This window comes from Macaca fascicularis, chromosome 14 (assembly GCF_037993035.2).
Source record: "Macaca fascicularis isolate 582-1 chromosome 14, T2T-MFA8v1.1".
Classification (NCBI taxonomy): domain Eukaryota; kingdom Metazoa; phylum Chordata; class Mammalia; order Primates; family Cercopithecidae; genus Macaca; species Macaca fascicularis.
In genome coordinates, this window is record NC_088388.1 from 16,676,203 (window position 1) to 16,963,442 (window position 287,240).

At 36.8% G+C, this 287,240-nt stretch overlaps 16 protein-coding genes, 1 long non-coding RNA gene, 1 other non-coding gene and 2 pseudogenes across 19 annotated transcripts; 11 read left to right on the top strand and 9 right to left on the bottom strand.

Annotated features, from left to right (window-relative positions):
* The first annotated feature begins 48,543 nt into the window (after window positions 1-48,543).
* Window positions 48,544-48,650, top strand: LOC123569002 (U6 spliceosomal RNA). The gene has a single exon (XR_006692534.1). It is a non-coding gene; the product is annotated as a U6 spliceosomal RNA (small nuclear RNA).
* A 6,697-nt stretch (window positions 48,651-55,347) lies between these two features.
* On the top strand, window positions 55,348-58,089 carry OR9G4 (olfactory receptor family 9 subfamily G member 4). The gene has a single exon (XM_005539536.5). It carries the CDS (start codon window positions 55,481-55,483, stop codon window positions 56,462-56,464), a length of 984 nt encoding a protein of 327 aa, XP_005539593.3. The 5' UTR covers window positions 55,348-55,480; the 3' UTR covers window positions 56,465-58,089.
* On the bottom strand, window positions 57,885-195,982 carry LOC135967013 (olfactory receptor 9G19-like). The gene is made up of 2 exons (XM_074013604.1): window positions 195,507-195,982; window positions 57,885-59,154 (listed from the first exon to the last, which is right to left on the bottom strand). The coding sequence occupies exon 2, from the start codon at window positions 59,071-59,073 to the stop codon at window positions 58,213-58,215; it is 861 nt and encodes a 286-aa protein (XP_073869705.1). The 5' UTR covers window positions 59,074-59,154; window positions 195,507-195,982; the 3' UTR covers window positions 57,885-58,212.
* Window positions 68,961-69,905, bottom strand: OR5AR1 (olfactory receptor family 5 subfamily AR member 1). Its single transcript, XM_005539533.4, has one exon. The coding sequence runs from the start codon at window positions 69,903-69,905 to the stop codon at window positions 68,961-68,963; it is 945 nt and encodes a 314-aa protein (XP_005539590.3).
* OR5AP2 (olfactory receptor family 5 subfamily AP member 2) lies at window positions 86,832-88,117 on the top strand. The gene has a single exon (XM_074013603.1). It carries the CDS (start codon window positions 86,969-86,971, stop codon window positions 87,917-87,919), a length of 951 nt encoding a protein of 316 aa, XP_073869704.1. The 5' UTR covers window positions 86,832-86,968; the 3' UTR covers window positions 87,920-88,117.
* Window positions 111,531-114,797, top strand: OR5M1 (olfactory receptor family 5 subfamily M member 1). The gene has a single exon (XM_074013602.1). It carries the CDS (start codon window positions 113,598-113,600, stop codon window positions 114,624-114,626), a length of 1,029 nt encoding a protein of 342 aa, XP_073869703.1. The 5' UTR covers window positions 111,531-113,597; the 3' UTR covers window positions 114,627-114,797.
* LOC102115014 (olfactory receptor 5M5-like) lies at window positions 121,322-122,393 on the top strand. The gene has a single exon (XM_045372519.3). It carries the CDS (start codon window positions 121,455-121,457, stop codon window positions 122,391-122,393), a length of 939 nt encoding a protein of 312 aa, XP_045228454.3. The 5' UTR covers window positions 121,322-121,454.
* LOC102140676 (olfactory receptor 5M3-like) lies at window positions 130,423-133,536 on the top strand. Its single transcript, XM_005578871.4, has one exon. The coding sequence runs from the start codon at window positions 131,342-131,344 to the stop codon at window positions 132,272-132,274; it is 933 nt and encodes a 310-aa protein (XP_005578928.3). The 5' UTR covers window positions 130,423-131,341; the 3' UTR covers window positions 132,275-133,536.
* LOC102115394 (olfactory receptor 5M3) lies at window positions 136,378-139,117 on the top strand. Its single transcript, XM_015435290.3, has one exon. The coding sequence runs from the start codon at window positions 137,831-137,833 to the stop codon at window positions 138,752-138,754; it is 924 nt and encodes a 307-aa protein (XP_015290776.3). The 5' UTR covers window positions 136,378-137,830; the 3' UTR covers window positions 138,755-139,117.
* Window positions 145,647-146,614, top strand: OR5M9 (olfactory receptor family 5 subfamily M member 9). Its single transcript, XM_005577882.4, has one exon. It carries the CDS (start codon window positions 145,647-145,649, stop codon window positions 146,577-146,579), a length of 933 nt encoding a protein of 310 aa, XP_005577939.3. The 3' UTR covers window positions 146,580-146,614.
* Window positions 177,809-180,909, top strand: OR8U3 (olfactory receptor family 8 subfamily U member 3). Its single transcript, XM_005577883.4, has one exon. The coding sequence runs from the start codon at window positions 178,358-178,360 to the stop codon at window positions 179,312-179,314; it is 957 nt and encodes a 318-aa protein (XP_005577940.3). The 5' UTR covers window positions 177,809-178,357; the 3' UTR covers window positions 179,315-180,909.
* LOC123568646 (olfactory receptor 5AL1-like) lies at window positions 185,525-186,786 on the bottom strand (annotated as a pseudogene).
* Window positions 195,983-196,715: 733 nt separating the features above from the next.
* Window positions 196,716-205,407, top strand: LOC107127353 (uncharacterized). The gene is made up of 3 exons (XR_001485045.4): window positions 196,716-197,299; window positions 204,587-204,759; window positions 205,149-205,407. It is a non-coding gene; the product is annotated as an uncharacterized lncRNA (long non-coding RNA).
* Window positions 199,367-200,326, bottom strand: LOC123568645 (olfactory receptor 5AL1-like). The gene has a single exon (XM_045370709.2). The coding sequence runs from the start codon at window positions 200,306-200,308 to the stop codon at window positions 199,367-199,369; it is 942 nt and encodes a 313-aa protein (XP_045226644.2). The 5' UTR covers window positions 200,309-200,326.
* A 6,893-nt stretch (window positions 205,408-212,300) lies between the features above and the next one.
* LOC102116908 (olfactory receptor 8U9) lies at window positions 212,301-213,260 on the bottom strand. Its single transcript, XM_005577884.4, has one exon. It carries the CDS (start codon window positions 213,258-213,260, stop codon window positions 212,301-212,303), a length of 960 nt encoding a protein of 319 aa, XP_005577941.3.
* A 6,757-nt stretch (window positions 213,261-220,017) lies between these two features.
* Window positions 220,018-220,977, bottom strand: LOC102117267 (olfactory receptor 8U8). The gene has a single exon (XM_005577885.3). It carries the CDS (start codon window positions 220,975-220,977, stop codon window positions 220,018-220,020), a length of 960 nt encoding a protein of 319 aa, XP_005577942.2.
* A 12,585-nt stretch (window positions 220,978-233,562) lies between these two features.
* Window positions 233,563-238,727, bottom strand: LOC102117631 (olfactory receptor 8J1). The gene is made up of 2 exons (XM_005577886.3): window positions 238,689-238,727; window positions 233,563-234,846 (listed from the first exon to the last, which is right to left on the bottom strand). Exon 2 carries the CDS (start codon window positions 234,824-234,826, stop codon window positions 233,876-233,878), a length of 951 nt encoding a protein of 316 aa, XP_005577943.3. The 5' UTR covers window positions 234,827-234,846; window positions 238,689-238,727; the 3' UTR covers window positions 233,563-233,875.
* A 2,587-nt stretch (window positions 238,728-241,314) lies between these two features.
* On the bottom strand, window positions 241,315-247,302 carry OR8K1 (olfactory receptor family 8 subfamily K member 1). Of its 2 annotated transcripts, XM_074015718.1 has the most exons (2): window positions 246,360-247,293; window positions 241,315-241,349 (listed from the first exon to the last, which is right to left on the bottom strand). In XM_074015718.1, the coding sequence occupies exons 1-2, from the start codon at window positions 247,291-247,293 to the stop codon at window positions 241,315-241,317; spliced, it is 969 nt and encodes a 322-aa protein (XP_073871819.1). The 2 variants fall into 2 exon arrangements, with proteins under 2 accessions (XP_073871819.1, XP_005577944.3); XM_005577887.4 differs by lacking the exon at window positions 241,315-241,349 and having other exon boundaries at window positions 246,343-247,302.
* Window positions 247,303-257,241: 9,939 nt separating this feature from the next.
* LOC135967251 (protein FAM8A1 pseudogene) lies at window positions 257,242-261,385 on the top strand (annotated as a pseudogene).
* Window positions 261,386-271,331: 9,946 nt separating this feature from the next.
* Window positions 271,332-276,731, bottom strand: OR8K3 (olfactory receptor family 8 subfamily K member 3). The gene is made up of 3 exons (XM_065529691.1): window positions 276,708-276,731; window positions 275,813-275,870; window positions 271,332-273,624 (listed from the first exon to the last, which is right to left on the bottom strand). Exon 3 carries the CDS (start codon window positions 273,599-273,601, stop codon window positions 272,651-272,653), a length of 951 nt encoding a protein of 316 aa, XP_065385763.1. The 5' UTR covers window positions 273,602-273,624; window positions 275,813-275,870; window positions 276,708-276,731; the 3' UTR covers window positions 271,332-272,650.
* Between the last annotated feature and the right edge of the window lie 10,509 nt (window positions 276,732-287,240).

Consider the following 287,240-nt stretch of genomic DNA (forward strand, 5'->3'; position numbering starts at 1 on the left):
TCTCCCTACTAGATATAAAGATTAGGTCTACAGATAACATGATGTTTAAGAACTCCGATCTCCTGAGAACATATAATGTGCCAAATATCCTGCTAGGAATTATGGGGAGGTATACAAGAAAGGGAGAGTGTGTGGTCTCTGCCCACCTGTGGTTTGCCATCTGCCACCTTCTTGCATTTTCCGGGTTCCTACAACTTGCCAGGAACTAGACTACGTGTAGAGTCATACAGAGTCCACTCCTTTTGCCTGGACTGCCCCACACACCTGGCCTTCTTGGAAACCCCCTGGTCATTTTTCAAAACTCAGTTTTACATATCACTTTTATCTTATAATGATCACTCTTGGTAGGGCTAGAACTCCTTTGTACTCTTACTGTACCTGGGTATGGTGCAACTATAGCTCTTGTCATACCTCATTTGCCTCTTTCCTCCACTAGACCATGAATTCCTTATTTCTCAGTTTCCCAAATCTGCCACTAACTAGTGCTCAATACTTCATTATAGAGGGAATCAATGTGTCAATGGCTAACTAAAACCCAAAGATGTTCAAATTCTATTCTGTCATCGATTCTCTGAGATGGAGGAGGCTGGGTGGGTGGGTGCAAGTTTCAGTTAAAATAACTCCTAGCTTCCCTTCCCTTTCATTTTAGCAATGCCAGGCCTGATGTCTCCTTTCAGCATCATCCCTGATTATTCTCTCCTTCCCTAATTAGAAGCATCCTTAAGTATTTCATTCTAGGTGCATACTTTTTTATTTTTTGGATGTGCTGTTTTCAGTCTTGTGTCATCAGCATCATCTGATGTTGATGATCTGATGATAATTGCAGAGCCTGCAAAACAAATTCTCACAGAAGGGAAAAGGTGCTTTCTGAAGGTCTAATGAACCCTTCAGGTGACAAGATAAAGTCACAAACCTCCCTTTCACGCCTCTGCACACTGAGGCTCAATAACACATTCAGCTCTGTGGTTGATTTGCTGATTCTTGTAGTTGTTGTTTTTACTGCATAACCTATAGTTCTAAAATGTTAAATGCAATTTCTGCAGCTGTCTTCATAGCGGACCTGTAGCCTCGTTTTACAAACGAGATTCAGAATGGACAGGGACCCGTTCAAAGTTCCACAGCTGGAAAGTGACTGGCAATCTGACATATTTGGATGTAGCTTTTTGACTGATGTTCTTTCTAATTTGGCACAGTGTCACTCAGCTATGACTAGCTTTATTGGATGTTTATTTGTTGTCAAGCTGCATCCAAATGAGCCTTTCCTCTCTGTTTGGATATTTCGTAAGGAAATCTCTTTTCAATTCCTGACCTGTTCTCTATGGTCTGGATCTAAAATGGAGGAGTTGAACACTAAGGATCACTCAGCCCCTTCCTTTCATCAAATATGGAACTAAATGCTTACTGTGCCCCCAGAGATGTATTAGGCCCTTTAGGAGATATAAAGTTAAATAGGCTAGTTTTGCTTTCAGAGAGCTCATACTCTATAGTGGGAACAAAATAACTTCAGAATTCACGATGATTATACAAAGCAGCATGTTAACACTGCCATAAGAATGTCTATGTGATCCAAAACAGGGAGTTGAAGGCAGAAGAATGGTCATTTGCTTGACATGGTCAATGAAGGCTTCATAAAGGAGATAACAATGAATTAGACCATGAAAGATTGAGAAACTTTCCAATGACATTGGTCAGGGGAAGACGTGTGGGCAGAGGTAACAAGATAAACAAAGACCTCCATTTGCGAAGATACAGAGCATGAACAGGAATGAGAAATGTTTCGAATTTCTGGATTACAGCATGAATTAAAGCTGTAATTGGAGATAAAGTGAGAATTATAATGTTAGCACTGGATTGCAGAAAGCTTTGAATGCCAAGTTTAGGTAATTGGATTTTAATATTCTTAGAGATTTTGTAACCTCTTTCTTTTCCTTCCTTCCTTCCTTCCTTCCTTCCTTCCTTCCTTCCTTCCTTCCTTCCTTCCTTCCTTCCTTCCTTCCTTCCTTCTTTCCTTCTTCCTTTCCTTTCCTTTCCTTTCTTCTTTCCTTTCCTTCTTTCCTTTTCTTTCCTCTCTCTCTTTCTTTTCTTGACAGAGTTTCGCTCTTGTTGCCCAGGCTGGAGTGCAATGGTGTGATCTTGGCTCACCACAACCTCCGCCTCCCAGGTTCAAGCAGTTCTCCCACCTCACCTCCCGAGTTGCTGGGACTACAGGCATGCGCCACCACACCCTGCTAATTTTGTATTTTTAGTAGAGATGGGGTTTCTCCTTGTTGGTCAGGCTGGTCTCAAACCCCCAACCGCTAGTGATCCATCCACCTCGGCCTCCCAAAGTGCTGTAATCCCAAAGTGCTGGGATTACAAGCGTGAGCCACCACGCCTGGTGAGATTTTGAGATTTCTACAGTTTTATTTGGCAAGAGAGCCCCAGACTGTGGAGTGTTTTTAATGAGTGTTACGTGAAAGGTGGATGAATTGGGCAAGACTGTGGAGGGCAGATTGGAATGGGGGAAGAACTGGAGGCAGAGAGAACAGTCAGAGGTTTGTGCAATGGATTAAGGTGAGAGGTGATGAGGACTTGAAAAAGAATGGGGGTGGTGCAAATGGAGAAGAGAGGTGCTTGACATCTACTTTTATCACTCCAACCACAAGCATCTTTCCTTAACTCTGTTGTGGAGTTTCCAATAAGTAATATTTCTTTTTCTCTCTCTCTTTCTTCCTTCCTTCCTTTCTTTTCCTTTTCTTTCTTTCTCTCTCTCTCTCTTTCTTTCTTTCTCTCTCTCTCTCTTTCTCTTTCTTTCTTTCTCTTTCCTTTCCTTTTTTTTCTTTTTTGACAGACTGTCACTCTGTCACCCAGGCTGCAGTGCAGTGGCACAGTCTTGGCTCACTGCAACTTCTGTCTCCTAGGTTCAAACAATTCTCCTGCCTCAGCCCCCCGAGTAGCTGGAACTACAGGCGTGTATCACCACATTCAGCTAATTTTTTGTGTGTTTTTAGTAGAGATGGGGTCTAACCATGTTGGCCAGGCTGGTCTCAAACTTCTGACTTCAAGTGATCCATCTGCCTCGACCTCCCAAAGTGCTGGGATTACAGGTGTGAGCCACCACACCTGGCCTCAGTAAGTAATATTTCTAGTGGAAGCTTCATTTGGTACAATTATACCTGCAAAATATTCACTTATTCCTTTCCAGCTTCCACTGAGGCAAACAGAGAATGCCTTACCCTGAGAAAGTTGTGCAGATCCCTATCTCTTTGTCTTATAGATGGTTAGAGAATATAAATGGATGGAAATCATCTACCAACCACCCTGTTTTTTAACAGAATAGCACCTGCATGAAAGAAAATGTATTGGAGACTAGGCTTGGGCGTGATTAGGGTTGGGAATGCTAGAAAGAGCCTCTGATTGAGAGTCATAGGATGGAAGTTTTGTAATGGCTGTGTCTCTACCTAACTGTGGCTTTGGCAAGACATTCATCCTTTCTAAGCTTCAGTATCCACCCAGATCCAGTGATGGAGTTCAGGGGTTCAGGGGTTTTTAACTTTTCTCAATGATGGAGTTTTTGGTTTAAATAAATTCTTATGAAGATTCCAAGGTATGAAACAGATACATGAAAAATGTAGTGAAGAGGCTGCAGTGAGGAGCGTGAATCCTGCTTACTCAGCCTCTGTATAAATGCTTCTGCCCCTAGTCTCTGGGGATCCATGCAGCATTGTAAGAAATTCAGCGATCATTATTAGTTGAGCTCACGTGTTCCTTTAAGGTCATTGCGGTTATACATGAGTCTCCAGGCAAAAATTACACATTGAGTTTCTAACACCTTTGTGTTCTTGAGTTTGTTCAGAAGGTGAAGTAGCTAGTGAAGCTATTTTCCTTACACAATGGCTTTCTTTTAATGCCTCAAACATCTCCAATTCGTTCACTGATAAGTCACTCCTCCAAAACATCCTTTCTCTATATTTTTACACAACTTACTGCTTTCTCATTATTTAAATCTCAAAACAAATATCTTTCCTAAGAGTCCTTCCTTTAGAAGCAGACTTGCTGGGAAGCCCCTTACTTGGATTACTGCCTTCCAAGACCCTGGAAGAGACCCCAGCAATGTGCTCACATGAACATATGTTTTTGTAAAATTTGTAAAAGAAAGACATTTTATTCCAATTGAGTATATTGCTGTGTTTTTCTTTTCTTGCTTTTTCTTCCATCATCCTTTCTCTCATGTCGGCTGGGTTTCGAAAACTTTGTACCTGACTGTCCCATCAACAAAATGAGGGTAACAACAGTATCCACCTCCTAGTATTGTTGTAAGGGTTAAATATGTTTATACATGAAAGGTGCTTATAACATTGACTGGTATTCAGTAAATGGTTATGCTATTATTATTATAGCTAAAAATGGATAAAATAGTAGACCTATCTCTGGATTCAAGTTCTGGCTGGATCATTGTAGACCATAAGTAACCACCAGTGCTAAGAATATCAAAACGATATCAAAACAGAAAGGATCTAAACTCTTTCCCACTAGAGTTGGTGTGACTAAGGCCTATGGGAATGGGGTGGCTTGTCAAAATCTCACAGCTAGTAAGGTCCTAAGACATGACCAAAGGACAGATTTTCTGTTGGAAGGTGGGCCTTTCAAGCACACCATCGCATGCTTTATCGGGAAGAAGGATGCTTGGACTAGTTACTTAGTCCCTTCTTCATTGGCGTCCCTTCTTCACTGGCCTCTAATACACACCCCAGTCTTGTGGGTTCCTATCCCTTAGGGCAGGCTAGAGAAGAATGAAGGTTTCCCAAAACAACCTGCCAAGAACAGCCTGCCAAGAAACCTCTGATACTTAGTGCTACCAAGCTGACTTTGAATAGGTTAGATACATATGTTAGAATTTGGGTGGATTTCTTTTTGAGGCTACTGCCTGACTTTAGGGTATAGCCAGACAGCACAGGCAGATCTGAATTCATACTGCAGTTATTGGAAGTTATATCTATACTTCATTACTGTACACAAAGACAAACTCCAGGCTGGGCATGGTGGCTCACTCCTGTAATTCCAGCATCTTGGGAGGTCAAGGTGGGTGGATCACTTGAGGTCAGGAGTTCGAGACCAGTCTGGCCAACATGGTGAAACCCCATCTCTACTAAAAATACACCCACACACACACACACACACAAAACAGCCAGGTGTGGTGACAGGCACCCGTAATCCCAGCTACTTGGGAGACTGAGACGAGAGAATTGCTTGAACCCTGGAGGCAGAGGTTGCAGTCAACTGAGATTGTGCCACTGTACTCCAGCCTGGGCCACAGAATGAGATTCCATCTCAGAAAAAATATTGCTTGGATAAATACATAGGTAAGTTTCTTATAATCTTGAGTTGAAGAGAGACTTTGTAACTATAACACAAAAAATCAACATGCTATAAAAGGATTGATTAATTCATCACGTTAAAGAACAAAAACATAATGAAATGCAAAAGAAAGTCTTCTACGTCATACAAAACAAAACAAAAGAACAAAATCTCCCCATACTATACATAAAACGAAATCACAAATATCAAATTGAGGGAAAAAATTGCAATTCATATCCTAGACAAAAGGTTAATTTTCTTAATATAAAAAGAGCCACTGGCGTGGTAGCTCACACCCTGTAATCACCTTTGGGAGGCCAAGGTGGGCAGATTGCTTGAGCCCAGGAATTTGAGACCAGCTTGGGCAACATGGTGAAACCTTGCCTCTACCAAAATACAAATAATTAGCTGAACATGGTGGCATGTGCCTGCAGTTCCAGCTACTGGAGGCTGAGGTGGAAGGATCACTTGAGCCTGGGAGGCAGAGGTTGCGGTGAGCCAAGGAGTCTGTCTCAAAAAATAAAAATAAAAGTAAATAAATAAATATATAAAAATAAATATATATAAATAAATAAATAGAAAGGAGCTGCCACAATTAAGACCAACAGAGAGACACCATTTCGAACCAATCACATGGGCAAAAATCCAAAAGTTTATAAAACACTTTTCTGATGAGTTTTTGAGGAAATACCTCATGAAGGACTAGTAGGAATAAAAGTTTACTACCACAAAGGGAGAGAATAAAGCAAATTTTATCAGTTCCTCTGAGGCACTGAGCTTTCCAATGCAAAATGGAATACGTACAAGGTTACCCATTGTTTATACTAGCAAACACCTAGAAACCAGCTAGATTTCCATCAGTACAGGATTGATCGTGTAAACTATTGTTCACTTCAACAGGAAAGTAGTATGTGGTAAAATGAGAAACTCTGGACACTGTCATGGAAATGTGTCTAGGATATATTTTTAAATAAAACAAATAAAATTCAGTACAGTATATATAGTATACTGTATTTGGCTAAGGAAGGGGGGATATAGTATAATACTGTATTTGCTTGTATTTGTGTAAGCATTTGAATGATACCCAAGCAGCTAAAGCTAAGCCATTTTTAGTTCATGCGAGGAAAGGGTGATGAGAGATTGAATGGTGTGGACAGGAACAAAGGAGAAGTGAGGAGACTTCCCAATGAGTAACACATTACAGTGCTTTGGTGAATATGTAAATAATTTACTTTTCCAAAAAGTAAAAGAAATCTCAGCAGTGGCACATACTTTTAAAGTAACTTTGAGTAAGTTATTTAAACTTCTTGAACCTCAACTTTCCTGTCTGTGAAATGGGGAAAACAGCATCTACACAGAACTTTCTTTCAATTATTCACACAAATCAAGCTCTTTCTTGATTCCAGTCATTTTCAGGTCTGTGCCTTCTGTGTGGAATGGGCTATGCCTGGGTTCTGGAGAACTTCTGCATCTCATCATTTGACACTCCACTCTAATACGTAATATAGCATCTGTCCCACTCATTTGTCTCTGGTCTATTTCTCTTTCATTTTCTTCATAGCGTCTTATCATTAGCTGAACTTCTCTCTCTCTCTAAATTTTTTAGAACCATGCTTCATGTCCAAGACATTTTTTTAATGAATGAATAAATGTTATACTCAATGCAAACTGTGTAGAAGAGGCTCCGTTACTTTTAGCTATTTCTATCATTGGCTACATAGCAGAGGTCATACTGTACCGGGCATTATTTGCACACTTCAGTTATCCATGTTACTAGCTTGTAAGAATGTATTCATTTCTTTTTGTAATCTCAAAGTAAGACTTAATTTAGATGGATAGCATTTGGAGTAAGAATTAAAGAAATTTAAAAGACTTTCTAAAAGGAAGGCCACTATCTCACTCCCTGAATCAACCTTTTACATTTAATTAGAGCTCTGGTGTTCTCTCAGACTCATTATTGTCTTATTTTGACTTTGGTGTGAAACCAAAGAACCATGCCCTCTCTAAGATATAGGCTCAGAATAGAAACAGCCCCACAGCTTCTCCTACCTTGGCATCAGATCATGGCCCCTAATTGTTTGCATGTCTTATTATAGAGAAGAAGCTCAATTATCTCCTCCTCCTGCAGAGGCTTGGGAGAGAAACTCCTTGTCTGTTTCCTCTTCTTTTATCCCTTCAAGAAAGGTAGTATCTTTGAACTTGATTTCACCTTAGGAATGGAAGGAGAGAAAAACGATGCACATGTGCGCATGCGTGCACACACACATTTAAAAATTTTTGCAAATATTTTTTAACAGCTTTTTTTCTGGTTTTCTAGATGAATATTTAGAATGACATAAGGGAGTTAGACCCTTGAACATAACATGTTTCAAGTGTGCAGTGATGCAAGTTAGGTTCTCCCTAATTCACATATTACTTCCTTTGAACTCCCTGTCTCTATGCCCAAGCACAATGGGGCCCTGAGAGGCATGTTCTCATGCTTAATTTAAAATGTATATTATAATAATCTACAATTATATATAAATACGTGTGTGTGTGTGTGTGTGTGTGTGTATTTTTCAACAAAATGAGGTGGAGAGATGAACTATTTTCTATTCATTTTGCCTAATGTCAGTAGCTTCTCTACGTGATTCCAGGCCCCTCAGTAGCAAATTTTGAAGTGTTCATTATTTGTTTGATTACTTCAATTTCCCACTAGACATACATAGAGTGGGATAATGAGGTAAACGAGCTGGGAGATTTATGTACAATATTAAAAACACTGTACAAGGGAATTTTAAAAGATTCTGCTTTGCACTTTGGAGCATACTAGAAATTTCTAAGGTGTGAGTTTGGAGAGGCACATGCTCTCTGCAAGATTCATTTCATCCCTAACCTTGTCTGGCAGTGTGTGTGTCTATCTGTGTTCTATTTCTTGTTTACCTGGAACATGAGGAAATAGCTCTGTGCAGGTGCTGCTTTCATGGATCAGGGAATTGTAGATGATCAAGTGACTCATTTCAGGAGAAGATATTGGAGCCAAACCTTGTGATTTTCCTGCCTAAACTTTCCCAGCATGAAATAAACTGATTTCTGATCAGCCAGAGCAGAACCCAGACAGAAAATCAGTTGCGCCTGAGGCACTACTGCATTGGATTATAAAAAGTTCAAGGCAGGGAATGTGTCTTGTTCAAGTCTGCACGCTACTGTGGCATGTAGTGATCAATGAGTTGGTGGTTATTTTTTAGTATTTATAGTAACAATGCCTTAACTTTACAAAGGTCTTTGAAATGGATGGAGATCTTTCTTTCTCTTTCTTTCCTCTCTCCCTCCTTTCCCTTCCCCTTTCTTCTCTCCCTTCTTTCCTTCCTTCCCTCCCTGTCTCCCTCTCTTTCTTTCTTCTCTTTCTTTCTCTCTCTTTCTTCTTCTTCTTCTTCTTCTTCTTCTTCTTCTTCTTCTTCTTCTTCTTCTTCTTCTTCTTCTTCTTCTTCTTCTTTTCTTCTTCTTCTTCTTCTTCTTCTTCTTCTTCTTCTTCCTCTTCTTCCTCTTCCTCTTCCTCTTCTTCTTCTTCTTCTTCTTCTTTTCTTCTCCTCCTCCTCCTCCTCCTTCTTCTTCTTCTTTTCTCTCTTTTTCTTTCTCTCTCTTCTCTTTTATAGAGACAGGGGCCTCACCATGTTGCCCAGGCTTATCTCAAACTAGAATTTTTCATATTTATTATCATATTTAAAACAAATGCCAGTACTTTGAGGCTGGTTATATTATCTCTGTTTCACAGATAAGGGACTTCTCAAAGTCACAGAACAGGTAACAGTTGGTGGTTGTGAAGGCTGGCACCAGCACTTCTGTCTCTAAGTGGACACTTCTCACTTTGTCTCAATTTTAATAATTGGAAGAAAAATGAATGAATAAGATTGGATGAGTAAAAGAACTATAGCCAGGACAATTCATCAACCCTCAGGGACGGAGAAGCTAGCCTGGCAAAGTAGACCCAGACAGAAGATCCATCAGCATCCCTCTGAGAAATACAGGCTGTTGGTATTAGACTGTAAATTACAAATGTAACAGGGAGGGAAACTCATGCGTATTACACTTAGATATGCAAATAATCTGTACTTTTAATTTTTTTCTATAATTAATTTCATCTTTATTATGAGCCCACATAATGCTGAGTAGCAGGGGCTACTACACTGAGTTCAATTTGTTAAATGCAATTGCACTGTTGATCTCAAAAACTCTGTATTTCAGATACCTCTTCTCCATACACCTCTCCAGATTGGCCTCTAGAGATATGAGGAAGGGGCTTTATGAGAATTTATGATGAATGGAATGGGAGAAGTCTCTTGGATTTACATGATAGCCCTCTGGCTTCCCTGTCTGTTATGGTAACTTTATTGTCAACTTAATTGGGTCTCACCTTACTGGCTTCCTTAGCTGGTGATGTCCTGGCCTCTTCTTTAAGCACAGTCAGGAGAACAAGAACTGTGTTCTTCCCTGTCTCCAAGGTCTCACTTTGGTTCAGCTGGTGATGATAGCGTGTGTTACAAGAAGAGGTGCAGAAAGTTTTGAAAGGATCAGATATCTGCCAAGTCAGTTTATAGACAGGTCAATATAGCTAGCTGTTTAAAGCAAGCTAGACCTCAGAGTTTTCCTACTGTTAGGCTTAAGAGAGTACCTTCTATCCACCACTCCACCTTATAATATCTCTTTCCAAATTAGCTTATACTGAGTTGAGAGTTGGAAGGGAGAAGAAGTGATGAAAATTCTTTTGATTAGTCAATGAATTTAGCAGGAACGGCCAGGAGTTCTGCTAGGAAGATTTGATTAACATCATTAACAGGAATCTTGAGGAGACTTCAAAGATCAGGGACTCAGACTCCTGAAAAAAAATACCATAACTGTTCTCTCCTACCCACCATCCAACTTTGCAGGATGTTCTCTTTATAGGTGAAGTGACCTCTCTGAGTTAGACAAGCCATGAGGTACTCTGGCTCCTGGACAGTGAATAGATACTGATTGGAAAGGAACATTTGGGTTTGACTCAGAGTTATGAATCTCAGTCTTTTAACCTATCCCAGCAAAATTTATTCCAAGCCCAGAGGAAGAACAAGTGCACTATAAGAAATTAGTTAAAGCAATTAAAAATATAAATGAATATTTATTGAATACCAACCATGTGCCAGGCACTATTCTAGGTACTGAGGGAAAAACAGTGGGGCTGGAGGGAGGAGTGAGAAGGAAAAAAAACCAATAGACAAAATTGTCCAATTTTCTGGAGTTTCTATTCAGGAAGGGATGTCAGATAATAAATAACATAACTAAGTAAACTATACAGCACATTAACTAGTGATAAATTTAGAAAGAAATAAAGGAGGAAGGAGGATACAGGTAGAGTGGGGAGTAAAATTTAAGTTGGTTTGAACAGAGAATGTCTCACTGAGATGATATTTGAGCAAAAACTAAGAAGGTAAAGAAGTGAGCCATGTGGTTGGATATCTGAAAGAAGAGAATTCCAGTGAGAAGGTAGTACTGTTTCTGGTATATATTAGAAGCACAGGACAGAGATCACTAGAGTTGGAAGGTACTGTCTGGTGAGGAGAAAATCTGTAAATGAGGCTAAAGAAATAAAGGAGTAGGGGCCTTGATCTTGGAAAAGGATCTTGGTTTTTTCCCTTGAGCCCTTGAGCACAGGAGCTACCTGGTCTGATTTCAAGAATCATTTGTTTGCTGTGCTGAGAATCGACTCTCTCTACTATTCTAGGAGAAAAGTAGAAGCAGATAAACCAGTTAGGATACTGTCACAATAATTCTAGTGAGAGAGATATTAGTAGCTTGGGATTGGGTATCAGCAAGAGAGAGAGGGAGAAATAATTAGATATGGATATATTTTATAGTAGAACCACTAAATAGCATGGATTGGATATGGGGTAGAAGAAAAAAAGGAAAATTAAAGATGTCTTCAAAATTTTTGGATTAACCAGAAAAATGGAATCACTATTAAGATGTGGAAGGCTTTAGGTGCACTGGGTTGAGGGGAAGATTAGAAGTTGGTTTTTGCACATATTAATTTTGAGATGCCTATAAAACATCTAATAATTATTTGTTGAGTAGGTATTTGGAGTCTGACTTTAAGGGATAGGTCTGAGCTGGACATATAAATTTGTGAATCATCAGCACATAGGTGATTTTGAAAGACATGAAACTAGATGAGGTCATCAAGAGAGTGACTGTAGACAAAACAAAAATGTAATAACATGGCAGAGCACTTTTTAGCATCCCAGGCCTTTAAATCCAGCTCTCAGTTGGATATCTCCATTTAGGTATCTCCAGGCACCTCAAATTTAACAGGTCCAAAACTCAATGTATTTTCTGACCTCTTTCAAAACTTGCTATGTGAGCACAGTACTGATATTAAGTTGAATGATTATAGTAGGCACTATTTTTTGAGTGCGTATTACATGTCTGGCATTTTGCTAAGCACTTTACATGCATTATTTAGTTTAATCCTTACAGTATCATGTGAAGTAGATATTACTATTTTCTTTCTATCACAGATAAGAAAAGGAAGGCTAGAAAGTTTGAATAAATTGCCCAGGGACACACGACTAGTTAGTGATGAAGTTTGATGGTAATCCCAGGTCTCTTGAATCCAGACCTTATATTTATAACAACTGTCATAAAGTATCTTGATATTCATGAAGAGTAAGTCTAGAGACTTTCTTAAATTTTTAATTTTGTAACTTGTTTTGCATTATGGGGTTCTTTGATAATCTGATGAGAGCTATAGATAATTCCCCTGGAAATATGCACATATGGAAAGAGATCTAACACTTTGTGTTCAATTCCAAGGTTCAATAGATGCCTTCAGATCCATCCATGGACCTTGTCCACTTAAATATCAGTGGGACCTCCACAAAAACTTTCTGCCTTATGTTCCCCATAATTTCTCTCATAAATGGCACTTTCTCTTTTAGTAACTTACGGAAAAATTTAAGTGACCTTTTTTAGGCTTTCATTTATTTATTTTAAAAGATATATATTCAGACAGGTAAATACTATAGACTTGTAGAAACCTCATTTCTATCTCTATTCTTATCTACTTCATCCCATCCCCCAAACCTCATATTGAAAATGATGTAGGACTTTTCCTTAGTTCAGCTAAAGATGGGGTCCTTGTCCCATGGCCAAGAAAATTTAGGCTTGCAGACAATTTTAACGGTGAGTAAGGCAGGATTTTCCTGGGGAAAAGGAAAAAAACGGGGAACAGAGAATCTCTGCAAGGCCAGAGTTACTGCTAGCGTGCTTTCTGCCTGTCAGCTTGAATCCCCGGTTCCACACAGGAAGGGGTGGGGCTGCAAATGGCACAAACTTCTGTGACTGTATCCAGTGCTTATTCCTCCTAGTGCGCAGGCTGATTGGAAGCTCTGCCAGGGAGCCCTTCTCACCTGGCTGTCCCAGCAACAACTTCTGTTACTTCCTTTAGTATCTGTCCAGTGTTTATTTAATGTAAATATAAGCATGAATTTAGTTGTTGGTCCCGGCCCCATCTCTTTCTTATATAAAGGCAACACACTATGCTCATAATCCTTTGCTTTGCTTTTATTAATATACCCTGGGCATCTTTCCAGATCAATATGCAGAGAGCTTCTTCATTCATTTTTAATTGCAATCCATCTATCAGTCTCTTATGAATGCACATTTGGGAGCCTTCTAATTTTTTCTCCTTTAAACAATGCTGCAGTGGATAACTAACAAAAGTCATTTTGAACATATGCAGGAATATCTATCAGATAAAGTCCCAGTAGTGAGACACTAAAGTCAAAATGTAAATTCATTTGTATTTTTTAAACCATTTCTCAAGGCATTATTGCCGTATAGAAAGCTGTGTATATTTAATGTATTCATCTCAATAAAGTTTGGAATAAAAGCGCACACCCATGAAACCATCACAATCATCGAGGCCATAATTATATCCATCACCTCCCAAAGTTTCCTTCTGCTCTCTTTATTATTATTTTGTGGTAAGATAAAATAATAACATAACGTAAAATCTACCCCCTTTTCATTTTAAAGTATATAGTACAGCGTTGTTTGCTATAGGCACTGTGCTACACATTGGATCTCCAGTATTAAATTCTCCTGCATAACTGAAACTTTGTCCCTTTAACCATCACTCCTCATTCTCCCCTCTCCCCAGCTCTTGGCAACCACCATTCTACCCTCTGCTTCTGTGAATTTGACTATTTTAGATTCCACATATAAGTGAAATCATACAGTGTCTTTCTGTATCTGACTCATTTTGCTTAATGTATAACCATGTTGCCACAAATGGCAGGATTTCTTTCTTTCTTAAGGCTAATATTCTGTTGTATGTATATACCGTATTTTCTTTATCCATTCATCTGTCAATGGATAAAGAACAACGGATATTTTGCGTTTATAATTTTGATAGCTATTATACAATTGCATTCCTTAGAAGTTAAACATACTGCACATTCATTAGCAATGTGAGAGAGTGCCTGTTTCTCTAGTTTCCCCAGAAGCTGGTGTACTATTCAACTTTTGAATTTTTACCAAAGAGGTGAGAAATGTTATTTCTGTGTAGTCTTAATTTTCTTTGTATGAAAGGGATGAGTATCTTTTCATAAGTTTAGAGCTGCAGTTACATTTCTTTTTCTGAGAACTTTCTGTTCTCTATTTTTCAGTTTGTTCTTTCAGTCTATAAATATATGACTAAAGTAATGGATAAAGCTACTAAAATAAAGAATACTACTAAAATTTATTTCATGTGGCATTGTTGAAGCATTTTTATTTAATTTTATTTATTTATTTTACTTTAAATTATGGGATACATGTTTTTATCTCAGATACATGTTTTAATACATGAAAAAAATACTGACATTATTATTCTTTCCTTTTTTTTATGCTGCCAATATACCCTCGGTAAGTTCTTGTTCTCTCTTGGTATCATGGGGGTTTTCCTAAATGGTGAAACAAGTTCAGCTTACAATGAAGACTTCAGCATTGTCCTAAAGAAGATGAGTCAGTTTTTACCTGCTTTATCCCAGCAGCTCATCTCTCCTGGGGATGTTTGTGTGCCAAAGCACTTTCATCTACTATAGACATATGCTGTCTGTGTTGAGCATTTATTTTGGTTTCTAATCTCCTCTGCTATGAGCCCCTTTGGTTTTTCAGTTCAGGAAAAACATAAAAACAAAAATATCTGATAAATCGGGAAAGTCAGTCAATGTTCTTTGTTTGATTACAATTATATTAAGCAGGGGAAAAGAGCCCTGAAAATTATCTTACCAACTCAGTGGTAAACTTCTACTCAATAGTGAACTTGGATTGGGCAAGCTCACTAGAACATTTTACTATTTATAATTTAAGAATGTGTATTGCCAAGTTTCTGACTTTGTCCTGAAGTACATTTCTACTAAGAAGCATTTGTTTTCCTGTACTAATCCTGGCATGAAAAGTAAACCACCTTTTCAGATTTCACTACTGTTGTATCTTTCTCACTTGACAAGTAGCTTTTTCAGCGTTGGCAATGCTCCTGAAATAGTTCCATTAAATTCTTCTCCTATTTCTGTGTAGGCAGCATTTGAACTTGTTCAACTTGTAGATACAAGCTTTTGCTAAATTTGATTTTCCATTTTTATATTATAGCAAATCTTTTGTTCTCAAGATGAGAACCATTACTTTTACTCTTTATTATACTTTGTTTCCATCTCCAATACCAGAAGTTGGTTTTCTTTTTAAGGCCATTTAAAAAATAATCCCCCTACCCAAAAAGAGAAAAAGAGAGGTTCATAAGAGAGGTTATATGAGTTATCATATTTGCACTGAATATAAAGCAACAAAGCCTCATACTTATGGGCAAATGGTTAGGCTCACTCACCAGCTCAGTGATTCCCCCTTGTATAGAATGTAAGATAAAAATTTATGATACAAGAAAATTAAAGATGCCTGTAGAGCAAGTCTGGCAAGATTGCCCCCGGGTCCTCAGTATTCTAAGGGAGTATGTGTCTAAAGACCTTAAACCTTAAAATATGATGTGCTTATCCTCACAAACTGCCAAATGACAAGGGCCTTTTATTCCTATAAACTTCCATTATCCTGCCACTGATGTAAAGATGAATTTCGTGTTAATCATTTAGTATCTGTATTTGTGTCAGGAGCCTCCCTGTCTAGACATTTTTAGCTGGAGGGATAGAGGCTGCAAATTAGCCACGCAGTCACGCAGCACACAAGTTCTGTTAGCGTAAGGAACCTCTTAGGACTGGGGTTGAGAACCGCAGGGACGGCAGCATCTCTATCGGTCCCCTGCTGCCACTCGCCATTTTGGTAGACTCAAACATGATGCCTTTTAAATCATCATTTTGTTGCAACACATTTTGATCTGTTAATGGGCATCCATATGTCTTTGGTGAATATCTTGCTTTTCTAAAAACATTTTCAAAGGAAGAAACTGTTTTTTACAATTTACCAAAAGCCTATTAAATTCAAATTCGAAGTGCCTATTTTCCACCTGTCCTCTGTTATTTTCTAGCACTCGCAACTTACAGGAGACACTCACTTTTCCACTCAAGAAAATTTTTTCTTCTCATTTCTGCCATATCTTCCCTGATCTCGCTTGTCTTTTGGTATTTCTCCCCTCCATTTGATGAGCAGCTTAGATGTCGTACATTTTCCGGTTTCAACTCCCCGGAGAGGGCAGTTTATTTTCCACTCTGATTTTCTTGCACGGGTCTGTTCATCCCACTTCTGACCTTTCTCTTTGGAGAGAGAAAAAGAAGGCATAGCACTAAATTGACCATGGCTAAATGTTTTGCCTGGACTCGGGAGCTGAAGAGAGAAAGCTGTATGTCTAGATATGAGGACTGTTTTTGTTCATCACAGTCTTAACATGATCAATCTTTGTGTATTCCTGTGGAGTGACACCCATGCCTAGTTTGCTTCTGTAGCCTTTTATTGAATTGTGAGTTTATCCCTGATGATTCTGGAATTGCTGCTGGGCAGAGCCTGGCTGAATACATTATCGTCCCTGCAAAAACCCTGGGCTGGGAAAGAGTTTTGTTTAAGAGTAAATTTATTAGAATTAGAATTTAGCTTCCCTCTCCATGACCAGATTCTTTGCTATGAACAGGAAATGAAATAAAGAGGAAAGCAGCCACTAGATCTTAATCTCTGCCTCCACTGTATTGGGATTTAGTCCATGTTTTCTGGGCTTCCCGATTAGAGGGTGAATGTACATCACTGCGTGACTCTGACTCCTTTTTGTGTTGTGTGGGAGGAAACCTGGGTCATGCGGTCTCTAACACGCACCCAGGTTGGCTGTGGTGGGGATGGCATTCGCTCATTAACACTTTCAAGGCCCTCCTTGAGGTTTGCGTCTCAGTCCTGCATCCTGTTGTACATGAGATTCACTTTCTGTGTTCCCAAGTCACGTTTACATTCGAGTAGTATTTGGCTTCTTGGCATAGGGATAATTCCCAATCTTGTTTAATGAGTCCTGACTATATTGCTCAATCAAAAACTCAGCTTACTTGCTTATGAGCTTCCAAGCATTATTGTTTTTGTGGTTGGAAAATGGCGTGCTGGAGAAGGGCATGCTATAGTGGCTTTTCAAGTCAGGACCTGAATTGTTAAACTGTCATCCAAATCCTAGTTGTAGTCCACCCTGATATACATTGTTTCTAGGACAGTGAGTCAGTCTTTTAGAGAAGCAGCAATTTTAATGGATTCAAGTCCATCAAAAGCCCTTAGGAGAAGGCTTGCAAAATATCCCAGAGATACCTCTGGATCTGTGTGTCTTTGTGCTGCCTGCTCTATGTTCCTTCCTTGACTCAAAGTCCTTTCCATTTCTACTGCTGGAGAGTTCACCATGCAAATCCTGCAATCTGGGTAGAAAGCAATTTATGCAAGTAGGCTCCAAAGCTTGATATGAGGCCAATGCCACATGAGCAGCCAAGGCTTAGAGTGTCCAGTCTTAACCACTGCAGAAGGTCAAAAGCTTTCATCTGCGGCAGGGACAGAAACAATTACATCCCTTATGCACCTGAGAGCAGCACAGTTACTGAGGCTGGAGAGAGAACTCACTAACTCCAGCAGCAGACATGAGAGTAGTCAGCCATGAGTTGGGTATCGTTGATTCTCACAACTAACTCTGGCTCCAGGAGAAAGAGCAGGAATCAGTCTCAATTGAAGCTGGAGTTCAAGAAGATTTCAGACACCTGAGTCATGATAAGGGCTGAAAGGGAAATATTTGAATGGGGGGGAAGGTACAGATGAGGAGTGGAAATGGAGCCAGATATACTGTTTCTATCATTGTTTTAACTGTTTAATTCTTAATTGTCTTCTGGTTTGAGGAAGTGCTGTTATATACATAAATACAAGATTAATCTCAGCTGATCTATTGCAATCCTATGTTTATTTCCAGGGATGCCTGGAGCCATTGTTGTCTATAGGGAGGACTGACTTATTTCCACAGATTCCTGGAGATACTGCTGGAGCTTTAGCCAAATCAGAATAAACTCAACTAACTGGTGATAAATATTCCTGTACTAGGACCTGAGACAGGCCAAGTGAGCAATCTGTAGTAGTTTATTAGCTGTGTTCATTAAAACAGCAACAACAACAACAAAAATCCAGATTGGTGTTTTTTATCCAGTTTCTACTATTTTCTCTTCGTTTCTTCTGTTCAGTTTTGTCATGCAGCCCAATTTTGGTTATGAGACCAGACACATATAAAAGACCACTCCTTGGACAAGACTGTGATTCTCCAGAGCTCAAGTATCTTGGTGGTTCATGATTCAGATTAAAATTACATCCTAATCAATTGAGAAATGATCCTGGAAGCTGGGTCTGAAAGTCTTGGACCTTTCTGTGGTTTTCTGTGCTTTTTTCCCCTGGCTTAATAATATCCTTTACCTTTATTAAGACTGTACTCTGTGGAGTCTCACGAGTCATTTCAGTTGTTCAACCCTTTGTATTGATGCATTATGTTAGTTTTGTATTCACTCTAGAATGTGATACAGTAAAAAGTCTCTATATATTTTTTTCAACTTATCTAAAGTGTCTTAGATCTAGCTGGACTAGATCAAATGGCAGTTGAGAAAGTCAGGCTTTAAGCAAGTCAGATATCTGGCTTTTGATTCTCCTCTTTCTCACTCTCTTCTCCTCATTCCCCTTAGATATAGAATACCTGCATATTTTTCTAATATTCTCCCATCAATGCCTTCTGTGGATTGCTCTAAGAAACTTTCCTAATTCTTTTCTACCCCATTTTCATTAAATTTAGTTTGCAGCCCTCTGCAGCCACAAGACCATGTTTTTACAAAACTGCTATGACACATCACATCCTATTAAATCATTCTCTCACCTGATACACTGTGAAATCTGTGAAAACAGAAGTCCTGTCTTATTCATTTCTAATTATTAGCACAGTCTCTTATAAGAGCAGGAACTCTTTAGATGCATTATCAAAGAAGTCAACGAAGTCACAAATAGGTCTTTAGAGATAAAGAAGTTCTTTTACTTTGAAGAGTTATTCAAGTGTTGACCGACTGGCAACATATCTCACAGGTGTATTTGCATTCCAAATGTAATAGGTGGATAAAACCTTAAGCTAAAGTAATGCTATTTTAATCGTGGCGTGTCACATGTTGACAGACTCTAGCTGACTCAAGTGTTTGCATATGTTTTTCAGTGGGAGCACCAGGGACTTTCACAGAAACTTCAAATGGAGACACATAGATTCTTTTGACCATAAATCCACTTTGGAACCTGGAAATGTCAGTGGATTTTCATCTAGTTTAAGTTGGGGTCAATTCTACCCTAAATAAAATCTCAATATTATTTTTATTGAGGTTATTTTTATCATGGCACCAGTGGCCACCATGGCATGGCACTCAATCTAAAGCTCTGCCACCAAATAGCTGCATGACCATGAGTCAGGTCACTTGTGTGAAATTTTCATTTCCCTATTTGCAAAATAAAAGGTTGGATTCCATAATCTCTGGTGTATCTGTCAGCTGAATATTTCATGTGACCATGAATACATCAATCACCCAGGTATACTTAAGTAGAAAGAAGTGCTTTGTGTGAAATCAGTGAGATCAGTCACCTTTCACTGTCTTGGCAAATGGAAGGAAGGAGTTGTACATGAAAGATTAGCAAGTCACATTTGAACTGGGGAAAAAAAGCGTGACATTTTCATTTGTCATTGTATTTGGCTTAAAACAATATTACAGCAAATTTTTTTCCGAACATACTTACCCAATTGACTTTGATATTCTTTCTGATATCATCCAACTGTCTGATTGCCCATAAGGCTGAGAAAGAGACTAGATGGCAAATTAGCAGCCATCATAAAGTCTATGAAGTAGGTGAGTGACCTTTATTTCCATCCTGGCAGAGGACAAAAATAAGAGCATATTTGTAAGAAAACTGAATATGCCCAAAGCAGATAAGTTGATGTATGAAAGGTAAGTCCCATAGACTTTAGGTGTCATGCGAGGAAGTGTCGCGGTTGCCAAGAGATCTGAAAAAAATTTATGTTGGAGAAATCTGGTCCAGGATCGAGTTAGGTTTTCAAGTACAGAATCTTGGTCTCAAGGGCAATTGGATATATGGGTACTGAATTCAGCCAAAGAATATCCAAAATGATACCTAAAAGTCCCTCAAAGCTCTCAAGAGAATGATACTTAAAAGTGGAGTGCCAGGTATCATTAGAAATGTATTTTTCTTAGGCAGGGACACTCACATGGGCCTGATTCATTCTGGCTTCCTGGGGAGAGGTTTTATGGTGGGGGTGCCATATGCTTATTTGAAGGTTGGTTGGTGAACATAACATGGGTAGGGAGTATTAGTGGCATCTGGCTTGGCTGCCATAAGATTGACACTGCAGAGTTCCCTACTCCACTACTCCATTTTCTGCTTACTCCTTACTGTGTTTTCAGAGTGTGTTTTTTTTTTTTTTTTTTTTTTTTTTTTTTTTTTTGTGGTTCCATTTAGCAAACTCCTCTTCTAATGGATCTGCTCTAATTTAGATAAGGAAATAATTGACTCTTATTGCCATCCGGTGTAATAAAACAGATCTTTCAAAAGCAACTTTGTGTATTGTTGTTCCCAATTATTTTACACTCACTTGTGTTACTAACTTCAGAATGAGCAATCCTAATTTGCTTTTATTTCAAAGATTTGTTTTGGGTGGGAGGAGGCTGTCAGGGTGGAGATGAGACATCTTAACTTTCCCTTGTGAACTACCTACAAAACATAAGGTAACATTTGCTACTTGATAAACACTAGAATGATTTAATCGGTAAATGTTAGGTGCAATGATGCTTTTTAAATTTGTCAAGGTTGTTTTTGGTTCTGCAAATCAACTAACAAAGATTTCAGGAGCAAAGCTGTTGTGAGACATTGTGTTCTGAGTTGGTAACAAAGTTCGTAATTAGGATATTGGAAGATCACACACGAAAAGGAGATACTGTGGCTTGGTCAAGATATTAATGGCTGAGTGTCAGGTTTTGTGTTACATTTCAGCAGGAAGAGGAAATAATTTGCGGACAGGAAATCAATACAGCTGACTTCTTTGCATGTGGACGTGCTGCCACCTGTTGGTCTTTTCTTGTCATTGATGAGGTTTCAAAGACAGCTGAATCTAGACTTTATTCCAGTTTTCTGCTCCTGGGATCTTAGAAAGTTTCCAGACTTTTTTGCACTAGGACGGGAATCAGAAGGAATGGGTTCTAGTTCCAAAAATGCGAGTAACTTGCTCTGTGATTTTGGGCTACTCATAAACTACTCTGGATGGTGGTTTTCTCATTTGCAAATAAGCCAAAAATATTGATCATGATAGCCGAATTTTTTTATGATTAAAATATATTTTTTAAATACTTCAGATGTGTTATATGACTTAAACAAAACAATTATATCCACTTGCAATTAAGGAAAATGTGGCAAAGAGAGAGCAAGGAATTTGTTTGTTAAATGGCAGAGCCAGGATTTGACCATGATGCTAAACATGTTTTGCAAAGTTTCTTCCAGCTCTGGTTTTTCTACTTCTTTTCTAATTGAATTAACTTTAATGATCGCTAACACATATTGGAAACTTGCTATTTGGCAACAAACTAGGATTTTTACATAAGTTCCCTCTTTTAATTATTGTTATTATAGTATAACACAGATACTATTATCCTTTCTATTTTATAGAACAAGAAAACTAAGGCTTAGATTAACTGATAGCTGACCACTTTAACTGGTGTGTCCCATTCTTTGTTTATCTTCCTGATTCAGCAGACAATAATATGCTACAAAACTTTCAAAAACTGGTATTTGGAAAAACTATATATATAATTAGTTTTTTTTCTGTTTGTACAAAAAATTATGACAGTCAGTGTAGGGAGGGGGGAATACACAGTTTACTCTAATAAAGATCCAATCCTCAGAAAGAATTATGACTAATAGAGACCTGTGTCATATGATTTATTGTGTATATTTGTGAGGTCCACAATGAAAAGGGTTCAGCTAAAATATCAGGGATTCCAGTGTTCAGGGAGATGACAGCAGTCATATGCACATGCATTCACACTTAGACATATGTACAAACAAAACTTAGTTCCATTGTAAATGTCAGTGAGAGGAAGTTTATCCTATCTTTGGTGTTTCTGAAGAGAGATTTAGGAAATAAAATATGTAGAACATACAGGAAAACAGTGTACCGATCATGCTAGGTGTCATCTGCAAAGTGTACTCTAGCACCACTCACAAGGCCATTCCAACATTCAGTTGGCTAGTAGCTTCTAGGTAATGTGGCATGAAGGAAGCCATGTTGATTTTATGGTCATATGCTTATTGCTCTTTTCTCATTATAAACTATATCCCTTGGTCTGAGATAATGTTAGATGGAATCCTATGATAATATATTAGACACTCTGTGAGATTTCAAAGTATAATATAGACAAAGCATCTGACATAGTTTGGCTGTGTCCCCACCCAAATCTCATCTTGAATGGTAGTTCCAATAATCCCCACATGTCATGGGAGGGACCCAGTGGGAGGTAGCTGAATCATGGGAGCAGTTACTCTCATGATGTTCTCATGACAGTGAGTGAGTTCTCACAAGATTGATGGCTTTATAAGGGGCATTTTCCCCTTTGCTTGGCACTTTTCTCTCCTGCCACCATGGGAAGAAGGACGTGTTATCTTTCCTTTATACATTACTCAGTCTTGGGTATGTCTTTATTAGCAGTGTGAGAATAAATGAATACAGTAATTTGCTACTAGTAGAGTGGGGTGCTGCTATAAGGATACCTGAACTATGGAAGCAACTTTGAAACTGGTAACAGGCAGAGGTTGGAACAGGTTGGAGGGCTCAGAAGAAGACAGGAAAATGTGGGAAAGTTTGGAACTTCCTAGAGACTTGTTGAATGACTTTAACCAGAATGCTGATAGTGCTATGAACAATGCAGTCCACACTAAGGTGACAAGGAACTTCTTGGGAACTGTAGCGAAGGTGACTCTTGGTATGCTTCAGCAAAGAGACCAGCGGCATTTTGTCCCTGACTTAGAGATCTGTGGAACTTTGAATTTTTTTTTTTTTTTTTTTGAGACAGAGTCTGGCTCTGTCGCCCAGGCTGGAGTGTAGTGGCTGGATCTCAGCTCACTGCAAGCTCCGCCTCCCGGGTTTACGCCATTCTCCTGCCTCAGCCTCCCGAGTAGCTGGGACTACAGGCGCCCGCCACCTCACCCTGCTAGTTTTTTGTATTTTTTTTTTTTTTAGTAGAGACGGGGTTTCACCGTGTTAGCCAGGATGGTCTCGATCTCCTGACCTCGTGATCCGCCTGTCTTGGCCTCCCAAAGTGCTGGGATTACAGGCTTGAGCCACCGCGCCCGGCCGGAACTTTGATTTTAAGAGAGATGATTTAGGGTATCTGGTGGAAGAAATTTGTAAGCAGCAAAGCGTTCAAGAGGGAGCAAAGCATACAAGTTTTGAAAATTTGCAGCCCAACAATGCAATAGAAAAGAAAAGCCCATTTTCTGAGGGGAAATTTAAGCCCACTGCAGAAATTTGCATAAGTAACATGGAGCCAAGTATTAATTGCCAAGACAATAGGGAAAATGTCTCCAGGTCATATCAGAGACCTTTATGGCAGCCCCTCCCATCACTGGCCAGGAGACTTAAGAGGGAAAAATGGTTTCATGGGTTGGGTCCCAGGATGCCCTGCTCTGGGAAGCCTCAGGACATGATGTCCTGCATTATAACTGCTCCAACCATGGCCAAAAGGGGCCAATATACAGCTCAGACCATTGCTTCAGAGGGTGCAAGCCCCAAGCCTTGGTGGTTTACACATGGTATTGGGCCTGCAGACACACACAAGTCAAGAATTGAGGTTTGGGAACCACTTGCCTAGATTTCAGAGGATGAATGGAAATGCCTGGATGTCCAGATAGACGTTTGCTGTAAGGACAGAGCCCTCATGGAGAAGCTCTGTTAGGGCAATGAGGAAGGGAAACATGGGGATGGAGCCCCCACACAGAATCCTCACTGGTGCACTGCCTAGTGGAGCTGTGAGAAGAGGGCCACCATCCTCCAGATGCCAGAGTAGTAGATTCACTGACGGCTTGCACCATGTGGCTCGAAAAGCTGCAGACATGAAATGCTAGCCCATGAAAGCAGCCAAGAGGGGAGCTATACCCTGCAAAGCCCCAGAGGCAGAGCTGCCTAAATCATGAGAGCCCACCTCTTGCATCAGCATGACCTAGATGTGAGATATGGAATCAAAGGATCATTTTGAAACTTTAAGGTTTAATGATGGGCCTATTGCAATTCAGACATGCATGGGGCCTGTAGCCCATTTGCTTTGTACAATTTATCCTCTTTTGACTGGGTGTATTTACCGGATGCCTGTACCCCCATTGTATCTAGGAAGTAACTAATTTGCTTTTGATTTTACAGGCTCATAGGTGGAAGAGGCTTGCCTTGTCTCAGATGAGACTTTAGACTTGGACTTTTGGGTTAAGGCTGGAATGAGTTAAGACTTTGGAGGACTGTTGGAAGGGCATGATTATGTTTTGAAATGTGAGGCCATGAGATTTGGGAAGGGCCAGGGCTAAAATGATGTAGTTTGGCCTTGTCCCCACCCAAATATCATCTTGAATTGTAGTTTCCATAATCCCCATATGTAGTGAGAGGAACCTGGTGGGAGGTAATTGAATCTTGGGGGTTCTTACTCTCATGATGTTCCTGTGATAGTGATTGAGTTCTCACGAGATCTGATGGTTTCATAAGGAGCTTTTCCCCCTTTGCTCAGCACTTCTCTCTTCTGCCACCATGTGAAGAAGGGCCTGTTTGCTTCCTTTTTCGCCATGGTTGTAAGTTCCCTGACGCCTCCTCAGCCATGCCGAGCTGAGTTAATTAAACTGCTATCTTTAATAAATTACCCAGTTTTAGGCAGTTCTTTATAGCAGTGTGAAAGTGGACTTACACAGCATCATACACTGGAAGGGCAAATTCATATCTAAAAATTTTGTTCCCAGTGAGATCCAAACATTGCTTCTTGCGATGTGGAAGGAGTCTGATATGATCAACTTAACACCTGTGGCTCAGGGGATGGGGTAAGTCAAGGGATGGGATTATATTGATGGCCCAGAATCAATCATTTCTATTACAAGATGAACGTTCAGCAACAGTAACATCAACAGCATTAGTGAGGTTGTTTGATCAACCTTGGCAGGGGACAGCCCACGCTGTTGTGTTTCTGTATAGCTTCTATCCCTGCCAATATAGTTATGCTGTTCATGAATCCACTGTGTTAGCACTGAGGTGGTTGAGGAAAAAGGGTGGTTGCCATCAACTGGTTAAGTCATCTTGTCTAGGTGTTCAATGACTTCCACAGGGGGGTGATATTTATTGACATTGAGATGAGACAAAACAGTCTGCACCCATTGTGCGCATACCCATAGTTATATCCACATACTTCTTATCCAGGTTTTTTGTCTCATATCTTCCAGTCATTTTTTTCCAGATATTTGAGTAACCAGCTGAACTATTTGCAACATCTCAGAAGTTGGAGTGTATTTTTAGTTCAGGCAACTTTTCATTTCACTAGCATGATGATTTCTTGCAGAATGCCCAGAAAATCAAGTGTGTTTCAAAGTGTACTATATACGAGAAGAGGAAATTTAAAATATCCCTGCAGCAAAACTTAATGTATACTACTATCCTTTCCAGGTGAACATAATATACTTCTATACTGTACCTGATAGAGATTGAAAATAAGTTGAAAAGGAGGGAATACTTGTAAAACATTTTATGAAGCCAGCACTATCTTAATAAGAAAATTACAGGCCAACATTCCTGATGAAGATAGAGGCAAAAACCCTTGACAAACTACTAGCAAACTAAATTCACAGCACATTAAAAAATCATTAAGGTTAAGTCGGCTTTATTCCTGGGGTGCAAGAATGGTTCAATATATACAAATCCATAAATGTAATATATTAAAGTAGAAGTAAAACACCATTTGATTATCTCAATAGATGCAGTAAAGGCATTTGACAAAATTCAACATATTTTCATGACAAGAACTCTGAACAAATCAGCTATGGAAGAAATTTACCTCAAAACAATAAAGGCCATACATGAAAAACCCAGAACAAATATCATACTTAATGGTTGAAAATTAAGTTTTTCTCTAAGATCAGGAGCAGGATGAGGATGCCCCTTTCATCTCTTTATTCAACATAATACTAGAGTCCTAGCCAAAAATGTAGGGAAGAAAAGGAAATGAGGCATGAATAAAGGAAAGGAAGAAGTGAAATTGTTTCTGTTTGCTGACAACATTATCTTGTTTATAGAAAATCCTAAAGACCTCACCAAAAACTGTTGAACTAGTAAATAAATTCAGTAAAGTTGGAGGATACAAAACCAGTATGCAAAAATCAAGAATGTTTCTATACACTAACAATGAACTATCTGAAAAATAAACTAAGAAAATAATCCCATTTACAATAGCATCAAAAAATACTGAGGAGTAAATTTACCCAAGGAGGTGTAAGATCTCTACAATGAAAATGGAAATACACTGATGAAATAAATTAAAAGAGATGCAAGTAAATAGAAAGATACCTATGTTTTTAAATTGGAAGAATGAATAGTGTTAAAATATCTATACTACACAAATCAATCTACAGATTCAATGCAATGCTCCTCAAATTTTCAATGGCATTTTTCAGATCCATGGAAAAAAGTTCTAAAGTTCATATGAAATCACAAAAGATGCCAAATGGACAAAGCAATCTGGAGTAGAGAGAATGAAAGTGGAGGCATCACACTACCTGACTTCAAAATGACAAAGATATAGAAATCAAAATAACATGGTTCTCGAATAAAAATAGACACATAGACGAGTGAAACAGAATAGAGAGCCCAGAAATAAATCCACACATTTATGACCAATTGATTTTTGACAAAGATGCCAGGAACACGCAATGGGGAAAGGAGAGTCTCTTTGATAAATGTTTTTGGGGAAATTGGATATCCATACACAGAAGAAAGAAATTGGACCTTATCTCATACCATATACAAAAATAATTTAAAGTGGATTAAAACTTAAATGTAAGACCTGAAACTGTAAAACTAATAGAATAAAACACAGGGAAAAACATCCACGACATCGATCTTAACAATGATGTCTTTAGATGTGACCTCAGAAACATAGCAACAGTAGCCACAGTAAAAATAGACAAATGAGATTGCATAAAACTAAAAGCTTCTGCATAGTAAAGCAAATAATTAACAGAGTGAAGACACAACCCACAGATTGAGAAAGAATATTTGCACATCATACATTTGATAAGCAAATAATATCCAAAATGTATAAGGAACTCGACTCCATGGCAAGAAAACACATATCCCCATTAAAGATGGCCAAAAACCTGACTAAACATTTTTCGAAAGAAGATGTACACGTGGCTAACAGATATATGAAAAATTGTTCAACATCACTAATCATCTTGGAAATGCAACTAAAAACTACAAACAAATATCATCTTGTCACTGTTAGAATGACTAGTATCAAAAAGATAAAAGACAACACCTGTTAGAATAACAATTATCAAAAAGATGAAATGTAACAAGTGTTGGCCAAGATGTGGAGCAGAGAGATCAATTGTACACTGTTGGTGAGAATATTAATTAGTACGGCCATTACGGAAGACAGTATGGAAGTTTCTCAAAACACTAAAAATATAATTACCATATGATCTAGCAATCCTACTTCTGGTATAAATCTCAAGAAACTGAAATCAGTGTATTGAAGACATATCTGCACTCCCAGGTTCATTGCAGCATTATTCACAATAGCTAAGATATGGAATCAACCTAGGTGTCCATCAGTGTTTGAATGAAGAAAGAAAATGTGACACGTATACACAATACAATACATACAGAATTTGAAAGGAGGAAAATTCTGTCATTTGTGATAACCATGAATGTTTGGAAGACATTATGATAAGTATATTTAGCCAGTCACAGAAAGACCAAAACTGTATAATCTTATTTATATGTGAAATTTTAATAAAGTCCAACTCACAGAAGCAAAGTACAACTGTGGTTTCTGGGCACCAGGTGTAGAAAAAATGAGGAGATGTTTGTCCAAGTTCAAACTTTAAGTTACAATATGACTAAGTTGTGGGGATCTCATGTACAGCCTGGGTGTGATGGATAGGTTCATTAATTTGATTGCAGTAATTGTTACACAACGTATACATATATTAAATCATTGCATTACACATCTTGAATAGATACAATATTTATTTGCCAATTAAATATCTTAAAATAGAAAATAATCTTCATACTTAAAAAGTTCACCCAGTGTTTAAAAAAAGAGAAAAGAATAAAGAAAACCTGCAGTTCAAAATACCATTTGCTTTGTTCAAGGCAAAACATGCTGCAGAAATTTAGAAGAAGGATGGATGACTGTCTGCTACAGTGGCAGGTAAAAATTTCATGCAAGAAGTTAGTGATTATTGACAGTTAACAGAAAGACATTCCAGGCTGGAGTAAGAAGAGGTACAGAGGCAAAGAGAAAGGAACAGTGCAGTTGGTTGGAACGAAGTTTCACTTAGGAGAGAACAAAGTGTGGTATCTGTCATATTCTTTTCATGGAATGTCTTTGTATGATTTTGGCATCAGAGTAATTCTGGCCGAGAGTCATTTAAGAAATATTCCTTTTCTAATGGTGGTGGTTAGTGTTACAAACTTCCCTCTAAGTGCCGCTTTACTGGGTCTCCACTAATTTTTGATTCGTTGTGTTTTCATCTTCCATCCATTAAAAATAATTTATCTAGTTATTTTTGCTCCTTTTTTTCACTTAGATTATTTAGAATTATTTTATTGATTTTCAGACTATTTAGGAATTTTCGAGAGAGCTTTCTATTTATCTTTGGTCTCTCATTCAATTACATTGAGTTAGAGAACATACTTTCCATGGCTTGGATTCTTTTAAATTTATTGAGGCTTTTTATTGAGATCAAATATAATCTATTTTGGCTAGTATTCTAAGTGTATTTAAAAACAATTATGTTTTCTGCTACTCATTGAAGTGTTCTACAAATGATAATGTTTGTTTTGATAGTGTTGTCTAAGTCTTGTATATCAATACTGATATTTTATTGACTTGTTCTATTAATTTTTAGAGAACAATGTTGAGATTTCCATCTCTAGTTGTGGATTTATTCATTTCTCCTAACATTTCTGTCAGTATTTGCTTCATATATTTTGAAGCTCTGCTATTAGGTGCATAAATGCCTAGGATTGTTGTGTCTTCTTGATAAATTGGTTCCTCTGTTAATATGGATTACCATTGTTATCCCTGGTCATTTTCTTTGTTGTAGCATTTAATTAGTCTGATGTTAAGGCAGCTGTGCCAGCTCTCCTTTGCTTAGTTTTAGTAAGGCTTATATTTTCCCAGCCTTTTAACTTTAACCTATTTGTCCCTTAATATTTAAAGTAAGTTTCTTTTAGAAGGTATGTTTTTTATCTTGCTTTATGCATAATAATATAAATTTTACATTTTAATTGGGGGTATTTAGAACACTTACATTTAGAGTGATTATTGATATGCTTGCACATAAATCTACAGTCTTTCTTTTGTTTCCTTTTATCCCACTAGTTATTTTCACTTTTGCTTCATTTTCTCATTTTTTGAGTAAGTTTTTAGTTGAAAGTTGCTCTTTGGGAGTGTTAAATTTTTTAACACTTTTGGCTTGCTGGGTGTTGGAAAAGTAGTGGGAAGATAATCCTCCAATAAAGAAATGTAGATGGCATCAAGAAAGTTGGCTAGTGTGCACTGAAATGATAAGGGTGAGGCACAGGGTTTGCCACATGAACTGTTGTAAAAAAGGGAAGTAGTATGTAGACTACACTTTCAGAAGTTCCTGAAATGTAACTAATATCTGACTTTCTTTTTATTTTGTCTATTACGTGTTTCACTTTAGATTCCTGGGGATACACGTGCAGGTTTGTTAAAAGGTACATTGCATGATGCTGAGGTTTGGAAGATGATTGAAACTGTCAGCCGATGATATAATTTGGGTGTCCATCTCCTCCAAATCTGATGATGAATATGAATCCCCATGTTGGAGGTGGGGCCTTGCAGGGGATACTTGGGTCACAGGGGTGGATCCCTCATGAATGGCTTGGGTCTGTCCTCATGATAGTTAAAGAGTGAGTTTTCACAAGATATGATTGTTTAAAAGTGTGTGACTCTTCCCCCACATCTCCTGCTCCTACTTATGCTATGTGACATTGCCTACTTTTCCTTCACCTTCTGCCATGATTGTGAGCTCCCGGGTCCTCACCAGAATCAGATGCTGGTGCCATGCTTCTTGTACAGCCTGCACAACTGTGAGACAATTAAACCTCTTTTTATGTTTATAACTTATCTAGCCTCAGGTATTTATAGCAGTGCAAAAATGGACTAACGTAACCAAGAAGTGAAGACAGTACCCAACAGGTAATTTTTCAGCCCTTGACCCTCTCCCTTCCTCCTCCTTCTTGTATTTTCCAGTGTCTATTTTTCCCATCTTTATGTCAATGTGTACCCAAAGTTTAGGTCGCACTTATAAGTGGGAACATATGGTATTTGTTTTTCTATTATTTTCTTTAGGAAAATGGCCTCCTGCTGCATCTGTGTTACTGCAAAGAACATAATTTTATTTTTATTTATTTTTTTTTTTGAAACATAGTCTAGCTCTGTCGCCCAGGCTGGAGTGCAGTGGCGCATCTCAGCTCACTACAAGCTCCACCTCCCAGGTTCACGCCATTCTCCTGCCTCAGCCTCCGGAGTAGCTGGGTCTACAGGCGCCCGCCACCATGCCTGGCTAATTTTTTGTGTTTTCAGTAGAGACGGGGTTTCACCGTGTTAGCCAGGATGGTCTGGATCTCCTGACCTCGTGATCTGCCCGTCTCGGCCTCCCAAAGTGCTGGGATTACAGGCATGAGCCACCGCGCCCGGCTGGTAATTTTATTCTTATTTATGGATGGATAATATTTAATGGTGCATATATATCATATTTTCTTTATCCAATCACCTATTGATGGACACCTAGGTTTATTCCATATTTTTGCACTTGTGAATAGTGCTGTGATGAACATACAGGTGGAGGTATCTGTTTGGTAGAAAAATTTATATTCCTTCAGGTATATACCTGCTAATGGGATAGCTGGTTCAACTCAGTCCTTTGAGAAATTGCCAAACTGCTCTCCACAGTGAAGGAACTAATTTACATTCCCACCAATAGCACATAAGCATTTTCTTTTCTCTACGGCTTGGCCAACACCTGTTTTTTTTTGTTTTTTTTTGTTTTTTTTGACTTTTTAGCAAAAGCTATTCTGACTGGTGTGAGATGGTGTCTCATGTAGTTTTGATTTTGCATTTCTTTGATGACTGGTGATGATAAGCATTTTTTTTCATAGGTTTGTTGGCTGCATGGTTTTCTTCTTGTGAGAAGTGTCTGTTCATGTTCTTTGCCCACTTTGTAATGAGATTTATTTTTTGCTTGTTGATTTTTAAAAGTTGCTTATACATTCTGGACATTAGGTCTTTGTCAGATGCATAGTTTGTAAATATTTTCTCCCATTCTGTAGGTTGCCTGTTTACTCTGTTGATAGTTTCTTTTGCTGTGCAGAAGCTGTTTAGTTTAGTTGGGTCCCACTTGTTAACTATTGTTTTTGTTGCAATTGCTTTTGGGGGCTTAGTCAAACATTCTTTGCCAAGGTTCATGTCAAGAAGAGCACTTTCTAGGTTTTCTTCTAAGATTTTAATAGTTTGAGGTTTTAAACTGAAGTCTTTCATCCATCTAATATTAATTTTTGTATATCGTTAAAGATAGGGGCCCAATTTTATTCTTTTGTGTATAGCTAGCCAGTTATCCCATCCTCATTTGTTGAACAAAGAGTTCTTTCTCTATTGCTTTTTTGTTGTTGTTGTTACTTTGTTGAAGATCAGATGGGTGTAGCTGTGCAGCTTTATTTCTAGCTTCTCCATTCTGTTCCATTGGTCTATGTGACTATTTTTATATAAGCACCATGCTATTTTGGTTATTGTAGCTTTGGGGTATGATTTGAAGTCAGATAATATTGTGCCCCTAGCTTTGTTCTCTTTGCTTAGGACTGCTTTGGCTATTTGGGTTGTTTTATGATTCCATATTTAATTTTTTTTCAAATTCTGTGAAAAATGTCATTGGTAGTTGATAGAAAGAGCGTTGAAGTTGTAAACTGCTTCAGACAATATGATAATTTTAATAATATTGATTCTTCCAATTCATGAGCATGGAATTTTTTCCATTTGTTTGTGTCATCTCTGATTTCTTTGTGCAGTGTTTTTTATTTCTTCTTGTAGACATCTTTCATCTTTTGGTTAGATCTATTCCTAAGTATGTCATTCTTTTTGTGGATATTGTTTAAAAGGTATTATGCTCTTGATTTGGTTCGTAGTTTGAACATTATTAGTGTATAGAAATGCTACTGATTTTTGTATATTGATTTTGTATGCTGAAAGTTTACTAAAGTGGTTTATCAGTTTAAGAAGCCTCTTGGCAGAGTCTTTAGGGCTTTCTATGGATTGAATCATATCACCCATGAAAAGAGGTAGTTGATTTCTTATTTTCCTATTTGAATGCCTTTTCTTTCTTTCTCTTGCCTCATTGCTTTGACTAGGATGTATAGTACAATGTTGCATAGGACGGTAAGAGTGGGCATCTTTGTCCTATTCCAGTTCTCAAAGGAATGCTTCCAGCTTTTGTTCATTCTGTGTGATATGGACTAAGGGTTTATCATAGGTGGTTCTTAAGAGATGTTCTTTTGATGCCTAGTCTCTTGAGAGTTCTTATCACGAAGAGTTTTGATTTTATGGAAACCTTTTTCTGCATCTATTGAGATGATCATATAGTTTATTTTTAATTGTTTATGTGGTGCATCACTCTTTTTCATTTACACATTTAACCAACTTTGCATTCCAGAAATAAAGCCTACTTGGTCATGGTGGATTAACTTTTTAATGCGTTGGTGGATTTGGTTTGCTAATGTTTTGTTGAGGACTTTTTTGCCTATGTTCATCATGAATATAAGCCTGTAGTTCTTTTTCTTTATTATGTCTATCAGATTTTGGTATTGGGTGATGTTGTCTTCTTAGAATAACTAAGAGAAGAATCCCTGTTTCTCAGTTTTTTGCAATAGTTTCAGTAGGATTGATATCAGCTCTTCTTTGCATGTCAGGTAGAAATTGGCTGTGAATCCTTCTCATCCAGGGCTTTTTTTGGTTGCTAGTTTTTTTTTAAATTGTAATTGATTCATTTTGGAACTTGTTATTGGTCTGTTTAGGGATTCAATTACTACTTGGTTTAAGCTTGGGAATTTGTGCATTTCTAGAAATTCTTTCATTTCCTCTAGATTTTCTAATTTGTGTACATAGAGGTGTTCATAGTAGTCTCTGAGGAGTTTTGTATTTCTGTGAGGTTGGCTATAATGTCATCTTTGTCATTTCTGATTGTGCTTTTTCGGATGTTCCTTTTTTCCCTTTGTTAGTAGTTTATCAGTGTTGTTTATTCTTTCAAAAAGCCAACTTTTGGTTTCACTGGTCTTTTCTATGGATTTTTGCATATCAGTTTTGTAGATTTCTGTTTTGACTTCAGTTATTTGTTTTCTTCTGCTATCTTTGGGGTTTGATTTTTCTTGTTTTTCTAGTTCCTACAAGTATCATGTTAAATTATTAATTTGATATCTTTCTAACTTCTTGAGGTAGGCATTTAGCACTATAAACTTTCCTCTTAACACTGCTTTAACTGCATCCCAGAGATTTTGGTATATTGTGTCTCTTTTCATTAATTTCAAATGATTTTTTAATTTCTATATCATTTTTTTTGTTTACCCCAAAGTCATTGAGGAGTAAGTTGTTTAATTTACATGTAACTGTGTGGTGTTGAGAAATCTTCTTGGTATTGATTTATGTTTTTATTGCACTGTGGTCCAAGAGTATGATTGGTGTGATTTTGAATCTTTTGGAATTTATTGAGACTTGCTTTAGGGCTGAGCATGTGGTTAATCTTACAGTACATTCCATGTGAAGTTGAGAAGAATGTATATTCTGTGGTTGTTAGGTGTTGTATTGTGTGGTTTTCTGTTAGATCCAATGATTCAAGTGTTTAATTTAAGCTCAGGGTTTCTTTGTTAGGTTTCTGCCTCAGGCATCTGTTTAACACTGTTAGTGAGGTGTTAAAGATCTCATTTTTATTTTGTAGCTAAGTTCTTCAAAGGTCTACAAGTACTTATTTTATGAATCTGGGTGCTCCAATGTTGGGTGTATATATATTTATGATAGTTAAATCTTCTTGTTGAATTGAACCCTTTATCTTTATATAATGTCTTTCTTTGTCCTTTGTTGCTGGAAGTCAGGGACTCCGAATGGAGGTATCAGCTGACACCTCAGCAGAAGAACACAAATTGTGAAGATTTCATGGACATTTATTAGTTCCCCAAATTAACACTTTTATAATTTCTTTCACCTGTCTTTACTGCAATCTCTGAACATTGTGAAGATTTCATGGACATTTATCACTTCCCCAATCAATACTCTTATAATTTCCTATGCCTGTCTTTAATCTCTTAATCCCATCATCTTTGTAAGCTGAGTATGTATGTTGCCTCAGGACCCTGTGATGATTGCATTATTTGTACAAATTGTTTGTAAAACATGTGTGTTTGAATGATATGAAATCTGGGCATCCTGAAAAAGAATAGGATAACAGCGATTTTCAGGGAACAAGGGAGATAACCATAAGGTCTGACTGCCTGTGGGGCTGGGCAGAACAGTCATATTTCTCTTCTTGCAGAAAGCGAATAGGAGAAATATCACTGAATTCTTTTCCTAGCAAGGAATAACCCTGGGAAAGGAATGCATTCCCAGGAGTGGATCTATTGACGGCTGCTCTGGGAGTGTCTGTCTTATGCGGTTGAAGATAAGGGATGAAATACACCCTGGTCTCCTGCAGTGCCCTCAGGCATACTAGGATTGGGAAATTCCATCCTGGTAAATTCTAGTCAGACCGGTTGTCTGCTCTCAAACCCTGTTTCCTGTTAAGATGTTTATCAAGACAATATGTGCCCAGTGGGACATGGAACCTCATCAGTAATTCTAATTTTGCCCTGGTCTTGTAATCTTGCTCTGCCCTTCTGCCCTAGTGATCTTTTATTGCTTTTCGCAGCATGTGATCTTTGTGACTTACTTCCTGTTTATAGCCCCCTCCCCTTTTGAAATCCCTAATAAAGACTTGCTGGTTTTGTGGCTCAAGGGGCATGATGGAAACTGCCAATATATGATGTCACCCCTGGAGGCCCAGCTGTAAAATTGCTCTCTTTGTGCTCTTTCTCCTTATTTCTCAGACCAGCTGATACTTAGGGAAAATAGAAAAGAACCTATGTTGAAATACTGGGGGCTGGTTCCCCCGATAGTCCTTTTACACTGTTGTTGATTTAAAGACTCCTTTAAGTGGTTTAAGAAGAGTAATCTCTGCTCTTTTTTGCTTTCTATTTGCATGATAGATCTTTTTCCATCCCTTTACTTTGAGCCTGTCAGTGTCATTACATATGAGCTGGGTCTCTTAAAAACTGTTCATGGTTAGGTTTTATTTTTTCTAACTTGTCCCTCTGCCAAGCAGTGCATTTCAATCATTTACATTCAAGGTTAATATTGATATGTGAGATTTTAATCATATCATTGTGTTGTTAGCTGTCAGAGTTCTGTGGCTCTAAAGAGGCTTTCAATTTAGCTTTTTTTATTATTACTTCTTGCAATCTGGTACAAGATGTATAACATCTATAATATACAAATCTGATTGAGTTCTCATGCAGTCTGGGTTGAGTTTTCATGCAGTCCAGTTTCTAATTGCAGATGAAGGCTTTTTGAACATTGCCTTTCCGACTTTGACACCATGCCTGAGTTGAAAATTGTCCTATGTGAGTCTATTTTCATCAATGAGCATATTAATGGCATTTACCATAAATTAATTTCATAGTTTAATTATAATGGCTCCCCATATTTCTCATGTTGCATAAGTCAACACACATCTCTCACATCTCATCTTTCATTCTCCTTTTGTTCAGTGGAAGCCCCATTTTTAGCTGGGCACATTGCAACCAAGATAGAACACTACATTTTCCAGTCTCCTCTGTAGGTCGCTATTGCCATGTGATAACGTACTGAAATGTAAGAGGAAAATTTGTGAGGTTATGCTGTGAAGTCTCCTTAGATGTTCAGGTTAGCATTCTTCCTGTCACCCATCTCCTTTTTGTGACCTAAATGTAGATTGATTGGTAGTCATTTTCTACCATGGGGAAACGTTTGGGCTCCTGACACTGTATAGCAGCCATATCTGCCCTACATTGGCTATTTACTTACTCATTTTATGAGAAAGAAAAATAAAGTTTAAACCACTAGTTTAAGTTACTGCTATTTTAAATTTCCTATCACATGTAGTCAAACCTAATCTGAATGGATCAAATCCCTCTTTTGGGGGTAAGTAGGGAAAGAACATCCACATAACACCTTTGGTTGACTGTTGGTTTGGCTTTTAAGTTTTAGTGCATTAAAGGAAAATAAAATTGGGACAATGTAGCTGGGAGAAGTTTTCTACTCATTTTCTTTCTTGTCACTATTTGACACCATTCAAAAGAAATAAAAACTGTCTTTGATTGACCCTTTTTTTTTTTTTTTTTTTTTTTACTTACCTGGTAGCTGTGTCCAGAGTACTGGTGTCCTCCAACTGACTTATTATCCTGGATCAGGGGCTTACCTCTGTGGTTTTGAAGATTCAGGGCCTCATGGCTGACAATCACACCAGGTGTGGGAGGCACAAGTTATCTTAGAACCACTGAAAGACTAGTTCTGTTGCCAAAAGAAGAGAAAAGGGACATCTGATTGGGAAGACAAACATATTTAAAATGGAACTTTGAGGAAAGAAAGAAAAAAATTTAAAGATGTTTTGAAGAAAGAGGAAAAGATTATTTTTAACACTATTAGATTCAGGGATGTGTGTGCATGGTGTGAGTGTGTGAGAGAGAGAAAGAGAGGGGGGGTGTGATGGTCAATTGTAGGTGTCAAGTTGGTTGGATTAAGGGATGCCTAGATAGCTGGTAAAGAATTATTTCTGGGTGTGTCCGAGAGGGTGTTTCCAGAAGAGATTGGCATGTGAGTAGGTAGACTGAGGTGAGAAAATCGTCCCTCACTCAATGGAGGCAGGCACCATCCAATCGTCTTAGGGCCTGGATGAAACAAAAAGACAGAAGGCGGCAAATTCTATTTTTGTCTCTCTCTCATAGTGTTGGGACATTCTTCTTTTCTTGTCCTTGGACATCAGAACTCTAGACTCTCCAGCTTTTGGACTCCAGGACTTGCACCAGTGGTCCCAGGTTCTCAGTCTTCAAGCCTCAGATTTAGGGTTGTATCATCAGCTTCCCTGTTTTGGAGGCCTTTAGGCTTGGACTGAGCCATGCTACTGGCATCCTAAGGCCTCTAGTTTGCAGATTATCTGTCTGGGACTTAACCTCCATAATCATGAACCAATTCCACTCATAAATCCCCTCTTAAGCATCTATATCTCTGTCTGTGTCTACATCTATCTATCTCTGATAGGTTCTGTCTCTCTGGAGAACCTAATATATTGTATTACAATATATTATATTACATATAAATTTAAATATGAATGGCATAACTATGTTAAGGTTATGTAAGTGAGGCTACATAGTGCAAAATTCAAAATAAAATCAGTATCCAAAATTACACAAAATTTATAGAAATTTTTTTGTATTCTTAGCTATAAAATGGGGATAACATTATCTAAGGCATTGTATTACTATCAAAATTAAATAAAATGTTGCAGGTGAGTACTCAGAAGCATTGGCTGATGTTTCTATTATTGTTATTATTGATATTCTTTTTCTTATTATTATTGATATTCATATAGTCATCTTTATGGATATTAGAAAGGCATGGGACATTATCTGCTCCTGATTAAAACACAATTTTATTTACCTAGAAATAGAGGAATTCTTCCTAATCGTATGTCCCGAGGAGCTACTACTTGTTTATCATGAGAGACTTGTACAGTGTCTGGCACAGAGCAGTTACTCAGTAAAAGGTTGTTAAACCCAACTGAGCATAACAGGCTTTTGTTTTCTTCAGATCCATTTGGAAAGAAATGCAAGGAAGGATTAACTATTAATGTTGATTCGTCTTTCTCCAATTTCTCTGTTAGTAAAGATTTCCTCAAAATGACCTTACATCCTGAGTTTTCAAAACCTAGTTTCAAATATTAGTTCAATTTCCCAGCGTGAGGATTAAATTTTGCTTTTATAATGTCTGCTTTCAGTACTCATGAAATATAAAATTTCATATTCTTCATGAAACATCCTTTTCCCCTTCCTTTTAGTAGTATTAGGTAAGAAATTGTGAAGGGAAAGAAATAGCTAATTCAATTAACTCCAGTGACACAACTTTCTACAGAACTTTTTTCCTGAGAAATTATCAGATTTGTACAAGGATGATATTTTTCAAAACTAACTTTTAATTAAAAATTGCTCTGTTTATATAAAATATTTCACGAAGAAATATATTGTATATCTTTAACTCTTAAGTCAACTCTTGTTAACACGGCCTCAGCGAATACAGAATACGTTTAAAGGTAAACAGCATTCCTAGTGAAATAACACGGTCGTGGTTTCTTCTTAAGTTGTTAAGCATTGCCACTAGATGGCAGCATCAACTTATCAATTAAGATAACAACATTGTCTCATGTTTCGTTTATTAATTGAAAGCATCGCTTAGATGTTAGGCTTGGAATTTTGGAGGGCCGTGAAGTCCAAAGTTTGTGTGTTAAGGTCTATGCACATTTATTCCACAGGAAAGGACCGGAGTTTTCATTACATTCTCCAAGTTAAGGGCACATCAATCTTTAAAATCGCTGATATACTTTCACATTCGTATCTTTTGATTTGTGAAACTAAAATATAAAAGGAGAAAATAACTTCCCTATGATATGTAACAGAATTATGGCATATCTTTTCTAGACACACATAGTTAAGAGCTTTTGACTCCATCATTGAACATTCTTAATAGCTCCTTATGTCACCATAACGATCATAAATAAAAAGGCATAACATTAGCTGAAAACACTTTCTAGTCTGTCATTTGCTACTTCGCAAATAAATGAAAGTGAGTAAAATATATATACTTTTTTTTAAAATTTATTTATTATTATTATACTTTAAGTTGTAGGGTACATGTACATAACGTGCAGGTTTGTTACATATGTATACTTGTGCCATGTTGCTGTGCTGCACCCATCAACTCGTCATTTACATCAGGTATAACTCCCAATGCAATCCCTCTCCCCTCCCCCCTCCCCATGATAGGCCCCGGTGTGTGATGTTCCCCTTCCTGAGTCCGAGTGATCTCATTGTTCAGTTCCCACCTATGAGTGAGAACATGCGGTGTTTGGTTTTCTGTTCTTGTGATAGTTTGCTAAGAATGATGGATTCCAGCTGCATCCAAGTCCCTACAAAGGACTCAAACTCATCCTTTTTGATGGCTGCATAGTATTCCATGGTGTATATGTGCCACATTTTCTTAATCCAATCTGTCACTGATGGACATTTGGGTTGATTCCAAGTCTTTGCTATTGTGAATAGTGCCGCAATAAACATACGTGTGCATGTGTCTTTATAGCAGCATAATTTATAATCCTTTGGGTATATACCCAGTAATGGGATGGCTGGGTCATATGGTACATCTAGTTCTAGATCCTTGAGGAATCGCCATACTGTTTTCCATAATGGTTGAACTAGTTTACAATCCCACCAACAGTGTAAAAGTGTTCCTATTTCTCCACATCCTCTCCAGCACCTGTTGTTTCCTGACTTTTTAATGATCGCCATTCTAACTGGTGTGAGATGGTATCTCATTGTGCTTTTGATTTGCATTTCTCCAGTGATGATGAGCATTTATTCATGTGTCTGTTGGCTGTATGAATGTCTTCTTTTGAGAAATGTCTGTTCATATCCTTTGCCCACTTTTCGATGGGGTTGTTTGTTTTTTTCTTGTAAATTTGTTTGAGTTCTTTGTAGGTTCTGGATATTAGCCCTTTGTCAGATGAGTAGATTGCAAAAATTTTCTCCCATTCTGTAGGTTGCCTGTTCACTCTGATGGTAGTTTCTTTTGCTGTGCAGAAGCTCTTTAGTTTAATGAGATCCCATTTGTCAATTTTGGCTTTTGCTGCCGTTGCTTTTGGTGTTTTAGACATGAAGTCTTTGCCCATGCCTATGTCCTGAATGGTACTACCTAGGTTTTCCTCTAGGATTTTTATGGTATTAGGTCTAACATTTAAGTCTCTAATCCATCTTGAATTAATTTTCGTATAAGGAGTAAGGAAAGGATCCAGTTTCAGCTTTCTACTTATGGCTAGCCAATTTTCCCAGCACCATTTATTAAATAGGGAATCCTTTCCCCATTTCTTGTTTCTCTCAGGTTTGTCAAAGATCAGATGGCTGTAGATGTGTGGTATTATTTCTGAGGACTCTGTTCTGTTCCATTGTTCTATATCTCTGTTTTGGTACCAGTACCATGCTGTTTTGGTTACTGTAGCCTTGTAGTATAGTTTGAAGTCAGGTAGCGTGATGCCTCCAGCTTTGTTCTTTTGACTTAGGATTGTCTTGGAGATGCGGGCTCTTTTTTGGTTCCATATGAACTTTAAAGCAGTTTTTTCCAATTCTGTGAAGAAACTCGTTGGTAGCTTGATGGGGATGGCATTGAATCTATAAATGACCTTGGGCAGTATGGCCATTTTCACGATATTGATTCTTCCTATCCATGAGCATGGTATGTTCTTCCATTTGTTTGTGTCCTCTTTGATTTCACTGAGCAGTGGTTTGTAGTTCTCCTTGAAGAGGTCCTTTACATCCCTTGTAAGTTGGATTCCTAGGTATTTGATTCTCTTTGAAGCAATTGTGAATGGAAGTTCATTCCTGATTTGGCTCTCTGTTTGTCTGTTACTGGTGTATAAGAATGCTTGTGATTTTTGCACATTCATTTTGTATCCTGAGACTTTGCTGAAGTTGCTTATCAGCTTAAGGAGATTTTGGGCTGAGACAATGGGGTTTTCTAAATATACAATCATGTCATCTGCAAACAGGGACAATTTGACTTCTTCTTTTCCTAACTTAATACCCTTGATTTCTTTCTCTTGCCTGATTGCCCTAGCCAGAACTTCCAACACTATGTTGAATAGGAGTGGTGAGAGAGGGCATCCCTGTCTTGTGCCAGTTTTCAAAGGGAATTTTTCCAGTTTTTGCCCATTCAGTATGATATTGGCTGTGGGTTTGTCATAAATAGCTCTTATTATTTTGAGGTACGTTCCAACAATACCGAATTTATTGAGCGTTTTTAGCATGAAGGGCTGTTGAATTTTGTCAAAAGCCTTTTCTGCATCAATTGAGATAATCATGTGGTTCTTGTCTTTGGTTCTGTTTATATGCTGGATTACGTTTATTGATTTGCGAATGTTGAACCAGCCTTGCATCCCAGGGATGAAGCCCACTTGATCATGGTGGATAAGCTTTTTGATGTGTTGCTGAATCCGGTTTGCCAGTATTTTGTTGAGGATTTTTGCATCGATGTTCATCAGGGATATTGGTCTAAAATTCTCTTTTTTTGTTGTGTCTCTGCCAGGCTTTGGTATCAGGATGATGTTGGCCTCATAAAATGAGTTAGGGAGGATTCCCTCTTTTTCTATTGATTGGAATAGTTTCAGAAGGAATGGTACCAACTCCTCCTAGTACCTCTGGTAGAATTCAGCTGTGAATCCATCTGGTCCTGGACTTTTTTTGGTTGGTAGGCTATTAATTGTTGCCTCAATTTCAGAGCTTGCTATTGGTCTATTCAGGGATTCAACTTCTTCCTGGTTTAGTCTTGGAAGAGTGTAAGTGTCCAGGAAATTATCCATTTCTTCTAGATTTTCCAGTTTATTTGTGTAGAGGTTTTTATAGTATTCTCTGATGGTAGTTTGTATTTCTGTGGGATCGGTGGTGATATCCCCTTTATCATTTTTTATTGCATCTATTTGATCCTTCTCTCTTTTCTTCTTTATTAGTCTGGCTAGTGGTCTGTCAATTTTGTTGATCTTTTCAAAAAACCAACTCCTGGATTCATTGATTTTTTGGAGGGTTTTTTGTGTCTCTATCTCCTTCAGTTCTGCTCTGATCTTAGTTATTTCTTGCCTTCTGCTAGCTTTTGAATGTGTTTGCTCTTGCTTCTCTAGTTCTTTTAATTGCGATGTTAGAGTGTCAATTTTAGATCTTTCCTGCTTTCTCTTGTGGGCATTTAGTGCTATAAATTTCCCTCTACACACTGCTTTAAATGTGTCCCAGAGATTCTGGTATGTTGTATCTTTGTTCTCATTGGTTTCAAAGAACATCTTTATTTCTGCCTTCATTTCGTTATGTACCCAGTAGTCATTCAGGAGCAGGTTGTTCAGTTTCCATGTAGTTGAGCGGTTTTGATTGAGTTTCTTAGTCCTGAGTTCTAGTTTGATTGCACTGTGGTCTGAGAGACAGTTTGTTATAATTTCTGTTCTTTTACATTTGCTGAGGAGTGCTTTACTTCCAATTACATGGTCAATTTTGGAGTAAGTACGATGTGGTGCTGAGAAGAATGTATATTCTGTTGATTTGGGGTGGAGAGTTCTATAGATGTCTATTATGTCTGCTTGCTGCAGAGATGAGTTCAATTCCTGGATATCCTTGTTAACTTTCTGTCTCGTTGATCTGTCTAATGTTGACAGTGGAGTGTTGAAGTCTCCCATTATTATTGTATGGGAGTCTAAGTCTCTTTTTAAGTCTCTAAGGACTTGCTTTATGAATCTGGGTGCTCCTGTATTGGGTGCATATATATTTAGGATAGTTAGCTCTTCCTGTTGAATCGATCCCTTTACCATTATGTAATGGCCTTCTTTGTCTCTTTTGATCTTTGATGGTTTAAAGTCTGTTTTATCAGAGACTAGTATTGCAACCCCTGCTTTTTTTTGTTCTCCATTTGCTTGGTAAATCTTCCTCCATCCCTTTATTTTGAGCCTATGTATGTCTCTGCGTGTGAGATGGGTCTACTGAATACAGCAGACTGATGGGTCTTGACTCTTTATCCAGTTTGCCAGTCTGTGTCTTTTAATTGGAGCATTTAGTCCATTTACATTTAAGGTTAATATTGTTATGTGTGAACTTGATCCTGCCATTATGATATTAACTGGTTATTTTGCTCGTTAGTTGATGCAGTTTCTTCCTAGCCTCGATGGTCTTTACATTTTGGCATGTTTTTGCAATGGCTGGTACCGGTTGTTCCTTTCCATGTTTAGTGCTTCCTTCAGGGTCTCTTGTAAGGCAGGCCTAGTGGTGACAAAATCTCTAAGCATTTGCTTATCTGTAAAGGATTTTATTTCTCCTTCACTTATGAAACTTAGTTTGGCTGGATATGAAATCCTGGGTTGAAAATTCTTTTCTTTAAGAATGTTGAATATTGGCCCCCACTCTCTTCTGGCTTGTAGAGTTTCTGCCGAGAGATCTGCTGTTAGTCTGATGGGCTTCCCTTTGTGGGTAACCCGACCTTTCTCTGTGGCTGCCCTTAAGATTTTTTCCTTCATTTCAACTTTGGTGAATCTGGCAATTATGTGTCTTGGAGTTGCTCTTCTCGAGGAGTATCTTTGTGGCGTTCTCTGTATTTCCTGGATTTGAATGTTGGCCTGCCCTACTAGGTTGGGGAAGTTCTCCTGGAAGATATCCTGAAGAGTGTTTTCCAACTTGGTTCCATTTTCCCCCTCACTTTCAGGCACCCCAATCAGACGTAGATTTGGTCTTTTTACATAATCCCATACTTCTTGCAGGCTTTGTTCATTTCTTTTTCTTCTTTTTTCTTTTGGTTTCTCTTCTCGCTTCATTTCATTCATTTGATCCTCAATCGCTGATACTCTTTCTTCCAGTTGATCGAGTCGGTTACTGAAGGTTGTGCATTTGTCACGTATTTCTCGTGTCATGGTTTTCATCTCTTTCATTTCGTTTATGACCTTCTCTGCATTAATTACTCTAGCCATCAATTCTTCCACTTTTTTTTCAAGATTTTTAGTTCTTTGCGCTGGGTACGTAATTCCTCCTTCAGCTCTGAGAAATTTGATGGACTGAAGCCGCCTTCTCTCATCTCGTCAAAGTCATTCTCCGTCCAGCTTTGATCCGTTGCTGGCGATGAGCTGCGCTCCTTTGCCGGGGTAGATGCGCTCTTATTTTTTGAATTTCCAGCTTTTCTGCCCTGCTTTTTCCCCATCTTTGTGGTTTTATCTGCCTCTGGTCTTTGATGATGGTGATGTACTGATGGGGTTTTGGTGTAGGTGTCCTTCCTGTTTGATAGTTTTCCTTCTAACAGTCAGGACCCTCAGCTGTAGGTCTGTTGGAGATTGCTTGAGGTCCACTCCAGACCCTGTTTGCCTGGGTATCAGCAGCAGAGGCTGCAGAAGATAGAATATTTCTGAACAGCGAGTGTACCTGTCTGATTCTTGCTTTGGAAGGTTCCTCTCAGGGGTGTACTCCACCCTGTGAGGTGTGGGGTGTCAGACTGCCCCTAGTGGGGGATGTCTCCCAGTTAGGCTACTCAGGGGTCAGGGACCCACTTGAGCAGGGAGTCTGTCCCTTCTCAGATCTCAACCTCCGTGTTGGGAGATCCACTGCTCTCTTCAAAGCTGTCAGACAGAGTCGTTTGCGTCTGCAGAGGTGTCTGCTGCGTTTGTTTAGTTTACTGTGCCCTGTCCCCAGAGGTGGAGTCTACAGAGACAGGCAGGTTTCCTTGAGCTGCTGTGAGCTCCACCCAGTTCGAGCTTCCCAGCAGCTTTGTTTACCTACTTAAGCCTCAGCAATGGCGGGCGCCCCTCCCCCAGCCTCGCTGCTGCCTTGCCGGTAGATCACAGACTGCTGTGCTAGCAATGAGGGAGGCTCCGTGGGTGTGGGACCCTCCCGGCCAGGTGTGGGATATGATCTCCTGGTGTGCCTGTTTGCTTAAAGCGCAGTATTGGGGTGGGAGTTACCCGATTTTCCAGGTGTTGTGTGTCTCAGTTCCCCTGGCTAGGAAAAGGGACTCCCTTCCCCCTTGAGCTTCCCAGGTGAGGCAATGCCTCGCCCTGCTTCAGCTCTCGCTGGTCGGGCTGCAGCAGCTGACCAGCACCGATCGTCCGGCACTCCCCAGTGAGATGAACCCAGTACCTCAGTTGAAAATGCAGAAATCACCGGTCTTCTGTGTCGCTCGCGCTGGGAGTTGGAGACTGGAGCTGTTCCTATCCGGCCATCTTGCTCCGCCCCCAATATATATACTTTTAAAATTACTGCTTCCACCTTTTAACATCAACCACAGACTAGAATGTTTGGCAAGTATTTATTTGTATGTTCCTGTAGTAACGTATTTGTATTTTACTCTAATTATTCAATAATTTAAAAATATTTAAAAAGTGATCTCCTTCCTTTTCATGGGGTAGTACCTACATATGAATAATAATGGTAATTGTAAAATGCTAATGTTAATTGGGCTACTGCAACACTCTTTAAGAGCAAATAATATAAAACTTTTTAGCAAAAGGTGATGTAAGCCCTTTAAAAATTATTTTGTTAAAAAAAAACTCTGTAAAGTGGAAATTATTCTCATTCCAGAGATAAGAAATCCCGAGGTTCATAGGAGTGGAGTGACTTTCCTGAAGCTACATGGGAGGAATGGCAGATGTCAAATTAAATTCTGCTTGGTTCCCAAGCTCTTCTTGCTCTTTATTGAAATGCTCACAGCTTTCCTGGCTAGGGGAGGGAGTTCCCCAACCCCTTTCGCTTCCCAGGTGAGACGACACCCCACCCTGTTTCTGATTGCCCTCCCCGGGCTGCACCCACTGTCTAACCAGTCCCAGTGAGACGAGCCAGCTACTTCAGTTGGAAATGCAGAAATCACCCGCCTTCTGCATTGGTCTTGCTGGGAGCTGTAGACCAGAGCTGTTCCTATTCGTCCATCTTGCCCGGGAATCTAGTGCTTCTTAATTGTCAGCTTATATTTACTATTGGGGCAACTTAAGGCTGTTTAGAAAGAATGGGTATCTGAGTGAAGATTGGACATTTTAGTTTTCACGGTAGAGTGACTCACTGGGCCACTTCGATGAGGAACGCTCAAAGTCAGCATCCTAGTTCCTCTTTACACTTGCATTGAAATATATAATCAAATATAGGCAAATGTTTAAAAACTAGAGCTTTCATGTAATGAAAGGTATACCTTTCTTTAATATCAGTATTTTCAAAATGGACTCTTGAGGTGAAGCGTTTTCAGTGAGTTCAGATTTAGATATTGTTTCCATAACATTTTCAAAATATCTGTTATCTGTTGGAATATTCTAGGTTATTCTGTAATGACCAACCATCTTCCAATTTCTGAGCCTTTAGCTAATTAAGAAATACATTTATTTTCTTCCTTGAAGTACTTTCTCATTTCATGTTGGTGTATTCCGTGCGCAAACTCTTCAGGTAGTTGTACACTCCACCGTCTGGAACTTTCCTCCTCTGTTTGGGAGGAAAGAGAGTACAGGGGCTCTTCTTTGCATCTTCCCAAGAGTAACACATGCCTCTTCTGTTCAAATTGCAATGATCAAAGGAAGTTTTACGGCTGTGCCTACTTCCAATGGAGTGAGGAAAAGCAATACTTTGTAATGCTGTGATATCAAGGGGATAGGCATATCACATATTCAGTTAGCATTATGAATGATTTGTCTTCATTAATTTGTTTGGGACATATTTGCAGCTCAAGCCTTTACCTTCATGGAGAGTAACTAGAGCTATTAACTCTTCTGTGTTATTAATGTCTATAGATTCCTCAACTACTGTAAGGAAGCAATTTTGATGTAATAATGTTTTGAATTAGTGTTATCTCCATCTTAGCAGGTATATTGTCAATTTGTCTGTTCATATTATTTTCTGCTAGTTTTATCTTATTGATTCTTAAGTATAATGTTGATGATAAAATATAAAATCTGCTATTATATAAAGCATTTTTGCTTAGCTATTGATTGCATGAATTTGCAACACAGGTTTCAGAATCAATCTGATACTACCACAAAAAACTAGTAACATAACTTTTTAAAAAAATATTTTATCCTCATTTTCAACCAAAAATGTGCAAATCTTTGATGGCATAAGGTGAATGTTCTGTGGTAAGACCTGGAGTACTTTGTACCTTTCCTTCTTTTGCCAGCTGTTTCTTGCCCAGTGATATGGTTTGGCTGTGTCCCCACCCAAATCTGATATTGAATTGTAGCTCCCATAATTCCCATATGTTGTGGGAGAGACCCAGTGGGAGGTGATTGGATCATGGGGCAATTTCCCCCATACGGTTCTCATGGTAGTGAATAAGTCTCGCAAGATCTGATGGTTTTATAAGGCATTTTCCTTTTCATTTGTCTCTCATTTGCTCTCTTGCCTGCTGCCATGTAGCCTTTTGTCTTCTACCATAATTGTGAGGCCTCCCCAGTCACGTGGAACTGTGAGTCCATTAAACCTCTTTTTCTTTATAAATCACCCAGTCTCGGGTATGTCTTTATCAGCAGTGTGAAAACTAACTGATACAACCAGTAAATCATTCAGGTAAAGGAAGAAAATACCTTTTAAAAGCACAGACATATACATTGAAAATAAAGCCAATCATCTGTCTTTTCTTTGACATATGGATTTGTTTTGTAAGTTTAACATCTTAACTTTAATCACGAGTAATTATCCCATTATGGCTAGAAAAGCACTATCTAGAAATTGTCTTTGTGGCTACAGAAAATACATTTTTACGAAAACTTAGATATATAGATTCTAAAGATTATTCAGCACAGATATACATAAAGAAATTTAAAATAATTATGTGATATGTAACGTAGGAAGAATTAAAATACTAATATTGATTCTTATTTAAATCAGTAAATACAATTTCAAAACAATTAGAAAATACAAATACCCTCATACAATAATGAGGGACAGAGATAACTGATAGAATAATGAGGGACAGAGATAACTGAGGTCCTCTGGTGGCCCTCCCTCTCCTGTGCTATGGCAATTTAAAAAAGATACCTTGTATATGGAGTTTCCTTGCTTAGCATGGAACTAGACAGAATTGGAGCCACTTTATCCTGTTAGAAACAAAACACAAAATTATCAAGAAACAGCTCTCACTGGACTTATTTAGAATAGGAAACAACATTAATTCCACTTTCCCTTAAGCAGCCTCATTCCCAAGATATGGCACACTCTGGGGACAGAGTGCCTTCAATAACAACAGCAAGAAAAAAATGATGCAACTAGGTCAGGGAACTTTTATCTAATTGAAAACGAATCTGATTATGTTTTATGCTGATGTCTTCCACATTTATTTGGAATAAGATAAAGAATAAAATTATATGGCTAAAGTAAATTCTGACCCATTCTCTATGTCAAGGTAGTCATGTGAAGGGGAGGGATGAAACTTGAGACAGGGCTTAGTTCCTTTTGTTGTTGAAATAGAGGGAACCCATTAGAATGTAAGTGGAGAAATTTTAAATAATTTCTTTTCGTCGTTATTAAAGAAGGAGCAACTCGTGCTTGCTTCGGCAGCACATATACTAAAATTGGAACAATACAGAGAAGATTAGCATTGCCCCTGTGCAAGGATGACATGCAAATTCGTGAAGCATTCCATATTTTTGTACCAGCCATTGCAAAAACATGCCAAAATGTAAAGACCATCGATGCTAAGAAGAAACTGCATCAACTAACGAGCAAAATGACCAGCTAATATCACAATGATAAGATCAAGTTCACACATAACAATATTAACCTTAAATGTAAATGGACTAAATGGTCCAATTAAAAGACACAGACTGGCAAATTGGATAAAGAGTCAAGACCCATCAGTTTGCTGTATTCAGGAGACCCATCTCACATGCAGAGACACACACAGGCTCAAAATAAAGGGATGGAGGAAGATCTACCAAGCAAATAGAAAACAAAAAAAAGCAGGGGTTGCAATCCTAGTCTCCGATAAAACAGACTTTAAACCATCAAAGATTAAAAGAGACAAAGAAAGCCATTACATAATGGTAAAGGGATCAATTCAACAGAAAGAGCTAACTATCCTAAATATATATGCACCCAATACAGGAGTACCCAGATTCATAAAGCAAGTCCTTTTGAGACTTACAAAGAGACTTAGACTCCCATACAATAATAACGGGAGACTTCAACACCCCACTGTCAACATTAGACAGATCAACGACACGGAAAGTTAATAAGGATATCCAGGAACTGAACTCAACTCTGCAGCAAGCAGACCTAATAGACATCTACAGAACTCTCCACCCCAAATCAACAGAATATACATTCTTCTCAGCACCACATCACACTTATTTCAAAATTGACCGCATAGTTGGAAGTAAAGCACTCCTCAGCAAATGTAAAAGAACAGAAATTATAACAAACTGTCTCTCAGACCACAGTGCAATCAAACTAGAACTCAGGACTAAGAAACTCAATCAAAACCGCTCAACTACATGGAAACTGAACAACCTGCTCCTGAATGACGACTGGGTACATAATGAAATGAAGGCAGAAATAAAGATTTTCTTTGAAACCAATGAGAACAAAGATACAAAATACCAGAATCTCTGGGACACATTTAAAGCAGTGTGTAGAGGGAAATTTATAGCACTAAATGCCCACAAGAGAAAGCAGGAAAGATCTAAAATTGACACTCTAACATCGCAATTAAAAGAACTAGAGAAGCAAGAGCAAACACATTCAAAAGCTAGCAGAAGGCAAGAAATAACTAAGATCAGAGCAGAACTGAAGGAGATAGAGACACAAAAAACCCTCCAAAAAATCAATGAATCCAGGAGCTGGTTTTTCAAAAAGATCAACAAAATTGATAGACCGCTAGCAAGACTAATAAAGAAGAAAAGAGAGAAGGATCAAATAGATGCAATAAAAAATGATAAAGGGGATATCACCACCGACCCCACAGAAATACAAACTACCATCAGAGAATACTGTAAACACCTCTACGCAAATAAACTAGAAAACCTAGAAGAAATGGATAATTTCCTGGACACTTACAGTCTCCCAAGACTAAACCAGGAAGAATTTGAATCCCTGAATAGACCAATAGCAGGTTCTGAAATTGAGGCAATAATTAATAGCCTACCAACCAAAAAAAGTCCAGGACCAGATGGGTTCACAGCTGAATTCTACCAGAGGTACTAGGAGGAGTTGGTACCATTCCTTCTGAAACTATTCCAATCAATAGAAAAAGAGGGAATCCTTTCTAACTCACTTTATGAGGCCAACATCATCCTGATACCAAAGCCTAGAAGAGACACAACAAAAAAAGAGAATTTTAGACCAATATTCCTGATGAACATCGATGCAAAAATCCTCAATAAAATACTGGCAAACCGAATCCAGCAGCACATTAAAAAGCTTATCCACCATGATCAAGTGGGCCTCATCCCTGGGATACAAGGCTGGTTCAACATACACCAATCAATAAACGTAATCCAGCATATAAACAGAACCAAAGACAAACACCACATGATTATCTCAATAGATGCAGAAAAGGCCTTTGACAAAATTCAACAGCCCTTCATGCTAAAAACTCAATAAATTCGGTATTGACGGAACGTATCTCAAAATAATAAGAGCTATTTATGACAAACCCACAGCCAATATCATACTGAATGGATAAAAACTGAACAAAAGTATTCTATTATGAGTTAGATCCATTAAGAGAGTCAACGTTTAATGACATACTACTCATTTCATCATATGCTAATTTATTTAACATCCCCAAACTCCAGATGAACTCTAATTGAGTCTTTGGAGACAGAAGTACGGATTTCTGTGCTGGTGTGAGGGAGGTGTCTCAAAGGGCTGTTGAGGAAATACATACATTGAGTGCAACGAGGACACATTACACACCAGAAGAGAGGGAAAGGTGTCACTTCCAAGAGCTGGTCTTCCAAACCAAGGGTAAGCACCTGGGATCAGGGGCAACTAGGAAGTCTGGCCGCTCTCTGACCTCAGCTGCAAATGAGAAGGGGGATACAGAATCTGGCATGACTGTCAAAGGATTTACTGCTGCACCACACATGCACACAGGTGCACGTGCAGACTCCCTAGTACATCAAATTCCATTCAGTGATACATCCTGCTCTCACCTAGAATTTGAAACTCAGTCTTATATCTATGCTGGACCATCATATATTCACTTACACGGTGAAGAAATCAAGAGAGCAAAAAAAATGTGACTTGCTTTTCTGACTCCAGTGATTGTGCTACTCTAAACTACTAGTGTATGGCATTTTCACTTCTTGGTAGTAATTTTCAGGTGCCAGGAAGGCACATTCCTACCAAAGAGTTTTTCTTGCTCCAGTGAAGGGAGCAGAGACCTGGGCTGCTGCAGGGGAAGGTACATCTTGATAGGCCATTCTATAGGAGATTCTTTAGCATGATTGGATTAGATATTTTCTGTGCCTTTTATTTCACATTCACAGATAATTGGTAACTTGTTTCAAATTCAAGATGGACTTGAGGTCTTGGAAGTGAGCCTTCTCTTTCATTTACTCTTCTTTCTTATTTTGATACAGTACACTGTGCTGGGAAAGTCCACTTGAGGATAGATCTTGTTCTGAATATTTTGAACCAGGTTAGAAATAGACAGTAGTGGCTGGGCATGGTGGTTCAAGCCTGTGATCTTAGCACTTTGGGAGGCCGAGGAGGGCAGATCACGGAGGTGAGGAGTTCAAGAGCAGCCTGGCCAACATAGTGAAACCCTGTCTCTACTAAAAATACAAAATATTAGCTAGGCATGGTGGTGGGTGTCTGTAATCCCAGCTACTTGGGAGGCTGAGGCAGGAGAATCACATGAACCCGGGAGGCGGAGGTTGCAGTGAGCGGAGACTGTGCCACTGTACTCCAGCCTGAGTGACAGTATCTCTGTCTCAAAGAAAAAAAAAAAGAAATACACAGTACTTTATTAAACCAGCTTCAAGATATGATGGTAATTAACCAATTACTCACTCTAGAAATATTTACTGAGTGTCAATTCATTAATAGGAGCTGTTCCTCATGCTGGGATATAGCAATAAACAAGACAGAGGAATATTTTGCCCTATAGATGTTGCATTCTGGTGAGGAGAAGCAGGCAACAGATTTAATAAACAGGAGTTAGAGGATGACAACAGATGAGGGGGATAACACAGTAGAATCGGAGTAGAGTAATAAGGATAAAGATTGTTGGAGGGAAAGGGGCATGGAATTTAAAAGGAGTGGTTAGCATGTACCTTTGTCAGAAAATGACATTTGAAAGGAACTTAAAGAAGATGAATGAATGATCCATGCTAACATCTGGAGAATAGTGTTCCAGGCAGAGGGAACAGACAGTCAAAAATCTTTGATGCTGGGACAGAGACGGCACATTTGAGAAAAAGTGAGAAAGCCATCAAGACTGGGGCAGAAGGAAGGAGGAGGTCAGTGAGGTGACTGTTAGGAGATAAGGTTCTTTAGGTAAGGGAGAGACAGATTATGGGTTTTAACTTCAAATAAATTGGGAGCCTTTACAGGGTTTTAAAAACAGAAGCAAGTTATTTATGTGTTTAATGGCCTACTCTGGCTGTTGTATTGAAAATATACCACAGGGAACAAGGGTGCAGATGAGTTAGAAGGTGGTGGCACTATTTTTGACAGTAGATCATAGTGGTTTGAACAAGAGTGGTAGCAGTGGAAGTGGGGAGAAGTGGTCAGATTCAGGATACATTTTGAAGGCAGGAAAATCACAACTTTCTGAAAGATGGAAAAGTAGGTAAGAAAGAAACAGGGTAGATTGATTCCAAATTTTTGACTTCAGATACTGGAAGAGTGGAATCTTATTAACCAATATGGGGAATGAACAAATCAATTTTTGGAACTGAAGATTAGGAATTCAACTTTAAACATAGTTGTTTTTAAATATCTATTACTATTCTCTTATTACAGCATATTAGCACCTGAGCAAACTTAGTAATCTTCCAGTAGCAGATTTTTAAAATCTGAAATCATAACCAGCAAATTAATAGGTTTTTGGAAATTTGTGAACCCATTAAAATTTTGCATGTTTTTACATATGTACATATTCATATTTGAGAATTATCATTGCTAAGTTTATCAAGTTCTCAAAGAGGTTCATGAGTCCAAAAATTTAAGAACATTAATTATTTGCAGATAAAGAAATTAAGAAATGCAGTGTTTAGAAAATATGCACAACTTCATAGGACTGTATTTTAAGGACACAAGAACATGTATGCAAATCTTGAGATGAAAAGAAGGGTGCAGTCGTCTTCAGCAAATTTAATTTCTCACTTCAACCAAGACAGTGGTAATATCCTGTATATCCCAAGATATGTGTGTATATAAGGACTGTTAATCTGCTCTGCCACACTGTATTGCAATAAGTGAGGCTATCTATTGTCTCATGAAAGTTTTTCTTTTTTTTTCTTTTTTTTTGTTTTGAGACAGAGCATCTCTCTGTCACCCATGCTGGAGTGCAATGGTACAATCTCAGCTCACTGCAACCTCTGCCTCTTGGGTTCAAGCGATTCTCCTGCCTCAGCCTCCTGAGTAGCTGGGATTACACCCGTGTACCACCATGCCTGGCTAATTTTTAGTAGATACATGATTTTGCTGTGTTGGTCAGGCTGCTCCTGAACTCCTGGCCTCAACAGATATGCCTGCCTCAGCCTCCCAAAGTGCTGGGATTTACAGGTGTGAGCCACCGCGCCTGGCCCATGATAATTTCTATAAGAGATTTTACCAAATTGGAATCATAGAAGTTTGGCGCTGGGAATAGGATCAACCAAAATTTTCAGATGGGTGAATTGTGTTCCTGGGATGCAGAATTACTTTCCTAAGTTATACAGGTGATTAGTGTCAGGGATATGTACCAAATATTGGAACCCGCAGTCCTAAACCCTGTAACTCCTTTGTCTAATTACATGGGAGTAGTTGACAAAAATGTTAAATTCTAGGATTTTAGCAAGATTCTGAATGATACCACCATTCTGGCTGAAATTGCTTATTTGTAGAAACTTGGCCTTATTTATTTATGTTTTACAAGCTCAGAGTTTATAATTAAGTCAGATAATTACCCTCCCACTCAGAATAATGGTAGTTAAAAATTTGTAGATTGATTTTCTGTCCAGAAAATGGGCTGTTTTCTTAACATTGATGTTTTCTTACCTTTTTCTAGGTAAAAACCTGTAGGTTAGGAATTGTTACAATACTTCTCCAAGATTACAGAACCACCAAGTAAGAAGATCTGGTTTTGAACTCAGACACCATATCACTTGGGCAATTCTACCTATGCCAGGCCTGTCTTTTCTCACCTGGGCTTGCTCATGTCTGTGGGTAGCTCTTAGCATCACTGTAGACTGGATCATATAGAAGGGCCCCACTTGCATGTTTGGGGGACAGCTTGCAGTTAGCTGGGGTGACAGAGTGAGCACAGCCAGATGTCTTATCCAGCAAACTAACCCAGGCTTATTTACATGGTGGTGGTAGGTAGGATTCTAAAAGTGAGAAGAGAAACATAAAAAGCCTCTTGAAATCCAGGCTTTGAATCCACATGGAGCTGTCTATCTTTCAATCTATTGGCCAAAGCAAACCACCAAGCCATCCAAGACTCAAGGGGTTAAGTATAAGAATTAGAATAGTAACTGGTACATGGTCAAAATGTATTTGTATTTGTAATATAAATAGCAGCTTTAATAATCTAATACTTAATGTAAATACTTGACACATAAGAAGTTTTCAATAACTTATGGAAAGATAGTGAAATTTTTTGAGTGCCCACTAATGGACCCATTATTGGGCTATGTTATTTTTATGTATGTTTTCTTTATTCAATCAGACAGTCTGTCAAGAAGTTATTAGTCAGCCAGGTACGATGGCTCATGCCTGTAATCCCAGCACTTTGGGAGGCTGAGGTAGGTGGATCACCTGAGGTCAGCAATTTGAGACCAGCCTGGCCAACATGGTGAAACGCTGTCTCTACTGAAAATAAAAAAATTAGTCGGGTATGGTGGTGGGCGCCCGTAATCCCAACTACTCAGGAGGCTGAGGCAGGAGAATTGCTTAAACCCAGGAGGCAGAGGTTGTAGTGAATGGAGATCATGCCACTGCACTCTAGCCTGGGTGACAGAGTGAGATTCTGTCTCAAAAAAGAAGAAGAAGAAGAAGAAGTAATTAGTTATCTTTGTGAGTTTCATTTTTTCATGTTTTGTGAGTATATGGGACTTGCCCTGCATAAAATAGTTAATAAGCAAAATTCCTAATTTTCAAATTATTTTTGACTCCAATTCCAGTAATTTTTCCAAATCATGGACTGAAGTCCTATAATTCTAGATAGTAAGGGAGAAAAATGTACAAGCTTCTTAGTAATTGTTGCTTTGTAAATTAGTAATAATTGATACCCTTGTTAACTTGTGTCAATATAAAAATCACTAAGTGATGCTTTTCCCCTCTCATGATAGTCAGGCTTTCACCTCTGTGGACATGGACGTGGGAAATCGCACCATCCTGACTGAATTCATCTTGTTGGGTTTCTCAGCAGACCCCCAGTGGCAGCCGATTCTATTTGGAATGTTTCTGATGCTCTATTTGATAACTTTATCGGGAAACATGACCTTGGTTGTCTTAATCCGAATTGATTCCCACTTGCATACGCCTATGTACTTTTTCATTGGCAATCTGTCTTTTTTGGATTTCTGGTATACCTCTGTGTATACCCCCAAAATCCTGACCAGTTGTGTCTCAGAAGATAAGCGCATTTCCTTGGCTGGATGTGGGGCTCAGCTGTTTTTTTCCTGTGTTGTAGCCTACACTGAATGCTATCTCCTGGCAGCCATGGCTTATGACCGCCATGCAGCAATTTGTAACCCATTGCTTTACTCAGGTACCATGTCCACTGCCCTCTGTACTGGGCTTGTTGCTGGCTCCTACATAGGAGGATTTTTGAATGCCATAGCCCATACTGCCAATACATTCCGCTTGCGTTTTTGTGGTAAAAATATCATTGACCACTTTTTCTGTGATGCACCACCATTGGTAAAAATGTCCTGTACAGACACCAGGGTCTATGAAAAAGTTCTCCTTGGTGTGGTGGGCTTCACAGTCCTCTCCAGCATTCTTGCTATCCTGATTTCCTATGTTAACATCCTCTCGGCTATCCTGAGAATCCACTCAGCTTCAGGAAGACGCAAGGCATTCTCCACCTGTGCTTCCCACCTCATCTCAGTCATGCTCTTCTATGGATCATTGTTGTTTATGTATTCAAGGCCTAGTTCCACCTACTCCCTAGAGAGGGACAAAGTAGCTGCTCTCTTCTACACTGTGATCAACCCACTGCTCAACCCTCTCATCTATAGCCTGAGAAACAAAGATATCAAAGAGGCCTTCAGGAAAGCAATACAGACTATACGACCACAAACGTGAAGGTTATTCTCTTTGCAAATGCTGTTATTGAATTTTCCAGATTATTGGCTTATAAATATGTTCGTTTGCATTTCTGTAGTTCATTTAAATTCAATAAGTCATATTTAAGACATTAAAAGATTGACCACATGAGTCTTTAATTGTTATTAGTTTGTTGTGATGTAAGCAAAACAAAGCAATATTTAAAACTTATAGTATTGGGTTGTTTGACATTCTGCAATACGGTATTTTGCCTCGGCAGTATTCAATCTTTCATAGATTTCATTGTGTTTGCTGCCTTTGGGAGATCTTGGGGAACAAAAGAAATTATGTGGTTTAATGAGTATAGTTTGACTTTGAAGCTTGGTAAGCAATCTTTACTAGGTGACAAGAATATCTTAAAGGGTGAGATTTCTGGAAATATGCTCAAGATTTTACAAATATTTATTTTAAGAAAATCATTTCCTCAAAATTTCTTCAGAAAGCTCTAATTGAGCATAGAGGAAGTATCTTTGTAAACCTCATGCCTTCTACGTAAAGAGAATATTAGGAAGACGTTTAAGAGTTGTTCAGGTTACAAACAACAATGACAACAGCAAAACTATCTCTACATTAATGAATAAATATGTGTCTTTAGAATTGCATATCATCCTAAAAGAGTGTTCTCTCTTACAAGGAGTGAGTACTCCATAGTACTCTCTCTCAGATCACACAGCGATCTAACAACATCAAACAAAATGAAACAAATGAACAACAGTAACCACCGCTCCCTAGTTACCTTTCTTTTTCCTTTGTCCTGACCAAAAGACATAAGCTGCATGTTTGCCCCTGGCCTGAACCCAGCCTGGGCCTTGAACATTCCTAAGAACTGATAAACTTGTTGAGGTCGATGCCTGAAATCCTGAAAAATCAAACGTGTTGCTAACCACGTGGAAATGAGGCTTGGCCTTGAGCCCAGTTCCCTAAACCCTGATATAAACTCCGTAACCGAACCCCCTTGTGATGGCAGGTTGAGTTGATATTTCACTCAGTAGCCTTTAGAAGACGGCAAGTTAAGGATTATTGGTTACAGTTTTCAAATCAGAAGCTTGCGGCTCAGAGGTTAGCACTTTGTTAATGAAAGGTTATAGCATTTGCTGGAATGAGCACATTTACAAAATTAATTAAAATTTAAAAATTTGGGACATATAGTTGTAGCCATTTCATTCGTCTTTGCTGTGACATTTCTCATCTTTCTCTTCGGCTGCATTTATTTTCCAACACATCCTGCCTCTTTCCATCAAAATAATCATAACATTCTTATTCCTCTATCACAAAGGAAGCTGTTTGTGTACTTAACTATAAGGATTTTGGGTGTATCCCACAAATATCAATGATCCATATTATGATTTCTTTTCATCTCCATAATACTCACTATGTAGGAAAAATAATTGGGTCAGTCTTAGGGGAAACAACAAAGTAAAATTTAGTTTTACTTTAGGATGTCAGAAGTATTACTCTTCCATTTTGCATTAATCGGAGATATTGAATTTTAAAAACTGTATCAATATTCAATTGAACCTACCATTCTGTAGTATATATTATAGTCTGATATCAAAACCATAAAAAACACACAAGCAAACAAACAAAAATACAAAGAAACAAAATTTTTCCCGTTGAATTTTGTTCAATGGTAAAAAAGAAATAAAAATCTAGTTCTGTAACCTCTCTGAGCGGTTGGTTATCACTTAGCACTGATTTGGGAACTTTATGTCAATTCAGACTTTGGATTATGCTGACTTGAAGAATTTTTTCAGAGCTTCTTTCACGTCTTTATTCCTCAGACTGTAGATCATAGGGTTCAACATGGGGAACAGCACAGTATAAAAGGTAGAAACAATTTTGTCCCTCTCAAGGGAGTAGCTGGAACTTGGCCGAGAGTAGATGTAGAGAATGGAGCCATAGTATAAGGTAACAGAGATCAGGTGGGAGGAGCATGTGGAGAAGGCTTTGAGGCGGCCCTGGGTGGAGCGGATCCTCAGGATGGTGGCGATGATGGAGAGGTAAGAGGCCAGGATGAGCACAGTAGGGGAGATGACATTGGAGGCCAGCAGGAAGTGCAGTACAGCCTGGTAGCTCTCTCTCACCCTGCATGCCAGCTTCACCAGGGATGGGACATCACAGAAAAAGTCATCAATGACATTGTCACCACAAAAATCCAGTGTGAACGTGTTGCTGGTTAATATTATCGCATTGACAAAACCTCCAGTATAGGAATATAAAACCAAACAGATGCACAATCTCCCTGGCATAGCCTGAGCATAAAGCAGGGGCTTGGAGATGGCCACATAGCGGTCATAAGCCATGGCAGCCAGCAGGTAGCACTCACTATAGGCCAGTCCGGCAGAGAAGAAGAACTGACACAGGCAGCCAGCAAAAGAGATGCTTTTGTCTTCAGAGATGCAGATCACTAGGATCTTTGGGGTGTAGACAGAGGAATACCAGAGATCTAGAAATGACAGATTTCCAGTGAAAAAATACATGGGTGTGTGGAGGCGGGAGTCATTACAGATCAACATGATGAAGGTGCTATTTCCTACCACAGTCAGAGGGTACACGCCCAGGAACACCACAAACAGGCCCAGCTGCATCCATGGATCTGTGGTGAAGCCCAGCAGGATGAACTCAGTCACTGTGTGATTGCTCCTCTGCGTGGCTTACGGATACCGCACCTACAAATAGAGTAGAAGAGAGTTTAATTGCCTCAACCAACACCAAATGACAGCATTTTCTATACTAAGCACCTGCAATAATATAATCAACACTAAGCAGGAATTTTGGCTGCCTTGGGCAGGTGATGGAAGTTTTCTGAGCTTCAATATAGTTATTGTAGTAAAATGCATTTAATAACAGAAAAGCCTTCATGCTATTGAGAGGTTTATTAATTTTTTCTTGAAAAACAAAATACTTGTTGAGCCCTATCTGCTGTTCCAGACAGTGGGATATAGCAGCGAAGATGATAGGGCTGACTCCTATCCTACTGAGCTTTTATTCTAGAAGGGAGAGATACATAAAAAACAAATAAGTACAGTGTCAATTAATGTTAAATGCTAATAAGAAAATAAAACTAGATGATGGGATAAAAACCAACTAGGAAAGAGCTCGTCTAATTTAGACACTGAGAGAAAAAAAAATTCTTTTCCTGTTCCCAGCAATGGATGGACAAATTGTTCAGAGCCTATGAAAACTGAAACCTAAATACTATGGTTTAGAGGGTGATAACAATGTATTTTTCCACAATCACAGAAAAAATTATCTGCTTAGTTACTCCGCAGGAGTCTTTGGTACATTTATCATGAATTCCAGGGAAGGAATTCAGTTGAGAATTAGGGTGAAGCTTGGGTAAAGACCAATGAGTTTATCTGTTTCCGCCAAGTAAAAAAATGTGTGATTTCTTTATGGGTATTTGGGGTATAAAATGTTGAGACTCAGCATTACTTGTCAGTCTCTATAAGCAGCCCTGGACATGGTTCTTAAAAGGACAGTTATCCCAAGTTGATATTGTCTAGAGCAATAGTTCTGAATGCCATAATATTAGAAAAACCTTGTCAAACAAACATTTAGAAATGCTTCCTTTAGATTCTTGAAATAATATGTATAATTGATGTAACCTAAGTATAAACCTGTATGTATGTGTATGCAAACTATCCTAAGTCTAATGTAAATAGATGTAAAAGAAAAATAATTCACAATAGAAATAATGAAATAATTATAATATAGGTTGTGTTATAAAATAATTTGAATTTCAATACATAAATGCTGGATCACTTAGTGAGATATAAATAGTAAAATCGACACATGTAGAATCATCATTAATGTGTTGGTGACTCAAATATCAGGAGTCACGTTGATATTGGTGATATTTTCCTGATAAGTTCATCAAGTCTTGACAAAGTTCCAAAAAAAATAAACCACAATCTTTCCTTGGTTTTATTAAATTGTTATATAGGAGGACCTTGCAAAATATAAGTTTTCTTTGTCTGTAGAGCAGAGTAGATTTCAAACTGATGTAATTATAACAATATTTTCTAATGCACAAATATGCATTGGGAGTCTGGGTGTAGGGAATGGAACATTTTTCTTTGCATAGGGCTGTCCCTATGCATGCAGGATGTGTTCATACTTGTCTACTACATACTAAACATCCAGTAGTCCTCTTATCTTTGTGATAATAATAAATCCAACCACACACTTAAGAAATGCCCATCAATGATAGACTGGATAAAGAAAATGTGACACATATACACCATGGAATACTATGCATCCATAAAAAAGAATGAGTTCGTGTTCTTTGCAGGGACATGGATGAAGCTCGAAGCCATCATTGTCAGTAAACTAACACAGGAACAGAAAACCAAACACCACATGTTCTCACTCATAAGTGGGAGTTGAACAATGAGAACACATGGACACAGGAAGGGGAATATCACACGCTGGGGCCTATTGGGGGCTGGAGGGCAAGAGGAGGGAGAGCACTAGAACAAATACCTAATGCATGCAGGGCTTAAAACCTAGATGATGGGTTGATAGGTGCAGAAAACCACCACGGCACACGTATTCCTAGGTAAGACAAATCCGCACGTTCTGCACATGTATCTCAGAACTTAAAGTAAAATAAAGAAAAAAAGAAAAGAAAAAGAAAACCCAGCAGCTATGAGCACACACAAAGCACAAGTTTTGGTAGCTAAATACCATTTTTCCACTGAAGGGATCCCAGAACTCCTTAAACCTCCCAAGTTTTGGTCAAGGATTGCATAAGATGAGTCTGGGACATCTTGTGGCAGAAACTAAGAAAATATTCAAAGATTATAGGGACATGTTAAAACGACCCAGAGGCTAGTTTGAAGAAGTTTCCCATGGATGCATTTTAGACAATTTCATATTAAAAGTATAATTACCATAATTGAATAAAACATATTGAATATAAAATAAAAAAAGAAACACTCTTTAAAGGATGTTTTCATTTATTGAGACTCCACTCCTCCAAAACTTTGCATTTTACTTTGTGAAGCTTCATAGGCTTTTCTAGCAACTGTGTAAAGAAATACAAAATAACTGGAAAATGTTCCTAAGTGATCAAATTACCTGTGGCAGTACGGCTCTCCATTTACTTTTTTTACTGGGTCACTGGGGTAAAGTGGAGATAGAAGCCCACAGGATAGAGCAAGGATTTTTGTTTCTTTTGCATGTTACATATCCCCACTGCCTAGAATAGTACCTGGCATATAATAGATATACAATAAATATTTATGGAATAAACAAATGGGTAACCCTGACTCAGAAGAGAAACAAGTCAAGAGAATTGATGTTCTGGGTGTCCTCTAATGATGTCATTATACCCTAAAACCACTACAGAATTGTTTGATATTCCACATGCATTTCCTGGCACCAGTAATCCCAGGTCATTTGTGTTTTTTGCAGACAAGTGCAGGGACAAAGAAATCAGTCCACAATATAGCCAGCCTAAACAAATATTTGTTTTCCCAAATGGCGTGTCTGTGAAGAAATTGTTTTTCATCTGAGCAACAGATTGCCTGTCATTATGTGTCATGACGTTTAGGAAGCATGCCTAAGAAATCAGAGCTGACTGCTCACACTAGAGACAGATGGGATATCCTCGAAAAAGCATTTGTCTTTCAACAACTGAGAAAGATTCAAGTTCTTCATCACTAGTCAACAATGTAAAGCCTCAATTTCTTCATATGTAAGATAGGGATAATTCATCTCTTCTTAGGGTTGTTGTAAAGGTGTTTACTCAAGTAAGGACCACATACAGTGACTAGCATGTCATAAACACTCAAGTAACAAATGGTTCTCAAATTCTTTGCACCTAAGACTGCCCTAGTATTTCTAACTTAGGAAGTTGCAGGCGAGCCCCCAGGAAACTGCAGGCGAGCCCTCAGGAAACTGCTTTCATTAAAGCAGCCCAAGTGCTTGTAATGTGGGTTGCCTGTTGGGGGGTCATGTTGAGAAACACTAAAATGAATATCAGTTGTATTTATAAAAGTTTCCAGAATCAAAATGAAGTTACTAGTGTTAAATAAAAACAAGTGACAAATATGGCTGGGCATGGTGATTCATGCTTTTAATCCCAGAAGTTTGGGAGGCTGAGTTGGGAGGGTCTCTGGAGCCCAGGAGTTCAAAAAGTGTGGGCAACACAGTGGGACTATGTTTCTATAATACATACATACATACATACATACATACATAAAAATAATTTAAAAAGCGACAAAAAGAGCCAGAGAAGGCAATTATGAGAGGTTTCTCATGCTTGTATGCCTGATAAAACTATCACAAAGACTGCAAAAACCACACTCTTGCACAAAGATCATCACAACTTTACACAAAAAGAGTACTTCTGCAAGGACATCTGCCCAGAAACTGCCCGTCCAACTAGGCATTGACCAGGCCACGCACCGCCTGCCACTGCTGGGTGCTGGAGAATCTGGTAAAAGCACCATTGTGAAGCAGATGAGGATCCTACATGTTAATAGGTTTAATGGAGAGGGCGCTGAAGAGGACCCGCAGGCTGCAAGGAGCAACAGAGATGGAATATATTACCCCCAGATGATGGCTACAGTTGCTCATCTTCCCGGCTATGTCCTATCACAATTCACATGCTGGAATTGCTCCGTGTTAGGAACTTCTAATAAGAACACTATTCTGTTGTCTGGAAGGGATGGGGGATGGGGCCCCTACTACCTGACCTTGAACTATGATTGAAAAAAATAACCAAAAATGGCCTGAAATACTTAATTGGTAAAAATGTAGTATGACAACTATCCAAAAAGGCATCTATATAAGAAATGACTAATTGACAACCTACGGTACCAAAAGTTGGCATTTGAGCAAAATATGGCAAGTCCTTAGTAAGCAACCTAGTGTGTGAAACCCTTGAACCCTACTAATACCTGTCTGCATATCTCTCTGTGACTCTGTTCTGCAAGTAAATATAAGTATTAACATTTGTGATAAATAAAAATTCTCTGCATGTTTCAGCAAAACCAACAAACAACAAAACAACAACAAAACAGGCATCACCCTTGTCATCAATCTTTGTAGCCAAAGATTATTATTCCAAAATAATCACACAATTCTCATTAAAAAAAAAAATCTTTGTCTTCCATTACCTCCCCGAATATGCATATAGTTGACTGTGGCATTTGTATTCCCATGGCAACACTGTATTGTCAAATAAACCTATTTTTCTTTTAGATAGCCTCTCTGTGTTTGTTATTTAGGTTGACACATATGGTGTCAGAAATAGAACCTGAAAAAGATAATGATCCAAAGAAACTGGTGATTCTTGAACTGATAGCGGTGCTCACTTGAGCCCTTTGTGCTTTCCTCCACTTCCTTGGCTCACCTTTCTGCCCTGACGAGTCTTCTCTTAGGCTGAGCCTGCCTCTTTTAGTATAGGCTTTTGTATATTAGTCAGGATCTGTTTTTTTTTTTTTTTTTTTTATAAAGTCACCTAATAAGGGACTATACATCCCTCCTGGGGTGATAAAAGACTTCATCTTTTGTGGTAAATCTTTTCTGGTGTAAAGACATGTGTCTTTCTGGATTGAGTACTCTGTTTCTACAGAATTTGCATTCTATCTAGGAGGCATGTCTTTTGTAGAGAATTCACTTTTGGTCTCTGTGCCTAGTTTAATATTTTGTTTGATCTTTATGCCGAGGTTGAAATTTTTATGAACACTCTTATCTTGGTTTCTTTTGATTTGGTTTGATTCTTTCCCGTTGATTTTTAAAAAAATTATTCTGAAAGCAAAAATATATTCTAAATGGTGGGTGCAGAAAGGCTAATTAAAAGCCATTAGTGCAATTGCTACCATCTAAAACACTGATCTCAACTACTGACATTTCCTGATAAGAATGATAGTATTTTCTTTGCTCTCAAGAGGTGACTAAGAAACAGAATGGGTTTTTTAAAACATAAAGGCATGACAAGTTTTTGGGATTCCAGCTAGCCACATTTTATGGTCCATGCTTATGCATATTTTAAAATTGACAAGCAATGTTACATCAAGAAAAATTCAGAGCTCAAATGTTCATTATTTAAACTCTTTTTAAAGACCTGCAACTATCATGCTAACATGTAGAGACTTCTAAGTTCTCTCTCTTTCTTGTTTTTTCTTACTGCCTACTTTGAATCTGCTGACTTTTCTACTGGGGATGACATAAAACTCGCTGCTTACGGCATTCTAGTCAAGATTCTTTTAAAAGTATTAAAGTGCTTTTAAATTAATAGTTTCACAAATTACAAGAGCTCCATGGTAACCAACAACCTAGACACCATTAGAAAATGTAAATTTAGGTTTACCTGACTAAAATTTGTTTATGGTGATGAAATAACTTATTGAAAAATTAATAATCTATAAAAAGAACTAGGTAAATATATATAAATATTAGGATCTCAGGTCTAACAGGTCAAAATCTTTAACTCAAAACAATATAAGTCATCTCTGTCTGGCATAAAAAAATTTGCTTTTTCTGCCACACAAAGACCAACCCCCAAGTCCCTGCCAAAAACACAACACATCCTGCTAAAATTCTTTCTTGCCTGCATTTGTTAATCAAACAAAACAGACCTGCAAAAAAAAAAAAAAAGTTAGATTTGTTACTAGTTCACCACTGTTTGGAGATTTTGTTTTTCTAATACAATTCAACCAGTCCTAGCTAAAATGTAAACAATTGAAAATTTAAATCTAAACTCACTTGAGACAGAATAAACAAAATAGAAATGTTAAAGAGGCTAAGAAAAACAGACAAACAAACAAACAATAAAATCCAAGCTACTATATAAATTGCTTCACCCAAAATTTTGATCTGCAGCCTTCATTAGATTACCTATTGATGGTTATCACATTTTTGTGTCTGCATATATGTGTTTAGGTGTGTATATGTGTATGAACATGTATTATGTTGCATGTTGTTTCTACATGGTAAAATCTGGCAAAAAATTTTGTATTTTTGTATTTTTTTGAGATGGAGTCTTACTGTCACCCAGACTGGACTGCAGTGGCACTATCTCGGCTCACTGCAACCTCTGCCTCCCGGGTTCAAGCGATTCTTCTGACTCAGCCTCCTGAGTAACCCTCCTGGGATTACAGCACGTGCTGCCACCACTCCTGGCTAAGTTTTGTATTTTTAGTAGAGATGGGGTTTCACCATGCCAATTGGTCAGGCTGGTCTCGAACTCCTGACCCCGCGATCTGCCTTCCTCGGCCTCCCAAAGTTCCTGGATAACAGGCGTGAGCCACTGTGCCCTATGGCAAAAAATTTCCTGAGGAATTCTATTTACATAGCTTAGACAAATGAGCACTCATATAAAATGTATAATAACCCGAATGCTTTTTCGTTCATGTGACTTAAGTATATCTTTAATAAAAAAGCTGGTTTTAAAATTATCAGCAAATTGTCAACTTATCTTTTTGCCCAGCTGTAGTGGTAGAGTTTTATATTTGTCTTTGCTGGATGTTTTAGGGTGTTGGGGTTTGACCCAAAGGTTATAAAACTGAAAACCCAGCCTAAAATAGAATAATCTTTGTCAACTCTTTGATAATTAAGGCTAGTTTAATAATGTTTGTTTAGTAAAAATAGCTATCTCTTCTAAGTTATAATTAAAATATTCATACAATTAACTTTAAGATTTCTACTTAGGTGCACACCTGATACTCATAAGTTATAAAAATAGGAAAATAACTAGAAATGACTAGCTTTATTTCATATCTCAATTTTCATAACTAATCTATGTAAACTATAAAAAATTGAATAAATTAGATAATAGAAATGAGGTAAATGTCTGTAAATATAGTTTTCATGTAATTTGAAATCTTAAAGTTATGTTATATTGATTTAAATGATAGATATTCATTAAATGTCTGAGTCATTTCCAAATAAGATCAAAAGATAAAACAAAATTCTGACCATAAATGTTTCTTTTCTTGGATTCTAAAATAATATAGAAAGACTAAATAGATTTGGTTCTACGAATATATATAAAATTATGTTACAGAAAAACATGTTTTTAAAATTATACAAATTTTCATATATAAAATACGGGATATGACAGATAATTCAAGATTTCTGGCTTCCTAGGTTTTCACTAAAATTTAAGGTTATTAAATTAAAAATACTAATTAATATCTCGAACTATAATATAAAATCTCTCAAAAAAGTAAGATGTGTTTTAATAAAAAATTGTAAGAAAGGCATAAAAGCCTATTCTTTATCAAGCAAAAAGAATAATTTTGTCTAATTTAGAGGTTAAAGATTTTTTTGCAAAATACAAATTTAACAAGTATAACACAATAAGCTACAATGTGACGGAAAAGTACCAGCAAGCAGGAGAGAGACAGAGATAGGAAAAAAGTTATGGGTATGAAAATATATTTTCACAAAAAAAGTCAATAACAACTTAATTGGATATTTTAAAATAACTTAAAGAATGTAACTGGATTATTTGTAACTCAAAGGATAAATGCTTGAGGGGATGGATACGCCATTCTTCATGACGTGCTTATTTCACATTGTATGCCTGTATCAAAACATCTCATGTATGCCATAAATACGTACACCTACTATGTACCCACAACAATTAAAAATAAATACAAAATTAAAATAATAATTTAAAATAAATAAAATGAGGGTAATGTCTGTTTCAAATGATTATTGTGTGAATTTAATAAGATTTAAAGTGGTTTGTTTATTGCATGAGTACAGGAAATGAGAAAAGGTGACCCTGCAGCCACAAGGTCACTGATTAAAGATTTAGCAATGGGATTCTAAGATTCCTGATTCTAAGGCAACTTAAATTCTAAGTATACGTTCAATTCTGATTCTAAGTATATGCTCAATTATAACATATACTTCATTTGTAGTTAATTGGATAGGAAAACACTTTTTTCTTATATTTCACAGAGGACACCTGATTTTCACAATGGTGAAAAAAAGAAACTGAAGGCTAGATCTGGACTGTTTCTGAACTGTCAACTCTGTATCTGTGCATTAGCTACAGGTGGTTCTTTCCCCAAAATGAGTTGTGATGTGACTAATTTTAAACTAGATCAATTACAACTTGTGTACAGATAATCCCCAGTGAGTACTAGGTTTTTTATGTTAAAAACTCTTCAGTGCCTTTCATGATGAATATGGCAGCTCTATACTTTAAGGCAACCATTGTGTTCCCCTGACTTTTAACTATGTTGCACTGGAGGAAGGGTTGAAAGAGAACGATGATTGATTATAAGTATTCAAAACTGTTATTATGACAATTTCAGCACATCTGGGAAAATGTTAGCTTTTCCAAGATCTCAGTCTGCTGCTGATACCTGGCATTCTTGTTTTCAACTGAGTATTTTGTAGCCTTTAGAACATGTGAATAAAAATTATATAATTTTTTCTTGTCAGTCATTCACACATCAGGGTTAATGAGACTGTTCTTTGAAGAGGGCCTGGGGATGCTGGTGGAGGGCATGGAGACCCACGGCACCCAAGGGAAGCGGGGGTCTAATTAAGATACAAGACAGGACTAATTTTAGATGGGAACAGGTAAGCTAATCTTGTAGACATCACAATCTTGCTAAAATTAGCCTTAGAGATTGCACCCAACTTTATCTTTCTTAGAGTCCCAGAGTTCTTGGATTTTCTGAGGGCCAAGAAGATGTCAATATATAAAATTGACAAAACTTTGATGCCTACTCCCTTTTAACATTAGGCAGAGAAGGTAAAGAAATCCCGTGGTTATTAGTTGAACCCAACCACTTAACCCACTAAAGGGAAAACTGAGGACAGAAAAAGAAGACAATTTTATTCCTTAATTACAGCTAGTTACCAGCAGAACTTAAATCCCCACTCTTATCCTTGGACTTTGCAGAGTTACTGATTTAGTTACTGGCGGCAGCAGATTCAGAAAGTCAATACAGTCACTGAAAGCACAGCAAACTCCTTGTTGGCAAAAAAGCCTTGTGTTTATACCCTCTAGAACCTGGCACATACATAACACTTAAAATATTCTGCTAAATATATGAATGGATAGATCTCAGATTGGGTTAAATTGTCCCTCACACCAGCCCCATTCTCCATGTTTTTAACTACAATTTCTCTGACTTCTTTTGAGAGTAAAAAAAAATTCAACATTTGGACCTGGCATTCCTCATGACCCCAGGGGAAAAAAAAATGCTTCAGAGTGATTGGTTATTTCTTTCTCCTACTGAGTCCTGTCCCAATTTCTAATTAATATGTAAACCGACTTTGAATAAGAAATGAATGCATCTTGCCCAGTATGTCTTTCAAAAATTCTAATTTAGTTTATATTTCTTTCAGATTGGAGAGTTAAGGATTAGAGCCCACCTTTCAGAATTTAATATTCACTTAGCAAGGAGATGGTAACTTGGGTAGTGTTTATCAAAAAGTTATTTGCATTTTCTATCTCCTTCCACTACTATTATTTACCTATGACAGAAACAGATTTTCATTTTGTGTTATTATTGAGGTTTTTTCGAATTAGTTTTTTGAAAGCAGCTTTCACATCTTTGTTCCGCAAACTGTAGATCAAGGGATTCAACATGGGGATGATAATCGTGTAGAACACAGAGGCCCACTTCTCTTGGTCCAGAGAGTAGCTGGATGTTGGCCTCAGGTACATAAACATGACTGTGCCATAGAAGAGGGTGACGCCAGTAAGGTGAGACCCACAGGTGGAGAAAGCCTTAAGGCGGCCTTCAGCTGAACGCGTTCTGATGATTGCAACGAGGATAAAGGTATAGGAGATGAAGATGATGAGGATGGTGCTGAATTCAATGAAGCCACACAGACTGAAGAGCAAGATCTCACTGATGTAGGTGTCTGAACAAGAGAGGGCCAAGAGTGGTGGGATTTCGCAGAAGAAATGGTTGATGATATTGGAACCACAGTAACTCAGGCTGAAGGTGAGGGTAGTGTGGGATACTAAACTTACTAGACCAGCCAGGTAAGAGCCCAGCATGAGAGCCAAGCAGACCTGCTTGGACATGAGGGTGCTATAGTGGAGGGGTTGACAGATAGCCACAAAACGATCATAGGCCATGGCTGCCAGGACATAGCACTCAGCATCCACAAAACCTACAAAGAAGGCAAACTGGGTGGCACAGCTGGAGAAGGAGATAACTTTGTGCTTTGTTAGGAAGTCAGCCAGCATCCTGGGAGCAATGGCTGAGGAGTAGCCCAGGTCAACAAAGGAGAGGTTGCAGAGGAAAAAGTACATGGGTGTGTGAAGCTGAGTGTCTGTTATAATCAGGATAATCATACCAACGTTCCCCACTACATTAACCAGGTAAACTATGAGGAAAACCACGAAGAAGATGATCTGCATCTGAGGGTCCTGGGTGATGCCCATGAAGATAAACTCAGTCACCATTGAGTGGTTTTCTGTATCCATTGCTTCAAGGTTGTATGTGCCTGGATTTAGTTTACTGATGGATGTAGTAAATTTCCTGTCACTGAAAATATTCAAACTAAAGACAAGCAATCATATGCCATATATATATATAGTGTATATGTGTATACATATAGTTCTACAGTAAATGAAGGCTTTGTTTAGGATGATTCATAAAAATCTTTCCAGTAATTAGATTCTACGACTGATAGAATAACCCAAACGCTTTGTTAAAAGTGGTGATGTGTCCTCTCCATGTGCCCATTCACAACAGAAGGAAGTGTTAACTTCTTGGGAATGGCAACTTCTGCTTCTCCAATGACCTTGGTGTTCTGGGGTAATTTATCACATGGTACTAGATGTTTGACTCAGTCTACACAATTGTGTGTCTTATTAATGAGTAAAGAAGAACAGCATTGGGTATTTCTTCTTTCTAAAACAAAGCAAATATAAATGCAGATAATGAATAAACTTTAATTTTCATTACAGGTAGACACAGAAAGGAAAATAAGTGACACAAGGACCTCAAAGTACAACACATCACACATATACAGAAAATGAAAAACTTGGAGCAGAAGGTCAGAAATATAAGAAAAGACAGTAAAAGGTAATTTTCTTAAAAGCCGGAGTTACTGAGTAGCCCAAGAGAAATAAAAAGAAACATATTTCTGATTTAAAAAAGTTGTATCCGTAACATACAAAGACATTTTAATACCTAATAATAAGAAATCCAACAATCCAGTAAGAATCGGCCAAAAATTTCAATAAATATTTACTCATCAAAGGAGATAGCCAAATAACAAATAAATGCATAAAAGTGCTCAAATATTCATTAGGGGAATGCAAGTTAAAAACACAATAAAATCATGTTACATACTAATGATTACAATTTTAAAAAACTGACTATACCAAGTGTTGACAAGGAAATAGAATAATTGGAAATTTCATCATTATTGGTAGAAATGGAAAGTAGTACAACCACTTTGGAAAACACCTTTGTAGTTTCTTATAAACTCAAACATATGCATACCAACTCTATGATCCAGCCATTAAACAACTGTACAGAGGTGACAGGGTCAGTAAATTAGGGTATGTCCATAAAATGAAATGCTACTTAATGATTAAAAGAATCAGATTATTCATACATGCAATGTGGTGAATGAATCTCAAATTAGACTGAGAGAAAACAGCCAGATAAAAAAAGAGTATACCTTGTATGATTCCATTTAGAAAAATCCAGAAAGTGTAAGATAATTAATATTGATAGGAGGCAGATCAGTGGTCACCAGGATAGAGGTGTGTGTGAGGTGGAACAGAGGGGAGGGAGTATCAAGAGGCATGAGGAAACTTTTGGGGGTAATGGATTTATTTACTATCTTGACAGTGATAATGGTTTTGTGATAATGGTTTTATATGCATACACACTTTATATATATATATATATATAAAGACATATCAAATTTTATACTTTAAACATATTTAATTTGTTGTACATCAGTTATACCTGAATAAAGCTGCTACAAAAAAGAGGAAAATACTTGTCCCTACTCCAGTTCAGCTATTTCTCACTACATGTGAATGCAGACATGGTTTCAGAGATGAAACTGATGACGAAATAAAAACCTAGGTTGAGGGGGCTGGCAAAGTCACTTGATGATTCTCTGAGTTGCAGAATCAGCCACTGAATTCGGGACTACCAATTGCCTATGTAGTGCTGTAATTATTGGATTCATTTTTCCCTTTATTTCTTCATGCAGGGATTTTAAAATAACCCACCAGGAAAAAACAAAACAAACAAAAAAACAGCAAAGAATGATATATTATTTGTCTGCATGTTCTTCAACTTTAGCAAGAGAAAAAATAATCCTAGTGTTGAAAATGAACCCATCTAGCCAACCTTATACTTATTCTGTATGTATGTATGTATGTATGTATGTATGTATGTATGTATGTATATATTGTTAAGATGGAGTTTTGCTGTGTCTCCCAGGCTGAAGTACAGTGGTGTGTTCTCAGCTCACTGCAGCAACCTCCGCCTCCTAGGTTCAAGCAATTATCTTGCCTCAGCCTCCCGAGTAGCTGGGACTACAGGTGCTTACCACCACACCTGGCTAATTTTTCTATTTTTAGTAGAGGTGGGGTTTCACCATGTAGACCAAGCTGATCTTGAACTCCTGACCTCCCAAAGTGCTAGGACTACAGGCATGCACCACTGTGCCTGGCCTATACTTGTACCTTTATAGGTGAGGAAACAGACACTAATTAAAATGCAGATACCAGATTGCAGTATTTAAAGGAGTAAGAGATAACCTTGTAAGAAGCACTAGGAGTCAGTACTCTAATCCACAGCTGAGTATGTGCCAGTCAATCCATTTCATTTGATTGGAAATGTAATTATAAAATAATTCCTCCTCCCTTATAGATTCAAGGCTCTGATTAAATAAAGCAGTGCATTAGAAGGTGCTTCAGCAGCCATAAAGTACCCTGCCTGTTCTCATTTATAGTGGACAGATAATTTCAGGTTTTACCATCTGCTACTCCTGATTTTCAACATAATGCTCAGCTTCTTGGAGTCATAATTTTTCATTTGTTCATTGGGGCTAATAATGCCTCCCTTAAAAACTTTCTGTAAGAATTGATTACAATATATACAAAGGGTTGAATTTAGTGACATCCTGTGCTAGGTGTTTAATGCAATTGGCCATTGTGTGCAAGTATAGATGTTTTAATTCATTAGATGAGTATGCACTCATAATTCCTAGAAAAAATGCTTCATGCTTATTCCCTAGAGAGGATGTATCACAAACTGCCTGAGCTTTTAGGAAGACACAAATTTAATTCTGTAGCAATTCCATTAAATGATATTTAGAGACAAGGATGTAATATTCAAAATTGAGCTTGACTAAGGCAAAAGGAAAGAAAACCTCTACACTTTTCTTTTTGGTCTCATATAGCCAACGTTCAGCCCATTAGATTCAAAGAAATGGTAGAATATTCAGCAAATAAGCATATTCCATTGTTAATAATAAACTCAAATATTTAACAAAAGACCAGCACAAGTATTCTGTTATGGAAGTAAATAGAGGAAGAAATGTATTTTAGATTTTTATGTATCACTTGCTTTTTCAAGTTCATATGAAAAGAATAGTGCAGCAAGAGTCTGGAGATCCTGGTTATAGTCCTACGGTTTTTAAAGAATAAATTGTTTGACCTCAGTAAATTGCTACATTAGATGCACCTTTCCTATCTGTGATACAGATGGGGTGGCGAATACAAATTCTGTAGAATCTTCCATTCCTAGCATTTTTTGAATTTATGCTTGTAACAAGATATCCTAAAAACCAAACCCGTGATCTTTGTCTTTTTTTAAATATTAAAATGGCAGGGAATTTGTGCCAAACAGAACCCATGCTCAAAGGGCACTGGGAAGCATAACACTCCACCCCAGCAGGTCACATCGCTTTCTACATTCTGCCCTATGACCTGGCCTGCTTTCTACCTGTTGGTGAGAGGTTGAGTGTTCCTCTTCTTTGATGGATTAAACCAAAGATATATTCTGAGAAGAACTGAAACACGGTGAATTAATCTGGCCGTTGTCTGAGCTACTTGCTCATCCCGCCCTCGCTCCTGTGTGCAGGAGGTATTTAAGTGTCACAAACAATTCCCAGAAGAAATGTGATGAAATGCTTTATGCACTCACAGGAAACACAAAGGTTTGATGAACTGTGATCCTCCAAGGAATTTCACTCTCTTCTCCTTCAAATGTAATGATAAAAGAAGGAAACACAGGGGAATTTTTTAAAGACATTGTACTGATGATTGAGTTAGTAAGAAGCACTGCATGGAGTGTTTGTGCAACCCAAAGATGCCTACATAAAGAGAATTAGGGAGTAGTTGAGAAAAGTCTTTTTGCTGATGCCTGAAAGTCTTCTGAAAGAGGAGGTTACTTTCTGTGTGTTGTGAACTGGCATATATGCATTGCTGTAATGCTTAGAAAGAAATAAATATGAAGTTATTTCTAATTAAAAACAAAAATAAAGGAACACAGGGAAATCCTGGGTAGTGTAGATATTTCTGTTACCTTGATTGTGATGTTGATATCATGGGTGTTTTCTTATGTCTAAACTCATCAAACTATACACATTAAATATGTGTAGTTATCTGTGTATCTTTATAACTCAGTAAAGCTTTTTAAAACTAATTTTAAGTGGCATAAAAGAGCTACCACGAACAAAGTCTTATAGAAGTTTCTTGGAGAAACCAACATTTGTCAATGAAGAAAATGAAGAAGCATAAATTAAAAAGCAGTAATTCAGAGTTCTGTATACTTGCCACCATGAACTATCTGATGTGTCTGGTCATTTTTCATAAACTAGAGGCCATTATCCTTAGCAAACTAAGGCAGGGACAGAAAACCAAATACCACATGTTCTCACTTATAAGTGGGAGCTAAATGATGAGAACACATTAACCCATAGAGGGGAACAACACACCCTGATGGAGGGTGGAGGGTGGGAGAAGGGAGAAGATCAAGAAAAATAAGGATACTTGGCTTATTAGCTGCCTGATGAAATAATCTGTATGATAAATCCTTGTGATGCAAGTTTACCTACGTAACAAACCTGAACATGTACCCTGACCTTAAACATTACAAAAAAAGGAATTAGTTTACATTTTCTTTTAATTTTTACATGAAAGAAACTTCAGGTGCTTCCTTTGGCAAAAAGGGATTTTTGATTTCATTCACTAGCAGATTGAAGAACTTTCTTCTGTTTCTAATCAAAATGAAAAAGGATCATTGAAATTTCACTCAGGCTCATCTTTTTGCTGAGGCACTGACAGGGTTCTTTGAAAATAGTTAAGAAACAGGTAGAGGCCCAGTGCAGTGGCTCACATCTGTAATCCTAGCACTTAGGGAGGCTGAGATGCAAGGATCCCTTGAACGCAGGATTCAAGACCAGTGTAGGCAGCATGGTGAAACCCTGACTCTACCAGAAAAATACAAAAATTAGCTGGGCATAGTGGTGTGCACCTGTGGTCTCCAGCTACTCAGGAGGCTGAGATGGGAGGATCACTTGAGTCCAGGAGGTCAAGGCTGCAGTCAACTGAGATTGTGCCTTTGCATTTCAGCCTGGGTTACAGAGTCAGACCTTGTCACAAACAAACAAACACACACTAGAAAAGTGTCAACCAGAAAAGCTGTAGGTATACAAAGCATACACTAAAGCGGGGATTTGTTAGTAATGTCAGTAATAATTGCTATAGACAACTAAGCATTGATGTTTCTCCAGGGAGAACTGGTGGGACAAGACAATGCCAGCTGCTTCCGGCTATCAACTTTTTTTCTTAGAGTCTCAGTTTTTACTAAGAGAATATTGAGTATAGGGACATTGGAGGAGATGTTCTATATTGTTCATTGCCAGGAAAGCACTAATCATCTTTCTACAAATGAAGGGAACTGTAGAATCCACTCTTTTTCAATCAGATGGACAAGAGAACAATGTGAGTGTTTGCATGAGAAATTGATGTATTGAAAGTTTTAGCTACTTAACAGTGTGGAGGCATCTAGAAATATAACATATTTAATGAAGATCTATAATAACCACTCTAGGGAACTTGAAACAAATTTACAGTCTTTCTTACTCCTTGGTCATTAACAAAAATTTGTGGAAAATGACTTATTAATTTGTGGAAGAGTACTCTATCCTATCACATGTGAGGCTGTTCTAATATCTAGTAACATCCTCTTTAGTAACATGAAAAAAGTATGAATAACTTACTTCCCCACATAATTTCTAAAACATTATGTATTGCTATAATTATTAAAGAATATCTAAAAAGTTATTTCTAATTAAAAACTGTACATGAATCTGGCATAAGGGACACATATCTGGAATTGAACATTGCAAGACAAATTAATCAGATTTAATCTTGTTTGAGAGCATATTTTGGTGGACAGGGAAAGGAAATTAATATTTTTGAAGAACTTTTATTCACTAGAGATGCTGCAGGATTCCTTCACACATGTGATCAATTTAATCTTCTGAGGCTAATGTTGTCTCTGTTTTCAGATAAAATGAGCGAATTTCTTCTTTATAGATAAAGCGAGTGACTGAGAGTAAATTCACATTTCTAGGGTCACACAACTTAGTGAGGTAGATAGAACAAAAACACCCATCTCTCTGTGTATCATGTTCATGTTTTACTCCTTTTATAAGAAGGGTGAGAAGATCAATGTCCATAGGGCTAAGATTCTCACCCAAGGAAAGGATTTAGGGCACCTTGATAAAAGTTTTCATTTTTGATCTCATTGTATACATTCTTGAGGAAAATAGAATGAAGGAAAGATAAGATTCAAATATTAAACCAAAAAATGGGATTGAGTAAAAATTTTTATGCTTTTTTTTGGGTACATTTCAAGAAATAACACACGAATTTGTTCCAGATTTCCATTGTGAAGCAAACAAACACAAAAGAACAAAAACACTAGAATAAAGAGCAGTTTTAAGATTCTCACTGCCTGTACAATTGAAAACCACTTAGGAAATGCTATTGGACCTGAGAGGCATTTCTTCTACGGTCCTCATATAGAGTTCACTGCGTGGTGTTGTGAAAAATATCCTCAATTAATTTCCCAGAGAAAATACAATCAAGAGTTTGCTTAGTTTTGTTTTTCCCTCATAAGATCCTTCAACGTACACTTACAGACATAAAGGAAAAACACTTCAATTATTGAATTTCACTATTTCAAGTGAATAACAGTCTAGATTAGAATGAAAGAAAATGGAACGGACCTTTTCAGTGGACAGAGGTAGGGAATACTTACATGTGTATGTGTGTGCATGATGTGCATATACATACACACATGAATTACACATGTATGTAGCACATGGGTTCATACTGTTGTTTCTAAGCACATTTAAAAAAATTTTTTAATTTTTAATTTTTATTTTTTGAGACAGAGTCTCGCTCTGTCGCCCAGGCTGAAGTGCCGTGGCCAGATCTCCGCTCACTGCAAGCTCCGCCCCACCGGGTTTATGCCATTCTCCTGCCTCAGCCTCCCGAGTAGCTGGGACTACAGGCGCCCGCCACCTCGCCCAGCTAGTTTTTTTTTTGTATTTTTTTGTAGAGACGGGGTTTCACCGTGTTAGCCAGGATGGTCTCGATTTCCCGACCTAGTGATCTGCCCACCTCGGCCTCCCAAAGTGCTGGAATTACAGGCGTGAGCCACCGCGCCCGGCTAAACACAAATTTTAACCTACAAAGTTGTTTATTAGTTTTTGTTTTTATTCCTGAATCTTTGTTTCTGATACTTAATTCCTAATAACATTGACATAATCACGTATTTTTAGATATTAGTTTTCAAATCAACTTTTGGGTCTTTTTGTTTTTTACTTTTTAAGTAAACATTTACATGTTTTCCAAGTCAAAATTTTACAATAGTGACACATACAGAAGTCTTATTTATATCCCTGTTTTCTTTATTCCATAACTTCTCTCAGTCTATGGGTAGCCATTTCATCTTTTTCTATTCATATATGTATTATTTACTTCTGAAGTATAAGTAATGCATATATATATTTGTATTTTCCACTTCTTATATACATGTTGTCATTTATACTATATTGCACATTGATTTTTAAATTTTTCACATATTCTATAACTTACTCTATGTCAGCATATACAGATTATTCTTTCATTTATCCAGCTTCATAATAATCCATTGTGTGGATATACCATTGTCTATCAGGTATCTGTTCACAGACATTTGAGTTAGTTTTGAGATCTTGCTATTAGGAAAAAATGTAGTGATAAATAGCTAACTGCATATGCTTTTCCCTACTTTGCCCAGTATATCACTGGGTTGGTTTCTGAGAAGAGGAATTGTTGGGTGAAAGGAAACTGTAATAGGCAGTTTTGCTAAATGTTGCCAAATGTTCCTCAAGCAATGCATGTGTGCTGCTTTCCCCTGGTCTTTCCAATAAAGTTTATTGTCTAGGTTTGTATTTCCCATCTAAATTTACCTCTATCTATCATTTCTCTCTCTCTCTCTCTCTCATATCTATCTGTCTGTCTATCCTCTCTCTCTGTTTTTGCTGATCTTAAGGTGGAAAATGTTCTTACAAGCTAGTTGTGATTTGCATTTTCTCTTGTTAGGAATAAATATTGTTCCACTCCTAACTTTTTGTGTCTCTCAACTCCAAACTTACCCATCTTTGCCCCGCTTTGGTCTTACGGCACCTGGACATGGTAAATTAATCCTACTGGGTGGTTTCTTGCTTGCTAGGCCTGGCCAGGGAATGTCCCTGCCATGGAGCAGAACACAGCAGCACCCAGTACAACCACATCAAAAGGAGCCATAAAGGAGGGGTGGGGGTCTTTTATTTTATTTTTTCCTGCTGTGGATGCTCCCCTCAGCTCTAGAGGCAGTGGCTGCTCTGTGTCTATTCTTCCTGTTTACTTTAGACTTTTCTCAATCACTTGATAATTTACTGTTACCAGGTGATAATTCTCTATATTAAATTTTGTCTGTTAGAATTACCATGTGGTTTTCTGTCTCCTGACTGGATCCTGGCTGTTACAAAGACTGAACTTTTGAAAATATTAAAGTGTAATTTATTTGCATTTCTATTTTTGTGTGTCTAATTTTATCGGTGCACATTTCTTCTGTCTTTTGGATGTCTTTATTAATCTTTCTCTTCATAGCTTTTAGGTATTCTTTATATACTGGAGACATTTGTTTGGCCTGGTGTATAAGGTATACCTTTTCTCCACTTTATCATTTATCTTCTGATTTTTGTTAAGATATTTATTACCATTCAACAGGTCTTTTTTCTTTCCTTCCTTTCTGTTTCCTTCATGTTACCAAATTTATCAATTTTTAATTTGATCATATCTGGATTTTGAGTTCTATTTATATTCAAATTCACATCAATTGTTAAATAATTCATCATGTTTATTTTAGTGCTAGTATGGCTTAATTTTTCTGTATTTATAATTTGATTTGTTAATATTTTGATAGTGTATGGTAAAAGAAATTTATATTTCTCCATAAGGCTATCCAATTGCCTAAATGGCATTTATTTAAAAATTTACTTTTCCTTTAATGTTTTGGAGGTGTTGTTATTACATCTTGAATTTTACTTTCATCTCATTGGGTCTTTATCTTTATTTTCCCTATTTTCTGTTTATTTGCTATGTCTACCCAAATCATTTATCAATAATACATGGTTTTAATTATACAAGCTTCCTGATGTATTTTATACCAGTAGGTAGGTCTAACCCCATTTTCATTTGTTCTCTTTTTCAAGGGTTTTCATTGCTATATTAGAATTTTTTTAAAAACCTTCCATATAAACTTTATAGTCAACATATTTAAGGAAGGTATTCTGATTAGAACAATGTAAAATTTATGAATTAACTTTTGGACAACTGCCACCTTTATGCACTCCAATCTTGCTATCTAAGAGCACATATGTCCTCATATGTGCTCAAGTCTACTTTTGTATCTTTCTGGAGTTTTACAGTTTTTCTCACAGATGTTTTTGCACATTTCTCATTTGGTTAATAGTTAGGTATTTTATGTTTGAAAATCATAAGTGGGAATCTTCTCTTCCATTTACATTTTCTAATTGGAAATTTGCTGGCTTATATGAAGGCTATTACATCAATTTCACATTTTGCTAATTTACTAAGCTCTTTCTCCTGTAGTAGTAGTGGCAGTAACAGTAGTAGTATTTAATGTTTGGTGTATTGGAATATAGCCATACTTTTTTTTTTAAAAGATTTTACTTTAAGTTCTGGGGTACATGTACAGAACGTGCAGTTTTGTTACATCGGTATACATGTGCCATGTTGGTTTGCTGCACCTATCAACCTGTCGTCTAGGTTTTAAGCCCTGAATGCATCAGGTATTTGTCCTGATGTTCTCCCTCCCCTTGCCCCCAAGCCCCCAACAGGCCCTGGTGTGTGATATTCCCCTCCCTGTGTCCATGTGTCCTCATTGTTCAACTCCCACTTATGAGTTGGAACATGCGGTGTTTGGTTTTCTGTTCTTTGCTAGTTTGCTGAGAGCAATGGTTTCCAGCTTCATCCATGTCCCTGCAAAGGACATTAACTCATTCTTTTTGATGGCTGCATAGTGGAATGTAGCCATACTTTATACAAGACAAATAAAGCTTTCTTTAAGATAAAATAAATTTATAAGGCCTAAGAAGGGAATTCCTCTTCTTGGTTTGGCCAGGTGATATAAAATCTATATGGATGAAATCCTGTTAATGGTTGGTGACTGGCACATAAACTTCCTCTGCAACAGTGGTCCTATACCCTTTTTGACCCAATGCCATCTTTTTATAGCAAGTATTTTAGCTTGCCCCTTCTGTGCTCCTGAAAGAGAACTGTGACATTCCCAGAGACTATTATTTCCCTACATGCCTAATTTAAAGAGGAAAAATAAAAGGAAAGTAATTGATAATAAACAATTTAATGCTTATTTTAGTTACTAATTGGTCAGGCATAACTACATAATGCAAAGGCAGATGCTTGTATGTATATGTAATCCCCATGAATGTGACTATAAATGCAGGCTGGCACAGGTTTGTCCTATAAGCACCTCAAGCAGTTTTGCTACCTTATAACTGAGGACATACATTTCTGAAATGATGAACAGCTCTTGGTAAAGCTCCAAACCATTTTTCCCCTAGAGTTACTTAATATATACATTTATGGCAAATTTGTTACATAAAAAGTCATGCAGCAATATTCATATTTATATATAAAATGTATTTACATGTAAAATGGAGGTAGATCTATCTAAAAGGCTTAAGACAATTCTATCAAGTGCATAACTAGCAGGATACTTAAAAATTCCAGAGGGAATGGGCAATTTTTGTGCTTTGGGACTGTCTTATAGCTTGCAGGCTTTCTGTATTTTTGCCTCCCACTCACTAGATTCTACAGTATATCCCTCTGTCACTATGACAGCCAATAATTTCCATAATGTCTCTAAAAGAGAAAAAAACCACCTCCACTGAGATTGCCTTTAAGTTGTAGGCATCTGATATTAAAGTAATTCTTAACTAAGGGGTGATAAAATTCACTGTTAGAAGTTTAGTCCCTCCACCTTTTCACTCCTAATACCTATAATTCACTCCTTCTCTCAGCAACTACTGTCATCAAGACACTACTCCAGAGGTTTCCAATATTGCCCAGAGCACATAAAATAAGCCATTAGTCGTTATTGTAGTTTATGTGTTATCTATATTTAAAACAGAAGGATTTTTTTTTTTCACAAACTCTTTGCTACTTTTGAACTGCAGAAACACAAAATGGCTAGCAATACACATTCTGGAGTATGAAAAAAACTGTTTGAATCCCATTTCTGATCTGAATTAACTATTTAGACAGGTTCCTTTTGAAGATCCAACTTATCTGTGATGGAGGATGCATGCATCAGAAAACACGTGTATTTAAGGGGGCACTTGGCAAGCAGTACCTGCCCAGGAAATGTTAGCTGCTATTATCACTTGGCCCAGTCTTTTATCCTATGACTAAGGAAAGGGCTGGCTGAACAGGTTCTCACCATTATTCATGATATGCATTAATGTGTAAGCTCTCTGGAGTGGAGGTCACATCTTTATTAGTCATGATTTCTTCTATTAGTTGCCCAATAAATGCTTGTTGCTTGGTTATTGGCCTGTGGGGATCCCTTGGTTCTTTATAAAATATTCATTGCAACTTAACTGTCAGTGATTCATTCTTTACAGTACTGAGCTCAAAATCCTGTCACCAGTGTGAATTCTCCAAATTCTTCATGGAGATTTCATTTCATCCTGACTTCTGATCGGTTCACATCCTAGTGGCAGGGAGACATGCCATCATCTGGTGCCTCCTTAATGACACTTGTTGAGTTCTCTTCTTGTTTTGAAGCTCTTTATAGCCTGGGGCTGATTAGGTCCTACAACCTATCCTGTCCAGGTCCTAATTACTCCCTCATGCCTACAAGTCTCATTCCACCACTCCATTATTACCTGAAATCTTGATATTCTATGTCCCTTACCACTGACCTCCTTGTGCCATACGATCTTTCTTCCCACCTTCATCCATACTCCAATTGCGCAAACCTTAATCTCACTTAAATCATCACACTTTGTTCTCATGTAGCAACTAATTTACACTTATTGAGATTATTTACTTATTTATTGAATAAAGAGTCTCATTTACTAGTTCTGTTTGAGGCCGTGAATTGACAGGAACCGTACTGCATTTTTCCTTCAAGGTATTAATTTAAAAAGCAAGAAGGTCAAGACTTAATCAAAGTAATGCAAATATTTCTTGTCTGAATTGCTTGACATAAAACAAAACAGTTTTAAAGTCTTTATGTCTCTCAGCAATTCATGCAAATTGCACTGACTAAATAATACAGAGCGATGGATTAATTAAAGTGCCTTCTCAAAGTAGCATAAATAATGTGAATGATGATTAGGTATCGATGAATTTGTTTCAGATTCTATGTCTTTTATATGGAAGATATCTTTGGACAATAGGGCACCCCATATGTCTCAATGTAGGCTACATAGGCTGATAACTATTTATTTCCTTTGTTGTTGGCTTTTGTTTTCTATTTTTTTTTTTAACGTAGTCTCGCTCTGTCGCTCAGGCTGGAGTGCAGGGGCAGCATCTCAGCTCAGTGCAATGTCTGCCTCCCGAGTTCAAGTGATTCTCCTGCCTCAGCCTCCCAAGTAGCTGGGATTACAGATGCACACCACTATGCCAGGCTAATTTTATATTTTTAGTAGAGACAGGGTTTTGCCATATTGGCCAGGCTGGTCTTGAACTCCTGACCTCAGGTGATCCACCAGCCTTGGCCTCCCAAAGTGTTGGGATTACAGACATAAGCCACTGTGCCTGGCTGCTGATAACTATTTCTTACTCTGGAGAGTGGGGAAGAATGTAAGGGTAAGGGAAACTCATTTATTAATTATTATATGTATTGGATGCAGCAATTCACATTTGTTAAATTATTTTCTCTCCAGAGTCACCCTATAAGGTAGATATTAGAAAGGAAAAAGCTAAGACACAGAAAGATTTAGTGAAACGCCCAAAGTCATACAATCAGATTTCCAAGCCAAGACCTTCCTCTTTTGTCTACCTCCGTCACCACTATCCAGGTAGCCTAACTGCTAACATGTACACTTATAGAAGATGGGGCCCCAGGTAGAGCTCATCTGCTCTTTTGTGGATTCTTTTGATTCTCCCAAGGGCAAACCTCTAGCTATCAGGGGAGAGAGAAGAAGGATGGTTCATGGTGGTTAGGAATATGGGGCTCAAATTCATTCTCTGCTGGGCCCAGGTGTCCCAAGAGTAAAGTAGAGAAAATGAAAAAGACCTGTGATTTTCTTAATTTCAGAGGTGACAAATAAGCAGATTACGATGAGGTGACATGAGAGACACAGTCCCTGAAGACCAACTAACAAGAAATATATTTTACTTAAGTTAGGATGCTTATTGGAGTGTCAATTCTAGAGACTCCACAACTGAAATTAACTGCAATTGATATGACAGCTGCACTGCGTGATACACTCTGTATACTGAAATGTATTTTACTCTGATATAAAAAATTGCGATATTATCTTTAAAGAAAAGTAAAGGAACAAAAGACTCAATCTCTGCTGAATGCAGAGTAACATCACAAGGAAGAGGTAAACAGTTTCAGTTGTCCTACTTCTTTTACAGGTGTTCTACAGAATCTGTTCCAGCTATATCTCCTGCTTACCCTGGGAGAATTAGCGTGAATGCTTCCTCTAAGAAGAAAGATTTCTCTCTCTTTTTTTTTTATCTGCTTTCTTTTCAGTGAATTTAAGCATTGGACAGGAGCAAGCAAAGGGATCAAGTAGAAATCAAACAGTTACTAAAGGTAAGACAAGAGATATAAAGGTTTCTGTCTATTTAACTTACTATCCTGAAGAAAAATTCACAATCCTGTTAATTTCCTCAATCGCTTATCAACACAAAATTCCAAGAGCATTGAGTCGCTAAGAAAAGAATGTAAAATAAATGTTGTATGTGTTATTTTTTGCAAAATATATAGCCATTAGGAAAAATATAAGCAGCAATAAGTATTATTTTAAAGATCTTTTAAATAAAAGAAATATATCATGAAACTTTAGTATTATTTTTAGAAACTCTTAGAAATTGGGAGCCCAGATCTCTGGCTAAGGAATCTCTGGGCTAAAGAATTGACTGAAAAATCTCAGCAGAGCCTGGGGAAATCCTGCACTGAAGCAGGAAAAATATTTATCAGAATAGAGGGGGAGACAGAAGTGTGTTATTTATACCAGCAGATGGAAAACAAATAATATTTTGCTATCTTGCTGATTAATATATGTGAGTCCTAAGAAAGACAATTTTCATCAACTGTAATTATATTTTCTCTTTAGGATATACGACATTTTTATTTAACCAAATGTATTTTAAAGTATTAATAAATCTCTGAGAATCACAATATCAATCTCTTTGTCTATCAGTGCTCATATCTGTTATTGACAGAGCTTTTCTAAACGACCTCAAATGTTAAAAGAATGAAAGGTACATTGGCTGGACATACATTTAGACGTTGTTAGGCTAACTTTGAGAGCCCCGAGAGACTTTGGGTAAGTTAACCTTTCATACCTTACATTTCCTATCTACAAAAGGGGGGTGATAAATGCCTTTTACATAGAATTTAAATAAACAAGCGAAACAGTTAATAAAGTGCTTGTAGAGCATAAGAAATCATCAACAGATTTTCGCACATGTCAATACTTACATTTTACTCATCATTACTTATGTCGCATGTTTAGCACATCTAAGACATTTTATTCTGTGCAATATTTCTGTTAATGCTCTCAGAGAAACTTTGTTTGAGAAGGACAGAAGAAAGATGTTCCTTTTTTTTTTTTTCCATTTCTTCTAAAGATGCTGTTCTTTGAAGTTCAAACAGCAAGTTTACTTCAAGAAAGAGGACCTAGGCTGTGTATCTATGCCAGTGAAATACAGATGGAGGCAATGTGGTGCTGAAGAACAGCAAATAATTTAGCATCAAGAGACCTACGTTCTAGCTCAGGATTCACCACTGGTTGGCTCAGAACCCCCACACTTTGCTGGCCTCATCTAACAAAAGACGATATTATGTATACTCTTGGGATATTACCTGATAATTTATTTCACTGATTTGTGGTAAGGCTTATATAAGATAGTGGGTGCAATGACACTTTTTGAAATTGTTATGGAATTCTTTCAAAATGTCAGTTTTAATTATTGATTAGGGTATTGAGCCTCTATCTCAATGACAATTAGGTGGAGCCCAGCATAAATAGGTGCTTCTGTTTATGGCACTGTCTGTGATAATAGAACCAGTTCCTTCCCGCTCTATCACTGTTTTTAGAAACTTCTTTATCTTCAATGCTAAGCAAGGGTACTGGGTCACTTTGACCGCATGTTTTTCATTTAGGCAGTATCAAATAACCTCTTTCTGTGAGTAGTAAAAGATTTACCTCTGTCTTATCTTCTGAGATAGATTTTAACAATTAGCTTGGTAAAGTTTAAACTTTTGTTCAATAATCTGAGATCATGGAAGGGGTGGGGATTTGAGTTAAAGTGGAGAATAATTCCACTGGTGGTGTTTAAACTTTGATTTGGAAGATCTAGGCATCTATTCTGAATTTTCTTTTTTATTTGTTTTACTTGTCATGTCCTCTATTTATCTTCATTACACCTTGCAAAGGGTGACTCTTATCTCCATTTTGATTACTTGGTATTCAATTATTCCCCTGATTCACTATGATGGCTGAAAAATTACATGTGCTACTTCTGATGTTTTCTGGTTTTCTTGAGAACTTGTGACTCTGAGTATTAGAGATTTTCACTGCCTTGGCTACTTCTGTCATTTTTTTCAGGGATGCCTACTCATTCTTATAATTGGATTCTCTAAATACTGGAGTGATTTATGGAAAATTACTAGTTAACTGAACGTCTTCTGTTCCCTGTAGATGTTTATCCTGGGAAATCAGAGGGGGGTTCGAACTGTACTGGCTGTGTGGGAATATTCTCGATTTGTTTTCTTCTTTGGCCAGACATTTTTAAAGTTCTTCCTGTATCCTAAGAGTTATTTTTATCCTTCCTTCCTTCCTTCCTTCCGTCTCTTCTTTTCTTTTCTTTCTTTCCTTTTTCTTTTTTTTTCTTTCTCTCCCTCTCTTTCTTTCCTTCTTTCTTTCTCTCCCTCTCTTTCTTTCTTCCCCCCCCCTCTTTTTCTTTTTTTTGACACGGTCTCATTCTATTGCACAGGCTGGACTGGTGTAGTGGCACAAACCCAGCTCACTGCAGTCTCGAACTCCCAGGGTCAAGCAATCCTCCCACCTCAGTCTCCTGAGTAGCTGAGACCACAAGCATGAGCCACCACCCACAGCTATTTAAAAAATTTTTTTTTGTAGAGATGAGATTTTTGCCACATTGCTCAGGCTGGTCTTGAACTTCTGAGCTCAAGTGATCAGCCTTGCTTTTGTCTCTCAAAGTGCTGAGATTACAGGTGTGAGCCACCATGCCCAGCCCAACTATTTTTCTTGTCTGGCACTATTGATTAATTTTGTTAACTTTCAAGATTTTTCTTCATTCTATTAGTACTGAGGAGGAATTGTCAGTGGCCTGAATTCATTCTATTATCCTTCTCCAGTAGTTCTGTCTGGAGGGTATGTCAATATATAAATTAATATATTTATCACAAGTAATTATGGCAATAACATCTTAAGAATAAGTTATTTTAATTATTCAATAAATAGTTAAATCTAGGAATGACTGTAGTTAATAGATACTAAACCACTTGCTTCAGTCATTTGTTAGTAGGCAGCACACCTAGTACTATGCTACAAGTCTTTTGATTTGACATCAAATCCAACATACCTTTTACTATGCTTTTCACTTTTTGCTCTTCTGTTGGAATTTATGTTTCACTAAAAATATATTATAGCTCCATCATGTATTCATCTGACTAAATTCCACTGTGGATCTTCTTTCTTATTGCAGCTCAAAGGATGAGACTTATGAAAGAGGTTCGAGGCAGAAATCAAACAGAATTGACAGAATTTCTCCTCTTAGGACTTTCTGACAATCCAGATCTACAAGGGGTCCTCTTTGCATTATTTCTGTTAATCTATATGGCAACCATGGTGGGCAATTTGGGGATGATTGTATTGATTAAGATTGATCTCTGTCTCCACACTCCCATGTACTTCTTTCTCAGTAGCCTCTCTTTTGTGGATGCCTCTTACTCTTCTTCCGTCACTCCCAAGATGCTGGTGAACCTCATGGCTGAGAATAAGGCCATTTCTTTTCATGAATGTGCTGCCCAGTTCTACTTCTTTGGCTCCTTCCTGGGGACTGAGTGCTTCCTGTTGGCAATGATGGCATACGACCGCTACGCAGCCATTTGGAATCCCCTGCTCTACCCAGTACTCATGTCTGGGAGAATTTGCTTTTGGCTAATAGCTACCTCCTTCCTAGCAGGTTTTGGAAATGCAGCCATACACACAGGGATGACTTTTAGATTGTCCTTTTGTGGCTCTAATAGGATCAACCATTTCTACTGTGATACTCCACCGCTGCTCAAACTCTCTTGCTCTGATACCCATGTCAATGGCATTGTGATCATGGCTTTCTCAAGTTTTAATGTCATCTGCTGTGTTATGATTGTCCTCATTTCCTACCTGTGTATCTTCATTGCCATCTTGAAGATGCCTTCGTTAGAGGGCAGGCACAAAGCCTTCTCCACCTGTGCCTCTCACCTCATGGCTGTCACCATATTCTTTGGAACAATCCTCTTCATGTACTTGCGCCCTACATCTAGCTACTCAATGGAGCAGGACAAGGTTGTCTCTGTCTTTTATACAGTAATAATCCCTATGCTAAATCCCCTCATCTATAGTTTAAAAAATAAGGATGTAAAAAACGCCCTAAAGAAGATCTTACAGAAACACATCTTGTAAAGCCATGTCACGCATCATTTGTTATGAAGAAGAAAACACATTTTCATGTTAATTGTATTCTCTGATTGTTTAAGCTGTTTCTCTGTGTTAAAGTAGATAATTTAAGATGAAGTATACTTTTTAATACCCTAGTATCATATATATATATACACACACACACAGAGAGACTCCATCTCAAAAATAAATAAATAAATAAAATATTCGTTAGAGACCACAAAGGAAGAACTATTTCCTCCTAACCACCTGAAGAGCCCTCATGTCATATCCCAATAACTTCCACTTTCAATTGTTAACTAAGGTTTCTCTCAAACACATCCGAAACTGTATCAGAACTTGCATTCTCCTTCATATTTATTTTTATTCTGGTTCATCTGCTATCATATTTATCCCTTAATTTTTCTCTTAAATCACCGCTCTAAGGACATTTGTACTTTATCATTATTCATCACTGTCTTATGTCTGCATTTCACTCATTGCCCAGTTGAGATTCCACGGTCTATCACATAATGATGCGCTATCAGTTATGTTCAGTTCCATGGTTCCACCCTCCCTCCACTTTGCTCATCTGTCTAAATACCCATTTAATTAAATTTAGTTGTTTCTTCTATGTGTCCCCCATTTAAACTGCTTAATACAATTAGAGAGAATTCATCATCACTTTACTCTGTGTTACTGAACTTTCCTCATACTTCGTCCTGCGGGCGGAGGGCGGCGGGGGCGGGGGAAGATATGATCATCCTCACCTTACCACCTCTAAATCTTTATAAATGCTCTCTTTCTCCCCTCACGTCATTATGGATAATGTATCTCTGCTTCTACCTAAGACCAGCTCTTTCATGTCTTTGGAGTTTTCCACGGATTTTACTTCTGAAATTATACCTCTACTCTCCCCAAGCATTAGTATCTCAAACTCTATCATAATATCCTCATTTATATACAAATATTTTCTAGTGCCACCTTCTTCACAGTGTCCGTGACAGTAAGTCCCATCCAGTCACCAACTTATTAATTTATCCCTAACTCCCTTCTATAATTAATCTTTCCAAAAGAACTACCTCTACTCATTGCCCTGACTTCCTCCTATCTTATTAACACTATATCATGGTCCAGTTGTATTTCTGTAACATATATCCATTGAGGCTAATCTTATCGAGGACACATGACAACTCAATGCTACTTTATCCAAAGATCACTTCTCTGTCTCACTTTTACTTGATATCTCAGGATTTGTGGCAATTAATTCCTCCACCTGCCTTGATATACCCCTATATAGGTTTCTATATCACCTCACTCTTCTGTTTTTCCTTCTTTCACTCCTACCTCTTCCCAGTGAGCATTTGTCTTTTTTCCTCCATCTCATGCTGACCTTTATATCTTGGAGCAAAAGTCATAGTTTTGACGTTTGGTTCTCAGCCTGCACTTAATTCTTGGGTGACCTAAGAACTGTGCCATGATTCCAAAACCTGTATCTCTAGCCTTGATCTCTCACCCAAGTTCTGAATTCATGTATTTAATTAACAACCTGGCATGTAGGGACTTTGGATACATTAAAGGATTAAGAAATTAGTTTTCTCTTCTTGGTTATGATAGTCAGACATATGTAAAACAATCCCACCTTTTGTACTACTAGACGAGACTATACCTGCAAATCATACTTATATCTTTGGACTTAAAATTATCTCAATATTAAGTCACAGATTGTATTTTCTATTAGGTTGCTGCAAAAGTAGTTGCAGTTTTTTGCAATACTTAAAAAAATAGCAAAAACCGTAATATTTTTGTACCAACTTACTATTATATTTCTTTAGTTTGTGCTGGAGCAAGAAAATTGGCAACTTTTATACCTTTACTCATAATCCTTTAAATATTTGTTGAATAACTTGCATGTAACTTATACTGGAGATATAACAGGTAAGAAAAATAAGTTTCTTATCTCAATAAACTTATATTTAAGTGAGAGAGATTGTATTGTCTCTGTCAAATGTATTATGCATGTGCGAATGTGTGTGTGCATTTCACATAAACATAAATGGCGTTTTGAAGAAAAACAAAGAGGGTAATAAAATGGAGTGAGAAAACAGCTCTCTGTTGAGGAACACCTGAGCAATGCCTGGATAGGGATGATACCATGTGAATGTCTGTGGAACAGCTTTCTGTGTACACATGCATTAAACACAAAGGCTCCAAGGCAAGATCCTTTTTGGTTTGTCAAAAGAATTGCAAAGAGACAAATATACAAATATATGTGAACCAAAGAGAGAAAACTAAAGGAGGTAAAGAACAGCAATCAGGAAGATTCTGAGAAAGGAAGGCAGATCACATAAGGCATAGTAGCTCATAAAGAGGTTTTGTGTTTTAGTTTTTCAAATTACTTTGTAATAGTTGTCTCCTACCAATGCCACATGGTAAGATGCAAGAGGGAATGGGCAAGATTAATTTTCTTGGCTATTTTAGTAGTACCAAGGGTGGTGTCTGCTTCATGAAACAAACTTATTAATATTTTTTGAGTGAATAAAGAAGTTTATGAAATGAAAGCCATATTCTAGTAGAAATGAATAAGAATTGTATTTTAAGTGGAATTCTGAGGGTTGGAGGCAGGATCTGATCAATCCTATAGATTTAATTCAATGCTGTGTTCAGTGGAGCCTCTGGATCATGAAATACTTTTTGTTCTTCTCTAAATTCCTAAGATACTCTTTCAGGTATAAATGATGCACTGGGGAAAAATTAGTTCAATTACCTCAGTGAAAAATGAATTCACTTTTTAATTATGGATTGGCATATTTCAGACTTTAGACTTTTTAGTGTTTAACAGAGACTAATCTCCAGAGAATGATGACAGCCTTAATAAGACTTGATCTTGGGCCTTGGATTCAAAAGCAGTGCATTTTATCCTTTGTTTAATTAAAGGATAAAATGCACTGCTGAATTCTGCCATAGTTGATTCCCTTATGTCATTTGCACAGTTTTTCAAAGCCATAAATCTGACTGTTGGAAACAGAAAACCTGTATTCCTACAAAACAAAAGTAAATTAATAAGAACCACTATTTTCAGTGAATATTACTTAAGGACAGAAGGTAAGATCATGTAATTTATCATAACTTGTTCCAATGTAGAAAGTTTCAAGAGGGCTTAAAAAAATTTAAGAAATTTGGATTAAACATCTTAAATTAAATATGTCTGAAATACAAAATTTAATATTGTCAACTGAACTGTGAACATAAATTGTTTTAAAATAGGGAGATTTAGAATCACTAGAAACAATTTCATAGAATATTCAACATATATATACCCATACATACAGGAATGTATGTATACATGTATATATACACAAATGTGTGTGATGTAAAACTATGAAAATTTAATTAATTTTTTATATAAAGGGAGCCAAAACCCAAAGACATATTTAATTCTCTAGGAAAAACCTTAAATTGAATACTTTTATGCCATTAAATACAGAAACTGATAAACTGATAACAATCTTCAAGCTTTTTCTTGAGTTTTAGTTGCGCTTGCTCTGTGACATCAAACAAGTTAATATTCCTTAGTTCAAATTTATGTTTAATACAAGGATAATTCTATCTTGATTAAGTTTGTTGCAATCCATATGTCCATGAGGGATGATATATCCAATGCTCTTTTGTAATAAATGGACTGTAAGCCACTCCACATATATTTTTCTAAATATGAATCTATATTATGTACACATGGTGGGAAAACAGTTACAAAAGCTAAACAAGTTTCTTCCCTCATATATATTTATATGTATGTGTGTGTGTTTATACACATATATATATAAATATGTACACAGACACACATAACATACCCATACACTCAGAGGACCATATATATCAGAGAAAATATAGCTTTTACATCACCTTATACATTTATTACATATATAATGTGATTGATCATATGTATGTACATATATATTTATGCAAAAATAAGAGACTTAAAGAATGGCTGCAACATTTTAAAGAGGTTATAGAATAGAATTTTAGCTATTTTAGAGATAGGAGAATCAGTTTAAAAGACTACTGTAACAATGTAAGTAAAAGACAGCTTGGTATTTAGTGGCAATGAAAGTGGCAGAGATAGCTGGCTTAGGATACAAATCTTTTAAAGGAAAATCCAATGGGATAATCTGATCGACTGGCTATCCAACATGTAAGAAAGAGAAAATATCATTTAGCCAACATTTTTGTCTATTTATTTAATTTTATCTGTGCAAATGAAAGCATGGAGCCGTCATTGACTTGAGATGGGGAGTGCTATGTTTGGAGCAAATAAGAGGAGGATATGAGGAATTCAGTTTTGGTCATGTTAAGTTGCCGTTTCATAGGCATATGGAGATGTAAGCAGTTAAATTATAAGCCTGGAGTTTGGAAAAGAGGACAGGACTAGAGATGTGGCTCAGAAGGTACAAGTACATAGACAATATTTAAAACCATCAGACAACAAAAGCACCTGGGTATAGTGGAAATAGAGAAGGAGGAGGCTCTGAGACACTCCCACACAAAGAGGGAGAAGAGGAGGAACAAGGAACGGAGACAGAAGGAGCAAGCCATGTAGCAGGAAGAAAAAACAGAGAGCTTGATGTTCTGGAAGAGTAGAGAGAGAAGCGTTTTAGAGTGGTAGGTAATTAATTATGTTAATGTTATTGATACATCTAGAAAAATGAGGCCTGAGAATTCACCATTAGATTTAGCAATCAAGACCAATGATGTCTTGAACAAAAGCAATTTCCAGGGAGTGATGGAGGGAAAGGCCTGAATAGCACGGGCTAACATGGCAATGAGGTTGTCATTTTTGCCTTTGCCAGTTTTAATGAATTGAGCTGTCTCCTACTGATTCTTGTTTCCTGTCTCTACATCCTTGCTGCTATCTTGAGGATCTAACTCTGCAGAAGGGATGCACAAGGCCTTCTCCACCTGTGCTTCCCACTTGACGGTGGTCACCATCTTCTTTGGGACAATCCTGTTCATGTATCTGCATCCCAGTTCCAGCTACTCAATGGATCAAGACAAAGTGCTGTCTGTCTTTTACACAGTAGTCATCCCCATGTTGAATCCTCTCATCTACAGTTTGAGAAACAAGGAAGTCAAAGCTTCTTTAAGTAAAATTTTTAGAACAGTCTCTTATGTCTCTACTTAGAATCATCAAATCATGAGATGTCAGGACTCTAAGGAAACTTACAAATGACCAAATCTACTTCCATTTACCCTAACTCTATTTCATTCTGCCATGAGGCTTTTTCCCAACAGTTAGTTGGACTAACTGTTCCAAGCTTCCTGGAGACTATGGCCACTGTATGTAAATCCCACTTATTCTACATAACCTAAATCTCAAAAATAACCAACTACCACAGTTTAACAGACAATGAGAATGGGAGGGAACAGCTATATGAACACAGGAACATTATTTATGCCATAACCCCAGAACCTGGACAAATGTTTGAATCATAGTAGCTGTAAAGTAACCATTAGTGTATGAATTAATGATGTTACTTTGCCAACTCACATCAGCTGGCATTTCATGGTATGCAGATCTCTTACCTTTCAGATGTTATCAGTAGAGACCAAGTTACTACAAAAAATTCCAGCTACCATGTGAAGAATGTATGGAAGGAAGTGCAATTTGAGGTAGAGAGATCATTAGGGGCTTGTTTTAGTAACAAAGCTAGTGATAATGGTGCCAGAGCTAAAATTTAACATATTAATAGCTAAAACGTTCAGTTTGCACTGTTCGAAATTAGGTGGGAGTTGACTCAGGGCTACAAAAACGAGTTGTCCTTATTTACCATAGAAAATTTTGCAAGGGTGAGAGGACACGGAATGTTCATACCTTTTAAAGAAAAACTATATTGCTTTATTTAGTTTATGTATCACATATTCACAAATCTGACATTGGTTCAGTGGTTATCAGCCCTGGCTGATAACATGAGAATCAAGTTAGAGTTTTTAAAAACACTGATGCCTAGGCTGTAGGCCAACCCAGGTGGGACACACATACACACACACACACACACACGCACATATATAATATTTTAAGTTCCGAGATATATGTGCAGGATATACATGTTTGTTACATAGGTAAACGTGTGCCAGGGCGGTTTGCTGCACCTAAATATCATATGATATTTTAAACAAACTTTCATACTATTGTAATGCACAGACAACATTGAAAGCACTGAACTAGACAACTGAAATGGCCTATTTGTATTAAATAAGTCTTTTTTTCACATGGTTTTATCCCGATAGCTTACACTTTCCCCTTACAGTAGATTCTGAGATATTGTCACACGAAGTCTTTTTCCAGCCCCCAAATATAGAACTTGCCATCATTAATGCATATAAAACTTTCCTCCATTGGTTTGGAATAAAGTATTCCATTTTCTGATATTAGCTCTTACAGTATTCTGTTGGTGCTGGAAAGCTTAAAAAGAGAAAACCTTTCTGAGAGCCTTCATGATCCTATCTCAAGTCTTCTCGCACCCAAGAAACAGAGGGCAAAGGATGAGATCATAGAAGGTCACACCATCCAACTGTTGACTACATATAGCTCAGGGTTTGATTTATGGGATACATACGAAAAGAGTGTGTTCTATATATCACCAGTTGTGAAAGTAGACCTTGACATGGTCATGTTTCAAGTTATGAGCTAATGAGGGGAGTGGGAAAAAAAGGAATATAATTCCCACCAACATGTTCACACTTTTAAAAATGCCATTGCAGATGGTTTGTGGTGAATGAAGTCTAAGAATTTTTCAGTCACACATCATAGACCATAACCCACAAAAACATGGGCCAACACCAGGTGGATACATCTCATATTGTTGAAAATTCCAACAGCTTTCACCTTTCATTCAGTGGTGTTCTCTCACGTCAAGATGGAGATGAGTAAGAAAATGGGAAGAATGAGGAGAATAATCATTAAATATATAAAATTATTCTATTTTAAATAATGGAACTATTGGAAAGAAACCAAACTATGCTTAGGACAGGGAAGAGTTAAAGCTCTGTGTACAATGTAGGAGGAAAAAACACAACTTCAAGCCACGTAGAGTATTTTCTGAAAAATTCTGCCAAGTGGGACACGTCAGGTGAAAGCTCCGTAAATCCATAGCAGTGTTGGCAAAGGACAGAAACATAATAGAGAAAAATGTATTCCCTTTGAACAAGACAATACAAACATGTTTTTGTTTGTTTGTTTGTTTTGTGTTTTTCTAAGATGGAGTTTTTTTCTTGTTGCCTAGGCTGGAATGCAACGGTACCATCTTAGCTCACTGCAACCTCCGCCTCCCGGGTTCAAGTGATTCTCCTGCCTCAGTCTCCCAAGTAGCTGGGATTACAGGTGCCCACCACCATTCCCAGCTAACTTTTTGTATTTTTAGTACAGACAGGGTTTCACTATATTGGCCAGGCTGGTCTCGAACTCCTGACCTCAGGTTATCCACCCACCTCGGCCTCACAAAGTGCTGGGATTACAGGTGTGAACCACCATGCCCAGCCAGCCCGGACACAGCATTGCCATCATATTCCAATGCAAAACCGAACTGAAGAACCCTGAGAAAAGCCCCTAGAAATGACAATGGAAAGGTGTTCACTGTTTTTTTTTTTTTTTCCTTCTCACTGTTAAACTTACCCTCATTTCTGTCCAATTCTCTTGACACTCTCCTCTTAGTAATAATTGTATTAAGTAATTAAAGACATAGAAGAATATGTTTTATCGTGTCAAATTCTAAGGCTCTAGTTTTGGAGAAGGTAAACAAGTTAGTGGAGAAATGTATGTTTTTGAATTCCAAGATTTGACTAAAGCTCAACTTGTAAGCCTACTCTAAGTCTCAGCTGTGTCATGAATAATGGATCTGTAACTAATGTCAGGGGTATTTGCAGAGTCTGCTTGACCTCCTTGTATATCACTAGTTAACTGTTGTCTTCATCAGAGAGTCTGAGGCCTGTCTGCCTATGATTTTGTTTTACCATGACAATTCTTACAGCCACTACTAATTTCATTTTATGTTCAAAAGAGGAAATAAGAAATCACAGAAATTTCTTATGAGTTCTTGATTTTCAGAACTGTCAGACTTACCTGTGAAGGAATAGTAATTTCTTATCCTACTCCAAAGTCCCCGGTGTGGGAGGATTTATACCTGAATGACTAATCTTTGGAGACTCATTCCTGAAGCATTAGATAAGAAACCACACAGCGTATCATTAGGGCTCCCCCTGGAGGTGTTTACAAAAGTCACATCATAATGGATAGAACCCTAATTGAGATGTACATAGTGTCTTTCAGTAAATGCAAAAACACTTGGTACAGATTTTGATATTGGGATTCATTCTAGAGCAGATAGAAAGGTCTTCCATTCTTGGTAATCAAAAGACCTTTGCGTGTGACACTGCACATTATATCCTCAGTTAAAACAGTCTTTGGCTTTTCTGAAAACCTTTGTTGATTTTCTCTGCCTTTCTTGCAATATTTGCTTTCTTTTATTCTATTACTTCTACGGATTGGAAATGCTCTGAGGATAAAGCTAACATCAATTTCATCTTGATATTCCCTATGGAGATCTGCACAACGTTTTGGGTGTACAGTTAATATTTAGTGAAGAGTTTATTGAATAAATAACCAAACACTGGTAATTAGTTTAAACAAAATTAGTTCAAGTACACTTACTGCCATGGGCTACTTATACAAAGGTATGTGTAATTTATGACTACAGAGATATGCTAATTCATGTAATGTTTAATCTTTGGGTCTCAAGTACATCAACATTTGAAATCAAAGTAAAGTCCTACTACTTCGGGTCAGATTCATAATAATCCTATTATAAATAAAAATAAAATAATATAAAAGTATTATATCTTTCATTAGGGCTAAAACAATCTTTCTCTCACATACTCTATTCACTAGTAATTATTGACATTAAAAATGTAGATTATGACAAGAGAAAATAAAAACCTAAGGCCTAGCTCTTCAGCATGGGCACACTAATGAGTGGAGAGGAACAACAACAAAAAAGTTAGACGATCTTTCTGAGACAGGCTGTCTCAATCTCTCTTGCCTAGGCTTAGGCCCTGAATCAACTTGTTGAGTAGCTAAAGCAAAGTCAACACTGGGATTAGCTTATTTGAGCAGCTATGATCACAGCTATTTCCACAGTTTCTTCAGTTTCCATGTGGCATAGACAGTACTTAAACTTCCAAACTTCCAGCATGTCCCTAATAGGGGAACATGCAAATAGCTAAGATTTGATGAACAGGATGTGTTGCACAAGTGAAGCTGGGTCCTACATAGCTGACTTCCCAGGCCATTTCTGAATAGATAATAAGTGGCAGACCTCAGGGAGGTCTGTAATTCCTGTGAAAACCGAGGTGCAACTGGGTCTCCAGGGAAGATAAGAAGGCTATGGCTATGTCCAGCCAAGAGAGAGAAATGACTCTGAGGTACATTTGTCATGGTGGATGACAGCACAGCAAACTGTCACCAGGTGGATTAGAGGTCAAGAAAGACCAGAGAGCAGCACCAGATTCATTTCTAGGCCTCCCTTCCTTACTGACAGAGGCCTCACAAGTCACAGAAGGGAAAAAGGATTAAAATTTTAATGACTGGGTATTTATCTAAAGAGGAAGACAAGCCAAAAGAGTTATTTCAATCACTGACCATTTTAAATCCAACGCTACTCTTTAAAAGAAAGCCATAGATCACAAGTCCATGTAACATGTAATTGTGTCCTGATATATAGACACAAGAATTTGCAACAATTAAAGGTTTGTTCATTATAAGTCTTTTTGGAAAAGAGAGAGAAATATGCAAATCATTTACATACCAGTTTCCATGATGATGCAAAGCATAAACAAAACACTTTTCAAGGTGAACACATTTCCTGCTAGAGTTATAAAATCCTGCATATACTCTACTTTGTGATTCTGCAAAACATAGCTCTACTTGGCTTATTGAAATGGGTGAAAGCTCTAATGTAATGTTATTTTTTACATTTTGTAACACTTAGTCCAAGCTACTCTCAAATCTTGATTAAACATGTTAGAAGAAATTATGTTTTAGTGTTTGGGAAAAAAATTATGTTTTGTCGCTTAAGGTGATAAATTGTGCTCAGTAAAGAACTTTAGAAGTTCATGCACAGCCAACGGGTTAAAATGCACTAATTTAGGTTCCCAATTCTCACAAAGGCCAGTTATCCTGGACCATTCAATCGCCAAGGAGAAAAACTGGGAGCGTTCCCATCCCAGGATATGGGAAGTCCCTGAGCTTCCAGCCTGGTCCTTGCGGGAAAAAAATGGCATGCTTTTGCTTTTGGATCCTGTTCGTGCTGCCAAAAATATTCTGTGCAGGGAACGCGTGAGGGGAGAGAAAAGACACACACATAATACCTTTAAGGGTTAACAACCTTTATCCCATGTAAGTGGCAATGCAGATGTAATAAGCAAATGATATAATAACAAGCAAATGATATAACAAGCAGATTTATATAATAAGCAGATTGATATAATAAGCAAATTGCAGTAGGAAGGGGGGAAGGGAAAAGATATTTACACTCACTAGATTATGGAGGATTCACCTCCAGACTGGGAAGCAACAGCCTGGGCTCCAGAGTCAGACAGCTAGGCAAAGAGATCCTAGTTCTATAGAGATAGGTACCATGGAGCAGTTCCACTTTCCTAAGCACGTTCAGTTATGATAAAAATAGATGAGTTTCAAGGGCTGATACATTACATGCCACACTCGAAGGTGTGTTGTTAAACAAAGAAATTATAGGTTCAAAGAAAGGCAATGTTTACACCCGTGGGTTCAAGAAAAGTCTAAACACATACAATAAAGACTTGCAAAAATATAAAAGATAAGGCTCTTTATCTATCAAAAGACTTGCAGAAAAGAACTACCGAAAACCACTGTAAATATAACTGCCTTTGTATATAAGAAATTCTACATCATTTTAGATGTGAAAACATCAATCTCATGCTCACTAGGCTATTTCTCAGTGACATACGTATTTAAAAATTTGAGAGAAGAGGAAGAAATATCAGATGACACCACTGGATTAATGCATAAATGACAAGCCTAAATGCATTTTAATTTCCTTTTCTTTAGACCTCATTTGAAGCCAAGCAAACATAATGTTAAAAAAAATAAACAAACCAACAAAACTATAAATCCATGATTGAGTTTGTTCTCCTGGGACTGACAGATTGAGCCGAGCTGCAACCCCTTCTTTTTGTGGTATTCTTAGTCATCTACCTTATCACAGTAATCACAATGTGAGCATGATCTTCTTTTTTTTTAAGTGCACAGTATTTTTAATTGTTAACAATATAGCTATTGTTACCTATAGGCACAATGTTACACAGCATATCTCTAGAATTTATTCTTGCATAACTATAACTTTATACCTGCTGAACAGCAAAGCCCTATTTCTCCCTCTCCTCCAGCCCCTGCAACCACCTTCTACTCTCTGTTTCTATGAGTTTGACTATTTTAGATTATTCATGCAGTATTTGTCCTTCTGCATGCAGTATTCATGCAGTATTTGTCCTTCTGTGCCTGGCTTATTTCACTTAACATAATGTCCTCCAGGTTCATCCATGTTGTTGCATATGACAGGATTTCAGTTTCTTAATGAATAATAACATTCCGTTATATGTATATACTGCATTTTCTTCATCCTTCAATGGACATTTAGATTGTTTCTATATCTAGACTATTGTAAATAATGGTGCAATGAGCATAAGAGTACCTATGTCTCTTCAAGATCTTGATTTAAGTTCTTCTGGATATATGCCCAGAAGTGAGATTGCTGGTTTATATGATAATTCCATTTTTAAGTTTTTGAAAACTCATCATACTGTTTTTTATAGTGGCTGCACAATTTCATATTCCCACCAATGGTGTACAAGGGTTCCAATCTCTTCATATGTCACCAATATTTGTGGTCTTTTGTATTTTTTTAAATAAAATAACAGCCATCATAACAAATGTGATGTGATATCATGCTTTTGTTTCATATGCATTTCCTGATGATTAGTGATGTTGAGCACCTTTTCAATTTTATTTATTTATTTATTTTATTACACTTTAAGTTCTGGGATACATTTGCAGAACATGCAGGTTTGTTACATAGGTATATGCGTGCCATGGTGGTTTGCTGCACCCATTAGCTTGTCATCTACATTAGGTATTTCTCCTAATTCTATCCTTCCCTAGCCCCTCCCCACCTTGACAGGCCCTGGTGTGTGACATTCCCCTCTCTGCGTCCATGTGTGTGAGCACGATCTACTTAATCAGAAACGATTCGATACTATGCACTCCAATGTACTTTTTCCTCAGTCATCTCTCCTTTGTAGATCTCTGTTATGCCACCAACGTCACTCCTCAGATGCTGGTTAATTTTTTCTTCCAAAAGAAAAACCATTTCCTTTATTGGTTGCTTTATCCAATTTCACCTTTTCATTGCACTGGTGATCACAGATTATCTTATGCTCATAGTGATGCTGTATGACCGCTACCTGGGCATCTGCAAGCCTTCATTATATGGAAGCAAAATGTCCAGGTGTGTCTGCCTCTGTTTCGCTGCTGCTCCCTATATTTATGGCTCTGCAAATGGTCAGGTACAGGTCTTCCTGATGCTTTGTCTGTCCTTCTATGAACCTATTGGGTGAAATTCCGCCCCCAATATTTCACAGGAGTTCTTTTCTATTTCCCGAAATGTTGACTGGTCTGAGAAATAAAGGGAAAAAGTATAAAAGAGAGAAATTTTAAAGCTGGGCGTCCGGGGGAGACATCACATGTTGGCCAGTTCCATGATGCCCCCGAGCCATAAAACCAGCACGTTTTTATTAGTGATTTTCAAAAGGGGAGGGAGTGCATGAATACGGTATGGGTTACAGAGATCGCATGCTTCAAGGGCAACAAAGATCACGAGGCAGAAGGTCAGGGCAAAACTAGAATCACTAATAAACTCCCATGTCCCGCTGTGCATGCATTGTCAGCATTCGAGAGAACTGGTCTGACTAGAATTCCCCAGGCTGGAATTTCCTAATCCTAGCAAGCCTGGGGACACTGCAGGAGACTAGGGCATGTTTCATCCTTATCTACATCTGCATAAAGGCAGACACTCCCAGGGCGGCCATTTTAGAGGCCCCGCCCTAGGAATGCATTCTTTTCCCAGGGCTGTTAATTATTAATATTCCTTACTGGGGAAAGAATTCAGCGATATTTATCTTACCCGTTTTTTGGTAGTAAGAGAAATATGGCTCTGTTCTACTTGGCCCACAGACAGTCAGACTTTAAAATTATCTCCCTTTTTCCCTGAAAATTGCTGTTACCCTATTCTTAAGGTGCCCAGATTTCATATTGTTCAAATACACATGCTCTACAAACAATTTGTGCAGTTAATGCAATCATCACAGGGTCCTGAGGCGACATTCATCCTCAGCTTACAACGATGACGGGATAAAGAGATTAAAGTAGAGACATGCTTAGGAAATTATAAGAGTATTGATTGGGGAAATGATAAATGGCCACGAAATCTTCACAGTTTAGTTTCAGAGACTGCAGTAAAGACAGGCGTAAGAAATTATAAAAGTATTAATTTGGGGAACTAATAAATGTCCATGAAATCTTCACAATTTATGTTCTTTTGCCGCTGTTTCAGCCAGTCCCTCCGTTGGGGGTCCCTGACTTCCCGCAACAGAACCCAATGAGATCAACCACTTTTTTTTTTTTTTTTGGAGAAAGTACATTATATGCACATTTAATTCCACTATAAATTTTTGAGTGGAGGGATGGAGAGGAAGGGAGAAATACATATTACATTAATGGAGAGAATATGACTCAGAAAGTATATACAATGGGAGAAAGGAACCCATTGTTCCAAGTTTCCATATTCTTATTATGGCATATACGGTTGTGATGATTTTCTTAGTATGAAGTATCTCCCAGGGCTGAGTTTGATGTAAAACTGGAGATCAACCACTTTTATTGTGCAGACCCACCCCTCTTAGTCCTTGTCTGCTTGGATACTATGTCAAAGAAACTGCCATGTTCGTGGTGGCTGGTTCCAACCTCATCTGCCCTCCCACTCTCATCTTCATTTCGTACACTTTCATCTTCACAGACATTCTGCATATCCACACTGCTGAGAGAAGGCACAATGCCTTCTTCACCTGCAGGTCCCATGTGACTGCTGTCACTGTCTTTTATGGAATGCTGTTTTGCATGTGCCTAAGGCCCCCTTCTGAGGCATGTGTAGAACAGGGGAAAATTGTACCTGTTTTTTATATCTTTATGAGTCCTATGTTAAACCCATTGATCTACAGCCTGAGGAATAAAGATGTTAAAATAATAATAAGGGAAGTTATCCGAAAGAAACTATTTGCCAAGTAAGGCAGACATTTTAGTTATAGGTTATATAATACATTCTTATTATCTTACCAATGAATGAGCATTATAAACTAACAAATCACTTTCTGTCATTGATTGTTTTTTGTCTTTTGAAATTTGCACATGGGAATTCAAAGTGTATGCCAAATTATTAGCTAGAGTTGATAGTGCCGTCTCAGTGAATTTAAGAAAAAATCATAGAAATTTAAATAGAAGACTGTTATGGCTTGTAAAAGTCAACAAAGAGCAGTGATTCCTTATTTAGTACTCATACTGGTAGCAAACGATAAAAGAGAGAATGCTAAGGAAATGACAGTCATTACATTTTTATAGTACTTAATAACTTCCAAACTATCTTCGAGACACCTTTCAAACATAGTATATGAGGTTTTCTCCTTTCTTTTATATGGATAATGTGACAATAAAGACATTGAAGTATATCTCAGAATACTACTTTAAGATACAGTCTTATATTTTGAGCCAATGAAATCTTTTTTCATAAAGCCTTTGAAGTAATGCCAAATTTCCTTTAGTAGGCTTTATAAATTTGTTTGTTTGCATTGCCAGGAGGCATTCACATCAGTATGTGACCTCACTTCTCCACTCTGTCATTACCATTCTTATTCTTGCCATTGAAGCAGATACTTTCAAGTGTGTCTTAATAAATTGATTTTTATGTTCTCATTGGGGGAACATGGGAAGTGTCCCATGTGGGATTACACAGTAATTTGGGTGTTTATAGTCTTAACATTTTCATGAAGCTTCGCATGGGCCTCCATTTCTCCAGAACAATCAGATGTATTAGTTTTTTATCCTTCACAGAAACACATGCTTAGGCAGATGAATCAGTGCAGCAGCATTTAGACACATTTGTGATTCAGGGATATATGGCTCTTCAGCAAGATGGTGTGAATTTTGGGATAATGGCACATATTTAAAACAGAACTACCTTTTGACCCAGCAATCCCATTACTGGGTATATACACAAAGGAATATAAATCATTCTACCATAAAGACACATGCATGTGTGTGTTCATCACAACAGTATTCACAATAGCAAAGACATGTAATCAACCTCAATGCCCTTCAACAGTAGATCAATACAAAAAAAATGTGGTACATGTATCTTATGGAATGCTATGCAGCTGTAAAAAAAAATGAGATTATGTCCTTTGTAGCAACACGGAAAAAGCTGGAAGACAATATCCAAAGCAAACCAATGCAGGAACAGGAAACCATATACTGCATGTTCTCACTTACATGTGGAAGCTAAACATTGAATACACATGGACACAAAAAAGGGAACAACAGACACTAGGGCCTACTTGAGGGTGAAGGGTGGAAGGAGGGTAAGGATTGAAACTCTCTGCCTGTCGGGTACTATGTTTATCAACTGGGTGATGAAATAACCTGTATACCAAAACCCTGTGACACTCAATTTACCTTTATATCAAAGCTGCACATGGACACCCAAAATAAAATTTAAAAAAAGAAATCTGTCCCAAGGAGATGGTTTTCTCTTAATGGGCTGCATCCTACTTAATGAATTATGGATTTCATGCATTCTTTTTCAGGATTATACTGCCTACCTGATTGTAGACAGTTTGATGCATTTTACATAGTATCAGTTTGATATTAAACATAATTAAGAGCATTTGGCTTCAAAACAATAGTAAATGCGTAGAATTTATTATGGTTATAGTACTATTTATACAAATAATAATACAACATCAGGGCGGAGCAAGATGGCCGAATAGGAACAGCTCCAGTCTCCAACTCCCAGCGCGAGCGACACAGAAGACCAGTGATTTCTGCATTTTCAACTGAGGTACTGGGTTCATCTCACTGGGGAGTGCCGGACGATCGGTGCTGGTCAGCTGCTGCAGCCCGACCAGCGAGAGCTGAAGCAGGATGAGGCATCGCCTCACCTGGGAAGCGCAAGGGGAAAGGGAATCCCTTTTCCTAGCCAGGGGAACTGAGACACACAACACCTGGAAAATCGGGTAACTCCCACCCCAATACTGCGCTTTAAGCAAACAGGCACACCAGGAGATCATATCCCACACCTGGCCGGGAGGGTCCCATGCCCACGGAGCCTCCCTCATTGCTAGCACAGCAGTCTGTGATCTACCGGTAAGGCAGCAGCGAGGCTGGGGGAGGGGCGCCCACCATTGCTGAGGCTTAAGTAGGTAAACAAAGCTGCTGGGAAGCTCGAACTGGGTGGAGCTCACAGCAGCTCAAGGAAACCTGCCTGTCTCTGTAGACTCCACCTCTGGGGACAGGGCACAGTAAACAATAACAAACGCAGCAGAAACCTCTGCAGATGCAAACGACTCTGTCTGACAGCCTTGAAGAGAGCAGTGGATCTCCCAACACGGAGGTTGAGATCTGAGAAGGGACAGACTCCCTGCTCAAGTGGGTCCCTGACCCCTGAGTAGCCTAACTGGGAGACATCCCCCACTAGGGGCAGTCTGACACCCCTCACCTCACAGGGTGGAGTACACCCCTGAGAGGAAGCTTCCAAAGCAAGAATCAGACAGGTACACTCGCTGTTCAGAAATATTCTATCTTCTGCAGCCTCTGCTGCTGATACCCAGGCAAACAGGGTCTGGAGTGGACCTCAAGCAATCTCCAACAGACCTACAGCTGAGGGTCCTGACTGTTAGAAGGAAAACTATCAAACAGGAAGGACACCTACACCAAAACCCCATCAGTCCATCACCATCATCAAAGACCAGAGGCAGATAAAACCACAAAGATGGGGAAAAAGCAGGGCAGAAAAGCTGGAAATTCAAAAAATAAGAGCGCATCTCCCCCGGCAAAGGAGCGTAGCTCATCACCAGCAACGGATCAAAGCTGGACGGAGAATGACTTTGACGAGATGAGAGAAGAAGGCTTCAGCCCATCAAATTTCTCAGAGCTAAAGGAGGAATTACGTACCCAGTGCAAAGAAACTAAAAATCTTGAAAAAAAAGTGGAAGAATTGATGGCTAGAGTAATTAATGCAGAGAAGGTCATAAACGAAATGAAAGAGATGAAAACCATGACACGAGAAATACGTGACAAATGCACAACCTTCAGTAACCGACTCGATCAACTGGAAGAAAGAGTATCAGCGATTGAGGATCAAATGAACGAAATGAAGCGAGAAGAGAAACCAAAAGAAAAAAGAAGAAAAAGAAATGAACAAAGCCTGCAAGAAGTATGGGATTATGTAAAAAGACCAAATCTACGTCTGATTGGGGTGCCTGAAAGTGAGGGGGAAAATGGAACCAAGTTGGAAAACACTCTTCAGGATATCATCCAGGAGAACTTCCCCAACCTAGTAGGGCAGGCCAACATTCAAATCCAGGAAATACAGAGAACGCCACAAAGATACTCCTCGAGAAGAGCAACTCCAAGACACATAATTGCCAGATTCACCAAAGTTGAAATGAAGGAAAAAATCTTAAGGGCAGCCACAGAGAAAGGTCGGGTTACCCACAAAGGGAAGCCCATCAGACTAACAGCAGATCTCTCGGCAGAAACTCTCCAAGCCAGAAGAGAGTGGGGGCCAATATTCAACATTCTTAAAGAAAAGAATTTTCAACCCAGAATTTCATATCCAGCCAAACTAAGTTTCATAAGTGAAGGAGAAATAAAATCCTTTACAGATAAGCAAATGCTTAGAGATTTTGTCACCACTAGGCCTGCCTTACAAGAGACCCTGAAGGAAGCACTAAACATGGAAAGGAACAACCGGTACCAGCCATTGCAAAAACATGCCAAAATGTAAAGACCATCGAGGCTAGGAAGAAACTGCATCAACTAACGAGCAAAATAACCAGTTAATATCATAATGGCAGGATCAAGTTCACACATAAAAATCTTAACCTTAAATGTAAATGGACTAAATGCTCCAATTAAAAGACACAGACTGGCAAACTGGATAGAGAGTCAAGACCCATCAGTCTGCTGTATTCAGGAGACCCATCTCACACGCAGAGACATACATAGGCTCAAAATAAAGGGATGGAGGAAGATTTACCAAGCAAATGGAGAACAAAAAAAAGCGGGGGTTGCAATACTAGTCTCTGATAAAACAGACTTTAAACCATCAAAGATCAAAAGAGACAAAGAAGGCCATTACATAATGGTAAAGGGATCAATTCAACAGGAAGAGCTAACTATCCTAAATATATATGCACCCAATACAGGAGCACCCAGATTCATCAAGCAAGTCCTTAGAGACTTACAAAGAGACTTAGACTCCCATACAATAATAATGGGAGACTTCAACACTCCACTGTCAACATTAGACAGATCAACGAGACAGAAAGTTAACAAGGATATCCAGGAATTGAACTCATCTCTGCAGCAAGCAGACCTAATAGACATCTATAGAACTCTCCACCCCAAATCAACAGAATATACATTCTTCTCAGCACCACATCGTACTTACTCCAAAATTGACCACGTAATTGGAAGTAAAGCACTCCTCAGCAAATGTACAAGAACAGAAATTATAACAAACTGTCTCTCAGACCACAGTGCAATCAAACTAGAACTCAGGACTAAGAAACTCAATCAAAACCACTCAACTACATGGAAACTGAACAACCTGCTCCTGAATGACTACTGGGTACATAACGAAATGAAGGCAGAAATAAAGATGTTCTTTGAAACCAATGAGAACAAAGTTACAACATACCAGAATCTCTGGGACACATTTAAAGCAGTGTGTAGAGGGAAATTTATAGCACTAAATGCCCACAAGAGAAAGCAGGAAAGATCTAAAATTGACACTCTAACATCGCAATTAAAAGAACTAGAGAAGCAAGAGCAAACACATTCGAAAGCTAGCAGAAGGCAAGAAATAACTAAGATCAGAGCAGAACTGAAGGAGATAAGAGACACAAGAAACCCTCCAAAAAATCAATGAATCCAGGAGTTGGTTTTTTGAAAAGATCAACAAAATTGACAGACCACTAGCAAGACTAATAAAGAAGAAAAGAGAGAAGAATCAAATCGACGCAATTAAAAATGATAAAGGGGATATCACCACCAACCCCACAGAAATACAAACTACCATCAGAGAATACTATAAACACCTCTACGCAAATAAACTGGAAAATCTAGACGAAATGGATAATTTCCTGGACACTTACACTCTTCCAAGACTAAACCAGGAAGAATTTGAATCCCTGAATAGACCAATAGCAGGCTCTGAAATTGAGGCAATAATTAATAGCCTACCAACCAAAAAAAGTCCAGGACCAGATGGATTCACAGCTGAATTCTACCAGAGGTACAAGGAGGAGTTGGTACCATTCCTTCTGAAACTATTCCAATCAATAGAAAAAGAGGGAATCCTCCCTAACTCATTTTATGAGGCCAACATCATCCTGATACCAAAGCCTGGCAGAGACACAACAAAAAAAGAGAATTTTAGACCAATATCCCTGATGAACATCGATGCAAAAATCCTCAATAAAATACTGGCAAACCAGATCCAGCAACACATCAAAAAGCTTATCCACCATGATCAAGTGGGCTTCATCCCTGGGATGCAAGGCTGGTTCAACATTCGCAAATCAATAAACATAATCCAGCATATAAACAGAACCAAAGACAAGAACCACATGATTATCTCAATAGATGCAGAAAAGGCTTTTGACAAAATTCAACAGCCCTTCATGCTAAAAACGCTCAATAAATTCGGTATTGATGGAACGTACCTCAAAATAGTAAGAGCTATTTATGACAAACCCACAGCCAATATCATACTGAATGGGCAAAAACTGGAAAAATTCCCTTTGAAAACTGGCACAAGACAGGGATGCCCTCTCTCACCACTCCTATTCAACATAGTGTTGGAAGTTCTGGCTAGGGCAATCAGGCAAGAGAAAGAAATCAAGGGTATTCAGTTAGGAAAAGAAGAAGTCAAATTGTCCCTGTTTGCAGATGACATGATTGTATATTTAGAAAACCCCATTGTCTCAGCCCAAAATCTCCTTAAGCTGATAAGCAACTTCAGCAAAGTCTCAGGATACAAAATGAATGTGCAAAAATCACAAGCATTCTTATACACCAGTAACAGACAAACAGAGAGCCAAATCAGGAATGAACTTCCATTCACAATTGCTTCAAAGAGAATCAAATACCTAGGAATCCAACTTACAAGGGATGTAAAGGACCTCTTCAAGGAGAACTACAAACCACTGCTCAGTGAAATCAAAGAGGACACAAACAAATGGAAGAACATACCATGCTCATGGATAGGAAGAATCAATATCGTGAAAATGGCCATACTGCCCAAGGTCATTTATAGATTCAATGCCATCCCCATCAAGCTACCAACGAGTTTCTTCACAGAATTGGAAAAAACTGCTTTAAAGTTCATATGGAACCAAAAAAGAGCCCGCATCTCCAAGACAATCCTAAGTCAAAAGAACAAAGCTGGAGGCATCACGCTACCTGACTTCAAACTATACTACAAGGCTACAGTAAGCAAAACAGCATGGTACTGGTACCAAAACAGAGATATAGACCAATGGAACAGAACAGAGTCCTCAGAAATAATACCACACATCTACAGCCATCTGATCTTTGACAAACCTGAGAGAAACAAGAAATGGGGAAAGGATTCCCTATTTAATAAATGGTGCTGGGAAAATTGGCTAGCCATAAGTAGAAAGCTGAAACTGGATCCTTTCCTTACTCCGTATACGAAAATTAATTCAAGATGGATTAGAGACTTAAATGTTAGACCTAATACCATAAAAATCCTAGAGGAAAACCTAGGTAGTACCATTCAGGACATAGGCATGGGCAAAGACTTCATGTCTAAAACACCAAAAGCAATGGCAACAAAAGCCAAAATTGACAAATGGGATCTCATTAAACTAAAGAGCTTCTGCACAGCAAAAGAAACTACCATCAGAGTGAACAGGCAACCTACAGAATGGGAGAAAATTTTTGCAATCTACTCATCTGACAAAGGGCTAATATCCAGAACCTACAAAGAACTCAAACAAATTTACAAGAAAAAAACAAACAACCCCATCAAAAAGTGGGCAAAGGATATGAACAGACATTTCTCAAAAGAAGACATTCATACAGCCAACAGACACATGAAAAAATGCTCATCATCACTGGCCATCAGAGAAATGCAAATCAAAACCACAATGAGATACCATCTCACACCAGTTAGAATGGCGATCATTAAAAAGTCAGGAAACAACAGGTGCTGGAGAGGATGTGGAGAAATAGGAACACTTTTACACTGTTGGTGGGATTGTAAACTAGTTCAACCATTATGGAAAACAGTATGGCGATTCCTCAAGGATCTAGAACTAGATGTACCATATGACCCAGCCATCCCATTACTGGGTATATACCCAAAGGATTATAAATTATGCTGCTATAAAGACACATGCACACGTATGTTTATTGCAGCACTATTCACAATAGCAAAGACTTGGAATCAACCCAAATGTCCATCAGTGACAGATTGGATTAAGAAAATGTGGCACATATACACCATGGAATACTATGCAGCCATCAAAAAGGATGAGTTTGTGTCCTTTGTAGGGACATGGATGCAGCTGGAAACCATCATTCTTAGCAAACTATCACAAGAACAGAAAACCAAACACCGCATGTTCTCACTCATAGGTGGGAACTGAACAATGAGATCACTCGGACTCAGGAAGGGGAACATCACACACCGGGGCCTATCATGGGGAGGGGGGAGGGGAGAGGGATTGCATTGGGAGTTATACCTGATGTAAATGACGAGTTGATGGGTGCAGCACACCAACATGGCACAAGTATACATATGTAACAAACCTGCACGTTATGCACATGTACCCTACAACTTAAAGTATAATAATAATAAATAAATTAAAAAATAATAATAATAATACAACATCAGTGACGTAGTGTCTAGTGAGCATGACACCATTTTAGAACATTTCTTAGCTAGGATTTTGATAATAATAGCATGCTATAACTTTTGAATAAAAATAGTAAATTGAATAATCACAAACAAGTAACAGTCTAAAGGGCTAGTAGGATGTGTTTAGCTGCCTGACCACTGTATCATTTGTGCAGCTAAATCCATTAGCTGTCCCTCTAGCAGGCACACATACTAGTTATTGCAGTGGAAGAAAAATGACATGAACTAAGGAATTAATGCCTTTGAGTAATATAAACAAAGCCTTCTGAAGGTTTTCTATGAAAAATAATGTAAGTATGTGTAAACCTCTTCTTTGGGTAAGTATCATACACATAGCTAAATTTTGTATTTTCTATTCATTGCTGTATAAATAAATTAACATTGCCTTCTTTCGTGTGGACATCTGATCATGTGATTGCACACTTAAAATTATAAATACTTTGCTCTTTCTAAATGAAAACAGCCCATTCATTACTTTTCATCTAACCATTCAGTTATTATAGAGCCAGTTTTATTTCTGTCAGAAAATTCACTTTGTAAATCTTATGTTTTATTACATAACCATTGTATACCAACACATAAAAGAAAATATATACATACATACACACATACATTAGGACATTTTTTTCTTCAAAGTGAAAGCTTTCTACCTAAAAGTGAGCCAAATCTTCAACATTTTTATGCAAAACAAGGTACTTCTACATTAAGGGAGGAGGAAATGAGGGACACCAGTTTTATAATCTTATAATACCTTATATTCCATCATAATTTTTTTTTTTTTTTTTTTAGATGAAGTCTCACTCTGTCACCCAGGCTGAGGTACAGTGGTGTAATCTTGGTTCATTGCAACCTCTGCCTCCTGGGTTCAAGCAATTCTTCCTGCCTCAGCTTCCTGAGTAGCTGGGATTACAGGCACGCACCACCACATCTGGCTAAGTTTTGTATTTTTAGTAGAGACGGGGTTTCGCCATGTTGGCCAGGCTGGTCTCAAACTCCTGACCTCAGGTGATCCAGTGGCCTTGGCCTCCCAAAGTGCTGGGATTACAGAGCCACCGTGCCCGGCCTCCAAAATATTTAAGCAATATTATTGTATTTTACAGTGTTAGTAATGGAAGGAACCAAAATGAAACACAGAATAATTGAGATAGAGAAGACTTTACACATCAATTTGAAATAAACATATAGCAAAGCTCTATATTCTCAAATTTCATGGGATGTAATAAATCTACATTTTGATTTTGATATATAGCTATGTTTTATTAAATGATTTCTCAGAGTATAACCTACCACCAACAACTCTAAGAAAATTAGGGATGCTTCTCCTGTCTCGGTCAGAGTGCACTTTGATCCATTTGTACTAACCTGGAACTATGTGTGCACTGGAAAATACAGACTAATGAACGCATCTCTAGTCCCTTTGTCCTCTAAAAAATACAGTGCTACACAATTTTCAAATATTCTCCATTCTATTTCAACTCCCTTTCTAAATAATTTTATGCATCATAAATTTTATAAATAGTCCTGAATCTAAGACCTTTGATTGTTAGCATGTTAATATTAACCTCGATGGGGCAGACTAGTTCCAACATAAATCCATAACATCCATTCTCCAAAGGATCCTGGGCCCTGACCAATACTTCTGCCTCCTACTGATTATGCCACTCTTCTGCTCTCACAGTCTTTCAAATCTTTCCTCTCCTCAAATGTCTCACCTGTCTCAACTTCCTACCCCTTACTCTCTTTAGATGACGTCACTGCAGTGTTTATAGGCAAAAGCTGAAGAGTTCTGATGAGCATCTCCTTGTTTTCATTATACTAAAAAGGCAAAAGTTATCTACCCATGTTTTCCTCTTCCATGTTATTGAAAGGGATGGCTAATTTCTCTATTTGTGCTAAGGATCTCATACACACTTGTACCGAAACTTTACATAAATGTAACATAGGGATTTCATCCTCACAGGAGAGTCTAGCTCCAGGAAGCATCAAATTAAGGTTATGCTCTTGAGGAACAAAGCATATTTTAATGGACTCTTTAGAATTAGTTTAAAAATACTCTAGGGAAGATGCCTAATAAATATGTTGTAAATCTTGCTACCTTGTTTTCATAAGATATGGTCTGTTAACATTAACAGGTAGGTCATTTTTTACATTTGTTCACTAAAAATACAACTTGTGTGTGTGTGTGTGTAGAGATAAGTATTCCATCAATGGGGAAAACAAATATTTTTTCCAATTTCGGTTGACTTTTCTATCCATATGTTAGAATTGCATTGATTCTCTCAAATAAATTGTATGCAAACTCTTCTGATGTATATGTGAGAACTAAATAAACAATGGCTTTAAGGTGCAGTTTTTGGAGTGGAAATTTTTACAATCCTATGTTACTTTCAAAGAGAACTGAGAGAGAGTGGCTCGAGTTGGAAGTTAAGACCGCTTTTATACATTATCTGTGCATACCTAAACAATATTATCATGAGTGGGTTAGTGGTACAAAAATGGGAACCAAAAAAATATCCACACTTTTCCCAAACAGTAGAGTTGTATATCTATGGTTCAAATGCTGCATTCTTAGGAAGATCTTCTCTGAATGGTCATCCAAAAGCATCCCACATTCATTTTTTCTTCACATAAAATGGTATTGCCTGAAATTATATGTACCTTTTCCTGTGTGTTTAATATCTGCTCCCTCTATTATAATGTGTGCTCCATGAGCTGAAATACTTATTTACTGTAGTAACCCAAGGAACTGGAACAGAAAGAAATTAAGCTATACAGTATACATGAGTAAACAGGCAGCTGACATTACAAAGTGGAAAAAACAAGTCTTCTTTTTGTACCCTCTTAGCCATACATCAGATAGCAATTCATTTCTCTAATTTAATGGTTCCTGAATAAAGGTAAGGCACACAGCTACAGGTTTTAATTGAAAATTCTTTGCTTTTCTTTCTTCATTTTGTGTCTGAAACAATATAATATCAGAGCTGAAGCGATACTAAAGATCAGACTTCCTTTATTTATCCAATTGCAAATAACCTACCGTTGTCATATTTAATTTTCATTCCTTTGGGCTTTTTGTTTCCTGACAAAGTTTGAATAAAATTACTAAATATGGAGTACACCAAGACGACAGGTATAAATGTATGAATGAAGAAAATTATGTATGTATGGCAGAGAGAAATAGAGAATATGTATGTTTGTGTACATATGTGGGTTTGATGTATAGAAAGACACAGATTAAAAAAGACATATAGGAAGAAAATGTTATGTAAAATTTCTGATGTGATTATTGAAACAAAAGAAGTAATTGTCACCTAAATAGATGAATCAGTGAATGATAAATGGATGAAACAAATGCCAAATCTGAATCAGACAGAAATCCTCACATTCTTTGTCACTTTAAGTTTTCAGGAGATAAGAAGATGTTCTCCTCAAACCACACAATACTGACAGAATTCATTCTCTTGGGACTGACAGATGACCCAGTGCTAGAGAAGATCCTGTTTGGGGTGTTCCTGGTCATCTACCTAATCACGCTGGCAGGCAACCTGTGCATGATCCTGCTGATCAGGACCAATTCCCACCTGCAAACCCCCATGTATTTCTTCCTTGGCCACCTCTCCTTTGTAGACATTTGTTATTCTTCCAATGTTACTCCAAATATGCTGCACAATTTCCTCTCAGAACAGAAGACCATCTCCTACGCTGGATGCTTCACACAGTGTCTTCTCTTCATCGCCCTGGTGATCACTGAGTTTTACATCCTTGCTTCAATGGCACTGGATCGCTATGTAGCCATTTGCAGCCCTTTACATTACAGTTCCAGGATGTCCAAGAACATCTGTATCTGTCTGGTCATTGTCCCTTACATGTATGGGTTTCTGAGTGGGTTCTCTCAGTCACTGTTGACCTTTCACTTATCTTTCTGTGGCTCCCTTGAAATTAATCATTTCTACTGTGCTGATCCTCCTCTTATAATGCTGGCCTGCTCTGACACCCACGTCAAAAAGATGGCAATGTTTGTAGTTGCAGGCTTTACTCTCTCAAGCTCTCTATTCATCATTCTTCTGTCCTATCTTTTCATTTTTACAGCGATCTTGAGGATCCATTCTGCTGAAGGCAGGCACAAAGCCTTTTCTACATGTGCTTCCCACCTGACAATAGTTACTTTGTTTTATGGAACCCTATTCTGCATGTACATAAGGCCTCCAGCAGAGAAGTCTGTAGAGGAGTCCAAAATAATTGCAGTCTTTTATAGTTTTTTGAGCCCAATGCTGAACCCACTGATCTATAGCCTAAGGAACAAAGATGTAATTCTTGCCATGCAACAAATGATTAGGGGAAAATCCTTTCGTAAAGTTGCAGGTTAGGCCTGTGTTTATTTGTAATCCCTAAGTGCCTGTGGGGTAACAAACTGAAATGGAAAAACCTAGTGTAGTCATGATTTAACATTATGGGCTGTTGGTAACCACTTTAGTTTATTCTCAAAATTAACACTTTGAAGATTTAGTTTTTAAAAATAAAAGCCTTGAAATTAAAAATGTTTTGTCAGAGATTCTATGAATATAAATTGTTTGGTATCTAATAATTCTGTATGAAAATACTGTGTTTACTTACTTGGGGGTAAATTTTTAACCAACAGCCTGAGAGAAGCTCTGAAAATCCAAACCCTTTGAGTATTACTGTCCATAGAGCCATAGTGAGGTTCAAGATAGGGTGGATAATTTTACATTTTTAAAAAAATGATGCCGGGTGTGGTGGCTCACATCTGTAATCCTAGCAATTTGGGAGCCCAAGGCGGGTGGATCACCTGAGGTCAGGAGTTTGAGACCAGCCTGGCTAACATGGTGAAACCCTGTCTCTACTAAAATTACAAAATTAGCCAGGTGTGGTGGCACATACTGTAATCCCAGCTACTTGGGAGGCTGAGGCAGGAGAACAGCTTGAACCCCGGAGGAGGAGGTTGCGGTGAGTCAAGATTACGCCATTCCATTCTACTTGGGCGACAAGAGCGAAACTCCATCTCCAAAAGTTAAAAAAAGAAAAAAAAAAAAGAAAAAAATAAAAAGAAAGAAATTATTTCTACTTCAATGTGGTGTCTTGAACAATAGCTCTGAAACCTGTGAACTTATTGTAATCACTGTGCAAAAAATGTAAATATATGAATCACCTATATGTTAAATTTTCTGTTAGTATTCTCAAAACCCACACTGTAAACATCTTGAGAAGCTTCTTTTTAGTCCATGTGGTAATACCGGTTATGGTCCTCGATTCTGAAAATCAACTCTCAACACCTTTTTTTTTTTTTGAGTTTTCAAATGTATGGATCCATTTCTATCATCAAAATACTTCAATTGCATTCCACGTATGTTTTCCAGTGCAGTACCTCTGACTTAGGAATAATTTAGTTGCAGTCAATAGGGTCTATCAATTGATATTTGCATATGCATAAATGACTTTGTTACTGGAAAAAAGGGTCTTGATCCAGACCCCAGGAGGGGGTTCTTGGATCTACAGAGCAAAGATTTCAAGAGAAGCTGCAAAGTGCAGTGAGAAGAGATAGTTTATTAAAGGCTACTGCATTACAGAGTACGGTGTTCTCAGAAAGCAAGTGAACGAATGCACCCTCTTTAAGTATTTTTTATATACTAGTAGGTTGTGCCTACATGTGGGTAGGCTGACAGCATGATAAAATTTATCATTATGTTGATCTAAAGAAAACGATCCTTGATATTTTAGTGTGTGCATAACTATTATTATCATGATAGAAGCATATACTCTTATGAGAATTGGGACACCTAGACTCTCGCTGCATGAGACAATGGAAATGTCCAATCCTTGGAAAAGTACATTCTTGTGCATCAGTTTTTCCATAGCCAGCTGTCCCAAGATTTATGCCACCTAATAAGCTGATAATAAAACATTCTCTTCAAGTTGAAACAGAATGCTGTTGTGGAAAAATATTTGGCCTTGTAATTATTCAGAACTGAGCCTGAATTCTAGTTTTATTACTGTTTTGTTAGCTGGGTAAACTTAGAGAAGTTCCCTCTCCATATCAGTTTATTCAAATGCAAAACCCCATTTCATGGAGTTGTTGTGAATATCAAACATTATTTTTAATGTACATTTTCCTCAATTGCATTTTGAGGCAAGTATGCTGAGTTCCAGTGTGGACTCAATTCCATGAAAGTTTTTTTTAACATGGGAAACATGATAGAAACAATAAATTAAATATGTTAGTTTTTTACTTATTTAACATATGATTATTATCCCTGTCAGGCACTTTCCTCATTGGCAGTCACCAGTCTCTTCTACCTGTTTGTTTCTTCATCAGTCTCTTACTCTTTCATTGTTTCATCTATCTATTTCTAAAACATTTCATGTTTTTTTCCAGAAATTATTTGTACCTAGTATTATTTGTTTACATGTCTTAGGCATCCTATCAAAAAGCAAATCCCTTTATCAAAGAAATACTTTTAAAATATTTTTATTATTTAGATTAAACAATATTGAAGTTTGTACTTAGTACATATTCTTGTGTGAACTTGATAAAGGGCAAACAGTGGAGGAAATTCAGTAGTGCTCTTGAGATGGGAAGGACAATTACCTGAATTCAGGTTTCATGAGAAGTTAAGTGTCCTCAGACTATTTTAAATTTGTTTTTCAGTTTTGTATAAAGTGCTACCCTAGTTGGATAACAGGTGATTGCTTTGAGCTCTACTGAAGTATAAAATATAGATTTTTTTTCTAACATCTTGATTCAAGATAACATAGTACAACCAATGAGTATTTCTTCCCTTGAGAATGTTCTCCACTGTGATTTCACTTCTAATTACCTCTTCTTACTCATGTGGGGATTCTCCAGAGATACGTGCTGATACCAGTGATGTGGGTATATATCTTCCAGCACTGGCCAGAATTTGACCTTTGGGGTCATGAAAAAGACACCCTTGTTTTTACAGGTAAGAAAGGAAATGTTTTTGCATATTATTTTTCAGTATCTAATAATGTCTGTATTCACTTTGTTAAATTGTGTACGTTTTAGACAGCAATGTGTTTAGGCAGTTTTGAGGCAAACTTGCACAGACAATGCATTTTCCATGAAAGAAAATCTGTAGGGAGCTTACTTAGCTTCGTCTTTCACTTTTTTTTATAGTCCCAGTGTTATGGAAACATCCTGGTAGAATTTCATAGTATGACTATTTCAGCAGATGTTTTCACTGTTATTAGTTTCAAGTAATATTATTTTTGTGTTTTCCATTTGCCTAATGTCTTGGTGCCTACTGTCACCAATCTCCACAAGAAAAAGGCAAATTGAAAATAATTTAGGTCTACATAGCTTAATTAATCATATAAAATTTTTCTGACGTCTAAGTAAAATAAATGCTAAAACAGACTTTTTGTTGTGACCATTAAACATATGTGAAACTGGTCCATTAGCTTCAGTATGTGAAGCTCACAAAATTGGGTGAGTAGATATTATGTCCTCTTGGGTTCTCTTAATTTATAAGATTCTGGGTTCTTTTCCAATACCCTATTTTTGTCTAGAGACCTAGATTTTTACAAGCAATACTTGTACCTCAGTGAGACTTTAGTTTTCAGACTATTATTTTATTTTTTTCAACAAAATACTTGAAACATAAATCAGCTGGATTATAATCAAATCAGTCTGATCATAATCAAATAACTAACTTGCGTCAAGGACCTTAAACAGTAAGTTGATGAATGCAATTCTCACGCCTATTTTTTTAGGCTGCACAAGTAGTCACAGAATCATGCATTATCAAATTCATCATCATCAAAGTTACTGTCTGCATTTGAATGTTTGTTTTGAGTGTTTCTTGCCTCTCAGTACCAGTGGAAAGATTTCTCGTGGGCTCTGTATCTGTATATTAGTTATTATGTATTAGTCTATTAGTTAGCTCTGATTGCCATTGTCTCTAAAATGCTAGAATTAAAATATGGTTAATGATAACGGTCTCCACTAAAAGTGTGTGTCCAGATGACCAGTGAGATCTGAGCAAATTTGCAAAGCTCCTTAGTCAGGACTAAAACCAAGATCTTGTACTGAAGAAGTTGCTCATCACCTGAGAGTTAAAAGAAGCCCTTGTGTCTTCCTTCTTGCCAATTAGGTTACAATTCATAGGCATTATTCTAGATTCTTGGCCCAGATTTTTTCATATTCTTTACAGTTAGGGCACTGATACCTTGGTTGGCTGGCTTTCTTCTTCCTCATCCATCTCTTACCTTTGTTAGAGTGCCTGTAACTATCATCTGTAACTCAAAGAAAACTCTAACTCAAGATCCTTATTTATTCATATATGTTTCCTGGGGCAGAATAAGGAGACAACAATATTAGATACATTGAATTTTAACATTTTGGAAACAATATCCATCATTACTCAACCAGTCAATGGAACTGAAGGAAGAGATAGACTTTCCTGGGAAAGTAAAATATTATAGAAGGAGAGCACCGCTCCGAGAATTACATGATTCCTCTTCTGATTCTTCTGCTTCTGAGTTGTAAGCTGGAACCAGAATGTCAAATTTTCTGAGACTGGTTACTCACTTAACTAAATTTATTTCCTCTATATTGTCCAGTGCTCCCCTTCTAGCATCCAGCACCATGTCTGGAACTTGAAAAATGCTCAATAATTATTTGCTATAAGCATGCATGCATACATAAATGCATGGTTGACAACGTATTACAAAGTGAATTAGTATTTTTTTAACTATAAAATTTCACCTTAATAAGAGTTTAACAATTGTAAGATCTCATACAATTTAATAGAAAATATTTGTCTGATATTCTTAGATTAGGTGAAAAATAAAGTGCTACTCTTATTGATTTCCTGAGCCTGCTCGGAAGAGATAAGTTTTATCAGCCTCTGACAAGTTCTCCATTAATGACATTTGCTCATGTCTGAATTGCCCCATGGAAAAAAAATTAGATGTAAATTTCATTTTATGCAATTGTCGGTATACTGAAATTGTTAATCAAAATTTGGAGACAGATTAACACGTGTGATATTTTAACTTAATTTGATATTCTATATATTTACAATAATTTGTGATAAATTCAGTAAATGCATATCTATATAAATTACAAGCTACAAAATATAATGAATACACATTAAACCACTCCCTAGAATTATAAGTAATTTCTGTGCATTGTTTAAAGTAAATATGCCATTTAATAATTTTCCCATTTAAATAATCTATAATCCATTAATCCAACAGTAAATACTAAAACAGTCCATCTTTCCAACTCCAATCTGAAACGTCACCTTTGTTATATGTCACATCACCTATATACATACAGCCATTCCTGGACTTTCTATTCTGGAACATAAAAGTGTGGTTTTTTTTCCCATTTCATGTCAATAACACACTGTCCTGAATACTGGTTTTATAGTAAATCTTGATATCTACTAAGCAACTGCTTATTGTCCTGGGAGATATTGACTCTTCCTATTATTTTATACTTCCATATAAATATTAGAATCAACTATTCCACAAGAATTGTGATTGAATTTTGATTGGAATTTATTTGACTCTATGGATCATTTAGGAAAGATTGATCTTTTTATGCTATTGAATCCTTCCCTCAGTGAACAAAGAATCTCACTCCATTTTTAACACTCTTTCTTTTCTTTCCCTTCCTCCCTCCCTCCCTCCCTTCCTTCCCTCCTTCCCTCCCTCCCTTCCTTTCTTGTTTTCTTTTCTTTCTTCTGATGAAGTCTCAGCTCTCTCTGTCACCCAGACTGGAGTGCAGTGGCATGATCTCAGCCCACTACAACCTCTGCCTCCTGTGTTCAAGTGATTCTCCTGCCTCAACCTCCTCAGTAGCTGGGGTTACAGGTGCACATCACCATACCTGGCTGATTTTTTGTATTTTTAGTAGAGACGGGTTTTCACCATGTTGGACAGGCTGGTCTTGAACTCATGACCAGAAGTGATCAACACGTCTTGGCCTCCCAAAGTGCTGGGATTGCAGGCATGAGCTACCACATCCGGCCCATTTTTAAGGCTTTTTAATGTTGTGTGGCAATGGCATCAAAGTAGATCAGATAATTTATTCTGGGCATATTAGCAGCGAGTAAGTACAGATTGAGAACCAGAAAACATTTTTTTAAATCATCTTAGGGTGATTAAGTTAATTCCTTTTATCCTAATGACTAACTTATACATCAGGGTTAACATAATGGAGGAATGGGAAATACACTGATATAGAACTTCTTTATACAGCAATATAAAAGAGCATGTGAGCCAAGCAGAGGACTATAATGTTGGCTCTGTGCAGCATGAATTTAGTAAAATAGTGAGAAATTAAAATACAGGAACAAATTAAAACATAGATTGATACCTCAAAGATACATATAAAATTTCATATAGAATTGAGATATTGATGAAGGAGCATAAATACACTTGTTTAACCCAACAGACAGGCTAAATTGTGGTGTGAAAATTGGACAAAATGCTTATAAACACATGATATCAATGTTTAAGACTCAAACGAAAGGCTTTATTTACACGAGTTCCCAAAAACTAATTTATAACACAAAGCACCAGCATCCACATCACCACCAAAAGCACTACTACCAAAAACAACAAAATATATAAATACATGTTTTTAGGTTCAAGACAGTAAATCAAACTTGGTGAGATATATAGTATATTAGCAGATCACCCAATGGGGATGTATGAGATAAGCGTCTGAGTGGGATTAGTCACTTCATCTCTCTAGGATTCAGTTTCTCAGTCTTCAGAATGAAGAACTTTGCCTGGGTTATCCTCAAAGTCCTTTCCACCTCTTATGTAGCTTTGTATGTATATGAAAGCAGGTCAGTAGAAGTTCTAAGCATTTCAAAATCTCTATTACAATTTAATCTTTAACATATAAGTTATCTAGATTTTTAAAAGAAATTTCCCAAAGTATAGGGATACTCCCATTTATAATTTTGCATTAAGCCTCCAACTTAATTGCACACTGTGATTACAAGTTCAGCCTCAATGGAAGCCACTTGTTGCAAATGTTTAGACTTGCTTCATAGTATAACTGTTCATCTTCAGTTACAGAACTGCTACTGAGATAACATAATTAAAACATGATATTTAACTAGGGTTTTAGTGATTTTAAAAAAGTTTCTATTTCTCCTTAGATAATCAGACCAATGCCTCCCATATGAGACAAAGAAATGTCCAGAAGAAACTATACTGAAGTGACAGAATTTGTTCTCTTGGGTCTAACAAGCCGTCCAGAGCTGCAAGTTGCTTTCTTTGCACTGTTCCTTTTTGTCTACATAGTCACTGTGGTAGGAAACCTGGGGATGATTATTTTAATCAAAGTTGATTCTCGACTTCACACTCCCATGTACTTTTTTCTCTCCAGTTTGTCCATTCTAGATCTGTGTTTCTCCACAAATGTCACTCCCAAAATGCTAGAGAATTTCTTTTCGGAGAAGACGACTATTTCCTATGCAGGTTGTTTGGTGCAGTGCTATGTTGTCATTGCTGTGGTCCTTACAGAGCACTGCATGTTGGCAGTCATGGCATATGACCGCTATGTGGCCATCTGTAATCCATTGCTCTACAGTAGCAAAATGTCCCAAGGTGTTTGTGTCCGCCTGGTCATTGTCCCTTATGTCTATGGTTTTCTTCTCAGTGTGATGGAAACCTTAAGGACCTACAACCTCTCCTTCTGTGGTGCTAATGAAATCAACCATTTCTACTGTGCTGATCCTCCTCTTATCAAACTGGCATGCTCTGACACATACAGTAAGGAGCTGTCCATGTACATAGTAGCTGGCTATAGCAACGTCCAGTCCCTTCTCATCATTCTCACATCCTACATGTTCATCCTTGTCACTATCCTCAGAAGCCGTTCTGCAGAGGGAAGGAAAAAAGCTTTTTCCACATGTGGCTCCTACCTGACAGTTGTCACAATCTTCTATGGAACCCTCTTCTGCATACATTTGAGACGCCCCACAGAGGAGTCCGTGGAGCAGGGGAAAATGGTGGCTGTGTTTTACACCACAGTGATACCCATGCTGAACCCCATGATCTATGGCCTCAGGAACAAGGACGTGAAACAGGCATTTAAAAAAGCAATAGGAAAACAAACATTGGGAGAATAAAAATGCTAAGCCATCGTTAAAAATTTGTGAAGTAATGAGATATAGTATCATTGGGTTAGATTTCACATTTTAGGCTAAATTTGCACAATTCATTTCTGATTTTCTGTGAGGTAGCTGACTGAGTTAAGCTTCCTGAAACTAGTGGGTTGAAATGGGAAGAGCAGAAGATTCCATTTAGGCTTGCGCGGTGGCTCATGCCTGTAATTCTCAGCACTTTGGGAGACTGAGGTGGGCGGATCACAAGGTCAAGAGATCGAGACCATCCTAGTCAACATGGTAAAGCCCCGTCTCTACTAAAAATACAAAAATTAGCCGGGTGTGGTGATGGTTGCTTGTAATCCCAGCTACTTGGGAGGCAGAGGCAGGAGAATCACTTGAACCCGGGAGGCAGAGGTTGCAGTGAGCCGAGATAGAGCCACTGCACTCCAGCCTGGCAAAAGAACAAGATGCCGTCTAAAAAAAAAAAAAAGATGCAAAACTGAATTTTTGCCTTATTTTGTTTTGATAACAGTCATTCCACTAAAGTTATTTTTATAAATCATGATGCTTAGGTTTAGTTGTATTTAAATGTCAACATGAGCAGGGAAGCTCACCCCAGTGCAAGTAAATTACTATATTCTTACTTTCCTTCCATTTCACTTATCATTATACCATGAAGGATTCTAATATGGTCTCAGCCAAATTACAATATTCCTTCATCTTTAGAGGTTGCTAGAGAGGGATCAACATTGCTGATGTTAAATCAACTATCAGCAAGTGTGTGCTAAAATTTTCTTATTTAGTTTCTCCATTGATTAACACTATATCTTACGATGTCTTTTTTTTTTTTTTTTTTTTTTTTTTTGAGATGGGTGGGATCTCCCTCTGTCACCCAAGCTGGAGTGCAGTGACGTGATCTCAGCTCACTGCAGCCTCCACCTCCCAGGCTCAAGCAACCCTTCCCCCTCAACCTCCCAAGTAGCTGAGACCATAGGATCATGCCACCACACCTGGCAAATTTCTGTGTATTTTTGGTAGATACAGGATTTCAATACATTGCCCAGGCTGCTCTTGAACTTCTGAGCTCAAGCAATGTGCCTGCTTCAGCCTCAAAAAGTGGTTGGGATTACAGGCATGAGCCACCATACCCGACCATCTTAAAATGTTTTAGCAGCAAAGGCAAATACACCATTATAATCTGTGTCAAAAGACAGGACTTGTGGTCTTCATGGATCATTGTCATAAGGAAATTCCTCATAAGTGTGAAGCCATGGTGTCAAAAAACTCCAGTCCGGCCAGTCACAGTGACTCATGCCTGTATCCCAGCACTTTAGGAGGCTAAGGTGGAAGGATCACCTGAGCTCAGGAGTTTGAGGTTGGAGTGAGGTGTGACTATGCCACTCAGCCACTCACTTCAGTCTTTCTAGAGAAAGACCCTGTCTCTGAAAAAATAAAATAAAATAAAATCCAAGTATCAGGAAAGAGTTGGAATCAGGTTACTTGGCTGTTTACCCAATCATCTAAAGATGCTTCTCAGCCTGATGAATAGTTTGAGGACCTAGAACTCCCCTTCTGTGGTGCTAATGAAAGCACATTATCCAACCACCTAAAGATTGGAAACAGAAACAAAACTGTTAGGGGTCACAAGCTGAATTACTGCATAGCAGGAGAAGCAATACCTAGCAAAGATGTGCCTGATATCCTAAGTACTGACCAAGCCTGATGGTGTTTCTTCTCACATCTAACCCTACTTTAAAAGTTAAAGGAATGGATAAGGCAGTAATTTAAATACAATGACTATCATCATTTTGTTATATTGATGTTAACCAATAATATCTAACCATTAGTTCAATAAAGACATCTTTGGATTGAAAATAATTTTGCCAGTAGAGGTACAGTTTATCGTGTTAATTGTTATGCTTAGGAAAAAAGGGAATATGATCTTCAGAGACCCGTGAGCATTTATTAAAATCTTATTGACTGATAAGATGGCCCACACAGCCTTATGTTCTAGACCATAATTCTATTGAGTCAATGTTAGTTAATATTCCATGATCATATATATCTGAAAGAAAATTGAACTGTTTTACCTTCAACACACTCACACACACTTTTATGTGTGTGTGTGTGCGCGTGTGTATTTTCCACAAAGCAATTCTCCAATTCTCTGTGGATACCAACTTCTCCTACAATTCAATTCAATTCTGACACTATCTACCTGGCATTTGCCTCAGATCACACAGGCTCACCCCACAATATTCCTTTGCCCCGCATCCCCTAGCCACTTCAGACACTGATGGCAAGTTTGTGATCCAGCGTTGCATGATAGCTCCAAAATGCTCTATGTTATTTGAATAAAAAATAGAGTATAAAATTGGAAAAAAAAAATTTGCCAGGTAGGGTGACTCATCCCTATAATCCTAGCACTTTGGAAGGCCAAGGCAGGAGGATCGCTGAATTCAGGAGTTTGAGATCAGCCTGTGCAATACAGTGAGATGTTGTCTGCACAAAAACAAACAAACAAAAAACTAGTTGGGAGTGGTGGTACACGTCTGTAGTTGCAGCTACCTGGGAGGCTGGGGTGGGAGAATTCCTTGAGACTGAGAGATTGAAGCTACAGTGAGCCTATATTGTGCATCTGCACTTCAGCCTGGGAAACAAAGAGAGACCCCATCCCAAAAATAAAAAATAAATTAATAAAATTTGGGAAAAATTAAGAGGTCTCAAAGTTTGGAATACAGAAAACTCAGCAGTGATCAAATAAGAATAAGAATGCATCACTAGAATATAAAATCCATGAGCATAGACACAAGTTTTTGAACTATGTTTCCAGGCACACAGTGAATGCATAAATGAATAAATAAATGAATACTGATATCTATAGATGATGACATCAAGATCAAGAACTGCGTTTTTTCACCAGGTGCAGTGACTCATACCTGTAATACCAGCACTTTGGGAGGCTGAGGCAGGAGCCCCCGAGTTTGAGACTAGCCTAGGCAACATAGCAAGACCTCATCTCTACAAAAAGTACAAAAAAATTCGCTGGGCATAGTGGCATCAGCTTGTAGTTCCAGTTACCGGGAGGCTGAAGTGGGAGGATGGCTTGAGCCCAGGAGGTTGAGGCTGCAGTGAGCCAAGATTGTACCACTGCACTTCAGCCTGGGTGACAGAGCAAGACCCTATCTCAGAAACCACCACCACCACCACCACCACCACGACAACTAACAATTGTTTTTCAATGCTTTGGAGTATATTCATCTGCTAGCACTCAGATGCAGCCTGAGGAAAGCAGTAAGAGAAACCAATCAAGTTAGTATTTTCCAACGTGAAAAATAGAACCTCTCTCTCTCTCTCTCCCCCTTCTCTCTCTCTTTCTATATATATACACACACACACACATATATATACACACATATACATATATATATTTTTGTTGTTGTTGTTTTTTTTTTTTTTTTTTTTTTTAAATTTATTTATTATTATTATACTTTAAGTTGTAGGGTACATGTGCATAACGTGCAGGTTTGTTACATATGTATACTTGTGCCATGTTGCTGTACTGCACCCATCAACTCGTCATTTACATCAGGTATAACTCCCAATGCAATCCCTCCCCCCTCCCCCCTCCCCATGATAGGCCCCCGTGTGTGATGTTCCCCTTCCTGAGTCCGAGTGATCTCACTGTTCAGTTCCCACCTATGAGTGAGAACATGCGGTGTTTGGTTTTCTGTTCTTGCGATAGTTTGCTAAGAATGATGGATTCCAGCTGCATCCAAGTCCCTACAAAGGACTCAAACTCATCCTTTTTTATGGCTGCATAGTATTCCATGGTGTATATGTGCCACATTTTCTTAATCCAATCTGTCACTGATGGACATTTGGGTTGATTCCAAGTCTTTGCTATTGTGAATAGTGCTGCAATAAACATACGTGTGCATGTGTCTTTATAGCAGCATAATTTATAATCCTTTGGGTATATACCCAGTAATGGGATGGCTGGGTCATATGGAACATACCATGCTCATGGATAGGAAGAATCAATATCGTGAAAATGGCCATACTGCCCAAGGTTATTTATAGATTCAATGCCATCCCCATCAAGCTACCAATGAGTTTCTTCACAGAATTGGAAAAAACTGCTTTAAAGTTCATATGGAACCAAAAAAGAGCCCGCATCTCCAAGACAATCCTAAGTCAAAAGAACAAAGCTGGAGGCATCACGCTACCTGACTTCAAACTATACTACAAGGCTACAGTAACCAAAACAGCATGGTACTGGTACCAAAACAGAGATATAGACCAATGGAACAGAACAGAGTCCTCAGAAATAATACCACACATCTACAGCCATCTGATCTTTGTTGTTGTTGTTGTTGTTTGTTTTTGTTTTGAGACAGAGTCTCGCTCTGTCGCCCAGGCTGGAATGCAGTGGCGCAGTCTCGGCTCACTGCAAGCTCTGCCTCCCGGGTTCATGCCATTCTCCTGCCTCAGCCTCCGGAGTAGCTGGGACTACAGGCGCCCACCACCATGCCCAGCTAATTTTTTGTGGAACCTCAAAATATTAATCAAGCTCAATTAGAGAAATAGAGTTGCATGCTTTATGACATAGAGATTGTGAACTGAAAGTATATCCACTACATTTTCTAACAATTATCTTTGTCAATATAAATTTAAATCATATTTATTAAGCACATTAATTTATTTTTCTCTCCTAAATTGGTGGAAACTATAAACATGAAGAAAATAGCGATTAGAAATCAGTTTTATCAATGAAAACAATACATCAAGGAATATATTTTTAAATATTAAAAAGAACAAAACAACATAAACAACAATGGGAAATGATCAACCCTAACCTTGGAATTAAGTTGGTTTTAGAGAATTATATTTCTCGTTTCAGAAAGGAGAAGCCCATTTAGGGTTCATCAATGACTATTCATAGGAAATGTATCCTCCTTTATTCTCTCATTTTTTACTAACTTTCTTACTCAAAAAGGGAAGAAACTTTCTTCATTAATACAGAAAAAGTGCTAGTGTGCCTATTGTGAAGTATAAGTTATTCCAAATATATTTTGTGACTGATGTGATATTGACATGATTCTTATCACATGGGAAAACAAGACCATTTTTCCCCTCCAAACAAATGCAATACAGTCCCTAGGATACATAGAAAACATTTTAAACAGGAAGAAAGCAAAACCTCAAATTTTTCAAGCCCTTGTTTTTAAAAGGTCTAGTTCTGTTTAGAGACATTTTGCTCTTGAGATTCACTTTACATTACAGATGATGCAATAGGTGACATTTTAATTACTTCAGGGTTCTATCTGTATTCCCCACCGAGAAAGCCCCATAGTGGTTAATCCGACGCTTATAAATCCTTCTGAATTATTCATTGATCATGGCAGATGGGATGCCTCCAAGAAGATTTTTTTCTTATGCACAGGTAGGTATATGCACAGGGAAAATCAATGTGTTTTTATAAAATCTGTCTAAAGTGTCAATTCTCTAAGCTGTCCTCATTCCTAACAGGAAGGTTTCTTATTCTATGGAAGGTGCGTAGGAAGTGGAATTAGAAAGACTCGTCTGTGGCAATAGAAGTTAGATGTGGATGGTGCTTTGGACTCGAAGCCCCCAGTGCAAGAGCTATAATTCAATTAGTGAAAGAAATCTATATTACTTTACCTGAACAACAGAAATCCTTCTCATCAAGTGTCACTAAGTGGTAACCCAAAAAATAATGGTTTCTGTTTCATTTACTGAAGGTATTGTCTTGGTAATACAAGTGATATCAATTTCTCTATTTCTTTGTGTCTCTGTCTCTCTCTCATACACGTGTACAGAGTCATTGAATCAAACTTTTATGCAGGATGAGCATCTATACAGTATCAACAATATGTTTGCAAACTCAATTATTGACATAGAAGCCTTCTTGTCCACAGACATTAATAAATGATTCTACATTACTTAGAAACCATTAGGTCCTTTTTTCGTTCTTCTTTCTCCATCATAACTGGCTGGAGCTTCACATGGACACAGCCTGAGAGAACTAGTCAGCTCTGTGTGTCATCCCCTATAATTCCCTGCCTTGTTACAGGTAGCACTTTGACGATGCCTGTAAGTCCTTTGCAGTTTATATAAACGGGCTCTGACACTTCCTAGGGTGACCAACCTTCTTGGTATGCCTAAGATCATGGGGTTTACCAAGATGCAAATCTTACATTCCTAAACTAGGAAGTTTGGAGACAAACTGAGTGGCAGTTGTTCACCCTACTTATATCTCACCACAACTGGTGGTAAACTTCGATGGATTTCATGAGAGGGTCAGCAGTTTGAATCTCATTCTGTTCCCCAACTTAAATTTGTCATTAAATGTCTATTCAGATTTGAAGCCTTCTTGGAGACTCAACTCATTTGGCTTGACTTTACTTATTGATATACTCAGCACTTAGATGCTTGAAGACCAATATCATTTACTTTTTTCTTGTATTTTCTCCTTCTGAATACATGACACACTAACATAAGGTACTCAAAAAACAAGGCCAGAGAATGTTAGAAACTAAAAGCCAAAGTCTTTTTCTAGGTATTTCTACCGAAGCCATTTCCATTTTGAAAAAACAAACAAACCAAAAAAATTCAACTTCCAAGAACATTTGAGATTCATATTAAACGTTTTTACTCATATTATCCTGAATATTATGTTTATAGTAATTCAAGGAACACACAATTCTAATATGAGTTTTTTATGTGTAACTCTCTTAACCCTTGAAGTTCAGAGTCTTCTTCACACAAGTGCATGACTTTCTTAACCATTATTGGACACTCAAATTGTGAAGTGAAATGAAATATTCTTCACAAAAACTCTGAGAAACACAACAGGTTTCTTATGGCTCTTCTTTGGTCACATGATGATTAAGGAAAAACAAAAGTGTTAACTATTTTTTTTTCTAAAGGCATAAAAGAGAATGGCAAAATAAAATTGGGATTTTAGCAGATTTATATAGAATGCTTAGTATTAGTGAAAGTCAGTGGGTTTAACCTACATGATAATTTTTACAAATAAGAAAATCGGAGCAAAAATGTTAAAAAAATATAACTGAGTAAGAACTACAACACACAGCTTGGCATTTTCCTCAGTTTACCCTTTTATGTACATTATCTTTGTTAATTGTCATAACAACTCCTTAAGGCACACTCTTTCATTATCCCTATTTCCCCATGAGGAAACTGAAGCACAGGGGTTAGGTCTAAGGTCACATGCACACCTAGTAGGTAGCAGAGTAGCAGAGGTTGGAATTAAACCCAAGAACCTCTAGCCATTTTGATACTAATAAAATGTTTCAATTTTGTTAATATATAATATCTAAAACAACAAATGGATCACCTGAATCATTATTTTTTACTCTTTCTCAGCTCAACATCAATGGAGACCACCTGGGAAGTGATAATCATATTTTTCTAACTTGCTTTTAGGTAGCAAATATAGGGTAGTTTTATAGAAAAAAATGACTGGTTATGCATCCTCTTGGCCCATGAATACATGCAGCATATGTAGAAAATTGCTGCTTGTAAATTAGCTCAAGATATTTAAACTAGAGTATAAGAATATGCTAGAAGGTACCCAGAATCTAGATGGCTGTCTTAAACCAATGCAGTCAAAAACCAAAAACACCTTTACTCCTAACGTCTTAACAAATGTCTCTAGCTTGGTGGTACATTTTACACACTTTTTATTAATTAAGCTTATATACTTAGAGAAGAATAATGTAGTTCTTCACCCAGTATTTTATTCACCTTATCTTACTCACCCTTCTAAGACAGAGAGAAAAGAAGAGACTAGCATAGAATTTGTTAGTGCTTTAGAACCAAGAGAGGATAAGATTCTAAAGAAGAGATGATGCTTGAGTTCACGCTTATCAGACTTGTTTACAATGGGGATATGGCTGGCAATGATTTAATTTTTTAAGGTTGATTTAAATAAAATTAATAATTGCCTAATTAACTAAGAAACTATTCTCTTTTGATATGTGTAGTGAGTTTATGTTAATGCATGTATACAGTTTTTATTAAGTCATTTTTTTCTAAGTAACATTTAAATTTTGCAGGATGATTAAATGAAGGTACCATTTAACTTACTAATTATGGAATAGTATATTTTTTTTGCATGTAGCTTTAAATAAAGTTCTAATATGTGATAGATCATCTAAGCTCTACAAATATAGTGAATAAGTAAAATGTTAGCCCTTTTTAAAGTTAGGGCCAGTGTTAAAAGGTTTTTGTCTTTCCAGAATATGGCAAAAATAAAAATTGTGCTTCTGAAATCTCTATTTTTAGGCATGCAAAAACTAGACATGATAAGTTAAATTGCTATGTTTCTGTATTATTTTACCACTTTCTGATGTAAAATCTTGCATATATATGGCTGGGCGTGGTGGTTCACACCTGTAATCCCAGCACTTTGGGAGGCCGAGGCGGGCGGATCACGAGATCAGGAGATCGACACCATCCTGGCTAACACGGTGAAACCTCATTTCTACTAAAAATACAAAACATTAGCCTGGCATGGTAATGGGCGCCTGTAGTCCCAGCTACTCGGGTGGCTGAGGCAGGAGAATGGCATGAACCCAGGAGGCGGAGTTTGCAGTGAGCTGAGATCGCACCACTGCACTGCAGCCTGGGAGACAGAGTGCGACTCCCTCTCAAAAAAAAAAAAAAAAAAAAAAAAAAAAAAAATCGTGCATGTATGTGTATGTATATGTATGTGTGTATATATATATATAGCAGAAACACTGCTGAGAAAAGATGTATGAGAAAGGAGAGAAGAGAGATATAAGGAAAAATAGCAAAGATATTGAAAGCAAATGAGTTAGAAAAATACAAATGTAGAATAATATTCCGTGTGTGTATTTACCTATTTATATTTGTTTTATTAGATAAAATGCATCTATCTCTGGATCAGATTTAAGAAAATGCTCAATTTCACTGATGTAACAGAATTCATTCTTTTGGGATTAACTAGTCGTCCTGAATTACAGCAACTTTTCTTTGTGATTTTCCTGCTGGTCTACTTTATCACCCTGGTTGGGAACATTGGCATGATCATATTAATCAGGGTCAGTCCCCAGCTCAACAGCCCCATGTACTTTTTCCTTGGTCACCTGTCTTTTGCAGATGTGTGGTTCTCCTCTAACGTCACTCCTAAAATGTTGGAAAATTTGGTATCTGAGACCAAAACAATTTCCTATCCTGGATGTATAGTGCAGTGTTTTTTCTTCATTGCTTTTGTCCATGTAGAAGTCTTCATTCTTGCTGTGATGGCCTTTGATAGATACATGGCGATTGGAAATCCTCTACTTTATGGCAGCAGAATGTCAAGAACTGTCTGTATTCGACTGATTTCTTTCCCTTACATATACGGCTTCTTTATCAGTTTGATCTCAACACTGTGGACCCATGGTTTGTACTTCTGTGGGAACATCGAGATCAACCACTTCTACTGTGCAGACCCAGCTCTCATCAAAATGGCCTGTGCAGGGACTTTGATTAAAGAATACACTATGCGCACATTGGCAGGTCTCAACTTTTCTTATTCCTTATTGGTCATTATTATCTCCTACATTTTCATCCTCATTGCCATCTTAAGGATGCGTTCAGCAGAAGGGAGAAAGAAAGCTTTCTCCACGTGTGGGTCCCACTTGACAGCTGTCACCATATTTTATGGAACACTCTTCTTTATGTACCTTAGAAGCCCAACTGAGGAGTCTGTGGAGCAGGGGAAAATGGTGGCGGTTTTCTACACCACAGTCATTCCTATGTTGAACCCCATGATTTACAGTCTCAGGAACAAAGACGTAAAGGAGGCCATGAGCAAAGTGATGAGTAGAGCATTTTTAAATAAATAAGAACTTAAAATGTATTATGAGATTCTAGTTCATTAGAAGAGGTGGAAATTAACAAAGTTTTTAGACAATTTTGAAGAAATGTGTTATTTATATTTTCAGTAAGTACCAAATAATAGATAATTGAAAAAGGGATAATGGTGTCCAGATAAGAGAAGTATATAAGAAACAAGACCCTCTGGCTCACAAAATCTGAAATGGTGAAAACGTGTTGACAATACCATCTACAGTTTTTCCTTTCTACACAAAGTCATATTCATATTTTGTAACCGGGGAAGCTTTTTATGGTTCTTTAAAATTTCATAAGTCCATTCTTTCAATTATGTTTTCAAAACAACTGCAGTGTTCTCTATGTGTTTTTGTTTTTTTGTCTGTTTTTTGCCCCTAGAGTAAGTTTTGGCTCTAGATTATGTTACTATTGCAAAATATTTAAGTAGAATATGATTTCACCATTAATTATTGTTAAAATGGAAAACAACATTCCTGAGAATGGAATATATTATGTAGAATATACTATAAAGTCTAAGCAACATTAATTATTGTATACTGCCTGAGTGTTCATTTTCAAGTGTATACTAATACATTAAATAAAATTCCGTTATAAATGACTTAATATTCTCTGATATCCATTTGAGATCTTACGTATATCTTACCATTTTAAACGACAATCAGAAAGTGATGACACAATCCTACTGGTGTTTTGGAATGTAGAAGGTGCTCCTCTAAATATATTTCAGTAAATGACTTTTGGAATATTTTGAACACTTATAGAGGTGTATTTACTTCTTTTTCCTTTGCATTTTGTTTTGTATTTTTGGGTTTGATGGTAGAAGAAACTAGCTGTCCCCCTTAGAAGTTCTAGTGCATTCATTTGCACTGTATCTGACTTTAAAATTAATAAATCATAATTTATGTGCAGCAGGTGCCTTATCCTTTGCTATTTTACCATAAAGTCCTCAGATTTTGTATATATTTTCAATGTCAATCCATTGCTCCATAAGGTAGAGTTCTTGCTTGAAAGTGGCTGTCTGTCAAAAATGACATTTCCCACCACTACTACAGTGTGACTAGTTCTCACAAATGGCATGGATGTGTGAGTTTTACATGAAAAACTTCTAGACTAAGGTGTTTAAAAAATGTAGATGGCTTCCCCATTCTTTCTCCAACACCTGACAGCTGGATATTGATGCTCAAGGTGACCGTGTAAACTATATATTGTAGAGGACAGTAGGCTCGGCAACTTAACACCCTGAAAGACAGTGTGGAACAGAACTCCCTACTATGATCTGGAATACCTGTTTGTGAATTTCATGGGGGAGAAATAAAATTCATGATATTGTATGCTTTCATCCTTTCTTATTCTTGTTAACTACATTAGCTAGTAATTTGCTGATATGCTTACATGCCCAAATTCCCGATCCTCAAGAACTAAATCTTTGATTTTGTTTTAATAATCTCTATGGTTTTCTGTAGCAATTTCTGATTTTAGGGTTACGAATACCATTTTTTAACTGTTTTTAGGTTTTTTTTTTTATACCATTTCTCTAAAATGCCCGATAGATTACATTCTTATTTCTGTGACTTATGCCTATGGATTCTGTGTCTCATACGCACACAAGTCAGAATTGAAGACTAACGGTCAAAAAACAACTCTATGCCAAGTAATCACAATCACAAACCACACAAAAACACAAACATGCCTCTCATATATGTACCTATTACTGTGATAAAGCACATATACATCCATAAAGTATATAGTGGTATATGTATATGAGTATATTTTATACATACATGTATTATGTATGCATATAAAATTACTATATATAATATAACAATATAATAAACTATATATCTATAATAATATATATAATAAACTGTACTATAGCACCTATGGTGGTATAATACATATGAACTGTATCTATATTACCTATATAATGAACTATACATCTATATTATATACAGTGATATATGTATGTTATATATTTATATAACGTGTATATGTATATATACATATATATGTATTTGCATATATATGTGTATATAGAACACTGTATATGTGTATGTATTATGCATGTGTATAATACATATGTATATATGTATATGCATATAGTATATATGAAAATAATTGTATCCATATATGAAACCACAGTATATAATTAGATACATATAATATACAATGATATATATTATGTATTATATATACCACATATTACATATACCACTGTATAATACACATATATTGTACATATGTATATTATATATTATACATTATATGCATATATTTATATGCAGTGGTATGATGTATACAATGTATATAATCATATACATATAGAATACCATGGTATATAATTATATGCATACATTTCACTACTGTATATAATTATATACATATATAAAATATATACATATGTTATACCGCTGTATTATTATATACCACTGTATTTAATCATATACATATAATATATACATGTATTTATATACAAATATACACATGTATTTATATACAGTGGCATATATGTATATAGTACATACATATATACAATATATTTGTATATGTATATAATTATATACAATAGGATATTATATCTATGTACATAATTTTGAGAAAACCCCACACACATAACAGTTGGCTCTTTCTCTACAGATGTACTTCCCATAGTATCATTTCTAAGAGAAAATTCTTAGTTTCTCCTTGCCTTCTAAGTCAAGCAGTTAAGGGAGGCTTCTCATGTTGACTTTCCCCAGTTTCTCTTTCATCAGGTCGAAGGTGTTTACTATTCCCACATATAGCATGCACTTTTCAACTCTGCATTCACATTGGGAATATTTCTCTTCATTCTCAGGTTGGTGAAAAATGTATCTATCTGGAATTGTCAGATGGAGCTTGCAATGGAGATTTTATTTTCTTTTACGATTTATAGGAATGCATTCATGATTTTATCTACGTTATGTGTGTATGTGTTGAGATACATAAGAGAGAGATACATTTTCAGTAAGACTATATATTATTTGATAATTACAAATGAATAAAGGAGTGTATCTGATAATCATTTTCATATGTATTATGTGTTAATATATATCTTTTCATATTCACAATCACACAATGAAATTATTATTATTATTATTGTTAAGTCCTACTGAGGAACATAAAAAGTAAAAGCAAAACAAAACAAGAATAAGACAAGTGCAGTTTTATAAAATAAGTCAAAGAGCCTGGATCCAACCAAGCTCTGATGATAGAAACAGAATTCTTTAACTAGGATAGTTAATATTGCTTCATACCTGGTCTGGAAAAGAATCCATATTTATTGGCAATTTAATTTGAAATAGAGTAATTTAATAAGGGAAGGTTATGTGTGTATTTTTTAATTTAGGTAATGAGGAAATTCTCTAAATACTCTTGAGGTCCCCTAATCTCTATTTCTTTGTACAGCTTGCACCCCCTAGGATCATATCTAACCCCTAGTTTCCTGTAATTTTACTAATGCTATTCATCACCTGGATAACCATCACTCAGGGCTCTTTGTATTTAGCTTGTGGGGAGTACTGACAATGGCACCTTCTACATCCTTGTTTGTGCTGAATCACCCTTCAGCACGGAATGAGATATGACTTTCCAAATAAGAATCCTTCTATTGCCAGCAAGAACATTTCGGGCAGCCGCAGCATAAACTGCTGAATCAGAAATCTGGAGTTATCTGTTGATATGTCTGTAATCTCTGTTCGGATATAAATCTAAGGATCTTAGAGATTTTAACGACTCTAACAGATTTTGCAGTTTATATATAAATATATTCTAAGGCAGTATATGTAGTTTTTAGAACTTTATTATTCATTTAAAAAAATGTACCCACTAATTAATCCTTCAAATTTTTATTAATTAGATCAAACCTCTGGAGCCATGTAGAATGTAACCTGTTTCACAGTTAGTAATTTTCTCCTCTAGTCATAGAAAATTGTTCTTTCCAAGTTTGTGGTTGAAAAGTTTTGGATTATTACTATGGATAAGCGTTCACTTATTTTCACTATCCATTGAGATTTACCTTCCTGACTGCTAATTTTTTGGGTAACTGCTAACCAGTAATAATATGGATACATTTCATCACATTGTGATTGAATACAGTTTAACGCTGCAAATTACAAGAAGGGTCTTGGGAATAATCGTTTGCTGTAGAGATAATATATAGCCATTAGAACGTTTGACACAATCCCATCTCCAATAAATATATTTCCTGCTGAAAGGCTGTCTCAAGATTCTTATTAGATATATTTGCACTCTGTGTTCTGCAGAATGTGATTGCTCATTGACAAAATATCTAATTAATGGAATTTCTCTCATACATATATGAAATATATATAAGCTTTATGTATGTTTATATACTTACAGGTGTGTGTATATATATACACACATATGTATATACATACATAGAGGTGTGTGTGTGTGTGGGAGCGTGTGAGTGCAAATGTTAAACGAATGATGTGTACAGTAAATAACTTTACTAGGTAGACTGTGAATCACTAAGAGATTTGACAGGGCACAGAGATGTCCCATTTGATGGAGAAAAACTTGTGGATTGTTCTCTATTGTATCTAGTAAGATCATGCCAAACGCTAATGTTTTCTTAGAAATATAATTTGAGAAACATTTTCTGAAAGAAATTTCCTATATGATACATCCTATATTTGAAAATAAATTTGCAACATATACAAGAAATCTTCCTAGAATTTCACTGAACCCTCAAAGGAGAATCAATCACTTCCTAATTTTCTGTCCCTATTATACCTCTGTAAGAATACATCCAAGTTTTAGAATGTATTTATTTACATTAGTAGCTTCATAAGTACTGACATTAATCTGTATGTTGTACATCTCTTTGAATCTCTAGAACATAACAGTATATAATATCTAGTGGATTATAATTTTATATTAGAGTTAGGAGGGAGTCCATATCCAGGATATGTTGATACAGTGTGAATATGGACAAATAATTCACCCTTTAACTCGACTTTGATGGCTACTATCATCAGTCTTTTGTTCTTTACTTGAAAATAATACAAATATGAGATTAAAAATATTTTACATTTTAGGCTGACAAATTATTTAATCATATGATTTTCTTCTCTAATCTTTGAGAATATGCTTATAATGAACAAGAGATTAAGTGAAATTGTACACTTTTTAAGTTCTATTATGAAAGGAACTATAATCCCCTGTAATTATCTTTAAAATATAAAAACATGCCATCATTGGAAATGAGGGAAATTTAAGAAGTAATGAAGTAATCTTGGAAATGTGACTACTCACAATACTTAATATCAGTGTATACAATTATACTTTGTATAATTGTTATATAATAGGGACTTTCCACATTTATTCATTGTAGAGCCTATTACGTAAACAGGCACTGAGAAAAGATTGGCGAAAATAATGCAGTGTGCTTATAGATATTGTATAAAGGGAGGATCTAAAGGTATAAATTAATAAATAAACATCCTAATTTTTTCGTCTATTTTAGTTATCAAACATTTTGTAACTGATATTGACTTAGAATTGAGAAAATGCGCAATTTCACCGATGTGACAGAGTTCATTCTTTTGGGGCTAACCAGCCATCGGGAATGGCAAGTTCTCTTCTTCATCGTCTTCCTTGTGGTCTACATTATCACCATGGTGGGCAATATTGGCATGATCATGTTAATCAAGGTCAGTCCTCAGCTTAACAGCCCCATGTACTTTTTCCTCAGTCACTTGTCATTCGTTGATGTGTGGTTTTCTTCCAATGTCACCCCTAAAATGTTGGAAAACCTGTTATCAGATAAAAAAACAATTTCTTACGCTGGCTGTTTAGTACAGTGTTTCTTCTTCATTGCTCTTGTCCATGTGGAAATTTTTATTCTTGCTGTGATGGCCTTTGATAGATACATAGCAATTGGATATCCTCTGCTTTATGGCAGTAAAATGTCAAGGGTTGTCTGTATTCGACTGATTTCCTTCCCTTACATTTATGGTTTTCTGACGAGTCTGGCAGCAACATTATGGACTTATGGTTTGTACTTCTGTGGAAAAATTGAGATCAACCATTTCTACTGTGCAGATTCACCTCTCATCAAAATGTCCTGTGCCGGGACATTTGTAAAAGAATATACGATGATCATACTTGCCGGCATTAACTTCACATATTCCCTGACTGTAATTATCATCTCTTATTTATTTATCCTCATTGCCATTCTGCGAATGCGCTCAGCAGAAGGAAGGCGGAAGGCCTTTTCCACATGCGGGTCCCATCTGACAGCTGTCATCATATTCTATGGTACTCTGATCTTCATGTATCTCAGACATCCCTCAGAGGAGTCAGTGGAGCAGGGGAAGATGGTGGCTGTGTTCTATACCACAGTGATCCCCATGTTGAATCCCATGATCTATAGTCTGAAGAACAAGGATGTGAAAGAGGCCATGACAAAAGTGATCAGTAGATCATGTTAAACAAAATAAAATCAAATTTGATTTAATTTTATCTTCTATTATTTGTTTGGAAAACAGTTATTACCCAGTGCCTATGAACACTAAGATAAAGATATTCTGTGGGTTGAAAAGAAAAATAAAAATGGTGCAAATCGAGAAAATGTAAGGTGGAATGATTCATTTCTGTTGATGTATGGAGATTAATTACATACAAATAAATTAATTGAAACGGTGATGTGTGCCAAAGTTCATAGGTGTACTATGGGAAGTTGCTCAAATACTTAGCTGCAACCAAAAGACTTTTTCTTAATGAAAAGTACAGTTGCATGAATTTAAGAAATATTTATTTGCCCACTTAAAAACAAATTTGGGGCAGAAAAAAACCCCATGATATTTAATTTGGTTTTCCAATATGAAGACATAAAATATTGGTCTAATTGTTATGAGATTATTTATTGTTTAATGCATCTTTCATTATGTTGTGTAGGGTCTGTTCAGAGACTACTACTTGGAAAATAACAATATTATTGTATTTCATGCTTTTTAATTTTTTGGTGTTTCTTAAGAAACACAACATGGTAAGTGTCTCTCTTTCACAGATCCTGGGAACTGCTGTGTTTCAACTCTACAATTGCCCGTCACCAGACTCTGGTTTGCCCCTGCTGGTGTCTTCACTCTGACTGAAGAGTAGGAGGATAATTAGTGGAAGAAGCTGTCATTGTAAAACCATGGCTCTCCAAATTCCACAGAATGAATTACATTCCACTCATGTGGGATATTTGGTATACCTGTGACCAACACATTGCACCTACATTATTCTAGTTAACTTTTACATTTGAAATAAATTCAGTATTTAGGACGCACTATTTGTTGTTTTTTTTTTTTCTTTTTTTTTTTTAAATTTATTTATTATTATTATACTTTAAGTCGTAGGGTACATGTGCATAACGTGCAGGTTTGTTACATATGTATACTTGTGCCATGTTGGTGTGCTGCACCCATCAACTCGTCATTTACATCAGGTATAACTCCCAATGCAATCCTTCCCCCCGCCCCCCTCCCCATGATAGGCCCTGGTGTGTGATGTTCCCCTTCCTGAGTCCAAGTGATCTCATTGTTCAGTTCCCACCTATGAGTGAGAACATGCGGTGTCTGGTTTTCTGTTCTTGTGATAGTTTGCTAAGAATGATGGTTTCCAGCTGCATCCATGTCCCTACAAAGGACACAAACTCATCCTTTTTGATGGCTGCATAGTATTCCATGGTGTATATGTGCCACATTTTCTTAATCCAATCTGTCACTGATGGACATTTGGGTTGATTCCAAGTCTTTGCTATTGTGAATAGTGCCGCAATAAACATACGTGTGCATGTCTCTTTATAGCAGCATAATTTATAATCCTTTGGGTATATACCCAGTAATGGGATGGCTGGGTCATATGGTACATCTAGTTCTAGATCCTTGAGGAATCGCCATACTGCGCACAAGACAGGGATGCCCTCTCTCACCACTCCTATTCAACATAGTGTTGGAAGTTTGGGCTAGGGCAATTAGGCAAGAGAAAGAAATCAAGGGTATTCAGTTAGGAAAAGAAGAAGTCAAATTGTCCCTCTTTGCAGATGACATGATTGTATATTTAGAAAACCCCATTGTCTCAGCCCAAAATCTCCTTAAGCTGATAAGCAACTTCAGCAAAGTCTCAGGATACAAAATGAATGTGCAAAAATCACAAGCATTCTTATACACCAGTAACAGACAAACAGAGAGCCAAATCAGGAATGAACTTCCATTCACAATTGCTTCAAAGAGAATCAAATACCTAGGAATCCAACTTACAAGGGATGTAAAGGACCTCTTCAAGGAGAACTACAAACCACTGCTCAGTGAAATCAAAGAGGACACAAACAAATGGAAGAACATACCATGCTCATGGATAGGAAGAATCAATATCGTGAAAATGGCCATACTGCCCAAGGTCATTTATAGATTCAATGCCATCCCCATCAAGCTACCAACGAGTTTCTTCACAGAATTGGAAAAAACTGCTTTAAAGTTCATATGGAACCAAAAAAGAGCCCGCATCTCCAAGACAATCCTAAGTCAAAAGAACAAAGCTGGAGGCATCACGCTACCTGACTTCAAACTATACTACAAGGCTACAGTAACCAAAACAGCATGGTACTGGTACCAAAACAGAGATATAGACCAATGGAACAGAACAGAGTCCTCAGAAATAATACCACACATCTACAGCCATCTGATCTTTGACAAACCTGAGAGAAACAAGAAATGGGGAAAGGATTCCCTATTTAATAAATGGTGCTGGGAAAATTGGCTAGCCATAAGTAGAAAGCTGAAACTGGATCCTTTCCTTACTCCTTATACTATTTGTTGTTATCAATAACATTTTCTGACATAATAGGAACATAATTTGACATCTCTCTTGAACCTTATGTCATGAAGCATAAGGATGAAGCTACAACTTAGCTTATTTCATCAAGTCTACATCCTCAGGTCAAATAAATAAATAATCACCTGTTTTGATGCAAACAATATACAGCTAAAGAAACGTAATTTATACATTTTAAATTATACATTTAAAAATTAAGAATTATCTGCAAAGATGTGAATATAAAATAAGATTGGTGTCATCTGAGAAAAAATTCTTTTGATTTAACTTTTAAGTTCAAGGGTAGGTGTGCAGGTTTGTTCTATAGGTCAACTTGTGTCATAGAGGGTTGTGGTACAGATTATTTCATCACCCAGGTATTAAACCTAGCACCCATTATTTATCCTGATCCTCCCCCTCCTTCCAACCTCTACCCTCTCATAGGCCTCAATGTGCGTTGCTCCCCTCTATGTGTCCATGTACTCTCAACATTTAGCTCACACTTCTAAGTGAGAAAACGTGGTATTTGGTGTCCTGTTCCCGCATTAGTTTGCTAAAGATAATGGTCTCAAGCTCCATCTATGTTCTCGCAAAGGACAAGATCTCATTGTTTTTCTTATGGTTGCCTAGTATTCCATGATGTATATGTATATTTTCTTTATCCAGTCTATCACTGATGGGTTTTTAGGTTGATTACCTGTGTTTGCTATTGTGGATAGTGCTGCAATGAATATACATGTGCATGTGTCTTTATAGTAGAACAATTTATATTCATTTGGACATATACCCAGGCATGGAATTGCTGGATATTTCTGTTTTGAGGTGTTTGAGGAATCACCACACTGTCTTCCGCAATGGTTGAACTAAGATACATGAGGCCAAGAATCACATGAAAAAGCTCAACATCACTGATAATTAACAAAATGGAAATCAAAACTACAGTGAGATACCATCTCACATCAGTAAGAATGGCTATTATCAAAAAGCCAAAAAAATTAGATGCTCATAAGGTTGTGAAGAAAAACAAATGTTTATCTGCTGTTGATGGAAGTGTGAAAAAAGCACTCTTCTTTGTCCATGATTGAATTTTATTTACATCAAGAGAAACTATAAGTGCAATGAACTCATTTCCACATACGTACACATAAATAATGGGCAGCATTTTAAAACCTTTTGCATACATAAACAAATTACTTAGATTCGATTATAGTATTACTGTGTCTGGTTGAAATATGTCAAACCTCTGGAGACTTTTAATGTCTGAGGTACTCATTCTTTTGGGATTACTCCAAAGTTAAAAGTAATTTATCTTGGCAATAAAAACATTTATTTGCCATTTTGGGGGAACTCTTGATATGCCAAATTAGTTTTTTGTTATTAATAAATTTCAAAATGTGTATTGAAAGCATTTGATCACTTTCAGCATGTTGGCAGGTAAATTTGAACTGTCTTTGTTACCTGTTTTTTTCAAAGGCAAAATGCATTTCTGTTTATTCTTTTGGAGAGTTAGTTTAGATAACATAAAGAATAATGAGTCAAGGTCCGTGGTCAAACCATGTTTCTGGTTTGAGTTTCCAAATTTCAAGTGCATTTGTGGAAGACCTCGGACAAGTCACTTTTTGTCACCCATCCACTTACTTTTAAGGTTGTAAACCTTACTTATCTCTCTCTCTCTCATTTTTTTTTTTCTCTTGAGAGGGAGTTTTGCTTTGTCGCCCAGGCTGGAGTACAGTGGTGCTATCTCGACCCACTACAAACTCTGCCTCCCGGGTTCAAGCAATTCTCCTGCCTCAGCCTCCCAATAGCTGGGATTACCAGCACCTGACATCATGACCAGCTACTTTTTGTATTTTTGTAGAGACATGGTGTCACCATGTTGGCCGGGCTGGTCTTGAACTCCTGACTCCAGGTGATCCAGCCCCCTTGGCCTCCCAAAGTGCTGGATTACAGGTAGAAGCCACTGTGCCAGGCACATCATACTTATTTCACATAGGAATAATGTTATTCTTCAAGGTAAGGATAGTATTAGTCAGAATCCTAAAGAAGTGGTAAGATAATGCTAGTGAACTGTTTAGAGGTAAAACTGCACAAATAATGAACACTTTTTGTGTGCTTCACATGCAGCAGTCATTGGGAAGAGAGTTATCTCTATATTATTCTAAGATCATCTCAACCAAATGTAAGGTAATAGTTTCCCTATTCTACAGATGAGTACAATGAGGCTCAGAAGTGCATCGCTCGTCCAAAGTAACATAGTGAAAGTGTTATACCAAAGGTATAATCCCAGACCTGACTGACTTCAGTAATGACTTCTACATGTACTCATTTTACCAAGGATTTATTCTTTGAGGCATCTGACATCTGAACATAACCATGAGATGCATGGGACATGCATTCCGATGATCATTTGTCCTGACAGATGGCACTTTTTAGAACAGTTGTCCAGCCAGAAAGGGACTCACTGAAATTTTAAATGATTCAAACCAGTATCTTGCTGAAATGCATAACTGTCAATGTGTAAATAAAAGAAGACAGAACCCATGTGAAAGTGAGAGATAAGATTACATTGTTGATGAAGAATTTTGATCTATTTTATTTAAAAATTCTTCTTCTCATTCACACTCCTTAACTGCTCCTACACCTGAGCTGTGTCTACAATTTTAGTTATTATTTTTTTTCGTAATTACCTGAATAGTCCCTTAGGGAGATGATCCCAGTGTTCCTAATGTTTAGGACATTATTATAAATAGTGAGAAGTTATCATTTGCTACTCTGTATGCTGAAGGTAGGTCTGCAAGTTCCTCCCTCATTACAACAGAGGTTGATGTAGTCAAATCTTTTAATTTCATTCTCCGTCTTGAAGAGGAAACTAATACCTTGTTCACAGACTTATTTGTTATCAGAGTGTCTTCTTGTATGAAATTATATTACTGGGAACTTTTTGTATTTCTATCCCTGGTTTATTCAAAACTTTGTAAGAATGAGCTTATTATAATGAAGATTTGCAAAACTCTTCATTTCATTTCACATTTTTTATCTTCTCATTCTCCTTTACAGGCAAAAACTATTAACTTTCATAATATTGTTTAAATATATGTATGAATGGAGTTGGGGATATAGGGGCATGATTGGTCCAGTAATTTATACCTTCACCGTTTTTCTTCATTAAAAACTCCTGAAATGTTAATAGAAATGAATTTTGGGTTTTATTTGTAAATTGCAAATTCAATCTTCTTATTTTGATAGATGATACACATTTATGTATTAAATTTATTTTCTCCTGGAAATAATTATCATCTGATCCTGGGATGATAAACTTGAAGAAGTAGAGAGTTGTAGTGATTTACTATCTCAGTGGTTTAGGCTGCTTTAGGGTAACCAAAGCTCTTAAAAGTCCATTGAAGATGAACTGAAAGAGATAACTTCCTACCATTGTGGAGGATGAGCAAACTGAATTTTAAATGAAAAGAAATATAATGGTAGAAGAGGCTATCGAAGATGCACCAATGGAATATTGTCAAAGACACATCACAAAAGTGATTTTTTTTGTAACCCAGTTCTGCTAATTAGTAGACCTCTAACCAAGGGAGACTTTCTTAATCTCTCAGTGTTTAGTTTCCTCATTTGCAAAATGGGCACGCAAATAAAACCTGTTTTATAGGACGTTTTCATGGAAGAGTTTTTATGAACATTCAACAACAGAACTATTGTTACAAATATTACAAAACTGAGACTGTTGCCTCTAGAAAAATATTTCTTAGAGAGTTTTAATTATACTGGATTATTGTATTATGTTTAGTGAATCTAAAGATCAGGGCATGTAGAAATCGCATGTATAACTATTTCTGAATTTCCATTAAATGTAACTACTTAGCAAGACAGTTTAAGGAGTTTTAAGGTAAGCAAAACAAACTAATATCAGGTTGGTACAAAAGTAATTGCATTTTTGCCATTGAAAGTAACAGCAAAACCCGCAATAACTTTTGCTAAATGCTAAAGCGCTAATGATTTTGTGTAAAATAAAAGTACATCACACAATGACTGAAACAAAATGAAGTAGTGTTAGTTTATGTCTCTTAGATGCCTTGATGCTTTATTTCATATATTTTATACTTAATACAGTAGTAACATTAACCCAAGTCAAATTCTATTAGTGACAGGAAATCAGTAGAGATCAGAAATTTTTACATAGGAAAATCTCTGACCACAGCATCTGCAGCTCTTTACCTAGTTTGACATTTATGGTGAGCCAAAAAAGTGAAACTACAATCATGGACATCTATAGCAAAGGGAACTTAGCTCAGAACTAAAACTGATGTGCCTATTGTGTTATGTATTCAGTTCATTTTACATATAGTATATTTATACACCGTACTGTACATTTTGCAAAGTGTACATTGTAAAGTATTTGAATTAAAATAAGGGCAAAGGCAACTCAAAGTTTCAAGAATAAAACAAATCCATTTACCTTCTTTTTAAAAAAATTTCTCCATAGGCAACACAGACTTGGCCTATACTAAGGCAATGCCTAATTTCACGGATGTGACAGAATTTACCCTCCTGGGGCTGACTTGTCATCAGGAGCTACAGGTTCTCCTTTTTGTGGTGTTCCTAGCGGTTTACATGATCACTCTGCTGGGAAATATTGGTATGATCATTTTGATTGGCATCAGTCCTCAGCTTCAGAGCCCCATGTACTTTTTCCTGAGTCATCTGTCTTTTGTGGACGTGTGCTTCTCCTCCAACGTTACCCCCAAAATGCTGGAAAACTTATTATCAGAGACAAAAAGCATTTCCTATGTGGGATGCTTAGTTCAGTGCTACTTTTTCATTGCGCTTGTCCACGTGGAGGTCTATATCCTGGCTGTGATGGCCTTTGACAGGTACATGGCCATCTGCAACCCTCTGCTTTATGGCAGTAAAATGTCCAGGACTGTGTGTGTTCGGCTCATCTCTGTGCCTTATGTCTATGGATTCTCTGTCAGCCTAATATGCACACTATGGACTTATGGCTTATACTTCTGTGGAAACTTTGAAGTCAATCACTTCTATTGTGCAGATCCTCCTCTCATCAAGATTGCCTGTGGGGGAGTGCACATCAAAGAAATCACAATGATTGTTATTGCTGGAATTAACTTCACATATTCCCTGTCAGTGGTCCTCATCTCCTATACTCTCATTGTAGTAGCTGTGCTACGCATGCACTCTGCCGATGGCAGGAGGAAGGCGTTCTCCACCTGTGGGTCCCACTTGACGGCTGTTTCTATGTTTTATGGGACCCTCATCTTCATGTATCTCAGGAGACCCACTGAGGAATCCATAGAGCGGGGGAAAATGGTGGCCGTGTTTTACACCACAGTAATTCCTATGTTGAATCCAATGATCTACAGTCTGAGAAATAAGGATGTGAAAGAAGCAGTCAACAAAGCAATCACCAAGACATATGTGAGGCAGTAAAATTGCAGTGGATATTGTTGTCCCTATTATAAATAGGGTCCTATTATAAATGGTCACACGTAAAAGTCCTAGCTCAGAGAATAGTATCTAAAGGTAACTCTTTCATAAACTAAGAGGTTCAATGTAACAGGGTGATGCTTTACCCCATGTATGGACTCTAATTACTAAGCATATTTTCTCCTCCATGTGCACCCATATTGTGAAAGATGACACAGTGTTCATTCACAATGTGCTTAAAATTGGGCTAAGTTTAGTCACTGGAGGAAATCACAAATGAGTGTAGATACATATACTTTAAATTGGAAGTTAGTGTTGGATGTTACTTTGCAGAGTACTTTACACATATACATATTCCTCAAACTAGATTTCATGTGAAATATGTAAATTCTCAGAAAGAAGTAAATACTTCATTTATTTTTCATGGCCATAGAATATTGATGAACAGTTTACCTAAAAAGAGTTTAAAGTTTTGAAAATGCAATTATATTTAGAATTTTAGTGTCTTAATATAATCCCGTTTGTCATCATTTTGCATAATTTGATAGTTAATAATGTTTTGTTTCCACGGTCTGTTTTCTTACCCTAACTCTACTCCTTGATGGGTATTCATTTACACATTTTTTAAGTTAATAGGGTGAACTCTCTCTGACAAAAGATTTTCCTGCCCTTGTCATAATGAAAAGATGAGCCAGTATACATTTTCTGACACAAAGTCTTGAGCTTTGGCAATCCCATATTGTCTCATTAAACCATTGATTGATAATTTCATTGGAAACTTTTCTTTGCTTCCAGCTCCTTTTCACTAACATTAAATTCTTTGACTTTGTATATAGCAACTTAAATCAAGCTTTTAATGTCTATAGTTGGTCAACCAGATAAGAAGCACTGTTCAACTAAATGCCATTGAACTGGGCATGCATTCAAATGTGATCAACAGAGTTCTAAATTGCATCCCATTTGGCCCTGGTTAAAAATCTTTAAAAGCTCACTGTTTGTCTAGATTGGTGCTTCCATAGCTTACTTGTTCTACATTACATTCTTGCTAAAGACAACAATGGAAATTTGTTTGCCCCTGATGACTCTTGCTAAGATAATTGCATAAAGGCAAGTGGGAGATAAAGGTGATTGCTGATGAGTGAGTTTATTTGGGATGTGATGATCTAACCACAAGGGTGCGCAATTCAATTAGTATGTACAAGTTGACTCTGAGAAGTAAAATATAGTTGTGGTAATGCTTCTAGGAAGATGGACTAATTCAAGCACAGAAAGCATTGTTATTCATGCAAATTTACCATGGTTCACTTTCCTAGTAACTTAGAATAGATTTGAGTAAAGGTAAGTGGGATACATACTGTTTCATAAATTTACATTCTGAGAGTGAAGTATGATCGGTTTGTATTAAAAATTGTGTTACCACCATGTTTATGTTTCTAAACCACCCAAATTTGCTTCTAAAAAGTCACAAGGAAGCACAAAATGCAGGGCTACGCAAGCAACAACTTCTTTTACAGAGATCGGTATCACAACCTGACATTCTAAGGCCTTATATTTGTGTGATCATTATGGCAGAGCTATTCCTCATTCTCCATTTGTGTAGGTTTTGTGGTTTTTTTTTTTTTTTTTTTAACAACTTAAACAGCAAAAATTTATGATTTCAGAATTGCCATGGGTTACGAGTGCAGGTAAAGATGAAATGGGCCTGCTGCTCAGGGTCTTCCCAGGAAGAAATCAATTTCTTGGTCAGGTCTGTGGTTCCATCTGAGACTCTGGGTCCTCTTTCCAGTTCATTCAATGTGTTTTCCGAATTTAGTTCCTTGCAGTTACAGGACTGATGTTTTCTTTTTAAAAAATTAACTTCGGTTTTTATTATATTTGAGGGGCTCATGTCTAAGTTTGTAATATGGATATATTGTGTGATGCTGAGACTTAGGATACAAATGATCTCATCACCCAGGTAGTGAGCATGGTACAGAAGAGTTAGTTTTCCAATCCTTGCCCCACTCTTTACTCCCCACTCTAATAGTCTCCAGTGTCTATTGTTCCCATCTATATGTCCACAAGTACACAATGTTTAGCTCCCACTTATAAGTGAAAATATGTGATATTTGGTTTTTTGTTCCAGCAGCAATTTACCTAGGATTATGTCCTTCAGCTGCATTCATGTTACTGCAAAGGATATGATTTCATTCCTTTTTAAGACTGCGTAGTATTCCATGGAGTATATATGCCACATTTTCTTGGTGATACATAGTGTATATCTGCCACATCCAGTCCACTGTTGATGGACACCTTGTTTGATTCCATGTCTTTGCTATTGTTAATTGCTCTGTATTCAACTTACAAATGCATGTGTCCTTTTGGTAGAACTGATAGCAACAGGAGACAGACAAATTCCTAGGCTGACAGGGTTGGGGGTCCAGGTGAACCTCCACCTTCAAGCCCAGGACCGTCTAAAACCCAAAAACCAAGCTACTAGTTCCAGATAGAATACACTGACAGGAAGAACTCCCATCCCCAGCTTAACCACCCTCTCGATGGATTCTTTCTGAATGATGCCTTTTAACCAATCGAACAGTGTCTTTTCCAAGCCCACCAATAACAATCAGCATGCATTCCCCATTCTAAGCCCATAAAAAAGCCTGGACTCAGCCTCACATAAGGCTACCCACTTTTGGGTCTCCTCTCACTGTTGAGTGTGTTTCTTTCACTCAATAAATTTTACTGAGCCTTACTTACTCTCCAGTGTCCACGTACCTCATTCCTCCTGGTCTTGAGAGAAGAACTTGGAACTCACGGAACTGCAGGAACGAAAGAGCTATAACACTTCCTCTCACTCGTCAAACTATGGGAGTGAAAAAGCTGCTAGGCACCACTCCCTCCTGCTCATCAAACTACAGGAGTAAGAAAGCTGCAACAGAACAACTTGTTTTCTTTTGGATATATACACAGTAATGGGATTGCTGGGTTGGATGGTGGTTCTGTTTCACGTTCTTTGAGAAATCTCCGAAGTGCTTTCTGCAGCGACTGAACTGATTTACATTCCCACCAACATTGTATAAATGTTACCTTTTGGCCGGGCGTGGTGGCTCAAGCCTGTAATCCCAGCACTTTGGGAGGCCGAGACGGGCGGATCACGAGGTCAGGAGATCGAGACCATCCTGGCTAACACAGTGAAACCCCGTCTCTACTAAGAAATACAAAAAACTAGCCGGGCGAGGTGGCAGGCGCCTGTAGTCCCAGCTACTCGGGAGGCTGAGGCCGGAGAATGGCGTGAACCCGGGAGGCGGAGCTTGCAGTGAGCTGAGATCCGGCCACTGCACTCCAGCCTGGGCTACAGAGCGAGACTCCGTCTCCAAAAAAAAAAAAAAAAATGTTACCTTTTGTTGGCAGCCTCGCCAGCATCTGTTGTTTTTTTGGCTTTTTAACAATAGCCATTCTGACTCGTGTGAGATGGCATCTTATTGTGGTTTTGATTTACATTTCTATGATGATTCGTGATGTTGAGTATTTTTTCATATATTTCTTTGGCCACTTGCATGTATTGTATAGAAAAGTGTCCATATCTTTTGATCACTTTTTAATGGAGTTATTTATTGTTTTGCTTCTTGAATCATTTACGTTTCTTATAAATTCTGGATATTAGACCTTTGTCATAGTTTGTGAATATTTTCTTTCATCCTATAGGCTGTTTCCTCCGTTGATAGTTTCTTTGGCTGTGCAGAAACTCTTCATTTAATTAGGTCCCACTTGTGAATTTTTGTTTTTGTTGCAGTTGCTCATTTAGCAATTGCTAAATTGCTGGATGCATTTAGTCACAAATTCTTTCCCAAGGCCCATGTCCAGAATGATGTTTCTTAGGTTTTCTTCTAGGCTTCTTACTTTTTGAGCTCTTACATTTAAACTTTAATTTATCTTAATTTTTGTATATGGTGAAAAGTAGGAGTGAGGTTTCATTTTTCTGCATATGAATAGCCAGCTATCCTAGCAACATTTAATGAATAGGAGGTCACATTTTTTTGACTTTCTGAAATGTCAGATGGCTGTAGGTGTGTGCAGCTTTATTTCTGAATTCCCTATTCTTTTTCAATGTTGTATATGTCTGTTTCTGTACCAGTGCCATGCTCTTTTGGTTACTGTAGCTATACAGTATAGTTTGAAGTCAGGTAATGTAATACTTCTAGCTTTGTTTTTTTCTGTTTTCTTTTCTTTCTTGTTCTTTCTTTTCTTTTCTCTTTCTTCCTCTCTAGCTATTTGTAATCTTATGAGGCCAAAAATTAAGGGACAACAAAAAATAAATTAATTAAAGCCTGAGTAGTAAGAACAAACAAAAATCCTTATATGTTTATAAAGATATTCCATATTTTAGATTTAGGTAATATTAAATTGTATTGGCTAAGAGAAAAAAACAATGTTTTGTTTCCTGTTGCCTTATTTTATTTTTTGTGGAGTAAAACTTTAACATACTAATTTGTTACGTTTTTGAATAGATATCTTTTTATTTTAACAAATACGCATTATGCCAAATGAAAAGTTAAGCAGCACATTCAATGAGGAGAAAAAGAGACACCATTAACATTTCTGCTTGTGAATAAGGCAAATTTTGAATTCATAACTGATTTTCAAATACTGCCTTTCTAAAAATAAAAAAGGTTGGGCACAGTGGCTCACGCCTGTAATCCCAACATTTTGGGAGGAGGAGAAGGGTGGATTACGAGGTCAGAAGATCAAGCCCAACCTAGCCAAGATGGTGAAACTCCACTTCTAATAAAAATACAAAAGTTAGCCAGGTGCAGAGGCAGGTGCCTGTAATCCCAGCTACTCGGGAGGCTGAAGCAGGAGAATCGCTTGAACCTGGGAGGCGAAGGTTGCAGTGAGCCGAGATTGCGCCACTGAACTCCAGCCTGGGTGACAGAGTTAGACTCTGTCTCAAAATAATAATAATAATAATAATAATAATAAAATATATATATAGGTAAGGCTAGAATATATATTTTTAGAAAGTATAGTTCTCTAGTGTAAACTGTAGTATTCTATTTTAATTTCTTCCAAAATTTGAAATCAGAGATGTTTTCAACAACGTTCAATTAATTTTTAGTAAAAGAACAGCATACATTCCTGCTTTTAAAATGTAATAATCTCCTTCACAAGAAAAATAATAATTATTTTCAGCGAAAAAAATCCTCTTGTCTTACATGATTTGGGAAGTTATCATTGTGAAAGCAATGACTTTTATATCTGTAATTGTGAATAAGTCAGTCTAGCTTCTTGCTCCATGCTTGTGGTCCAAGCCATCACACTGTCTGCAACTTGGATAAAGTTGCAGGGTCCCCTGGGCATCTATTAGGAGGGGGAAGGAGGAAAACCAGACCCAGCTAGAGCATGGGTAGTTTTCTTAGGTTACCAAGTAATTTCTCCTTATGTGAATTGTGTGTTTATAGCACATACAAATTCATGTCCTCCTCCAGTTGCCACCATTTTCAAGACATCTCCTTAGATCCTTGGCCCTTGGTGCCCTCTTTCCCCTTCTTCAGCATCAGAATTAATTTATTTTCCTTTTCTGTACATAATTCTCCCATGGTTATCACAACCTGTGTGATGTGACCATTGGGGGTTATACGCCCCTTTCCACCTCAGAGTCTGAGGAATCCGAATTTAAATTTGGGAGAAAAGGAAAAGATAAAAAATTCTTGCCATATCAAAATCCAAGAAAAAAAAAATTAAAGTATGCAAAATAGAAAGAATAATTCCCTTTTCTTCCCAAATTGCTCAGAGATAAACTTTTATTTTTCTTTAGTTTGTTGTGAGTGGCCAGAAAAATTGTTCTTTTTTCTTTTCTCCCCTCTTGACTCAAGCTTAATACTTAAATTGCTACCTAATGTTTTCTCCAAAAATAAAGCATATTGCACCTATATATACACACACACACATACATATGTGTACATACATGCACACATACATAAAACCTGGCACAAAATCAACTTTCTCCCTCAACCATTCCATGCAGTGGAGAGCCCATTTTGTGAGAAATGTGCATTAGGATAAAACTGTTGAACTGACTTGTCTTCCTGAACCAGCATCTTATCGCAGCTAGTGATACCGCAGCTAACTATTTTGGGTGTAGAATAAAAGGGGAAATAAGAAAGTGTTGATTTGGCCAGTATTTGCCTACTTTTAGACATGGGAACATATTGACTCTAGTGCCACTTTTAGTCTTCCATGATAAACATTATTGGAATCTAAGAAGTAATTCGTGGGAGCTTTGGTATTGGGTTACTTTTCTTCAAAGCTACACTGGAATCAGGCTTGCTTTCTCTCCTTGTACATTCACAATAAAAAAAATAAGTGGAAAACCCATACATCCTCATCAGTTTCACATTTTGAAAAGACTCATGTGAATCTTAAAAGTAATATGTTAAGAAAATGCCCTTATTTTGTTTATTACTCTCGCATATGAATGTCTGTCTTAATATGTTAAGAAAATGTTCTCATTTTTGTGTATCACTCTTGCATATGAATGTCTGTCTGATACACATTTTCTTTAAAACTATCAACATTTTTACCTAAAAGACAATACTCATTCTCATTAAGTCCTTTATTCTACAGAAATTGATTCTTGGACTTTTATCAAAAGATAACAAATGTTTACTTCTTCTAAAGGAGACCAAAAGCTGAGGGAGCAGTTGAGGCAGATATTGTATTTTGGGAGGGTATATCCTTATCCACTTGAAGCACAGTTAGACAGGGTCATTTGTTTCCTTTTTAATGGGGAAAGTAGTGGAAGACTAGGGGAGGAACCTACAAGAAATATTCATCAGAATCTGTCATCCTACCAGGTTGTGGAATAAATCTTCCCCTGAATGTTTCCATAGGGATCTCCTTTCACATGACTCTCAGTTACTGAGAGTATATGAATGTGCCATATATGCCTTTATATAGTAAAGTTGTTTATTCCTTCAGATTTAATTCCTAATATTCTCCAGACATGATTCCCTTGGAGTCACTGACCCTCTAGGGCCCACCTGTCACTGGGAAGTTCTAACCAGAAAAAAATTTACCGTTTGAAGACAAAGTCAACATGATGTCATATTTGAATTAGAATTATCTCACAGTTGTGTTTATGTGAAATCCAATTTGTATAGCCAACGCAAAGCAAAACAAAAGTCGATGGCAAACAAAAATTCACAACTCCTTCTAATACAATGTCCTCTTTTGTTTACCTTTGATTCTTCCTTTCCCTTGATCTCACGGAGAAGGATTCTGACTTAATCATTTGTTTAACCATCTCTTGAGCGTGTTTTATACCTAGAAATTATACGTTTTAAGCAGGCAGACTTATTTATTGTTTTATTTTCTAATGATGAAAGTGAAAATAGTAAAAAAAAAAAATTCTCTTTATCTACATCCTACAGAGTGCACAATTCATTTTTCTTAACATATTACTTTTAAAATTCACATGGGATTTATTTGTTGTATGGCCTGAGACTAGGATCTAAGTGGTATTTGTTCCATATAGCTAACCAGTTGACCTGATATTACTGATTGAATAATCTTTCTCCTTAATTTATCATTAACAAAGTCTTTTAAAAATGTAATTTTATTGATTAAAACAATTTCATGAAATTAACTAGATTATATATATAATTAAAATACTAGAATTATAGAAACCTTGATAAGTACAGTGCATTTTATATAGTCTCCTTTTTGTTAAAAATCTATTTTCAGAACATAAAGTATATGTATGCTGATTTATAAAATTTTATATGGATAAAAATATAAAACATATGCTTAAATCATACACTGGTGGTAACTACTCTTTAAATTTGGGAACAATTAATTTTTCATTCCCTACCATATTGTTTTAATTTAAATTTTCAATTGTATTAAGAACATTTAACAGGAGATCTATCCTTTTAACATTGCTTAAGAGAACAATATTACTCAGCCTCAAGAAAAGAAAAAGAAAATTATGCCATATGAGACAACATGGACTGACTTTGGGGATATTATGTCCAGTGAAATAAACCAGTCACAGAATAACAAATATAGCATTATTCCACTTATATGGAGTATCTAAAATAGAACCTACTCATATCTTTATGTCTCATTAATCTGAGATTGTGTAATATGTGACGATTTACAGCTTCTAATTTTTTTTTACCATCAATTTATCAGAATTTTACATGCCATTGAATAGCCTTCCAAATAATATTTTGTAATGCATATATATAAACAACAATTTTGACATTTTGTGATTTTTCTCTAATTAGTAAAATAATGCTATTACAATATATTTCATTCTTAACTTTTTAGAAATAATCCAACATTTTTAGAACAAAATACTAAAATCATGTTAAACAAGACAATATGGCTACTGTAAAACTCTTTACTTATTGCTAAATTAACTTTTTCTGATAATGTCCTTAAAATGTTGTGTCTTTACATGTTGCTTCCAGTTTGTCTCCTTTCATTTTTTTTTGAAATAACTTCCATAGCCTTTTACATCCCCCTCCTCCACCACTCAACTGAAAATCTTACCAAGGTCATCACAATCTCTATGTTGCACAAAACACTGTTTATCCTGTCAGCAGTATTTGCCAGAGCTGTTCACTCTTTGATTATCTTTCCTCATGTGGAGCCCTACGGAGCCCTACGCTCTCCTGATTTTCTCCTACTTCTCCAGATGTTCCTTCTCGGTTTTATTGCTGGTTCTTCTTCATTGCCTTCTTTTGTTAATGTTGGAGAGACACAGATCCAGTCACTTCTCTGCCATTTTGTCTTTTTATAGCTGCACATCTTTATTTCTTTGTTAATTTCACTCAGTCTTTATACACCACACACACACACACACACACACACACACACACACACACACACACACACACCCCAGGTCCTAGAATAACATTCTTTTGTTCAGCATCATTTTATTATAAAGCTGACTAAAAATTAAACATCAATCCCTGGCCAGAGCCACTGTCTATGTGAAGTTTGCATGCTCCCCTCATGTCTATGTGAGTTTTCTCTGGGTAGTCTGTGTGTTTCCACATCCCAAAGATGTGCACGTTAGGCGAATTAGCACATCTACATGGTATCAGACTGAGTATGGGTGTGTGAGTGCGCCCTGCCGTGGAATGACATCCTGTCCAGGATCAGTGCCTGTCTTGTGTTCTGAGCTGATAGATAGGGTCTCGCCACCTGCCACCCTGAACTGGAATAAGTAGGTAAATAATTATCTTACTTGATGTTATTATTTTTTTTCTTAAATCAATCAATCAATCAATCTATCTATCTCACATTTATTTTGATATTTAGTTAGAAGTGTTTTGGTATTTGTTTTAGAAATTATTCTGCCATAAAAACATATGCCTGTGAATGCTCATTGCAGCACTATTCACAATAGCAAAGATACGGAATCAACTTAAATGCCTATCAATGACAGATTGAATATAAGACAATGTGGTACATATACACCATGGAATACTCTGCAGCCATAAAAAAGAATGAGATCATGTCTTTTGTGAGACCATAGATGGAGCTGGAGGCTATTATCCTTAGCAAACTAACACAGGATCCGAAAACCAAATACACTGCATGTTCTCACTTGTAAGTGGAAGCTAAATGATGAGAACTCATGAACACAAAGAAGGGTACAACAGACACTGGGGTCAACTAGGGGATGGAGGGTGGAAGGAAGGAGAGGAACAGGAAAGATAACTACTGGATACTGGACTTAATATCTGGTACAGATAAAATAATCTGTACAACAAACCCCCGTGACATGAGTTCACCTATGTAACAAACCTTCACATGCACACCTGAACCTAAAATGAAAGTTAAAAAAATCAATTTATAATGGTATCCAAAAGAATAAAATGCCTACGAATATGTTTAACCAAGAAAATCAAAAATTTGTGAAATGAAAATTATAAAATGTTGCTGAAAGATTATAATAAAGGCCTAAATAAATGGAAAGTCCTCTCGTGTTCATGGATTGGAAGACGGTGTTATTAAGATGGCAACAAAAAAAAGATCTACAGATTCAATGCAATCTCTATCTAAATCCATTGCTTTTCATTTTTTTGCAGCAATGAAAAAGCCAATCCTCAAATTCACATGAATTTGAAAAAGAAGAAAGAAATTTGGTGATGTTTGTTACCAGAAATACGACACAGGAGCTTAACTCTTGTTTACATCAATTAATATATGGTAAAATTGGCCTCATTATACATTGTTTTGCTTCAAGTCACAATTTCCAAGAACCTATCATTGAAGTTAAGTGAGGACTGTGTGTGTGCGTGTGTGTGTGTGTATAAAATTTCCCAATTATCTCCTCACCTCAACACACTCCTCTGAATTCTACACTCCTGTATTCAACATCCTATTTGACACTTTCACTTGGAAGCATACTAAGCATCTCAAATTTATCATCCTATCTGAATTCTTGGTAATCCACCTCAAATCTGCTTCTTTCTAACTTTTCCTATCTCAGTGCATGGAAACTTCATGTTGCATCAGGCAAAATCCTTGGAGTAAGTCTTGACTCCTCTTGCTCATATCTCACATTCACTCTGGTAGGAATTCTGCCTCCAGCATTCAAGTACATTTTACCAACTGCACTGTTCTGTATTCTTGTTTGCCATTTTTTCTAATACAAATATTTTTCCAAGTAGGTTTGTAGTTTCTATCCTTTCCCCCTACAGTAGAATTTTTTTTTTTAACACAGTAGCCATAATAATCCTTTTAACAGTAAGTTAGGTGATCTCATGCCTCTGCACAGAATTCTGCAGTGGTTGCCCTGTTTCACCCATAAAATTCAAAGTCCTTATGAGAGTCTAAAGTCTGGCATGATCTGGCCCCTGTTAACTTTCTGATTCTTGATCTCTTAGTGCTACCTTGAAATCACCATTCTTCTATCCACTCTGACCTCAAACACTCCACAGGCCACTCTCCAGCCTTGAGTATTTGTACTTGCTTCCCCTCCCTGGAATAATAGGTCTTTCTCAGATACTGCTATGCTTTCTCTCACTTGCTGACACTTCCATGGTGGCAAAGTATGAGAGCCCTGGAGGTGGACTATCTGGCTGTAAATCTGGCTCTGCCATTACCTTCTATAAGAACTTGGTCACATAACATCTCTGGGTCTTGTTTTCATCATCTTTAAAAGAGTAACAGTAACAGTCAATGCCTCAAGTGCTGCTTTGAGGAGTGGGTTAAACTGTGTGAAGATCTAGAATCTATAAGCATTCATTATGATAGTACTACCACTGTATTCCTTCCCATATACCTTTTTTCTCATAACATTTATCTCTATATAATATTTTTACATTGTTAGCTTATTTGATGTTTTTATTTTTATTTTATTTTATTGTTTTAGATGGAGTCTCGGTCTGTCTCCCAGGCTGGAGTGCAGTGGTGCGATCTTGGCTCACTGCAACCTCCGCCTCCCAGGTTCAGGTCATTCTCCTACTTCAGCCTCCTGAGTAGCTGGATTTACAGGTGTGAACCACCACACTCAGCTATGTTTTGTATTTTTAGTAGAGACAGGGTTTCACCATGTTGGCCAGGCTGGTCTCGAACTCCTGATGTCAGGTATCTGCCCTCTTTGGCCTCCCAAAGTGCTGGAATTACAGGCGTGTGCCACCGTGCCTGGCCTCATTTTGATATTTACTATGTCTCCAAGCATTTTGTTCTCCTTTTCACTGTTTTCCATAGCACCTGACACAAACTATGGACTCACTATAAAATTGATAAAATAAAGGAATCTCTTCAAAAGCTTTTGACAATTTCACTCACAGAACTGCTATAAGAATGCCCATTTTCTTCCTGCACTATTATTAAGCATTATAAATTTCTCACTTTGCCGAGCTGATTACTTTAAAGTGCTCTTTTCTCTTTTATGTGTATATATTTGATCATTAATATAATTGATATTTTCATGTTTGTTATTTATTCACTTTTTTCCATTTGAGATTGTTTTGACTTCTACGTATTTTCACATTGTTTTTCAGATTTACTCACTGATTTATAATCCTATGTTGTTTTTAAATATCTGAATATATTTTCATTTACTGAAGACTTCTCCCCACTGTTACCTGTGCATAATTTTGTTGATGAGTTTCAAAACAGAGAAGCTTAAATGAATGCAAATATACCTATTAAGCTCTTTGTTCTCTCCCCTCTTTTAACTCTTCTTCCTCTCTTTCTCTTTCCCCTCTTTCCTTTCTTCTCTCTTACTTATCTCCCTCCCTCCCTTCCTTCCTCTTTCTCTTTCTCTTTCTCTCGGTTATGCTGGAGTTTCTCCATCCTAACATTGTATCAGTGTTAATCTGGAGCATTTTATGTCTTTTAAAAGTATGATTAACTCTTTAATTAGTTCATGATAATAATTTTTATAATAACTATAAATTACTCATTAATCAATAATTTATTTTACTATGGGGAATAAATCAAGGATTCCACATTTTAACTTTATTCTCCACAAAACTGGTTGATGATCACAGCCTCATTTGGGGTTTAATACATCTTTTCCTGTTTATTTAAAACAGCGAGTACCTACTGTGTGTCAAACACTATATTATATGCTTGAGACACAATAGCAAGTAAATACAGAGACGACCCATGCCACGTATTTTGATGGGGAAGGGTTATTAATGCGCAGTGAAATAAATTTTCCCAAACTATAATCAATTATGAAAAAAAATTTCTGTTATACTATGAGAACTTGTAACAGAAGAGTCTGGTCTAAAATGGAGGTCAGTATCATTCTGTTGCGGTATGATTATGAGTAGGAGTTCACAAAGCAATAGTAAACTTATTTGAAATACTCCTACAAACCTGGTTTGCTTCTCTGATTTCTGTATTGTGCCATTAACAGAGCTCTTTCCCTACTCTTCTATCACAGTTTTAAGATTATTATAGATTGAAAATGACACACTAAGTGGCATTGTATTTTCTCACCTAATATTCTGTTTTTTCAAAAAATTATAGTCAATGTCATCCATTATATTTTTCTAAATGTGTACATACATCCCCCACATATGTATATGTATATGTATATACACACATATATGTACATGTATATGTATATACATTTGTATATGTATATACACACATAATTTTAAAATCTGTTATTTTCTAAAAGAAAACCCATATTTTATTATAATAGTACCATATTTATAAATTAACTAGAAGGTAGAATTGAAATATTTATGATATTAGGTTATGTTCCTTCATGAAATGTGCTATGCTTCTTTATTATCTGTCCCACAGTAAACTTTTTAAAGTGTCTTTGTATTAGTCCTATCATTTTTTATTGTAACAATATTCTGCTCATTTTCTCCTTAGTATAGTCAGAACTATTTTTTTACTGACAGTGATGCGTGATTAAACTGTTACATGTATACTTGTATACATATGTGCATATGTATGTGTATATACACACATTTTTGTAACCACTCCCATTAAAACAGCTTTGTTAATCTATATACATTGTATTGGCTTTTGTATATTGTCCAGAAATAATAGAATACCTGTCTCCTTTTTGCTAACAATTATTTATTTTATTTGTCTTATCTTTATTGCTTTTGGTTTCTTTCTTTATTGTATGTGGCTTCTTTCTTTCTCGTCTCTTTTTCCTACTGCCTACCACCCTCACAAAAATTCTTATGCTACAATTTTAAAAGAAAATTAATGGAGGTAAAAGGAATCTATTTCCTGATTTTCATTAAGATGTTTCTACTTTTTCTGCATTAAATATGATAGTGACTACTAATTTGTGACAGATCATCTTTATTATTTTTTTAATGTTTTCCTTATTTCTGTTTTCCTTGGAGCTTTATTTATGATGAGAGATTAATTTTTATCAAACACTTTCTAAAAAAATGTATTAGGAGAATAATGCCTTTCTTTCATCTCATTAATTTTTTGAATCACATCACTAAGTTCAACAATGAAAACGCATTAGTAATTAGAACAATCTTTACATTTAAAAATACCAAGCAAATAGATATAGTGTCTTAAAAGTTAATTTAATTTTTTTTTTACCATTTAATTCTATCAGATAATGATAACAGCAGGAGGCACACCAACGCCTAAGCAGACAGGGAAGGGTTCTCAGTGAAAGGCCACCTCTAAGCCAAAGACAGTTTAAAGCCAAGCTACAAGTCAAATCCATGAACCAGATTAAGAACCTGTCTTCCCATTTGGCATGCTTTTCTCTGATTCATCGCCACTCATCACCTATTTTATATATACCTACTCTTCCCTAATTGTTTTCTTACACTGTCATGCCCAACTTTGAATTGTGCCTTTAACTTTGCTGTATACTGACAAACCAATCAGCACATTCTCCCCTATTCTGAGCCCATAAAAGCCTTGGATCCAGCCACACTGAGAGAAACCACTCAACTCAGGGGTGGGGGACAACCCTCTGACACCCATGTCTTCTCTCTCGTGAGAGCCATTCTGCCGCTCAATAAAATTCTTCACTCATCCTCACTCTTCACTTGCCAGCATATACTCATTCTTCCTGGACATGGGACAAGAGCTTGGGAACAACTGAACACAGGTACAAGCTATAGCACAAGTGGGTCAAGTTGGTGGGGTACCTCCAGCAGCAGGCCCAGGTATGAAGCAGGCCCACATTTGGGGGCGTTGCTGGCTGTGGAGGTCCCTGGATGGCAAAGTGGCCTAGAAAAATCCTGTGTCAATGGTATTGTTAATGTCCATCTTTTCTCTCTGACAATATCCTTTCTGCTGCTAATACATGAGCATTATTGAAAATACAATCATGTTTGCTAGTGTGGACCATTGCTAATATATAAGCAGTGTTCTTGGCTAATATATTGGCACTGTTCTAAAAACTTTTCACAAATTGTATCAACTTACCATTTATAATAACCCTTGATTTCAGGTTTTAATAATAATACATATTTTTTTCTGCTCTTTATTTACATGTGAATAAATTAAGGTCAGTAGAAGGGAGACTAGGTGCTCAATATCACACAAGTTGTGTAAGTTTGAAACAGAGAATATAGTTTTCTCACCACCTCCCCTACATCAATCACATGAATCTTTTAATCATTTGTTATATAGGTTTCCATATTAATGTTTTCTTTTATTTCTAATTTGAAACTTATCTGAGCCTTTTTTCTTCTTTTCTCAATTTCTGGAACTTATTTTCTAATGTACCTAGTTAGAGTCTTATTTAATTACAAAGTGTGTAGCACTGTGCATGACTAATGCTCTGCATATACCTTCATTTGTAAGCAAACACACACAGAAACAAGTATGGCCCTAATGTTTCAAACTGTAAAATTAAGATTTTCCTTCAAGAAAGTTTATTTTAGTAGATTTAACTAGAGTGATTTATTTTGATGTTTTAATACAATATTTGTTATACAATAAGATACTTGTGGCCTGCTATATTTCTAGAAAATAATTAGACCATAGTCATAAGCATTTTATCTTAGTTCAGTTTTTACTCTATACTCTCAAAATATGCAGTAACCAATGATCTGCCCAACTGTTGAAGCTCATAAATCATCAACCCCATCCAAACCATGCAGATGTGGCATATTCTATATTATATTATTAGCATGAACGTCTCCACATTTGATATTTATATCCTATCTACATGTGAGTAGGTCTTTAACTGGTTGTCCATCTTGGATTTGTTCAAGAAAGAATGAAACTGCCTTTAGTTTCTTTTAATGCATTGTAATAGGGCATTCTTACTATAGAACATGTCACAAATTTTTTTTTTTTTTTTTTTTTTTTGATACGGAGTCTCGCTCTGTCGCCCAGGCTGGAGTGCACTGGCCGGATCTCAGCTCACTGCAAGCTCCGCCTCCCGGGTTTACGCCATTCTCCTGCCTCAGCCTCCCGAGTAGCTGGGACTACAGGCGCCCGCCACCTCGCCCGGCTAAGTTTTTGTATTTTTTTTAGTAGAGACGGGGTTTCACCGTGTCAACCAGGATGGTCTCGATCTCCTGACCTCGTGATCCGCCCGTCTCAGCCTCCCAAAGTAAAAGTTATGGTTTGCCATTGAATGTAAAAAATACTAATTGGTGATTATATTCCCAAATTATTTTATACAGATTAATATATGCTATCTCATCAAAGAATTTAAGAGCACCAGTGTGAAAGGAGTTAGTTTAGCAATTCTATTTCTAACCAGGCTTCAAAAATTCAGAGTATCTGGAAAAATTAAGAAAAATGCCATTTTATGTAACTGCCATTCTTCCTCTGTTGATTTTCATTAAATAATTGCTGATCATTAGGTAAAGAGAAATGAAGTCAGAGTTCGCTTAAGCATTGATGACGAAACTGTCTCTCTGGGTCTCATTACAAAATTCTTCACTGCAAACACAACTCCTTACTGTAATTGCTATAAAAAGTTGATTTACTTACTAATCAGTTTCCAAGGGCCTTATTAAAGTGATTGGTTTCTCAACTTTTTCACCAGGACGTATTAACTTAAACCAATCTCAATAAACACAAAGTTTCAACTTTTTCATTAAGATTAATGAATATGTAGTTTAGTTTTAAAGTGTTGAGACAATTATCTGCTTCCTCAGGGATGGCCATTTCCTGTACCTTGAAGCACTTTCCTTCGGGAGACAGGGCATTGGAAAAGAAGAGAATTTGGAGCCAGACCTAGGTTTGCACCCAGGCTCTTCTCCTATTTACCCATGCGCTCTTGGGAACAATATAAACTCAGACCCTCAATTAAGAAATAAAAATACTACTTACAGCAGAGGGGTATTTTAAAAAGTACAGTTGTAGTGAATATTAAACAAACTAGAAATTAATGATATTATATGGATTGTGAATAAAATGATAACACTAATGATGTAGTGTTTAACACTTAGTCAACGCTTATTGTGTCCTACACAAGGTGCTAAAATATTTATATATATATCATTAATCTTCATAAAAACACTGAGATATAGGTAAAATGAGCCCACATTTTGGATAAGAAAAGAGGCTCAGATAATTTAAATACTTTGCTTCAAGCTACAGCTGATAAATGTGTTAGCTAGAATCCAGATGTGAATATAGATTAGATATTTTTGACTACTATGTGCTTATTTTCTCCCTTTCTATTTTATGTCTTCAAAATTTATTCTAAGATACTCAAGCATCCATTATGATTGTGTCTTAGTAAACTGTAACAAATTTGCCATTCTCTTATTTGTAATAATAGGATAAACATTGTATTAGAAATACAGGTAAGAGACAGATATATGGATACATGCCTCCCTACACACATGACAAAAATTATTTGTATGATGAAACCTTTACGTGGCTTCTAAGCCTGCTCCTAAGCCCACCTATGCAATTGCTTGTAAAATTCAATTTTAGCAAATAACCCCGCTAAGTCAGTTTAGCAAGAATCCCTCACCCATGATATCTGATTGCTTTCAATATCTGCTCAGGTTCGTTATCTTCCACCAACCCCTATGTGATGTCTGATCACCCTGGCCTGTCTTCTGCAAGAATCCTGTAAGGTTGGTTTAGCCGGAAACTTCTTTAACAATTGTGTTTTCTCTTAGTCACTTTCCACTCACTGACCCCCATTCTACCCCCTGGCTACACATTTCTTCTTGCCCATGTTCTATTCAGAGCTGAGCTCAAACTCTCTCCCGTGCTGCAAGACCCCGTTGCAGTCATACCTGTATCTATGCCAGGGGTCCTGAATAATTTCCTTCTTACTGTTCTTTAACAAGTGTCATTAGATATTGTTTTTTTCTTTAATACATGTACACACTTATGCATATATTATTAAATTCCTCAGCTAAGACTATCAGACTTCTAACTATGAACCCCAGTAACACAATCCAGGGAATAGTAAACTAAATACATAAGTATCAAAATTTTGACTTTTTTTTAAGCTTCATACACACAGCCTATAATGTGTGTTTTTTAATTTTGAATTTTATTCTGTTTTTCTTAATTTTCCCACATATTAGCCTCTTTTAAAGTTACTACATGGTAGTTCATTGTGTTAACCCCCTACACTCCACTGAAGAACTTTTTGAAAATGCTACTTCTGATTATATCAGTCTTATATATCTGGATGGTGCAAAAGTAATTGCAGTTTTGCATCGTGAATTTTAAATCATCACTGGACTCAAACAAATCTTTTTAAATCAAAATAGGAACAATTACAATCAACACATTTTTGCCAATAAGACATAAATTTGCTTATTCCTGTAGTATAAAAATCCGTGCTTTGGGATTCGAGGAACTCTTATAAAGCATTTTCTGTGGCCGGGCACGGTGGCTCACGCCTGTAATCTCAGCACTTTGGGAGGTGGAGGCGACGAGGTCAGGAGATGGAGACCATCCTGGCTAACATGGTGAAATCCCGTCTCTACCAAAAATACAAAAATTAGCCGGGCATTGTGGCAGGCGCCTGTAGTCCCAGTTACTAGGGAGGCTGAGACAGGAGACGCGTGAATCCGGGAGGCGGAGCTTGGAGCTTGCAGTGAGCCGAGTTCGTGCCACTGCACTCCAGCCTGGGCAACACAGCGAGACTCCGTTTCAAAGAAAGAAGAGAAAGAGAGAGAGAGAGAGAGAGAGAGAGAGAGAGAGAGAGAGAGAGAGAGGAAGGAAGGCAGGCAGGAAGGCAGGAAGGGAGGGAAAGAAAGCATTTTCTGCATCCTGATGGTTGTGGAAGCGTTTTCCCTGCAAAAACTTGTCGAGATTCTTGAAGTGGTATTCGATTGGCGAGAGGTCAGGTGAATATGGCCAACAAGGCAAAGTTTCATAACCCAATTCGTTCAACTTTTGAAGCGTTGGTTATGTGATGTGCAGTCAAGCATTGTCATGGACAAGAGTTGGGCGCTTTCTGTTGACCAATGCCGGCTGCAGGTGTTGTAGTTTTCGGTGCATCTCATTGATTCACTGCGCATAGTTCTCAGCTCAATCTCTAGTTTTGCCAGGATTCAGAAAGCTGCAGTGGATCAGACCCGCAGCAGACCACCAAACAGTGACCATGACTTTTTTGTGTGTGCAAGTTTGGCTTTGAGAAGTGCTGTAGAGCTTCTCGGTCCAACCAGTGAGCTGGTTGTCACCGGTTGTCATATAAAATCCACTTTTAATCACACGTCACAATCCGATTGGTTCATTGTGTGGAATGGGAAGATGACACTTCAAAATGATGATTTTTTTTTTTTTAAATTTTCACTCAGCTAATGAGGCACTCACTTATTGAGCTTTTTCACCTTCCAATTTGCTTCAAATGCTGAAGGATCATAGAATGGTGGACGCTGAGTTCTTTGGCAACTTCTCATGAGGTTGTAAGAGGACGAGCATCGATGATTGGTCTCAACTGGTCATTGTCAACTTCCAATGGCCGGCCCACTATACTCCTCATCTTCAAGGCTCATGTCTCCTTTGCAAAAGTTTTTGAACCACTACTGCACTGTACATTCGTTAGCAGTTCCTGGGCCAAATGTGCTGTTGATGTTGTGAGTTGTCTCTGTTGCTTTATGACCCATTTTGAACTTGAATAAGAAAATTACTCGAATTTGTTTTTTGTCTAACATCATTTCCACAGCTTAAAGTAAATATAAAATAAACAGCAAGTATTAAGTCATTAACCAAAAAAAAAAGCAAGAAATGCACATTAAAATGATGTATAACATAATCACATATATTTAAGAATGTATTCCAGTATCAAACAAATTTCAACAATGCAAAGACCACAATTACGTTTGCACCAACTTAATATATAGCATTTATATAAGCTTCTCTCTGCTATGGAACTTAGACTACCCTCAGGAGTATGACTTGTGAGGCTCTATGTCTCCATAGTCCCTTCTTTGCAACTTCTTTCCCTGACATTTTCCTCCTTGACTGCCACAAAACTTCCTCTCCTTCATGGGCCATGGCTGCATTTCTTGTCTTTGCACTTGCTATGCTACTGAAATATGTTTTAAAGCCCAACGTTTTCTCGTCCTTGCAGTACAAGCCCAGAAGTTAACTTCTTGGAAGATCTTTTACCATATGCACTGACTTGTCTCTCTACCTGATCTCCAATAGAAAAAAAAAAGTAACCATTTCTAAGTGTATTATCAGTGACTTCTTGTGTCATTGTTATATTTTCATATTCTATTATAATTCTCTCCATATATGTCTCCCTTATTATACTAGGAGCCATCTAAAGACAGGAATTCTGACTGAGTCATCTTTTTCTTTACTTCCAGTGTCTTATCTATTATGGTGACTCTGTTATTCTTTTCTTTAAGAAAATAGTGGACCAGTTTGAAAGGCATTCAAAAAAAAAACCTTTATAATAATAAAATATTATCATTTTAATTAAATTTTCAAGCCAAAGCATTTTATTTAGGGCCTTTTTTATTTGAATACTTTTGATGTCTAATTCAACAGGCACTTTACCTAATAGATCCCACTCTAAGTGTTTTTTCCCACTGTATTTTTACAATTTTTATTTGCAATACACAAGGGTTTCATTTTTATTAAAATTCAAACATTCTGATTTCTTGATTTCCTTAGATTTTACTGATCACATAACTTGTAAAACATATTTTTATTTTTTCTTTAAAAAATCTGTCTTATTTTTCCTTCATGTTGATTTGTCAGCCTCCATAATACTTTTAACGGAGATGTACTAATGTTCCAAACCCCAAACTAATACAACTATTTTAAACGTTTTAATCTTTTTATGTTTTTGTTATATAAACTACTTATTACATAAAAAAACTTTAAAAAACTTTTTTTATGTACATTTTCAAACAAATATAGAAGAATTTTTATAGAAATCTCCCTATAACAATTACCCAATTTCAATGTCTTGGTTCATAGTCATAGGTGTTCCATCTATACCCTTCACCTCATCAGCTAACCCTCCAATGTTGTTTTGAAATTAAACTCAGATTTTACGACATTTTGCATATTTGTGTTCTCCAGGCAAAGGCCACCAGGAACAAATGTGTAGTCAAAGTTGTGTTACTCTTGCTTGTTTCAAAAAGGGAAACAATATACCGTGTAAAACAGGAGCATCTCAAAAGAGGGTTTATGGAAGAGCTTGCAATAGGATTTGGACCTGTATTAGGTTATTTAGGGGAGTGTTCAAGAAAGCATGGTTTCTCTCTGTGTTGAGTGTTGTTAGAATGCGGCAGCTTAAACTAGTTCAACCATTACGGAAAACAGTATGGCAATTCCTCAAGGATCTAGAACTAGAAGTACCATATGACCCAGCCATCCCATTACTGGGGATATACCAAAGGATTATAAATTATGCTGCTATAAAGACACATGCACACGTATGTTTACTGCAACACTATTCACAATAGCAAAGACTTGGAACCAACCCAAATGTCCATCAGTGACAGACTGGATTAAGAAAATGTGGCACATATACACCATGGAATACTATGTAGCCATAAAAAAGGATAAGTTTGTGTCCTTTGTAGGGACATGGATGCAGCTGGAAACCATCATTCTCAGCAAACTATCGCCAAGAACAGAAAACCAAACACCGCATGTTCTCACTCATAGGTGGAACTGAACAATGAGATCACTTGGACTCGGGAAGGGGAAAATCACACACCGGGGCCTAAAATGGGGAGAGGAGAGGGGGGAGGGATTGCATTGGGAGTTATACCTGATGTAAATGACGAGTTGATGGGTGCTGACGAGTTGATGGGTGCAGCACACCAACATGGCACAAGTATACATATGTAACAAACCTACACGTTATGCACATGTACCCTAGAACTTAAATAATAATAAAAAATTTTAAAAATCTACAAAAAAAAAAAAGAATGCGGCAGCAATTCTATGGTTGTGTATGTTAAATGGAAAAGGGCTAAGGCTATAGTTGGTTAAAAAACAAAGGAGCAGTTCCTCAGCCAGGTGAGAATGATGCTAGGCCATTGTTGGTTTGGACAGTTTTCCTGATTTAGTCTATTTTCCAACATTATTGCTGAGTTATCCTGATTTTGTCTTGTTTAATCACAATTACCCAGTAAATTTTTCTCATGTTGATGTTCTGTGGAATTATTTGGTGTCAAATCAGACCCAGCTGACAGTTGTCAGAGGATGCTTTATTCTTCAATACACCCATGCATTTCACTTCAAATATATATTTTTGATTATGTGAATAAAATATGAAGAGTTAATATTTTAAGCAGATAGTAGAGATCAAGGAACTTTGTGAAGTATTACTTCATTTCCAAGAAAACCCATTCTGCCCATTTTTATCAAGTCTTGAATTAAGTGCTTCATTTTTCTCAAAGGTCTTAGAATGCACCCACCCGCACCTAAATACATAGAGGTGATATTATTTCTAAACAAAATTCCCAAAGCATTTAGTTATCAAGAAAAATGTTAGATACATTGCAAGGAAATTAGAGAATTATTGATCAGATTCCTGTGAAGAAACAACCTCCAGTAATTAAAATAAAGAGATGTAAACAAACATGGGATACTGAGTACCTACCACCTAACCATGAAATTTTATTAGCACCTCAGTGGCTGAAGGGACTCAATGGGAATCTAGAGCTCAGTGATAGCTAGGGTGTGAGTGAGAGGTTGCCTGAAAGGAAGTGAGGACAGGGATGCCTCTACTGCCAGGCATCCCTTTAGAACTGTGACAGCCATAGTCCAAGAGCAGAGGGAGAGCAGGGCTAATGTATCCTGGCCTCTCTCTCCTCGTCCCACCTGATCTCCTGTTACAGGTTCCAATTGGCTGCAACCTATTGAATCCAGCCATCAAGTATTCCTTAGAGATGTAGTCCATGGGAATCAGTATCTTCATGCTTAGAGACGAGCAAGAAAGAAAAGTGTAAATTAGTAGTTATGTTTCTGGAGTTAGTCAAAGTCCCAGTTCGCTGCTGTGTGGCCTGGAGCAAAGTGCCTGGCCTTCCTAGACTTCAGTTTCCACCTCTGTAAATAGGGATAGTAATACTACTTATAGGGTTGCCAGGACTAAATATTCTAATATATGGACCTCTTAGAATAGTGCTTGGCACAATACGAATGACTATAAATGAGTTTATAGTCTTATTTACAGTGAATACTATTATTAGATTGAATATTACTATGAAAGCCTGTGGCGTCCTATTCTTCACTCATAGATGACATTAAGAGAGAGAATTGTGAGAGCTCACGGAGTCTTGGTTTCCACATCTGTTTAAATGACCATGTTAAATTAGATGATCTTAGAAGCCCAGATAGAGAATGATGCAAATAATTAGTTGTAAGACATACCTTAAGAAATTAAAAGCAAAGTTTAAAATACACTTTTTGTCTCATCTGATTTCAGTTGTGTTTGTGTGTGATTATACTGTGCAGAAAAAACTACTTTTAAAATTGAGTAAGTCAATTTTAAAATATTTATTTTCATTTTTTATAGTAAGACCTATGCTAGGATGCAGGAATACAGTGGTAAGGAAATTGGACATGGTCCCTGACCGCGCAGATCTTATAATTTACTGAGAGAGACTTAAAATAAATGGCCACAAAGGAGCATATAATTATGACCTGTGATTATTCCTTCCAAGAAGAGATGCATGATGCTGAGCGAACTGGAGGGGAAACCCAAAATAGTTCACTTTTCAGCAAAAGTTTCCCTGGTAAATGATGCTTAATTTGAATACCAAAGGATTGGCAAAAGGGGTGGGAGTAGGGACAACATTTAAGGAGAAAGAAAACAATATTCTGAATCTCAATGCAGCAAGAAACTTGCAACATCAGAAGAAATGAGAAAAGCTACTGTGACTAGAATGAAAGTGAATTTGAGGGAGAGCAAGGTAGAGCTGGAGAGCAAAGTCTCAGCTCATGCAGAAGCCTGAATACAATTGCATAAAATTTCATCTTTATTCTAACAATATTTGGAAGGCATTAAAATTTTTAAAATCAATATGATTATCCAATGGGGTTTGTGTTTCAATAAATTTATTAGAGACTAATTAAAATGATATTTTAGCCATTTTAGAAAAGATGAAGTTCGTGGGGATTGGAGGATGGCAATGGAGAGGGAAGGAAAAGCATGAATACGGTGAACATCTAAGAGGTAAAAAATTAGATATAAAATTGGCGAAGTAAGGAAGACAAAGAAGTGAAGGATGAATACTAGTACATGCCTTGCCTAGTAGGATAGACAATAGGGATAAAGCACACAGAACAACGACCAAATCTGAGGTCAAGATATTGGGAACTTGACCTTGGGAATGTAGAATTTTAGTTGCTTTTGAGCCATGCAACTTAAACTCAATACTAGGTATTTCGATAGAGAGCGCCGAAGCTACAGGAAGTGGTAAGAGAGAGAAATAAATGTACGAATCACTGATAACTGAAGTTGTGGGTATGATAAAACAGTCTACAAAAATAAGGAATGGGAAAAACTAACAGCTGAACAGAGGATGCCAAATCTGCAATTAGTGAGGTAAGGGAAAAACGAAGAAAATATGGTGGCGTCACACAAGACAAGAAGTGAGAGGCTGTACAACATTTCCAAATTTCAGAAGAAATTCAGCTAAGAATGGACAATTTTCCATTGTATGTATCAATAGTGAGACAGTGGTTAACCGGGAAAGAATTGGCCTCAGTGATCAGTGGAAAGCTGGATTTGAAAGAGCAAAGGATTATGAAAAATTGGAAGCAATAAACAACTTTTTTGAGAATTCTGACTAGCGCTACAGGTTGTGTTTTACATACACATACCTAATACATATATAATAGTTTCTCAGTTTGTAATTTGAGAAGAAACTGAATTTCACCATTAATAACAAATAATATTTTTTCAATATTGATTTAGAAAAAACATGAAATGAGTCAATAGGACTTCTTTTTTTCAGGTATACTTTTTTTTCATTCCTTTTTTCATTTAATTTTTAGGTTTATGGGTATATGTGCAGGCTTGTTATATAGGTAAACTTGTGTCACAGTGATTCGTTGTAGAAATTATTTTGTCACCCAGGTAGTAAGCCCAGTACCCAATAGATAATTTTTCTGATCCTCTCCCTCCTCCCACACTCCACCTTTAAGAAGGTCCCAGGGTCTGTTGTTTCCCTCTATGTGTCCCTGTGTTCTCACCATTTAGCTCCCACTTATAAGTGAGAACAGGTTGTATTTGGTTTTTTGTCCCCGTGTTAGTTTGCCAAGGATAATGGCCTCCAGCTCCATCTATCTTTTATATGTCTCAAATTTCCTTTATTCAGTCTACCATTGATGGATACTTAGGTTGATTCTACATCTTTGCGATTGTGTATAGAGCTTCATGAACATATGTGTGCACGTGTCTTTTTGGTAGGAAGAAGTTCTTTTTTTTCCCAGACGGAGTCTCGCTCTGTCGCCCAGGCTGGAGTGCAGTAGCGCGACCTCTGCTCACTGCAAGCTCCACCTCCTGGGTTCATGCCATTCTCCTGCCTCAGCCTCCCAAGAAGCTGGGACTACAGTTGCCCGCCACCACGCCTGGCTAATTTTTTGTGTTTTTTAGTAGAGACGACGTTTCACTGTGTTAGCCAGGATGGCCTCGATCTCCTGACCTTGTGATCTGCCTGCCTTGCCTCCCAAAGTGCTAGGATTACACCTCGCCTAGCCAGAAGCTCTTAATGTACTACAAAATCAACGTCTTCCAATGTTCTAAAGTGATACAAAATTTAAAAATAAAGGTGTAATCCTTTATATTGAAGTATGCTTTTAGAAGACGTAGAGAGACAAATCAATCAGAAAACAGATTCAGTGGCAAAAAAAAAAAAAAAAAAAAAAAGGAATAAACAGTGAGAAAACATGATAATGAGATGAGATGCAGAATACAGAATGATGAGTCATATATGTGTCTGTGTGCATATACATGGGTGGTGGGAGAGAGACAGATACATGAGGAAATGAATTTTGAGGAATATGTAATCATTTTCATTAAAGACAGCATAATATACACCAGAAAGATTTAATAAATTATCCAGATTCACCTAGATAGAGGTTGAAACTGGTAGTAATGGTTTTGGTTTTCTTGTGCTTTTGGAGTATCTTGGTTTTATCTGTGGTTCTGATTCTGTCCTACTTATTAAAACAGGTATCTTCAAACATTTACTGCCTACCTGACAGTTTACTGAACTCTCCACATACATTAATTCATTAGATAACACTCAAAGACATTATAGAGAAGGTATAATTTTACTTCATTTTAAAATTGAGGAGGTTTAGACTCAAAAAGTCACAGACCTTTTCCCAAGATCTCGTAAGTTGCTCAGGATTTAAGTGCTCATCTTATTATTTCACAAAATTTGATTCTTAACAAAAATGAACTAAGTGTTATGGCTTATTATACAATTTCCAGTAGTAGATCACACAATTGCCCTCATGGATACGTATATGATTAGTATTTTTGAGGTATGAGTGTCTCAGGAATACAGGTAGTTTGAAGGATTAAAAAAAAAATTTCAATGTAATTTGTCCAGCTCATCTCACATTGAGAGAAACAGAGGAGGAAACATCAAGCTTTCAGATACCTCTAGAGGTTCAAGTTTGATCCAATGGGACCTAAGAATTAATAAATCATCTGAATAACTTCCACATGAGCTCACTGGGAGTCAAGATCACTGCTAAGTGGGTAAGTCTGTATATGGAACCAATAGGCATCCCTCCACCCATGCCCCAGATCCTCATCCGAAGTCTCTCTCTTTGGTGAGCTTTAATGTTAAATGGATTCAGACTGCATCCTAACTGCGTTTCATACATTCACGCTGTCTGCTTTTCCAGAACTGTCTAAAGGATATCTATTTGTATTTAAAATAATATTTCATTGGCCGGGTGCGGTGGCTCATGTCTGTAATCCCAGCACTTTGGGAAGCCAAGGTGGGCGGATCACCTGAGGTCAGGAGTTCAAGACTAGCCTGGCCAATATGGGGAAACCCTGTCTCTACTAAAAATACAAAAAATTAGCTGGGTGTGGTGGCAGGCGCCTGTAGTCCCAGCGACTCAGGATTCTCCTGCTGAGGCAGGAGAATCGCTTGAACCTAGGAGGTGGAAGTTGCAGTGAGCCGAGATCATGCCATTGCACTTCAGCATGGGCAACAAGAGCGAAACTCCGTCTCAAAAAAAAATTAATAACACGTCATAATCCTCAGTGCTGTCTCTCTCTCTCTCCTCCTTACACATCCTTCTCTCCTTCTCTCTTCTTAAATGATGACATAAGTTGAGCAGAGAATCTCTTAGAATTTACCATGCTTTCTGCAACAGTTCCCACAAAATAAGAATTGTTACTGTATGGATGATGGAGGGGAGAGATGTGTGCAGATGTGATTTTCTGACTAAAATTCTTAGGAAGTTCATTTACCAAGAATGGCCCTCCTTAAGTTCTGGAAATGAGATTTTTTAATAATTCATCCTTAGCCTTGGCAAACACTGAACATAAGGTAAATTTTTCCCTCCTAAATAAGAATGAATACTCACTATACATTTTTGAATCCTATAATACAACAACGTAGAAACCTGTTGGCATATCATTTACCGAATATTTCTTCTCAGGTGAAGTATTCAGCTTTAACCAGGGCTCCAATGTAATCCAAATCAAACCAGTGCTTCCCAACCTTTTTCCATACCATATCATGCCATTTTTGCATGCGCTGAGTTACACAGAGGGAACACCCAATGGCTCAAGATGTCCCCAGGTCTGAACACCTATAGCACACTGGTGGCGCACAGGGTGTCCCAGCAGCCTGTTGCTAAGATCTGGTGAAGAAATCAAGCTTGTTGCAGCCCTGGAACGAAGAATGCTTGACCTGAAAAAGCCCTGAACACCCTGATAAAGAACAAGGTAGAACCTGAATAGCACTAGGCAGTGAGTAAATTAGAAAATGTCTTGATTGATAGGGCAGTGGAAAGGCAAGAGGAGGTCTCCATTAAGCTTTTGCTTTTACTCTATTGAATATGTTTTTCTGTGCAAAGCATTGCCATTCTATTAGGTGCCAAAGTGTTTAAAACCTCAGAGATATGTCCTTAATTCTTAAGAAGCAAGGCAAGGCCTTCAAGAATTAGTGTTTCAGAGAGGGATTTAATTCATTTTGCAACTGAGTTTTGAGAATCTAAATGGGCAAATACAACCTATGGAGACTTGAAGAGAGCAAAATAAATAAAACTGCTTAATTTTAAAGAACTAGCCAACTATCAGAAAGGCCTAAAAAAGACAATTGCTAATTAATTTTGGTACTCACCAAAATAGTTAGAAAAAGCAATGTTTTTATTTTCAACATGCATAGTTGAGTATCTAAAATTTTCAACCAATAGTTTAGGTACTAAGATATAATTTTTCAATGCTGTGAATATTGGCAGTTAAAATTAAATATAGATTTAAATGAATGCCTAAAATTAAATGTATCTTAATATAAAATTAGCATAACCTATATTTTTCTAATTTTGATGAGTGATGATTAAATAGAAATTTAACTTGTAGTTGAAAGTTGTCTTATTAATCAGATGGGGGTCATATTAATGGTGTCTTGATAAAAAGGATTATCCAAATGCTCAAGTCTCTTAGAATCCAGGATATTTTTTACACCTGGGGGCAAGAGATAATAAGATTCCAGATGGATGAAAAGTATGCCTTGTGTTATAACATGGGAGAAGGAATGATTTTGAAAATAGAAGACAAAAGGGAACCAAGAGCACAGGTACTTTCTCAGTCAAATCATTTTCAGAAAAAGGGACATATAGAAATAGAGGAACTGAAGATTGACTTTCTTAAGACTGTTTTCGTGCAGTTGGGATTTCACTGGCATGATGGAGTGGTGTACTCAAACTAAATCACAGGTTAGGCAAACAAATCCCAAAAAGAAATTTTGAAAATAATTTCCAAAAAAATTTTAGATAATATTTTTGAAAATATTTCCAAAAATATTTTAGATAACATTTTTGAAAATTCTGAAAATATATCTGAACTCTGGTTGCCATTCCAAAAATCAAATTTGTTCTTTAGATTATTGGTTATCAAACATGGCTGTATATTAGAATCACTTGGGTCTCGGTGCCTCCAAGATGTTCTGAATAAATGGTATTGGATGCCCCGGCATTGGCATGTAAAGAGTTCTAAATGATTCCAATGTGCAGTAAAGTTTGAGGCAAAACTTGCTTTAGGAAGACGAAGTGAAGAAAGAAACACTAGTGCTTATGAAAGAACTCTTTGTTTGAAATATGGAATTGATTTTAGATTTCCCCTAAAATAGATAAAGATATGAAAATGACTAAATGGGTGGTGAGACTTTGGGATGGTGATTACTTAAAAAAACAAACAAGAAAAAACTCAGACAAATGAATTGGAGGCTATGAAGAAAAACAGCTTTTAAAAACTTACAGGAATTATAAAATAATGTAGAGAGTTGTAACATAGGTGCAAAATCATAAATGCTGTATTTTATGAGCACTGTAACAGATTTTTGTAAGTAATTTTATTTCTATGTGATTTTTAAGTTTATTGAATTTGGAATTTAAACTCCAGTTTAATATGCAACTTCGCTGTTGACTTTGTTTTTCTACCATAATGTGGTGTATGTATCTACTTAAACTTAAATATTCTGTGTTACTTAATAGCACATGTCCACCATAGTTAACATTCTTACTCATACATCTATTTTCTCATGTGGCGCGCTCTCATTTGGTATGACATGTACCTTGGAACCACCACAAATCTTGAAGTTATATAAAAGCAATAACACAGGAAGCGCTAACATATAGATGGACTTCATTAAGTAAAAAATAAAACAGATGATACTCTTTCCCTGACACTATTTTTCAGTGAAAGTGGTCTATTTACTTTTACATTGTGGGACAGCATTATAATTATCCTCAATCAGGGTTCAGATTATAACTTCACAGCTAGAATTGACATAAAATCCTTTGTGAAAAAAACTGAACATGTTCAAGTCCCATATGTAAGTCAGATAATTCTGGCTTCTGAATATTCATAAATGAAACAGTTATTTACTGAGAATAGCAATATATGTATGTGTATATATGTTTGTATATGTGTATATGTCTCTGTATATGTATGTGTATACGTGTGTATGTGTGTGTATATATATGTTTTAGGAGCCTTCTATTTTACTTTGACATAGTATATGAGAAACTTTGCAATCTTTGGAAAACTACAGTTTTCATGTTTGTCTTCTCTAAGCTTTAAACATTTAGTTTGACACTTTAGCTTTGTTCTTTCATCCCTGTGATTAAAGCTTAAGAAACAAACCACTACACTTGGGCAGCATAAGGGTGATTAGAAATATGAGCGGATCACGAGGTCAGGAGATCGAGACCCATCCTGGCTAACACAGTGAAACCCTGTCACTACTAACAATACAAAAAAAAAAAATTAGCCAGGCGTGGTGACGGGCACCTGTAGTCCCAGCTACGCAGGAGGCTGAGGCAGGAGAATGGCGTGAACCCAGGAGGCGAAGCTTGCAGTAAGCCGAGATTGTGCCACTGCACTCCGGCCAGGGTGACAGAGCGAGACTCGGTCTCAAAAAAAAAAAAAAAAAAGGAAAGAAATATGGACTCTACTGTCAGTTATAACAGTCACACTAATACTCTGTGACCATTACCAGAAACTCGGATTTTTCCAATGTTTATAAGGAGATATGGGTGACAGCCTTCCTCACAGGGTAAGCAAGAGACTATCTTAAGTTAATTCATGCAATGCACTCAGAATATCTGATAAGGACATCACTCAATTGCGATAGATAAAATAATAGTACTAATCAATGGAATGTGAAAGACAAAGTGGTTAGATACGGTGATCTCTCAAAACTAAAGTTTAAATAGACTAATATTGGACTGAACAAGATGAATCCTCTTTTTTTCAGGGCTGGTAGAAATACAAGTAATTTTAATTATCCTACAAGATGCATCAGAAACTCCACCCGCCAGTATATGTTTCCATAAAACTTTTTACAACTGAATATTTCCTTAGAATATGTTTCTAAAAGTACAACCAACTAGAGTAAGTGCCTTGGATATTTTAAGCCCTAGAAATATATTGACACATTTGTGGAGGAAATTATTTATCCACATGGGATTTAACTATGATAAACTACTTAATTGTGTTAAGTCTTTGATCAATACACTTCCAAATATGTTAACTTTTGATAAACTACTTGATTTGTGTTAACTCTGGGTAACACACTTCCAAACATGTTAAATTTTGAATTGGAAAAATAATGTGTTTTTTAAATTCATATGTAAATAAAATGTTATGTTTTCTCATTTCTCATCAAATTTCTTTCAATTTCTATAGCATAAATTACTTATTCTATATAAGTGTAGGAAGGAATATAGCAAATTGAATAATTCATAGCCACTCTAACATTATTTTGATCTATTTTTGATATATTTTATGGAAGCATGCACAAAATTGAAAAATAAGGAAATATAAATGTGGTCACATCTATAAGTTCAATATTTTCATGTTGTTATAATTATATAAGCATGGAAAAAATAAAAGATTTTTAATGGCAGGAAAAACGTTGTCACAAGTGGTTTCATCCTACATAATTTTAACCAACATCCTCTCTTATTTTCTAAAATTACAAAGCAAAATATTTCTTAAGAATACTCTTCTGCAAGTAAAAGACTCCCCTCCCTCAGGCAAGACTGGCCTCTGTCGTTAGAGAGGTAAGATGCATGTTTTTGCCTACACGATGATATGATTCAAGGCAAGAAGGCAACAATGATCGCCTTTACCCAACACTGACAGGGAACATGAGAAGTATCATTTTTATTCTTCAACCGCAACAAATCTACAAAACCTGTTAGGATAAATGGCTGAAGTTAATATCACTTATGTCACTGAATTCATTCTCAAAGGAATTACCAACCGGCCAGAGCTTCAGGCCCCGTGCTTTGGGGTGTTTTTAGTTATCTATCTAGTCACAGTGCTGGGCAATCTTGGGTTGATTACCTTAATCAAGATTGATACTCAACTCCACACACCTATGTACTATTTCCTCAGCCACCTGGCCTTTGTTGACCTTTGTTACTCCTCTGCTATAACACCGAAGATGATGGTGAATTTTGTTGTGGAACGCAACACCATTCTTTTCCATGCTTGTGCAACCCAACTGGGTTGTTTTCTCACCTTCATGATCACTGAGTGTTTCCTTCTAGCCTCCATGGCCTACGATCGCTATGTCGCCATCTGTAGTCCCCTGCATTATTCAACACTGATGTCAAGAAGAGTCTGCATTCAATTGGTGGCAGTTCCATATATATACAGCTTCCTGGTCGCCCTCTTCCACACCATTATCACTTTTCATCTGACTTACTGTGGCCCAAACATAATTAACCATTTCTATTGTGATGACCTCCCCCTCTTAGCTCTGTCCTGCTCAGACACACACATGAAGGAAATTCTGATTTTTGCCTTTGCTGGCTTTGATATGATCTGTTCCTCTTCCATTGTCCTCACCTCCTACATCTTTATTATTGCCGCCATCCTAAGGATCCGCTCTACTCAGGGGCGACACAAAGCCATTTCCACCTGTGGTTCCCATATGGTGACTGTCACTATTTTCTACGGCACACTGATCTTTATGTACCTACAGCCCAAATCAAATCACTCCTTGGACACAGACAAGATGGCTTCTGTATTTTACACAGTGGTGATCCCCATGTTAAACCCCCTAATCTACAGTCTAAGGAACAAAGAAGTGAAAGATGCCTCAAAGAAAGCCTTGGATAAATGTTGTGAAAACTTACAGATGTTAAAATTTTTTTAAAATAATAAAACTTTATTAAACAGAAGCAGGAAATAAATCAAAGTTTTTCTTGTCATTATTTCCCAATGAACTGAAAATGTAGCTGTTACTTTAATAGACCCTGATGTTTTCTACAAGAGCCAGGCAGATCATGAAAAATCAGTATGAATTAAAGCATCCAAATTCAGGCAATCACAGTCTTGGCAGACCACTGAAATCATGTTCAAATACAAACAGAGACACACTCATATATGCAAACACTCACAGGTGTATTTAAAGCAAAGACAGTAGCATGTTTTTTTTTTTTTTTTTTTAATTTATTTATTATTATTATACTTTAAGTTGTAGGGTACATGTACATAACGTGCAGGTTTGTTACATATGTATACTTGTGCCATGTTGCTGTGCTGCACCCATCAACTCGTCATTTACATCAGGTATAACTCCCAATGCAATCCCTCCCCCCTCCCCCCTCCCCATGATAGGCCCCGGTGTGTGATGTTCCCCTTCCTGAGTCCGAGTGATCTCATTGTTCAGTTCCCACCTATGAGTGAGAACATGCGGTGTTTGGTTTTCTGTTCTTGTGATAGTTTGCTAAGAATGATGGATTCCAGCTGCATCCAAGTCCCTACAAAGGACTCAAACTCATCCTTTTTTTATGGCTGCATAGTATTCCATGGTGTATATGTGCCACATTTTCTTAATCCAATCTGTCACTGATGGACATTTGGGTTGATTCCAAGTCTTTGCTATTGTGAATAGTGCTGCAATAAACATACGTGTGCATGTGTCTTTATAGCAGCATAATTTATAATCCTTTGGGTATATACCCAGTAATGGGATGGCTGGGTCATATGGTACATCTAGTTCTAGATCCTTGAGGAATCGCCATACTGTTTTCCATAATGGTTGAACTAGTTTACAATCCCACCAACAGTGTAAAAGTGTTCCTATTTCTCCACATCCTCTCCAGCACCTGTTGTTTCCTGACTTTTTAATGATTGCCATTCTAACTGGTGTGAGATGGTATCTCATTGTGGTTTTGATTTGCATTTCTCTGATGGCCAGTGATGATGAGCATTTTTTCATGTGTCTGTTGGCTGTATGAATGTCTTCTTTTGAGAAATGTCTGTTCATATCCTTTGCCCACTTTTTGATGGGGTTGTTTGTTTTTTTCTTGTAAATTTGTTTGAGTTCTTTGTAGGTTCTGGATATTAGCCCTTTGTCAGATGAGTAGATTGCAAAAATTTTCTCCCATTCTGTAGGTTGCCTGTTCACTCTGATGGTAGTTTCTTTTGCTGTGCAGAAGCTCTTTAATTTAATGAGATCCCATTTGTCAATTTTGGCTTTTGCTGCCATTGCTTTTGGTGTTTTAGACATGAAGTCTTTGCCCATGCCTATGTCCTGAATGGTACTACCTAGGTTTTCCTCTAGGATTTTTATGGTATTAGGTCTAACATTTAAGTCTCTAATCCATCTTGAATTAATTTTCGTATAAGGAGTAAGGAAAGGATCCAGTTTCAGCTTTCTACTTATGGCTAGCCAATTTTCCCAGCACCATTTATTAAATAGGGAATCCTTTCCCCATTTCTTGTTTCTCTCAGGTTTGTCAAAGATCAGATGGCTGTAGATGTGTGGTATTATTTCTGAGGACTCTGTTCTGTTCCATTGGTCTATATCTCTGTTTTGGTACCAGTACCATGCTGTTTTGGTTACTGTAGCCTTGTAGTATAGTTTGAAGTCAGGTAGCGTGATGCCTCCAGCTTTGTTCTTTTGACTTAGGATTGTCTTGGAGATGCGGGCTCTTTTTTGGTTCCATATGAACTTTAAAGCAGTTTTTTCCAATTCTGTGAAGAAACTCATTGGTAGCTTGATGGGGATGGCATTGAATCTATAAATTACCTTGGGCAGTATGGCCATTTTCACGATATTGATTCTTCCTATCCATGAGCATGGTATGTTCTTCCATTTGTTTGTGTCCTCTTTGATTTCACTGAGCAGTGGTTTGTAGTTCTCCTTGAAGAGGTCCTTTACATCCCTTGTAAGTTGGATTCCTAGGTATTTGATTCTCTTTGAAGCAATTGTGAATGGAAGTTCATTCCTGATTTGGCTCTCTGTTTGTCTGTTACTGGTGTATAAGAATGCTTGTGATTTTTGCACATTCATTTTGTATCCTGAGACTTTGCTGAAGTTGCTTATCAGCTTAAGGAGATTTTGGCCTGAGACAATGGGGTTTTCTAAATATACAATCATGTCATCTGCAAAGAGGGACAATTTGACTTCTTCTTTTCCTAACTGAATACCCTTGATTTCTTTCTCTTGCCTGATTGCCCTAGCCAGAACTTCCAATACTATGTTGAATAGGAGTGGTGAGAGAGGGCATCCCTGTCTTGTGCCAGTTTTCAAAGGGAATTTTTCCAGTTTTTGCCCATTCAGTATGATATTGGCTGTGGGTTTGTCATAAATAGCTCTTATTATTTTGAGGTACGTTCCATCAATACCGAATTTATTGAGCGTTTTTAGCATGAAGGGCTGTTGAATTTTGTCAAAAGCCTTTTCTGCATCAATTGAGATAATCATGTGGTTCTTGTCTTTGGTTCTGTTTATATGCTGGATTATGTTTATTGATTTGCGAATGTTGAACCAGCCTTGCATCCCAGGGATGAAGAACATCGATGCAAAAATCCTCAATAAAATACTGGCAAACCGGATTCAGCAACACATCAAAAAGCTTATCCACCATGATCAAGTAGCATGTTTTTGTTAAGAGTTTGGGATGCTGAAACAAGACTGAGTTTGAGCACTATTTCCTTCATATTAGCTCTGAAACCTTGGAAAATTGAGCTAAATTTTGTGTGACTTTGTTTCCAAGTTTAGGAAATAATAGAATAATAGGACCTAACTCATTGCTCTTTTTGTAAAGGATTTTACAGGTTAATATTTATGAAATGCTTAGAAAAGTATCTAGTGATAATAAGTGTTTTGGAAGCCTTAGGTATATAAATGTTTGTTATATAAAGTTAGAAATGAATTTATTTGGCCTGGCACAGTGGCTCACACCTGTAGTACCAGCACTTCAGGAGTCAAGGGTGGGAGGATTGCTTGAGCCCAGGAGTTCAAGACCAACCTGGGCAACATAGTGAGAACCTGTCTCTCTCTCAGAAAAAAAAAAAAAAAACTATTAAAAAATAAATTCATTAAGGTCTCCAAGGCTAATTGGTCAGGTAGTCCTACTTACTACAATCAAATAAACATATGATATGTGTGAAGTTTCATCTCTAAGTTGAAGGTCACATAACTAGCAATATGAAAATTCTAAATGCAAATTTAGGTCTATCTGAATTTTTTGTTAACACTGTGGGTGTTAAGAATGAGGTTAATTGGATTTAAATGTGTCATAATCAGATTTTTAAAAATACAATTGGAAAAACATGTTTTATAAGAAATAACTTTTTAAAATAAACACCTTTATTATATTTGCATATTTGTTCAATTAGAAACTGCCCTATGTTATTATGTAATTTATTTGCGGCTGTTATTTATTCAATCACCCTTGTAGATGATGACATATGATTAAAAAGTAGTGATATGGTATATTTTTATTTTAACATTTCAGAAAAAGTAGTTTAAAATTATCCTATAGTTTTTCAATTTCACAAGAAGATTATGATACTTACAGCCTTTTTATAAAATACAATTTGAGGTTTGCAGTATACTGTGATTATTTCCTCTTCTGTACTTTCTTTGTAAATGACTCAGATATGCTACCATGAGGTGCTTTTAGAACCTTGTGAGTGGAATGAATTACCTGGCCTTTAAAACAGGTTTAACAGAGAAACTTGGTTTTTCTACTCTCCACGCTTTGTCTTTTGAGTGTATATTTATATGGATGGATATACACAATATTCTCACATATGAGAGCCATGACAAATAAAAGAGTAATAGACAGTCTCTCTTTTTACAGGTAGTGAGATTCGGATCTATAAATCCTGAAAACTCACTTGGAGGACAATGGTCTTCTGTGGTTTCACTGCACCTGCCTACTTCATAGAATTATTTACTGCAGCAATGTTTAAACATTAATTGAATTCTTCATGTCTTTACAGAGTTATAATTCTCTACTATTAACAATCACATAGAGACAAACCTAGGTTTTCTAAGGGAAATGAGCTAAGAAATTCAACTTTACTCAATAGACATACTTTTTTTCTGTTTATTCTCGAGCAGATACACGCAGTTCTGTGCCACCTGTAAGACTACCAACTGAAAATTGCTCCAGGTTGCTGGGTTCATCTCCTAAAACACCAGCCCTTCAGCCAAAACATTGAAATAAACGCTATTCAGTATCCAGGCATATTTAAAGTAATATTTGTATATGTCATCTTTCTGTTTGTGATCTCTATGATGTTTCTGTACCCGGGAATAGAACACAGAGGCTGACAAAAAATATAGGTCTTTAGCCATGTCTAAGATCAGTGGAGAATGTGCTTGATTCCAGAAAGATTTGGTCCCAGATTTGAGTTTTGATACTTCTAGTGTACAATATGTAAAGCTCAAAGTACTTAATAAAACAAGAAACATACTTATTCCACAAGCTGCAATATGAGCATGTATTAGAAACATGTGTGAAGACCTTGGCATGATGGCTGGCACCTAAAAGAGCCTTGGTAAATATCAGCTTTATCATTATTGGTGAACAGCCCTTAATACATTTTATTGTAAACAAAATTTTTATGTAATTTATTTTTGTATCTACAACTGATTAGTGGTCCACCTTGAATAAATACTCGTCTCCATTCAATGTTACAAAAATTAGCTGAGGTAATCCATCTTATACTCTTCACCCAGAATTTGATACAAGAACAGCACTCAGTAGATGGTAGCTCACTCGTACTTTGAAAAATTAGGAGCTCAGTAAATTCATAATTTATTAATCTAGTCTTTGTTTAATTAAACAAAAGTGGTTTTATTTTTTAAAAATGCATATTTTAAGTAACAGGTATGAAGGAACCTAAAAAAAATATTTTAAAATATGTCTATCAATTAAATTTATTTTAAAATACCGCAATAAAAGAGCTCCTTAACTTTTATATTTTCTTTTTGTTGATTTTAAAGTAAAGAATGTCATATTGCCAGCTATCTCAAACTTTATTACCTTATTATCCAAGGCCAAATAAAAGAAATAATTGGTATAATAACAATGTCAATTGTATGTCAATACATTGAATTACAATGTCAATTCATATGTAAATAAAATTTTATGTTTCCTCATATTTCTCATCAAATGTCTTTGATTTTTATAGCACAAATTACTTATTCTATGTAAGTGTGGGAAGGAATATAGCAAACTGAATAGTTCATAGCAGCTCTAAAATTATTTTGATCTATTTTTGATATATTTTATGGAAGCATGCACAAAACCAAAAAATAAGGAAATATAAATATGGTCACATCTATAAATTCAATATTTTCATGCTGTTGTAATTATATATGCATGGAGAATATGTAGATTTTTAATGGCAGCAAAAACGTTGAAATATTAGTGTCAGTGGTCACAAGCAGTTTCATACTACATAATTTTAACATCCTCTCTTATTTTATAAAATTACAAAGCAAAATATTTCTTAAGAAGACTATTCTTAAGAAATACACACCATATGTGAAGTACCAGCTGTGCACTAGGAACTTTGCAAAACTCTTTATATTTATAATGTAATTTAATCTTCACAATCAGTCCAAGAGATAGAAACTACAAGCGCATTTTGAAGATGAGAAAACTAGGTACAAAATGGGAAATAATTTACCAATAACAACAATTGATTTTCACAAAAGCTAAAATTGTTAGTCAAACTGTTTGAAGAGTCCAGTTACTAATCACATGCTTATATAGAGCAGGCAGCGAATTATAATGGTATGAAATGGCTCTAATGGATATGGAATTCATGGTAACTCTGCTAGTGCTATCCTTCCCAGTAGAATGCAGACAATGTAGAGTGCCAAGGAAATTATCCAGTCTTAAAATCAAGAAAAGTATCCTTTCTATTAAACTTTGACATTCTTTCCAGATAATCTATGCAGCAAATTTGAAATGTAAGATAACAGATGTTGAACTATTTTAATATAATTCAAATATCATACATGATTTAAATAAAACAGCTATTTCCCAATACTGTTTATTTCATTATTGATGAAGTTGTGTTGTTCAGAGAGGAGTAAGATTCTCTCTCTCCTTTTCTTTTACAATTCAATGACATAACATTTACCAATGCATTTTATGTGGAAACTACAGAGAACGACACAGTGGATGAAACATACCCTGAGTGATTTTGAGCAGCCAAACTACGGAATTTGGCTGTCATTTACCACCAATGTGACTGTAGATAAGACACAACTCAAGAGTCCTGGGTTTTGCCTCTGTCTAGGGATTTTTAGGTTATTTGACAGCCAAGCATAACTTTTCTATAATTCTCTTCAGTGCGATTTTTACCTCCTGATTTCTTAAGCTATAGATCAGTGGGTTTAACATAGGAATCACTACCACATTAAACACAGAAGCAACTTTATCCATATTCAGGGAATGGCTTGACTTGGGCTGCAGGTATGTAAAAATGATTGTTCCATAAAATATTGTGATGGAGGTCAGGTGGGAAACAGGTAGAAAATGCTTTCTGTCTCCCTTCAGCAGAATGTATCCACAGAATAGCAAAGAAAATGAAACCGTAAGAAATCAGCACAATCAGTAGAAAGCAGAGAGTATTGAACCCAGCAATTATTAACAACATCAGCTCTTTCACATGAGTGTCAGAACAGGCCAGAGCCACTAAAGGAACATCATCACAGTAGAAGTGGTTGATAACGTTCAAGTCACAGAAAGACAGTGGAATGTCGCCACTGTCTGTACAAGTCCCAGTGAATCCATACACGTTATGTGTTAGCAATCATTTTAATACAGAGTGTTCTAGGCATGAGAATGACATAAAAAGTAAAGGGTTACAGATGGCAACATACCAATCGTATGCCATGATTGAGAGCAAATATAATTCACAAACTACAAATGTGATGAAGCAGCATACCTGAATGGCATGTGCATAAAATGTTATACTTTTAATTTCATACAGAAAATTTACCAAGGTGTTTGGGGTGACAGATGAAGTAAAAGAAAAATCAACAAAAGCCAGATGGCTGAGGAAAAAATACATGGATGAAGCTGAGGACTGATTTGGATTAGCAGAATCAATCCGAGATTACCCATGAAGCTAGCTAAGTATACTACAAGGAATATACCAAAGAGAGTAACTTGAAGCTCTGCATTATCTGTGAGCCCCAAGAGGACAAACTCATACACTGTTGAATAATTGCCTTTGGCCATTGAGTAGATATAAAAGTTTTCTTCCAGAAAACCCTTTAGAGCACACATTCTGAGTAATCTTGTTCCCGTTGGAAATAATCAAGCAGATGTTAGGAGATGGTTCTGACCTGCCCTGATCTTATGTTGAACACGTTGAAAGAAACGTCTTCAGGCTAGTTCTGCTTTCAGAATAAAATAATCTGTCCCAAGTAGAAATTCCAAAACATGCATCTTTGTGGAGATTTGTAAAGATAGAAAGACGATATGTTAAAGGTCTACATAACTGAATGATCTATGCCATGTCTTTCTTTTAATAAGAGAAAATCAAGATTGAGAGTTATTTGAACACAGATAACAAAATGCATTTTAAAATTACTGGGGCTGGATGTGGTGGCTAACACCTGTATCCCAACACTTTGAGAGGCCAAGGCAGGAGAATCACTTGATGCCAGGAGTTCAAGAACAACCTAGGCAACGTAATGAGACCTTGTCATTAAATATATTTTTAATTGGATCACTTTAAATAAAATTATACTAATTCTTTCTGAAATTTTTAATTCACAAGAAATAATAATTTAAAAAAAACATTGCACCGTAGGTATATGAAAGGTCTTAAAAATTATGGGTACAAATTATTTATAATACATTCAGAATAATTTTATTTTTTTTCTTTTATCAATAATTCTTAGTTTTTCTTCAATTGTTATGTACTATTTGTGAATTAAAGATAGAAAAATGCTTAAAAATGTGAATAGACTTGCTTTTAAAGATATTCATAACAGGATTATAAATGCATTAGGTGATTCAAAAAACACATTTGTCATATTTCTTAAAACATCCAAATGCAAAGCAGGAGAAGTAAACAATTCCATAACGAGTGTGTGAAAGTACAACCCGGTTCCTGGCTACTTAAAAGTGGCCGGGATTTAGTGATCTTCATTTGAACAGAAGTGATATAAATTTAATTTTTTGTTATTATTCTAGCTTAGATTATCTTTACATCTAGCCTATATAATGGCCCTATGACTATCATCTTTATTTTCACATATGGAAACTGAAGCTGAGAACTTAAGCCCTCTTCATGCTCCATGACTGGCATAGGGTGAAGCAGAATAACTCATTAGCTAGTCTGTGACTCCTTAATCTCAATCCATAGTTGATGTAAATTATCAGAAAGGCAAGAATTTCTGCATCAACCAGAGATCAAGACAACTTTGAAAAGGCAATCAATGAATTCGTCTATGCCAAGTGCTTCACGTAGTGACTATCTCATACTGTTTGCTAAGTAAATCAATTTTAGCTCTTGATAGTATTAATATTATTTAGATTGAGAATTACTCTGCAGAAGTCTGTAATCTCTTCATATTGATGATTGTAAGAGCTTAATCTTTTTTGGAATATTTTGAAGAGTTCTTCCATTGCCTGCCTAAATTGTAATCTCTAATCCTTACCTCTTCTGGCTCTTAGACTTTTTATTTCTTACATTGCTGTGCTGAATTGAAACCTGTGCGCCTTTTGCTCTCATATTACCAGACTCTCCAACATCTTCAATCATTTGATTTTTCATTTCTTAAAACAGAACTTGGCTGCTCCTTGAAAATCTGCTTTTCCTCAAGCCATTTCTATGCTCAATTTAAAATTCTCCACACTTGTCAAATATGGCAGGTGGGATAAGGCATTGCCGATGCTTGGAAAATTGCTGTATATTGATAATTACATCCTGCATTTGTGTCAACTCCCTTGATGCTCTGAAGCTTACACACTTATATGCTTTGTCACTGTATTAGTCCATTCTCGCACTGTTGTAAAGATACTACTCATGACTGGGTAATTTACAATGATGGTGGAAGAGAAAGCAGGCACTTTCTTTACAAGGCAGGAGGAGAGAATGTACATGTGAATGAGGAACTGTCAAACACTTATGAAACCATAAGATCTTGTGAGAACTGACTCACTATCATGAGAACAGCATGGGGGAACCACATCCGTGGTCCAATAACCTCCCACTAGGTCCCTCCCTTGACATGTGAGGATTATGTGTATTACAATATGAGATGAAATTTGGGTGGGGACACAGACTCAAACCATATAATCCTGCCCCTGACCCCTCCCAAATCTCATGTATTTTCACATTCCAAAACCAATCATGACTTCCCAGTTGTCTCCCAAAGTCTTAACTCATTTTGGCATTAGCTCAATATTCTACTATAGTCCAAGTATCATCTGAGACAAAGAAAGTCCCTTCTGCCTATGAGCCTGGAAAATCAAAAACAAGTTAGTTTCTTTCAAGATACAATAAGGGTGCAGACATTGGGTAAATACAATCTTTCCAAATGGGAAAAATTGACAAAATCCAGCAGGCAGTCATTAAATCTTAAGGCTCCAAATTAATATCCTTTAGCTCCATGTTTTACGTCCATGTCAAGCTGATGCAAGAGGTGGGCTCCCATGGTCTTGGGCAGCTCCACCCCTGTGGCCTTGCAGGGTACAGCCCCCTCCCAGATGCTTTCATGAGCTGTCGTTGAGTGTCTGAAGCTTTTCCAGGTGCATGGTGCAAGCTGTCAGTGGATCTGCCATTCTGGTGTCTGGAAGATGATGGCCCTCTTGGCTCCACTAGGCAGTGCTCCAGTGAGGACTCTGTGTGGGAGCTCCATCCCACACTTTCCTTTCACACTGCCCTAGCAGAGGTTCTCCATGAGGGCTCCATTCCCCACAGCAACTTTTGCTTGAACAGCCAGGCATTTCCATGCATCCTCTGAAATCTAATTGGAGGTTTCCAAACCTGAATCCTTGACTTCTGCTCACCCATAGGCCCAACACCATATGAAAGCTGCCAAGGCTTGGGGCTTGAAGCTTCTGAAGCAATAGCCTAATTTGTATGTTGGCCCCTTTTAGCCATGGCTGGGACATAGGGTGCTGAGTCTCAAGGTTGCACAGAGCAGCAGTGGGGCCCTGGGTCTGGCCCACAAAACCATTTTTCTCTCTTAGGTCTGAGTCTGTGATGGGAGGAATTTCTATGAAGGTCTCTGACATGCCCTGGAGACATTTCTCCTGTTGTCTTGATGATTAAACATTAGGCTCCTCATTATTTATGCAAATTTCTGCAGCCAGTTTGAATTCTTGCCTAGAAAATGGGTTTTTCTTTTCTACCACATCAAAAGCCTGCAAATTTTCTAAGCTTGTGTGCTCTGCTTCCCTTTGAACAAAAGTTCCAATTTGAAACCGTATCTTTGTGAATGCATAAAACAGAATGGTTTCATAATAATCCAGGTCTTGTCTTGAATGCTTTGCTGCTTAGAAATTTCTTCTGCCAGATACCCTAAGTCACCTCTCAAGTTTGAAGTTCCACAGATCTCCAGGGCGGGGAAAAAAAATGCCACCAGTCTCTATACTAAAGCATAGCATGAGTGACCTTTACTTGAGTTCCCAATAAATTCCTCATCTCCATCGGAGACCAATTCAGCCTGGACTTCATTGTTCACATAACTATCAGCATTTTTGTCAAAAACATTCAACATGTGGAAGCTCCAAACTTTTCCATATCTTTCTTCCTTCTTCTGAGCTCTCCAAACTGTTCCAACCTCTGGCCATTACCCAGTTCCAATGTCGCTTCCACATTCTGCAAGTATCTTTACAGCAGTAACCCACTCCTGGCATCAATTTACTGTATTAGTCTGTTCTTACTGCTATAAAGATACTACTGGACACTGGGTAATTTATAAACAAAGGTGGTTTAATTGATTCACAGTTTTGCATGACTGGGGAGGCCTCAGGAAACTTGCAATCATGGCAGAAGTGGCAGGAGAGCATGTGTATGTAAAGGAGAAACTGTCAAACACTTATGAAACCACCAGATCTCATGAAAACTCACTCACTATCATGAGAACCACATTGGAGAAACCATCATGGATTGAATCATGGGTTGAACCATGGTTCAACCCATGATTCAATCACCTCCCACTAGGTTCCTCCCTTGACAAGGGAATTATGAGGATTACAGTTCAAGATGAGATTTCGGTGGGGACACAGAGCCAACCCTTAACAGTCACTTGTGTATTTCCAGGTCACTCCTTGTTATTTATTGAGAATGTTGACACCAAGAACACTCTGTTCTTTCACAAAGTTGTCATTAGTTCCCACGAACATTACACTTTCAATATATGGCTTTTCTGATTATTGATTATTTTTATCACAGACCCCAGCACCATTCCACTTCAGCTTTCCACTCCCATGATTCCATGTTTAAAATTATTTGTCTACAAGTTTATCAAACGCTAAATATCAAAAATTGAAACATTTTCTTATGATCACAAGCTTCTGCCCTTCCTTTTTGTAGTCATAACTGAGGTTATGACTACAGGTCTTCACTTATTCACACATATCACTATTCCTTAATCATCTTAAAATTAAATTTTTGTCACTTTATTTTTTCAATTCTTCCCCTATACAAGCTTAGTCTCCATGATGTATTGCTTCAACTACCCTTCCCAACATCCAACATTTCCTTGCTCTGTTTTTTTAGATATACCCAAATCTGGGTATTTTGTAATGTTCTCTTCGCAATGAAATCTGAACTATCAAGAACAGCAGTTAAGAAAAAGTGAACTATTACAAACTCATATTCAAAATCAGCTACTTATTTACTTGACTGACTTCTCCTTAACCAAGGTCTTTCTCCCAATCTGCATGTTGCTATTTCAACCCTTTTAATTCTATCCATACTACTCTTACTACACATGCTAAACAGTACTACTACTACCATATATGCTAAATGATACTTAAATGGGAATTAAAATAATAAAATAGAAATTTCTCTACTTCTTGTCACCAGTTGTGTGAAACTACCTGCTTCCACATCTATTCTTGTTACATTTTTTGGTGGGGGTGGGGGACTGAAGAAGTCTCCTATTTCTCATACCTAAACTTATACTTTGGTTCCATTCTCTTTGGCCTTTCACATCTCCTTCCTTTGCTAATCTATTAAATCTCTCACATCAATCTACTACTCCTCTACCTTTATTCCTTTATTCTTCTCTTTATTCTTTTAGTACCAGAATATCAAAAATTGAAACATTTTCTTATGATCACAAACTTCTGCCCTTCCCTTTTGTAGTCATAACCTTGGTTATGCATCCTTCACGTTTGTACATCAGTCTCTTGTATTTATTTTTTCTTAGCATTGCAATGCAATTGCTGTCTCCAAGTTCAGCAACATTCTCTTTTCTCACAAATCCAATGAAGATTTAAAAATCTGACTTCTCTGTAGCATCAGATATCATTAGCATCACCCTTCATCATGAAAACCTTTATTTTGTTGCTTTCCAAGCCATCAGAGTCTCTGGGTTTTCCCATCTTTCTGTCTACTTTTTACTTCCCTTGATGGCTGTACTTCTTTATGATTTAAATAACCCTATTACTTTACAGTTATTTCCTAAGCCAAATCATGTCTTTTTTGCATATTCTTGTTGGAAGCTATCATCTGATGCTATGGGGATCATTGTTATTCATGTGCTGGTGATGCAAATGTCTAGATCTCCAGGTCACATTTCTCCTTTGAACTCCTTGTACACATATCTACTTGGTTTTCTTGCAAATTCTATCATATATTCCAGATGTACCTAAATTTAACATGTTTAAAGAGGAGACATCAGTTCAAAAGCCACCCGACCCCACTCACATGCCTTGCAGCATATATTTTATAACTCACTAAATGGTGCCATCTGCCATGCAGTTAAAAAAAAATCGTATGTCCCTCTAACGTCCACTAACGACCCATAAGTGAATGCTACTAATGATTTAACCTAGATTTTGAAGTCTACTTCTAATATCCTCTATATTTTCCTTATTACAGCCTCAAACAACAGCTCTGGATTGTTACCCTCTAACTGTTATCTTCCCAGCAGTTTTGCCACCCTCTATCAATATGGCACCTTGGGGGTACTTTCTAACATGCAAATCTTAGCTTGCTGTTTCCCATTAGCTTCGGACTAGAGCTCAAACTTAACCTGATTTATTAAATCTTTCCTAAATAAGCCCTTCTTTGTAAATTAGTCTCCTTTCTTGCAATTTCTGTTATGCAATCCCCGTGCACCAACCATGTTGCATACCATCCGTTTCTCAGATGTGACCATGAGTTTTTAACATAGTTTGGCCAGAATACTCCTTCCTTTATATCTTTGTTTCCTCTGGCTGGCTACTATCTTTCCACTTACCATATCTGAGGTGAAATTTTACTTCATTCTAGAGATGTTTTATTACTTCCCAATTATTACCTCCAACAAGCTAGTCACCTCTGTTTGTAAGCTACTTTAAATTTTTTAATTCTTGATAAATAAAGATCTGTGTTTTCCCCAATACTTCGCAGGACTCAGCAATTAGTAGACACTTTAAATAACAGTAGAATAAACGAACAAATGAATACAAAGTTTGTTACCTGAAACCCCATTTTTCTACCTCAATTACCTTGATTTCTTTCCCACTACATCTTGCTTTTGAGTAATGCACAACAACCAAAAAGAGTTCAATGTATCTTTAGGCAAATTCTGTGAATGTCAACAATACTTAACATTATTTAAGTGTTGTGAATATACTGTGTCTAATCTGTTGGTCTCTCTAGAATATTCTCATTGAATTACATCATTTTTAGCAATTATGAACGAAAAACACAACGATGTTTCACAAACATGAGCAATTATGCTATGGTTGATCTTCAGGGACCCAATTTGTTTAAAAGGCAAAAAATAACCACTTAAAGGGCAGGTTACTATCCGGAACCAAAGTATAATAAAGTCTTAATAATGAATAGCAAAGGTTAAACATATGGGAAACAACTCAAAATGTTTTGATTTACTTTTTATATTTTTAGATTTCATGAAATTTATAAATTTTAGTAAGTAGTCCTGGTATACACTCAATCAAAGTTAGTTAACTTGCAGTTGAGCTTTACAAGGCTACAAAGTAATGATCTGGATTGTACCAAAGATCCACCCTTATATCTGAAACTCAATAACCTGTTGAGCAGTAAGCAAGTAATAATCCATAAATTCCTTATTGTCCTGGAGGCATATTTAGTTCAATCTCTGAAAATTATTGTCTGAACGTTGTGTTCAAATTGTTCAAAACTTTAAAACTTCACTGTATTTCCTAAAATCTTTTGAAAAGCATTTAAAATCATGAAAATAACAAAGAAATTAACATTTCATCTCTTCAAGCCTGTAACGCACTCTGTTCATCTGCGTTCCACACACCCATATAGATGTAGAATGATAAATTGAAAGCCATATACATAAAAAACATCATAGGAAATCACTTTTTACCAAACAAAAAAAAGGAAGAAAAAGTCTTATTGAATGTGATTTTTTTCCTTAGAATCATCGTTCTGATTTTTCATAATACCACTCTGACAGAATTGAAAGCAACTACAAAAATATTAAATAAAAATTTTATGGAAGTCACCATATTTTTCTGGATTTTTATGTCTAACGAATCTGTGATGATTATACTACTCATTTTCCTTGGAGACTTGAAAGAAACTCAAGGAAGCTTGAAAGGCAACTACATATACATGGGCAAGAGCCTCTGAGAATCTGTTCTTCAATTATTTTAGAAAGTTTTTAAAATTGTTTTACTGCTGTCAAAATCATAATATTTAATTTCAGGAATTCTTCTTGAAGTTAATTTAACCAAAAATACAATTAATTATGTCATCATCATTAGCTCAGTCATCTATTGCTAAACAAAAATTTACTCCAGACCTAATGATTTGGTACGTCTTCAAATTCCATTGTGCTAACTAGACTGTTCTCCATACGTCTGCCTTGGGTTTTCAACAGGACAGTTGGGTTCTAACATTAAACCTTCCCATGAAGAAAATACAGACACTTCCAAAACCCTTAAGTCTATCCTTAGAAGTTGCACAATATACTTTTGCGCTTTCTATTATATAAAGCAAGTTACAAGGCCAGAGCTCACAGGGAAGTGGAGTATGCCGGTGTGTTCGTTGTGCACAATTTAGCAATAATCTACAACCACCATGATCCTCAATCTGCCTCAAGGCACTTAAAAAAAAAAAAGGTAAGACCATGGATCATTCGTTAATATCCAAGAGTAAAAATGAATTTTGAATTCAGAACCATTTAGCTCCTAATCCTGATTTTGCTTCATGTAAGATGCCTGTTTGCAAGAAAGACATTCATTTCCTTTATGATTCATTTGGCAAACTTGGGATAATTCCCACCACACAGGCTTACTATAAGGACTTAACTTGGTTAATGCGAATCAATAAAGTTTAACAGCTTTATAATCACTATATTTAGTGGTATAAGCCAACTTATTTCCTTATAACCAGAATTTATTAAATTTTATTTTTATCTGGTAATTATGATTTATCCAAAGTAGAAGTATGAGAATGATTTTTTTTCCCAAATTTGACATGAGATGTTTTATTCTGTATATTAAATAATTTTCTTGGCCTTGGTTTCTCTGAAAAAAAATGTTACCGTATAGCAGACTTCCTTAAAGATACACTAACCCTTCTGTTTCAAAATTTCGCAAATGGAGGTTTTAATCACCTTGATGTTTATTTCACAAAACACCATGATGTTTTACCATTTTGATAGAATCTCGCTAATTGTAATATTGAACTCCGAATGGCAAGACCTCTAACCACCTTAGTAACACATATAAATCAAATGGTAGGAGAAAAAAGCCACATTCAGAGTCCAGTGGTCTCCTGCGTGCATCTGCATCCAGTTAAGGGGTGTTAAAGCAAACTAAATATGGCCTGAGAAGGTTAAACTATAACCCAGTTTAATAGCCAAGACAAAACTGAAAACGTAACTTAATAATATTCACCCATAACAATACCTGAGTGTTGACCAATCCCAGAGTGTCCAGAATTGGTGGATTCTTCCTCTCACTGACTTCAAGAATGAAGCTGTGGACCCTCGCAGTGAGTGTCTTAAAGATGGTGTGTCCGCAGTTTGTTCCTTCTGATGTTTGGACTTGTTCAGAGTTTCTTCCTTCCCATGGGTTTGCGGTCTGGCTGCCTTCAGGAGTGAAGCTGCAGACCTTTGCCGTGAGTGTTACAATTCTTAAGGTAGCCTGTCTGGAGTTGTCCGTTCTTCCTGGTGGGTTTGTGGTCTCACGGGCCTCAGGCATGAAGCTCCAGACTTTTGCAATGAGTGTTACAGCTCATAAACGCAGTACAGACCCAAACAGCGAGCAGCAGCAAGATTTATTGCAAAGAGCAAAAAAACAAAGCTTCACAAAGCTTCCACAGCAGGGAAGGAGACCCCAGAGCCTTGCCACTGCTAGCTTGGGCAGCCTGCTTTTATTCCCTTATCTGACCCTACCCACATCCTGGTGAGTGGCCCATTTTACAGAGAGCTGATTGGTCCATTTTACAGAGAGCTGATTGGTGCATTTTACAGAGAGCTGATTGGTCCGTTTTGACAGAGAGCTAATTGGTGCATTTTACAGAGAGCTGATTGGTCCGTTTTGACAGAGTGCTGATTGGTGCATTTACAATCCTTGAGCTAGACATAAAAGTTCTCCAAGTCCCCACCAGATTAGCTAGATAGGGAGTGCTGATTGGTGCATCCACAAATCCTGAGCTAGACACAGAGTGCTGATTGGTGCATATACAATCCTCCAGCTAGACATAAAAGTTCTCCAAGTCCCTGTTGGATTCAGGAACCCAGTTCTTCCTCTGCAGGCAGAGCTGCTCCCCAGTCCCATGACTCATGCCTGCACTCCTCAGTCTTTGGGCGGTCGATGGGATCAGGCCCGGCAGAGCAGGGGGTGGCACCCATCAGGGAGGCTCCATCCATGCCGGAGTCCACGGGGCTGGGCGGGGCGGCGGGAGGTGGGGGCGGCGGGGCGGCGGGAGGTGGGGGCGGCGGGGCGGCGGGGCGGCGGGAGGTGGGGGCGGCGGGGCGGCGGGAGGTGGGGGCGGCGGGGCGGCGGGAGGTGGGGGCGGCGGGGCGGCGGGAGGTGGGGGCGGCGGGGCGGCGGCGGCTTGGGCGTGGCGGGCTGCAGGTTCCAAGCCCTGCCCTGCGGGGAGGCGCCTGAGGCACCGTGAGAATTGGAGCGTGGTGCGGGCAGGCCAGCAGTGCTGGGGTACTCGGTACACCCTCCGCAGCTGCTGGCCCAGGTGTTAAGCCCCTCACTACCGAGGGACGGGCAGCGCCAGCCGGCCGGCCGCTCACAGTGCGGGGCCCTCCAAGCCCCTGCCCATCCGGAACTCGTGTGTGCGGCAGGCAGCCCCGGTTCCCGCCCACGCCTCTCCCTCCACACCTCCCTGCAAGCAGAGGGAGCCGGCTCCGGCCTTGGCCAGCCCAGAAAGGGGCTCCCACAGTGCAGCAGCGGGCGGAAGGGCTCATCAAGCATGGCCGGAATGGACACTGAGGCCGAGGAGGCGCCCCTGGAGTCTCTATGAATTTGCTGTGGTTCTGGGGGTTGCTAGATTCACAAATCGTTCCTTGCTCAATTAAATTTCTTTAGATTTAATTCAGCTGAAGTTTTTCTTTTATCAGATGGCGTCAGAAGCGGGAAGCCAAGTGGAGCTTTTAGCGACCTGCAGGAGTGCTGAGTGAACAGCAAGGAACCTGCAGGATCCACTTGTGTCCATTGTCTCTTCGAGCGGCTGGGGATCATGGGTAAGCTCCCTCTTGGGTTTTGGAGCTCCACGAATTTGTGTTTTGAGTTTTCCAAGTTACTTTGAGCAAGCTTCTGATCCAAACTGGGTTTGGAGTCGCAACAGAAACTGGACCGTGTCTAAGAATGGATTTGATCTGGGAATTAACTGGCTTGGATCCAGTTAGAGGCCTCTTACATCTAACTGGGTCAGAAAGGAATAATATTGCAGGGGTTATAAAATTTGGATTTGAAAATTCACAGGGATTTTTGCGTTCTACCCCTTTGTTTCATTTTTCTGGCACACTTAGTTGGGGAAAAATCATTGGCTAGCTTAATCAAGACAACCTGAGAGTAAAGCCAATGTTTTAGGTAAAAATGAGATCCTTAATTTCTGGATAATGGAGAAATTTCTCAGTTTTCTGAAATGTATAGAAACTGAGTATAACCTTAAACCTTTTGGCTTATACTTTAAGCCTGGGAGGCAGAGAATTCTTACAGAAACAGCAAAATCTTACTAAAAATAAAGTGGAACATTCCTAATGAACAACAATGCATTGAAGTACAAGGGCTCTCGCAGGGCGCAGTGGCTCAGGCAGGTAATCCCAGCACTTTGGGCGGCCTAGGTGGGTGGATCAGAAGGTCAGGAGTTTGAGACCAGACTGACCAATATGGTGAAACCCCCTCTCTACTAAAAATACAACAATTAGCGGGGGTGGTGGTGCATGCCTGTAGTGGATCCCTTCCTTATACCTTATACAAAAATTAACTCAAGATGGATTAAAAACAAATGACCCCATCAAAAAGTGGGCAAAGAATATGAACAGACACTTTTCAAAAAAAGACATGTATGTGGCCAACAAACATGAAAGAAAGCTCAGCATCACTGATTATTAGAGAAATGCAAATAAAAAACCACAATGAGATACCATCTCACACCAGTCAGATTGGCTATTATTAAAAAGTCAAGAAACAACAGATGCTGGTGAGGCTGTGGAGAAATAGGAATGCTTTTACACTGTTGGTGGGAATGTAAATTAGCTCAACCATTGTGGAAGGCAGTGTGGCCATTCTTCAAGGATCTAGAACCAGAAATACCATTTGACCCAGCAATCCCACTACTGGGTATATAACTAAAGGAACATAAGTCATCCTACTATAAAGGCGCATGCACATGTATATTTACTGCAGTGCCATTTACAATAGCAAAGACATGGAACCAATCTAAAAGCCCATCAATGGTAGACTGGATAAAAATTTGTGGTACGTATACACCGTGGTATACTATGTAGCCATTAAAAAGGAGTGAGATCATGTCCTTTGCAGGGACATGGGTGAAGCTGGAAGCCATCATCCTGAGCAAACTAACACAGGAACAGAAAACCAAACACTGCATGTTCTCACTCATAGGTGGGAGTTGAACAACGAGAACACACGGACACAGAGGGGAACATCATACCCTGGGGCTTGTCATGGGGTGGGGGGCTAGGAGGAAGAGCACCAGGACAAATAGCTAATGCATCAGTTCAGCAAATGTGCTGGCTGAATGTGAGTGTAATATGGGAGGGATGATGCTTGAATGATCGTGTAAAAATATTCAGTCAAATCAATAGAGATATCATAAAGTGAAGGATAATCTAAGTTGTAAGGGATATTCAAACCAAAATCTTTCAGCCAAGCATCTCACTATTTTTTCCCCAGTTCAGCTATGGAGGGAAACTTTACCTAGTATTTGCAATATTATATGCAATAATAATAATAGTACATGTCTCTCAAGATAACCTAAAGTTCTCAATAGTGTAGTGAAATAAGATAAAGTCATAATTTCAAGGTGCTTTCTTCTTTATTTAGTACTGAAGCATCTCATGGTTAAAGACAGTAGATTATTCTTTTCTCTCTTTTGCAGTTCAACAATGAAACAAACATTTATAAAATGTCTATCATTTGTAAGCCAAATCAATAAAAAGGCATATTTTCAAGGAAAGTAAGCTCCAGAGGACAAAGGCTTCTACATATACTAGCACTATACAAACCTTAATTCAAAATGTCCTGACTGTATGTAGCATTTCCTTTACTACCAACAAATTTTACTATTGATTACTAGAACACATTTTTTCAATGATTTTTTTCATAGCATTTTTTACCTCTTGATTCCTCAAGCTATAGATCAATGGGTTTAGCATGGGAATCACCACTACATAGAATACTGAGGCAAATTTGTCTTTATCTAGTGAGTGGTTTGACTTAGGCTGTAAGTACATAAAACTGAGGGTCCCATAATATATGGAAATAGAAAACACGTGAGAAGCACAGGTAGAAAAGGCTTTCTGTCTTCCTACAGCAGAGTGGATCCTTAGGATAGCAAAGACAATGAATATATAGGAGATGAGAACAATGATGAGAGAACAAAAAACATTGAACCCAGCAATGATAAACAACATCAATTCCTTAATTCGTGTATCAGAACAAGCCAGAGCAATCAGAGGAACATCATCACAGTAGAACTGGTTGACGACATTCAAGTCACAAAAGGACATGTGGAATGTGGCCACTGCTTGTATGAGTCCCACGGCGAATCCATAAATATATGAGCCAGTGACCATTTGAATGCAAAGTCTCCTAGGCATGAGAACTACATAGAGTAAAGGGTTGCAGATGGCAACATATCGATCATATGCCATGACAGAGAGCAACAATAATTCCCAGACTGAAAATGTAATGAAGCAACACACTTGAGTGGCACATGCATAAAATGACATGCTTTTAATTTCACGCAAAGAGTTGACAAGGGTGTTTGGAGTGATAGCAGAGGTACCATAAAAATCCACAAAAGCCAGATGGCTGAGGAAAAAATACATAGGTGTATGAAGCTGAGGACTGATTTGGATTAGCACAATCAAACCAAGATTACCCATCACAGTAACTAAGTAAATCAGTAGGAATACCCCAAAGAGAATGACTTGAAGTTCTGGATTATCTGTGAGCCCTAGGAGGATGAACTCAGTCACTGATGAATGATTGCCTTTTGCCATGTAATAGATACAAGATTCTTCTAAAATGAACTCCAGAACACACCTTCTGAACAATCTTGACTCTGTAAGAAATGTTCAATTAAATATGAGAAGATAGCCATGACTTACCAGGGTATTACGTTAAGTCTAATTAAATTAACGTTCTGATAAGTACTCTGAATTACACATACATTTTCCTTATGCTTTCAGAGTAAAATAATTTGGTTCAGGCAGAAACTCCAAGATAGAAAATTCAGTAAGGAGTTGTAAAAGAAAAAAGTATTTTAAGTAAACTACTGTAATCAATACAACAACAAAATCCATGTTGTACTTTTCTTGAAAAACCAAAAAATAAAAACACATTGCAATGTAACATTGACAATATATGTAAAATCATTTCTTAACTTGTAAGTTTATTTTATGAAATTGTACACAGATATGTTAGTTCATAAGGATATCACAAATTAACAAAATTAAATGTGGAAAATATAAAAAGTCAAAATCAAAATATTAACACTATCCTCTTGGGCATCCAAGTTGGAGTAATTTTTAAGATTTTCTTCTTTTTGTTTATCTCTGTTTTTTCTTTAATAGACATTTAATATTGATGTTAAAGAATAACAGGATTTTGAATACTCTGGCTTTGTCTTTTTGGAAGAGTACACACCAGTGAACAATTTTACAGAGTATAAAAGAGCTTTAGCTGACTGAAAAACCTTATTTAACTTCTATCTTTAGATATCTAAATGGTCCAAAGTGTATAGGATTTGGCAGTGTTTTGAAGAACTAAATTCTACAGACCATTTTCTCAAACCCAAAGTGGGCTCTGAATGCTTGAAAGCTGGCGGAGTTAAATTGCTCCCTGCGTTTGTTAAGCAGAGCAGGGGATAAGTTAACTTGATTCTTTTTTTATAATTATATTGCCTCTTGTTGATTTACAGGTACCTTGCAGATCTTCAAGGAAGGTAAAAAAATAAAATATAAAAACCACCCCTTCCCATAACCTTTAATTGTCATCTCCTTAGAAATTTTATCTTGGTTACTCTCTTCTCTTTTCTGTCACTTTCACTTCTCAGTCAAACATCTTAGAGCAGGCCTCTACTTTTTGAATCATATTCATAATTTAATCAAGTGTAATTTGCCTTCCTTTCCCATTAAACCACAAAATCTCCTCACCAACTTCACTATTGACCTCACAATCCCCAAGTCCAATCCAGCCTATTTTTCTTTGGCAGAGTAGTAGCCCTGGACTCTGTTAATACGCCTTAGATTTCCAAAACAAAGCAGTCTCTGGTTTGATTGTTTACTTTGACTCTGTACCTTGGTAGCTCTGCTTCCATTATATATGCTTTAGGTGACATGTACTTCAGGTTCTAAGCCCCCGGGCTCTCTTCTTTACACCTTCTTTTTCAGTAATTTTATCCAATCCTATGTCTCCAGTAAGCATCTATATTCTGGCTATGCACACATATATATTTCTGTTTCAGATTTATTTTCTCTATTAGTGTCTCTGCATGTTAAATCTAATATTGAAAACCTGGAGTATATACTTTCTCTAAGTGAATAGGGACATTAATCACTCAGTGTTTCAAACCAGGGACCCATTGTCTTTTACTGTGCATTCCTGTTCTTTATGCCAATATTTAATTTGTCCCCAATTACTAACAATTTTATATCTGACATACTTTTCAAATCTGTTAACTTACATTCCTCTCTTGATGCAACTTTTGTTTTCTTTACTGTAACTGGCAACTGACTCATATTCTTGCCCCCAGTCTTTCCTACTTCTCTCTCTTCCTTAATGCCTTCTCCATTGCCCTTAAGATAAGGTCCTAGTCTTTTTTTTTTTTTTTTTTTCCCAGCATGGCTGACATAGCTCTTGAAAACCTAGGCCCTGCATGTCAGACCAGACCCATCTTTTGCAGTATTCTCCATGTGGTCTTCATGTTCCAGATATGATCGACTATCGCAGTTATTCAAATGTAATCTACATATTTATATAGATTTCCTTCTGTGCCCAGAACACTTTTCCTCTGCTATTATTACCTATCCCAGATTTTTCTTCTAGTTAACTTTAAATGTTTCTGTTGAATAATTTCCTCTTGGAGGCTTTCCTGACCTTCCAGGCCAAAATTAGTGCTTCTTATATTCACTATTTTGGATCCACTGATTGCTTTACCATAGCACTTGCCACAATATATCGCAACCAACTGTTAACACATGTCTGTAACACAGCCTAAACTCAAAACTCTTCTTTTAAGCAAGTTTTAATTCTTAAATTATTTTATACCCATTTTAATTACTTACCTCTAGTAGTGTCTAATATAGACAGATCATCAATAATTTCCTGTTAAATGATTAACTGAATAGAAGTAATAGTCATATAAGTTTGATGCCTTTCCCACAGTTTGGGTTGTTTTTTCTACTACCCAATGTCTTTCTACATTCAGAATGCTGTCTTTCACGTTCAACAACAAACCTCCAAATAGTACACTGCGCCTGAAAGCAATGTTTGTGAAGCCAGTAACATTTAAAATTACCTAGATGTGAGACAGCTTTGTATTTATTTATTTAATTTTTTGGGTGGTCCCTCTGGAAACTTTCTGTTGTTACTTTTGTTAAACAAACATGGCAAAACAAAATAATGATTATTCAGTAACAAGCAATTATTTGATGTTTAGTGTTTGGGGACCAAACTATTTCCCTTGAAATGATAGATCACTCCTTCAACTATTAGTCAATAAATGAATAGGGAGTAGAGGAATATTTTAATGATCTCTTTTGGGAAAACAATTTGATTAATGGCTATATCTGCTCTGAATATTTGCGACATTTGCTTTAATTTTGCTGTATTGGCTTTTGATTGCAATTATGAATTTATTTAAAATAAATGTTGAGCTCGTGGTCCTCATATTTAGCAGGAGATTTTATAAAGTTTTAGATGAAGAATAATTTTTTCAGTTAATAACACTCAAATCTGCCTTCTGAGATTAACATCACAGTGTGTTTTTATAATTGGCATTGTAGTTCAACAGCAATAATTAATTTTTTTTTAATTTGCTGTCCTCCCTAGGAGAGAAATGCATGCAAACCATAGATTAATTGGCACCTAGTTGTTGTCATTCCACAGAAAGAGATGAACTCCTTCATCCAGGAGAACGTTTGGCAGTAATATCTGAAGCTTGTTCTATAAATTTTCTGAGATGGCTCCTTAAAGTCTATACTGAAAGATGCCTGACATTATATGCAACAGATATGCTAGAAGTACTTTCACATAGTAATGAAGACACAGGAAGAAAATTGAGGAATGTAGGAGCATGATGATTTATTTATTCTGTAAAAATAAAAACTCTCTACCTGTCTGTATTTTTAGGAAATCACGGAAGACAGTTTCATTGCTTGGGCAATAAGGACTGCACTAGCGTAGAGGAAACTGGGATGATTTTAGAGGGTCAATAGTGGCTGTGCTCTTTGGCTTGTAAGAATGGAGTGGACCTACAGGTCTGTGCTCCCTAGTAACAGTAGGGACGTTGTTATTCCGGAATGACAGTAACAAGGTGGATGCAATACTGGTATTGGGTTACAATACTTGATTAGGCTGCAACTGAGGTACTTTAACCCGGTTTCTATGGTAATGGGTTACGGATCATGGTGTTCTTGGGTTTAGACGGATGGGCAGCTGATGTTGTTTAATAATTGTCTATAATTCTATAGTTGCATAGGACATATAAAATGTAGTATTTTAAAATATTGTTCCTTGTGTATTTAGACAAGATATGGAGCGGGTGAGAAAAAAAACTAATAGCACTAGTCACAATGAACGATTTTTTTCCTTAAGATTTTTTTGAAATTAAGTCCGATCATAGATTTTAAAAAAATATCTTTTATTGAAATGAGAACTGAATTTCCTTGAAGCAGGTTCCTTGAACATTTCTGAAATACAGCATGTTAATATAATAGCTCCTTTTCAGATCCTTTCCAAAGAATATACCCAGGGCTTTTTAAATGAACATGTGAGAATATCAGAGACTTCATATGTCGTAATTGGGAGTGATGCTGTAGCTCGTCTGTCAGGCACAGTAGATTAATTAGTTGCATTAACAGCCTCAGTTAAAGCCTCTCGTAATCGTGCTCTTTTTCTATAAATGTATAGTACTTCTGTATTTTGCCTCTGGTCTCAGTCATGTGACTTGTTTTAGCTAATGTTTTGGTAACAGACTTGACACAAATGTAGGCTTGAGAAAGGTGTAGTGTATTTCAACTTCCTGTTTTGCTCTTCTGCCTTTGCCCTGACCACAGATTCATGCTAACCTGTTGGCAGATGAGAAGTCATGTGGTGCTAAACCAGTTTTCACAGGTGGGGACATCTTAGATCAGCTCGTTTCCAGGCAACGCTGAGGATGAACTCATGAGTGGATGCAGACAAGATTAGTCAAGCATGGCCCAGAGCAGAAACTGTCCTATGACACACGGTAAATAATACAATGCGTTTGTTTAAGCCACTCTGTTTTGGATTTTTAAATTCATCATTTTTGTTTCACTAGAAAACATTTTATTATGTAATTCCTGTTGTGAAAGGACACAGAAGATATGGGAGCTCCTAAACAGTCACAAACTGCAATGCGAGTGTCCCTGCTACTTGGGATGGGAGCTTTCTCAGGGATTCTTATATATGCAGTTTCCTGGGGCCATTTGCATCACTGTTTAGGGCTAAGGTCTTCATTATCTGTTCTGTTCACCTTTGAGCTATAGCTTTACTAGCCCTGTCTTCAATATTTCCCTAATCTTTATTTCCTGAGATGTTCCAACATTCATGTTAGCTCTTATTCTTATAATAAGCCCTTTCTCTATTTCTGTACAGAACCAACTGTGGCACAGGAGTGAAGGAGAAAACAGATATCTGAGGAAGAGAACACCAGGTCAAAAGACGGCCTATGCAAAGATGCTATGGAAGACATACAACAGCTGTTGTAAGGGACAAGGAGGTGGGAACAGAGAAAGGCATAAAGTTTAAGGTGACAAGGTCTGAGATTTAGCATGAGGTCAGGTAATTCAGAGTTCTGTGGCTCCTTTCAAGTCCTTTGACTTTTGCTTTGAATAAAATGGGTTTCCAGAATAAACGCTTGTTTTCCTTTTTTTTCACTTTGACCTAATTTTATTTTTAATTTCTTAAACTTGTAATATTTTTCAAATCAAAGCAACATAGTAATATTTATTTTTTTAAGGGTTGACTTCTGTCCCTATCTGTACTTGTTCCACTTTCTTTCAATCATTCTTTTTCATTTTAAGTTATCTTCCCACTATTTTTGTCTTTTTTTGTTGTTGTTGTTGAGAGAGAGAGAGGGTCTTGCTATGTCTTCCCCAGGCTGGAGTGCACTGGTGCCATCTTGGATCACCGCAGCCTCCACCTCCTGGGTTCTAGTGATTCTCCTGTCTCAGATTCCTAGGTAGCTGAGATTACAGGTGTGCACCACCACACCCAGCTAATTTTGTATTTTTAGTAGAGACGGGGTTTCACCATGCTGGCCAGGCTAATCTCTAACTCCTGAACTCAAGTGATCCACCCGCCTCAGTCTCCCAAAGAAGAGATTACAGGCATGAGTCTGCAATTTTTAATCAAATATAAGAAGCTACACATACGCATTTTATATTCTTCCTTTTTTCTTGCACAGTGTAATGTGTAGTATTAATTCTTTTCTGCATTTTTGTCTTGTCAATATTATATTCTGATGATTACTCTATATCATACCTACAAATCTTTTCTGATACATGGAAGGGCTGTCTCTATTCATGGATATTTGGGTGCAAATCTGTTGCTAATTTAAATAATAGCCCATTAAATTACCTTGTGCACATGTATTAGCTTGTATTAGTATTTGTGTCAGTATTCCTTTGAATATTTGAATTCCTTTCTTAGAAATATGATTGTTGGGTACCTGAAACTTTGCTAGATATTGCCAAATAATTCTCCACAGGAATTTTTGTTTTGTTTTGTTTTTTGTTTTTATTTGTTTGTTTGTTTTTTGAGATGGAGTCTCACTCTTTTGCCCAGGCTGGAGTGCAGTGGCACGATCTCAGCTCACTGCAACCTCTGTCTCCTGGGTTCACGCCATTCTCCTGCCTCAGCCTCCCAAGTAACTGGGACTACAGACGCCTGCCACCATCAGCAGCAGATGAGGGTTCTTATTTACTTTCAGTCTAGTCAAAGTTTTGCATTTTGAAATCCTCATAAATGAAAAATAGTATCTCTTGGTATTTTATTTTTAAGTTGAAAGTACTCTTAGCTTGATGCTATTCCTCCTTTCTTGTACCTATAAAATTGATTTTTTAACACACCACTTAGAATGGCGATCATTAAAAAGTCAGGAAACAACAGGTGCTGGAGAGGATGTGGAGAAATAGGAACACTTTTTCACTGTTGGTGGGACTGTAAACTAGTTCAACCATTATGGAAGACAGTGTGGTGATTCCACAAGGATCTAGAACTAGAAATACTGTTTGACCCAGCCATCCCATTACTGGGTGTATACCCAAAGGATTATAAATCATGCTGCTATAAAGACACATGCACATGTATGTTTATTGTGGTACTATTCACAATAGCAAAGACTTGGAACCAACCCAAATGTCCATCAGTGACAGACTGGATTAAGAAAATGTGGCACATATACACCATGGAATACCATGCAGTCATAAAAAAGGATGAGTTTGTGTCCTTTGTAGGGACATGGATGCAGCTGGAAACCATCATTCTCGGCAAACTATTGCAAGAACAGAAAACCAAACACTGCATGTTCTCACTCATAGGTGGGAATTGAACAATGAGAACACTGGGACACAGGGAGGGGAACATCACACACTGGGGCCTGTTGTGGGGTGTGGGGAGAAGGGAGGGAGAGCATTAGGAGATACACCCAATGTAAATGACGAGTTAATGGGTGCAGCACACCAACATGGCACATGTATACGTATGTAACAAATCTGCACGTTGTGCACGTGTACCCTAGAACATAAAGTATAATAAAAATAAATAAATAAATAAAAATGAAAAAAGAAAATACACCAGTAGGTGGAACTCTGATAACAACTAAATTAAAAAAAAATTTAAAAAATAAAAAAATAAAAAACAGTTGATTTTTTTGACATCAGGATTTCTACAACAAAATTATAACACTTTTCTGGCAGAACGAAAGTTCTAATAATTTTTGGTTAGATCAATCAGTGAGGGGAAAACTCATGGAAATCATTACATTTAACTCTCATTTTAAAGACAAGGAAACTGTCTCTCCGATAAGTCTCAGAGGATTTAGATAATGTAAGTAGGTTTTGGAAGCCAAACTGGGATTTCTTCAGAATATTGGCAGGGAAAATTCTGGAAGTTCTATGCTTTCAAAAATATTAACAAAATGAGTGTTGAACACATTGAAAGAGATTTTGTCAGTTCCTTTATTTATTTATTTATTTATTTATTTATGAGACAAGTCTTGCTCTGTCGCCCAGGCTGGAGTGCAGTGGCGCAATCTCGCTCCCTGCAAGTTCTGCCTCCAAGGTTCACGCCATTCTCCTGCCTCAGCCTCCTCAGCACTGGGACTACAGGCGCCCGCCACCACGCCCGGCTAATTTTTTTGTATTTTTAGTGGAGACGCGATTTCTCCATGTTAGCCGGGATGGTGTCAATCTCCTGACCTCCTGATCTACCCGCCTTGGCCTCCTAAAGTGCTGGGATTACAGGCTGAGCCACCGCGCACAGCCAAGTTCCTTTTCTTATATCAGTGGGAATTATATCTTCAGGCAAAGGGCTATCATGTAAAATTTCCTTTTTTTGTGGATTATTACTATGGGCTTAATATTCCATATAACACTTTTGAGGACATTTGCTTTGGGACTATGCAACACTGCTGACAGTGACACAGTTGAATCTGGCTGCATTTGAAATGGAGGTGGCTAGAAATTTGATAGTGGTGGTTGTGATTCAAGCATTCTCTGTTAAGGCCAGGGTTCACTCCAGACAGTGAAAATGACTGAACTGATACAGAGGTGTATTTTTCTATGACATTCCTGTAAACTGCCTCATTTCCAAATGTGTAAACATTGAATTCAAAACGAAAGAGCCAGATCTATTCTCCTGACTCAATGAAGAGTTGACTCCTTACAAACACATTGATATCTTTCAGACACTTGAGTGTAATTTAATGGCTGGTCATAAAGTAATTAACAAAATTCTAGATATTTTAAGAACTTTGACAAAATTGTGACAACGTTTTCTTTTTTTTTTTTTTTTTTTGAGACGGAGTCTTGCTCTGTGCCCCAGGCTAGAGTGCAGTGGCGCGATCTCGGCTCACTGCAAGCTCCGCCCCCCCGGGTTCACGCCATTCTCCTGCCTCAGCCTCCCGAGTAGCTGGGACTACAGGCGCCTGCTACCTCGCCCGGCTAATTTTCTTGTATTTTTAGTAGAGACGGGGTTTCACCGTGTTAGCCAGGATGGTCTCGATCTCCTGACCTCGTGATCCGCCCGTCTCGGCCTCCCAAAGTGCTAGGATTACAGGCTTGAGCCACCGCGCCCGGCCAGACAACGTTTTCTTAAAAGAGTTATTGAGTATTGTTTTAACTTACAATAGGTGAAAAATAAAAACTTAGTTAATCAGCACTTATAAAACAAAGTCCATTTTGTTTCACTAAACTTTATTGAAGGTGAATAGATGGTATTCATTATTTAACAATTTATTTAACAATTTTCTTAAAAACAGATACATCACTTATAAGTATTTCTTATAAATAAAATATTTTTTTAAGTTACAATGAATTTGGAATTGGCCCAACAAAAGAAACCATATTAAAATATGTTGTTCAAATAAAACATTAAATTAAAATTAAATGATGAAGCCTTATTTTTAATTTTTAATTTTTTTAAATTACAACAGCTTTAAGAGTAAAAGTGGATTTGGTTTCATCGATGAACTGTGTAGTGATGATGCCTGAAATTTTAGGTCACTCATGTAGTGTATGTTATATTCAATATGTAGTTTTTTTTATCACTCAACCCACCCACCCACCCTTTTCTGAGTCTCTAATGTCCATTTTACACTACTCTGTATGTCTTTGTATACCCATAGCTTAGTTTCCACTTATAAGTGAAAATATGCAGTATTTGGTTTTTCATTTTTAGAGTTCACTTATGATAATGATCTCAAGTTCCATTGCTGAAAAGTATATTATTTTGTTATTTTTCGTGGCTGTGTAGTGTTCCGTGGTGTTTGTATACCACATCTTCTTTAGCCACTCATGGTTGATGGGCACCTAGAATAGTTCCATATCTTTGCAATTGTAAATTGTGCTGCAATAAACATATACATGCAGGTAGCCTTTTGATATAAGGACTTTTCCTTTGGGTAGATACCCAGCAATGAGATTGCTGGATCAAATGGTAGATCTGCTTTTAGTTCTTTGAGAAATCTCCATACTGTTTCTCATAGAGGTTGTGCTAATTTACGTTCCCACCAGCCGTGTATATGCATTCCCTTTTCACCACATCAATGTCATCATCTATTGTTTTTTTAATAGATGGCCATTTTAATAATGGCCAGTCTGGTTGGGGTAAGGTGGTATCTCATTGTGGTTTTAATTTGCATTTCCCTGATGATTAGTGATGTTGAGCATTTTTAAAATACATTTGTTGACCATTTGTTTGTCTTCTTTAGAAAAATGTCTATGTAATTTCTCCACTTTTATTTGTTTGGTTATCTTTTTTTCTTTTTGATTTGAGTTCCTTTTAGATTCTGGGTATTAGTCCTTTGATGGATGCATAGTTCACAAATATTTTCTTCCATTCTATGGGTTGTTTGTTTACTCTAAAGATTATTTCTGTTGCTATGCAGAAGCTTTTTAGTTTAATTAGGTCCCATTTCTTTTTGTTTTGTTTGCATTTGCTTTTGGTGTCTTAGACATAAATTCTTTGCCAAGGCCAATATCCTGGAGAATTTCTCCCAGAATTTCTTATAAAATTTTTATAGTTTTATGTTTTACATTTAACTCTTTAATCCATCTTGAGTTGATTTTTGTATGTGATGAGAAATAGGGATCCAGCTTCATTCTTCTACATGTGGCTACACAATTTTCCCAGCACCATTTATTAACAAGGGTTTATTTTTTTATTTGAGCTTTTATTTTGGCATAATTTTAGAATTACAGAAAAGATACTAACATTTTACAAAGAATTATTGTACACTGTTCACCCAGCTTCTCCAGATGTTAACATTTTACCACATTTTTTTCTGAGCTTTTTGATAAGTTGAAGACATGATGCTTCTTTACCTTTATACACTTAAGTTATATTTACTAAAAGCAAAAATATTCTCTTAAATGACCATGCTACTACTATAAAAATCAGCAAATTAACAATAATAAATATACCTCATCGATAGGATTTTTTTGACACTAAGGTACTTTTGTTTCATTTGTTAAAGTTCAAGTTGCTCTTTTAGTATTTTTTAATTAGGCTTTGCACCAGTCTTTTTAAATTAGGTGTTAATACCAGTTTCCCTGCCACATCATCAGAACCAATAACTCTTTTTGGGTTCAACTAATAGGTCGTGTGTGTATGTGTGTGTGTGTGTGTGTATGTGTATTTTATAGACAATGTTAATGACTCAAAGCTGCTTTAGTAATATAAAGTGGTATAAGTTTTACCAATTCAAGGTTTATAAATTAAAAGTGTTCAAGTCAGTCTTCACTGGAAAAAAAGATTGATTTTTAAATATTCCATGAAACAAAATTTAGCCTACTATTTGCAACTGAATAAATGTCATTTTCACTTCTCACAATATCAAGACAGATTTCTTTCATGATTTAAAAATAACATTTCTCCACTTTGAATTGTGAAGAAGTAACCAAGAATAGGAGATAATATTTGCAATCTACACATTTAACAAGAGATCAATAAACAGAATATATAACGAGCATGAACAACTCAATAGGAAAAAATAAAATCCACAAATCCAATTGAAACATTGGCAAAAGACCTGACTAGACATATCTCAAAAGAAGACATACAAATGACTAAGAGGTATATGAAAAATGGTTTAATATCACTAGTAATCAAAGAAATGCAAATCAAAACCACAACAAGATATCACCTCATCCCAGTTAAAAATGGTTTTTATCCAAACAACAGGCAATAATGGATGCTGGCCAGGAGATGATGAAAGGAGAACCTTCAAACACCGTTGGTGCGAATGTAAATTAAATTAATGCAGTCACTGTAAAGAAGAATCTCATGGTTCCTCAAGAAACTAAAAGTAGAACTACTATATAATCCAGCAGTCTCACTGCTGGATATATATCCAAAAGAAAGGAAATCAGTATATTGAAGAGATGTCTACACTTCCATGTTATTGCAGCACTATTCACAACAGCCATGATGTTGAATCAACCTAAGCTTCCATCAGTGGATGAATGCATAGTGAAAATGTGGTACATATACACAACGGATTATTATTCATCCATACAATTAATGAAATCTTGTCATTTGCAACAACATGAATGATATTATAAGTGAAATAAATCAGACATAGAAAGACGAATATCACGTGTTTTTATATATATATATATAAACTCCTGGAGATAGAGTAGAATGATGGTTACCAGAGCAGAGACTGGGAAGTGTATTGGGGATGGACGGGGAGGGGAGTTAACTTTTGTCTGTGCTCTGTACATAACTAATTATATATCTTGATGATGACTTTTTATGCACTCTTCATTTAAGAAGTGGAAAATTGGTATAAAATATTATGCAAGCAAATTAATAATTTTAAGATATTTTCCATTTGAAAAATAAGGGGTGTAAATTCTTATAGTTACTTTTATACCTAACATTCTAAGAGAAATTCTCTAGAAAATTGTATTACACAGCAAAGATATATGCATAGATCACATATTAAGAAACAGGAATCTTGATAACTTATACTGGGAAAAAAAAATCATACCATGAAAGAAGTCCGTTTTTCCTTTCCTCAAGTTACTTTCTTAATTTTATAAACACAAAAGTCTGGGTTTTATTGATAATGACTTTCTTCACAGCTTCTTTCACCTCCTTATTCCGGAGGCTATAGATTAAGGGATTCAACATGGGAATGACCGCTGTGTAGAAGACAGAGGCCATCTTGTCTGTGTCCAGGGCATGGTTAGAGTTAGGCTGTAAGTACATAAAAATAAGGGTCCCATAGAATATGGTGACTGCCAGCATGTGGGAGCCACACGTCGAGAAAGACTTCTGTCTTCCCTCAGCTGAATGCATCCTCAGGATGGCAGAAATGATGAACATGTAGGAGACAAAGACAATCAGAAGGGAGGAAATGAACATGATACCAGCACAGGCAAAGATCCATAGCTGTTTGGAGCTAGTGTCTGAGCAGGTTAGCCTTAGGAGGGGCATGTCATCACAATAGAAATGGTTGACAATATTGGAGTGGCAATAGGAGAGATGGAAGGTTAGGATGGTGTGAAACAGTGCAACCAAGATGCTATAGCTATAGGGAGCAGCCACAAGCTGAATGCAGATTCTTGGGGACATCACCACCATATACATCAGAGGGTTACAAATGGCCACATATCGGTCATAGGCCATGGAAGCCAGTAGCAAGCACTCAGCCGTCATGAAGGCCAGGAAACAGCCTAACTGAGCAGCACATGCATTGAACGAAATAATATTTTGTTTGTACAAGAAATTCCCAAGCATTTTGGGTGTAATGACAGAAGAGTAACAGAAGTCAACAAAGGCTAGGTTGCTAAGAAAGAAGTACATTGGTGTGTTGAGTTTTTCATCTGTTCTAATGAGTAGGATCAAACCCAGATTGCCTACTACTGTGAAAAGGTAGATGGATAAGAATAGCACAAAGAGGGGCGTCTTCAACTCCTGACGATCTGTGAGGCCCACAAGAATAAACTCTGTCACCTGGGTGCAATTGATCTGAGTCATACCCCTTCAGGTTGTCTGGATAAAAAGAGGAGAGTTTAATCAAGCTTAATATTTGTGTAATTTTTTAAATACCTTAATATCCTTAAAATCAATTTTATTGTTAACATGTAAGTGCTAATTTAGTATTAAAATTATTAGCTCACTTGGGGTCTGGGGATGGGATGGGATGAAAGGCAAAAGAAGATATTTTGTGGGAACACATATTTCTCTCTGCATAAATTTATTATATTTATAAAGGTACTTTACATACTATGTCCATGTGTACATATTATTTAGCTCCCACTTATAAGTGAGAACATGTGGTATTTTACTTTCTAAGTTACTTCACTTAAGATAATGGCCTCCATTTCCATCCATGTTGCTTTCTTTCTTTTTGTGGCTGAATAGTATTCAATTACCCTTAAAAAGTGAATGTAAATTTGCCATTATGGCTATGAGGAAGTAAATATAGTGAATTTTGACAAACTTAGCATTTTTGTGATAAAGAGTTGCATCATTTTGATGGCAAGTAACTATTGAAAAATGGCATTTTGTAGGTATTTAAGTCAAGCAGGATGTAGTGGAAAGAATTCTAGATAAAATTGGGAGACCTGGAATTTATTTGTCATTCTCTAGCTACATAAACTTTGGCACATCAAAAATTCAGTTTGTTCTTTAAGTTTCCTAATCTATAAAAGGTGTTATTTTCTGTCTAAAATAATCGTTGTCACTATCAAAAGAAAGTTATCTCCTGCACATAACAGGTATAAATATATTTTAAATTACAAAATAATGTTAAACCACAAAACTTGCTTCCCTGATGTATTAAAAGTTATATGTATGTAGAAGTCAGCAGAATCAGTTTACCATTCAGCTGTCAATGAATTATAAAAGTGATTATGCTGACTCCTACATACGTAGTATGTATGGGTGGTCAAGGTCCTCCCTCTAGGACTTGAACATAGGAAGTCTGAGGAAATAAAAACAAAAAAGTAAGCACACATGGAAAATCCTTAAGTAATGGAAGTAGATAGGTATAGGTAAACTTTTACACGTAATGTGCCTTTTAAGTTGAATACAGAGAAAAGTGTCTTAACATTTTAGCTGAAATATAACCTCAGCAAATAATAAATTAACAAAAGAAACCTAATTGATATATTTTTATTATTTCAGGAAACAGCAGGGGAATATATCGGGAAAAGTTAGATGTTCTTTATAAATCATGGACACGAAAATTAAAAATAAAAATTTTTGAGTATGTGTGCATGCATGTTTCTACCGCTTTCTATGAAGAAGATAACCACAGATAATATTTATCATTGCTGCTGCTGCTGCTTATTGTTACATGAAATATGTGTATCATCAAAGTTTTTAAAGACTTTTTGATGTTCATACAAATACATAAATTTTGTTTTGAGATGATTAAGCAACTATTTGATAGGAAATTTAGTTTTCATGTCTGGAGATTCTAGGTAAGGCTGCACTGTTTGACAACTATAAGAAATTTATTATCTCACCTTGAAGTACCCCTTTATCTTATCTCAAAGGTAAAATGTGCAATATAGTTGAAAAAAAATTATACATGACCTTTTACAATACAGTCCATGATGTTTTCCATCAAAATTCCAGCCACATCTCTTTCCTTCTTCCTCAAACAACACCGTAATCAATTAGAAAACTTATTTTGCAGTCCTCAAATGCAACATGCCCTTACATGTTACCCAGCCTTTATATGTGCTTTTGCTTACACTTATCTCTACCAGGTGAATGGCGAATGGAGAGCTGCAGTGAAAACGATTTATTCTTCAAAGCTTCCCTGATTTCTAGTTCCCATGCTGTGTTACCATCTTTCATCTTTGTGTTCTAGAAACATTGTATACATAATTCATTTACCTATATCACATATATGACAACCACCTTTTTCATATATTTTCTTTTGATAGACTGCTGACTCCATGGGCGGAAGCCATGAAATTTTAATTAATGTCTTAAGGTAACCCCTTCTAGATGCTTGGTAATGGGAAATTAATAATTAAAATTTTTCAATAACTTTTCAATATTTCACTGGTTCAGAATTAATGTTCTTTACTTATAACAAACACATTAAATGACATATTGATGACTTGGTTTTGATGTGCTCACTTCTTATTTAGGCAAAAATAGGAAGGACAGTTTTAACGTAAATTGCAATCTAGTCAATTAAGTGTCCAACTTTTCCAAGCAGACTAATAAATTTTATCTTGGCATTCCCAAACTTTTTTTTCATCTCATACCAATAAGAAATATATCTTAGATAACATATACATATGTAACAGAAATAAAAGTATGGAAAACACTAGCCTTATATCAGAAAATGCCATCTAAAATGTTTATTCTAAAGTTCATTATATTCTATGCCACTTTATTTTTAAAATGCTTATCTTGACTTTAATTTTGAAACATATTATTTGAACTTACTTGGGTAAAGGGTGTTCCTATTTCTTCTCCAAGTGGGTTTGAGCAGCAACAGAATATAGGGTTTTGACAGTAACTCTGTCCCATAGGATCTTATTTAGGAGAATGATGCAAGTAAAATGATCAGAAAAAATACTTAATGACCCAAGGGATTCCAAAGCAGGCTACAGGTAAATTAACATTGTTCTCAGGCTTTGAGGAGCCAAAGATCTATAGCTCTGTCTTAGCATGACATTATTGCTCTAATGTTCTTATTTTTGGAACGCTATTTATTTATCAATAATTTTATTATTAATAGTGCTATTTATTCATATTGAACTTGGTCATATTGTTGTTCTTGTTGCTTATTTATTTATATTCTTTCCGTTTTGTTGTTTCTTAGTGATAACATTTAGATTTATTTTTAAAAGAAATATAAAATTTTCCTTGCAAAAATTTTTACAACACATCTTCCAAAGAACTAATTTGCAACTCCCAATAATCTATTCTAGAATAATTTAAGACATGATACTCTTTATTTGGCTTACTCTTTGAAGTGCTCATGAAATATTTGTGTCTTTTTTAAGGATGTTGCTAACTGTTATCACCTAATTTCTATAGTTCCCTGGTCTATAGAGTAGCCTTTCAGATTTTTTTTTAGCCAATCTGTGGCTATAGCAAGAGAAGAACATTATTATAATACTTATTACAGAACAATGCATCTGTTAGGAACTGAATTGTATCTCTCACAATTCATATATTGAAGCGTTAACTCCCAGTGTGATGATATTTGGAGACAACAACTTTGGGAGAAAATTAAGATTAGATAAGGTTATAAGGGAGGGGGTTAGTGCCCTTATAAGAGACACAAAAGTGTATGCTCGCTCACTCACTCTCCCTCTTTCTTTCTTTCTTTTTTTTTTCTCTCTCTCCTCTATGCTCACTTACAGGAGGTCATGTGAGCGCACAGCAAGGTGGTGGCTGCCTACAAGCCAGGAAAAGAGACCTAACTAGAAACTGAATGAGAAAGAATCTTGATCTGGGACTTCTTGTCTCCAGAACGGTCAGAAAATAAATTTCTGTCATTTAGACCACACCGTCTAAGTTGTGGGGTTTTTTTTGTTGTTGTTTGTTTGTTTTTTACTGTAGCCTCAGTTGAATAAGAGAGCATCTCTGAAAAAGCAAAATAATCCTCTACAATGAGAAAGGCTTTGTTGGGGGAGGGTGGTAGAGAAGAGGATGAGTGGAAAGCAATTACAAAACTACTTTTTTTCCCTCCAAATATAGTGTATTTTCTGCTATCTGAGGATGAAGATAGACAAGATTCCCCAAATATGTCTTTTATAGATTTCAAATAGGAAGTGAAAATCACAATTGAGTTTACACATAGTCAGCTGAAAATACATAAATGAGAAGGCCAATAAGACATTTGATACAAACACTGGGATCCAGTCATTAGCTGATCCCTTAGCTAGCTGAGCAGAAAATCCCAGTGACCACACACTACAGGAAATACAGATTTTACAGAATTAGTCCAAAAAGTTGCTAAGAAAACAAATGGCCACAATAAAAATTATAACTATAAAAAGTGCTGGGCAAAACCAACAAACCCAGAGTGTGTGTATGTGCGTGAGAGTGTATGTGTTTGTGTGTGTATGTGTGTAAGGTCTGATTGCTATAGTTGATACTGATGTAAAATGTCCAGGTTTGACAAAAATTAGGAACAAAGAATTAGGAAATTAAGTTCCGTTGATGAGAAAAAAAAAGCAATCAATAGAAACTTTTCACTGAGCATCCTTGCTGTAGGTCTTTCTATACAAAAACTTTAAAATCTCTGTTATAAACATATTAAAGAAAACAAGAGAGTCCACACACAAGAATTTAAAGGATGAAAACAATATCTTACCAAATGGGAAAAAATTTAAATACATACTTTTTAAAGAACCAGATGGAATATTTGGAGATAAAAATACAATAACTGAAATGAAAAATGTACTAGTTAGCCCAAACAGAATAGTGAGAAAGCTGAAGACAGAATTAGTAAAATTGAAAATAGGTAAATAAAACTTGTCTGTTCTAGAAAACAGAGAAGAAGAATATTACAGAAAAATGATTAAAGTCCTGGTGACTTCTGGGGCACCAGAAAGTGGTACCAATAAAGTGTGCCATATCAAGTGTACCAGTAAAAAAAAGGTGGGAGTCCCAAAAGGAAGGAAGGGAGAGAAAGGGGAAAATACTTGAAGAATAAATTACTGAAAACTTCTCCAATTGAAAAAAAAAAAAAAAACAATTAGCATGTGGATCTAAGGGACTCAACCAAACTTGAGTTAGATTAACACCAAGAAACCTTTAGGCTAATCAAAGTCAAAGTGTTGAGAGTCAAAGACAGCAAAAAATCTTGAAAGTTGTTGGTTGATTCTATAGAAAATCACAAGTTTAACAGATGACTTCTTACAAGGAAAACATGGAATGTAATGGGATGACATGTCCAAACTGCTATAAGAAAACAATTGTCTACAGGGACTACTATATCCAGGCAAATTATATTTCAGAAATAAAGATGACTTAAAGACTGGCCTGGGTACATGAGATTAAGATAATTCATTGCTAGCAAATCTGCCTTATAATAAGTACAAAAGAATGTCTTTCAGAGGATAAGAAATTATTTTCTATGAGAATTTCAGTCACAGAAATACATGAATCCCACTGGAAATGGCAGATATGTCAATTGTTTTTTATATTTATTGACATATCGAGTCATATTATTGATACAGTCATATGTCTGTGTATATATAGTCCACATAAGTATTCTCTTCTTAATTTATATAAATGATATATAATTGTATATTTCTTCTGTCCTCTTGATGGCATAAAATTGCATACATATTCAATTGTAATAATACTGTCTTGAGGTTTATAAGTAGACACTGCAGATGTGTGTGTGTATGTATGTATTTACATAGTGCTATGCTAATGTTAATCTGAAGTAGATTGTGGTAAGTTAAAATCAATATTGAAATCCTTAGAGCAACCATTACTAATGCATGTCTGTGTGTGTGTTTGTGTTTGTACATATTTAACACATCAGAAATTAAATTTCTAACTTAAAATTTTTTAACACAAGGCATTAGAGCTCAAACAAGGCAATAAAAAAAAACATGAACTATTTAGAATATGAACAACATGAGAGATATAAATTCAGCCATATCAGTAATCGTGTTAAAAATGAATGGACTTAATACTCTAATTAAAAGGGAGAGCTATTCAGAGTTCATTACAAAGACAAAATCTGATTATCAGCTGTTTACAAGTGACAAAATGTACACTTAAAATCACAAATATAATGAAAGTAAAATGATGGAATACTATTCCATGCTTAGAATAACCGCAAGAGAGCTGAAGTAATACTAAAATGTCAGAAAAATATAGACTTTTAGTCATTAAATGCTATCATAGAAAAGGAAGAGCATTTAATCATGCTAATAAGGAAAAAAATCAGTAAATTAAGTAACTAGAAATTCATGCAGAAATGACAAAAGAACCCTGAAATGTCTAAAATTAAAACTGACAGAAAATAAATGTAAATACATAATTTAACTTGGGATTTTGATATCAGTCTTAATAACTGATAGAGCAAATAAAGAGAAAACCATAAAGCTACAAAAGGCTTGAGCAACACTATCAACCAGCTTGATGTGAATGAATCTATAGAATGACTCTTGATTTAACACCGGCTCTCTCATTAGCACTACTATCATTTGGGGATGTATAATTTTTTGAGTGAGGGGCCATGTTGTGAATTGTAAAATATTTTGCAGCACACCTGGCCTCAACCCTCTAGATAGCAACAGCATTCCTTCACAGTATCCTGTCATTGTGAAAATCAATAATAAGCCTAGGCATTGCCAAATGTCCCCCTGGAAGAAACATTACCTCTATGTAGAGCCACTGTTGCAGGTAATTTAATTAAATATTATTAAATTTAATTTTAAATATACTATAAAATACTCAATGTATTGTTAAAGAACTCTTATAACCTTGAACGGGGCATTCAGAGTGCTTTCATTTTTTCTATTCTTGGCAGCACCTAATTGTATAACTATTAGATGAGATAATACATTTTAAAAATACATTTTTCCTGTGAGAAATGATGTAAATTCTTATGGTACTTTCTACATATAATATATGATTTTAAGTCAAAATAACTTACAAAAATGCAAAGAATAATTTTTTTCCAGTAAACAGATCTTTATTGCTTACCAATTATGAGCAAGGTACTCCAATAGTTATATTAATATGGGGGAAAATCTAGTTATGAAGGAATGCCCATTTTTGTCTATTGAACTCATTTTCTCAGTTTCAGAAACATAAAAGCTTGGTTTCTATTGATGATGACTTTCTTCAGGGCATCTTTTACATCTTTGTTCCTGAGACTGTAAATCAAAGGGTTCAACATGGGAATAATCACCGTGTAGAAGACAGAGGCCATCTTTTCTGCGTCAAGAGAATGGCTTGAGCTTGGTTGTAAGTACATAAAGATCAGGGTGCCATAGAATATGGTGACCGCCAGCATGTGAGAGCTACAAGTGGAGAAGGCTTTACGTCTTCCTTCAGCTGAGCTCATCCTCAGGATGGCAAAAATAATGAACATGTAGGAGACAAAGACAATCAGAACAGAGCAGATGAAAGTGATACCAGCACAGGCCAAAATCCATAGCTGTTTGAAGCGAGTGTCTGAGCGAGTTAGTCTGAGGAGAGGCAAGTCATCACAATAGAAATGGTTGACAATGTTGGAGTGACAATAGGAGAGGTGGAAGGTGAGGATGGTGTGAAATAGTGCCATCAGGAAGCTATAGCTATAAGGAACTGCTACAAGTTGAATGCAGATTCCTGGAGACATTACAATCATATACAATAGAGGGTTACAAATGGCCACATATCGGTCATAGGCCATGGAAGCCAGTAGCAAGCACTCCGATATCATGAAGGTGAGAAAGCAACCCAGCTGAGTAGCACATGCATTGAAGGATAAAACGTTTTGTTTGTACAAGAAATTACCAAGCATTTTGGGTGTAATGACAGAAGAGTAACAGAAATCAACAAAGGCTAGGTTGCTAAGAAAGAAGTACATTGGTGTGTTGAGCCTTGTATCTGCTTTAATGAGTAGGATCAAACCCAAGTTGCCTACCACTGTGAAGAGGTAGATGGATAAGAATAGCACAAAGAGGGGCATCTTCAACTCCTGATGATCTGTGAGGCCCACAAGAATAAACTCTGTCACTTGGGTGCAATTGATGTGAGCCATCTAAATGCCGAAGTAGAGAAGAGAGTTAAGTCTGAGTCATATTTTAATAGTGTAAATCCTATATGTGGTGTTTTCATATTTATTATATTGTAAAGAGTTTAATTAATTGGATTTATTTATTTAACTAATAGAGTGATTGTTAGCATACTGGAATACTGTAAATGTGATGGAGAGCAAAAAGAATATAACACCATATAAACATCTTTATATCTATAGCATGAACTTGCATGAATGTAGGGAATGAATCTTCACATAATCTTATCCTGTAAATTAGAGGAAAATTGATATTTGCTTTCCAAGAGATTTGGAAATTTATGTTTCTTTACAATTCAATTTGTGTCTCTGTTTTTTACCTTTTGTTAAAAAAAGACTTAATTACATTTTATCCATTAATTTTTTTTTTTACTCTAAAGTGTATCATTATCTTTTCCTTATTCATTTTGACTAATTTTTATAATTGAATTATTGAATACCCAAATAGTATCAAATATCGTATGTCTCTCAACTCCCTTTTCTTCTCTCTCTCCCACCGTTATATCTAGTAATTGAAAACAGAGCTTTCTTTAAAAACTTATAAATTTCACACTCTGAAAATTACTATGCAAATACATTTATAAATAAGATAAAAGCCTGTGTTTCTTCACTGTCTTCGGATTTTACTAATATCTCTTGTGTATTTACTTCTGCTCAATTTATCAAAGAATCCATTTCAGTTATTTGTGGTTTGTATTAATAAACATATTTATTGAGCAACGTTATGTGGTAAGTAGTAACTTTCAAAAAATAATTATTTACCTTAATTTCATTCTAAGTAAATTATATTTATTATATTTATAAGATATATTAGATATATAATATGTAAGTATATACTATATATCCTAAAACCCTAATACAGGTGTAACTTTAATGTCTAATTATAGCAACATGGAAATTGATGGATAAGGACCTAGGAATCCATAAATTCCAAATCTCTAATTGCATGTTAAAAACTGAAAGTCAATTTTGAGTTAAAATAGGAAAAAGAAAAGAGAAAAGAGAGGTAAATAAAAGGAGAATTTCTGGTTTTTGCACTGCTCAGACCAAACCCTTCTCAGGAAGACTAACTTTGAGACTCAAACTTTTATATGACAAATCATAGAAATAAATAGTCGTTGTAAGATGGCATGGAACTAATAAATATAATGAAAATAGTACTTTTGTTTCCCTGGCATCCACTTGTATTACATATTCTTTCGTTTTCTAGCGTAATCTGTTTCATTCTATTTAATCCAAACAACGCTTCTTGGGATCCTAAAAAGTGGGTTTATGATCTACTAGTAGTTACAAGCACAGCTTCAAAACCTGCACACTAGTCCCCACATACTGTACCATTTTCACTAACATGAGTAGATAAGCAACTTACCTTTAACAGTTCCTAGCTATACCACCCACTGTGATCTGTAACCAAGACTGTGAACATTCTATCCTTAACACTTCCCTTGATTTTGTCTAACTGCTACTCTCGTAGAAGGTTATTTCAAACATTCATTTCTTTATTCAATAATATATAGTGGGAACTATTAATTTTTAGAGTGTGCACAGAGTCTGAAGATAGAGCAGTGAAAGAATAGACAGTAGTCCGGGCTGGAAAGAAAGCAAGCTTTATCCAACTTTCCCCTATTTTTCTGTCCGTCGTTTTTCTCCACCTATAAAACACAAAACTCTGAAATGTGTGCATACAAACTATTTTACTTTGAATCCAAAGGAGAGCATACATTATATGTGAAAGGGCACGTGACTTTTTATAGTATCATCTCTGAATATTTTTATTATCCCAGTTCCACTCAACTCTCCAATCACCAGGAGTATTCATTGTTTCAATTAATGATTGATCTCAATTTGCCAATAACAATATGCCTTTCCATACTTCTCTATTTTTAATCTTGCCATTCCGACTTTCTTTTTTTTTTTTTTTTTGAGACGGAGTCTCGCTCTGTCGCCCAGGCTGGAGTGCAGTGGCCGGATCTCAGCTCACTGCAAGCTCCGCCTCCCGGATTCACGCCATTCTCCTGCCTCAGCCTCCCGAGTAGCTGGGACTACAGGCGCCCGCCACCTCGCCCGGCTAGTTTTTTGTATTTTTTTTTAGTAGAGACGGGGTTTCACCATGTTAGCCAGGATGGTCTCGATCTCCTGACCTCGTGATCCGCCCGTCTCGGCCTCCCAAAGTGCTGGGATTACAAGCTTGAGCCACCGCGCCCGGCCCCTACTTTCTTTCTTTACAGAAAAATAGACAGTGAAAATGGAAACTCCTGCTTATCTTTCAAGCTCTGCTGAAATATCACACTTTAATGAAGAGCTCCTTAATTTTTCCTTCCCATGTTGAGTTAACAGCTTTCATATTTGTCTTCCAAAAACATTTTAGACATACCTAATCTATATTTCATCCCTTATTACAACCATCTGTTTCCATGTATCTTCCCCTGATAGACTTTAGACGCTTTGTGGTTGAAAGTCATGCTGTTTGTATTCATTTCCTAATGTAGTCTCTTCTAGATGTTAGATAATGGGGAATTAAAGATTAATTTTGGAATGACATTTGAATATTTCTTCCCCTTACCCCTAGGATATATCATTTTCTTTGGAAAATATCTCTAGAGACATACTAGTAATCTATGTCTAATGAATGCCCCACTAATCCTGGGTAAAATTTCCAGCTCCTGCAAGAGGGGAAAGCAGAGTTTGGGCATAAAATATATAATTTGGTCAATAACAGAACTGTTTATTTCCAAACATTTTAAAAAATTCTAAACAGGAATTTGTATTTACTTCAATCTAATAAGAAATATTTTAAAATCACAATGCATACATGCATATAAAATTAAAATAAGAGAAAACTATTTTATAAAATGTACTTATGTGTAATGTTTTTTCTCTAATTATTGTATTGCACTCTTTTATTTTAAAAATACTTATCCTGAGTTAATATAGCAAATGTATTAGCTCTAAATGAGTCAAAGCCCACCATCTTGAAATACGCTCTCTTCTACCTGGGAAGAGGATACTTGTATTTCTCCTCATAACAGGTGTAGATAGCAATGACTATTTGGTTTTTGTCAGTGTCTCTCTCCCAAAGGATCTTGTTACAGAGTATGAAGCAAGTAAGATTATCATAAAAATTACAGTCTGTGCTTCATTGGAATTGCAAGGCAGGCTAAAGATTTATTGATCTGATCTGTTTTTAAATAACTGCAGATGTGAAGCTATGTTTTTAGTATGACATTATTATTAAGGATCCCCTAACTTTAAAAACATCATTATATTTTTATGTTTTACAAAATATATTTGCTGTTGTAGATTTAGTGCCAATCTTCAATATTGGTTTTGAAAGGCAACTAGCTAACTACCTTTTTTGAAAATTCTCACAGATAGCTTTATATGAAATGTGTATCCGGTTCCTCCAAGGACCTACTCTTTAATACTACATGCATGAGACATTTTGCAAAAGCTCTGGGCTTGTGCTTATGTCCTAGTCACTCCAAACCAGACAATGGATAAGAAATGTCTTGGCAATTCCTGTGTGAGTAAGAAGAGTGGATTTGTATATTTTCTATATTGGCTATGAATTTAAAATCATACCTGTAGTTTTCTGTCAAGTAAATTTCTAACAATAACACTAGCTTTATGAACACAGTACTTTGACTGAAACAGAAAATGTAACAAAAGCTTAGAAATCACAATTTAGTTAAATGGTGTAAATATTAATTAGGATAAGACACTGACATTCTAGCAGTTTCTAAAACATGGCCTTTGTGTTCTAGTATTAAGGTTTGAGTACTTGCTATTCTCTCTGCTTGGAACACTCCTTCTTCACATAGTCACAAGCCCTACTTGCTCTCTGATATTATTTTATATATTTGCTTATTATCCATCTTCCTTGTCAAATAGAAACTCCAGAGGAGAAGAAACTTTGTTTTGTTCATCACTGTACCTTTGGGGCCTAAAATACTATCTTGCACAAATTAAGTACCCAATACATATTTTTGAAAGATTGTAATATATAAATCTTCTGTAGCATGTGGCCATTTTGTTGAAATAGATACTTTCATGGTCTTTGCAATTTTGACAGATTCAGGAACAAAAAATCAACTAAGGCTATGACAAGTGTTCACTCACAGCTTGATAATTAATGGAGTTATTAAAAATATCATTCCTTGAACTTTTAATAATATTCAAAAGTAGATGAATCCTGATGGTTGAATTTACTTTTACCATCAGAGACTAAACTTTATTATTACTACTATTGTAATTATTCAGTAACATCAATACTCCTTCAGTAGGTATATTATATGTCGGGCATTATGCCACACACGCTTTCAAAAGTTGTCAAATTGCATTATCTATGACATTTCTACTAAAAAACATTTTGGGTTTTTTTTTTTTTTTTTTGGAGACCGAGTCTCACTATGTCATCCAGGCTGGATTTTAGTGGCATGATCTTGGCTCCCTGCAACCTCTACCTCCCAGGTTCAGGTGATTCTCTTGCCCCAGCCTCCTGAGTAACTGGGATTACAGGCACCCACCACCATACCCAGCTAATTTTTGTATTTTAAGTAGGGATGGGGTTTCACTATATGGGCCAGTATGGTCTCGAACTCCTGACCTCAAGTGATCTGTCCACCTCAGCCTCCCAAAGTGCTGAGATTACCGGTGTGAGCCACAGCGCCCAGCCCTAAACAACATTTTTGTAGTTTCAATCGTTTCCTCTGTTTTGTCTATTAAGTTTTTAATTTTGAAAAGGTGAATCCCTAGGGTTTTTTTTTCATTAAAATGATAAAATTATAAGTAATTTTTTTACAGCATGGGATTTTTTTCAGTGATTGTAATAGATTTGACTCTTGCAATGAGCAATTAAACAAAAAATAAGCAATTAAACAGAGATACCTGTGCTTACATCTGTGCCATTGGTTGATAGAAGTGGAAGATGGGTCCGCATAATGTACGGAAGCGAGTACCCCGCATCACCACAGTGTAGTTCTCATTAATCCTTGGAAGCGAAGTCCAGTGTTCTCTCCACTCCTCTAATGAAAATTTCGTGTTTTCTCAACATTGTTTTTTCCACTTTGACTTGTGTAGGTGGAGATTGGGAGGTTTATTTGTTGGTTTTAATCCCCATTTTAAGGCCCTAGAGAGTTTAAAATAAGGTGTACTTTTCATGCGATGTCCTCCCAGAAGGCTCTACTGGGACATTGCTATTAATCTCATTTTTTCTCCTGAGTTGTGGGAGATTATTATGTAAGAACTTTGAGGTAGAGCCAATGTCAACAAATGAAAAATATTAAATAGTTTAGAGACTTTTTCATATTAAAAAAATCAATACCACTAATAAATATGCAATTTCTAGGATCTCAAGTCTGTCATTGAAATGACATTATTATTAAAATAATAATAAATCTAATAATTGTCCTCTAGGAAAATCATTAAAGATAAAATATATCTTTCTAACCTAAGAAGAATAAACATTTATGTAAGAAATTTGAGTTTTCTAGATCTTAAATTTTTCCAGCTGACAGAATTTATTTTTCTAATGGAGAATTTATAATTGACAGATAAACCCTAGTGAATTTGGGTTTTCTTTTTTGAGTGATACTGTAGTCAATAATATGGCCCTACATTTGGAGTATAAATGGTTCCAGTTGTTTTAAGGGGAAATTTATTCATGGTCATAGGGTAGTATTAGTGATAAAGACTTTATTGGGAAAGCATAATTTATGGATGCATCTTGGAGAATTAATGTTAGAAAATCACTAAACTTGGTGGCAGTATGGATTACATTGTCACAGCTTCAGATAGCTTTTGGAAATGTATTCGAATTCTGTGGAGATGAGCATTGTCTGACATTTCTAAAACTATTTATACTAAGCTTGACCAGATAAACCATTAGATTAGAGATAAGAAAGCCATATATTCCACTCTCAGAGAAAGAAGTTGAAAATGATCAATGGAGATGACTAGAATGAACACTGTGATTCTAGATTAAAAGCTGTGTCATCATTATGTGCTTAAGCTTATCTAAATAGATATAATAGTGAACTAGGTAGGTAGGTAGAGAGATAGACATAAAATATATAATATATATGTGTGTATATGTATATGTGTGTGTGTAGATGATAGATAGATAGATAGATAGATAGATAGATAGATTCATTTTATTTAAAAAATAGGCTCTTAATCTGTCACCCAGGCTGGAGTGCACTGGTGTGATTACAGCTCACTGCAGCCAGCAACGCCTAGGTTCAAGTGACCCACCACCTCAGCCTCTGAGTACCTGGGACTACAGATGTCCACCACCACATCTGGCTAATTTTTTAAATTTTCGTAAAGATGGGGTCTCTCTATGTTGTCCAGACTGATCTTGAACACTGGGGCTCAAGTGATCCTCCTGCCTCAGCCTCCCAAATTGCTGGGATTACAGAAGTGAGCTACCACACCTACCCTATTTGTGTATTTAAATGGGTTATTATCCATGCTTATAATTTCTGTCTAAATTTGCTGAAAGTGGCTAAAAAGAGTGACACCCTAGGAGCAACCAGCACACCTTGTATCTATACCTTGATTTCTAAATACTCCGTTGGTGGTTCTATCAGGAGTCAAGCCCATGGTTTCTAATGACAGAATATGTTCATGTATCTTTCTTCCGCAAGAATGAAGAGGCCTGAGGATTTTGTGTGGAAAAACATACTAGACTTAGCAACAAAATTTCATTGTTCAGATTTTCATTTTTAAAGTAAAATTCCATTTATTCATATGGAAAAGGAGGGAGAGGGGCCACAGTAAGTCTTAGCTACGAGAGTGATGTTGATGAATGTCAGATATTCTTCTTGTTTTTGATAAAGTCCATACTTATTCAGTTTTCTTTAGTTTTTGCCCAATGTTCATTTTATGTTCCAGCATCTATTCAGGATAGAATATTAAATTTTGTCATTATGTTTTCTTATGCCCTCCTGACTTTTCCTATTTATATGACTGTGATAGTGGTCAAGTATTTTCTGAAATGTCCCTCAATTAGGCTTTTTCGGATATTTTCTCATGATTAAACTGGGTAGTTGGTTATTGGAGAGGAAAATAATAACTGTAAATTGACTTTCTAATCCTATCATAATGAAGGTACATACTATCCATATGACTTATCGCTGCCAATGTTAATCTTGATCATCTGGCTGAAATAGTGTTTGTCAGTTTTCTCCAGCGAAAAGTTACTCTTCTCTCCTTTTCATATTGTACTTTTCAGAAGGAAGTCAATAGGTGCAACTTATACTTATAGAGTGGGGAGTTATGCTTCACCTCCTTGAGGGCAGAATAGCTACATAAATTAGTGAGAGTTTTGTAGGGGACATTTGTTTAGTTTCTTCCATTTATAATTTGTTCAATCATTTATTTCTAACAATACGTTATAAAAATTACTTTATACTTTGGATAATTCAATTCTAATATTCTACATTATTTATTTCTGTTGATAATAATATCAATTATTCTGACTTTATTCATTGAAAGCTCTTTCACTTTGCACCTGTGTTATTTTGACATAGCTCCATCATCGTGTTTATCTATTGTTTGCTTCCTTACTTCTTCCCTACCTTTCTCTCTCTCTCTCACTTTCGTTCAGTGCTTCCTTAACTTCTGGAACTATAATATGCTCTGGATTCATTACATAAATGTCCCATCCTTTCCTAGTCAAATCTCAAAGGAGCCCTGGCTCCTTTTTTGGAATATTGTTATTAGAAGCTATTATTTGGGTTCTAAGTCTGTTTGCTGCACTGAATTGTTGACATAACTTTAGGCCTTCTCAGCTGACAGATGAAGGAGGTAGAACTCTGGATACTCGCTCATATATGTTGTAAATACATATCTATAATTATTTCTATCTAGTACTTATATTAAGTTGATTATAAGTTCATTTCATCGTTAACACTAATCTCTTATCACATGGATCGCTCTAGAATACTCTGCTTGCTAATCTGCAACCTCCTACTCCAATAATGTGAAATGTGGGGCCAACCATCTGCCATCCATTTATTTAACTGTTCAGTTCTAGTATACAATCATACTTGTTTCAAAATTGTTAAAACATATCCCTATGAGACACAACTTTATAATTACACTGTAATGTATAGTTCATTCATTCATTCTGCCTTTAATTTTTCACACGCTATTAGATGTTACTTAGGTCAGCACATTTACCCCATCCCTTCCAGAGAAATTGTTTCATGATTGTGTGTGTGTGTGTGTGTGTGTGTGTGTGTGTGTGTGTGACAGGGTCTCACTCTGTCTTGCAGGCTGGAGTGCAGTGGCACAGACTTGGCTCACCGCAACCTCTGCCTCCTGGGTTCAAGTGATTCTCCTGCTTCAACCACCTGAGTAGCTGGTATTACAGGCATAGGCCATCACTCTCAGCTAATTTTTGTATTGTTAGGAGAGACGGGGTTTTTCCATGTTGACCAGGCTGGACTCGAACTCCTGGCCTCAAGTGATATGTCTACCTCTGCCTCCCAAAGTGCTGGGATTACAGATATGAGCCACCAGGCCTGGTGTGTTTTGTGCATTTTTAACACAATGTATTGTTTTGTCACATTCTGCACTCCTTTTCAGGTTCCTCAGACCTAATAAATGATTTATTTTTAAATTTTCATTCATTAACATTTACTGTCTGTTCTGTATACCTCTATGAGTATTTGAAAAGGGGATGATGTCATTTATCCACCATTACGGTATTATGTCATACTGAATAGTTTGGCTGCAGGAACTAATTCCATGTATTTCACGTATTTAACTACAGCTTTTCATCCCTCCTTTCAAGCAAGGCTTCTCATTTCCTTTAATAAATAATTATTTTATACAATCACCTTTTTCTATTTAAAAAAGTAATACTGGTGTTTAAATTTTCAGAGATATTCTGGTAAATTCACAGTGTATGATTTAATTGCTGTAGGCATTATCTTGTTATTTTTTACATTTTTTTTAAGGTCAGCAATAAAGGAAAGTAATAGATGGAACCCATATACCCTGATTCACAAGAGAGAGGAAGTATGAAACAGACAGGATTGGAAAATATCTACTCAATGCTTTTATGAAGAAACTTCTGAAGACTAAGAAAAGTACTCAGGCTGGGCATGGCAGCTAATGCCGTAATCCTGGCACTTTGGGAGACTGAAGTGGGAGGATTGCTTGAGACCAGGAGTTTGAGACCAGCCTGGGCAACATAGTGAGTCCCCGTCTCTACCAAAAAAAAAAAAAAAAAAAAACCATGGTAGGTGGCACATGTCTGCCGTCCTATTTGGGAGGTGAGGCAGAAGGATCTCTTAAGTGCAGGAGTTTGAAGTTACAGTGAGCTATGATCACACCACTGCACTCCAGCCTGGGAAACAAAGCAAGATCCCTTCTAAAATAAAATAAAACAAAGAAAGATATTCAGGAATTTCTTCCCCAAAAAAGTTGTACTCATTGTATTGTTAGTTTCTTCAACACATTTTGTTTGAAAGGAACATAAATACAACTTGATCATTACACAAAGAGTGGTTTAACATTCACTCTGTACTTCAGGGTCCAAATAAAATCAAGCATTTTCTGAGACATTCTTCATAGCACCAGGTACACAGCTTGTACAGAGGTCCAAACATTTTTTTGCAAATTTATTTCAAAAGATAATTTTTCTCCTTCCCTAGAAATGTCCAATATGGTTACATGAACACATAAAAATAATATTCCATTAATTTATCATCACATTAGGTTACATGATAATTTTTAAAATTAATAGTTATTGTATTTAATGAAGGAAGTAATATTTCTCCATAAAAAAATAATGAGGTCCTGTCATGTACAACAACATGAATGGAACTGGAGATCACTATGCTAAGGGAAATAAGCCAGGCACAGAAAGACAAACTGCATGTTCTCACTTAATTATGGGAGCTAAAAATGAAAATAATTGAACTCATGGAGATAGAGAATAGAAGGATGATTACCAAAGACTGGGAAGGGTAGTAGGGGGATAAGGGGGGAAGTGAGGATAGTTAATGGGTATAAAACATAGAAAGAATGAATAAGATCAAGTATTTGATAGGTATTTGATAGTAGCTGTGGACTCATCATGTATAAGTCTTATTGTGTTCAGTTACATTTCTTTTATACTGATATGTTTAGAGTTTTATCATGAAGTGATGTTGAATTTTGTCAGATGTGTTTTCTGTCTTTGTTGAATCGGTCATATGGTTTCATTCTTCTTACTGTAATGTGATGTATCACATTTATTGAGTTGCATATGTTGAACCATCTTTGCATTCCTGGAATGAATTCCACTTGATCATAGTAGATTATTTTTTTAGTATTTTATTGAATTCAGTTTGCTAGTATTTTGTTGAGAATTTTTGCATGTATGTTTCTCAAGGATAGTGACCTGCAGTTTCCTTTTTTTCTTCTGTCTTTTTCTGGTTTCAATATCAGGGTAATAATGCTGGCCTTGTATAATGAGTTTGGAAATACTCCCTTATCTTTAAACTTTTGGAAGAGTTTGAGAATTGGTGTTAGTTTGCTTTTTAATGTGTGGTAAAATTAGGCAGTGAAGACATTGGGTCCTGGGCTTCGTTATGATGGGAAGCATTTCATTATTTATTTTGGTCTTCACAGTCTGGGAAATTCTTTTCTGGGAACACTCTTAAACTGTAAACTTGCTTATAAATTTTGGGCAGATTGTGGTGGCATTGTACTTAATCCTGTGACCATGGCAGCTGTTACAGTGCTAGGTGATACCCTGAACTCAAGACTGCTGTGGTCAGTGCATCCTGGGGCTGGAATCCTGGTGACTGCTGAGGCTGGTCCAGCACTGGCGTACACTCAAAGTCCACTGCCACTAAGGCCTGATTTGCCCAGAGCCCAAGACCAATGTAATCAGCCATCAGTGAGGTAAGAAATCAGGTACATTTTGCCACGCCTATAGGTTCATGCCTGGCACCAGGCCAGGCCAGGAGACTCAGTCTTCAGGAGGTTCAGACCTCAGTCAGGAGTTACCAGCCTGCATTCAGGGTCATGAGGGGCTGCCAGGTGCTAGATTTTACTATAGTAGTGCCAGTGTTGGTGACAAAAACATATCCTATGCTCACTTTCTTTTATTTTTCCAAAGCAGATGGTGTGTCTGTCTATGATGTGCTTCCTCGGTTTGGAGGAGAGGTGATGTAAAATTGTTCTTCTTACTCTCTTCAATGCATCTTTTCTTACTACTATGCTCTAATCAGGTGCTGCAAACTCCTCCTGATTTCCTTAGCTCTTGTGAAAATATTTTTGCGCATGGATATTTGTTCAAATTGATGGTTCTCTGGGGAGTGATACCTGGAGAATCCTATTCCAATATCTGGCTCCACTCTCCTATATTTCTTTTGATGTATCATAATTATCCTTACTTAAGATTTACTCTCTATACTTGAAGAAACTCCTCTACACTGAAACACCTTTATAAATAAGGTGAACATACACATAGGATGTAATAGTTTTTGTTTGCTTTTTTTGTTTTTTTGGGGGGAGTTTTTTTGTTTGTTTGTTTGTTTGTTTTTACACAGAGTCTTGCCCTGTCCCCCAGGATGGAGTGCAGTGGTGAGATCTCAGCTCACTGCAAACTTCACCTCCCATGTTCCAGCGCTTCTTCTGACTCAGCCTCCTGAGTAGCTGAGATTACAGACATGCACCACCATACCATGCTAATTTTGTATTTTTTGTAGAGATGAGGTTTCATCGTGTTGGTCAGGTTGGTCTCAAACACCTAACCTCAAATGATCTGCCTGCCTAGGCTCCCAAAGTGCTGGGATTACACGCATGAGCCACCATGCCCAGCCCCAAGATTCATTCTTAAGAGTTCCATGTAAAAATTCCTCATGAAGCTTATTAACATATTAATTTATGACCTTTATCTTATGATTCTGATCTGTTAATTCTGAAATACAGCTGGGTCCCCTCATATTCAAAGCTGTACAAGAAATTTAAATGTACACTCAGTGAACAAGAGCTATCAGAAAGCAGAACAAAATTTTTATAAAATGAATTTATTTTTATTTCCAATTATATAAGAAACTTTCATTAACATGTTTCACTTAATGTATAATAATATCATAATGCAAGGCATTCATTTTGTACACTAAAGAAGAATAATACTTAGAGTAAGGAGAAAGGGACATTTGTACAGAATCCATGGAGTTTATAAATCAAATTCAGCCTGAAAGCATATTAACTATGATACTCTGTGTCTCTCAATAAAAAATTGTATAAATTATGTTAAGTGTAATAAAATTATTATAATCTTATTCTGGTTAGCATTCAAAATATAAATTCATTGCTAGTATTCATTTCATTCTTAGAACAAAATTAAGAAATCTTTAGAAAATTTTATTTTAAATAAGATTGTTAGTTTAATTTTGATAACTTAGATGAAGAAAAGGATCTTAATCATCTGTAATTTCAATTTTTCAAGAACTGATTTACTATACCCAACTATACCTAGAGGGCAGTGAAAGAAGCCAAAGAATAAGGAAGTCAGTTTTACTTCTCTCACCGTATTATTTTGCTTCATTCAAACTTATTTAACTTTTTTTAATTTATGTTTTTTCTAACTGCTGGAAACCATTTTTATTTCAAACTGTCTACCTGCTTAATCCCAGGCAGAATTGGTGAATAACATTTTTTTTCTAACTTAACTTCACAACTAAAGAGTTTCAGCTTATTTTTTAATTCAAAGTTCCCTAAATTGTATCTTCTTGTAATTCCTACGATTGCTTATGTACCTGTAAGTCAGTGCCCTACCTTTTCTTTTTCCTACATTTTCTCTTACAAAATGGCAGCTTATATTAACTCTCTCCTCATTTACCTGTATAGTTTAAAATTACAATGTTTTTAAAAAAAAATAGCGCGGATTTGTCATGAATCTCTGTAGAGCAGCCTTCACATCCTTATTTCTCAGGCTGTAGATCAAGGGATTCAGCATAGGAACCACCAACGTGTAAAACACAGAAGCCATCTTATCAGTATCCAGTGAATGGTTGCTTCGAGGCTGCACATACATGAATAGTAATGTCCCATAAAAAACTGTGACTGACATCATATGTGAAGCACAGGTAGAAAAGGCTTTTTTCCTTCCTTCTGATGAACGTATTTTTAGAATAGACAAAACAATGTTGAAATAAGATACTAGAACTATAATCAAGGAACCAACCACATTTGTAGCTGCAGATATAAAGACAACTGTTTCTGGTAAGTAAGTATCAGAGCAAGATAATGCTAACAGAGGAACATTATCACAGTAAAAATGATTGATTATATTAGAAGAGCAATAAGACACAGAAAATACACAAGATGAAACCATAATAGCTGTAGAAAAGCCATAGAGGTATGTGAGGGAGACCAGCAGGAGGCAGAGCCGCCGAGACACCACCACCATGTAGAGCAGAGGGTTACAAATGGCCACATAGCGGTCATAGGCCATCACAGCCAGCATCATTACCTCAGACACAATAAAGAACAAGAACCCTCCCAGCTGGGTGGCACATTCATAGAATGAGATAGTTTTCTTCTTTACTAAAAAGTTAATCAGCATTTTAGGGGCAATGACAGTAGAGTTACCAAGATTGATGATAGCCAGCTGTCGCAGGAAAAAGTACATGGGGGTTTGAAGTCGAGAGTCAACACTGGTAAGGGTGATGATGCCCAGGTTCCCTGCCACGGTCAGCACATAGAGCACCAGGAAGACCAGGAAGAGGGGAATCTGGAGCTCTGGACAGTCAGAGACACCTGTGAGAATAAACTCAGTGACCCTGGTGAAATTTTCAGGAGTCATGTAAGAGTTTGCAAATTCATCTGTTTGGGGGAAAAGAGAGATTAAAAACTTTAAAGAATTATCTGTATGACTGCCATTAGCACAATTCCTTGGTAACATTTCTTTGAATTATGTATTAATCTAACTCAGTTATTAAACTCGAGCTTCTAGGTCTAATAAGTAAACTTGGTAATCACTTGGGAGAGAGAAAGAGCAAGTATGGAAAAGTATAATAAATTAAGAGATGATCCAACATCATGAAAGATTTTTGAGGACTTACTTCCTCACAATCTTATTGAAATATGAGTATATTCTTAGTTTGCAAACAGCTGAAGCCACAATTAATATTTTATATCATTTGCATTGAGCATGACAGGCTTGAGGCATTTCATGTCTGCAAATAATCCAACTTCTAAATCTGAGACTTCTTGCTTTTTCTTAAGAATGATGATTGCAGATACTATCCTGCTCCATTTTCTTTATTCTATCATTGTATAATCTGTATTAGATACACATTTTATCATCCATGTCTGTTTGCTTTTTCTCTCTTTTTTAAATTAACTCTGACTAAAATACATGCAGGTATGTCCTCAGATCTATTTTTCAGGTGACATATTTTCTTTTTAGCTTTCAAAAATAATGTCAGTGAACATTTTATTATTTTTGTAATTTCTTGACATTATGCCTTACTGTATACTGCTATCTTTTCCTTCTTTCTCATTTCTTATTTTGTTCTATTTCACAAGTTTGTACAGCTCCTCATAGTTTTCACATTGTATTCTATGCTTAATCACAATTTTTATTTATATAATTAGATATCATTTTTACCACTTATAAAGCATATCTCCTCTTTTAGTTGATTTTTTATTCATCTTTTTTATATTTTTATATTTTCATTACTGTAATGAGTAAATATTGTTATTTTAGAGATTTTCTGTGATAACTACAATGCTTATATTTGACATATAAATTAAATTCTATTTTAATATGGCTAAATATTTCCCTTGAGTTCTTTATTTTTAGGATCACCACCTACCCCTAAGCCAATTAGAGTGCCTTCTCTGCTATAATTTATAGTTCCGCTGGCGTGGGGACCTGGCCCAAAGAAATCCTGTCTTAGTCCCATATCTAAAAATGTGGAGTTAAGTTCCAGAGAGTTAACAGTATATCATTAAAAATGTCTGAATTTTAAAATCCCAAAGCTGTTCACTTATTTTCTCCTTCTAAAAAAGAGATCCAATAGAAAGAAAAATAGAAAATTATTCTGCAGTATGAAAAAAGAATGAAGTGAACCAAAATAATTCCTAACATTGTTAATATTGATCTCAGTTTGATTCTGAAACCAAACATCACACTTTTTCTTGATTTTAAAAATAGTCTTCTTATTTATTTATTTATTTATTTATTTACTTACTTATTTACCACCTGTTTATTGAATTCCTTACTCTGGTAACGTGCAAACTTCAGATAAATTGCTCATCCCTCGTCTTATGGACCTGCTATTCCAATGATAGGAAACATACAAAAATCTGATAAAGAAACAAATAAACAAGATTATTGCACACTGCAATAAGTGTAATAAAGAAATTAAACCAGAAGATACATTATGATAACTTGGGAGAATATTTTCACGTGATATGTTAGGGGAAAGTCTTTTTTAATTTTAGCAGTTTCTTTTTTATTTTTCATTTCTTTTTTTCAACTTTTATTTTAAGATGGGAAGGCCTTCTTGAGAAGGTGACATTTGGGTTTGCAGTTTTAGTATTCCATCTGCAGCCTTCAGCCACTTTGTTGTCCCCCTTAGCAAATATGCCAGCTATCAGCCAATATGAATGCTTGCAGATTGTATCAGCTACTCTGTTTCTGATGAAACCTAGTGCTTTACTGGCTTTATGTTTTATTTGAAGATCCAATAATTAATTCTTAAAAGTAATCATTTTAAAATCACAAAATTATATTCATCCTGTAATTTTCTCTTTCAAATATCAAGATTGCACTATTTGTCAATTTCTATGAATACTTTCCCATTTTATGCACCTCACTCTTCTACTTCCTTAGAGCAAGCACTTCCATTAATTACTGTATCCTTCCTGGTTCTTTTAGATTGACTGGTAGGAATGCCAGTCATTAAGGCATTTTGTGCAATTAAGTTATGTTATCCAAGCTATTTTTTACAATATTTAAAATATGCTTTTACCTCATTTACCATCAGATTCACGTGACTTTTCTGGTCATCTGCCTTACCAAACATGCATTAATATTTTTATTTCTGACCCTCCATGTCCTCACTGGTATTGATTCTCCTGAGATTGCTTTCTTTTTTTGGAGGGGGGCCGGGGGAGAAGCAGAATCTTCTCTGAAAGAAGTTTGTCCCCCATTTGTAGCAGTGGGTCCATACATTTAAAAACCGGATATGAGGGTAGCATCAAATGAGGCTAATGAACTTTAATTTTGTAGTATTCAAAAATGTCATTTCTGATTACTCTCTAGGCATGTTCAATCGTTTCAAAAATACTAATGAATTGAGAGAGTAGAAAGATAGATGAATTGTCTTCTTTTTCTTTTTCTTTTTCTTTTTTTTTTGAGACACAGTTTCACTCTGTCACCCAGGCAGACTGGAGGGTGATGGCGCGATTTCTGCTCACTGCAACTTTCACTTCCCAGATTTAAACCTCAGCCTCCCAGGTAACTAGGACTACAAGGTGTACATCACCACGCTTGCCTAATTTTTGTAGTTTTAGTAGAGACGGGATGTTGGCCAGGCTGGTCTCGAAATCCTGACCTCAGGTAATCCACCTGCCTCGGCCTCTCAAAATGCTGTGATTACAGGTGTAAGCCACCATTCTCAGACCCCAATAAGTTATCTTTAAATTAGTACAGTGTTTTATGGCTAATGTCTAACAATAATAGCCTTTAACTTTAAAAAACTGTTCTTATTTTTTCCCTATTACTAGCTTTAGTCAACAATAATAGCCTTTTAAAAAGTGTGTTTTTTGAATACTTTCCATGTACTTAGGCTTTTATTTTGTTACACAATCTGAGGGAGAATGAAAAGAAGGTAAATTTATTTTTGAATATTCTATTTTAGGTTAGTTAAACTAAGGGCAACCCAGGCAGTGAGTTTTTCTGTATTCGTCTTGATAATGTTGTAAAGTTTTGTCCCATCACGTCTGGAATCTAGGGTTGGGCAGTTTATCTTAAAGTCTTGCCCCTGCTTTTGGAAATGTCTCCCCGCAAATTGAAGTTCTTCTTTTTGATATCTAATGGAAGTTCTTCTTTGCTATTTCTTCTGAACTACAATGCTGACAGATTTATTTTATGACAAGATAGGTGGTTTAAACATTTTCTATTACTGCACTGGATTACATACTGTGCTTCTACGTATATTTGCTTGTATATTATCACATTGAATGGGTAATTTTTCTGAGAACACTTGCATTCTATGCCTGTATTCTAAAAAAAAAGAGGCATCATTTTAACTTTGGGTAGTTGTATATCCAATTTTCTTTCATAGGTTATCCTGTGCAACATACAATTTTTATTGTAAATAATATTGCAAAAGTAAATATTGCAAAAATACTGATATGATCAGTCTCTGAGCAAAAATCCATAGTTTCAGTAGTGACAGAATTTACTTAAGTATCTGAGACATAATGATGCCATTTCTAACTTGGAAGCATAAATAGCTTGATCATATTTGATGCCCCGTATTCCTAAAATGAGTTATACATCCTAAAAACAAACTTTAGTTGAAGCATTGTATTATTTGATTATACATAAATCCCAGTGTCTTCCAAAATAAAAGTGAAGTGGATCATTTTAAGATATGGTTTAGGATCTTTTAACGGTCACTATACAAAAAAGAAAAGTCTTTTCCACCTACCTCTGAAGGAGAATCTGCTTCAGGTTCTTAATGAGAGTCTATACATGGCTGTGGCAATGAGAGGTAATGAGGTTTTAAAAATCTTTGAGACCTTAATTCTGAAGCACAGGCAACTCAAGTATCTACACATTGCCTTTTATGTCTTTGGGGAAGATGCCACATGGGACTGGTTTCTTAACAAGGTCTCCCTCTAGAAAGTCAATCAGACACCCCATGAGTCCTTCTGGAAGTCTGTGTTTATTCTGTATTATTGAAGTGAATTCAAGTGCATTACAGCTAAGGGTCATGGGGGATTAAACTGTGTCTTTTAAAGTAATTCATTTCCATTCGGAGATTCATTATTGCAAGATGGGATATATAAGAACTAGGAGCTGATGGTATCACAATCAGATTTTTAAAAGCTGTATCTATAAATAATATATTTATTATGTCACTATCTCTGTTGTCTACCTCCACGTCTTATTTTAAAGTATAAAACATAAATTCCCTGATGAACAAAGGGATTTTTTAAAACACTAAACATTTAGTATGTATGCATTTTTATCCATGTAATGACTAATGGAATTGTTTAGAAAGGAATATGCCTTGGGGAAATTATCATATTTAGGAATTAAGTCCCCTTTGTAGATCCAAAGATCTGCTCCTATAGGCCTTAAATTAAAGCAGAAAATGGAGATATAGAGCATGATGACATTTATGTACAGTATAAATCAATGACATAGAAAACTATTGTATGCTTTGTAAGAACGCAAGAAAACAAACAGATTCACCTTGAGTTATTTTGTGTTGGTTTCCCAATGGTGGTGGTTGGGATTGGGTAAAGAAATGAAGATGAAAGGTGTATTGAAGACTATCATAACAAAATACCACAGACTGAGTGGCTTAAACAGTAGAAATTTGTTTTCTCACAGTACTGAAGGATAGAAGTCCAATCTCAAGGTCTCGGCAGGTTTGGTTTCTTCTGGGGCTGTCACCTGGGCTTGCAGAGGGCCACCTTTTCACTGTGCCCTCACATCGTTGTCCCTCGGTCTGTTATATGTGCCTGGTATATCTCCCTCTCTCTGTCCTAATCTCTCTTCTTATCAGGATGTCAGTTTTATTGAATTAGGACCCAGCTAAATGACCCTAATTAAATTAATTGCCTTTTTAAAGGCTCTGTGTCCAAATACAGTCACATTCTGAGGTACTAGTGATTAAGGCTTTAATGCATGAATTTTGAGATAGACCATTCAGTCCATAACAAGAAAGACTAAAACATGAATAAGAAAGAGGTTTTGCTGGCTGAATAATGAAAAATTATCATGAACGGAGGAAGATAATTATTCTAAACCGCTCATGTTAGACCCTAAACAGCTGAAAAGATGGAATCTTCATTGGGAAGAAAACCTGCTTCTGGAAATCTGTTCTACAGAAGTAATAAAAGTTACTTAAATGCATAAATAAGATCTTCATAAGATTATTTTTTCAGTGAGATAACATACTGAAAACTAAATACACAGTTTAGAAATTTGTTAAGTAAATGATGGGATATGTTTAGTATATAATTATATATTCTTTAAATATTTTAATTATGTAAATTATATAGAAATTTGAGGAAAGCGTCTGAGAGGCCAACTAAAGATAGTATTAAAATAGTATTAAAAGGGTAACATTTTACTTCATGGTCACACTTTTATGTGGAATCTAAAAAAAATCAAACTCATAGAAGCAGAGAGTAGAAGTGGTTGCTGGGGCTGAGGAGTAGGAGCCACTGGAGATGTTGATCAAAGAGTATAAAGTGTAAGTTACATAATGTAGTATGTTACATGTACGTGTTTAATGTAAATTATATAAGTTAAGTATAAAATATAAATTATGGAGGATGAATAAGTTCTGGAGCTCTAATGTCCAGCATGGTGATTATAGTTAATAAGACTGTATTGTACACTTGAAAATTGCTGACACAGTAGATCTTAAATGTTCTTACCACACAAACAGAAATTAACTACCTGAGACAATGGTATGTAAATTAGCTTCATCTTGGTAATGATTTCACAATATATATGTTTATGAAAACATCATGATGCCGAGTGCAGTGGCTCACGCCTGTAACCTCAGCACTTTGGGAGTCTGAGGCAGGAGGATGGCTGGAGCCCGGGAGTTCAAGACCAGCCTGGTCAACATAGCAAGACCTCCATGTCTACAATAAGTAAATAAATAAATAAATAAATAAATAAATAAAACAAAATAAAAAATTGTCATGTTGTACACCTTACATATATACAATTTTTATTTGCCTATTATAACTCAATAAACCCAGAAAAATAAATAAAAGGGCATATTATATTGGTCTCTGTAAAAAGAGCAATAATTTACATACAATAAAATGCCAACTCTATATAGTTTACATTTAAATAATGTGTTTTAATCATCCCAAAATGTTCCCCAATGTCTCTTTGCAGTAAATTCCTCCATACTATATCTCAGGATACAATTGTTATTTTTTAATATATGTACACAGTTTTATATCTAATGCAGCATCACATAGGGGGCATTCTCTCCTATTTTATGCACTCAGATATGTTTAAAACACTTCTTAAGGCCACAAAACAGAACATGGAAAAACAAATAAGAATATATTCAACACTTACAAAAAGTGATATGATAAAGAATATAAAGTACTAGTTTTCTTTCAACACTTCAAACATGTATATATACTTTTTTTTTTACAAATAACATCACAAATAATCGCATATGCACATGCTTTTAAATATTATTTATTCTCAATTTAAGGCTATTATAATTTTGGATACATAAAATTTTTATAGCTCTGAAACAATGCAAAATTTTTAATCCATTTCAGTAAGTTTCACCCCAAAGTTGCCGCTTCCCAGCATTAAAACATGCAACCACCCCTCTTCTAAGATTTTCTAAAGCTTGTATATCAGGGGAAAAGATCTCTTTTAAAAAGTAATCCCAGTTAGTGGGAGAGTAAATGGCTGACACTGGTAGCAAAACCTTAGTTCATTGGAATTCACGTGCTCAAAATTGCTGTGGTTTCTACCACCATATATTAGTTTACCTGTTCTAGAACTTCGTGTAAAATGAATAATATAGTAGGTTGTGTCTGGTTAAGGCTGTTTAAATTCATTTGTGCTGCTGCATATAGCAATAGCTCATTCCATTTTATTGCTGAGTAGTATTCTATTTTAGGATTATAGCACAATTTATATTTTTATTTGTTTATGAACAATTGAAATATTTCCATTTTATCCTATTTTGAATAGAGCTATCAATAACATGAATGTATACATTTTTTGGACATGTTTTCATTTCCCTTTGGTAAACATCCAGAAGGTGAACTCTGGAAACATGTGGTAGTAATGCATTTAACATTACTTATAACCACTACACCGTTCTCTGAAATGAAGTACCACTGTACATGGTAATCAGCAAGTGTCATAATTTCAGCAGCTAATACTCTGGATCAGGTTGACACTCACTCTTTGGTAATGAAATATTTTAAATTTTACTCAAACTAGTAGATGGAAAATAGTATCCCACTGTTACTGTAATTCCATTTCCCTGATAGCTGAGGATGTTGGGCTTCTTTATCATGTGCATATTGACCATTAATACTTACTATGTGGAACATATTTTATCCTATTTTTGTTTGATCGCCTTTTAGTTACAGCCTTGTAGGTGATATTTATATGTGTCTAAGGTACCATATAAATTGAGTGGGCTTTTTAGGAAAAAAATCAATCGAACATCTGTACATACATGTGTTTTGGACTCCATTGTGTACCACGAATCTATTTATCTATGGTTATAAAGTGCTGCATTATCTCCAGTGCTGGAGGTTTGTAGGAGCTCATGAAGTAGGTATTGTGAGTGCTCTAATTTTGTTGTTTTTCAAGATTATTTTGGCTATTCTGAATTTTTTTCTGTGTCATATAGAAGCAGATCTAAAGCCAGATATGGGGAACCTTACTTTTATGCCATGAGGCTGGGTCTACACCTGTCTACTCTTAAAACAGTCACCTTTGGTTGCAGTTATTAAAATTAATACTACAATTGGTGCCTTAAAATTGAGCTTAGCTAAAATGTGTACCTTGGTCTCAACCATATGGTGTTAGATGAAGGATGAACCACTTGGATGTTTAGGATAAGACAGTAAAGGAGATAATTCTCCTCCATCGAGCTAACTCTTTCAACATTTTAAAGCCAGAATGGCTTCATGTTTGATGCAGAAAATTTAAATTCTTTGAGAAAATTCCTTGAAGAGGAGTGTGTCTTGCTGTCTGAATAAAAAAGCCATGGAGAGAGAATTGAAGAAATTCATTACAGAGCCTATGTAGGAAATCAGCCTCATGGGCTTTTAGAAATATTTGGAAGTTGAGTTTATGCAATCCATCATTAGGACCGTTCAACTCTTGTCACGTAAACATTAGAAAGTACAGATATATTAAAATATCCTTGGTAAAAGCTTTTGGTGTACCAAGTCATTAATTAGACATGGAATGAAAATAAATACAATAAAGCTCGAAGTTTTAACTCTGGGAAGAAGGTTGAGAATGTATAAATACTAAAGGAATTTTATATAGGTTGGCAGCATTATTTTTCAACTACTCATGATTATAATTGTAATCAGAATGTGTGTTTTGTGGCCATTAGGGAAAACAGCAGTGTCCAACTAAGTCTGGAATATTATAAACTTTTTGTAGAAAAGAATGTAATGCTTGAAAACCATCTATATTTTATCTATGACATCAAATAGCTGATTTTAGACACCTATTATTGTCATTTTGCATTTTTTATCACACAATATTAGTAAATGTTAGTGTTCATAAAAATGTTACTACTTCATTCTTTTTTTTTTTTTTTTTTTTTTTTTTTTTTGAGACGGAGTCTGGCTCTGTCGCCCAGGCTGGGGTGCAGTGGCCGGATCTCAGCTCACTGCAAGCTCCGCCTCCCGGGTTTACGCCATTCTCCTGCCTCAGCCTCCCGAGTAGCTGAGACTACAGGCGCCCGCCATCTCGCCCGGCTAGTTTTTTGTATTTTTTTTTAGTAGAGATGGGGTTTCACCGTGTTAGCCAGGATGGTCTCGATCTCCTGACCTCGTGATCCGCCCGTCTCGGCCTCCCAAAGTGCTGGGATTACAGGCTTGAGCCACCGCGCCCGGCCTACTTCATTCTTAAAATGTTAGTATTTCATTAAAAAATGGACAAAAGAGGAAACACTTCTTGGAAAAAATAACATTGCATGGTATTTATTCTCATTTAAAAATTTTTTAAATTATAATTTATGTATGCAAAATATTTACCCAACAACACATTATTAGAATGTGAAATAACCGTATACATTTATTTTAGAAATAAAAATTACCAGTATATTATTTTATAATTATGAGATATTTATTACAGCATATGTTTTTGGTGGCAATTTAATAACTTAAGCTGTCAACAACCAAAGTTCATCAATCAAGGAATGGCTAAGTACAAAGTGATTCGTCTGTTTTCCAGAGTTATACGCTGATATTAAAAAAAATTTTTAAAGAATTTTTATTGGTCAAGAGAAATCCTGCTGATGAATTCTAAAGTAAAACAAACAAACAAACAAACAAACAAAGAAAACGTTGCAGGGAACATAATATAGCATGATTTTTTAAAAGCCTTTCTTGGATGGACGGTATTACAGAATGCTATTCATATTATTTAATTTTAGTTGTGGGTTATAGAAAGGGATAGAAATTGTAGAATTTGGGAAGGGAAAATATACAAAACCAAAGAGTTATATTTGTGCATTATAAGATAAAATGCTACTATGAGGCCAGGCACGGTAGCTCACGCCTGTAATCTCAGCACTTTGGGAGGCTGAGGTGGGTGGATTGCCTGAGCTCAGGAGTTCACAACCAGCCTGGGCAACACTGTGAAACCTGGTCTCTACTAAAATACAAAAAATTAGCTGGGTGTAGCGGTGTGCACCTGTAGTCCCAGCTACTCGGGAGGCTGAAGCAAGATAATTGCTTGAACCCAGGAGGTGGAGGTTGCAGTGAGCCTAGATTGCACCACTGCACTCCAGCCTGGGCTGCAGGATGAGACACTGTCTAAAAAAAAAAAAAAAAAAAAAAAAAAAAAAAAAAAAAAAAAAAACTCTGGAAGTGTAAAATTGATTAGTAAAAATTAATATGCTTATGAGCAGGATCAGAGGTTATCAAAATCAGAAGTAAACAAATTTGATGATTGGTAATGCAATTTTGTATACTGTTGTTATGTTCAGCTTATGTTTAGATGAAGTAAATACAATAAGTGAAAGAAAAGGAAAAAAAGAAAGAAAATAAATGGATCGGGATAAAGACACCTTGGATCATTTTTTGATTCAATTCCTCACAATTTTTACTTTGAACACTAGATTAAATTGAAACAGGCACAATTTGAAAACTGCATATATTTTTAAAATTTGAAAAAAAGGGGCCCATTGAAACAATGGAAGAATACTAAGATGTAAGGAATTCATTTGCTGAGTGAGAGTACACAATGTAAATGAAGCATTATGTTAGAACACATTCCATGCCACCGTGTAGACAGGCTCAAGAAGGAGACAAAGAAGACAGGAATGAAGATGCAGCTGACCCTAGAGTGTATCAGTTTTCTTTAATCTGTGTTATCATCTCCATATATTTTTCAAAATTCTGTATTGATACCATTACAGTAGATGACAAGATAACTTCTTTATCTTCAGGTTGCCCAGGTTGCCAATTCTAAATCAGCTTATCGGGAAGTTATCATAAACCAGTGTTTGCAATAGTGCTAGGGTCTGTCAAGGAGGATCTAGAACAATCCAGTATTTTTCTCATCAGTCCTAATCAAAACCCTACTTTATCCCTAAGATATACAATATTAACTTAATCTGATTGAAAAACCTCATTCTGAGGTAGCATAATATATTGTGTTCTTAGCTTTAATGTTTACACAGCCTTTTCTTTTCTTTTCTTTTCTTTTTTTTTTTTTTGAGATGGAGTCTCGCTCTGTCGCCCACGCTGGAGTGCAGTGGCGTGATCTCGGCTCACTGCAACCTCCGCCTCCCAGGTTCAAGCAATTCTCCTCTGTCAGTCTCCCGAGTAACTGGGACTACAGGCATATGCCACCGTGCACGGCTAATTTTTGTATTTTCAGTAGAGATGGGGTTTCACCATGTTGGTCAGGCTAAACAGCTTTTCATGTTGTGTTATAATCACATATTTACTTACTTTCTTGCTTCCTATCTAGCGCACACATTCTTTATGGTTCAATCTTTCTTGTATTTAATACCTAGTGCCTGCTATGAAATATCTATTACTAATTTTCTGGTTATTTTTACTCTGTTTGAACTATATAAGCTTTTCACTTTAACTCTGCAACTCTAAGTTTGACCTAATTTGCCTTATTTATAAATAGTAGCGGTTCCAATATGATCTCAAAAATTGCTTAAGATATGTATTACCTGAGTGTAGTATTTATTTATCCCATTGAGGTGGCAAAGAGTACGGGTTGCTCTAAGAGTACATGTTTTGTCCAGAAAAACAGGAAAACCTAAGCAGATAGAATATTTCTACTTTTTTATGTTATAATTGGTTTGACAAAGAACTAAACAAAGATTATCGTACCCAGCTATGCAATTGAATATTAAGATATTAAGTGAGAATTTTGAATCGATTGGCTAAAGTTCTCTTTAGAGTATCTTTTACTTCTTTGTTCCTTAGGCTGTAGATCAATGGATTCAGCATAGGAATCACCAGGGTGTAAAACACCGAGGCCATTTTATCAATAGCCAAAGTATGACTGGACTTGGGTTGCAAGTAAATAAATAACAATGTCCCATAGAACACGATCACCACTGTCAGATGAGAGCTACAGGTGGAGAAGGCTTTGTACCTCCCTTCCCTTGAGTTCATTCTGAGAATGGCTACTAGTATAAACATGTAGGATATGAGAACAATTGAGAGGGAGAAGAGCAAATTACAGCCTGAGAAGATCAAAATGATTAATTCTAATTCATTTGTGTCAGAACAGAGTATGGACATCAGAGGGATACAGTCACAGTAAAAATAGCTGATTATGTTTGAGCCACAGAAGGACAGTTTAAATAACTTAATTGTGAGAAATAGTGACACAAACGTGCTATAGAGATAGGGAACAATTACCAGCACCCAAAGTACTTTCTCTGCCATGATGATCACGTACAGAAGAGGTTTACAGATGGCTACATAGCGATCATAGGCCATTGCTGATAGAATAAAGAGCTCGGAGATGATGAAAATCTCAAAGAATGCTAGCTGAGTGGCACACCAATTGTAAGAAATTGTATTTTTGTGCACTATGAAGTTTACTAACATCTTTGGGGCAATGACAGTGGAGTAACCAAGATCAGTAATTGACAAATGTCTAAGGAAAAAGTACATGGGGGTATGTAGCTTGGAGTCCAAGTAGGTCAAGATAACCATGCCCAGATTGCCTATCACTGTGACCAAATATATGACGAGGAAGAGTCCAAACAGTGGAGCCTGCAGCCCAGGATTGTCTGTAATCCCCATGAGAATAAATTCAGTCACCTTGGTCACTGCTGTGTGATTGTGTTTCACCATGTGGTTCATCTCGGTAACCTGTGCAAACTAGAAAACCAATATTTACTATATCTGAAACATTATCTTCTGAGAAAATTAACAATATGACATATGAGCAATAGAGGCATTTCCTTTATTTCAAATTCTAAATAGAGTTTCCTCTTACCATCAGGTCAAAACCACACAAAGCTACAGTCACATTCATTAAAACTTTGGTAAAGTGTGAATTAAAAGGGTCAAGATATTTTGAAGTTGTTGTTTTGATGTAGCTACTATGATCCACTTTTTTTGACCCAGAGTCATTTTAAGTATGTAAAAATAGCTACCACTTTTGTTTCTGCTTACCACAATTTTCAGGTAATTTGTAAAACAAAAATCTACACATTAAATTTTACATTATTGCTGATCATTGAAAAAAGCAAGACAAGATTTTCGAAACTGTTGATGGAGTAATGCATCAGACAGTAGGAAATCTCTGACCATTATATACGTGTCCATACTTCTGTCTATAAATTCAACTTGTTTACCAAAAACAAAATTTTATGCCATAATTTGAGAATTTTGTTAATAATATCTTAATCTGCATATGCCACATCTGCACTTTTTGCCTATTGAACTGCTCCTTCTAGTGAGCAATTGGGGGATGTATAAGCCCCCAATTATACATCCTTCTTCTGCAGAAAAAAAAAAAAAACTGGCTGTTCTTACAATTCATGAACATTTAAGAGAGAATCATAAAAAAGGGCTCAGTGGATAGAGAAATACAAATGGATATCAAGAAATACAAATGAATATCAAGAATTTAAGGAAATCCATTGTGTGCTAGGCAATTTTGCAAGTGACTTGCAGATATTAACTCATATGATCTACACAATAACTTTAGGAAGTAGGCAGTAATATCATCCCCATTTAAAAGAAAAAGAAACTGAGGCACAAAGAGTTGGATAATTTAACAAAGATCTTTCACATTATAAGTTGTAGTGTCAGGATTCAAATAAAGTCATTCTGCCTTCAGAATATGTTCTCATAAACACTCTAACACACCACTTCTCCATTAGAGATACCCTTCATTGGTAGGAAGTGAGAAGGAGACAGGAAAGACACAGGTAAATAATGATAGACAAAGATCTTTGTTAAAATAGATGACTGAAGCATGAAGTAATTTGAAAGCTAAGGTGGCATAAATAATGACCAGCCCCGAGTACTGGGTGGGGACTGTATAACAGGTCTGTCTGCACATCTGTCCTATGGATGACAGAACAGTATATTGCAAGGGAGGCAATAGTTTTGCAGAGAATAGGACCTTTCAAGATTTTTGGTGACAACCTGCTTTCAGGATGTACCCTTAGAAATTTTCTAAGACCAATGTTTCTGCTTACCTCAGTGAGGAATCTGCTTTGCTTTCTACTGCTTTAGGCCTTATAAGTGGCTACAGAATGGATTTAAATTTTTTCTACTCCCTTAAGACTCATTGTGTTGAAGTATTAATCTGACTCAAGATTAAACAAATCGTACGTAATTACCCGAGGGAAAGTACCTTGAATATCTGTTGATTATTCTCTGAATGTTCCATTAAGAAAAAGTCATAAGTACTTATGCCTTTGTCTAACTGAGAAAATAAATTATGCCATATCACTAAAGACTGGAAATCACAAATGCCGTTTTCAGCATTGCATGTCAATATTACATGTAGAATCCCCAACAAGTCATAAGTAAATGAAGTAATGAATTTCTAGAAAAAATGTTATGTAATATTTGATAATACATCCATTGACCGCATATATTTTGTTGAATATATAATTATAAACTGACATAAAACAATGTATTATAAACTGTATTAGACTGAGATAATATTTTATTAATTGTATGGTTTATGTCAAAAAATTAGTGGCAAATAATTTCTTCATTTGTTTATAACATATCATTTATCTCTGGCTGTTTTTAAGAACTTTTGTTATTGGTTTTCAGAAATTTGACTATAATGCATTTTAGCATAATTTCCTTTCGATTTACCCTAATTGGAATTATTTTAGCTTTTTGTATGTCTAGGATTTTGTTTTTTAAAAATACATTTAGAAAAAAATTCTGGCCAACATTTTTTACTGTGTATCTTCTGCACTATTTAATCTCTTCTTTACACTTAGACTTAAAATTAAACATGATTTAAATAACTTGTTATTGTTCTACAAATCACTAAGATTATTTTCATGGTTTTTGTTCAGTATATTTTTACTCTGGCTTTGTTTACAGTAGTCTTCATTGTTGAATGTTTAAGTCATCTTTTGTTCAGTTCCTAATCTGCCATTGTTCTCATTCAATGTATATTTTTCATATCCAATACTGTATATTTATGTCTAGAAGCCCCATATCTGTTGTTTCTTAAATCTTCATTTTTTTTCCTCACAATGCTAATGTTTTTGTTAAATCATTTAGTTTACTGAACATGTTTATAACAATTGTCTTAAAGCCCTTGCTTGCTAATTCTATCATTATACCATTTCAATATCTACTTGAATTATCTCCAAGATAGGACCACATATTCCTGCTTTCTCAAATGCCTAGTATTTGTGATTGGATGCTGAATATTGTGAATTTTGTGTTAATCAGTGCTGTATATTTTTGTATTGTTTTTTGAAAGACTATTAAGTGTTTTAAACAAAGATTAGTCAGCACTATTTGATACTTGTTTTCAAGCCCTCAGAAGCATTTGGAGTAACATTTGCCTCTGAAATCTCTAGTGGGTGCCCAGTTGTTGATCAAGGATGATACATTCCAGCTTTTTTGGAACTAGAATGTCTTCCTTCTCAGTGTGACACCTATGAATTATTCAGCTTAAAATTCTTAGGTCATTCTTTGAAAAGCCTTGTGGACATTTGATATAGCCATGCATAATTTAGAGTTCAGCCACAAACTAAAAGAGAACTTGAAATGGAGGAAAGGATGAAAAATAATAACAAAAATATTCCATGTAAGAAACAAATAGCAGTAAGTGGAAAGTATGCCTTCCAACATCTGTAATTACTTTTTTTTTTTAACTTTCAACTTTTATTTTAGATACAGAGATACACGTGCAGGATTGATACATGGGTATACTGCATGATGCTGGGGTTTGGGGTATGGATCCTTCACTCATGTAAGCAAGCCTAGTACACAATAAGGAGTTTTTCAACAGACACCCTTGCCTGCTTCTCGTAGTCCACAGCGTCTATCGTTCCTATATTTATGTTTAAGCTCCCACTTAAAAGTGAGAACATGCAGTATTTTGTTTTCTGTTTCTGCTTTAATATGGCCTCTAGCTGCATCATGTTGTGGCAAAGAACATGATTTTGTTCTTTTTATGGTTGCATAGTACTCCAAGGTGTATGTGTACCTTATTTCTTTATCCAATCCACCACTGATGGGAACATAGGTTGATTTCATGCCTTTGCTATTGTGAATAAGTGTGATTATGAACATAACGTGTACATGTGTCTTTTTGGTGGAATGATTTATTTTCCTTTTGAATGTATAGCTGGTAATGGAATTGCTGGGTCAAATGGTAGCTCTGTTTTAAGTTTTTGGGAAATCTCCAAACTGCTTTCCACAGTGGCTGAAATAATTTACATTCCCATCAGCAGTGTATAAGCATTTTCTTTTCTCGGTAGACTTGCCAGCATCTGTTTTTTTTTTGTTTTTTTTTTTGTTTTTTTAATTCTTTAATAATAGACATTCTCATTGGTGTCAGATGATATCTTATTGTGATTTTGATTGGCATTTCTGATGATTAATAATGATTAGCATTTTTTATATTTGTTGGTCACTTGTATGTCTTCTTTTGAAAAGTGCCTGTTCATGTACTTGGTCCATTTTTTAATGGGGTTGTTTTTTGATTGATGGTTGGTTTAAGTTCCTTATAGACTCTGTATATTAAACCTTTGTCAGATAGAGTTTACGAATATTTTCTCCAATTCTCAAGATTGTCTGTTTACACCGTTGATAGTTTATTTTGCTGTGCATAAGCAATTTAGTTTAATTAGGTCTCACTTGTCAAATTTTTGTTTTTGTTGCAATTGCTTTTGCAGACTTATCCAAAAATTATTTTCCAAGGCTGAAGGGTTTTTTGTGTCTCTATCTCCTTAAGTTCTGCTCTGATCTTAGTTATTTCTTGCCTTACGCTAGCTTTTGAATGTGTCTGCTTTTGCTTCTCTAGTTCTTTTAATTGTGATGTTAGGGTGTCAATTTTAGATCTTTCCTGCTTTCTCTCGTGGATATTTAGTGCTATAAATTTCCCTCTACACACTGCTTTAAATGTGTCCTCGAGATTCTGGTTTGTTGTATCTTTGTTCTCATTGGTTTCAAAAAACATCTTTATTTCTGCCTTCATTTCATTATGTACCTAGTAGTCATTCAGGAGCAGGTTGTTCAGTTTCCATGTAGTTGGGCGGTTTTGACTGAGTTTCTTAGTCTCAGACTGTGGTCTGAGAGACAGTTTGTTATAATTTCTATTCTTTTACATTTGCTGAGGAGTGTTTTACTTCCAACTATGTGGTCAATTTTGGAATAAGTGCGATGTGGTGCTGAGAAGAATGTATATTCTGTTGATTTGGGGTGGAGAGTTCTGTAGATGTCTATTAGGGCCTCTTGGTGCGGAGTTGAGTTCAATTCCTGGATATCCTTGTTAACTTTCTGTCTCGTTGATCTGTCTCATGTTGACAGTGGGGTGTTAAAGTCTCCCTTTATTATTGTATGGGAGTCTAAGTCTCTTTGTAAGTCTCTAAGGACTTGCTTTATGAATCTGGGTGCTCCTGTATTGGGTGCATATATATTTAGGATAGTTAGCTCTTCTTGTTGAATTGATGCCTTTACCATTATGTAATGGTCTTCTTTGTCTCTTTTGATCTTTGTTGGTTTAAAGTCTTTTTTATCAGAGACTAGGATTGCAACCCCTGCCTTTTTTTGTTTTCCATTTGCTTGGTAGATCTTCCTCTGTCCCTTTATTTTGAGCCTATGTGTGTCTCTGCACGTGAGATGGGTCTCCTGAATACAGCACACTGATGGGTCTTGACTCTTTATCCAATTTGCCAGTCTGTGTCATTTAATTGGACCATTTAGTCCATTTACATTTAAGGTTAATATTGTTATGTGTGAACCTGATCCTGTCATTATGATATTTGCTGGTTATTTTGCTCATTTGTTGATGCAGTTTCTTCCTAGCATTGAAGGTCTTTACATTTTGGCATGTTTTTGCAATGGCTGGTACCGGTTGTTCCTTTCCATGTTTAGTGCTTCCTTCAGGATCTCTTATAGGGCAGGCCTGGTGGTGACAAAATCTCTAAGCATTTGCTTGTCTGTAAAGGATTTTATTTCTCCTTCACTTATGAAACTTAGTTTGGCTGGATATGAAATTCTGGGTTGAAAATTCTTTTCTTTAAGAATGTTGAATATTGGCCCCCAATCTCTTCTGGCTTGGAGAGTTTCTGCTGAGAGATCTGCTGTTAGTCTGATGGGTTTCCCTTTGTGTGTAACCCAACCTTTCTCTCTGGCTGCCCTTAACATTTTTTCCTTCATTTCAACTTTGGTGAATCTGACAATTATGTGTCTTGGAGTTGCTCTTCTAGAGGAGTATCTTTGTGGCGTTCTCTGTATTTCCTGAACTGGAATGTTGACTTGCCTTGCTAGGCTGGGGAAGTTCTCCTGGATAATATCCTGCAGAGTGTTTTCCAACTTGGTTCCATTCTCCCCGTCACTTTCAGACACACCAATCAGACATAGATTTGGTCTTTTCACATAATCCCATATTTCTTGGAGGCTTTGTTCATTTATTTTAACTCTTTTTTTCTCTAAACTTCTCTTCTTGCTCATTTCATTCATTTGATCTTCAATCGCTGATACTCTTTCTTCCAGTTGATCAAGTCGGTTACTGTCAAAAGGGTATTTCCTAGGCTATCTTCCAGGATTTTTATAGTATTAAATTTTACATCCATCTTGAGTTAATTTTTGTGCATGGTGAAAAGTAGTGAGTACAGTTTCAATATTCTGCATATGGTTAGCCAGTTTTCCCAGAACTATTTAGTGAATAGTGAGTCATTTCCTCTTTTTTTTTTGTCAGCCTTGTCAAAGATCACATGGTTGTAGTTGTATGACTTTATTTCTGAGTTTTCTCTTCTATTCCAGTGATCTGTGTGTGTGACAGTATCATGCTTTTTTAGATTACTGTAACCTTACATTATAGTTTGAAGTTCAGCTGAGTGATGCCTCTGGCTTTGTTCTTTTTGCTTAGGATTACTTTGGCTATTTTGGCTTTTTTGATTCCGTATGAATTTTAGATATATTTTTTGAATTTTTTTTTCTAATTCTATGAAGAATGATGTTGGTATTTCAATATGAAGAGCACTGAATCCATAAATTACTTTGACAATATGGTCACTTTAACAATATTGATTCTTCCAGTCTATGAGCATGCAGTGTATTTCCATTTGTTTGTGTTGTCTCTGATTTATTTCATGAGTGTTCTGTAGTTCTCTTTGGGGTGCCCTTTTGCCTCATTCACTAGCTGATTGCTTGGTATTTCATTTTCTTTGTGGCTACTATAAATGGGATTGTGTTCTTGATTTGACTCTTAGCTTGGACATTTAGGAGACTTTTGGTGGAAGCTTTAGGGTTTTCTACATACAGTATCATATAATCAGTGAAAAGAGATAGTTTGACTTCTTCTATTTCTACTTTTATGCCTTTTTTTGTTGGTGGTGGTGTTCTTGCCTGATTACTCTGGCCAGAACTTCTAGTGCTATGTTAAATTGGTGTGGTTAGGGTGGGCATCCTCGTTTTATTCCAGTTCTGAAGGGAAATGGTTTCAGCTTTTGCCTTTTCACTATGATGTTGGCTGTGGTTTTATCATAGATGGCTTTTATTATTTTCGGGTACATTCCTTCAATGCCTAGTCTGTTGAGGGTTTTTATCCTGAAGGGATGTTGGATTTTATAAAAGGCATTTTCTACATATATTGAGATGATTGTATGTTTTTAATTCTGGTTATGTGCTGAATCATATATATTGATTTGCATGTGTTGAGAAAGTCTTGCAGCCCAGGAGTAATGCCTACTTGATTATGAGGTTTTAACTTTTAGATATGCTGCTAGATTCAATTTGCTAATATTTTTTGAGGATTTTTGCATCTCTATTAATCAAGGATATTGGACTGAAGTTTTCTTTTTTTGCTATGTCTCTACCAGATTTTGGTACCAGGAAGATGCTGCATTTATAGAATGAGTTAAGGAGGAGTCTCTCCTCTTCAATTTTTTGGATTATTTTCAGTTGAATTGGTACCAGATCTTTGTACACCTGGTAGGATTAGGCTGTGAATTCATCTAATCCAGGGCTTTTTTTTTTTTTTTTTGGTTGGCAAGTTTTTCTTTTCTTTTCTTTTCTTTTTTAACTGATTCAGTTTCAGAACTAAAACTTTGTTAGTCATGGTTTTAATATAGTCCTAATTCAACCTTGGGATATTATGTGTTTCCAGGAATCTATCCATTTCATCTAGATTTTCTAATTTGCATGCATGGAGGAGTTCATAGTTTTCTCTGAGGATGTTTTGTATTTTTATACAATGTAATACCAAATTTTCATCTCTGATCTAGCTAATGGTCTATCAATCTTAATTTTTCAAGGAATCAACACTTGGTTTAATTGATCTTTTGTGTAAATATTTGTGTCTCAACTTTATTCAGTTCTTCTCTAACTTTTCTCTTGCTAGCTTTGAGGTTGGTTTGTTCTGTTTTTTGTTTGTTTTTCCCTAGTACTTGTAGGTGCAAAGTTAGACTTTTGTTTGAGATCTTTCTAACTTCTTATTGAAGGTATTAAGCACTATAAACTTTCCTCTTAATATTACTTTAGCTATATCCCAGTGATTTTGGCAAATTGTCTCCCTATTTTCATTCCTTTAAAAGTATTTTTTTTAAATTTATGCTTTAATTTTAATTTTGATGCTAACCTAAGAGTTATTCAGAATAAAGTTGTTTAATCTTCATTTTTTTTTTATTTTGAGGGATCTTCTTGATATTAATTTCTATTTCTATTGCATTGTGGTGTGAAAGTGTGCTTAGTATGATTTTGATTTTTTGAAATTGTAGAGACTTGCTTTATTACTGAACATATGGTCATTGAGAAGAACGTCTATTCAGTGGTTGTTGGGCAGAGGGTTCTGTAGATGTCTATTAGGTTTAATTGGTCAAGTGTCAAGTTTAAGTCCAGAGTTTCTTTGTTAGGTTTCTATGTTGAAGATCTGTCTAATGCCATCAGTGGGGAGTTGAAGTTTCCAGCTATTATCCCATGGCTAAATATTTTCATAGGTCAAGTACAACTTGTTCTATGAATCTCAGTTCCCCAAAGTTGACTGCATATTTGTTTAGGATAGTTAAGTCTTCTTATTGGATTGTATACTTTATCATTTTTTTATATCTGTCTCTGTCCTTAATTGCTATTGTTTTGAAGTCTGTTTTATCTGATACAAGAATAGTGACTCCTCGTTGTTTTTCATTTGCATGGTAGATCTTTCTTCATTCCTTTACTTTGAGTCTGTGGGTGTTAATACATGTGAGATAGGTATCTTAAAAATAGATGGTTGAGTCTTTCTTTTTATTCAGCTTGCCACTCTATGTCTTTTAAGTGGAGCATTTAGCCCATTTACATTCAGGATTAGTATTGATATGTGAGATTTTAATCCTGTCTTTGTGCTCTTAGCTGGTAGTTATGTAGACTTGATTATGTAGTTGTTTTATAGTGTCTGTGGGCTGTATGCTTAAGTGCATTTTTGCTTAAGTGCATTAAGTGTCATTCTTTTGATTCCATGTTTAAGACCTCCTTGAAGACTTTTTGGAAGCCTGGTCTAGTTGAAACAAACTCTCTTGTCTGAGAAGGATTTTATCCTTCTGAAGTTAGTTTGGTGAAATATGAAATTCTTGGTTGGAATTTTTTTTTTTTTTTGAGACTGCTGAAAATAGGCCCCAATTTCTTCCAGTCTTTAAGATTTCTGCTGAGAGGTCCGTTGGTAGGCACATGAGGTTCTCTTTATATTTGATCTGACCCTTTTCTTTGGCTGTCTTTAAGATTTATTTCCTTTTGCATTGACCTTGGTGAATTTTATGACTATGAGCCTTCGGGATAGTTTTCTTGTGCAGTATCTATCTGGTGCTGTCTGTATTTCTTGAATTTGCATATCAATTTCTCTACCGAGTTTAGGGTAATTTTTAAGGACTATGTCCTCTTATGTATTTTCCAAGTTGCTTATTCCTTCTCCTTCTTTCTCAGGAAAGCTAATAAGTTGTAGATTTGGTTTCTTTATATAATCCTATATTTCTCAGAGGTTTTGTTTATTTTTAAAATTATTTTTCTTTTCTTTTTAGACTGAGTTGATTTAAAGAACTGGTTTTTGAGCTCTAGGATTATTTCCTCAGCCTGATCTATTCTGCTGTTAATACTTCAAATTGGTTCTTTCTTAAAATGTCTGTATCATCTTTAAGCTCTTAAACCATTCTACTGAATTTCTTGGATTCCTTAGACTGGGGTTTAAATTTCTTCTGAATCCTGATTATCTTTCTTGCTACCCAGATTCTGAATTCTATGCATGTCATTTCAGTCATTTCTGACTGGTAAAGAACCATTACTGGACAGCTAGTGGGCTCACTTTGAGCTAAGGGGACACCCTGGCTTTTTGAATTCCTAGAGTTCTTGTGCTAATTCTTTCTCATCTGGGAGGACTGTTGTTCCTTTAACTGTGATGTAAATTGAGTATAGTCAGTTGATTTTGTTTCTAGATGTTTTCAGAGGGCCAAGACTCTATACAGAATATTTATTTGTGGCTGAATTCTTGCCCTTTGTTTCACAGGAGGGTATCATAGCAAAATATTTTTGGTGTTGTAGTTTGGACTACTATCCAGTAGATGATGCTTATGAGTAATGGCCAGTAGATAAGCTCTGACTCAGCAGAAGGCTATGGATGTCCACATAGTGGTCATAGGCCATGGTGATGAGATGAGAAATTCACTGATAATGAACGTAATGAAGAAAGCCATCTGCATGGTACATGCATAACATGGAATGGCATTTTGAGCCACAACAAAGTTTACTAGTATCTTGGGATAAATGACCGTAGAATTACCAAGATCAATAAAATTCAGGTACCTGATTTAAAAAATATATAGGTGTTGTGTAGACCCAAGTCCACATTGTTCAAAATGATTATGCAGTCTTTGCTCACCACTGTGAATGCGTAGATGATGAGGAAGACCCAAAAAAGGGGGAGCTGCAGCTCAAGCCGCCTTGTGATTTCCATCAGAATGAATTCAGTAAGCACTGTTAGATTCTTTTGGTCCATTTAGTCCAGTTATCTCTTCCAGGAAGAAACAGAGTGGTTGTTATAAGCTTTTATGTAATGTCATCCAAACAAATTATAACATTTGTAGACAAAAGGTGTTATTCATAATAAGAAGTAAACAATATTTCCACATCTGATCCTACTACTAAAAAAAAAAAAACTTCTACTATCAAAAGAAGCGATCCATATTAAATACACACATAATTATGATGTAGATTAAACTGTAAATATCAATAATGTTTGGAACACATCAATTGATAAAATTATATAGGTATTTATATAGAAATGTTAGACTTTATTACACGGTGGCACACAGTGTTTTTTTTCTAATATACTTCCATATTTTCCAAAGAATTCTTATGGAATTGTGATATTATTAAAGAGTGAGATAGAGATAGCATGAAGCTACTGGAATCTAAATTTTAGTTTCCCTCATTGGCACTTTCTGGATAGGAATTTAACAATAAACTCACAAGTAATATGTCTTTTTAAAAATTCCCAAAGCAAAGATATTTTAACCATGACCAGTTAAGGCCACTTTCTCTCAATATTCTGACTTCCACTTCGTCACACTTTATCTGACAAAACAGTGCATTAGCATATTTGCAGGCATTTGTAGGACCCAGCTAACAACGGATTGAGTTAATGATACTTTGATGTTTAATAGGTATATTTATATGGTTCAAAAGCAATGACATTTATTATCAAATAATGCTATCTCTTTTGGTGTAGGAATATTCACTAAGAACACCCTTACCACCAAATGTGCAGAGATTTGTCTGGAATTTCATATTATATGGATTTTATGATTTTTTGCCCATTGGTTTATGACAAAATTTGTATTATTGTTTCTTTTAAATATTTACATATATTTCAACTTAAATCTATACTTTTATTTTTGAAGAAAAAAGAAAAACTCCCAAACTAATATAAGCTTAATGATTACCAACATGTGCATCTATTCCTACTAAAATATTTGTTTTATGTCAATATATAGGAATTTTGAATATTTAATTTTATAAGTTTTATTTCCTTTAAGATAATAATGTGAAAATAACAGAGTGTAGAGGGCATTTAAAAGTACTGAGCATTTATTACATCACATATAAATTACTGTTTATTTCTAATATTGCCCAATAGAACACAGATCATTACACAGGTGATTTTCAAACATTTCAGTGATAAGCACTGGTCCTCTATTTAATTAATGTGGGACATGAGCAAAACAAAGAGGAACAGGTCTGATTGAGGTTAGTAAAATCTGCTTTAGCCTAATCTCTTTCTCTCTCCTCTTCTACCATTCCATTTCTCCTCAATGAAAACTTGGAACTCTGCAATCATGAATGTTAGAACAGTAGTTGCATTTTAAAATATTTAGTCAAATAAAATAAAGAATTTAGTTATAACTCCATGGAATGCCAGCTTTAACCCACACAACTATCAAGTGGAAACTTCTGGGAGCCCACCCCAAGGTCCAAACCCATAGCTTAGAGGAGTTAGATCACTCTCACCTTGTGGAAGTTGGCAGCAACTGATTAGTTTTATGTGTAGATCTTGCTGCTCTGATTTAGGAAGCAAGGACAGGGGAGGAGAGCAAGACTGGAGATTGGTCAGCTGCCTGCAACCATTCTTCCCAGGTGAAACTGTTTGTTCTTTCTTCATTGAATTCTATTCTGTCTTTCTGGCTTTTTCCTCTCTTACAAGTAAGAACCTTAAGTCCAGCATTTTTGAAAACGTTATTTTGAACTAACAAGATTTCAGGGTATGCCTTCAAAGGGTTTTATTGTAGAATAGGAGATGCAGTGGACTGAACAAAAGAATTCAGTACTGCAGCCACAGTGTCACTGCTTTGAAGTGTTTAAATTTTGCCAATAATTCTTTGTTGGGAGAAAAGCTGAGTATTGGGAGAGAAGCTGAGACAGGGCTTGCATGTCTGCTAGACTTGCTGGCTCCTTGCTTCTAGCACTCCAGTTATCTCAAGCAGCCATATGTTTCTCATTCACTTGATACACTGTTTTCTTTCAACTCACACACATCCTCACCACCTGTTTGTTTGAGCACCAATAAATAGCAGTGGCCTCCCAGAGCTTGGGGGCCTTCACAGCCTCCACACTCAGGATGGTTTCTGGTCCCAGTTTCTCTCTCTCTCAAACTGTCTTTTTCTCATTCCTTTGACTCCGTCGTACTTCGTTGCCCACCCCCCCCCGCCCAGCGACCTGGTGTTGGGTCTCATCGCCCCAACATTCCTTGTGCCCAATGTGGGGTGACAAAGACCCCAGTGAAGGAACGCTAGGGCCTGTGAAAACGGAGGATGTCTAAAGAAGCTCTGCTAGAAAACAGTGCTTTGAAGAACCAGGGTAACAATGGGACGAAGTGAAAGCAGACATTCGGCTAATTTAAAAATTTTTAAAGCATTTCTTATAAAGTGAGGGAGTAAAAGTACTCAGTTTATCACTTTTTAGTACAGTAAAGCTATTTTGCCCATGGTTCCCGGAACAGGGAACTATGGAGTTGGATGAAAGGGAGAGAATTGGAAGAGATTTTTTTTAAAAGGTGTATAAAGAAGCAGGGACAGGTACCCCTGAGAGTGCTGTTGAGGGAAGGATACCAGAGGGGCCCGAGGAAGCCCAAGGCCGCCCGCCTGGGCACGACGAGGGTGGAGGGGGTCACGAATCTGTCCCTTCCCTGAGAGGCCCCCCTGCCGCCACGGTCCCATGCCCCCATGACGACCCTCAGGCTAAACCCCAAGTCCCTGGCCGGTCCAAGCCCTGACCTCCGGGGCTGTGCCGCTGACAAATCGGAGCCTCCCCCATGAACTCAGGAAGTGAGGAGAGGCGGCCTCCTCCGGTGCTGGGCTGCAGGGGCAGGCGGGCTGCGAAGTGCCCAAAGCCACAGCCCCGCGGGAGAGACCGGGGAGGCTGAGCGCCCTTGAGTGCCCCAGGCAAGTGCACGAGTAGCTATAGCAGTCCTGCTGGGACTACCTCACCTGGCACAGCCCCAAACAGTCCTGGCAGAGCTTCCCTTCGGGCAGCGCTGCCGTCCCCACAGCAGGGCTATTACAACCCCTTCTACTTCCTGAGTCCTGGGCCGCGGTCCCTGACCCGGGGATAGCTGCAGGCATCAGCACCTGGGCTCCAGTCGCGGGCCTGGGACCCCGGGCTTCTCATGTGCAGGCGTCCCTGTGGGCCATTCCGGGGATGAAGGTAGGATCTGCCGCCCCTTCCTGAAGCCTGAGACCGGGGCAGCAGGCAGGCAGAGAATGTTTCTCCATCCTTGGTCCACCATGGTGAATTTCCTTATTCTCGTCTTTGAAAAAGCAGCCATTGTCTTAAGCATTATGCACCTCGGTGGGATGAGGGCTATCTCTAAGTGTGCTACGCATTATATAATGGAAAACATAAAGACACATCAATGGAAGACTTGCAGAAAATGATGGTTGTGGCTCTTATATACAGATTATTAGTTTGTTTCTATGAGACAATTTGCATTTGGGGAGCAGGTGGAGCTACCCCAGGGAAGTTCCTGGTGGGGCTTCGAGTTGTGACATGTAATACATTAGTGCTTATTGCACTAAGTCGGGTTTTAGTGATTCCTTTCTCAAATGTTAGCATTACAATGTCCACTACATGAGCTTTGATCAAGAATTTTTCGATTGCTGCTTTTTTCCCTGCTTGCATCACACTGCTGTTTTTTCAGCATAATCGAACAGCCTATGATATTGTGGCAGGAACTATTGTGGTAAAAAGAAATGGGGTCAGATGATGCCCCCAAAGCCCTGATTACCACACGTTATAATGATAAGACTAAATTGTGTATCGAGGCCATCAGTATCCCTGGGTTACACTAATTAACGATTTAGAAATTAAAGCAGTCACTCCAGTGTGATGCAGGTCACTATGAAAGTGTATTTATTTTACTTAAATGCCAAAGAACTTTTCCAGAAGAAAAACTTATTGAATTCAAATATTAAAATTTGTAGATAAAAAATACAAATGATTTATAAACAATGGACAATATATGCTTTAAGATCTAAGGCACTTAAGATCTAAGAATTTGCTGAAAGCATTTTCAGCTTTGAAATCTCCAAATGAAACTTCAAAATTTATTTTGGTTTATCCCAAAATAATGGAAAATGTCCAGTTGTGTTTTGTAAACATCTATAATAACTCATTTTTTAGTTTACACTTCTGGGGAGCTACCAAAGAAGGTCCCCATGGGAGTTAGGAGACCCTTACCCTGAGGAACAGTTGGTCTAACAGAAGGTCTAGTCTAAATGTAAAAGGTGTTACTATACATTCAGAAATAATTGACTCTGATTATACCGGAGAGATTCAATTGGTTATTAGTTCCTCGACTCCGTGTTCTGCCTCCCCAGGAGAAAGAATTGCCCAGTAGTTGCTGTTACCTTACAGAAAGCTAGGAAGCAGCAGAGTGAAAAGAACAGGAGGCTTTGGTAATACTGATCCAGCAGGAAAGGCTGTGTGTTAGGGTTAATCAAGTGTCTGACAAAAGACCTATTTGCACAGTAACTATTCAGGGAAAATATTTTGAAGGACTAGTAGATAATGAGCTGAGGTCTCTACTGTTGCTATAAATCAATGGCCCCAGCACTGGCCTAAGCAAAAGGCATCCATTGATATTGTTGGAGTAGGAGCTGCCTGGGAAGTTTATTAATGTTCCTTGATTTTTATCAAGGGCCGGGATGGTCAGGAGGGGACAATCCAACCTATCAATACACCTATTCCTGTCAATGTATGGGGTAGAGACTTATTGCAAAAATGGGGTGCTGAAATAACTTCCTACAGATCAGTATAGTAATCATAGTAGACAAATAATGAAAAACATGGGATATAACCTGGGGAAAGGACCAGGAAAAGATAAAAACGGCCAATCAGAACCTTTAGAATTAAGGGGGCAAACAGATCAGACCAGATTGGGGTGTCATTTTTAGGAACAGGCATTGTTGAGCCTCCGGCTCCCATTCCTCTTGTTTGGCTAACTGTCAAACCCATTTAGGTGGAGCAATGGCCACGGAAACAGGAAAAACTGGAGGCTTTAAAAGAACTGGTGCAGGAACAATTGCAAAAGGGACATATAGAGCCTACTTTCTCCCCTTGGAATTCTCCTGTATTTGTCATTAAGAAAAAAATCAGGGAAATGGAGAATGTTAACAGATTTAAGGGCTGCTAATGCTGTGATTCAGCCCATGGGTGCGCTACAACCAGGGCTGCCCTCCCCAACAATGATCCCAAAATACTGGACTCTCATAGTGATAGATCTAAAGGGTTACTTTTTTTACCATTCCTTTAACTGCCCAAGATTATGAAAAATTTGCTTTTACTGTTCCCGCCATAAATAATGAAAATCCAGTGGACAGATACTATTGGAAAGTATTACCACAAGGTATGCTGAATAGTCTATTTGTCAAACTTATATCGGGAAAGCTATTGAGCCAGTTACAGAACAGGTTAAAAAATGTTATATCATCCATTACATGGATGATAGTCTGTGTACAGCTGAGACTGGGGAGGAACTGATGTGCTACAAACAGTTAAAAAATACTGTAAATGCGACAGGGTTAATTATAGCCCCCAATAAAATCCAAACTTCTCCCTTTCAATATCTAGGAATGAAGGTAGAGCAAAGTGCTATTAAGCCCCAAAAGGTTCAAATTCAAAAAGATAATTTAGAAACCTTAAATGATTTCCAAACATTATTAGGAGACATTAATTGGATTTGTCCAACTTTAGGCGTTCCTACCTATGCTATGTCTCACCTCTTTTACTTTACGAGGCGATTCTAACCTTAACAGTAAATGCTTCATGTCCAAAAAAGCACTGGAGGAACTTCAATTAATTGAGGAAAAAATTCAGCAAGATCAACCCATGACTGCAGCTGAACAATATCTGACAGGACAAAAGGAAAATAAAGGCTGGACAAGATATATGGTAGAGGGATGCACATACAAAGAGCTGGGAAAAAGGAAAGATAATTTTATGGGGAAGAGGATTTGCTTGTCTCTCCACGTGACAATCAGGTGCCTGTGTGGGTGCCCACCAAACATCTGAAGATCTATCATGAACCACAGCATGTGGTGGACCCACGTGTACCGTGCAAATTGAAGGCTTAAGACTGACTTTTTTGCTATACTGTGGCACAAGAAGGATAAGCCTCGATTTGCTTTCTCTGTGCCTTCTGTTAATCAGGAAAAGCCTGCTTCTCATTATCAATGGTAAGTTTTACTCCGTGGTAATTAACCAAAGGGCAGAAGCTGAGTTATAAAATGCTTCAGCAATGGCGTGCCTCCCGGCTACAGCCACAGAAGTTTTTGCTTGTGTTTCAGTGGATTTACTAACATGGGGGTGAGGGTATGCTTGGGTTTTTGCAGGAGATGAACAAACCACGTAGGTGCCCTGAGGATGTTGTACGACCATGGAACAGGCGACTGGAAGGACCCATGGATCCCAACCATGGACTAGGCTCCCCCAGTATGAGCCATGCTGAGAAAGTGCTGGAGCACCAGGGTTTTACCTAATAGATGCTTAATGGACAAATGCTTTCTGACTGAACTCCTCTGAACCCTGATTACAAGAGACCCTAATAATAGGTAGGCAGGAGTATCATCGCCCCTATTCAGCATGAAGAAGTTACAGAAGACAGATCTTCATCCTTCTGCAACCCCTGGGATTAAGGGTCCTCTTGTAAAAGGGAAAGAGGAGATATGTAGGAAGCATTCAAGCCAGAGAAACTCCATTTTGAATAAGGGCTAAGAAAAATGAAGCTGGATCACCAATCAGCAATTGCCTTGCTCAACTAATTTAAAAAAAGAGGCCACCTTTTGCTAATAATAATGATAGCTGTGGTGGTTTTTACAAAAAAGAAGGGGGCGTTGGGAGAGAAGCTGAGGCAGGACTCGCATGTCTGCTAGACTTGCTGGCTCCTTTTAGCACTCCCGTTATCTCAAGCAGCCATATGTTTCTCATTCACTTGATGCATTGTTTCTTTTTAACCCCTACATCCTCACCACCTGTCTGGGCACCAATAAATAGCGTGGCCTCCCAGAGCTCGGGGCCTTTGCAGCTTCCACACTCACGATGGTCTCTGGTCCCACTTTCTCTCTCAAACTGTCTTTTTCTCTTTCCTTTGACTCTGCTGGACTTCACTGCCCGCACGACCTGGTGTTGGGTCTGATCACCCCAACAATTCTTCTGTGTTTAAGTGTCTTCATATCCAGTGTCAGCATCTTCTGAAGATGTATGAACTCTTTCACTTTGTGCATGATTCATGCATGGAAAAGGGTATCTGGTCTCCTTTTAATATTTTAGTGTTTATATTTTAAATGTAACAAAGTAGGGCTAAACATTAGGACAGAAATAATACAAAAAGTATGCAAATAAATGATTTTTCTATCTTCACAGTAATATCAGAAATGTTTTGAGGTTCAGGGTTTTCTCAGTAACTTCATAAGTCTTAAAAACCATTCTATTTCAGTCTACATTAATGATTCTAATGCCCATTGTTAGAAAAACAAAACCCCTCAGAAACAGAAGCCCAGGAGGAAAAAGGACTAAAAAAATTTAAGTTTTTATACTTGGTGTCCTTAAAATTATTTTTAGTTTATAAACTATTGCCATAGAAATATATTCTTTTTAAAATATTGAATTATATATTAATATACTTTTCAAACCTGGATATCACCACCTGTATTTTCTCTAAAAATTCTAACCTCAATACATCCTAACAGATGAGCTTACTTATAAATTTTTTAGGTGATTTCAACTTTCTCTTTACTTGAAATATCTAAACATCACATTCAACTCTCACAAAACAAATAGGTATAGGACAGTTGTTCCAATTCATAGGATTTACTGCTCTCCAACACTACATTAGTTCAGAGAACTCCAATTAGCAGAGACGATACTGAAGTTTTGTAGTGTATTTGGAGGAATCGACTCTTGTTGACCATATGTGTCTACATCAGAAATTAGTAGTCATAAGAAATGACCAACCCTGGGTGATAATGAAAATATATGCCATTATATTTTTTGAATTTTCCTCTCCCAGTTGTGCTTTGGATAGGAAAAATTAATGGGTTGACATGTTTTCTTAAAGTACTTTTTGTTGTTGTGAATTTAGGTGTATAGTATAAAATAAGAGTTCAATTTTATTCCTCTTTTTGTTACTCTCTGAAGTTGTGTGTAATTCCTCCAAATGATTTTGCCCAAATTATCTGAGACTTACAAATATTGTCTTTTTGTGCCTACTAATTACCTAGGACACCCTACACATTCACCAGAGAGGATACATGAGGGATATCTCAAAAGCAACAACAATAAATGGTCTCTACAGTTCTGTGGAGAAACCACATGATGTAAAGGAATTCACTCACAGAGCCAACTATAAGTAACAGCTGAAAATATTTTGACATCACATTTAACTAAGTTTATCTGAGAGAGTTATAAAAGTAATGGTAATCATAAATGATACTATCAATTGGAAGTTTTTCTTTTATTAAAAATATGTGGTGGGCACTAGGTAAAAATGTATTTAACCCACACATGTAAGATATTACTATATTCATATTAAGAGAGCATCAAACTCAAACTAATTTTCCTGGAATCTCATTGGTATTGAAAGATTTGAAATTAAAGCCTCATATCTAAAGGAGTGATATATACACATACACGTATATCATAAATATGACATATATCTTTTTCTATAGGAAACTTGTAACAATTGCTGTAATGCATTGTGTAGTATTTTTCTTAATCGTGGTGGTTCCTGAACTGATCCCACAACTGTTGGATAATGTTCAGTACAACCTTATTGGGAGAAAATTCTAGTAAAATATTGTATGCCTCCTTTCCCATAACATTTCATCCGTGTATTCTTCCTCTGTGGCTTCAATATGTGATAGAATTGAGGAAAATGTACACAGTGAAATTTGAAACTCAACAAAATGATTTTGAAAAATTATTTGTACTAACTAAATCATGTAGAATATTTTCAACACCAGAAATTTCCTTTGTGCTCTATAATCCCCATCCTAGGACACTTCTATCATGGAATAATTTTCCTAATAACTCACAACACTATCCTCCCATCACTGGCCAACTGCTGCTTTGATTCCTATCCCTAGACATATATTCTTGGTTTTTGAATTTCATGTTTGTTGAAATGTTCGATTCATACTCTCAATCTTCTTTTAGTCAGTATTTTGCTTTTGAACTTCATCCATGTTTGTATTGGTACATAGTATTTCACTATATGAATATATCATAGTTTTCTCTCCATACCCCTATATTCCAGTTTGGGGATGTAAGAAAACTGCAATTGTATTCCCCAAATCTATAAATTTTTTTAATTACTATAAAAACTCCTATACAAAAATATTTGTGGACACATTAATTTTTCTTTGTTATAGATCTAAGAGTAAAATTACTAGATCATAGTATATATATTTAAATTTGGAAGAAACTGACAGTTTTCCAAAATTGTTGAATTTTACATTACCACTAGTAATTTTTGGAGTCCCATTTTCTCAACATTCTTGCTAAATTTGATATAGAAATATTTTTTAGTATTTAAGTTAGAAATGGAAAATGGAATAAACTGGTATCTTATTGTGATCGTAATTTTCATTTACCTGATGACTAATGATAACACGTTTCCATGTACTTTTTGACCATTCGTATATATTATTTTTAAAGTGTCTATGCCTATTTTTTTCTTTGTTGATTTTGATTCTGTGTTCTGAACAAAAATTTTTCCGATTTTCATCTAAAAGTTTTATTATTTTTATATTTGTCTTTGTCTCAGAATCCTGCAATGATAAAACACAGAGCCGTTTTACCACTAGAAGACAAAGTTCTCTCTCCCTTGAGACCCACACATATATGACATAGCTTTGGATCCCTGGAATAAGGTGGTTAGAAGATACCAGAGAGTTAATAATGCCACAATCCAAACTTGAGGTTCTGAAAAAAGAGCAGAACTAAGAACCAGCTTCTATTTCTACTTGAAGCCTTGCTCTAATTTTCATATACATTTGTGTATCAGTTTCAGATTCTATCTGAGACGTTGTGTGTTATACTGGGGAGATGTCTGACTTTTTAAAAAATATACCTCTTAAAAGTGTTTGTTTTAGGAGGATTTATTTTAGGAGGAAAATAACATAGCTTGACTCAGATAGCAAACTCTGCTTTCATTGGCTGGCATTGAGTGCCTGCAGCTTTTCCATGTTCATAGGTCCAACACCAGGTGGAAGCCACCAAGGCCTGGGATTTGCCCGCACAGAAGCAATGGCCTAAGCTTCACCTTGTCACCTTTTATCCTTGGCTGAAGCTGTAGCAGCTGGGATGCAGGGCGCCAAGTCCCAAGGCTGCACAGAGCAGCGGTGGGCCCCGGGCCTGGCCCAGGAAACGATTTTTTCCCTCTTAGGCCTCTGGGCCTGTCATGGGGAGGGACTGCTATGAAGTTCTGTAAAATGCCCTGGAGACACTTTCCTCATTGTCTGGGCTATTAACATTTGGCTCCAAGTCACTTATGCAAATTTCTGCAGCAAGCTTAACTTTCTCAGAAAATTGGTTTTTCTTTTCTACAGCATGGTCAGGCTGCAAATTTTCCAAACTCTTATGTTCAGTTACCCTTTTAAACATAATTTTTAATTTTAGATCATTTCTTTCTTCACACATATAAGCATACACTTTTAGAAAATGTCTTCCATCAAATAGACTAAATTATCTCTCTCATGTTCAAAGTTCTACAGATCTCCAGGCAGGGGTAAAATGCCACCTGTCTCTTTGCTAAAGCATAGCAAGAGTGACCTTTGCTCCAGTTCCCAGTAAGTTTCTCATCTCCATCTGAGACCATCTCAGGCTGGACCTCATTGTCCATATCTTCATCAGCATTTTGGTCAAAATCGTTCAAGTATCTAGGAAGTTCCAGATTTTCCCACATCTTATCTTCTTCTGAACTCTCCAAACTCTTCCAACCTCTGCCCATTACTTAGTTCCAAAGTTGCTTCCACATTTCAAGTATCCTTATAGCAATGCTCCACTTCTCTAACTACCAAACTTCTGTATTAGTCTGTTTTCAAACTACTTTAAAGAACTTCCTGAGACTGAGTAATTTATAAAGTAGAGAAGTTAATTGACTCACAGTTTACATGGCTGGGAAAGCCTCAGCAAACTTACAATCATGGCAGAAAGCAAAGGAGAAACAAGCATCTTTTTTTTTTTTTTTTTTTTTTACAAGGCAGAGAAGAGAGACATTGTGGGCACAGGAAAGTGCACACCACTTTTATTAAAACCATTATACCTCCTGAGAACTCACTATCATAAAAACAGCATGGGGAAACCACCCCATAACCCAATCACCTCCCACCAGATTCCTCCCTTGACATGTAGTGATTACAATTCAAGAATAGATTTGGGTGGGGACATAGAGCCAAGCCATATCACTACTTCAATCTCTCTTTTTTTAGACTTATTTATGTTTGATTTAATCTTAGTAGATTGTATTTTGCTAGGAATTTATTCATTTCCTCGGTTATTCAATTTGTTGGCATATAATTGTTCGTAATAGTCCTTCATGATCCATTTTATTTTTGAGATATTAATTGTAATGGCTCCATTTTCATTTATAATTTTATTTTACTCTTCTCTTTGTTTTCTTTGTTAGCCAAGCTGAAAGTTTGCCAATTTTGTTTATTTTTTCAAAATGCCAGCTCTTATTTTCGTTAATTTTTCTATATTCTTTATTGGATTTATTTATGTTCTGATCTTTTTTATTTGTTTCCTTCTGATAATTTTGGGATTGATTTTTTTTTCCATTTTTTTTGTGTTATGTTTTGGGGCATAATGTTAGGCAATTTGAGATCTAAATCTGACCCCCACAAGCCACAAGTACCTGTTACTATATTATTTCATATATTATATCATGTGTCCTAGTGTCTTAGCTGGGACTTGAAGAATATACGAATAGTTTCATCCTTATCAGGGAACTTACAAAGGTAAGATTAACTAAACACAATGTAAACTTATGCTCAAATATGACATACTGGAAAATGGGTAAAACACCACATACCATTGTGAACGATGTGGTCCTCATTGTTCCACAATGCGCCAATCACATATACTGGAAATTATAATATAGTTCCTCCTGTTTCATGACTTCTGAAACTACCTTGTGGCATGCCTGTTCAGCTCTATAATGGTTTACTCTGTGTCCAGGGAGTCGGAGGATTTACCAAATTGTCATTGTCCCTCCTCATCTTTTCCCAGGAGGTGCCTTTCCCCTATTAAGAAAACAGCCTCAATCTTTCTTTCTCAAAGACGATCGAACTTATTAGAATAGAAATAAAATCTGCCTGGTTATTTCTTTGTCTTCAGCATATTACTGACTACTTAATGCTAATTTCTGCTATCTTCACAATCTGCAATTTATTATAACTCTACTCAAACTCTACTTTTTGATGGCTTTCTATTTGAGCATAGACACTTTCAAAATGTCAAAATGGACTGATAAGTTTACATTTCTGAGTAAATTTTCTTTTTGATTATGTATTTTGGAAATTTTTGTGTCACATTTCACTGCTTTCATTTATTTTCTTTGAAAATATTTCATTGACAAATGTGTATTTTCAAGGTGCACAGTGTGTTTATATGTGTATGCATTGTGTAATGATTACTAAAACATTAATTAGCACACCTTTTACCACCCATGGCTCACCCTGCGTGTGTGTGTGTGTTTGTGTATGTGTGGTGAAGACTCTTGCAATCTGCTCTTTCATGAAATTTCAAGTAAAAAGTTCAGTATTATAAACTGCAATCACCATGTGGTACACTGGATCCACAAATGACATTAAGAGACAAAATAGGGCCGGCTGCAGTGGCTCACGCACTTAATTCCAGCACTTTGGGAGGCTGAGGCAGGTGGATCACTTGAGACTAGGGAGTTCAAGCCCAGACTGGCCAACGTGACAAACCCCCACCTCTTCTAAAAATACAGAATTAGGCATGGTGGCACATGCCTGTAGTCCTAGCTACTTGGGAGGCTGAGGCACAATAATAATTGCTTGAACTCAGGAGGCAGAAGTTGCAGTGAGCTGAAATCACGCTACTGCACTCCAGCCTGGGCAACAGAGCCAGACCCTGTCTTAAAATAGAGAGTGAGAGAGTGACAATATAGAGCCAGGCATGGTGGCTCACATACATAAGTCCCAGCACTTTGGGAGGCTGAGGTGGGTGGATCACTTTGAGCTCAGGAGTTTGATACCAACCTGGGCAACATGGCAAAACCCTATCTCTGTGAAAAATACAAAAACAGGCCGGGCATTGGTGGCTCATGGCTATAGTCCCAGTTATTTAGGAGGCTGAGGTGAGGATTGCTTGAGCGCAGGAATTTGATTCTGCAGTGAGCTATGGTTATGCCACTGCACTCCAAACTGGCCAACAAAGGGAGATTCTCTTAAACACAAATACAACAAAACTTGGTTCTAATACTTACTACTTTGGTGATCTCTGACAACTTACTGTATCTAGGCTCTACTTTATCATTTGAAAAATGGAACTTTTAACAGAACCTACCTCACAGAGCTGTTGTGATGGCTAAATTAATTGAGACATGTAGAATCTCAATAGTGAGAGATCTTATTACCTGGTAATTTCTATGACCATCTTAAAGATTCAGTACACCAACAATATGGTAATGTTTATCCTCACATGACAATGTGGTATGCAATGTTTACTTTATTCCAATGAGATATATTCATTCATGTTTCTTTGGCTGCTGCACGTGGGATTTTATCTTATGATGAACTAAGAAAATATTGTAGAGTCTGATACTTTCAATAAAATTAGGATTATTAAAATAAAGGAAATCAAAATGCATAAGAATGTAGGGAGTTAAGGAAAGCAATCATGTTCAAAAGGCAAGATAATGATATCACTGCATACAGATCAGACCTCATTTACATGGTGAAGGTCTGTAACTGTCAAAGGACATCTGTAACAGCCAGCAGATAGATACAGTATGGTGTAGTGCATTTTATTCCATCTATTTGCTTTGTACATGTAGAACAGTCAACTGATGCAATCAGTGAAGTCAATAAAAATATAGTACATTCCATATAGTGCTTATTGACAAAAATTATGGATTGTCAACTCAGTGAGAAAGAGACTACAAAATTCATCATAGAATGGTCCTCTTAAAGATGTAAAAACAACTGGAACACAAATTTTAACCACAGTTTATTACTTTTTTAGATAAATAAGGGGAAATCCATGAAAAGCAATTATTAAGCAAGAACAACTAGAGAAAAAGACTAAACCTGAGACTTTCTATGGAAGTCTTCTGAACTTTAGCATAATTGATAATATCTACTTATGTAAAGAGAATGGGCTAACAATCAGCTGCTAATCAGAATTTACCAGTTATTGAGCTACAAAGTATGTTCAGTTAACAGACTTACATGTGCAAATAAAGGCATTGATAAGGAAACGGTGGAATCCTAATATTTGGAATAGTAATTATTTGAGCATAGTTGTAAGACTTAAAATCATCACATATCATGTAAACAATCAGTATTAAATGCAATGTCAAAATATACAAGCAAATGTATGAAGGCTAAAACAAAAGGAAAGTGCTTATATACACGAAAACACACAAACAGAAACACACACTCTGCAAATATTATTCCAAAGTGGATAGAAACACTAGAATCCTTGTCATTCCCTTCTCTAATGACCACTGTTTCCTACTCCCACCCAGCATACTAGCTTTCCTTGTCTCCTTTTTCTTTGTATCCATCATGCATATTCTACTATTGTATAAAATGGAATTATTATAAATTCAATTCATCTATCGATCAAAGAAGGCAAATGTTTCTACTGTTTTATGTATAGCAATTAGAAAAGCCTATCATGTATTAAACATATGTAAATATATGTTGAATCAGTTATGCTAGTTACATCTTCTGGAAGTATACAGAGCAAAAATTGATGCCCATAACCTAATTTATAGGAATCATATTGTACAAACTTTAAAGAAAAACATTAAATTATTCCATGTCCTCCATAGGGCATATTTTACATCTTTGTTTCTTAAACTATAGATCAAAGGATTCAACATGGGAATAACCAAGGTGTAAAATATGGAAGCCACTTTATCAGTGTCAAAGGAATGACTGGACTTGGGCTGCACGTACATGAAAAGCAAAGTCCCGTAGAACACTATGACCACTGTCAGGTGGGCTCCACAGGTAGAAAAAGCCTTTTGTCTGCCAGCAGAATTCATCCTGAGAATGGCTACAAGGATGAGCAGGTAAGATACAAGAACTATCAAAAGAGATGAAATCAAATTGATAGCTGCGAAGATCAGAATTATCAATTCAATTTCATGTGCATTTGAGCAGAGCAAAGGTAATAAGGGGAGACTGTCACAATAGAAATGTCTAATGACATTGCAGCCACAGAAGGATAAAGTAAAAATCTTTACGGTGACTAGAAGAGAAATGAATGTGCAGTAGAGATAAGGGATTGCCACCAGCACTTGACATACCTTTTGTGACATGATTACTGTGTATAGCAGAGGGTTACAGATGGCCACATAGCGGTCGCAGGACATCGCTGAGAGAATAAAAAGTTCACTACCAATGAACACAAGAAAGCAAGCTAGCTGTGTTGCACAAAAATAATAAGAAATTGTATTCTTATCCACAACAAAATTTACTAACATTTTGGGTCCTACGGTTGTTGAATAACCAAGATCCATGAGAGCCAGATGTCTGAGAAAAAAGTACATAGGGGTTTGCAACCTGGAGTCCAACTTAGTGAGGACGATCATGCCCAAATTGCCCATCACTGAGATCACATAGATCATGAGGAACAATGCAAATAATGGTGCCTGCAGCTCAGCAATATTTGTGATTCCCGCAAGAATGAATTCATTCACCGTTGTTAGATTGTGTTGTTCCATCCAGGTTCATCAGAAAACCTATTCTGATAGAGACATCAGCATAGTCAATAGATTTCCTCTATCATCACCTGAGAAAATTTTTAGTATGCAAAGCTAACATAAGATACATCTAAATTTCACAATTTGTGACATTTGAAAACAAATGTACCTCTCACAAATAAAAACATGTTTAAATATAATTCAAGAAACAGATAAGACAGATCAGCAGTTTTCAGTTGGTTTTGATTTTACTCACCCGAAAACATTTTCCCATGTCTAGAGACATTTTATTTATCACAATTTGGAGGTGGGCCACTGTTGCATCTAAAGGTTAGAAGCCAGTAAGCTGCTAAACATTCTACGATAATCAATACTCAGCCCATCGCAATACCCAACCCCAAATATCAATAGTGCTAAGGTTGAGAAACTCCGATGGGATACATGGATAGATGATAGATCATAGATAGATAGATAGATAGATAGATAGATAGATTATGGATGAATAGAACCATATGAGAGAGAAAGATACGGACAGATATTCATGTATGTATAGATATCTAAAGAAAATTTTTAAAGTTAAAAATATTAATACTGTGGATACCTGATATATTTACAATTATTGCACTATGTTTTTAGAGTGGTCATATTTATAAATTACTATTACGACATAATACAATTTTAGTTATATAAAAAATTTGTCACAGATTCCAAAAATGCATAAAACCACCTGCTTCAAAACATCATCCTGTGAATACCCGTATCTCTTCGGGTGGTACAGCCGAGACTTTAATAGAATTGACAGATATTAGGCATATGAGTAAGAGCAGCATAACAGATGACAGTGGCAATTATTTGTATTTACAAAGCAAAAAATATCAGGAAGTGTATGGATATAGATATATTCTACACTGTATCTTAATTCATGTCATATTTGAAAGGTTATGGTAGGCAAATAGTGTAAGTTATCTAAAACTGTTTGTTCTTATATCCAGAAGCAACATGTCATTGTGGAATTGTTGGGAAGGATGACTGAAGATTAAGTGATTCAATGTGTCTTTGTTGCCTAGAAGTAGTTCTAAAATATCAAGTACATTGTGAGTTTTCTTCTTCTTGTTATTGTGACAGCGCCTTACTTGAAAGAGGTTTTTTTACACATGTACACGTACATTATTCTGACTGTGAATTAACATCTTTGTTAGGACCATAAGGATGCCTAGGGGAGTTACAGGTCAAGTAGGATGTAATGCTTGCAACTTAGGGCAGTTCTTCTCCCCTCCCCCAATTCATATTCATGACTAAACTTGGTTAATCGGTATGCTATTGTTTTGGATTACTTATCTGTTTTTCACAACGAATTTAATAACATTTTAGATAAATTGTTTATATAAACTTTATTAAAACATTAATCTTCCCATAGTTTAATCTCAATATAATTGAGAAATGCTAACTTGAATGTGAAAGTTAAGTTTGTTTTATCATACAAAATCTTAGGGGAGTTTGAGGAAATCTGAACAAATTGGGAGAAAATGTGGTCCTTCATATTGGTTTGTATAACGAAGATTAGTAAAAGCTCCTTTTTGGATAAAAGGATACTATAGATTAAAGAAATGATTAAAAGTCACTTCGTTACACAGTAACATAGAGACAAAATAAATACACCAAACATGAGATATATGTGGATTTCTGGCTGTTTAAAAATTTTCTGGACATGCAAGCCACAGAAACTAGGAAATAAGGTATAGCACATAATGCAAATAAACATATGTATAATTGAATAAATATATATCTAAATATCCCCCAATAACCCACAGATGGATATGGAGGGCATGATAACCTAAGATAATTATTATTGGTTAAAAAAATTCTAAGCCCCAATGCTTTTTGAAAAAGAAAAAATAGTGTTTACAATGAAAATTATAGTGACAGCAATCTCAGAGTGAGCTATGAAAAAATAAAGACATGCAATTGTGTTACATTGAATATGAAGATGATTACATATTATTTGAACTTAATTTTCTTAATAAAATTATGACCTCCTCCTATCCTACCCTGACTCAATGAACACACCTTTCTCATATTAGATATATGGTAATGTGTGGCAGTAGATAGGAAAGTTAGATAAATATCTTTAGTAAATACGATGATAAGCAACATAAATCCTGTATTTTGTTTGCTTGTTTTGTACAGTTTGGCAATTTAGAAAGGCAAAAAAATATCATCATTGGTAAGTACCTGTTTTCTTGTTAGGTAAGGAAATCTAAATGAGCTTCCTCTCACCACCATTGGAGTTCTGTGGAAAACCCAGACTGCTTTTTCATATTTTGCTGTCTTTGTTGAATATCAATGGCATTTTTAAAGCTACAATATTTGAGAAAATAATATCTGCTTTGGTCAACTCTTGGTGGAAATTGAAGTACTTTCTGAAAATTGTATTTTTCCCTAAAACTCGGTACGTAACAGTCTCCTAATTTTATTTTCTTATATTTTTAAATGTTTTTTTCTGTGCCTATGATTACCCAAAAAGTCTCATAATTTTTAATACTTTTCACATTCGAATGTAAGGTGGAAACCCCCTTTTTGTCTCATGAAGAAGTGAGAAAAAGAATCATATCTACACATTTATTTAAATAATTATCCACTGTTAAATTATTGTTAAGGGGTCTAAGCCTAGAGCATCTAAATAACAAGTATTTGGAAGGACATGAACATGACTGACTAAATAGTTGCAGTTTCTCCATTCTTTCATTAAAAATATATTTATCTCCTTGTCGTTGTGCTTTATATTCTCCAAGTTTTGGCCTCAATTAGATAAAAATATTTTATGTAAAATATATACTTTAGAAACAATATCATGATAATCTTTCAAAGATGCTTATGAGCATTCAGCCTGTGAAACCATGTAAAAAACAGTTAAAAATTATATGAAAAATGGAGCACTGTTATTTCTGCTTAGGCATTATTGGATAACAGAAATCCTGGAGAAATGAATCAGAAATTGTCACACTTTACTATGGTTATGTCATCAAATTAAAGTGGCAGTTTTCCAATGTCACTGAAGCATTGTCGATATCTGTAACATATGGCACCAAAAGAAACATTCTTACCTTTTTTTTTTTTCGTTTGTTACCTGTAATGAAGCCTCTGTCTTGACTCCTCCATGTGCCTCACATGGCACAGTGAGAACAATTTATGCATTTTTTAATCTTTTGAGACTCTCCCTGAGGAGATGGCAGGCAATTTGTTGATAATTCCTAAAGCATTTGAGAGCGTAACAAAATGTTTCGAGGCTGTCCATTAGTTGTAGAAGACAATTTTAATTCATTAGTGTATCAGAGTTCTCCAGAAAAACAGAGCCAAGAGGATATAGTTAGATGAGCGATAGATGGATGGATGGATGGATAGATAGAGAGATAGATAGATAGATAATATTATGAATTGTTTTATGCAATTATGTAGGCTGAGGATTCCTGTGATTTTTTTCTCTGCAAGCTCCAAGAAAGCTGGTGGTATAGATTCAGTTCAAACTTGAAATATTGGGAGCCAGGGGAGCCAACGGTGTAGGTCATAGTCTGAATTAGAAGGCTCTAAGAATCTGGGATGTCAATGTCTGATGCAGGAAGTGAAGGATGTCCTAGCTTAAGCAGGGAGTGAACTCACCCTTCCTCTGTCTTTTTGTTCTATTCAAGGCCTCAGTTGATTGCACTGATACCCACCTATATTGGTGAGGATGATCGTTACTCTACCAATTCTAGTCTTTTCCAGGAGCATCCGCACAGGCACACCCAGAAATAATGCTTGCCAGCTATCTGGGCATCATATAGCCTAGTTAAATCAACACCTTAACCATCATTACTCCACCCCTTGTCAACTTGGCAAACATAAACATGTACTTAAACCATACTTAGTCTCTCTAAACATAGACAATAACAAGGTCATAGTTGTGCTTTAGATGACACAACTATCTTGCATATAAGTAAAAACTCATTAATCCCTTATTCCAAACAGGAAATATATTCTTTGAGTGATATTGACTAGTCTCCTGATTTTCTCAGAGTAAAATTCTACAATGTAAAACTAACAATATTTAAATACTGATGTGAAGTCCATATATCTTATTTATATAAGGTAATAAAGATGGAATAAAGCATCTTTACTTAATAAATACACACACTTATTTACAATAAAATCAGGATGGAATTCTCATTACAATTACAGCCCTCATTTCTGAACTGACCACATGATTATAGCTGGTATTTGTAACTGTCTTCTTCTTCTTTCCATACTGTATTCCCTTTGTCTTTAGCAAGCACCTTAGCTGGCCATAGCTTTTTTCTTTTCTTTGTAAAGTGGCCCAAACCTTTATTCCTGAAGAGTTTGAGCCATTAGTAGTTCTGGCTAGTTCAGGCTATTACAGTGTTCCTTTTATTATTATTACAGTTTTTCTTATTAATAAGAGATGTCCTAAGGAATGTCCCATATTCCTGGCTTATTCTTCCTTGTACTGTGAAGTAATAGCCCAATTTACCCTGGAAAGTCAGGATCAAGTATGATAACTTCCTGTTTTGTCTATTGATTCAGTTGCATGAGGAGCTCAAAATGGCTGGGTAAGAGTCTTAACTTCCAATTCAATAGAATTATTGCTATGTCTTTAGGTGGAAGCATTCATTCCTCTGTGACTAAAACCTGTAGGTCAGTAAAGCTTAAAGTCAATGAAGCAGGAAACAAATTTTGACAGTGGGTCACTAGGGTTAATAGTCAGTGGTGTCACTCACATTTCCATCTCTTCATTCCTAGGCTCCTAGATCCAGTCTATGGCAAAAAACAGCGCAATACACTGGAGACTAATTCAAAGTATATATAGCTTTCTTAGGAACCTTTCCCCAGCTATTCAAGTTATTGCCATGTAGCTGGATTGTAATTAAAATTTCAAAGCCAGTTTCTTTAGGATGATGGGCAGCATGGTAAGACAGACTAGTGAATTCCATGATCATGGGCTCTTTGCTGCACTTCTTTACCTGTGAAGTGGGTTTCTTGATTATATGTAATGCCATGTGGAATATCATGACGGTGCATAAGGCATTCTATAACTTGGAAGGTAGTTTTGGCAGAATTGCTTGCAGAGAGGGATAATCTGTATCCAGAGTAAGTATACATTGCAGTAAGAACAAAATTCTGCTCTTAAATGTTGGAAACAGTCCAATGTAACCAAACTCCTGCCAAGGGAGCTGGCTGCTCCCACTGGGTAATGGTGTCGTATTAGTCGCTCTGTGTAATTCTCCGCTGTTGGCAGATTGGACACTCAGCAGTGACTATGGCCAGGTTGACCCTCATGAGCCGAAGTCCATGTTTCTGTGAGATCACACGTAACCTACATCCCTGCTACCATACCCACTTTGTGAGCCCATTGGGTGATGACAGGGTGCCTGAGGAAAGAGGCTGATTAGCATCCACAGAATGTGTCATACTATTGACCGGAACATTATAGTCCTCCTCTGCTGAGCTCACCTTTTGGTGAGCATTCCCCTGGGACACCAATATCTTCGCATTTTTTGCTCATTCAGAGAGTTCTAGTCATACTGCTTCCCTAAATTTCTTTGAAAAATGACAATCATGTCCTCTCCACGTTTTTTTACTGTCTAGCCACACCACTTGCCACAGCCCCTGAATCCATATATAATCATGATTATCACATGTCTGGTCTCTCATGATGAGCTTCTAAGCAAAGTGCATGAGCAGGTGCACCGCCCAAGGTTGTGCCCAGAGGGAGTATTTCCCTTTACTTCTGTCTATCAGGAATGTCCCAGAAAAGGCCTGTAGTGCTACAGTTGCCCACTTTCAGGATGGTGCCTGCATATGATGCAGAACTATCTTTAAACGGGACTGCAGTCTTCTTTTTGTCAACTGACTATAAGAAACTCTAAGGACATGGGTGGAGACTGGGAGACAGAAGATAGTGTAAGAGGAGTGGGGACCATGTGCATCGGGCTGCTACTTCATGTAACTTACTTGTGCCTCAGGGCCTGTTCAGTCCTGAACATCATATACAGTAGTCCCTTTTATACCTATTTTTTTACTTTTTATGGTTTCAGTTACCTGCATTCAACTGTGTTCCACAAATGTTAATTTCCAGAAACAACTCATACCTTGTAAATTACATGTCATTCAATATAGCATAATAAATTCTCACACTTTTTCACTTTATCTTACCTAGGACATGAATCATTTTTTGTCCAATTATCCACAGTTTATACCTTCCCTGTCTGTTCCACTTAGTAGCCATCTTGGTTATCAGATGACTGTCACAGTATAGCAGTAACTGTGTTAGATAACCCTTATTTTACTTAATGATGTCTGATACTGCAATAGTCATGATGCTGGCAATTCAGACATGTCAAAGAGAAGGCATAAAGTGCTTCCTTTCTTTCAGTGGAAAGATGAAAGAAAAAAAAAATCTTATGCTGAGGTTACTAAGAGCTGCAGTGAGAACAAATCTATTTGTAAAATTATGCAGATGGGGAAATGGACTGTGTATGTCCGACTTTATGGCCGAGTCAGAAACCATGCAGTTTGTGATGTGTCACTAGTGAAGACTTCAGTTTCTAAGGCCTAATAATAGTAGGCCAAGAGATTTTTTTAAAATTTATTTGTTACCTACTTTTTACACTTACTTAAACTTGCATTTGTACCACAGAGAACTCTTGATTAAAATATTGTATCTATAGTGCAGGCTCACAGAAAAAAATATTGTATATACAAGGCAGGCCCATCCACAGTGGTTTCCTCAAAAAGGTGACAGAGTGGACATGGTTTTCAACATTGTCCTATTACTTTAAGAATTTTACATGGAATAAAATAATGCATAAAGGAGAGGTGTTGCTTTTTTATTCATTTATGTTGTTCCTTTTTATTTCATCAGGGAAAATGTTTAATTTTATTTTTTTTATTCTTCAAATATCAAATGGATATAATTACCCCTACTATGTACCTATAAAAATAAAAATAGTATTTATAACACAGTAAATGTGTTAGTATTAATAATTTTAACTTTTATTTAATGTGACTTACCATCATATCTCTGTTTATAAATTTAGATTTTTTTCTTAATTACGTATTGCAGCATTTCATTTGTTTATTCTGTTTAACCCTCAACCAAATTTTTCTTTTCTGTCTTGACATAAACTGTTTTATTAATATATATGTCCTATATTATTGTGTTCCTGTGAACACGTAAAATTTGTGTGTGTGTGTATTTACCATGCATATTTGTTGTGTTATAATTTCATTGCTGTATTTAAGTCACTTTTTATTTGTGATGTATCAATATTGTAACATTTGTGTTTCTTTTTGCATTATGTACCTGCATTATATTATGTATAATTATATAACTATGATACATGTCTGATAATTTTACCTTGTTTTTTGTTCAAGGCAAGCCTATCCATAAAAAACAGCAACTTCCATGTTAAAGGCGGGGGTAGAGGGTAATTAGATTTGGAGTAAATGGTAGAAAATCCATGCATGGTAGTGAATGCAACTTTTTTAACCTCAGGTTATGGTCATAGCTGAGGTAAGTAGCTGAAGGGAAAACTGGCCAGAAATTTAAAGTTCCTGGAAAGGAGATGCCAACTGAGGGATTTGATAAAAATTCCAATATCCTATACATCACCAGCTGTCTGACAATCTATATGCACATAATGGAGACTTTAGAGTACTCAGAAGAAAGTAAATGCTGGGGTATACTTGAACACTAATACAGATTAATATGCTCCCCAAACCAGGCACAGGTCAGCAGCAGAGGGTGCGGTGCAGGCCTTATGAAATCAAAATTTTTAGAACAACTTTGATCACTAACCTGGAAGACAAAGAGGTAACTCTTAGAAAGTCGAGCTAAAAGTTAATAATGCAAAGGAAATACTGAGCAGAGAAATTAGTGGCCAAATTCTGCATATTCTAAACAAGGTATTTTATAACAGAAACAAAAACACACAGCAACAGAGAATCATAGAGGGAAAAAATAAAATCAAATTTTAGAGGTGCTAAAATATATTACAAAATTTCCAGTTCTCAATGCAAATCTATGAGTCATGAAAAGCAGAAAGAGGAAATAATGATCTATACTTGCATATGATTGATAGGTAGTCTATAAGCACTGCCTATGCCTGGACACAGATGTTGGATTTAGCAGACTCATATTTCAAAGAAACCGTTAGCTAGTATTTCAAAGAATCAGAAACATGTTTATAGTACTTGAGAAAATAAATCCACAAAAAGTGAATATCAATAAAGAAATTAAATCCATTGAAAATAGATTTTAGAGTTGAGTATGGAAGTAATATTTTAAGAATTTTCCTCATGGTTCAGTGTATAATATGCAATTGGCTTCTTAAAATACAGATATTCAGCTGTCAAACCCAGAGGCTCAAACCATGCCTGACTTGAGGCTCTGCAAAAGGAGAAAGTGAAGTCTTCGGCAGAACTGTAGGCTGCCTCTGAGCATTTGTTTTAGTCCATTTGTGCTTCTATAACAGAATACCTAAGAGTGGATAATTTATAAAGAACAAAAATTTGTTTCCTCACAGTTCTACAAGTCAATTTTCAGAAAAGAGTACTGTAGAAAATGAATCACTTAAAAAAAGAGAATGACGAGTTGATGGGTGCTGACGAGTTGATGGGTGCAGCACACCAACATGGCACAAGTATACATATGTAACAAACCTGCACGTTATGCACATGTACCCTAGAACTTAAAGTATAATAATAGAAAATTTAAAAAATCAAAAACATTTTTTTTCTGAAAGCATCAAATAGAAAATCTGGAGTTAAAAAACAGAATAACTGAAATGAAAAATTTACTTGTTAGATGCAACAGAAGATTGAGACGGCAGAATTAAGAATCAACCAACTTAATAAGAGGTAAATAGACATTATCCATTACAAATAAAATAGAAGAAAAGATCACTAAATCAAGAAATCCTTGGACACTTGTAGTACTACTATTATGTTTATTAATAGAGTCAGAGTAGCAGCAAACGTTAAGGTAAAAAGGATAAAAATATTTCAAAAACTTCTGTAATTATAGAAATATCAGTGATATGCAGATGTAGGAGACTAAACCAAACTTAAATTTGATAAACACAAAAAGATTCTCACAGAGACACAAGTCAACTTTTTGGTAGCAAAAAGGTAAACAATGTATTTTAAAATATCCATATAGACGGGGAGCCAAGATGGTCGAGTGATCACAGCCAGAAAGAATGTTTCCCAGTTCCTAAGACATTGGGAAGACTGGCACACTCTGAACATATCTTCAGAGAGAAGGGATTGAAAGTGGACAATGGGAAAGTGCAGACACTGGGCTAAGGTAGAAAGCTGAGAACCCTACACAGGACTACTGAGGACTAGGACCCGCTCCTGGACCCCACTGACTCCTGGTGAATGGGTGAGTTGAATAGACAGAACAACCTGCTTTATCCATGGGCCTCCAGAATCCTAGTGGCAGTAGAACCAATGATCCCCCATGGACACTTGAACAGGCAGGAATTGCTGCCTAGAAAACTAATGGGGGCAGGACTCCAGATTTTACAGAGCACAGAGGGTTTCATGCAGCAAGAGCTTCAGTGGCGCATGGCCAGGGATACCCATTCCCCAAGGATCACCAAGCTCCTCTAGGAGGCTTTAGCCTTTAGGGGACTTATGGACCTGGACAGAACAGGGAGATCTTATCTGTGTAATGGGGACAGGCTTATCTGAGTGCCACCCTGTCTCCCAGCCTTTCCTGGGGCTCCCGCCTGGCTGTCCCCACTTGCAGCACAGTCTCCAATACCCAATCAGGGTGCTTTCTGGGGGCCCTCATCATAGCTGCTCTGCTGGCAGGCCACACATAACTAATGAAGAGGTCTAGCAGACTGGACCCCGCCGACATGAGCAGCCCATACACAACCATCGCCTGCTGCTTTGCTAACACACACAGCCCCCATGGAAGTCCCACTACAACTTCACTAGCATGTGCATATGGGCTGATCTTTCTCCCCTCCTCTGATGATGCATATGTGCACATGTACCCCACCATCCTACTGCCAGCATGAGTATACCCCACTGTCCTATCCACCCCTGCTGGCATGCTGCCCCCACTGAGGCACTGGCAGCCAGCCATGTTATCACTACTGTAGCCAGTGCAAGTGTGTGTACAGACACTGGAACCATCTCCCCAACCTGCACTAAACCACTGCCACCACCAATGCCACCAACACAAATGTGTGCGTAGATGCCGGTGAATCCATCACTACCCTTCCAATGCATGGGCGCCACACCATGACCCTGCAGCTGCTGGTACATACATGTGAGCATGGATCACACACCCCCACCTTTACAAAGTGCTTTGGCTGACACCCCTCATCACAGTATTGGGGCCAGTGGACTGGGAACACCTTGACCCCTTCAGCACAACAGGTTTCTAACCTAAAGGAGTCAGAGAACAAAGTCAGTGGCACAATACAAACCCTCACAATTAGAGCACACAGCCTAGGAGTGATGAGCTGAGCTCATCTTCCAGAGTCAGAGCCAGCTGACTGAACTCATAAGAAAATCAAACATCCCAGGGTATCAAAGATTATTAAAAAGAAAATAAAAGTCCAAAGGACAGTAACTTCAAAGATTAAAGGAACATCAGGCCACAAAGATGAAAAAGAACGAGAAAAGAATTCTGGCAACTACAAAAGCCAGAATGCCAGGCACAGTGGCTTACATCTGGAATTCTAGCACTTTGGGAGTCTGAGGCAGGTGGAACACCTGAGTTCAGGAGTTTGAGACCAGCATGGCAAACATGGCGAAACCTCATCTCTACTAAAACTACAAAAATTAGCTGGGCGTGGTGGCACGTGCCTGTAATCCCAGCTACTTGGGAGGCTGAGGCAGGAGAATCACTTGAAACTGAGAGGCAGAGGTTGCAGTGAGCCAAAACCGTGCCATTGTTTTCCAGTCTGGGCAATAAGAGGAAAACTTCATCTCAACAAACAAACACACAAAAAACTGTAAGCATAAAAAATTTATGTACTAATGACAAATGCTCCAGAATACCTGACATCAAAACTGACAGATAAGAAAGATAAAAACATAATTTAACTTGGAATTTTAATATCAGTCTTAATAATTAAGAGAGCAAATAAAGAAGAAAAGAGCAATATTACAGAAGACTTGAACAGCACTCTCCTCCAGCTTGAGCTGATTAAAATCAATAAAACAATCACACAATATTAAATAGCAATTGTTCACATAGCCTTTCTCAAAATTGGCACTATTAACATTCTGACAGGGTAAATTTTTTTGTGAGGGCTGTCTTTTGTGAAGATTAGATTATTTTGCAGCTTAAGTAACATCTACCTTCTAGATAGCAATAATGTTTGCTCACATCACCTCATCATCATAAAATCAACAATATTTGCAAATATTGCCAAATGTCTTCTAGTGGGAAATCTCACTCCTAGTCAAAAACACTAAAGTTTATTGTAATTTAATTGGAAAATATCATTTAACTTAATTGGAATATATTAAATTTAAATAGCTTGTTAAACTACCTTTATCAATATGTCTGTCATTTTGTTTAGAATATCTTCCCTACAATATAGTAACTATTCTCAGAGTTCAAGAGAATTTTACCTCTCAAAAGATTTTCATGTCTTTTGAGAAAATTGAGCTCCTTCCTCCATTCTTCTATCCTTACGCATTGCATTATAAAAATGAATTGCAATTTTTTGTTTTCACTTTCAACCCCTCTTTTGATGTTTGTTTCTGTAAGGAAATGACTATCTTATTTAACCATGCTCCCAAGGTTACTAGTGAGAAGTGACAACGTGCTAGCAGCCCTCGCTCCCTCTCGGCGCCCTCTTGGCGTCCGCTCTGGCCGCTGGAGGAGCCCTTCCGCCCGCCGCTGCGCCATGAGGGCCCCTCTGTGGGGCTGGCCCAGGCCAGAGCCGGCTCCCTCTGCTCGCCGCCAGGTGTGAAGAGAGAGGCGCGGGCAGGAGCCGGGGCTGCGGGCGACGCGGATTCCGGGTGGGCGTGGGCTTGGTGAGCCCCGCACTTGGCGCGGCCTGGGCTTTCTGGGCGCGCCTGTTGGGCTTGATAGGGGAAGAGTTTCCTCTGGGCTGCTGGAGTGCCCAGGCTAGATGCAGCAAAGTCCCTCCGCCAGTCTCACTGCGAAGTGAAGCCAGCTGGGCTTCTGGATCTGGTGGGGACTTGGAGAACTTTTCTGTCTAGCTAAAGGTTTGTAAACGCACCAATCAGCACTCTGTATCTAGCTCAAGGTTTGTAAATGCACGAATCGGCGCTCTGTGTCTAGGTAATCAGTAGGGGACTTGGAGAACTTTCGTGTCTAGTTAAAAGATTGTAAACGCACTAATCAGCTCTTTGTCAAAATGGACCAATCAGCTCTCTGTAAAATGGACCAATCAGTAGAATGTGGGTGGGACCAGATAAGGGAACAAATGCAGCCTCCCCACCCCCCAACCCGCCCCAGCTTGCAGTGCCAGCTTGTTTGGGTCTTTTTCCGCAGTGTGGAAGCTGTTTTTTTGCCCTTCACAATGAATTTTGCTACCGCTCACTCTTTGGGTCTGCTTTGCTTTTAAGAGCTGTAACACTCACTGCGGAGGTCTGCGGCTTCACTCCTGAGGCCAGCGAGACCACTAACCCACTGGAAGGAATGAACAACTCCAGACACACCACCTTTATGAGCTGTAACACACATAGCGAAGGTCTGCGGCTTCACTCCTGAAGTCAGCGAGACCACGAACCCCCCAGAAGGAAGAAACTCCGGACACCTCTGAATATCTGAAGGAACAAACTCCAGACACACCATCTTTAAGAACTGTAACACTGACTGTGAGGGTCTGTGGCTTCCTTCCTGAAGTCTGCGAGACCAAGAACCCACCAATTCCGAACACACTAGGAAAAAGTGACTGTCACATAAGTAAGTGCTCAATTTTTATTAGTTTAACAAATCGAGAAGTTAATTATTTCATAGATTTTTTTTTACCTATCACACACTTGCATATTTGACATTGAAAAGTAAATAGATAAAAAAAGATATTTTTCAAACTATATTGCAGTTATTAAAAAAACTACACTTTTAAATAAGGCTTTCAATAACACTTGAAGAGATTGTGATATAAATAGTAAGTAAAAAATATCTTTTATCAAGTTCCATTAAATGTGGAGCTTGATAAGATATAAATGGTGAATGTAAACAAGGCTATGAAACTGATGGTCAGGGACTGTGTTCACAGAAATAAACATTTGTCCAACCATTCTAAAATGCCTCTCAGTAGTGTGACATGAGAAGTCATAGTTTTAGTCCCAGAATTGTGCTGCTTTATTTGAAGAAAATAAATCAAGGGCATTAAAAAACATTTTAAAGGCCGGACGCGGTGGCTCATGCCTGTAAATCCTAGCACTTTGGGAGGCGAAGGCGGGCAGATCACCTGAGGTCAGGAGTGCGAGACCAGCCTGGCCAACATGGTGAAACCCCGTCTCTACTAGCAATACAAATTTAGCTGGTCATGGTGCTGGGCGCCTGTAATCCCAGGAGGCTGAGGCAGGAGAATCGCTGGAACCTGGGAGGCAGAGGCTGCAGTGAGCGGAGATCACGCCACTGTACTCCAGCCTGGGC

Coding starts and splice junctions, on each gene's coding strand:
- OR9G4 (XM_005539536.5), top strand. CDS start 55,481: ATGCTTTTCCCCTCTCATGATAGTCAGGCTTTCACCTCTGTGGACATG.
- LOC135967013 (XM_074013604.1), bottom strand. CDS start 59,073: ATGCAGCTGGGCCTGTTTGTGGTGTTCCTGGGCGTGTACCCTCTGACT.
- OR5AR1 (XM_005539533.4), bottom strand. CDS start 69,905: ATGGATACAGAAAACCACTCAATGGTGACTGAGTTTATCTTCATGGGC.
- OR5AP2 (XM_074013603.1), top strand. CDS start 86,969: ATGAGACTTATGAAAGAGGTTCGAGGCAGAAATCAAACAGAATTGACA.
- OR5M1 (XM_074013602.1), top strand. CDS start 113,598: ATGGATGAAACAAATGCCAAATCTGAATCAGACAGAAATCCTCACATT.
- LOC102115014 (XM_045372519.3), top strand. CDS start 121,455: ATGTCCAGAAGAAACTATACTGAAGTGACAGAATTTGTTCTCTTGGGT.
- LOC102140676 (XM_005578871.4), top strand. CDS start 131,342: ATGCTCAATTTCACTGATGTAACAGAATTCATTCTTTTGGGATTAACT.
- LOC102115394 (XM_015435290.3), top strand. CDS start 137,831: ATGCGCAATTTCACCGATGTGACAGAGTTCATTCTTTTGGGGCTAACC.
- OR5M9 (XM_005577882.4), top strand. CDS start 145,647: ATGCCTAATTTCACGGATGTGACAGAATTTACCCTCCTGGGGCTGACT.
- OR8U3 (XM_005577883.4), top strand. CDS start 178,358: ATGGCTGAAGTTAATATCACTTATGTCACTGAATTCATTCTCAAAGGA.
- LOC123568645 (XM_045370709.2), bottom strand. CDS start 200,308: ATGGCAAAAGGCAATCATTCATCAGTGACTGAGTTCATCCTCCTAGGG.
- LOC102116908 (XM_005577884.4), bottom strand. CDS start 213,260: ATGACTCAGATCAATTGCACCCAGGTGACAGAGTTTATTCTTGTGGGC.
- LOC102117267 (XM_005577885.3), bottom strand. CDS start 220,977: ATGGCTCACATCAATTGCACCCAAGTGACAGAGTTTATTCTTGTGGGC.
- LOC102117631 (XM_005577886.3), bottom strand. CDS start 234,826: ATGACTCCTGAAAATTTCACCAGGGTCACTGAGTTTATTCTCACAGGT.
- OR8K1 (XM_074015718.1), bottom strand. CDS start 247,293: ATGGTGAAACACAATCACACAGCAGTGACCAAGGTGACTGAATTTATT. Junction 241,350..246,359: donor GAGAACTTTAGCCAATCGAT/TCAAAATTCTCA, acceptor GAAAGAAAACTA/GTACTTTATATTCTTTATCA.
- OR8K3 (XM_065529691.1), bottom strand. CDS start 273,601: ATGGAACAACACAATCTAACAACGGTGAATGAATTCATTCTTGCGGGA.